Source organism: Peromyscus maniculatus, chromosome 15, assembly GCF_049852395.1.
Source record: "Peromyscus maniculatus bairdii isolate BWxNUB_F1_BW_parent chromosome 15, HU_Pman_BW_mat_3.1, whole genome shotgun sequence".
Lineage (NCBI taxonomy): Eukaryota > Metazoa > Chordata > Mammalia > Rodentia > Cricetidae > Peromyscus > Peromyscus maniculatus.
This window is the reverse complement of record NC_134866.1, coordinates 51,883-282,893: the sequence shown is the minus strand read 5'-3', so window position 1 is coordinate 282,893 and position 231,011 is coordinate 51,883. Positions and strand designations below refer to the sequence as shown.

At 41.3% G+C, this 231,011-nt stretch overlaps 6 protein-coding genes across 12 annotated transcripts; 1 reads left to right on the top strand and 5 right to left on the bottom strand.

The window, feature by feature from the left end:
- Positions 1-2,026: 2,026 nt before the first annotated feature.
- On the bottom strand, positions 2,027-102,351 carry Ahrr (aryl hydrocarbon receptor repressor). Of its 2 annotated transcripts, XM_076551654.1 has the most exons (12): positions 102,176-102,351; positions 100,176-100,362; positions 89,699-89,771; positions 81,532-81,713; positions 60,684-60,781; positions 25,519-25,608; positions 18,437-18,566; positions 17,410-17,543; positions 14,058-14,254; positions 6,709-6,770; positions 6,314-6,455; positions 2,027-5,609 (listed from the first exon to the last, which is right to left on the bottom strand). In XM_076551654.1, exons 3-12 carry the CDS (start codon positions 89,761-89,763, stop codon positions 4,601-4,603), a joined length of 2,109 nt encoding a protein of 702 aa, XP_076407769.1. In that variant the 5' UTR covers positions 89,764-89,771; positions 100,176-100,362; positions 102,176-102,351; the 3' UTR covers positions 2,027-4,600. The 2 variants fall into 2 exon arrangements, with proteins under 2 accessions (XP_076407769.1, XP_006990087.2); XM_006990025.4 differs by lacking the exons at positions 100,176-100,362; positions 102,176-102,351 and adding an exon at positions 98,273-98,379.
- A 6,423-nt stretch (positions 102,352-108,774) lies between these two features.
- Positions 108,775-128,750, bottom strand: Pdcd6 (programmed cell death 6). 2 transcript variants are annotated; one of them, XM_006990027.4, is made up of 6 exons: positions 125,352-128,750; positions 124,646-124,707; positions 120,097-120,141; positions 118,020-118,178; positions 113,326-113,435; positions 108,775-109,322 (listed from the first exon to the last, which is right to left on the bottom strand). In XM_006990027.4, exons 1-6 carry the CDS (start codon positions 125,450-125,452, stop codon positions 109,224-109,226), a joined length of 576 nt encoding a protein of 191 aa, XP_006990089.1. In that variant the 5' UTR covers positions 125,453-128,750; the 3' UTR covers positions 108,775-109,223. The 2 variants fall into 2 exon arrangements, with proteins under 2 accessions (XP_006990089.1, XP_006990090.1); XM_006990028.4 differs by having other exon boundaries at positions 118,026-118,178.
- A 7,094-nt stretch (positions 128,751-135,844) lies between these two features.
- On the bottom strand, positions 135,845-163,459 carry Sdha (succinate dehydrogenase complex flavoprotein subunit A). Its single transcript, XM_006990030.4, has 15 exons — positions 163,325-163,459; positions 156,594-156,680; positions 154,452-154,613; positions 151,593-151,736; positions 151,096-151,260; positions 149,216-149,364; positions 145,706-145,830; positions 144,270-144,438; positions 143,289-143,484; positions 142,454-142,625; positions 139,715-139,833; positions 138,667-138,778; positions 138,346-138,476; positions 136,842-136,955; positions 135,845-136,193 (listed from the first exon to the last, which is right to left on the bottom strand). The coding sequence occupies exons 1-15, from the start codon at positions 163,385-163,387 to the stop codon at positions 136,107-136,109; spliced, it is 1,995 nt and encodes a 664-aa protein (XP_006990092.1). The 5' UTR covers positions 163,388-163,459; the 3' UTR covers positions 135,845-136,106.
- Ccdc127 (coiled-coil domain containing 127) lies at positions 163,395-172,959 on the top strand. Of its 3 annotated transcripts, none has more exons than XM_042261325.2 (3): positions 163,395-163,521; positions 166,439-166,569; positions 169,653-172,959. In XM_042261325.2, the coding sequence occupies exons 2-3, from the start codon at positions 166,449-166,451 to the stop codon at positions 170,312-170,314; spliced, it is 783 nt and encodes a 260-aa protein (XP_042117259.1). In that variant the 5' UTR covers positions 163,395-163,521; positions 166,439-166,448; the 3' UTR covers positions 170,315-172,959. The 3 variants fall into 3 exon arrangements, with proteins under 3 accessions (XP_042117259.1, XP_006990093.1, XP_076407766.1); XM_006990031.4 differs by having other exon boundaries at positions 163,450-163,559; XM_076551651.1 differs by lacking the exon at positions 163,395-163,521 and adding an exon at positions 164,365-164,505.
- Positions 171,124-177,100, bottom strand: Lrrc14b (leucine rich repeat containing 14B). The gene is made up of 2 exons (XM_006990032.4): positions 176,132-177,100; positions 171,124-174,711 (listed from the first exon to the last, which is right to left on the bottom strand). The coding sequence occupies exons 1-2, from the start codon at positions 177,016-177,018 to the stop codon at positions 174,066-174,068; spliced, it is 1,533 nt and encodes a 510-aa protein (XP_006990094.1). The 5' UTR covers positions 177,019-177,100; the 3' UTR covers positions 171,124-174,065.
- Positions 177,101-192,465: 15,365 nt separating this feature from the next.
- LOC102909743 (uncharacterized) lies at positions 192,466-228,708 on the bottom strand. Of its 3 annotated transcripts, none has more exons than XM_042261324.2 (6): positions 228,558-228,708; positions 211,196-211,289; positions 207,243-207,514; positions 197,189-197,309; positions 196,591-196,686; positions 192,466-194,528 (listed from the first exon to the last, which is right to left on the bottom strand). In XM_042261324.2, exons 3-6 carry the CDS (start codon positions 207,255-207,257, stop codon positions 193,333-193,335), a joined length of 1,428 nt encoding a protein of 475 aa, XP_042117258.1. In that variant the 5' UTR covers positions 207,258-207,514; positions 211,196-211,289; positions 228,558-228,708; the 3' UTR covers positions 192,466-193,332. The 3 variants fall into 3 exon arrangements, with proteins under 3 accessions (XP_042117258.1, XP_076407763.1, XP_076407765.1); XM_076551648.1 differs by having other exon boundaries at positions 228,256-228,695; XM_076551650.1 differs by lacking the exon at positions 211,196-211,289 and adding an exon at positions 198,765-198,799 and having other exon boundaries at positions 228,558-228,693.
- Between the last annotated feature and the right edge of the window lie 2,303 nt (positions 228,709-231,011).

The window sequence follows — 231,011 nt, the reverse complement described above, 5'->3', positions numbered from 1 at the left end:
AGGTTTCTGACAGCTGGTAGATTTCAGGTGTTCAAGACGATGGAGGCACAGAGAGGAGAGTGCTGCGGATAGCTTATAGTTAACATAGCCATAGCAGCTACAAAGAAAACAAAAACAGCAAAAAACAGCTGGTGGAATTCCTCCAGCTGAAGGAAGCAAGGAAGCATCAGGTTGCTTTGGCAACTAGGAACAGCCAGAAACTTTTTACGAGTTTCCCTACCTCTGCAGCCACAGAGACTTTCATGGGAAAGCCTGAACTGGTATGAACTTTTAGTAAATTTTGACGGGTTTAAGTTCTCCCACTAACGCATCAGGTCTGACAACTATGCCCTGACAGGTCTTATTCTTTCACCTTTTCTGCATACACTCTTGTTGAGTAGCACACCTACCCATAACACCACTACAAAGTCTGGATCTCCCAAACCAGTGGATGTCAGGGCAGATATTCAGTAAAGGACCAATGTGGGTAACCTGTCATAACTACAATGCAAATGATATGATGAAGTCAGTCTTTTGAAGATGCAGACCCTCCTTTATTGCATAAGCTGCGATTGAGAAAGTGCTCTGGTCTTAGTTTATGATATATCAGGAAGAACTTCAGCTTCATGGGTGTTTAATGCAAAATCAGAAAGCACAGCTACCAAGACAAAGCTGTAGTTTTTCTTGGCTACCTTATATCTAACTCCTAATCCACTGCTGCCTACTATGTGGTAGAGAGTTTAGTCATGGTGCTCCCTAACAGATTCAGTTAACTAGCCTAATTAGAAGCGAACTGCTTCAGTAAAGGATTCAACTCCTGTTTCCTTACAACTCAAAAAAAAAAAAAATTAAGAATCTTTCTTGATTTCTGTTTTTGGCCAACCACACAGTGACAGAGCTCAGGAAACACTTGGAGTCACTGGATGAATATACTAAGCATACTTTCTAATGTAGAGGTGGATTCATAGGCAGGCATAGGAGTAACCAGGTCCAAGGTAGGGAAAGAAACAATGAAGTGGTGACTGAGGTCTGCTTCCCTGAAGCAGGAAGATGAATGCCGTAAACCCACTTTACACTCACCCAGAGCAAGGGAGGCAGAGATTCCAAGTAGGTGGAGAGCAGATGGAGATTCCTTCTGGAAACCCAGATAATCAGTTCAGAGCTTCCTTGGTGAAAGAGTGGGGGTGGCTAGAAGGCTGCATAGCTATGTAGGGCAGGCGGCTAAAGACACTTCACTTGGAACAAACTCCTCCTTCTCAGCCCGAAGAGTAGTACTGAGGCTCAGTCATTGGCAAAGAAAATCCAGCGGGGCTCTTTGGGCCCCATCAATCTCAACAGAAACAATTTCTGATATGGCCAAGATCTGTTCGTGTTCTCAGAGAACAGAGCTTTTGCTTAGTTGCAGATTAGGTGCTATCAAATATGCAACAAGGATATAGAATTATAACATCCAGACAAGTAAAAAGGAGAAAAGGAAGAGAGTACAGAGTATCCCAGCAAGCAGAGAAAGTGAGGAAAGGGAGACTTGATCATACATAATTGAAAACAGAATGGGAAGTAGAAATGTGCTCAAATGAGCACAAACAGATAAATTAAACATGGTGAAACTGTTATAAGAGAAAATTTAAAACATAAGAGGACAAAAGGGTTAGTAGTGGAGGAAGTTCCTCACCAGGGCCAGTTAAGCCTGAGAAAATGTGTGGGTGGTGACATCAGCATCAAATTGCCGAGGTTTTGTCAAAAGCCACAGACGGAGACTGTTGTGAACATACAAAATGCATAAGACGTAAAGAAAAAGGGTTAAAACTATTGTAGGATAAAAATATCTCTGGATGAAAAGATCCCTCTGCCATGCCTTCCTCACTCTTGACAGGCAGTGTGAGTGTGGAGTGTCCTGAGGGCACATGAGGGTCCCAGCCTTCAATGAGAGCAGAGGAGGGCCCAACTCCAGCGTTTCTACTTTCACATTTCCCTTCTGCTGTCCTAAAATGTAAATCCAAAACACTCTCTGAAGAAAAAGGCACACAATCTTACACTAAATACATGGAAACATAAGGTTTATTTTACACAAGTTTTGCAAATTTAGTACAAACCACAATATGAGAAATGCATTTGGATTCTCTGTTAAAACAGAGCACCGAGCAAACAGCACAGAAAGCTTCATTGTAGTATATCTGTTTAAAGCTCATTGGGCCAGTCTAGATCTTGAGGACTTTCTTCTAGTAGAAACTGCAAATATAAAGGACACTTTGTATTTATTCCTTCTTAGCCCATCTCTCATTATATTTGATTATGATTTTTTAGCCATATGGGCAAAAGCTAAATATCACCAGAAGTGTGAGCCTGTAGTTAGTGTAGATGGTGAAATCCTAAAGCAGGAATAACCTTTGTGCACCTCCCATGCAAGTTGACTGGGCATTTGTGATGAATGAGCAACAAAGGTGCAGTGTAGGAGATTTGAGCTTCCTTGGACAGTGTTGGCACCAGGTATCCAAGTTTGGGTACATTGTTTTATGGCATCCCTCCAACACACAAAATCTTCAGAACTGACATCCAAGTGCCTAACTCAGTGTCCACAAAGCCTGACCTGCACAGAAGCCCAGGTCCCAGTTGAGCTGACCACACTCCACATTTGGTAACTCATCCCAGCAGCAGTCCAGATGAGGTACATCTGGAAGTTCAGAGTACATGAGCAGAGACAACTGAGCTTCTCGGGGAGGGGGCACAGCTCTTCTTTGGTTATGTAGCAAGGGGATGGGGATCTAGCGAAAATTAGTAAATATGTAATAATGCATTTTATTTTATTTTATTGGAGAGGGATCTCGTGTAGGCTTGAACTGCTGATCTCTTGAGTGCTGGAATATACATCACCATGCCTAAATATGTCTCTGAATTCCCTCTTCTTGGCCTCTTTTCCCAGGTTTCTTCCACTGGCTCCAGGATGCTTGGGAAATGTTGTATACATTGGAGCATAAAAGTCTACTGTGTTCTCTGCTTCTTGTGTAAGAAGCATATTGGATCCTGAAGAAGCATATTGGATCCTGAGTCTGTGTGATAGGAACACAGCTAATCACATTCCGAGAGAAATACTAGAATTTCAGACACTTGAGTGGTTTGAGCATGTCCTGTCCTTGGGAGCTGGGCATTGGTTAAAACAGGAAATGATGAGGAAGACTCAAACTATACCTGTTGTTATTCATTAATAATTATAGGGTAAGCTATGCTTGGCAGAAGAGCATAAAGTGGGACTAAGACAGTTTAAGTAAAGGAGGGAGAGAGGTGGCTGGGCACAGGGTGCAGAGCTGGGACATTATCCTGAATTCATGCTTCAGGTAATGGAGAAGCAGGAGTGAAGGGATGAGCATGCCTCATATTTCCTGTCTTGCCCTTTGAAAAGCCTCTGTGGACTGAGGGACAGAGAGAACAAGAGTCCCTAGGCTCTCATAGTGGGTATTCTCAGTTCTAGATCTTCAGTCATATCCCTGTCCCACAGTGACTCCTCTTGAGAGCCAGACAGCTCAAAAGCTGGGCAGAGGACCTGGTCCTGCCCACCCAACCCGATTCTAACAAGGTGATAGGCATTTTCCAGACAGCTTCTTCACAAAGCCAATAGCTGAGCAATGGTATTCTGGAGCCAGAGGTAAAGGAGATAAAGTCTGTATTGAAGAGAATACCTAGTAGAATTAGCCATGAGCTCCAGCAACATTCTTAAGACCTCAGGGGAAGTAACGTCAGAGGTGGATGATCATCACCGAGGAAGACTATCTGTACCATACGGGCAAGCAGAGCACAACAGGTTTTTTTCCTGTTCAGTGGACCCTGTGCTAATAGAGCAGGATTTCTGGTCTGATGAGCCCTTCCCTGGAACACTCACCTGCACCATCAGCCATAAGTCATTTGCCAATGGTTTGTGGTAACCCATCCTTTCTGTTTTTTATTTGATATTCACATTTCCTACAATCAGAGTGCATTGCCTTTACAATTCAAAACAAATACTAGCTGCCTTCCTTTTCCCTAAGTCTCCCTGGGCTAGGAACTGTTGCCCTTACCTGAAAGCCCTATAGACAACAGCCAGGGACAATGCCTCCTCATCAGTGTGGCTCACCCTTTTCTGTATGTTGTGCTTCTCTGGTTCCTGGCCTGGACACTATAACCTCTACCATGTGATATGAGCAGGGACACAGGTACATAAACCATACTCAGAAATCCACAGAAAACACCAAATGGGATGGAATGTTTCCCCGACCACCACTATGCAAAGTGTGGCTTCAGATCTAACTCAGAGCCTCAGAACTTCTGCTGCATACAGGCAGGAGATGTAGCAAGACTGGGCACCAGGGGCACATCACTTTGACACATCAGTTGGGGGGTGCCCAGCATAGAATACTATTGGCTACTTTCTTAAACACTTTAATTTCTCAAAGAGAAATGCTTTCCACTTGAACAGACCTAGGTTTATGCATGAGAATCCTCTGATGCTCTATATGATTCAGGTGCTTTACTTCTCAACTACACATAGGGAATCAGCCTCACTCGTTGAGTTCTGTAAAGAACATCACTAGAAGAATCTCTGATCATATCGTATCATCCAATGATTGAGATTTCCACCAGAGCAGCAGCTCTAGGGTAGGAAAATTCCATCGGAGCATTTGGGTGGGATCACAGTTATAGAGGCACTCTTAGGAAATATTCTGGGCATAGCCACTTGGCCAGGAGCAGCCCATGATTGTGAGTCCAGGGGCTCACGCTTAACAATAGGAGCTCTGCAGTCTTGGCCCAAAGAGGGGTGCTGGCTTTCACTGTGGCCCCGCATGAAGAGGTGGTGAGGAGGCTCTGGATCCAGGCAGGTGCAATGTGCAGGAAGGAAAGGAGCCTGCTCCCTGCAGGATCCAACAGTATCTCTGCTGTGGGGATTAGTTTCCAGCATACTATGCCCAAGGTGTGGGGTACAGACCTGCTGCCTATAGTCGGGCTCTGTTTTTAGGTGCATCCTGGCAGGGAAACTGACCAGATGTCTCCTGGCCATGTCGCTGGCTCCCAGCCACACCCGGCTAGTTGTGTTGGCATCAACTATATCCTGGGACCCAGATTCATTTTCCATCTTGATCGGTACTTCCAGTGACAATACCGGATTACATGAAGTGTCTATGGTCACTGGCAGACTGGGCAATTTTGCATCCTCTGTAGAAAAGCCCCTGGCTGTGAAGCGCTGCATTCCAGGCAGAGGGATCCTGGATCCCAGGCTTCCCTGGGGGATATGACAGGTGGAAGGATGTACCTGGCCCTGGTGGATATCTTGCAAGGGTCTGTTCATTTGGCTGCAGTAGGCACCAGTGGGATGGTCTGGTGAATCTTTGAAAGAAGTCATATTGCTGGCACTGAACATGCCCTGACTTCCAGAGTAAGGCATACAGGAACCATGGGGCATTGGACATGTGGATGGCTCATTCTTACTAGGCTGCCGAGTCAGCTTGGTAGTGACCTCCTGACTTCTCTGTTCTGTGTTCCAGTTCAGGTGCCTCAAGTGTACTGGTGTTTCCAAGCCATAATTGTACTTGTGCATCTCCCTCTGCCCCCGGGCACCATTGGACCTCCTTGGTGCATGCTTCTGGTCCTCTTCTTCTCTGTCCCTTCAGAGAAAAGATAACCATTGAACATAACAACAGAAGTGATATTCTTACCTCCTTGGGGGCCTCGGCCTTTCTATGAGAAGGTAGCAACTTAGTATGTAACCAATTGAATCCCAAGGGCAGCTTCAAGTCTTCCCAGACCACATTGGCTTTTTCAACCACCTATTGTCAATCCAAGGGAACAGTGAAGAGCCTTCCTTGTTCCTCCTTGCCTGCCTTGGCCCCTAAGTTCCCAGGCAGCATGCTGCTTTCCTTGCTCCAGGGAAGCACTACGGGGCATGGGTGAGCATCCTCCATCAGCCATATGATCATGACTAATATAATACTGTAGGGACCATCAAATTAAAAGAACAGTCCTGAGGTTGACCCCAGGACACTTGTGGCTTCAGGACTAGCACCTGTGTGATGAGAGATAAGGAGGGTTCTACCTAGTAGCCAATTTGATAGAGACCCCTGGTTAGGGTCGGGTGAGAGGGTGGGCAGTGGCAGGTGGCAAGTGAGAGAAGGGCTGTGACCTGAAAGGATTTCTGAGCCAAACACGCTCCTCCCAGACTCCTTGCTGTGCAGGCTGAGAGGATGTATACAGGAATACAGGTGTCAGGGCTACAGCCACTATTTCTTACCCATGCCTATCCCATCCTTTCACTCTGATACCCACAGTGACTTAACCAGGGGCTGGGACTGTGCAGCCTGGTACCACTTACCCTGAAGCCCCCTTGGGGTCCGGGAGGAGATCAGGACCACCCCTGAGGCACAGACATGAAGGCCTGGCTAGGGCCCGGGCCCAGTGGCTCCTATCTGTTTGTCCCCTGAACAGTGAAATGCCATTTTCTCCATTACTTCTTCCTATTAGAATTTAGAGAGGAGAAAGATGTCAGAATGAGGGCTAATGGGAAGGTTTTTTGTTTGTTTGTTTTTGTTTTTTCTCAGCAGTGATCAGGACCAAAGTGACAGTAGCAGGCAATTATCTCAGTGGTACTCCCTGCTGGCCCTGGCATCTCCAGGGAACACACAGAGTTCTGCAGGCATGGGGAACTCTCTCAGGGACAAAAGCATCTTGCCATAGAGAAAAGATGAAAACATGAAGTTTTAGAAGTACCTGCTAAGTAATTGTGTTTGGGATGCAATTCTGATTCACACAGACTTGTAACAGCTTTTGCCCTGTGAAGACGAGATAACAGCATTAATGTATGTTAACAATATGACAATGAAAGGGATTAGCAACACAGATATTACTGCTTTCTCAAGAGAAGATAGAAATAACTTACACCTTTTAATCTTTATATTGCAGAGATTAATATAAATATAATATAATTAATTACTTTAGGAGGTAGATGGCACATAGGTGGCTTTAGAGATTGCACCTTCCTCCCCTCCAGAAGGCAAATACAATTGACTCCTATGATTCAAGGAAATTATGTTCTGTACCATTGTAGATGTAACCAACCATCTTATTAAATAAGAAACACAGAACCAATGTAAAGAAGAAAGCCAAGAGGTCAGAGGTCAGAGCTCAAAGCTAAAACCTTATCCTTCCTCCTGCGGTGGTCCTACCTCTCCGAAAGAGACCTACTTCCTGTGTGTTTGTCTTTACATAGTCTTTCTGTTCTGCCTTCTCATTGGTTGTAAACCCAAACACATGACTGCCTCGTCACTGCCTGTATGTACAGCCCTCCAGGTCTTAAAGGCGTGTGTCTCCAATGCTGGCTGTATCCCTGAACACACAGAGATCTACCTAGCTCTGTCTACCAAGTGCTGGGATTAAAGGCATGCGCCACCACCGCCATGCTCTTGCTATGACTCTAATAGCTCTGACCCCCAGGCAACTTTATTTATTAACATACAATTAAAATCACATTTCAGTACAAATAAAATACCACCATATACCATCATTTTAACAATGAACTAGTGATCACAAAGCCACTATCCCCAGGGTAAATATGGGGGTATAGGGTTGGGGTGAGAGTTATAACAGGCACTTGGAAGCTGTTTTTATTAAAAACAAAATTCCTCACTTGGGCTCAAAAATTATCTAAAAGCAGGATGAAAGTCTGGCATCTCTACCTTCACTTTTCATCTGTGTCCTTTACTTTAGGTCACCTGCTTACCTATGTATATAGGTACACTAATCATTCATGAAGCATCTAAGTTCAGGTTATTATTGCTGTGATGAAGTATCATGACCAAAAGCAACTTGGGGAGGAAAGGGTCTATTTCACTCAGAGTTCTATTTAATAGTTCATCATCAAAAGCAGTGAGGGCAGGAACTCAAGCAGGGCAGGAACTTCTAGGCAGGAGCTGATGCAGAGGCCATAAAGGAATTTTGTTTACTGGCTTGCTCATCCTATTTTCTTATAGAACCCAAGGATCGACCACCAGCCCAGGGATGGGGGAGGGCCCACAATAGGCTGGGCCCTCCCCCATCAATCACTAATTAAGAAAAGGCCCTACAGTTGGATCTTATGGAGGTATTTTCTCCATTGAGGTTCCCTTCTTTTCAGATAACTTTAGCTTGTGGTTGACATAAAATCATCCAACACACTATCTCATTCGTCTTCAAGGCTTAAGACACAAAGATAAAAATAATGGAGGCATCTTCTTGTCAGCTTTTTATTGCATCCTGTTTCATATTCTCGAAGGGTGACCAAAGGTCTTAGTCATTTCCCCAAACCTGAAGACACCTTATATTTCAGCAACAGGAGGGCCTCATAAGACAGACTGTCCATGATGGTAGGGCTGTAGCTTGAAGAAACACTAGCCATCTCCTGAGACCCAGTTTATCTCCTCAAGCAATAAAGACTTTTTCAGACCATTTTACAAAACCAGAACTGATACAATGGTTAACAAGATTACCATGCCTTGACTGGAACTGCTTAATTAAGCATACTTCTTACTCTTACCCCAATTCTGCCTCTATTCTAGCCAGACGCTCATGTAAATGCTCCAAAGATGGGGCCCTTTCATATGTTCCTGTCTCCAAAGTACTACCAATGGTGTCTCCCTTCTCCACTTTCATCACTACTGGTTTCTTTAGTGGACATATTTGGATGGGTGGCCAAGCTGGCCTGCTAGGGCTACTGGAGTCATGAATTTTTCCCTTAAATTCTATTTAAAATAATTTTGAGTCATCCTGATAGAGAGCCATTTTGCTTTTGAAAGGAGAAATTTAGGTGGTTTGCCTGATGATGCCTCTCTGCTAAGTGCCAGTGCTGGACTTCAAACTCTAACTACTGAACTCACCCCAGAGTGCTCTGTGCTCTTTGTGCCTGTGGTCTGTAAGGAGCTGAGACTGAGAGAGAAGGAAACCTGGCCTGCTGGGGCACTGCTGGGAATGTGTACTCTCTGAGAATCCTATTTTTCCCACTGTGTATCTATGGACAATGATAAAACTGTGGCAAGGGTTGATTTGGGGATTTGAAATAAATCTTAGCAGGTAGGTAAAAGAACATAGTAGGTTGAAGAAACAAAGACGAACAGCCAACACAACTCTTGTTGAGAAAGCTGTGAGGGACAGCAGCTGCTCCTGCAGTAACCATGCACTGCTCTCAGAGCAGCTCTCAGGGCCTGGTACCACCATCTCTGCCCCTGCGGAGAATGAATTGTGATGTGCTTGCTGAAAGCAGTTCTAAATTTAGGTCAAAGCAGAGGGGCAAGAGTCCTGAACACCAGGTTCTCCCTAAGAGTCTGAATAGTTTACACGGTATGGCACCTACTTAAAGGGCTACTGCCTTCAGAAATCCTACAAGTCCATCTAGGTGTCTCCTTGAAGGGGGGTGGCCTATGTACCCAATCTTGTGCCCACCATACCTAGAAAACAGAGTGAAATGGCACCAGAAATTGCATTTTCCTACTTGGGTTCCAGGGTGCACTAGAGGTCTCTCTCCAGGCCTAGCTTTGAGCACAGCATTAGTGTTCCCAGAGCTTTGTTTTGGGGCTAGAAAAGCATTCGGGGAAAAAGAAAGTTTGTGGGAATCTCTGATGGAAACAAGTCAAATTACCCTTTAAAAGCAGGAAACTCAAACAGTGAACAAAGGCAGAGTACTCCTTTAGATTGATATACACGGATCTTTCCACTGACCCTGCACAGGTAGGGCCTACCCCTGAAAACTACTGGGCTCTGCAGACCACTGGGCTCTGGCTGGCTAGGTCATGGCATTTAAGTATTTTCCCCACTGGCCTTGCTTTTCTTCCCTTATTTTATTTATTTATTTGTTTGTTTGTTTTTTTTTTTTTTTTCAAGACAGGGTTTCTCTGTATAGCTTTGCGCCTTTCCTGGGACTCACTTGGTAGCCCAGGCTGGCCTCAAACTCACAGAGATCCGCCTGCCTCTGCCTCCCGAGTACTGGGATTAAAGGCGCGCCACCACCGCCCAGCCCTTCCCTTATATTTTATATGCTATTTCTTTAATTTAATAAAATGAGGAAAGCTGGGCAGTGGTGGCACACGCCTTTAATCCCAGCACTCGGGAGGCAGAGGCAGCGTGAGTTCGAGGCCAGCCTGGTCTACAGAGTGAGTTCCAGGAAAGGCGCAAAGCTACACAGAGAAACCCTGTCTCAAAAAAAAAAAAAAAAAAATGAGGAAGTACACAAACTTATTTTTAGAATGTTCTAGAAGTCTGATGTTATTAGTTTGCCAGCTCAGGTTGGGAACCTCCTAGGCTATCTTCAGTCTCAGTTTCATCCCTGGAGGCTACTTCCATATGCCCTGCACTTAGGAGACAATGGGGGCGCAACTCTGGCTTCAGTGCTAGGTAGGCACTGGACAAAAGTAAGAATAACAAGTCTAGGAAATCAAAGCACAGAAAGGAAAACTTTATGTGACTGTTGTTGTGCACATATCATTTACAGAAGATGGAGATGAGTTACAGATGCGGTAGCAGGGTGAAGCCAAACCCAACAGGAGAGAGGCAGGCTTCAGGTGCTTGCCTTAAATGCAACCACTGGTGTTGTCTGGTAAACAAGCCACTATATAAGCAAGCAACAGAGACCACCACTGAAAATAGCAGGACAAGCTTGCCACTGGTGATAGATAGTATTCCTAAAGGTAGATGGCTCAGCTAAGGTATGTGACTACCTGCATTCAACCTGTATTCCTGAGTCTTTTGTGAATGTCCTTTGTCACTGTATACATCCATAGGAAAGTTGTCGTGGTTGGGAAATATACATAAAGTGTGATCCAGGAGTGTGGTGGTTTGAGTGTAATTGGCTCCCATAATCTTACCGGGCACTATTAGGAGGTGTGGCTTTGTTGAATGGGTATGGCCTTGTTGGATGAAGTGTGTTACTGTGGGGGTGGACTTTGAGGTTTCTTATGCTCAGGATACCACCCACTGAGTCAGTTGATTTCCTGTTGCCTGCAAGATGTAGGATTCTCAGCTCCAGCACCACATCTGCCTACACACAGTCAAGCTCCCCATCATGATGATAATGGACTGAACCTCTGAAACTGTAATGAGCCACCCCAATTAAATGTTTTCTTTATACGAGTTGTCGTGGTCATGGTGTCTCTTCACGGCAATAGAAACCTAACTAAGACAAGGAGCAAGATGAACAGACAAAGGCACGCAGCTAAGGAAGAAAGGCAGAAACAATGGGGGCCAGATTTCCACCATTGGCTGAAACATTTGCTAACTGCATCTTCTAAGTGTACATATTGTATGTGGTGGTGAGCTCTGTGTCTGTGGGTTTGTGCAGACTTGACAAATTACTCCTGAGGGTCAGTTAACAGACCTGTATTCATGTGCTGAATTGGTAACCTGCTGAGGTTTTCTTCCCACCTGGTGTTTATTGTTATTCCCTGCAAAATGGGAAGGCAACAGACACTTAGGTCAAACAAGGGGACTTCTCCAAGAGCAATTACAGGGGACCAAGGCCATGGGCTAAGACTAAGCCACAGAGTGGTCATTCAGCCTTGGCTGCAGCAGAGAGGCCACGAAGGGTGAGAAGGGATCTGGTGCAGCAGAGCAAACAGGATCCCTTCCTTTTCAGCCAATAAGCCAAGAGAGATCACAGAGTAAGTAGCTCATGGATGAGGAAGGGTTCATTAGTGGCACTGTCCCAGGATGCTTGCTTGGGGCATGACATCCTCAGGTCAGGATGGGGAGGCTAGTAGAATGGGAAGTGCCTCCTGAAATGGCCTGATAAGGCATTTAACTGCCCTCATGAGGCTGTACTGTGGAGGGAACAAGATTGATGAGGAAATGGTGGTCCCAGAGGCCCCCTCCCCAGCACTCTTCCAGCAACCAAGGCCATAGAAGAGCTCACAACTGCCTCTATGAGAAGAGCACCATAGCTCAGGTTACGGCCAGGGTCAGGGTTACAGCTGAAACTCCTGGTTCAATTTTAAATAAATGGAGAGTCCATCTCAGCTTTCACTATTTATTCCAAGCCTTGCTGTCTTGGCTAATGCAACCATAGCCTGAGACCTAACTATGCTCTGGAGGGGGTGATGGGCAGCTTGGTTCTGCTTTAGTCACCAAAGGACATACAAGTGTCTGGGAATTAGGGTTGTTTTGACTACTACTATTATAGAAGAACAGGAGAAAGTGTTGCCTACAATCTAGTGGAAAATTGTTGTGTAGCAGCTCCCTCCTAGATTAGAACTTTTCATCTCAGAGGGAAATGCCTTAAGGCATAGGATGTAAAAGAAATAGTTAATGTCAGGATGTTTACAGGGAAGTGAAACAAAACAACAGGATGTCCTAAGGAAGGCAAAGCATTCAATACTTCATGGAAGATCATTCATTAAGACAAGAAGTAAAGAACTCAAAATAGCTTCAGGAAGTTCCTGAAACTGAACAGATTCACTAGGCATCTACCAAGAGTATATAAGCAGCAAAAACTGCTGAGAATCTCACAAGTCAAACTTCCTAGAAGACCCTCAGAGGGCCTGAGGTGCCTAGAAAGGGCTCAGACCAACAGAGCCACAAGGAAAGGCCACTCTCCAACCTATTGAGCTGCCTAAAAGATAGGCAGTATGCCCCAAATTTCCAGCTTTTGTGATCTGTCACTTGTGCGGGAGTGGGCTTTAGTGATGTAGCTGTCTTTGAGTCATTTCTGTTCCTGTAAGTAACCCCTCATCCACATTCCTATAAGTAACCCTAATAAAAGTCATTAGTTTATCAAGTTGGACTTTATGATATCCATGCTTTGATCTGTCTTTGAAAGGACCAAGTAGATGCCATACAGGTTTCTCAGTCTTCTCTCAGAGATCAGGCCTCAATTTCAATTTCCTGAGACTTGAACAAGCAGTTTCTGGGAGGGCCATGAACAAAAGACAGTCCTTGCAGTAACTTCCTTTCTGCATGTGTTCTGACCAATTAAGGTTCAGCCAGTTGTTTACTGTCTGGGACCCCTCGCCAACTTAGAGCTACCGTGCATGGGTCAATGTGAGAGTCCGGGCCACTGAGCCAGCCCCCACAGTTAGTATGTGCTAGGCCAGCCAACCTTTATGGCAGCTCAAGGACAAAGCCTGGGACTTGTCCAGGCCTGCCCCAAAATGGATAACTGTAACCACCAACTAACCCTAGCCAATTAAAAATTACTAACATGATTACCACTCACATAAATGAATTCTGAGTCTGTTCCTATGTAGTCTGTAGACCCCAAGCCCCCTTTGCTTTAAAAACCCTGCCCCATTGCTACTTGGGGTTTCTTCTGCTCTGCTGCTGTGTCAGACCGACGGAGAGTCCCAAGTTAACTCGCAATACAAAAATTCTTTGCTTTTGCATCAGATTCAGTCTCTTGGTGGTCTCTGGGGGGGGTCTCTGGGCACAACATCTTCAGTTCAGTATCTGGGGTGAGTAGACATTTGTTCATGTCTCTCCAGGAATAGTGTCACACAACAGAAACCAAATTCAGAACTGAGGCATCCCTGTCTCCCAACTCTCTCTGATCTCGTACTCCCATGTCACTATACAAGGTAGAAAATAGCTTTATATGCATAGCATTTAAAATCACTCCTGGAAATGGATCCATGAATCAATCATAGACATGGCCCAGAAAACTAGGAGTGTTTTCTATTCTTGAAAGTTGAGAAAATGCCATGAGACTGGCCAGATGAGGGCCTAGAGAGCTGGCACAGTCCTGACACTAACCTTCGATATGCCTGTGCTTGCTAAATATCTGTGTTGTGCCCAACACCAACAAACCGAGGAGGAGGCAGGGCCCATAGAGTGACAGGCCCACTTTGGCCTCTCTCTGGGGGCTTGTTTACTCTGAGCCTAGAGGTTAAGGGCAGCTTTAGTGTAGCTGCAATGAAAGTGTGTGATGCCACATTTGCACCAATTTTGAAAAGATACTTTTCTCTAAGAATAGTCAGGTGCTTTGTATAAGGGTTTTAAAATGTCAGACTTCATGTTTCTTATTTGCTAGGAAAAATTAAATAGAAATTAGAACATGCAGGACATTTTGCTATCATAGTTTAATGTTGTAAAGTGATAATGCTCACCTTGAGTCCACTGTAACCACAAAGTCTGTCCTGTGCTTTGCCCTCAAGAATGCACTTTTCATTTTCATCTCAGCCACAGAAGGCAGGACTGGCACCACAATGCAAAACAATGAGAGTCGAGGGGGAAGGGCTGTTCCGGATGGTGCCTTCTTCTTCTGTCCAAACAGGAATTTTAATTTTCCTTGGAACTGCATAGTCTGGTGTTTTAAAGACAGAAGGACAGTTGTTCACAGAGTCGTGAAGGTAACTTTGTAGCAATACCATCATTCTCACCGTTTAGGAAACCCCTGCTTCCCCTACCTTAGTGACTCTCAGCCTCCTGGATACTAGCTCTGCCCTAGGGCTACAGTTCCTTCACTGGCAGTCTGGAGACCATTTATGGAGAGCATAACCTCACCCATGCACATGGTGACACCTCCCCTGCCCCCACGAGTGTATATAAAGATATAAGTCCACATCTGCCCGAGTTGTCACAGATTTATACCCAGCCAACAGCCGTCGTTTGCAGGAGTTCCCTGAGAGCTGATCTGGCTTTAACTTTCCATTTCCAAATTAGTATTTCTCACTTTTAATGATAAGATAAGGACAACTTAATTTTATTAATCTAGAATATACAGGGGCCAGGCAATGGTGGCGCATGCCTTTAATCCCAGCACTTGGGAGGCAGAGGCAGGCAGATTTCTGTGAGTTCAAGGCCAGCCTGGACTACAGAGTGAGTTCCAGGAAAGGTGCAAAGCTACACAGAGAAACCCTGTCTCAAAAAACCAATATATATATTCATATAGGGAAGGCTGCTATATCACTGAATTAGTTCCCAAGTTCCTTCAGGGTTCTCCTGCCTTCAGATGACCTAGCAGCATGGACCCATACCCTCTCTATCCCTTTATGCATCCATCTTCTCTTCTTCCATCACTCTTCCCTTCTTCCCAGCTCATCCATGCTTGAGTACATCCATGGGTTGTGGAATGAACAAATACTTGCAAGGATTCACTTAGTGTCAATCACATACATGGTGTGGGCAATTTTAGGCAGTGGTGTACTGGGAAACATTCAATGCCCAGCTCCAAGGAAAACAATTCTAGATTTTCAGTGTTTGTCAGTTTCTTTGATATAAATATTTCCACTATGGCTGATTGAGAATTATTGACACAAAGTCAATCAGATCTCAATGTTTTAACAATTGATCCTGGGCAGGCAGCACCCTCCCCACCCCTGCCTAGACTTTAGGATGAAGTGGAAAGGGCCTGTGAAGTGCCTATGGATTAACCCAGTGTCAGTGGTTCTTTGTGAATTGGTATGAGATAATAGATTTGAATGGAGGCATAAATCACACCTTTTTTCTTTTTTAGCTATATTTTTAACTTATTACTTGAAAATTTAATATATATATAAAACATATTTTGATGATATCTGCCCTGAATCTCCCTGTTAACTCCTATGGGCAGGCCCACATGCAGGGAGATTCAGGGTGGATATCATCAAAATATGTTTTATATATGTATTAAATTCTCAAACAATAAGTTAAAAATATAGCTAGAAAAAAGTACATGGTGGGTGGAGGGAGGGAAACTTCCTAAGTAACATAAGCTGTGATCTTTTATCCTGTGTCTTTTTCCAACTCACCACAGCTTGTGGGTAGCTCACAGAGCCATGGATACAGAGCTGGGTGAAGCTGGTGTGAATTGGAAAAATCTTCACAAATTATGATAGAACAAGAGAGTTTACTGAGGCTCTAGGCAGACCCCATACAGATTTCCTTAGGGCTCTTTCCCAGGTGTGCAGTAAGCCTGCTAAGAATTGTCAGCTCAGCCTTTGGTGGATGCTCTGTAAGGATCTGCAGCCCCCAGGGCTTGACTTCTGGGGCTCCATAGTCCAGGTGAGGGAGATAACCCCTTCTCCTGGAAACTCAGTCCAGTTGGAGGAGATGGGACCTTCCCATGATCCTTAGTCCAGGTTGTGGAGATGGGAATCCCTTGAGAACCTTTGTCCAGGTTAGATATATGGGGCATATATGCCAGGTTTGTTCTAGGTGGACCAGAAGGACAATATGCAGTGGTCACAGGATCTTATGGTCCTGGGTCCACAAATCAATCTAGGAAGCTGAGCTCATTGGAAGCTGACCAGTGGGAGCTGAGGTCAGTCAGAGGACTCAGAGATGAATACTTGCTAAGACAAGGTAGGGTGTCCAGGGACTCTCAGACAGCGGTGACTGACTGGAGAGGGAGGGTACATGGACCAGGGGCCAAGGTTCTAAAAGGGCAAATGCAGTGTGGCCTGGCAAGGTTGGCAGGTTCCAGAGTCCTTGCTCTGCTAAGTCCTGAGAGGATAACCTCTTCTTCTTTCCATATGGAGGTGGAAGATGAAATGGTCAAATGTAAAAAGTGTAAACCTAAAGCTGGAAAGATGGCTCAGCAGTAAGAGCACATACTACTCTTGCAGAGGACCTGGGTTCAATTCCTAGCACCCACATGGGTTCAAAACCATCTGTCACTCCAATTCCAGGGGATTCAATGTTCTCTTCTGATCTCCATGGGCATGAAGCATGCACAAGGTACATACATGTATGCAAGCAAAACACTCTCATGTAAAATATTAAAATATATAAATCTACTAATAAAAAAGTAAAGAAAAATATTACATTTTTAAAATGGTGGAGACCTAAGTATTGTTGGGGGAAGGGGCTGCAACCAAAACTGTGGACTCAGCTAGGCCATGGTGCACATGTGGAGATCAGAAGGCAACTTCCAGGAGTTGGCTCTCCCCTTCCACTATATGGGTCCTAGAGAGCAAACTCAGGTGATCAGGTTTGACATCAAGCACATTTACCCACTGAGCAATCTCATCAGCCCTACTTTTAATCTTTATTTATTTATTCAGAGACAGGTCTTATGCACCCCAGGCTGTCCTTGTACTTGCTATGTAGCTGGGGATAATTGAACTTCTGATCCCACTACTTCCACCTTCCAACTGCTGGAATTTTAAGTGTGAGCCACCATATACAGTTTATGTGGCACTGGGAATCAAATCCAGGACTTTGTGCATGCGAGGGAAGTACATAAGTACTTATTTACTACATCTCCAGCCCTAGAAAAGACTTTTAAACGAGTTTTAAATAAATTTACAACTAAACTTGAATTGAAAATTGTCAATTTTTAAATATTTCATCTGCTTTTCTTATAGTCCTCCAGGGCCTTATATCATTTCCTTCCCATCTACCTGTCAGTGAGTGCTGTCAAGGTCCAGTTCTGCCAGCTTACTTACTTAGAGCCTCCATACAGTGTCCACTCTGTCCCCACCTTTTCTTCAGCAGGGTAAAATGTATTCCACATGTGCCTGGCGTCCACCCACTCACCAGAAAGCCAGAGGTGCTGTCCAGCAAGCAGCGAACACGACAGATGAAGCAACGTGTCAAGAAGGCTGAGTACTCTGACGGCAAGCCTTTGCCCCGTTCCTGGGCCCTGAGCAACTTCCCCAGGATGGTACTGTCTGATAAGATAATTCAAATAATGCAAACTAAAATATGATGATTAGGCTGGGAAACAACAGACTAGAGCTATAAAGATAGTGGATAAGCACACAGGAGAACAGTAAGTAGCTGCCATGAAGCTTGTAACAAACATGCCACTCTGTTTAAAATGCACATCGCTACACGATTCCCCAAGCCTTTGTCACCCAGTGTCTCCAAGAGACAGTGCTTTGATGGATTTTGCTTTCATTGGCGCTACCCTTAATGACGTTGATTTTTAGCACTGATGCATGTGTGACCAAGGTCACTCGCTAAGTGTCATTGGAGCTGCATAAATGATATGACATGAAGGCACCTTAAGTCTAAGGTAAATTATTCTGTTGGATGTTAAGGTTCGGTGGAAATTTTTCTTTGAATTATTTAAAGTTTCTGTAGGAAGCCATCATCTGAATGAACTCCTGGATGAAGTCCAGGACCCGCATGCATCTGTCTCCTTCAACCCCATGGTTACCTACTACTTACGGAAATATTCTATGCACAGCTCATCTTTATCAATTGTGTACAATGAATTTGTTGGGGAATGATTTACAGGGTTCTAGTGCACAAAGTATAACTACTACTGTGGAAGGTTTTGTTTTTGTTTTTCAGTTAGATGTAAATAGGTCCAAAGAAGCTGCCTAGAAGGTAAGGGGCTTGAGAGAGTTTGTGAAACAAGTGACAAGTTCTTAGTGAAAAGCAGAAGAGACTGGAGCAAGCACCATGATGCGAAGGTCCCCAGTAGCCACACAGAGCCTAGGATGGACCAACTGCTGGCTGGAGGAGTATGGAGAGGAGGGCTCAAGAGAAAGTAGAACCTGAAGGAAATTCCATGTGGATATAGAGGAAAATGTGGACGTCATTGAAATTGGCCTACCTGTGTCGGCATGTGGGGACTGTCCAAACACCACCTGGGGAGGGTCCATGGCCCAGTGCAGCTGTCTGCAGAAGTCCTGCCGGTCATCCACATGGATGTAGTCATAAATGTTTTGGTGCATTACATCAGTCTGAAATACAGAAGCTGTTGCTTTAGCCTCATCCTGAATTAATGTGTTCTGGTGGTTAAGAATCACATGATCCCCATCAATCATTCAAAGGCAAGTCACATGTGAAAAAAAAACAAAAAAGCTTTGAGAAAAAGACAGACCTTTAATCTTGAGGCTCCAACAACACTTCCTGGAAGGATGTGCCTCCATGGTCATGTCACCCCAGGGCATCTTCACTCTGTGACCCCTAGGATCTGGCCTGCATGGTGGTATCATTATGCCCTCAAGCAATGGGCACTCAGCTATCCCCTTTCCTAATTCAACTCTGGTCCTTCAGGCCAATTGTGTCATTTACCTCCACCTACCCAGGTCCATGAAATGTCTAGGACCCACCAGATCATGACCCTCTCTCTGGTCCTCTTTCCTCTAACCTCCTTAAAGAAAATCAGACTTTAGAGGAAGCCAGTTTTTCAGTTACTGGAATTCTCTGGTATCTGCAGAAACTTTGACCTACAAAGCTGACATTAAGGTTTCGACTATGCCATGTACAGATAACCCATGAACTTGGAGAGGTCTTCTATGACCCTTACTACCCTCATAATGAAGAATTTGGCTTATTCTTTGCACTGGGAACCCAGCCTACTAATGCCATCAGGTCCTGCAGCATCTCTATAGGGCCTCTTGGGACACCCCTAAATTATGATTTATGTTACACACACAGGTTGAATCCCATACCAAAGGAACACTGGATTCTTTGGAATCTATCTTTCTGCCCAGTATCACAACTGTAAGACTGGTCTTTGTGTGACAGCATCATCCTCATATGGTGGCATTTTATAATGTACCCACTCTTTCTCCTATCTTTGCCTTGCTTTCTCTAAAAATGTCTATGATACAAAAAAGGAGATAAGAGTTTTCTCTGGTTTAGATGACTGCAGGAGTGGATGTTTTCATAGGTCCAGGCCACTTGTCTCTGAGCAGTGCTGTGGGATGGTCTTTCTGTATGCTGAGAATATGTGTTGCTCTCATTGGTCGATAGAAAAGGCTGTTTTGACCAATGGCCAGGAAGAATAAGGTTAGGTGGTACATTCAAACTAAAGACAGGGAGAAGAAGGGTGGACAGACACTGCAAGACACCCAAGAAGCAAGATGTGAAAGAACTGGTAAGCCACGGGCCACATAAGGATACATAGATTAATAGAAATGCGTTAATTTAAATGTAAGAGCTAGCTAGTAATAAGCCTGAGCCATTGGCCAAACATTTATAATTAATATAAGCCTCTGGGTGGTTATTTGGGAATTGGCGGGTAGGAGAGAACTGCCAGATTACAGAGCAGTGCTGTTTGTGGGCCTGCCTGACTTGCACTATCCCACTTAGCCTTCTATGCCTAGTCTCTGAGAAACCTATTCCTTGCCATCTGGTAATCCCCTCATCACCTAAGAATGTTATTATATTGACACATGCATGTCAATGAAGATTCTAAAATTCGAGTGCCAATGTTCACCCAAAGTGTCTCTGCTTCCACTGTAATCCCACAATTACATAGTTTGATGTGGAAAAGGCTGACATCTTCATGATGGAAATAAGTCTTCTGGGTATGGTGTATCTCACCATGAATTTAAACCAACCTTAGTTTAATTGAAAACACTGTTTTTTCATTTTCTGTGTGGGTGTTCTGTAAGTCATTGAGTGCATTCATCCTTAGTATTTGATGTTTTTGTTGTTGTTTTTACCATATTGCAGGCAGTGCTATTTCCTTATGTGGTTTTAACTAGAGAAACTTGTGGTGATACTGTGTCCCTCAATATATTGTGCACCCTAATAAACTTATCTGGGGTCAGAGAACAAAACAGCCACTAGATAGACAAAGAGACCAGAAAATGGTGGCATACATGCCTTTAATCCTATCACATCTGTGAGTTCAAGGCCACACTGGAAACAGCCAGGCATGGTGACACACACCTTTAATTCTAGGAAGTGATGGCAGGAAGCAGAAAGATATAAAACGCGTGAAAACCAGGAACTAGAGGCTTTTAAGCTTTTAGGCTTTTAGCAGCACAGTTCAGCTGAGATCCACTTGGATGAGGACTCAGAGGCTTCCAGTCTGAGGAAACAGGATTGGCTGAGAAGTTAGCAAGGTGAGGTTAGCTGTGGCTTGTTCTGCTTCTCTGATCTTTCAGAATTCACCCCAACATCTGGCTCCATGTTTTTTATTTAATAAGATCTTTTAAGATTTGTGTTACAGAAACTGCTGATGTGGGCACAATGGGCTCCCATGATTCTCAGAGTGAGAGTGCAAGTAGGTGCTGTAGGACACATTCTTTTTACCTGTTTTTGGGGTGACCCTGAGCTTTATAGATCCATCAGAGAGCATGGTTTCCAGCGTCCACTGGCCTCCCAAGACTCTCATCTATCATCTCTACATCCTTAGTTAGTGAAGGGGTATATCTAGGTTGATGTGAGCTGTGGGCCTGCAGGGAACCAGGACAAAGGGCAGACAAGACAGTGGAAGAGACAGCAAAGCCAGAATGGAGGACAAAACAAAGCCATATATTTCTATGACAAATTAGAAGAAAGCATGAAATAGTTTTAGATTTAAGAAACAAATTCCTGTTTTAATAACTAATGCCACAGGTGTGGTGGCCCCTTGTCCTTCAAGGTTTCCTAGAGCAGATGCCACAAAGGAAAACCAAGAGAAGTAATGGGAAAAAATGTGAGAAGGGGTGAAGAGGACACAAAAACCAGACACTGCTACCACCAGAGAAGTAGTCTTTACTTCAGCTCCAAGCCACTATCCATGCAATGGGATGCAAAGGCAAGCCTGTCTTTTACAAGCTACATGTCTGGCAAGTGTAATTTTTAATTCTTGGGCAAAGAATATATGCATCTACTAACTGGACATAGATAGGTGTCCTTGCTCAGACCAGAGAGCTGTGATGTTCTGGTTCACTTGGTAACAGCTGCCACAGGTCACTGTGAGGGAAGACACAGTTTCCTGAGTGAATAAGCTTCATAGGCCTAAATTTTACAGCTGTGCTGATCTGAAGAAGCTGAACGGTATACTCAGGCAGCCTCAGGAAGGAATTGGCTCTTGACCTTTGTGAAGCATTTGATATAAGATGTTAATGAGAGCACAAAGCTATTGTAATATTTTGTGAAATATTTTACATAAAGTAAAGACAATGGGAACATTTTCTATGATGAAGGAAAAACTGACTTAAACTCCTAACAGTTAAAGAGAAATAGCAGAGTTCTAATAAGTAAAATTCCAGCAAGGAAGTTCTACCTTGAATATAAGCCATTCTGTACTTCAGTGCCTCTGTCCTTAACACCCAGCTATATAGTGAGACCAACAGTTGTGGATAAAGGGAGAAGATCTAGGTGTAGCTACGGAGTTTATCACCTACTCACAGAAAAGGATTAAATTAAAGTAATTCTGAACATGTAGAAGGTGGCAGGTGTCTCTTTCTAGCTTTGAATCCTATATACACAAGCAAGAGAGACTACTGGGGACTATTTTAATATAAGAATCATACCATCATGTCATGTCCTTATCTGCCTCCATACCCAAATTCTGCACTATCAAGGGCACTGGGAACCTACACAGAGGATCATGAATTCTGACAAATGGACAGTATCTCCATGCTGCAAACAAAGTCAAAGTTGATAGAGTCTGCTTCAGGAAATGAAATAGCTCAAGCAGACTTCAGTCTTCCCTGGGGGCTGTTGTCATTTCAGAGAGGAGAGACTGACTCAGTGCTCTAATGTGAGGTCCCCTCAAGACCAGGCTGTCCTGAGCACTGAGATTTAAAACATGCACTGTTACACTTGGTCTCCTGCTATGTTAAATTTGTTTATTTCCTATCTTTTTTTCAGGTGGGATTGTTTTTCTTATGTTCTTCTGGTAAGGACTATATTCATTTATTGTCTACTGGCTCATGCTTGCCATCATGGCTTGGCTTCCTGTGTGCTTAGGACTTTGTTGTGAACTCATCTTCAGAGGTGTTGTATGGTATTTTGTTTGTGACTGACAAATAAAGCTTGCCTGGAGATCAGAGAACAGAACAAGCCACTAGTTAACCATAGGGGCCAGGCAGTGGTGGCACACACCTTTAATCCCAGCACTTGGGAAGAGGAAGTAAGAAGATCAAGAGTTCAAGGCCACCCTGGGCTACATGAGATTGAACCATTTTAAAAGAGAAACAGAGCCAGATGGTGGTAGTGCAGGCCTTTAATCCCAGGACTAGGGAGGTAGAGACAGAAATGTGGAGACAGGATCTTGGCCCCCCATTCGGTCTGAGGATTCATAGAGGTAAGAAGTAGCTGCTGCTCTGCTTCTCTGATCTTTCAGCTTTCACCCTTGATACCTGACTCTGGGTTTTTAATTGTTAAGACTAATTAGGTTCACACATAACAGAGGGGATGTTTTTGTGGCATGGCCTGTTGAATGAAGCTGAAGTATACCCCAACCACACACTGCCACTGCCAATTTTGATTCACTGGTGAGCCCATGTTAGTTTCCAGATTGGAAGCCCAACTGTGCAGTAGTTGATATGAATGTGCTATGCAGGAAACATAAACAAGCATGTTTGTGTCTTTTCACATGTCAGAATTGATTGAATAATAAATTTATGAACTGTATTGGCTTTGTTGGATGCTATTTTCCAAATTGTTCCAATTTCTCTTGAAAATTGGCAAATGGAAAACATAGGCTCTTGTATTTCTATCTTAATTACTAACACTAATTCTCAGGTCAAACATTATGCATTACTCAGTAAATGTTTCTATCATCTACCATCTGTCTGTTCAATTGTCTGTTACCTATTACTAATACTAACTCTTAAATCAACATTACACATCATACAGTAAATCTGTTTATCATCTATCTTTATGTATATCATCTACCTATATATCTATATATCTGTATGTATGTATGTAGGCTACAGAGTAGATACAAAAGTGTAAGAGAGGCCACAGAAAAATTCAAGGAGTTTAAAAAGGCCTTACTAGAGGCAGAGGCAAACAGATACAAATAGAAAGAAAATTTCTTCAGTGCATAGATAAAATATTAATAACCCAACTGGAGAGCTGTTGAAGGTGTGTAGAGACAGGCAGGGTGACAAGACTGAGCTGGACCTAAAAGTTGAATTGAACTGCATAGGCAAAGCAGAGGACCCTAGAGAACTTAGAGGTGAGATACAAGACCAGGTCCATGTGCACAGATGGATGGATGGATGGACAAAGGGAAAGGGATGGGAAGATAGCCAATTTGAGTCAGCAGTGAAGGCCAAGTTGAAATGAAGCTCTGAGGATAACTAGGAGTCTTTGTTAGTCCCTAGATGCACACACCAGGTAAATGAAGGGTTATCACCTTAATAACACTAGATGTCCTTTTTATGGAGACCAGGTGTATTATTTACTTTTCTATTGCCACGATAAAACACCATGACCAAAAGTGACTAACTTATGGAAGAAATAATTTATTTTGGCTTATACTTCAGAGGGATAAGAGTCCTTCATGGCAAGGAGGCATGGCAGCATGTAGTGGGCATAGCAGGAAGCTGATAGATCACATCCTCAACCAAAACTACAAGGCAGAGAGAATCAAACTAGAAGTGTGGTATGGTAGTTTGAGAGAAAATGGACCCCAAAGGGAGTGGCACTATTAGGAGGTGTGGCCTTATTGAAGTAGGTGTGGCCTTCTTAGAGGAAGTATGTCACTGTAGGGGCAGGTTTTGAGGTCTCTTTTGCTCAAGCTTCACTCATTGTGACACTCAGTCCACTTCCTGTTACCTTCTGATCAAGATGTAGCCAGCACTATGTCTGCTTGCATGCTGCCATGCTCCTCACAATGATGATAATGGACTGAGCCTCTAAACTGTAAGCTGCCACCACAGTTAAATGTTTTACTTTATAAAAGTTGCTGTGGTCATGGTGTCTCTTCACAGCAACAGAAACCCTAACTAAGACATGAGGTGAGGCTTATGAACTTTCAAAGCTGCCCCCAGTGACATACTTCCTCTAGCAAGGTTATGTCTCTCATAACCTTCTCTAACAGCACTGCCAAATAGGGACCAAATGTTCAAACATATGAGCCTATAGGTGATATTTCTCATTTAAACCACTACATCAGGTGAGGGTCTGATATGTTAAGTTCTTGCGCCTAGGTTTTCTGGTAATAGCTTTTATATACCCATATGTTCATATGCTCCTAGTATATTTTGATGTTTATAGACAGTACATTTTTACATTTAATATTAAGTTATTTACCAGTTCATGCCTTGTGGGTAGGGCTGGCTAAGTGGTGATGTCTACTTGCAGTGAGGAGCGCAGATATCCTGCCTTTGCACTTGCATCCAAAATGGAGCCAAACACTGCTTTTAAAATGGAGTCATCCAGGGAGAGGCACAGCCTGAAAGCTACTATTTTTACATAATATAAAGTAATTTAAAGCAGAACACAGCCTTATCTCCACAGTAATGCAGATCTAGATTCTCACTTGCCCTGGTTTCCCCCTGAGGCTTCTTTCTTCCTTATTCCTTTCTGTACCTTGATAAGTCAGTTTCCAGGGTCTGTTATTTGAGGCATCTGGGCCCCAGTCCTTTGCCCCATGGACTAGAATCACATAGCCTGGGGAGCTAAGTCATTGTTCCAATGAAGAATTTGCAAAATTGATAAGGGCATTTCTGGAAGAAATTATGTCTGGAACACACTAAATATCTTGAGTCTAAGATACAGAGTTATCACATGAGATGGTGCTCTGAATATGAGAAGCTGAAGAGTAGGGTCTCAGCCCTTCAGGGTCTCCAAGCATCACAATGCTCCACTGAAGCTGACATGTTGCCCTAGACAAAGCTGGGTCATGTGATATAAAGAGCTTGATCTTAGATAGTCTGAAGCTTTGAAAACAATTGACAAAGGTAATAGAACTCAACATTTAATATATCAAAAGGCTGTTTTCACTTCATTTACCTGATGGAAGCCCAGATAGTCCACAATTGTTGCCGATGCATAAAAGATCATTCCTTCTGCACTCACCACCAGAGCAAAGCCATTGAGAGACTAAGAAGGAAAAACAATGAAATCAAATCGAGTTGGCTCACCCAAAATGAAAAGAACAAGAGGTGGTTAGGTCTGCATAAATTTCTCAACATTTCTCCTGTTTTGTATAACCTCTAGAAATGTCCATATCAACTTTCTATCACCTTTTTGTAACAGCTCCCCGTTAACAGGAGACCGAGGAAGTTGGCCATGGTTTGTGAGTTTGAAGATTTGGATCTCTCTCTAGGAAATACAATATGCATGTTTAATGAAATAAAAGCAGCATCAGACTGACATAATGAGCCATCATCACAGGAAGAAGCAAAATGGGGACATTTCACTTTATTATTGAGCCTTCTGCATACTATTTGGGATTTTTTTTCAGCTTTTCTAAGAATTTGTGTACATATTCTCTCCTAATTTTGGTGGTCTATTAAAAAAAACAATCTGGAGCCGGGCAGTGGTGGCGCACGCCTTTAATCCCAGCACTCGGGAGGCAGAGCCAGGTGGATTTCTGTGAGTTCGAGGCCAGCCTGGGCTACAGAGTGAGTTCCAGGACAGGCACCAAAACTACACAGAGAAACCTTGTCTCGAAAAAAAACAAAAAAACAAAAACAAAAACAAAAAAACAACCAAAAAAACAATCTGGGCCCTTCCCCATCATCTTGACCTACTTATTTATGACAAGAGCAATATATTCCTTGAAAGTCTGGTTTACCTTAGAAATCATCCAACTTGGGCACATTTCAGGAGATGATAGGCACAAAGGGCTAGATTTTAATGTTTATCAATGCAACAGTTATTATTATAGTCAAGTTTTAAATACTTTCTTAAACATTCATGGATGCATAATTCTATCTTACCTTGTTTATAATCATGGAATTTCAATTATATCCACAATTGTAGGTTCTTCAAAGCATATGGCTTTGTGTTTGACTCAGTCTCCTTTTGTTTGAAAAGCAAATCTTCTATGTTCTGCCACAGTAGTTCTCAGAATTATCACCAACAAAGGTGTGCAGCATATCCAGTCACTTACTGTCACAATCAGTGAGTATTCTGTGTGTCTGCCATCTATCATCTATTTATCCACCCATCAATCATCTATCTACCCACCTATCATCTATTCAATACAACATCTTCCATCTGTTACCTCTCTGCCTATTATGTATCTAACAATTAGTATCTATCTACCTATCTACCTATTTACCTCTGTCATCATGAAAAAAGATAGCAGGGAAGAGGTTCTCATGAGCATCAAGCACACTAAGTAAAATATCGTATTCAATCTCACTGTACCCTGTGAAATCAAGAGTCTACTCCACCTGGGCGGTGCAGAATCTGGAGACTGGGATTCAGTCTCCTAGATGGTGTTATTCATAAATGTATCTTTGAAACATAGATACTTAAAGATCATCTCATTGTAACACTCATTTCCCTTAATTCTTAATATTATAGGTACTCCCCACTCTTTTCAAGTCATTGTCAATTTGTTAGGTGATAAATTATTTTGCCTTTGTAGTTTTCACTTATTTGATTACTAATAAAATTGAAAACATTTCATACATTCATTGACAACTTGTGTTTTCTCCTTGACAAATGGCTTTTGCATGTCATGTACCAATTTCTCTGTGAGTGTTTATACATGTTAATAGATGTGGTAAGTCTCACAACATGTAATTGAAGAAAGATCAGCAATGAATCCCTAAAATCTGAAATGGTTGTTACAAAAGAAAGAAGGATAATCACACTTCAGGAAACTGAAGAAAAGCCAGCTGTGTTTCATGGAAGCAGAAAGAGGAACAAATGAAAATGAGTGAAATCAGTGAAAGTGGCTTATGTCAAGTAACCAAGGCTACCCACAACATCAAAATTTCATTTTTTCACAGTTTTTATGTAGAGTGAAAAATCCCCAAAAAGAGTCTTCAAGTAAAATGCAAATTTCTTACATCTGGAATTTACAGACTTTACAACTTTTTTGTTGATATGTTTCATATTTCATTCATTTTTGCATATGAATTTCTTTTTTTTTATTTAAAAGTTTTTTTTTCATTTTCCATACCAACCACAGTTCTCCCTCTCTCTCCTCCTCCCACTCACCCCCACCTTCTCCCTCCTCCCCCTATCCACTCCTCAGAGAGAGTAAGGCCTCCCATGGGGAGTCAACACAGTCTGGCAGATCAAGTTGATGCAAGCCCTCACCCCTCACCCCTGTATCAATGCTGAGCAGGACATCTCTCCACAGGGAATGGGCTCCAAAAAGCCAGTTCATGCACTAGGGATAAATCCTGGTGCCACTGTCAGGGGCCCCACAAACTGCCCAAGCCACACAACTGTCACCCACATTCAGAGGACCCTACAATTTGTAAAAAGATTATATAGGGAGATATTAAGTGTGACATTTAGAAAATTAAAATTTTAAATAAAACAGGTGGGATTTTTTGAAACATATAACTTAACAAAAGAGATAAAAGAACTAAAAAAAATCTAACTACCACAGTATGTACTTTTTGTTTGATTTTGGGTGCTAGGGATGGAACATGGCTGGCAAGTATCAATACTGAATTTCATTTGCACTGATAAATATTGATTAAACAAATTAACTTTCTAATCAAAATTTTCTCACAAAAATATTCACAGCACACTGACAAAGAACTTTCCTGAATATATAAATAGCTTTTCCAAAGCAACAATAAAAGGATGAAAACTAAATTAAGACATATGAGCCCAGGGTTCCCTTGCCCAGCCTTAACACAAAGGGAGGAGCTTAGTCCTACCTCAATTTGTGCCATGCTTTGTTGTCACCCATGGGAGGCCTGCCCCTTTCTGAATAGAAACAGAGGAGGAGTAGATTGGGGGTGGGAAGGGAGGGAAAGGGAATGGAAGAAGAGGAGGGAGGGGAAACTGCAGTCAGGATGTAAAATAAATGAATAAATTTAATTAATAATAATAAAAAATAGGAGCCTGAACCCAATTGTTTTAAATGGGAATATTTAAGCTAATGCTTTACAGAAGAGAAAGAGTAAGGTCCACAATATGTAAAGGTAAAATATGTTCAGGATTACTAACCATCAGAGAAATACAAACCAGAATCACATGAAGATGCATTTCACACTGGGAGGATAGTTTCAAAGAGACTGAGCACAAAAACACAGGAACATGTAGGAGACAATTCGGTGAGAAGGGAGCCACACACACACTGCAGCAAACACTTTCAGTTCTATGAAGTCAAACACACATCCTCCCTAGGGCCCAGACATCCACTCTTGGTACTTTTTACACTTAATAATTTTCTGTTTTATTAAAATGAACATTTAAAATGGTGTTATTAGCTTACTACATGGAATATGCCTCAATCTTTTTGTTTTAAAATATCTGTTTACTTTCTTTAGGAAGGGGAAGTTTTCTTGTAATGGCAGAATGGTCCAGACATTATTGTAGACTTTTTGATCATACCCCAGAAGCACAGGCAAAAAGAAAAGTTTAAAAAAGGTGGAATTCTATCAAACCAAGAAGCTTCTGCTTAGCAAAAGAAATAATCAACAGAAGCAGAAGACACAATGGGAAAGTCTATGCAGACTACATTTGACAAAGGATTAGTATCTATAATATACAAATAACTCATACAACTCAATAATGGAAAGAAAAATAATCTGATTTAAACATGTGCAAAGGATCTAATAGACAAGAAGATATACAAATGGCCAACAGGTATACATAAAGTGTTTGGCATCACTGATCATTGGGGAAGACAAATCAAACCACAGTGTGGTTTCATTTCATCTTATCTAGAACAGCTATGATTAAAAAGATTAAATGTTCCAGGTATGGTAGCCCACACCTTGAATGCCATCGCTTGGGAGGGAGACAGAGACTGGTAAAGTTCAAGGTTAAATCTTGTCTGTATAGTGAGTTCCAGACCACATAGTGGGACCCTGTCTCAAAAAAGACTAAAGATAACAAGTACTGGCAAGATGCACTACAGCTGACGAACTTCCTCTGCCACCAAGCCTGATTAATCTAAATCCGACCCCTGAGACTCACATGGTGGAAGTATTTAGGGGTCTTAGGTGAGGGGTAATCATCTAAGAGTACAGTCAAGTACTGTCCATGGAATGGACAAAGAATTGTATGTCCTGGAAAGAAGATCCACTCAGACAGGAAAATGGAGTGAAGGGAGTGTGTTACTAGAGAGTTGAGCAGGAATGTGAAAGTGGAGATCCTGAGGGTGTGGACATAAAGTAATAGTTTCAGATGGGAAGGTAGCAGACAGGGCGTAAGCAACAGTTACAGATTAAGGTGGAACTGAGAAGTGCCAACTACAGAGAGCAAATAAAAGAACCCAAACAACAAAGTTTATTAGAACAGGCAGGAGTCTGCCTGGAGACTCTGGGTCCTATTTTTATAGACTCCAGTCCCAGACACCCACCTCCCTGATTTGTCCTGCCCAGGGTATCCTCTCTCTGATAGGCTCTTTCCTCACCGCTGCCATTAACAGTTTTTAATATCTCAAGAATGGGGGTGAGGGTGGAGGCCACAGTATAAAGAAGCAACTCTTCTTAAAGGGACCCATCCCTATTACTCAGGTCAGCCCAAGCTGCATTGAAACCACTTCAGGAGGAGAGAATTGACTCCTGAATGTTGTCTTCTGACCTCCATGTGTGCACTATGGGAACATAAATGCTCACATACATGCATGTATGCACACAAAATAAATGAAAAATGCATCTAAAGTAGAGTTTATTAAGAAAGACTGACAATAAGAGGTGCTGTCACTCTTGGTAGGAATGTAAATTAGTATAGTCATTATGGAAAGCATTATGGTGTTTCTTCAAAAAAATAGAATGATCAAATCTATAGCAACCACTCAATAATCTAAAAGAAACAAAATCAATGTGTCAAAAGATACCTGCATTCCTATGTTCATTGTAGCACTATTTACAGTAGCTTTAAGATGGAAACAGTGACCACCTGCAGACTAAATGGATGAATGAGACACACGGATATGGTGAAATACCACTTACTTATAAAAAACAATGAAATACTGTCCCTAATTGGGTATCAGCTTGACTAGATCTGGAATCAATTAAGACATAAGCCTCTGGAATACCCTGAGAGGGATTATCTAGATCAAAGTTAGTCTCTGAGAATGTCTGTGAGGGATTTGGTTGATTGCATTAATTAAAGTAGGAAGATATTTCCTAAACGTGAGTTGTACCTTCCAGCTGCAGCCCAGATATAAGGAGGGTGGAAAGAAAGGGGCTTTTACTTCTTGCCTGCCTGCTTTCATATCATACAATGACACTTGCAGCAACCCAGAAGAAACTAGAGAATGTTAAGTAAGCTGACTTTACTTGAACACTGTATATTTTTGCTAGTGTGGAAATTTTTAAAAGTTAACTTTATTCAAGTAGAGAGTGAAATAGAGGTCACTAGAAATCAGGAAGGAAAGGAGATAGAGTAAGGATGGATCTAATTAGATACAACTGTGTATTTTATAAGGAACTAGCAGAGAAGGCTTGGAAGATTCTCAACACAGAGAAATGATAAATATTTAAATAGTGAAAAGGGCGTTAATCCAGCTTCATCGTTACATACTGTTTACATGTATCAAATGATCACACTGTATCCCATAAATATGTGTGTAATTGTTATGTATCAACAAAAAACATGATTTTGTTTTTAGTATTTACTCAAGTGAAATGGGTATAGACATTCACAAACATATCTGAATAAGGATGTCAGCAGCCCTATTCATATTCAAAAGATGGAAACAACTCAGTGTCTATGAATTGGAGAATGGGAAACACATTTATGAATAAACATGGAATGGGATATTTTTACATATAAACAAACCAATAAAAAACCTTATTGATCACATGAAAACATGGTGAAACTTAAAAGCATTTCAAATAAAAGCAATCTAACTCAAAAGAATATGCACTTTATTCATGCAACATCTGTGAATAGACCAAACATCTACAGTGATAGATAGCAGAAAATAATTCCCTGGGGGCAGCAGAAAAGTAACTGAATTAAAGTGGGAGCAGACCTCTACATAAACAAATTTGATAGACTAATAATGTAAACACTTTTCTAGAGAAAGGTAACATAAAAACTGAACCCATTAGTAATAAGAAACTTAAAATAAGAACTTATGTAGAAAGAATACAGGAAATTATCAAGAACTACTTCCCTAGGTCTGGAGAGATGGCTCAGTGATTAAGAGCATTGGCTGATCTTTCAGAGGTCTTGACTTCAATTCTCAGCACCCACATGGCAGCTCACAACTATCTATAACTTTGTCCCATGTAATCTGATGCCCTCTTCTGGTGTGCAGACATACATGAAGACAAAACTAACTAAATAACTAAATAAATATTTAAAAAATAAAATAAAAAAGAAATACTCCCCCAAATGCACCAGAGTACAGTTTATTTTTTTTGGGGGGGGGTTTCGAACCAGACAGGAAATCCTGGCACACACCCAGGTTTACAATAGACAACAAATGCCTAAAGAAGATGCCATCCCAAGCCATAGGACAAAGCCAGGCTTAATAAACAGTGCTTTGAGAGGATTAAAATTATTTATTAAATAATTTAAAAGGACAAATGATCAGAGTTGGATAATTTCCCATTGTTTCCTCCTTATGTGTACTCACTAGCTGAGTTAAGGAGAGACAGCCTGTCATCTTCTCCTGAGACTGTACATTACTTGTTCACTGTATAGGTGGCTTGATTTATATTAGTTTATTTGGAATGTTTCGCTCTTTGTCACGAGGGAGGGTGAGTTAAATTTTTCCTTGAAGTTGTATATATCAGCTTTGGCTTTCAGGGCTCTCTATACCTTATGGAACTAGCTGGCTGGCTTCACATACTTTTCCCTGCTTGAGAGGGCTGAACTGTGTCTTAAAAGTTTCCCAAAATTTTCTAAAAAAAAAAAAAAGCAGGAGCTGGAGAGATGGCTCAGAGGTTAAGAACACTGGCTGTTCTTCCAGAGGTCCTGAGTTCAATTCCCAGCACCCACATGGTGGCTCGCAACCATCTGTAATGAGATCTGGCTCCCTCTTCTGGCCTGCAGGGACACATGCAAACAGAACACTGTATACATAATAAATAAATAAATCTTTTAAAAAAATAAAGCAGGCAAAGCCTGGTCTACAAAGCGAGATCCAGAACAGGCACCAAAACTACACGGAGAAATCCTATTTCAAAAAACAAACAAAAACAAAAACAAAAGAAGCAGGCAAGATACCTGCATTCCCCCAATTAGATACACTACTTCCTTACCAATGCCATGGTCGCTTTATTCAGACAATATCAAATGTCATAAGTCAAAAAATTTCACTTCTAGACTCCCACACAGAACTATTTGGCCACTCAGGTAGAGGTGGAGGCAGAGCATCCTGGGAAACCTTGCATCCTAGTACAGGAGCCAACCTGTGTTGCATCCTTCTGCCTTCATGCAAGAAATGCAGAAAGAGGATGCTCATGGAGAAACTGAGTCCAAGGATGAGCCATGGAACCAACAGGGGAAGGAGTCTGAGACCCTGACCCTAGCAAGTACCCCTGGTGTCTCCCTAAGCTACCATCCCTCCACTGTAGCCTGTTTCTGTCTCTAAGAGCCAGGAAGAGCTGGTCCACACTGCAGACATGGCTTTCTTCCATGCTGGCTTTATCTTTGTTGTTTTCTCTCTTTATTTTTCAGCTAACTTTGCAGTAGACTGTCTGTCTCCTTCAGTTGGATGGCAGAGGAAACACTCAGATCTGGGTTTCCATTGCAATCATAGTTGTGGGAGCTACAATACAACAGGGTCCAGTTCAACCCACAGTTTTTGTGTTCTACCTAGAGAGGGAATGACTTTGCATCAAAATCAGGAGAGAAAACCACACATGCTGCACAGACTTTGAGCTCGAATTTAAAGTCTTGTTCTCCTGCAAAGGTGTACTTTGAAAAGTTACAATTCAAGCTGGCAAGATGACTTAGCTGATAAAAGTGCTTGGCACACCTGACAACCCAAGTTCACTTCCTAAACTCATGTAAAGATGGAAATGGCAGCAGATTCCACAAAGTTGTCTTCTAACACACATCACAATGGCATGTGTATACCACACATCATATACACACAATAAATAAAACTTTTTGTTTTTTGTTTTTTTTTTTTGTTTTTCGAGACAGGGTTTCTCTGTGTAGCTTTGCGCCTTTTCCTGGAACTCACTTGGTAGTCCAGGCTGGCCTCGAACTCACAGAGATCCTCCTGGCTCTGCCTCCCGAGTGCTGGGATTAAAGGCATGCGCCACCACTGCCCGGCTCAATAAATAAAACTTTTAACATTAGAACTCTCATGGACATATAAACACTTGTCAATTATAAATAAATTTATTTTAAAACAATTATTTGGTATATATGTAATTTTACTATTTAACTAAGACTAAAGGGAATTTTCATACTAATGAGATGGATGTATTTATTTATTTTTATATAAAGAATTGACTTAGGTTGACATGTCATATTTTGTTGATATTCCTGGAAGACCTGCCCTTTTCTATACAGAAACAGAGGGGGAGTGGATTGGAAGGTGAAAATAGAGAGGTAGTGTTGGGGAGGGAGGGACTGGAAGGAGAGGAGAGAGGAAAAACAGCTGCCAGGATGTAAAATAATTAATAAAATAATTAATTAATAAAAATACATTAATTAAAAAAAGAATTGACTTGGGTGAAGATTTGAAACTGCAGAACATAAGAGTATCTTCAATGTTTTTCAGAGTTGATTAACATTGTGATGTTATAATTATAGATATTGAGAACACTGCTTCACATATACATGTTTTATAAAATGGCAAATTGTGTTTAGAGTCATTTTAGAAATTCTGTCCTCATCTGATCCCAAATCAAAATGCATCTAACATTAAACATTTTTCTTATTTTACACACACACACACAACACACACACACACACACACACACACACACACACACACACACACACACAGAGAGAGACAGAGAGACAGAGACAGAGAGAAAACGAACATGATGTGCAGAGGCCAGAGAAGAATGTTGGATGTCTTCTTGATAACTCTCAATTTTATTTTATTGTTTTTGAGGCAGGGTCTCTCGCTGAGATTTGCAGCTGAAGCTCACTTTACTGGCAGGTTTTGTGTAAACTCGACACAAAATCATCAGAGAGGAAGGAGCCTCAGTTGAGGAAATGCCACCATGATATCCAGCTATAAGGCATTTTCCTAATTAGTGGTCAATGGGAGAGAGCCCAGCCCATGTGGGTGGTGTCATCTCTGGGCTGTGGTCTTGGGTTCTATAAGAAAGCAGGTTGAGCAAGCCAGGGGAAGCAAGCCAATAAGCAGCACCCCTCCATGTCTTCTGCATCAGCTCCTGCCTCCAGGTTCCTGACCTGTTTGAGTTCCTTCCTGACTTCCTTCAAAGATGAAGAACAATATGGAAGTGTAAGCTAACTAAAACCCTTTCTCCCCAACTTGCTTTTTGGTCATGGTGTTTCATTGTAGCAATAGAAACCCTAACACTCACCATTTTGACTAGGCTACTTGGCCAGGAAGCTCCCAGGACCTATCTCCACATTCTCAATATTGGGGTTAGAGGCACACACATGATAATGCTTTTACATGGGTGGTAGAGATTTGAAGTCAGGCTCTCTTGCTTTCACAGCAAGCACTCTTACTCACTGAAGCATCTCTTAAAACTCTCATTTAATGACTTTTTGTGAAAGTTAAGTCAGCAACTAAACAGCAATTTTAAAAATCAAACATTATAACACAATACAATCCACAATACTAATTTTATACTTATATGCTGAGAAATGACATGGGAAAATACTTAAAGATTTTGTTTTCTGTAAATAAACATCACATTCTGTAGGAGCAGAAAACTCTATGTATAATAAAAACACCGCAATTCATAACATACAATAGTCTGAATAGGAGCCGAGGTGTTTGAGGCAGTTTGTTGGTGCCGTGCAGCATAACGGCATGTGAAATGAAAAGTGTAAATAGGTGTATTCAGAATCAAGGCTGCTGTGGAGTTGTGAGATTCAGAAGACAGTGCTACCAGAAATAGCTCAATTCATTACATGTCTGGTTTTGAATTAATTTTTGGTCACTGAGCAAACATTTTATTCAGAAACTTCTTACTGTAAAATTTTCAAGACTTCTACATCCAGTTACATGATTCCAATGTGGAGTTTCAACCCATAGTAAAATTCTGGCTATTTCCACTTGTATGTATTTATTTTCTATGTACACCATGGCACTTATGTGGAAGTCAGAGGACAAATTTCAAGAGTCAATTCTCTCCTTCTACCCTGTGGTCCTGGGTATTGAACTCAGGCCATTAGGCTTGGTGGCAAGTGTCTTTACCGACTGAGCTATTTCACTGGCCTCACAAACTAGATTTTTTAAGAGGACAGTTTATTGTTTTTAACTGTATCTGTGTGTTTGAATCTAGTAAATAACCCAGAGCCTCACATGAGCTAGATAAATTGTCCACTACTAAGCTCTATTGCTAGGCCTATATTTTTAAATTTCAAAAATGTCTCTTAATGCTATGACAAAATATACAAAACTCAACATTTTAACCATTTTTATTTTTTTTATCTGTTGTGTTTTGTTTTTTGAGACAGAGTTTTTCTGTGTAGCCTTGGCCATCCTGGAACTCACTCTGTAGACCAGGCTGGTCTCGAACTCAGAGATCCCCCTGCTTCTGCCTCCCGAGTGCTGGGATTAAAGTCATGCACCACCACCACCCACAGCCATTTTTAAGGACACAGCACAGTACATCACAATTCACAATGTTATGTGATCACCATCATTCATCTGAAGTACTTTCTGCCCCCAGCCTTAGTACTCCCATCTAATCTGCCTGTATTGATTTAATCCTTCTAGAGACACATAAGTGAACCCACACAGCATTTGCCTTTCTGTGACTGGGTTATTTCCCATGGCATAACAATCTCAACATTTATCTACCTTGCAGTATATGTCATACATTATTTTCTTGCTCCCTGGCATTCTACTCTCCCCTCCTATGGATTCTACTTTTTCAGATTCCACAGAAAAATGAGATCATGGAATGATTTCCTTTTTTTCTAAATGTGGATTATTTTACTCATGTTATTGCAAATGGCAAAAATACCTTCTTTTTTACAGCTGAATTAATATTCTATTGCATATATGCACACATTTTAGAGTCTGCTCATCGGTTGATGGAAATGTGGGTTGTTTCTATTACTTGGCTATTGTGAATAGTGCTGTAGCAAACACAGGAGTAGAGTATTTCCTCAACATAATGATTTCATTTCCTTTGGATACACAATCTTTAGGAGGATTGCTGGGTCATATGGTAGCTCCATTTTTAGTTTTTGGAGGAACATTCATACTTTTCTTCTGCAATGGCTGAACTCACATTTTCATCACTTGGATGAAGTAACATCTCAGAAGTGGGTTTGATCTGCACCTCCCTGGTGATTAGTGACTAAGCTCTCATGTCTATTAACTTTTGTATATCTTCTTCTGAGAAATGTCTATCTAGGTCATTTACATATTTTAATTTTTTATTTTTTGTTTTTTCAAGACAAGGTTTCTTTGTGTAGCCCTGGCTGTGTAGACCATGCTGGCCTTGAACTCAAAGATCTGCCTCCCTTTGCCTCCTGAGTGCTGCGATTAAAAGTGTGCCCCACGACTGCCCAGCTTCCTTTGCATATTTTAATCATTTTTTGGTAGTTGAATCTCATATATTTTAAACATTAACCCCTCACTGAATGTATGTTTTGCAGATGATTTCTTTCATTCTGTGATCTGTCTCTGATTTCTTCACTGTGCAGAGTATTTTACATTGATACAGTCCTGTTTCTCCATTTTTCCATTCATTTGTTGATAGACACTTGGTGGCTCCTCTTTCTGACTTGGTGAAGAGGGTGTCTGTGAATGTGGGTGTAAGTTGTGCAGGCCTGTTGGAGAAGGAAGGTATGGAGGGGTAAGTGAGGGTCCATTTGACATTTTGCTCTTCCTGCAACCCAGTGGGATAAAAGAAGGTTTAGAAACTTGCAGTAAGGCTTGAATGTCACTCTACTGTCTTCACAGCTGGCAGGCTTTTCACAAAGCGGCATCTAGTACTTTTGATCCACATCTCTTGTGTGCTGGCTTCAAGTTTTTTGCCTGGGAAATCCCAGAGTTTTTGCTCTTACATCTGATCTCGGTGGGGAATATGTCCAAGTTTGGAAGCCCCTATATCCCTCTGGCTACTGCCTCACAGGGTCTGGGCACAGCTTGGGTGGGTGAGACCAGAGCTGAGGCTGTGGAAGGGTAGAAAGCTGATGCCAGCATAGTTAGGGCTTGGTAACCTCAGCCTAGCCTAGTGCTCAGGCCCTAGAGCTATTATCTCCACCCAGCCCATGCCTTAGGAACAGTCAGTTCTGTCCAGAATGGAGAGACCCAAATCACTACAACTTTCACTGTTGGCTATTGTCCATCACCCAACTAACAGGCCACTGCAAGCCCCTATCCAAACAGAGATGATAGTAATACTGGGGTGTACTTAGGGGTGGTTAGTGAATAAGGTATCACCACTGCATGAGAACTTAGGATTTTATGTGAGAACAAAACCAATAGGCAGTTAAGTAGTTAAAATGTAGAAGGGAATGACCTCAACTCTGATTAATGGCCATTCCAGGCAGCAGTTGCAGTGTTCGGGGCATCTCTTCTCTCTCAGGTGAGTGGCAGATGTGCAGCAGGCTAAGCCAGAGCATATGTCCTTAGTATTGAGCTCACTGGGCAGACATAGCTCAGTTGTGCTTTCCAGATCCTGCAGCAGCTTTTCCCAGCTCAGTGCTTGCCACGTACTCATGATGTCCTACTAATAATAGTTCAAAGACCAAAGAAATTTTCAAGACTTGAGTATATAAAATGTCTTCTTAAAAAAGATTTTATGAGATTAGTCACAAGCAAAAACAATCTTAATTTTAACTCACAAGGCAGAATTTTTTTTAAAGACCATAAAATGCTTTTGTGGGATCATATGGATTCAATATCAGATTGACTTTCTAGTCCAGAATTGTCATGCCAAATTCTTTTACACATGTGGAACCATCTTTCAAATATGCATCATGAATTTTTTTCTTTTCTCTTTTTATTCCTACAAGTTTTTTTTCTTAAAAAAACAAAACAAAACAAAAACCCATGGTACATGGAAAATGAGATCACTTTTCCAAGTGGAAAAAGGATTTAGCCCTAAGGTTAAAGACTACATTTTTTAAGGAAAAAAACTACATCTATGTTTAATTAGTAAAAGTCACAGCATGAAACACCTGCCACTGAGGATGGTGATCAGTAGAGCAAGGGTCAGTGGCCTGATGGCCCCTCAGCTCTGCCCTGGCATTCCTCCCCACCCTCTGCACACAGGGAAGCCAGCACTTTGAGAAGTTGTACTTCCTTTGGCGAACCCTGACTATCTTGATTTCTTCCAGTCCCATAGCAGGAAAATAGCCAGCATGTACTTCAAAGATTATTTTTGTCAAGGTCACAGCAGAGGGAAAAAGAAAAAAAAAAAAGAGGGAAAAGGGAACAATTCTCAACAACTCCTCTCATCTCTCCCCCTTGGCATTAGGGGAAGTTGGAGCAAGTCGCTCCCCCTGGGAGTTGCTGCCATGGTTACTGCACAGCAACAGGCTCCTAGTCACGCGAGCAGCGCCGGGCAGGCATTGGGGCAGCTGGCTGGGCTTCCTGGAGCCAGATCACTCGCAGGGGCTGTGGCATGGAACTTGCGTGCGTGCAAGCACTGTTCTAGCCGGGGGAGTGGAATAAATGGCTGTTTATAGATGCCACAAATAGTAAACTCAGCCTTGAATTTCTTCCATGAAGCAGCTAGAGCACTCGAAGCAGTTCCTGAGAGACCATGCTAACCATGGCTGTAGAGACAGCAGGTGTGGACAGCCCTGGGAACATCACACCCACTCCACTAACTCTGTCAGAAATCCCTTGCTGTGTTCTGTCCTGCTGGTGAAAGAGTCTACAGCTAGCCCATAGAAAGTTAGAAACTGAGTGGGCAGTGTGCCCATCTCAGACTGTGCATGGTTAGAGGAGTGTGCTGGACAGTGCAGGTGAATGGTATAGAATCCTGAGCATCAGAAAAGCAATTGAAAAGAGGTGAAGCCTGGCCCTAGATATCTGAACCACCCTCTGGGTTAGGGACGAAAGCCACGTATCCCAATCAACAGGGATGCTGCTGGATGACAGAATATAATGCCTGACTGGCATGTGGAAGACATCCCAACTGCGAAGGTGAGTTTTTGAAGTCTTTCTTTGGAAGAACAACTCCCAAATATTTTGTCTCCAACTTACTGAAGCTGGAGTGCTGGAGGTACTTGAATTTTATGAACTTTCTTCCAGGACTCTGAGGGGTCTGTATAAGTTTTCCAAAAGTTACAAAACATAGTAAAAGACACGGCCCCAGCTGAAGGGAACTGCTCTGAAGTGGGCATCCCTGGGATCATCTGTTTCCGTGGTACAGCTTTCCCATCCATATCTATGCACAGGCCAGCCACAGGGGCAGGTTGCCCCTTCTTGGTGAAAACACTACCTTCACATTCATAATGCTATGTATATGTTGAATTCCTGAGAGAAAAAGTGCTTCAAAGGCATTGGGGACCAATAGACCCAACAGTTATAAATCTTGGTAATGAAATGTAGGCTTCTCTGTCAGAAAGGCCCAAAAGGAGGCAAGAAGCTCTGGATCATGAGATGAAGTTAGCACATTCTGTAATCTGTTTGTTGAGGGTCCCAAGAATCAAGGAGGGGCATCAGGGGAATGCAGAAACCCTCAAAATTCAGACCCCAGTCACATTCAGAGATCTGCTCTGGATTCCTGAACTGTGTACTTCATTGCCCACCATTTTAAAAGCCACGACAGAAAAGGATAGATCTTCTCTATCCAGTGGTTCCCAAAGATAGGTAACACAGACCATCACCTTCATCTACCAAGCCCTCACACTCAAGCCTGGCTCTTCCAGACCTGGCAGGTCTGCCCCGCTCTCCTGGTGCATTTCCCAGTGTGTTTCCTTTTTCTGTACTTTGGAGTTCCTGAGTGTTGGTTGTGAGTCTCTGGGATTTTTATACCTTTTCTTTCTAGCCATGGCCTCCTGAGTACAAAGAAGTGGGTAGGAGAAAGGGGGGTCTTAACCTTTCGGCTCCATCTCATATCCCTAACCCTCAGTCTTCTTCCCAGTGACCAGTACATGGTCACACACACAGAACACAAGTGAGTGTCAGTGCAGCACATGGGCCCCCAGGAAGATATCCCAGCCAGGAAGGTGAGTTTTTGAAGTCTTTGGAGGACAACTTGCAAGTATTTTGTCTCAAACTTACACTTGGAGTATTGGAGGAACCTGAATTCTATAAACCTCCTTCCAGGAGTCTGAAGGGTCTGTGGTAGCTTTTCCAAAATTTACAAAACATAGCAGTGAAGCTCAGAGAACTTCTGCCTGGCACATGGCTGTGGCTTCCTGACATATAAGGTTATCCCACAGCTGTTTCTGTAAAGCATTGCGAGGCAGACTGGACAGAGGGCAGCTAAAAACTGGCAGGCAGCCCTGTGTTCTGCAGGAGTTGCACTGTCCTCCAGAGCTGGGTGTGCTCCTTTCAGGAACTTATGAGATTCCCTTCATCTGAGCACATGATTCAGTGAATCTTTTGTTTGCAAGCCACTTATAACCGGAGGACTTTTGCTATCTCAGTTTGAGGACCCACAGCAGCCTTAGGCTCAACATACAAAATCATCTACCCAGAAAGTCTCCCAGACTGCTGTTTATTACCTTCATTCATGACAATCTCCTTTGTTCCATTAAACACAAAAATATAACACACACCTTCAGTTAAGTCACACCAGGGGAAGCTGGTTACCCATAAAGGCCAAGGGAGCCCAGGCACCTAAGGTTGTCTGGAGTTGAGGTGTGGAAGGCAATGGGGATTTGACAGTGAGCAGCCTGGGAATGGTTATGTTCCTGCTCCTTGCCAGGGTCTTTAGGACCATCCCTGACTGGCGGGGCCTGCCCACAGAGACAAAATTCAAAGATGGGAAAGTTCATACCACAGAGCTGCCGCCCAGGCACATACCATACAAATAGTTCACAGAGTGGACCCCTGTAGTGAAGGGCTCTCTTATAAGCCCCTTTCTACAGGTAATAACCTCACTCAGGAAGCTGGCTGCCCTGACCACACTTTCTTCTACCTCTCCAGTGGACCAGGGGTGGCCAGTGTCCCCAGGCCTAAATCCCTTGTCTGGTATTCCAGGAGCACAAGCGAAGAAGCCTATGAGACATCTATGGATCAAGCTAAGGAGCTGATGTAAGTGGGACTATCAGTAGCACCTAAAAAGACAAGGAAGATATTAGCAAAGTAAACAAATGATACAATTATTGAGAATGAAAATACTAGGTATGAAATGTGATAATGTACAGTGTGCATGAACATGGTGTGAAGATGAGCAGCAAGTTCTTGTGCCTGTGGGCACAGGGAAGGGCAGCTGTACAAAAAAATAGAAATGGTAGGTGACTAGCATAGGGACAGTCTTTGAGTAATGCCAACTCCTAAAAATAAAACAAGGAACAGGGAATGAAGGAATAAAACTTCCAGAACTGAAGATGATAGAGGGCACAGTCAGGGGAAGTAAGACAAAAGGTGCATCATAGTGAAATTTAAGGATGCCACAGGCAAAGGAAAATGTTAGAAAACTTTCAAAGAGCAAGTGCACCAGGGTGGAGCAATCAGGCCACCAGGCACTACATTCCTGGAAGATTTCGTATCAAGACTTACAGTAGCAACACCCTGAAGAAGCCCTCTGGAGAGAGGCAGATCTGGGCAAGAAGATGACCAAAGGCTCTGGTTGGTTTCACAGTGGTCCTGTCAACACAGAAAAAGAAGACCGCAACAAAGACAAGAACCTGTCGTCTACATGAAATCAACATGAGGCCTGGGACACAGTAAATCTGGGACCTCTCAAAGGGTACCTGAGAGGGCTCGTATAGCAGGCCTGATAGGAGAGTGGTAAGAACAATAGCACATGGAAGACATGTGAAGGCTTCGTAGTCAACTGGAGTGTTAGAGGAGACACCATAGAAAGTGTAGAGAGAAGCAAATACAAATATGACAGCAGAAACCAGCCCAAAAAGTAAGAACCAGCTAGAGCATAGTCACCCCTAAAAGTAAAGCTCACTTAGGGAAGAGAGTCCATTGGTATGCTGTCTGCAAGAAGCTAACATAGAAAATGATATACATGAGGGAGAGAAAGATACCCTGTGAAGTGAGGAGTCAAAATAAACCTGGAGCATAATTTTACCATCTGACAAACTGAACCAAATGTCAAATGTACAAGACCTTAAAAGATATGTGGACCTGGGTGGTGGTGGCTCACACCTTTAATCCCAGCACTCAGGAGGCAGAGGCAGGTGGATCTCTGAGTTCAAGGCCAGCCTAGTCTACAAAGCAAGTTCCAGGACAGCCAGGGCTATTGCACAGAGAAACCCTGTCTCAAAAAAAAAATATATGCAGAGCCCAAAGATTTCAACGAAGATGAGTAATCACCATGGAGATGGACCTCATAGTTTCCTGCCCTGCAGAGAATGGTTTTGCGCTCTTCTCATGTCCTTGTTCTCTCTAATTCATTATGTACTCACATAGCAGGCAGCTGCTGCTGACTCCTTCAGTTCAGTCAGTCACTGCATCACTGAGATCCCAGGCTTGCCTGCCACCTGCCACAACACGCTTCCTTCTGAGCCTCTCAATGTCCTCAGTATATGCTTGTAGAACAGCACAGACTTCTCAGAAGAGCCAGGCCCAGCAGACTCAGAACCCTTCAGTGCCCTGGGCAACCTCTCTGCATAGAGTTAACAAATGTCCCTGTCTACTTCATTTTCTTTTCACTTATCCTTTCACTAATTGTGTCAATTTTGGGTGTGCCCCCCATATCAAGTTAAACCTAATCCCACTTTGTGCTGTTGAAGTGGGACCAGGTGAGGCTAATAGGAGGTGATGATGGACCCCAAAGCCTGTTATCTCAGTGGTGGATCAATCTCCCACCACATAATAATACTTTGAACCTCCTCAAATATCTGCATGGTTCCCACTAGCAAGAAGACTCTTGCCAGATGTGATTTTTTGACTTACGACCCCCCAGCCTACAGAACCATGAGCTATATAAGTATCATTCATAAACCACTTGGTCTATGAGGTTTGGTTACAACAAGAGAGAACAGAAAGAGACCTCTCCTTACCTTTTGAGTTGAATCAACTTTGTGGTTGCATCCTTAGACAAGCATCCTGTCTATTCCAACCTTTCTTGGTGCCTCTATCTCCTGAGTCAGTTGCCTACTGGCAGCCCCAATGTCTCTGCCTCTGGTGAGACATTATGATATAGGTCCCATACCTGCCTCTTCTGTGTCCTGGATTTAGCATAGAAATCCTCTGGTGAATTTCTGAACAAAATCATAGAGAAAGTAACCTAGAACTCCAGAATGTCTGGAAATGCCTTTCTTCCCTGGGGAAGAGGGTAATATCATGGTTTTCCCCCATATTCCTTGGTACCTTGCCTAAATTGTAAGACCCTTGCACTAAACCATACGACAATGATGAAGGAAAAAAAGTCTAAAAGAAACATCATCTTTCTAGTCAGGACCAGGAAAACAAGAAGGCAGCAGGTAGAAGGATCTTGAAGAGGAGGCTGTAGGTGACGGCAACCTTCATCTTCTGTGTATGAACTGTACTAACTCAGGTCACTCCCAAGCTACGTGTGAGGCATATGGAAGAAGGAGAGGGATGACTGAGAGATGGATGTGGCAGGAACCATGTTAGGACCCATGTAGTACTGTGGGAGGTAGATCCATGTAACACAAATCCAAACAGCTGATCAAGGCTGGATCCGGTGCTCACAGAGGACCTGGATGTGCTGATTGTTGCTAATGCAAACTAAATAAAAAATACTCAGCATTCCCTTGAGGGTCTCATGGACCTAGAGTCTCATAGCACATACAAAACAAATCCAAGATATAGCCTGATTTGGTTGCATCAAAACACTTTCCGCCTACTCAGTATATTACTGAATATACTAAGAACTAGAATTTAGTATTTAAGGACAATAAAATAATAATTCTCTAATTATGCAAATGGTATGATTGTCAGATAAGATTCTGAAACAGAAACTATCACTATACTACACATGATAAAGATTAACACTGGGGAGAATTTTTTCCATTGTGCTAGGGCTTTATTATATAAAATATTTGTCTATTATTAATAGACTGTTTGCAAGTACAACATAGACTTCTCAAGAGTGTCTCAAATGGATAGCTTTTAGAACACTCTGTTAACATTGTTAGTACATATATTTAGATTTTAGGCTAAAAGAGAAATTGTCTTGGTTTACCATTTTCTTTTTTTTAATTAAGAAATTTTCTATTCACTTTACATACCAACCACAGATCCCCCTCCTCCCTCTTCCACCCCCCAGCCTTCCCCCCTCAACCCACCCCCATCCCACATTTTTCAATTCAAGGTCTCCCATGAGGAGTCAGCAGAGTCTGGCACACTCGGCTGAGGCAGGTCCAAGCCCCTCCTGGCAGCACCAAGGTGTCACACCCTAGGCACTGGGCTCCAAAAATCCCACCCGTGCACCAGGGATGGATCCTGGGGAGCGAAATTTAAAGTCAACAGAGAAATATATCTTATAAAATGGAACTTGAGATTTTGGAACTGAGAAATATAGAACATAAATATTTCACTGAATGAGCTTAACAGCATATGTAGGTGACAGAGAAAATGATTAATAAATTTAAAGACAATTCAACATAAATCATCTAATCTGAGAGAGAAAACATCAGGAAAAACAAATGTGCAGATCCTCAGGGACCCATGGGACAATATAAAAAAGGTTAGTTCCTATATAGCTGTTTCAACTGAATCTCAGAAATAGAAGTCATAGAAATAATCTCATACAATTTTTTTCAAGAAAAAGAATGGTTAAAAATACCCAAATTCAGTGAAACAAATAAATGTACTGGTTCAAGATCAATGAAATAAAAACAGACAATCTCTAGGATCTAAGCCCAGAAACATCATTACTAAGGATCAAAATGAAGAAATCTGTCCTAAATGTAAAGCATTCAGGAACTATTGGAAAGTAAAAAAAGATCAGGGAGAAGCATAATAGGGGTTGTCCAGGTTACTCAAAAGCAAATATGACAAGATTTTTGTTAAGCCAGAGGTATGTGCACATGGGGGTGGGGTGGGGAGATTAAAAGTCAATTGCTATGCTGTGAATCTCTGGAAAGCTTTAAAGTCCATCAAATGGGTGAAAAGAAGGAATGAAAGACAGGGTAGAACAGATTTAAAAAAAAATATTGAAATAGTCCTAGTAGTGAGAAGTTATCTTCCCAAAGTATGCTGTATAAATTTATTCCTTGCAAGATCTATGACTTCACCTAACCTAAGGTACTCCCATCAGCTTCTGGAGAGGCAGGTATGGCTAATGAGAAAGCAGTGGCTGCAGCACTGACCCAGAGCTTGTCTGACTTGAGAATCCTGATCCAACACAGCAGGCAAGAGTGGGTCCTGCTTCTGTTTGTTAGACTTAGCAGTCAGAACCAGCCCACATGAGTAAGTACATCAGGAGCAGGGCATTAGATATGTGTCTGTCCACAATAGTGCACCAAGATGAGGAAGTAGGGTGTTTCATAAAGAATGAATTATAGAGATATATAGTTATGAATTATAGAGAGCTAAATACAGTAGTGCCTCTTGTCCATGCTAGTGTACCCCACACTGCTCTGTTTTGTTGAGACAGGGTTTCATGTAACACAGCCTCAAACTCACAATGTAGCTGAGACTGAGCCTTGAACTCTGTGTTCTCCAGCCTCAGCCTCCTAAATGCTGAGATTAAAATCATGAATCACCATATCCAACTTGCATTGTTCTTTTTTAATAGAAGAGTTATGAACTTTATTATAAAGAGTGCAAATTTAAAAACACTGAAATTAACCCATCCAAAGTCTATACATCTCAATAAACTTCTATACAGTTAAAATAGCCACTTTATGGAACAATTAATGTTAAGTGATAAAATCTTTTTATGTTGTATTAAGACTTTCTATCCCCCTCTTTCTTCCTTTCTTTCTTTAGCTGTGGAATCCCAACATCACTTGGTACTTGATAGTAATGGATGACAGTGGACCCCCAAAGATCCTGTCCAACCTTGGTTCAATTAGTTCCCAATTCAAAATCTCCAGGCCCCTTGAACAAAATACTCTAATCTCTCCACCCAGCCAGATTCTGCACCTACTTCACCAGGGTGTACTGGAAGAGTCTGATCCTTCCCTTCATCAATTTTCATGAAACTCCCAGATCAGCTCAGGTTCCACATTCAGTGTCTCAACCTAGTCTAGCCACACCTGCTTGTGCAGTCCCTAACCTCCAGGCACTGGTCAGAACAAGCCTCACTTCTCTTCAACATCTAAGCCCGTCAAGTGCCATAGTCCAACATATTTTCCCAACTAGAGAGAATCCAACTGATCCTTCTCTCCATGAACCTTCCCCAACCCTGAATAAATCCCCAGACTCTAGGCTTAGACCAAGATGTACATCCTGCATGCTAGCCAAGTACCATGTGTTTACATGATTTTATTCCACCTAATCCATATCCAAACTCTAGGTCCAACATATCCCACAAATCCTGTGTTCTGCTACAACCTGCTCTGCCCATATCAGACTCAGAGCTAACAAAAGAAGTCCACATGCCCAGATCTCATCATAAAAATACAAACCATATGAAAGATCAAGCCAGTATCTTCACCCCTAAACCCAATGAGAATTACCTAGATAAACCCCAGAGCATAGTTTAAAAGGACAATAATAATCTTTAATAAAGAATTCAAGAAGTTTAAGGAAGACACAAAGAAATGGCTCAATGAACTGAAATGTAATAAATGGCTGATTGATGTTCTGGAAAACACAAACATAGGCTGATGATAACAACTAAAACAATCTAGGATTTGAAAATGGAATTCAACAAGGAGATAGAAACACTGGGTAGAACTCAAACTGGGATGAAAAAGGAATTGAAAAGCCAAAACCAAAAAGCATAAGTAGAAAACCTGAAGGAAAGCCTTACAATCAAGAAAAAGTTAGAAATCAGGACTTGATAAAATAGAGGATCTACACAAAATAATCAAAGAATATGAATATTTTTAAATACAGGAAATGAACATGCAGGAAATATGGGACAGCATGAAAAGATCAAGCCACTGAACTATAGAAATAGATGAGGCAGAACAGTCCTAGGTCCATAGCATAAAACTTCCACAAATTAAGACATACACATAGAGATTTAAAAAAAAGCACACAGAACACCAAATAGACAAGACCAGAAAAGAAGCTCCCCACTGCATATCATAGTTAAAACACAAAGCGTACAAAACACAGAAGAAGCACTGAAAGTTGCAATAAAAAAGACAAGTCACATATAAAAGGAAAACCCACCACTATAACAGCTTATTTCTCAAGGGAAATGTTGAAAGCCAGAAGGGTCTGTCTGAAGCAAGGCATTCCAAGGCCTAAAGTATTATGACTGCCAACCTACCCTAATGTACCTAGCAAAACTATCTGACATAAGTGAAGGAGAAAGAAAAACTTTTCATCATATAAAAAGACTTAAAACCAAAAATCAACACTATTACTGCAATTAGCACACCTTTCAATAATAAGTTTAAATATTAATGGCCTCAATTTTCCAATGAAAAGACACAGACTGGCTAAATCCATTTGTCTGTTGTTTGCAAGAAATACATCTTATCTTGAAAGACAGGCACTGGCCGGGCGGTGGTGGCGCACGCCTTTAATCCCAGCACTCGGGAGGCAGAGGCAGGTGGATCTCTGTGAGTTCGAGGCCAGCCTGGGCTACTAAGTGAGTTCCAGGAAAGGCGCAAAGCTACACAAAGAAACCCTGTCTCGAAAAAAAAAAAAAAAGAAAAAAAAAAAAAAAAAAAAAAAGACAGGCACTGTTTTAGAGTGAAATAGTGGACAAAAGTGTTCTAATTAAATGGAAACAGAAAGCCAGCAGCCACCACTATTCTAATATCTGACCAAATAGATTTCAAACTAAAATTGATCAGAAGAGATAAAGGACACTTTGTTCTAAACATGGGAACAATTAACCAAGGAAACATTACTATCCTAAACATATATGGACTAAACTCTGGTGCACCAAATTTCATAAAATTATCCTCTTGGATTATAGACAAAGATTAATATTGACCCAGTAATAATAATCCAGTAGGTTATTTCAATACCAGATTTTCTCCAATAGACAAAGTCATCTGGACAAAAAATAGGCAGAGAAAAATCAGAATTAAATTACATCATACATTAATTGGACTTAACAAGTATCTGCAGAATATTTCACCTAAACACCAAAGAATACACATTTCTTACTCAGCAGTATATGAAAACTTCCGTAAAATAGACCACATCCTGGGACACAAAACAAATCTTTACTAATTCAGAAAGACTGAAATAACTCCATGTATACTATCTGACCACAATGCAACAAAAACTTAAAATAGACACAAACAAATCTCCAGTAAATATACAAACTGTTGGAGATCAAACAACTCATTACTGAATGATAAATGGGTCAAAGAAAAAATAAAAAAATTTAAAATGTCCTGAAACTAAATGAAAATGAAACATAACAAAACCTTTGGGAAACACTGAAAGCAGTCCTTCATGGGAAATTCATAGCTCTAATGCCTACATTAAAGGTGATTAAAAATTAGAAAAGGCATAAATGATGTAATGATGCAACCAAAAATTTGTTAAAAAAAAAAAAAAGAGCAAACCAAATCCAAATTCACTAGATGGCAAGAAATAATAAATATCAGAGCTTAAATTAATTTAAAAAATTAAATTAAAAAATAAATTAAATTAAATTAAAACAGAAACAAAAAAAAATACAGAGAATCAACAAATCTAAGAGCTGAGTTTTTTGAGAAGATAAACGGGATTGATAGACCCTTGGACAAACTAACCAAAACAAAGAAAGAGCAGACCCAAATTAACAGGATCAGAAATGAATAGGGAAACATTATAAAGTACCCCAAAGAAATTTATAATACTATAAGGGAATACTTTAAAAACCTGTGCTCTACTAAGTTGGAAAATGTAAAAGAAATGGATGACCTTCTAGATTCAGCCAAACCTCCAAAATTAAACTGGGATCAGCATCTAAACAGACCCATAGTAAACAAGATAATTGAAATAGCAATAAAAAAAAAACCTTCCAACTAAAAGGAGTCCAGAGCCGAATGGATTCACAGAATTCTGCAAATTTTAAAGAAGACCTACAACCAACACTTCCTAAACTAGTCAAAAGACAGAAACAGAAGGAACACTCCCAAATTTCTAGGAAGCCAATATCACTGTAATATCAAAATCAGGTAAAGACACAACAAAAAAAGGGGGGGGGGAACTACGGACCAATATCCTTGATGAACACAGATTTAAAATTTTTCAATAAAATACTTACAAACTGAACACATCAAAAAGACTATCCACCATGACCAAGTTGGATTTATCTTGGACATGCAGAGATGGCCCAACATATGGAAGTCAATAAATACAATAAATCAGGTAAGTGTTCTTAAAGACAAAAATCACATGATCATCTCAATAGATGCAGAAAAGCCTTTGACAAAAGCCAATTTGCATTCATAATAAAAAATAAAAATAGACCCATCTATATCCTTTACCTTGTACAACTTCAAATGAATCGAATGCCTCAATGTGAAACCTGAAATCCCAAAACTGCTAGAAGAAAACATAGACAATACCCTACAGGATACTGGTATAAGAAAGAACTTTCCGAATTCAATTGAGTGAACAGGAAATTCACAGAATAAGAGAGAATATTTTCTAGCTATACAACTGATAAAGGATTAATATCTAGAATATATAAAGAACTAAAATAAAGCAAAAAGTAAAAATATATATATAACCCATTAAAATGAGCTGGAATATGAACAGGGAGTTCTCAAAAGAAAAAAACATGGCTAAGAAATGGCTAAAAAAAGGCACATTGTCCATAGAAATTAAGAAAATGCAAATCAAAACAAAATTTGATACTTCATCTTACTCCAGTCAGAATGGCAAACATCCACAAAAACAATGGGCAGTAAGTGCTGGAGAGGATGTAGGAAAAAGAAAGTCCCCATTCACTGTTAGGTGGGATTGCAATCTAGTACAACCACTTTGGAAATCAGTGTGGAGAACTCTTAAAAACCTAAAAATGTATCAGCCATTCGACCCAGATGTATCATTCTTTGACATATGCCCAAAGAACTAGACATCTTACTCCACAGATACTTGCTCAGCCATGTTCCTTGCTGTTCTATTCACAGTAACTAGGAAATAGAAACAACCTAAATGTCCTTCAACTGAAGAATGGATAATGAAAATGTGGCACATATACATTATATAATACTATTCAGCTTTAAAGAAAAGTGAGCTCATGAAATTTGCAGGTAAATGGATGTAACTAGAAAAGAACATAATGAGTAAGGTAATTAGTCCCTCTAGACTCAGAGGGACAAACGCTAAATGTTCTCTCTCATCTTTGGCTCCTAGCTCCAAATCTTCAGATATGAATACATAACCTTGAGTAACTTCAAAACCCATGAAATTAAAAAAGGACCATAGTGGTGTGGAGCAATAGAGAGGGGAATAGCAGGGTACAAGTGATTTGAAAGGGGAAATGAGAAAAACAGGGAGGGGACTTAAAAGTAGGGAAGCAAAAGGGAGGTAAATACAGAAGGATGAAGTAGCTAAAATAACAGTAAGAATGTCTGAAAAAGTAATAAGGAATCATATTATTATCTACCTAAAATTGTGTATTATATATAAGGCTGTGTATAAATATAAACATATTTTAAATGAAATTTTCCCATCTAGGCTGACAATGCTCCCCTAGGAGCCATAGACTAACAAAAACCCTAACACCAGGTCTCTTAGTTAGGGTATTATTATTGTGATGAAACACTATGACAAATGCAACTTGGGGCGGAAAGGATAATAGTTCCTTATCAAAAGGAGTGAAGGCAGGAACTCAAGCAGGTCAGGAACCTGCAGCCAAGAGCTGATGCAGATGCCATGGAGGAGTTCTTACTGGCTTATCATGGTTTGCTCAGCCTGCTTTCTTATAGAACCCAGGACCACCAACACAGGGGTGGCACCAGACATGAACTGGGCCCTTTCCCATCAGTCACTAATTAAGAAAATGCCTTACAAGCCTGCCTACAACCCGACCTTATGGAGGCATTTTCTTAATTAAGGTTCCCACCTCTCAGATGACTTTAGCTTGTGTCAGGTTGACATAAAACTATCCAGCACACCAGGCACGTGAAGTCCTCTTTTGAATTGTTTTTCAGGGTTGTTCAAGATACTCCCAAAACATTATACACTATTGGTATTATCCTTAGTCACTTCCCAGAGGTTAAAGTTAAGTCTCTATTCCTGAAAATACCGTGTACTTTGGACATAGGGCCTAGAGGCTCAGTCTGGTCCTGACCTGAAAACTTCCTCCATGCAGACTAGCATTCATGGTTCCAGAAGGTGCCATACAAGTTTCGAAGGAAAGAAACCAATCAATAGTCTTACCTAACGGTGTTGTCTATGAACTAAATCAATGACCAGCAAGGCACAATATCCCTCAAAGTGTACTAGTGGCATGGATACCCTAGTGGTAACCAACAGTTCCCTAATTGGATTTAAGATCTGTTCAACAAGAGGAAAATCTTGCCTGGTACTGGCAACTACCTGAAATTAGTGAAGTCCTGGGTCTTAGAGGAGAACATATGTAGCATGAATTGTTAGAAGGTCTTATCAATAAAAACAAACCCAGCGCCAGGTATTGGGTTGAATGCTGGAAGATCAGAGAAGCAGAACAAGCCACAGCCACCTCATCTCCCCAATTCCTCAGCTTATCCTTTTCCCTCAGATTGGATTCCTCTGTGTCCTCATCCAAATGGGTCTCAGCTAAACTGCTGCTCAAAAGCCTAAAAGCTTAACCAGGCTAGTTCCTGGTCCTCACGCTTTATATACCTTTCTGCTTGCTGCCATCACTTCCTGGGATTAAAGGCTCACTTCCTGGGATTAAAGACATGAGTCACTATGTCTAGCTATTTCCAGTGTGGCCTTGAACTCACAGAGATCCAGGCAGATCTCTGCCTCTGGAATGCTATGATTAAAGGTGTGTGTGCCACTATTTTCTGGCCTCTATATCTAGTGGCTGTTCTCTTCTCTGACCCCAGATAAATTTTTTAGGGTGCACAATATTTTGGGGAACACAATACCACCACAAACATACACCTGCCGCTTTACTAAACCAACATAATTCTTAACTACATTCTAAATATTTATCCTTACACCCAGAGATAAGTATAGCTCTTACCCCTCCCTCATCAAGAAACCTCTCCTTGCAGCCTAAACCAGCCATCTTCTGTAACCAGGCAAGGCTTTCCAGTGGAGGGACTGGGATACCAACTCAGCCACAAAATCTTCAACCTACAATTTATCCTGCCTGCAAGATGTGCTGGGGTAAAGGTGGTGCAGTACTTGTGGGAGTGGCCAACCAATGACTAGTCCAACTTGAGACCCATGCCACGAGAAGGAGCCCATGCCTGATGCTGTCTGGAGGGTCAGGAACCAGAGTATGGACAGCCCAGAGACCTAGGATAGAATCAAACACAACTGGCAAAAAAAAAAAGTCAATGAAATGATTCCTAATGCTACTCTGCTATACTCATAGACTGGAACCTGGTTCAGTTGTCATCAGAGAGGTTTCATCCAGCAACTGAAGGGGGTAGATGCAGAAATCCACAGCCAAACATTAGGAGGAGCTTGGGGAATCCTGCAGAAGAGGGCGAGGAAGGATTGTAGGAGCCAGAGGAGACAAGGACACAACAAGAAAACAGCCCACAGAATCAACTGACCAGGGCTCCTAGGGGTTCACAGAGACTGGAACAACAGTCAGAGAGGCTATAGGGTTCTGACCTAGGTCCTCTGCATATATGTTGTGGTTGTGTAGCTTGATGTTTTTGTGGGACTACTGGCAGTGGGAGTGGGGGGTGTCTCTGACTCTTTTGCCTGCTTTTGGATCTTTTCCTCCTGCTGTGTTACCTTGTCCAGCCTTAATATGAGGGTTTGTGCATAGTCTTATTACAACTTGATATGCCATGTTTGGTTCATATCCCTGGGAGTCCTGTTCTTTTCTGAAGGGAAAGGAGGAGGAGGGGAGCTGGGTGAGAGAGGAGGTAAGGGGGCATACTGGGAGGAGAGGATGGAGGAGAAACTGCAGTCAGTATGAATATATGAGGGAAGAATAAATAAAGAAGAAATGAAACAGATGGAGATGATTCCAGAAACCCACAACCAATCAAAATGCAGAGAAAAGTGATCACGTGCTGACTGGCTCCAAGTGATGCATCTGCAACACAACTCTTGCACCTAACATTCAGTGAATAGAAGAGGGGGCAGAAAGACTGTAAAAGCCAAGGAACAGGAAGTTTGCTGTGAGGTTGCATCATTTAGAATGTCACAGAAGCTGCACCCATGAAGTTTCATCAACATGGCTATCTAAACAAGACCTGAACAAGGACAACACCAACTGACATGCTAACATGGAAGGGGGCCTCAACCCTAGACAAAGAACTATAGGCAACTATAGTCTGAGAGTGGGAGAAATAGTCTTCCCTAAGCAAGATCCCTCAAATTGATATCATGTGGCCAGCCCTAAAATCATATTCATACAAGTAAAATATGTACTAGGCAGGTTGCATTTATCTATTTAGGAGTGTCTGTCTGTCTGTCTGTCTATCTATCTATCTATCTATCTATCTATCTATCTATCTATCTACAGAATAGCAAAGAAACAGAGGCCATAAATTTGAGAGAGAGTCAGGGGACAGATACATAGGAAAGATTGGAGAGGAAAAATATAATTTTTTAAAAGGTAAATGATATATTTTAATTTCAAAAATATTTGAAATATTTTAAAGGTTTAATGCTAACCCTTTGTAAACTGGACAGCAATATATAGGTGTGATTTATGCTGGTAATGCAAAGTTGTTTCAGCAGTTGAAAAACCAATATAATTCATAGTATCAACAGACTAAAGACAAGAAAAACATGATCAGCTTAATAGATACAGAAAAATCACTTTAATTTTAACATTTATTCATAAGAACTCACCAAAAAATGCATGGGAGAGAATTTCTTAATTTAATGTAAACCATATACAAAACTCAAAGTTTCAAAGAGAAAAACTAAGCTGGTCTCATGCTTGATTTGGGATGACTGAAGTTTCCCCTAATATAAGGAACAAGGCAAAGATGTCCCTTTTACCTGCTGTGGGATGCTCTGTATGCTGTGAATCTATGTTGCTCTGATTGGTTGATAAATAAAAAACTGATTGGCCAGTAGCCAGGCAGGAAGTATAGGCGGGATAAGCAGACAAGGAGAATTCTGGGAAGAGGAAGGCTGAGTCAGGAGATGCCAGCCTGCAGTCCAAGGAGCAGCATGTAATGACACAGAGGTAAAGCCATGGAACACGTGACAACATATAGATTAAGAGAAATGGGATGAGTTTAAATGTAAGAGATAGTCAGTAGTTAGCCTGAGCTAATGGCCAAGCAGTTTTAATTAATATAAGCCTCTGTGTGTTTTTTGGGTCTGAGTGGCTGAGGACTGGATGGGACACAGAAAACTTCAGTTACATTTTCCAGTCTCATTCCACACAGTGCTGGGAGCCTAAAAATGCACCATGGCAGAAAAAAAGTAGGTAGCTTGAAAAAGTAAATATAGATTTGGGGCTGGGGGAAATAAGAATGCTTATTGCTCTTGTGGAGGATGGGACTTCAGTTCCCAGCACCCATTCAGGACAGCTCACAATTGTCTATAATTCTAGCTCTAGGAGATCCAACACCCTTGTTGGCCCCCATGGGCACTTGTACTTATGTGCATATACCCTGCTCATACACATATGCATAATTAAAAATTAAAAATAAATCTGTGTAGTGTAGATTATCTCTGTCCTCATACAATACAATCAACATAAAACAGAATTCCACAAAATCTATGAAAAAGCTCCCAGAACTACTTAATTAATGTATTAGTCATACGACACAAAGTAAACCTAGAAACCAGACTGTATTTCTATTTTTTACCAACAAAAACAAAAAAGTATAGTTAAAAAAGGTCCATATACAGAAAAAAACAGAAAACAATGAATACCTAAATATGAATCTAACACAGACAGGATCTCTGAGATGAAAATGATAAAACTCTCTTGAAAGTGATTAAAGACCTAAATAAACAGACATACATCCTGCTCAGGGGCTCACTCAAATTGACTTCAGTTTTAAAAATTGCAATCACCATCCTAGCAGAAAATTTTTTTGAAGATTCATTTATATTTTATGTGTACAATGTTTGCCTGAATATGTGTGTATCGAGTGCAGGAAGTACCCACAGAGGCCCAGAACATGGCACTGACCCCCCTGGAACTTCAGCTACCAATGGTTTCAAGCTGCCATGTGGGTCCTGGGAACTGAAGCCACATCCTGTGCAATAGCAGCAAATGCTCTTAATCCCTGAGCCATCTTTCAAGCTCCCAGTTGGAATTTTTATAGATGTCAATATGATCATTCTAAAATGTATGTTAAAAGATAAAGAAAGCCGGGTGGTGGTGGTGCACGCCTTTAATCCCAACACTCAGGAGGCAGAGGCAGGCGAGTCTCTGTGAGTTCAAGGCCAGCCTGGTCTACAGACTGAGTTCCAGGACAGGCTCCAAAGCTACACAGAGAAACCCTGTCTCAAAAAAACAAAAAAACAAAACAAAAAAAAAAACACAAAAAAAAGATAAAGAAACTAAAATAGGCAAGACAATTTTCTAAAAGTTTTTATGCATTTTATGTATATGGGTGTTTTGTCTGGATGTACATCTGCACACCAGAAGAGGGCACTGGATCCCATAAGACTACAGACTATAGATGGTTATGAGCCACCATGTAGGTTAGGTGCTGGGAATTGAACTCTGGAAGAACAGTCAGTGCTCTTAACTGCTGAGTCATCTTTCCAGCCCTGGCAATACAAATTTGAAAGAAAACACAATTGGAAGATTCAGATCATCTGGTGTCCAGAACAATTTTACTTACTTCTGCTGGAGTTAGGAAGTGATAGTGTTGATATGCCAGACAAAATTTAGAGAATATAAAATGTGAAACTTATAAAACTTTGAAGAATGGAGAATGGATTGGTAAGGTGGCTTAGTAGGTATAGGCACTTGCCACCAAGCTTGGCAACATGAGTTTGACACCCAGGATTCACATGGTAGAAGAAGAGAATAGACTCCCTCTAGTTGTTCTCTCACCTCCCAAGCATACCCTAGCACATATGCACAGATACACACACACACACACACACACACACACACACACACACACACACACACACACCATAAATAAATAAATAAATGTAAATAATTTAAAACTTTGGAGAAAACATAAAAAAACCAAGTCCTTGTGACCTTGGGATAAAGAATTCCTACACAGGACACCAAAATCATGATCAACAAAAAGAAAAATTGATAAATGACTTCATAAAAATTAAACACTTCTACTCTGTACATCACCCCATCAAGAGAATGAAAAACAAGCCATAGATTAGGAGAGAACTTTCACAAATTTCACATGTGACAAATGACCGATGTTCAGAATGTACAATGAGCTCTATAGACTCAATAGTAAGAAGGCAAAAATTGTTTTTATATGTGCAAAGGATTCAAACAGTTTAGTAAATATGATACATGAGCACAGAGAAGAGATGCTTAACCTGCTTAGTCATGAGGAAATACTAGTTCAAATAAGATTCCAGCACTCACCCACCAAAATGACTTTGGGTGAGGGAGATAAAGCCAAAGCAACCCCAAGGACATGGAGCAGTGGGAACCTTCTGAAAGCATCTTTAGCCTTGTAGTTAACTCCCTGCCCTGGAAATGAAAGAAAGATCCCTAAACATAACCTACTTGGTTCCAGACAAGTAGGTTGGAAATGTGGATGTATGGAGGTGTGGGAGGAGGAGTAGAGGAAGGTGGTGAGGTGTCAGGGTATGCTGTAGGGAGTGGGTGGAGGTGTGGAACCTAAAAGAGGGGTATGAAGGGAAGTGAGGATATAAGGAGGGAGGTAGGACAGGAGGTGTAGAAGAACATGTACCTGGTTAGGACTTGGTTCAGACTACTCGAGTATCCTGGGTGCTGTGTGCATACTCTGTGTTTTATAATTTAGTACAAAAGTTTTAGGAGGATTTTTATGAGTCTTAAATTTTTTAATGAATATTAATTTTGAAAAGATTTAAGGGGAGATGCCAATTCAAACCAGGACACACTTTTAAAGCTCTGTTTTTACTAGCAGTGAGAGAAAGAGCAATACTAGAGAGAAAGTAATAGTATGTAAGAATGTGCTTTCTAGCACATAATGTGGTAAGTGATAAAGTTGCATGTATTTCTTCCACTAAAGGACAATGCTCCCCAAAGAGAGATGGCAGTGTCATTGGGGTTCATCCACACTGAGCCACAAAGAGCTGAAACCAGATCACAGCTATTCCGAGCAAGCGTAACTGCTTCTATGTGTGTGCTCCTTTGAGCATGCAACTCCTCTGTATTTTTAAAGGATGGGGTTTATAAATTAATCAAAACACAGACTTTTCATCAGAGGTAATAGAACTTAGAGATGTTTTCTCACCCTAACCCTGCTGTGGGATGTTCTGTATGTCCTGTGGGAGGCCGTTCTCAGGTTCCTCATGGCTTTACCCAGCAGGTCCACATAGAGGATGATTAGGACCATGGGCCTGAGTGCAGGTGTCTGAGATGGTCTGCACTTGGCTGTGCTGGGGGATGGTCTGTATGGCAACTGTGTTGCTCTGACTGGTCAATAAATAAAACCTGATTGGCCCATGGATAGGCAGGAAGTATAGGCGGAACTAACAGCGAGAAATAAAAGAACAGGAAGGCAGAAGGAGTCACTGCCAGCTGCCAGCCAGGACAAGCAGCATGTGCAAATGCTGGTAAGCCACAAGCTGTAGCTAGAGTTTTCCTGCCTTGCCCACAGTCAGGACAAATCTTTGTCACCCGCCAGTCCCACAGCCACTCAGACCCAACCAAGTAAACACAGAGACTTATATTGCTTACAAACTGTATGGCTGTGGCAGACTTCTTGCTAACTGTTCTTATAGCTTAAATTAATCCATTTCCACAAATCTATACCCTGCCATGAAGTTTGTGGCTTACCAGCATCTTTTCATGCTGCTTGTCAGGGTGGCAGCTGGCAGTGACTCTTTCTGCCTTCCTGTTCTTTCTTTTCTCCTCTCTGTTAGTCCCGCCTATACTTCCTGCCTAGCCACGGGCCAATCAGGTTTTATTTATTGACCAGTCAGAGCAACACAGTTGCCATACAGACCATCCCCCAGCACAGCCAAGTGCAGACCATCTCAGACACCTGCACTCAGGCCCATGGTCCTAATCATCCTCTATGCGGACCTGCTGGGTAAAGCCATGAGGAACCCAAGAACAAGCTCCCACAGGACATAAGAACATCCCACAGCAACGAGCCGCATGGCAGGGTATAGATTTGTGGAAATGGATTAATTTAAGCTATAAGAATTGTTAGCAAGAAGCCTGCCACGGCCATACAGTTTGTAAGCAATATAAGTCTCTGAGTTTACTTGGTTGGGTCTGAATAGCTGTGGGACTGGTGGGTGACAAAGATTTGTCCTGACTGTGGGCAAGACAGGAAAACTCTAGCTACACAAACCTCTCTCCCTTAGGCACTCCTGGTGTTCCCAGAACCTCCTGGATGCTGTGTGAAATGCAAAGCATGTAATGTCTCAAAGTTGCTCATGTCCAAGGGAGACCCAGAACACTGTTCTTCAACTATAGTTCACAAAGTTAGGAGAGCATAACAGGCAAGGAAACTCAATCAAGGAAATCTGAGCTATTAAGCAGGATGCAGAAACCTGTAGGGAAGGCAGGTAAGGCCAAGCCAGCTTTCTGGAATGGAGCCTGTATATGTGTATGAAATTTTCTAATGTAAAAAAAAAATAGTAAAAGTGAGAAGGTGTGGCTTCTCACTGAAAGGTGCTATCCCCTCTATGGGCTCTTAATATTTCCATTCCCCTTTTTAAAGCAGGCACAGACAGAGATGGTGCCTTAAATCTGAATGGTGATGAACAGAGAGCCAACCCTTTCCCACAGCGATTGAGAAGAGAAAATGGGGAACTACCAGCTCCTGCTATCTGTACTACCAACAGAGGCTCACCCAGGGCCTGGCCTAGTGAGGATGGGGGATAAAGGAACACAACTCTGCCCCACCTCATATTCCTACCAATTCCTGATCTTTTCATGCCAGGTCTCAACCCTCAGAGACTGTTCTGTAGTGATCATCTTCTGAGATATTAGAGACCAAGCTTGAACAGTTCAGAGGAATCCCAGCACCAAAGAATCTTGGGGTTCATCTCATATGGGAAAAGCTCCACCTAATGGAAGTTCCCATTATGCCTGAATGCTAGTGTGAAATGCAAGAATTGTCAGGCCCTATTTGTGTAGGGCTCTGGATGAACCACATAGAAACTCAACACTGACTATTTTTAGTCTATAATTTGGAAAATAAATGGCCTAATATTTAGGTTCTTTCATCAATGGGTAAAACCAGAGAATATGGGATGACAAATGTTTCTCAGATTTAGCATGAGGATGATGAAATCCTTAACTCCATCCTTGAAGTTGATCTCTGCCTACAGATCCTAGCTTAAGCAGTCTTGAACCAGTCTGGCAAACAGCTCATGAAGGCATTTCCATGAGCTTTCATGAAACCTTTTCAAGAACCTTTCAGCTTCAGGAAACACACACACACACACACACACACACACACACACACACACACACACACTCATCATGGCTGTGTGGGGTTGCAGTGAAATGTGCACTTACCTCCAGCAGTAGCTGTCCCTCCTGCACAGGGAACCCTCTGTGTGAGTGGTCTTCAGGTGGCAGGGCTGGAGCTGGCCATACATATGTCTCCTGCAAGGCTGTCAAGGAAGAATGAACAGATGAGTCCTCTGCAGAGCCCAGGTCTGCTAGTGGCTTTTAAGTCACATTTTTCTTGTGTTTCCCTGATTTTTACCCTATGGTTCCTGCTAGATATCCAACCTGGGCTGTGCTGTTGTCCTATTCAGGATCTCCATGGAGTCCTTAAAAGGACTTGGCAGGAGCAAGTTGAGGCCCCAGGCCAGCATGAAAGGGTGACCTAATGTAAAAGTGTGACCAAACTTATGTACCACCCACCCTCATCTTGGAAACTGCTCTTGATTCTCCCATCTATTCAGCCTTTAAACAAAGTATGGCTTTCTGCCAGGTCCCCTTCATAACCAAGGATCCTAGGGTCCCTACAGAAACCTCCTGAGACCCAAATACCAGTGGATCCCAACAGCACTGTTTGTTACCCTTTGACAGGGAGCCTGTCTGTCATCTGCTTCCAAGCTAGTCCAAGGCCCCCTGAGTTCACTCATATCCCTTAATCTTCATCTCTCCTGGAAGGGAGCAGGCCAAATGCCCTCACCTGGAGGTAAATGAAGTCTCCTGAGAATGCCCACCCTTCCCAAAAATGGTTCTGGGCCTATGAAGATGCCAACCTCCTTGATACCCCTATCCAAGTTTGGTCTGATGGGCTTTGGGGTAGAAAATTCATGATTCTCTTACTAAGTTGTATTCTAGTCTTCAGTGGGCTCACTCCATCCCCCACCATCCAGGAAACCTAAGTCCAGACAGAAAGTCCCATTGTTGAGAGCTACAGCATTCTTAAAAGTGCTTTCATTGCCTGTTAGCAGCCCACCTCATGTTTAACAGGATGGGTTTGATGGGCTGGGCATATTATTCAGAAATAAAAGTAATATTTAAATCAAAGTTCTATCATTCATGTGTTTCATGACTTGCTTGGCCTTAGCAATCCCTGATGCCCAGGAGTGGTGGTATTTAGCAATCCTTATCTAGAATTTGAGTCTCATTGTGACTTCATACCTCCCTTCCTGAGTGGTTCCCACCAGCCTACTGACAGCTGATCCCATGAAACTCAACTCCCCTTTTTCTGGAGCTCTCAGCATCTCCAGAGGTTTGCAGAATCTGGACTCCTAGGCAGCTCTACTACTCTGGAATCGAGATACTGTTTAACACCCTGCCTCATCCCCCAACAGACCTACATTTGGTCCTCAGAGTTAGCCTTTCTAGCTTCACCCAAAACTGCTGTTCTGGCTAGCAGCCTCCACTGTCCCAGAAGTCGATGGCATCCTCAGACAGTCCTGCCCACATGCAAGGGTTTTGGCAGGGATAAAGGACCCTGTGTAACAGGCCACCCTCCCCACGGGAGCCCAGGAGATGATGACCTTTGGGACCAGGTGTCTTTCTCTTCCTTTCTTTGAAGCTACATTTCTCACCCTTGTCTCCCCCAAGTACTGAGGCTGGGTTTTCTGTTCACTACGCTAAGTAAAGAATACCATTTTCTTTGTCAGAACTCAGATCCCTCCTGGGAGACTTCAGCCCCTGATGCCTCTAGGGCAGTGGTTCTTAACATTCCTAATGCTGCGACCCTTTAATACAGTTCCTCACGTTGTGGTGATCCCCAACCATAAAATTATTTTCATTGCTACTTCATAACTGTAATTTTGCTGTTATGGTCATAATGTAAATGTTTTTGGAGATAGAGGTTTGCCAAAAGAGTCAGAACCACAGGTTGAGAAACACTGCCCTAAGGGAAAGAAAGGGGTGGAGCCGGATTCCTTGAAGCCTACCCACCATCCTCCTTCATCACTAATCTTCCCAGTTTGGGCATCAGAAGGCACTGATACATTGAGTTTCAGGAGGCCTCGAAGGGGCCCACTTTAGTGATCTGCTCTGCTTCCCCTCTGGCGACAGGGAACTGAGAGACTAGCTTCCACGCGGAGGCGCTAAAGCCCTTGGAGGGCACCCCCATACCCCTGGACTATGTGTCATGGAAACGGCAAGACTGAAATGAGCTGCTGGTCCCTTGTGCTGGGGGATGAGGAGAACAGGACAGGAAATTTTGACCCATGTAGGTCCCATATAAACCAAGGCATCTGCCGGGAGGATACCCAGATGACAGCTTTCTAATGACCTCCCTGAATAGGAGCAACGTTCCCAGCACCGCTGAGATTGCACAAGGCTTCCAGAGAACTTAAGCCAGGGTGGCTGAGGGGCCAGTACGCTTGTTGTGCCGGGAAGAGGGTAGGGGTGGGGCTGCAGGACCACTTGAGAACAACCCAGAAATTGGCCAAATCTACAGGATCTCCCACCCGCAACCCCTGGAGCCAGTTCCGCCTCTAAGAGCGGCTAAGTCCAGCAAAGGCTGAGCTCCCGGGACTCCGCCACCCCCATCGCGTGCTTGGCGCCTCCGGCTTCCTCCTGCGGCCACAGGAGTCACGCGATGGCTGCGATCGCGTGCGAGTGAATGGGGCCCCGCCCGGCAGGCGTGGGGGAGATTGGTTGGGGGCCCAGACCCGAGGGAAAGGGATAGAGGTGTAGCCGGGACCTGGGGTGGGAGCGTGATGGGAGGGGTTTAGATTGTCGCACCACTGGGTCCAGTAACTCCCGCCTGCAGTTGCTGATCAGCCGGAGCAGTGTGTCTTTGCTATGAGTTAAGAGTAGTGGAGGTCACTGGGGCCTCCACAAAGCATAGCTATAGGGTAGGTGTCTAAGAACCAACAGAAGGTTATGGTGATCCACAGTCCTCTGAGAGTCTGCCCACTACTTCCCTCTGCGTTCTTCATGGCTTTCCACCCCCCCTAGCCCCCCACCCCGGGCCTATAGGCCTTCCCCTCCCCAGCAGGCTTCTAGGACAGTGAGCAGGAAACTCCAAGGCACCAACCACTACAAGTTTCGACCAGCTCTGCTGGAGCCACTGGCAAGAAGAGGGACCTACTGGGGCGGCTCGCTCAGAAATGAGCTGGATTCCTGTGCTCTGTGCCCAGCTCGACCTAAATCCCTGGTTCTTCCCCCACACCTGTTAAGTGCAGGCAGATCAATAGATCCCAACCCCAGGAAACACAGTCACTTTTGAGATTCCAGGAACACTTCAAGGAGTCCCCAATTGGTCACAATCAACTGGAACCAACGAATCTTTCACTTCTCTTATTTCCTGAAACGAAGTAGTTTGTTTTGAACAGCAAGAATTTGGAGAGTTACCATGGAGACAGTTGAAATTGCCACACACAGCAATGCAGGGAGTGCAGGCTATCCTAGACACCCAACTTCCTAGTAACATAACTCCCTTTCTCCACACTTAGCAGGCAAGCATCTGTGGGTGCTAGACACACACAAATCCAGTGACTGCTGGGAGTCGTGTGTGTCAGGTCAGCCAAGTGTTCTCTGTGGAGAAGCAGTACGACTGAACCATCGCTGTTCCTGGGTGGTGCTGTAATGCCTGAAAATGGCTCCCTCTTTTCTCTTAGCTCGGTGATGTCAGTTTCTACACCTGAGTGATGTGTCTGATCAATGGGTCAGGCATTCCTGTAATTACACGTTGGACTTGCTATGGTCCGAGACAAAGCTGATAGCCAGCTGGAGCAGAGATGTTCCAGAATTTTGGCTAAAGTTTCCTGAGTGTTTACAAGGCTGAGTAAAGTTTATTTTAGATTGTCAATAGATAGAAATGTGGGTCCCAGGCAGAGCAGGAAGGAAGGATAGGAAAGAGAAACAAAGGGGGAAAAGAAAGAAGAGGAGATGTAGTGGGTAGCCATTCCAGCTTTGATCTGGAAGTTCCAACCCCCACTGAGGCTTCGGTAACTGTCACACCTACACTCAGGACTCACCCAGAATCTCCTGGCAACAAACTGGACTGTCCTCTTGGATAGTTGAAATCTCTGATGCATCCCCTTGATAAAAAGGAGGCCTGGCTGGAATTTCAGTAAGCCAATCTACTTTATAGTCCCAGCACTACAGCTGGGAAGAACAGGCCTCCATCAAGATTCAGCCTACAGCACCACAGTCTATTGTGAACAGAAGGCCCAAGTGTGCATCAGGGCAGAAACAGTGTGGACAGACAGAATGACACATTGTCCAGACCTTGTATTAAGGTCATGCTACACTTCAAGGTTCTACCAGCCAAAACCTGTCCCACATACTACTTCCCATGAAGAAGGTGTAAGGACCAACAGACCTACAGGTACATCACAGCTGTCCCAAGGCACACAGCTGCCAGGCCTGCTAGCAGGACACTCAGCAGTTCCCAGAAGGCTAAGAGAGAAACTCCTGGATTCCTGGCTATCCTGTCTTGAGAAAGCTTTCTAAGTAAAGTTGCTTAGATGTGAACAGGTTCCCTGAGAGTGTCTTAGAACTGAAGGAGCTACCCCGGTGACAGCAGGAGCTGGTCCCACAGTCTTGTAATACTCACAGCTCTTTTTGTGCATCTGGGACATTCAGTCTTGCTAAATGCAAGGGCCCATCTATGCATTAGGCAGTCTGGTGATTCCCTGATGGTGATGCACCTGCCAGGGATCAGGACACAGGATTCCTATCACATGCATGGAATCTCATTAATTTGGAGAAAATCCAGGAGTGCTTGGAAAGGACAAGTCTGAACCTCCTTACTGACTGGCTTCAGATGTTGAAGCGAACAGATCCATAACCAAGGACTGGCCTCTACTTTAACAAGGACAGTGCCCGGGGCTATGACCAACATTGCTTTGGCTATGTGTGAGCTACCCAGTCACACAGTTTCTAACGTCTGAGGGTATTTCAGGTAGGGTAGTATCTGAATCAAGGTCTAGTGAGGCAAGTACAGCTTTCCAAGTGTGGATGGTGTCACCCAACTGCTGAGGCCTGAAGAGCACAGAAATTGATGAGGGAGAAATTTATCCTTTCCTTCTGCCTCTGGGTGAGCTGTAACATAGCCTCTTATTTACATCTGCTCCTGACTCTCAGTTTGGACTTGGGCTGGATCACAACATTCTTTCCCTGGGGTTCCCATGACTATATGAACCAATTCCTCACAATCCCTGCCCTTGTTGATCTGTTTCTCTAGTGAACCACGATAAATATACATCCAAGGCATGGCTAGGGGTAAATGCCAACATTTCAGCATCAGATAGGAGCCCAGGCTCTATACTGTGTCTGACCTCCAGTCTCCAAGCTGCACACTGGGCCAGTACCCTTTCTGTTGTTCCCTCCTCCAGCCATCTAAAGAGGTTAGACAAGAAGAATGGGAATATGCCCCTGTCACCCCAGCTGATGGCCATGTCTTACCTGACACTTTGCCAAATACTAGCCTTTGGGATCTCTGCAATGACCATTTATCATTCAAAAATATCCTTTCACTGCTCAGTCCTTCAGATAAGAAAAGACCTCAGAATATGAATAAAGACTCACCCAAATGTGATATTAAAAATTGGAGCATAGTTCAAGTAGTATATCACAGCAAGTTTCTGCCTTTCATATATAACTTCTAGATTTTTCAAAATACATTCATTATATATTTCACACTTCCAAACAGCTTACAAAGAAATGCACACACAGATACACACACACACACACACACACACACACACACACACACACACACATGCATTTCCTCAGTGCAAATCAAAATGACTCTGAGATTCCATCTTAAACCTGTCAGAATGGCTACAAAACACAAATGACAGCTTATGTTGGAGAGGATGTGGAGGGAGACACTCCTCCATTGCTGGTGGGAGTGCAATCTTGTACAGCCACTTTGGAAATTAATATGGAGTTTCTGAGAATATTGAGGCCATCATTGTAGACTCAAGGGAGTTTCCCTTGCATCAGGCTTCTACTTGGTTATCCATGAGTTCAATTCTCAGACACACACACACACACACACACACACACACACACACACACACACACCACAAACACTCATAATAAATCTATATGTTGTCAGAAAACTTGTAACTGACAACAGCATGGAGTTAGCCTGCTTGCCTGGCAATCATCTGAGTTCATAAATAAATTATACATCATTATATGTCACTAGCTTCTATCTACTGGACTCCATAAAGCCCACATTTCCAGCTAAGACTCCTGGCAGCAGTGGATGCATAGCCTGAACTGGCCATACCCTGTGATTGGATTGGTGACTACCTAGTTGTTAGTGGAGAGCCTTTCATCTAGTGACTGATGGAGGGAGATTCAGAGACCCACAGCCAAACACTGGGCAGAGCTCAGGTAGTCCTGCTGAGGAGAGGGAAGAGGGATCACAGGAGGACAGGGACATTGCAGGAAAACCCACAAAAAATGGCTAGCCTGGCTCATGGGAACTCAGTCTGAACTGACAACTAGGGAGCCTGCATGGGACCAACGTAGGCCCTCTGCATATATGAGACAATTGTGTAGCTTGGTCTATTTGTGGGACTTCTGGCAATCGGAGCAGGGGCTGTCCCTGGTGCTTTCACTGGCTCTTGGGAACCTATCCCTTATGGTGATATTTTATCTCTCTCTGTGTTCAAGGATACAGCCAGCATGGAGACACATGCCTTTAATCTCAATACCAACCATAGAAGACCTGGAGGTCTGTACAGATAGGCAGTGACAAGGCGGTCATGTGGTTGGGTTTACAACCAATGAGAAGGCAGAACAGAAACACTATAAAAAGACAGACACACAGGAAGTAGTTCTCTTTCGGAGAGGTAGGACCACAGCGACAGTGAAGGATAAGGTTTTTAGCTCTTAGCTATTGCTCTGACCTCTTGGCTTTCATCTCTGTATTGGCTCTGTGTTTCTTATTTAATAAGACGGTTATATCTACAATCCCTCATGCTCGATTGCCTTGTCCAGACTGAATTCAGGAAGAGGTGCTTGACCTTAAGGAAGCTTGATAAACCACACTTTGCTGATGCCCATGGGAGGCTGCCCCTTTCTGACTGAATATGGAGGAGGGGCGGATTGAGAAGGGGTGGGAGGAAGATGAGGAGAGTGAGTCGGGGGAGAGGAGGGAAGAGAGGCTGCCATTGGGATGTAAAATAAATAAATTAAATTTTAAAAATGCATTTCCTCTGAGCCATGAGGACTAGTGAAAAGGCAGCCATGTCTCCATCTCTTCTTAAGTCCTTGCTAAAGATATTTACTTCTTTCCACAGTCTCTGTGTAGCTCCGGTCACACATGTGTCCTTCAAATACCTGTCGTTGTGAAAGATGAAATCCAAACTAGCTCTTTGTGGGAGGGAAGAGCATGATTTGGGCACAATGCAGATCTATATTCTTTTCATGATATGAAGTATCTGGTTTAACAAAAACTGGGTGTTCTTACGGAGTTTTATCAAGAAATGTTTCAGCAAACAATAACAAGAGAAAGTTCTCCAGTATCAGTGAGGGCTCAAGAAGCGTTTTGTAAAACAAATTCAAAAGTGTGTTTTAAATTAAAATACTTTAAAGTCAATGATGTACTAAACTAATAATTTCATGATGCTCAGGTGTGAATATCAGCACGAATAGGGTGAATCTATAAGATTCATCAAACTCCCACAGCCCATAACCAGATACTGTCCTGACAGCTCAGACTGGGTGCCCTAGAGGTCAGGAAGAGTATATAATCTACTTGTAAACATGAGCTGGTAATGGAGGATGAAAGCTCAGTAGAGCACTTGGTTATCTACGAGTTCAATTCTCAGCAAAACACACACACACACACACACACACACACACACACACACACACACACACCACAAATACTCATAAATAAATAAATCTTTTCAGAAAACTCACATCTGAGTATTCAGCTCCTTTACACAAAGAAATTATACATCATCATAGGGGTTTTTATAATGAGTTTTTGCTGTAATTGTGATCAACATATACAGATTGAACTTAGTAAAACATCCTGGTAACTTAATGCCAGATACACATGTCCTTGTAAAGATATACCCACTTGTTCCCTGCAGTTGCTTCCCCTTCAAGATCTGTCATTACCTATCCCTGACTTTATACAGCAGAGAATGAGATACCACATGCAAGCCAAACATAAGAAGAAATGCTGAGGAGGGAGCCAGAGACATTCTACCTTGGCTTGGGGATGAGGAGTGATGTCAAAAGTGTGGTCAGACAAACCATCTGAGGGGATGACCTTTGAGAAAAGATCTGGATGAAGCAATCCCAAGAAAGAGGAGCTGAAGTATTCGCCTTAACCCTAAGAAAGAACCAGTACCCCAAATAGACATCCGCATTTCCAGGCTAGTGGCTGGAAGGTGTCAGCCTTTCAGAGACAGGAAACTGGTAGGTGGCAGTGAGAGTAGAATGAAACACATGGTCATGATCTCCTTTCCTGGGAAGGAGAGGGTGATCAGAGTCCCTGCTGACTGAAGCACCCTAGACACCAGCAGCCCTGGCTGCAGAAAGCTCACAATTGCTATAGATGACAGACCAGACATATGCTATAACCTGGCTTCATGAACTAGCCATGTCTTCACAGCCTTGGAACCTGGACTGCTTTAGTGACATAACATCTTGAGAACAGAGACTCTTTCAGAATCTCCCTGCTTCAGAGACAGAGCCCCTGCATATCACCATCTCAAGGGAACCACACTAGCACAGAAAGCTGCAGCTTCACCAGCCCAACCAGGTCAACTGTGCAATGCATTGTGGGGCAACAAGTATCCTGCATAAAGGACAGGTACTCAAGCACAGCCAGGGACTTCCCTCAAGATGGAGGAGTTATGGTACTTCCCTTAGGCTATGACACCTCCTCATTCCCCTTGAGAATGTCCCTTCTGTGGATTATAGGAATACAGCCTCCATAGTCTACATCCCTGAGCACCATCTCTTTCAGGAGCAAAAGCTGACATGATCAGAATTGGCACTTGCCTCTTGGGTCCTGAGTTTACATCCTTCATCATCTCTTGTGTACTGCCAAAGAAAACTCCTTCTATAATACCTGGGGTCTAATTCAGGAAAAACTTCTAGACACTGCTGACTAATATCACTGAAGGATTCACAGGGGTCATATCTGAGTTCATGAGGAATTACCCATATTCACAAGATCGAGACTTGATTCCTATCCTTCATCATTTGCAAATATCAACTCAGACCTGATCTAAAACCAGATGTTAAGTCCCCAAATTATGAAACTAGAAAAAGAAAACATAGGAGAAATACTTCAAGATTATCATAGGAAAAAAATGGCAAATGTCAAGATGGCTCAGTGGATAACAGTGAGTGCTACCAAACCTAACAACCTGAGTTGCTTCAGGGCCTACATGTGATACATGGTAGAAAAAATGCCTCCCACACACCACAAGGAAGGAGAATAAATAAATTTAAAATGTAATTTTAAAAACTAAAATAAGAAGTGTGATATAATCCTACAACTCGCTTCTGAGTAAACAGCCAAAGAAAATGAACTCATCAAAGAGACACCTGTATTAACTCTAGCACCATTCATAATAATCAAGATATGTAATCAGCCTAGATATTCACTGATGAATGAATGGATATGGAAAATGTGATGAATAGACATTACAAAGTACTATTTATCCATAAAAGGATGAAATGCTATTATTTACCAGACAAATGTTGGAACTGGGTGTCATTGTGCTAAATGAAAGAAGCCAAGCATTGAATCTACCACATGTTCTCATTTATTTGTGGAGGCTAAAAAAGTTGGTCACACAGAAGCAGAGAGAACAGAGGTCATTCATAGGATGGGAAGGATAGTGTGTAGAGAAACAGAGAGGGTGGGTAATGGCTACAAAAATAGAGCTGGAAGCAGGAAGTAGCTCTGAAGAACCAACTGTAACTCAAGTTCCAGAGGATCCAACAAACTCTTGTGACCTTTTCAGGCACCACATGCATGTAGTACACAGACAAAAACAGGCATGTATTCAGGCAAAAACACTCATATAAGTAAAATAAATCTCAAAAAGAAAGAAAATAACCAAATAGTTTTCACTTCAGAGATGTAATAATGGTTCAAAACTATTAGTATACATAATGTGTTAACTCTAATAAGAAAAAAGAGAAATGCTAATTATTCTGATGTAATCGTTATATATATATGTATATATATATGTATATGTATGTATGTATGTATAATACATATTTTGCTCCACTAATGAGTACAAATACTATATTCCAATTAAAAGTTCAAATTAAAAGTAAAAATAACTGAAGGAAATAAAGGTATGTAGGTAATAATTTCCAGGTATGCAAGCTGCAGAGGTAACATTTCCACAAGCCAGAAAATCTCTTCTTATGCCTGCTCCCTGCCCATATCATGTTCAAGCCCTGCTGAGAGATGTTTTATCCTTTTCACAGCCACTACTGTCCACTCCTCTGCTTTGAATTCCTGTAACTGTCTAGGCCTCTGCTAATCATGAGGACAGTCATGATAGTGGTGGTGAGGAAAATGCTCTTCGCAGATACATGTACATATCCACTGTGGGACACAGCCTCTTTATAGGCTCTACCATCCCATGCCCCTTTCCTTTCCTCCTGTTCCCTAGGACTTACAATTCTACAACCCAGGAGCACCCAGGACCTCACTGAATGCACACTGCAGACTCAGGCCTCACAGAACACTTCTCTGCAATTTTTAAGTGCTGTTTTCTTGATGCCTCCTGTTGACTTATTTTGAGATGTCAAACTTACACAAAACTTTTAAGAACAGCACAACACACCCAATTTTTGCCCATGGACTCCACTGAAGCTTACCAATGAGTGCAGTACGATCTCTGCCAAGTCACTGGCTGGAAAGCTGTGGTTCTCACCACAGTCCAGTTTCTTCTGTCAGACCTCTTTGAAGACCACAACCCAGCTAGTGGCAGACTGATGAGTGCTTGTGATCAGAGGAGAACACGCATCGTAATCAGGAAGACCATCAAGTTATGCTGGACTCAACCCAAGTTGCTTTTTGGTGTGATACACAGTGTTAACTTAGATATTCTCAGCAGATCAAATAGAACCACTGAGGACAATGAATACTGTTTCTCTCCTTTATGTTTTTCTGCCTTGACACAAAAAGATATTTTGTTTGAGACTATAAAAATCCCATTTCTCATCACACTTTCACTATTATTCTTTGCGTTTATTGGTATTATTTGTCTGAATTAATTATAGCTCAATGGCCACTGGATGATGACTTATAAGCTCACCTCTTTTATGTTTGTCTCAACTACCTTTATTATCTGGTAGTATATTAAAGAGAGATCTCACTGTTTATATCATTCATCCATCCATACTAGTGTACACTGATAGAACCCTGTTTTATTCATATAGCTATCAGTTATTACTACCATAAATCATTTTAATGCTGAAATCATTCCTGGCTTGGCCAGTAGAGCCTCCTTTCTGGCCATCCTATGTTGCATGATATTCCTCCATTGTTTATTTTCTGGCACAAACAGTTATAGCTTATCTTGTACCTCCCCTGTTCCCAAATCTCTGTCTCCTTCCAGTGGTGAATGGAGTTCAGAGCTGGGCTCTGAATGCAAAGTATGTGTGTTGTTACTGGGCAACGGGCCTTTCTGTGTGTGAATTGTGCCCACTTGGCATATATCATCATGCTTTGGCCTATCTGTATACATTGAAAGCCACCAGTTCACACTGACATCTCCATTTCCAATTCAACACCACAGATTTAGTACAGAATAGAATAAATTTTTCCATTTGCATTTTGCTTAAAAATTGTTTTTGAGCAACCTAGGCTTAGACTTCCTCTCTGGGGAGATTTTAAACTACTGATTTAATTTCTTTTTTAAAAAAAAGATTTATTTTTAATTGTGTGTGTGTGTGTGTGTGTGTGTGTGTGTGTGTGTGTGTGTGTGTGTGTACAAGTGCCCACAGATGTCAGAAGCCTTGGATCCCTTGGACCTGGAGTTATAGTTATATCTGATATGGGTGCTGAGAATCAAATTTGGGTCTTCTGAAAGAACAGCATGTTCTCTTAACCACTCAGCCATCTCTTTAGCCTCTGATTCAATTTCTTCACTAGTCATATGACTATGTGAGCTTTTCACTTCTTCTGGCTCAGTTTTAATAAGAATTTATTACTTTGCTTTCAAATCTCAAATGTATTAGCACTAATTTGTTCATAATATCCTCAAATTATCTTTTAAATCTCTACAGAATCTATAATTGTCTTCTTTTTGTATTACTAACATACCTTACACTTTTTTCTTCATCATTCACCAGAATTTGTAAAGTTGATTATTTAAAAGAACTCTACTAATGATTTTCTATTCCACCAATATCTTCTCTTTTGTCATTTCCCTAATTTGATTATTTGCTTTATTGTTCTTTATCAAAACAATTTAATTCACTGTTTAGCTCATTAATTTTCAGGCTTAATTTATATGTAAGCAAAACTACTTATTTCTGAATATTGATTTGGCTACATCTTACATATTCTTATTTGTAAATATTTCTAAATTCCGTCATATTTTCTTCATTGGTCTAAGAGTTATTCCAAATAAAGGGGTTTCAGGTTATCCTTTTTTTTTGAGACAGGGTTTCTCTGTGTAGCCATGGCTGTCCTGGGACTCACTCTGTAGATCATGCTGGCCTCAAACTCATAGAGATCCACCTGCCTCTACCTCCTAAGTACTGAAATTAAAAGAGTGCACCACTACCTCCCATCTAGGTTATCTTTTTATTAATGATTTTCAGCTCATTTTTACTGGGGTCTCATTATAAGTTTTTTATGATTTTGTCTTTTGACTTTTGTTAAGATTTGCTTTATTGATCATCTGACTTTAACATTTTACAATCTATATGCAGACTTGAGAAGACTGGGACTCTGTAGTTTGGGAGTCCAGTGCTTTATGTTTGTCCATTAGATTAACCTTATTTTTGTCTTGTTTAATCTTTTATAACTTTTGCTCTTCTACTTGTTTATTTCATAAATTATTTTAATATGTTTCTTATGATGAATTTGTGTATTTTTCTTATAATTCTGTTAATGTTTGTTTTATAGATTTTGAAGTTATTTTAGAAAAACACACATTTTAAATTATTTTATTCATTTGATGAAATGAATCATTAAATAAGTATGTAGTGACTCATCCTCTTCCTCTCACCAGTGCTTTTTAACTTCAAAGAAAATTTTGGACATTAATTCAAAGACATAAGTCTTCTCTCTATTAGAGTTTCCTCAGTGTGTCTCCATATTTTTGCTCTTTCTTTCTAAATCCTTAGACCTTAAATGTGCTCTTTGTAGATATCAAAATTCATGTATCTTTTATTTATTTGTATTTTATGTGTGTTGGTGTTTTGCCTGCATGTATGTCTGTGTGAGGGTGTCAGATTCCCTGAAATAGGAGTTACAGACAGCTGCGAGCTGCCATGTGGGTGCTGGGAGTTGAACCTGGGTCCTCTGAAAGAGCAACCAGTGCTCTTAACTGCTGAACCATCTCTCTAGCCCCTCATGAATCATTTAATTGACATGGTTATTCCATTCATATTTCTCACAATTAGTGATATATTTGACTTTATTTGCTTTCTACTTACTATACCCATTTGAGTTTTTACTTTCTTGTCTTTTCCTTTGATTATATTTTCTCATTCTGGTTTTTATTTTGAAAATTAAACCACATTTCTGTCTTAAAATAAGATAACCTCCAAAGATATACAAGATTCTTAGAACTAATCCAAATCATCCTTTTTAATTCTGTGCTGTATTATTTTATTCACTCATTTCTCCTTTTTGTTTTTACTGTATGTCATTGTTTCAGTCAATGATTGATTTACTTTATAGTCACCATTTTCTTGCTTCTTGTTCCTCTTATGTCTTAAAATACTCCATCTGAGCTGGGCTATGGTGGCGCACGCCTTTAATCCCAGCACTCGGGAGGCAGAGCCAGGCGGATCTCTGTGAGTTCGAGGCCAGCCTGGGCTACCAAGTGAGCTCCAGGAAAGGCGCAAAGCTACACAGAGAAACCCTGTCTCGAAAAAAAACCAAAAAAAAAAAAAATACTCCATCTGGAATTTCTTCTCTTATGTATGAAGTATAACTGTTCAGATTTTCATTTAATACTGTTATCTCTTGGTTCTTAATTTTTGGTTTGATTTCTTTAATTTTTGGTCTCTAGGTGTTACTTAATTTTCTGTTAGCTCATTGATTCATTTTTATAATTCTAAATCTTGCTGGGTGTGGTAGTGCATACCTTTAATGTGAGCACTTGGGAGACAGAAGCAGGTGGTACAAGGAAAGACATATGGTACCAGTTCTAGGGGAAAGGATCACCGTGCTCAGTTCCATAGTATGGTGATCTCTCTAGACACCCAGTGACATCCCAAGAGTCCCCTGGGATCTCATGCCTGCTCTGTGTGCCAGCTCATAGCCATGCCAAACACATGGGACAGTTCTTGATCTTCTTTCTTCTCCCCTTCTACTCCTACTATGGAGATCAGGAACCCCAGCATCATTGTAGAGGAGTGGAATTGGGGTTCAGCCTCCATCTGAGGCTTTTTCATTAGAGAGTTGTATTATGTTTTAACTGTGACACTAGACTTGTACAAATAGCTAGCCTGCTTCAATAACAGGATAGAAATATTAATATATCCTGCCTAGAAGTGACCAGCAAGGCCCTAGGATGTTCCAGATCCTCCCAGAAGCAGAAGGAGGACCATATACAGATGAGGTCTTCTAAGAAAGCAAGAAGGGAAACTAAACCTCAGTTCCTTATGTCCTGAGAAGGAATCCAGAGACAGGAAAGAGGGAAGAAGAGAGGAATTGATCAAGGCTGTCTCTAATTGGTCAGGTTGATCTTTTGAAATCAATAAAAAGAGGTAGGAGAATAGAATCAATCAGAGTGACCTTTTTATACACTAGCAACGTGATTGTGAAAGCTATTTGATCCCAAGTGTTAAGTCTTATCAACATGGGCTGGAGAGATGGCTCAGCTGTTAAAGGCGTGGCTCAAAACAAAAAATAGAAGTCCTATCAACACTTACTCTAACATCTAAAACTAAAGTCTCATCTCAGCATCATCTACTCACGTGAGGAGATACCTAGATATGACAGACCCTCTCAGCAGATTCCCCCAGCTATGAGTCTGTCACTCAAACAAGGTGTGTTCATCTGAGACACAGTGGCAGAGTGCCTAGAGGAGGAATCCCAGTTTCAGAATGGAGACATCAAGAAAAGAAAGAAAGGTGTTGATGCCATGAAAGGCTAAAACCCACTAAGGCAAATCCAATTAGATCTTGGAGTTGAGAAATACTTGAGTTCAAAACTCTAGGTGGGCATCCTCAGTCCACAGCAACTTTAGACTATCTCTTCAGGTCACACTCCCCTTTATTGATGATGAATGCATGTTGTTAGTAGAATAACAACATGTTGTACAGCCCTATCTCCTTTTGCTGAGATGGAAGTATCTGCTGGTATACCCCTTCTCTCTTCCTCCTTCTGTGGTGGCTGATTAAATTCATGGTTCATACCACACAGTTTCTTTAACAAGTGGTTGTTCAGCTGCATCCTCTCTCGTTCGTTACATGAGTAGGCTAAGGATTTTTCAACTTTTTTAGTTGGTTCCTTTTCTCTTAATTTCTTTAATTTATCTCTCCACAGATTTTATTATAAGCAGTAAAGGAAGGATCAAAGAGTACCTTCAGTGGTTTTCTGAGAAATCTCTTCCATTGAATGTCTGGCCTCATCTTTTTGCAGGCTCTATTCTAGACATAACACTAGGGCAAAGTCAGGCTGCATTTTTGCCAACTTACAAATAAGAATCCCATTTCCACTGGTTTCCAATATCAGCTCTTTGTTCCTGCTGAGTCCTTAACAGAATAACTCATTAATGCTCACATTTCTACTAAATTCTGTTCAATGTAACACATATTTTCTGAGATATCAAGAGCCTGATCTACACCACTCCTCTGTCCTTTCTTAACATTCTAGGATCACCATAAACAGCCATATTACAGCAAATAGATGCCCCAGACTGTTGGCTCTTCTCAGCACACATCTTAGAGATCCTGCATCCCCTATCATCCAATTCCAAAGCTTCTCTCACACATCTCGGTGTTTGTCTCCATGGCATCCCACTTCTCAGTATTTAGTCAGCTAAGGCTTTGTATAGCAAAATACTACTGGCTGGGCAGGTTGGACCACAGAGATTCATCTTCTCACAGTTCTAGAGGCTGGAAGTCATGGTCAAGATGATAGCAAATTTGGGTTTTTTGATTTTTTCGAGACAGGGTTTCTCTGTGTAGTTTTGGTGCCTGTCCTGGATCTCGCTCTATAGACCAGGCTGGCCTCGAACTCACAAAGATCCACCTGGCTCTGCCTCCCAAGTGCTGGGATTAAAGGCATACACCACCACCGCCTGGCTAAATTTGGGTTCTTTAAGGGACCTTTCTGGTTTATAAACACATACCTTGCTGTGTCCTCAAATGGGTGGCTATTCTGGGTATGTGTCCTGAGAAGGCTCTTGTGTTCCTCTCATAAAGGCAATAATCTTGAAAGATCACAGCCACACCTTGGGACCTTCTTTAACTTTGATTATATTACTTAGAGGCCATCTTCAAAAGCCATCACACAACAGATTTGGGCTTCAAGATATAAATTTTGGGAGTACACAAATATTTAACCCATAACAAAGACCAGGAAAAAGGTAATCTTTCAGTGAGAACAGAAAAAATAGTTTAATAATTGTACAAATCAGTCCTGGGTATCCAAAATCATTAACAGTATCAAGGTACATTAGATTTTTATATGCTAATGGATGTTTTATTCCTAAATTCTGGGTCCCAGGTTACATCTAGTGATGTCATAGTGTGTCTATATTTGTCCATCTGGGATTAACATGGAACAGAGGAACCTGTTCAGCTCAAGTGAGCATGGTGGCCAGGATTGACTTTGGGCAGGAACTCTAGGACAGCCAGAAGCATGTGGGGAGGTGTAGAAGGCTGAGAACAAAACAAATGAGCAAAAGGTTCCAGACACCATCCCAGGTGGGTATGGGCCATAGGGAGGAAGCAGCAGCAGCAGCAGCAGCAGCAGCAGCAGCAGCAGCACCATAACCGTGAACAATCTCTATGTTTTTATGAGAGATGAAACTAAGCCTCTCTGCCTCTTTTTCTTATTTGTTTTGGTTTTTAGGACCATCTCCTCTCCCTTGAGTGGCTCTCCACAACAACAACAACAAAAAAAAAAAAAAAAAAAAAAAAAAAAAAAACAACAACAAAAACACATTTGCTTGATGGATGTTGTCATCCTAATGACTCATTGGGTAAATGTTGTCCATGGGCCAGGCCTGGGCATGATCTTTAATATTAATACTGAGACTCTCTACTCCTGGTAGATCTTCTTGGGCCTTGTCCTGGTGACAACAAGGAATCCATGGAGAGGACTGGGACAAGTCAGCCTATGATGCTTCTAGGCTATAATAATGGGGCCAGGGTTTCTTGGATTTTCCTAGTTGATGCTCAGTGCTACATATCCAGGGATCCAGCCTAGTGTAAGCATGGGAGGATCCAACTCAGCTCCCTGCCCTGTAACAGGACATGACTATCTCTTCTAAACACTCCCCAACTTTTTTCTTCACCCAAATTTCCCCTTTTGTGGATAGCAAAATTTATAAAAGTGGAAAATCCCAGCCCTAACCATTACCCACAGAAGATGGTGGAAGTAAAGAGCTGTGAAAATGTGAGGTCTTGTTACACACAGAAACCAGATGAATAAAACTAAAATAGTCCACTGCCTTTTAACCACCCATTAAAGACAACCCTAAATGTTCCAAACAGATTCTCATGCCACTGTCACCCTCTGAGTTTGGAGTTTCCAGTTCATGTCCTTTTCAGGGGTGATGTTTTATGGCAATTTTAATGAAATTAGCTCATTCATTTGGTCAACAAGCATAAACTAGAATCCAATTTTTATAGCTTCACTTTTTTTTCTAATCACACAGTTGGAAGTGAGTTCAGGAAAATTTTTAGAATTTTTTCTCTATGTTCAGCTTAAAGGGGATCACAAAATTCAGAATCCTTGGCGAAAATTTAAAAGGTTGTTATCTTACCCCCAGAAGTCACAAAACTCTCAAGAAAACTGTGGACCCCAAGGATTCACTTCATTTCAGCACAGTGGGATCCTCACGCTGCAGTGATGTGGGCAGCCCAGTCACAAGTAGTGTGCATTCATGTCACAGAACTTTGAAAGGAATGGCAAGACGGCAAACCACTTCACTTGTAAGTTAACAACTGGGCATTTATACAGACTCTTGGACAGTTATTGGAATTGGCCAGAAACATCAGGAGCAGATCTCCTCTGTGGGTCAACAAGCCCTGGCCTGGCTGGGTACATGTAGGCCTGTGCAGGGAAGAAGTGAACTGGCCTTGTTCACTGATCTAGTTAGCTTTACCTGTCAATTTTACACAGCCTAGAATTATCTGAGAAGAAAGCTTCAATTGTCAGATTGACCAGTGGGCATATCTGTGAGGGGCTGTCATAATTGTTTACTATATGAAAAAGGTCAGCCCACTGTGGATGGTACCATGACCAACTGATGATCCTGAAGTGTATACTAGCTGAGTATAGGCCAGTCTTCAAGTAGCCATCGAGCAGCATCCTCCATGATTTCTAACATGCTTCTTTGGCTGTGAAATGAGTTCCTTGGTTGAAGGTAATGTTATGTGGAAGAGTGAGTGGGCCTGCCTTCAAATTCCTGCCTGGGCTTCCTCAATGATGGGCTGTGACCTGGAATTATTAGCAGAATACACCCTTTCCTGTCCTAAGTTACTTTTGTCAGCATATTAAAGTACACAACAGAGAAACTAGACCACTCCTCATCTCTGTCCCAAGGTCAAGTATGTGTATGTGTGACCATGTCAGTGCAAGGACAGAAAACAAAGTCCTTTTTAGTTCTGGACAGAGTCTCTCTACCCAGGGCAGCCCCAGTCTGACCTGAGTGACCTGGGGGCTGCCCTTGAGGCTTGCTAGCAATGCCCATGGGAGCTGGGAGTTGACTTAGTTACACTTCTCACTTTTAGGCACTTTGTAGAAAGCAAATTCAGAGGCTTTGATTCCCTCCTAGCTTCCCACACCCATACAAGATCAGGATGACACAGCATGTTTTGAAAGATTTTCTCAATTTCTTCCCACCCTAATGCCTGGAAAAGCACTCAGACCACAGAGGCAAACTGAATGCAGCAGCATTAGAACTAAGAGTTGCCCACCAGGCAGCTCTAGTCTGGAGCCCCAAAGTAGGTAGGGGTTCTATGGGAGGGGTTCCTAGGGAGAGGAAAATTCATAAAAGTGATATTTTTGTGTGTAAAATTAGAAACCATGGAGAGTGAAATGAAAATGTGTTGCCACAGTTCCACTGTGATATGGTATTCAAGGAGGCTGGGACTAGCCAGGACTTAGGCAAGAGTATCAAGATGGTCAGACATCAGGCACTATGTAAAATCTCCACTTGGCATCTTCTGATACTGGAATTCAAAACTTCACCAGGGCTCTGGGGATGTGCTGAGGCTAGCAGAGCCCTATGCTGACAACACCCCACATGCCAAGAAAGGCCCCTCTTGCTAACAGGACACTGAGGGGGACTATAATAGCAGTACTCCTACTCCATCAGAACATGTAACCATGCTGTACCCAGAAACTAACCTGAGAAGCCAGCAACTGGAAACCATACCATTCGGATTTCAACCCTCTTTAAGCCTATCACCTTCTGCTGCTACACAAAGCAGAAGCTGGGAGAGCATCACTACCACCTTCCAACAAAGGAAGCTGCCCAGTCCTATCTATGTCTTCAAGCCCTATGTGTTCTTCAGCCCTTCAGATACCCAAGATTCCAAGGAAACCAAAACCTGGACATCTAAGGAAACACGATGACATGGCAGAAGATGGGTACAATTCTCATACAGACCAATGGGAGAAGCCATGGTGAACACAAAGAAGGGCTCTGTCTCTGACCACACCCCCCAATCCTTCACAGGCACCTTTTCCAGTCCTTCTCCCACAGAACAAAGCCACAGTGTGCCAGGACAGCCAGAGCCCTGCTACCCTTGGGGGTTCAGTACAGCTAATAGAAAGATGCAAAATATCCCCAAACTGTGGTGGATTGGAGCTTCAGGATGCAGGGAACCTCTGAACTCCCAGAAGAGAGGGCTTCACAAGTTGTAGATGGCAGAAAGACTTTGCTAGAGCATGGTGGTGGGAGATCAGCCTGGTTGCCACAGCACACAAAGTTATTCCTCAGTCACCCTGTGGTACTCAAGGTAGCAATATACAGAAGACAAGGTTAACTGTGGACACTAGGCCTCCTGCCTATGGCAGTCCTTCTCTCTCTCTCTCTCTCTCTCTCTCTCTCTCTCTCTCTCTCTCTCTCTGAGTAGATCTCCTTATTCCCTGGATTTCCTCCCCAGAGCTGTCCTGTCTTATTCCCTGAAGCCCCCCATCCCCAGAGCTATCCTGGATCTGGGCACTTAGAGAACCCAGGACCATCCTAATAAAGTGAATAGAGCCCCTGAAGCAAGTGTGTTACTCTTGCCCTGGAGAGGAACCCCACAGATTGGTCAGCCCACAACCAAGGATCTTTCCATCTAGACGAGGTTAGCATGGACAGAGAGGGTTGCATGATGGTCTAACACACTATGCACATGTCTCATCACAGCTGGGTCCAAGTCAGACCTATTTGGATTCAGATGGACCCAGGTAAGACCCAACAGAGCACAGGGGAAACCTGGCTAGACCAGAAGGGCCCAGATCAGACCTAGCAATGCACAAATGAAACCTAACTGGACTCAAGTGGACCCAGATGGCACAAGTGAGATTTAGTCAAGCTTAGATGGATACAATGTCCACAAGTGAGAGTCCTACCTTGGAAGAAGCTCTTCACCCTGAGGTAACTAACACTGAGGCGCAGGACGGAAAGCTTGTCCAGCTTGGAGATGATATCAGGTGGAAATGGCAGCAGGCTGGCCAGGTGGTCCAGTTCTGTATTGAGGCGGTCCCGGTGCCGTTTGGAAGGGTTTGATTTCTCAGCCCCCATGGTAAGCCTCCTGTGGAAAGAAGGCCTTAGTCATATACATTCCCACCAGGAGCCACTGGCCCCACAGACAAGAAACCATTCTCTGTGGTGACCTTACTGAGAACATCAAAGTTGCTGCCCAGACAGACAAAAGATCACGCCTTTGTTGTGGAACAACCTTTTTGCACACTGTGAAGATGTTTTGTTCTCATTGGTTTAATAAAGAGCTAAATGGCCAACAGATAGGCAGGAAGAGGTTAGGTAGGACTTGTGGACAGGGAGAGAGCTTTCTGAGATGAAGAAGGGTAGAATTGACAGCCAGACACAGAGGAAGCAGGGCATGTACAAGATGTGGTAACAAGCTGTGAGCCATGTGGCAGCAAGTAAATTAATAGAAATGGGTTAATTTAAGTTATAAGAGTTAGTTAGAAACAAGCCTAAGCTACCAGCCAAGCATTTATAATTAATAATAAGTGGTTATTTGGGAGCTGGCTGGCAGGACAGAATATTCAGCCTACACTTCTTCTTGAAGATGCATATCAAGGAACTGAAAAGACACTAGTTAGCTACAACCTGATAGTTGGAGGAATATGTGAAAAGTCTCTGACAAGGATGAAAGGCATGGCCACTGGCTGTGTGATTCTGGTGCATTTCTCAACACTTCTGTGCCAGGTTTCCTAAGAAGGGAGGATACCTGGCTAGGGTTGTTTGGGCAAAAATGTGCATGGAAAAAATAAGAATTTTATTTAACTTCCTTCAAAGTCTCACAGCACCTTAGCACAAACCTAATATACAATAGGAAAAATACAAGTTCCCATGCTAGAATGGTGACAGCTTCCTGACCCTATTGGCACTCCAAACAATTCTTGGTCTTCTTGGTTCCCAGGACAATGAATTTCAGTTCAAATTCAGGCCCGAGAGTCCAAATACCTAGAAGAGGACTTCAGGACCTGCTAGACATCACAGACAAGTTCTCAAAGTCAAGGCCTCCAGAGCCCCAGCATCTGGAGGGTCAAGAGGTCCTTTACACCACTTCACATAGCTCAGGAAACCTGCTCACTCATAGATAGTTTCACCTGGCCTCAACTACCTGCCTGGAGAGGGGGCCTTCAACATCCCTTTGTCTAACTTCTTAGGTCTCCCTCTTCTGGCCCTCTTAATTGTGGCACAGAATAAACCTTCCTGATTCTTCATTATCAGTATCACCCACACTATGCCTCTAGAAGAGACAGCAGCAGCCAGAGCAGATCCAATGTTGGAAAGGACAAAAAGCAAAAAGGCTCATTATTGGTAGAACTGAGAAAAGCAGCCATCTGATTCAGTAGCCCAACACTTTCCAGAGTCTCAGGGAATCTCAGATTAGAGGCCCCTCTGGTTTTGAGGAGTTGTCCAATGGCCCAAATTTCCCAGTTTTCTAATAGTGTCTGGCAGCAACAAACCCAGGAGCTGTTGCTTTTTAAAAGTGAAATCTATCTAACACAACATAGTCAGTCATTTAAAAGTGAGCAGCCTCCTTCATTTGCCAGTCATAATGCTGCACATCTCTTCTTGGCCTAACAGTTTTTATTGTTCAAAGGGAAGTTCTTCCCTCATGTGCATTTTTCTCCTAAACTCCTTACTTTGGCATTGGAAACTGCTGGCCTGTTTTCTACCCATATGGAATTACCTGTTATGAGTATTTCATCTGAATGTACAGAAACATGAATAATGGTGCACCCAACTGCCTTCACAAAACAGGATGCTTCCACAATTCATTCATATTGTAATGTGTATATTTGCTTCTTCATTCTTTTTTATGGCTGAATAATATTCAAGCATATAAATGGACCACATTTTATTGATCTTTCACCAACTAACAAATCTGGTGGTTTTTCATTTATGGTCATTGTGAATATAGCTGCTCTGAGCATTCACTCAGAAGACTTTGTTTGAACACATGGGACCAGAATTGCTGGATCTGTGTAATTCTGTGCTTACTATTTTGAGGAACCACCAGGCTGCATTCTACACATCTGCACCATTTCACAGACTCACCAATTTCTCCACATGCTTATTTACACTTGTTCAGTTCCATTTTTATTATAGTTAGTGGATATGTAGTATTTCCTTGTGGCTCTGATTTGCACTTCCCTAGTGATTTATTACACTGTGAATCTTCTCCTGTGCTTGTTTACTTATATATCTTCTTTGAGAAATGGCTACCCAGTCCTTTGACATTTTTAATTAGGCTGCCTTTTGGTTTTGAGTTGTAAGAGTTCATTGTACATATATTAGGCCTTCATCTGATACATGATTTGTAAACATTTTTTCTTCCCTATGGTTGTCCTTAGTTATCTGCCTACCTCCAGTGTTATTTTAAATTGCCAGCCAAAACTGAACTAAACTGGCACAGAAGGCAAGGACTTCATGCTGTGAATGACAGATACCTGAGGACTCCCCACAAAATAAAGGGGCCATTTAATGAGCAGATGGGGTGGGGTTAGAGAGTGGAAGAGAACCATGGAGGTGCTGAGTAGTAATAGGGAGACAGAAAAATCAGGGTGGGCTGGTACATATATAGGTACTTGGAAGTGATATTTAAGGTCCAAAGCAGTATCTCTACCTGGGTGATGAGCACACACATGGGGTTGTGTGCTCAAAGATAAGATCTGTCATCTTTATCATAGCCCTGGGCCCACCCAAGGACCTACCCAGCCTCAGACATGTGTCTTCCTATTCATGCTCCCCAACTCCAGTTACTTCAGTGTCCTGGGAAGTCCTCAGCTGAGCAGGGGTTCCCTAAGTCATAAGCCCAGCTTACTTCTAACCTCTATCTAGATCTAAGGCAGAGGTGTCCTTGTCTCTTTATGCAGAGTGGTGCCTGCACTAGCTCCAGCCCTGACTATCGGGTCTTTCTATACAGAGCACGTGAAAGGTGCTGCCTGCAATAAGTTGGGTCCTTACACTCCAAGCCTCTCTATCAGGCTCAGGGTGGTGCACTGTCCAGCAAAGAGAAGTTGTGCCAAGATCACAGTACACTTTGCTTTCCTCCTCTGGCTCTCAGGACACCAAGACACCCTGCCTGCGATCTATACTCTGTACTCTATTTTTCAATATGAGCTCCATGAAGCAGGTGGCAACTCGAGAAAGGATAGATGATCAGGAGGGACAATCCATATAGAAAGCAAACAGTCCTCTGGGCTTATGGTGAGTTCAAATCCAGGGCAAATGCGGAGGCCAGGGTAGAATTCCCACTGACTCCAGGGAGAGAAACAGCAAGAAGTGAGGAGTATCGGCTCACCCAATATGACTAGCAACACAGAAGAAGCAGCAAGAGGCAAAAAGCAGTCAGTCAGCTCCACTGGACAAAGTCACAAAGGAGCCCTTAACACCAACAATACGGAGTACTTGTGGATTAACTTAACAAGAGATATCCAGAACACACAGACAAAACAATAAAGTATCACTGATAAAAATACAATGAACTTAAGTAAATGGAAAGGCATATCATGTTCATTGGTTGGAAAACAAAATATTGTTAAGATGTAACTCTTCCTCAAACTGATGGACAGTTTCAGTACCATTTCCACAAAAATTCTAACAGAGATCTTAATATGATTATAAGGTTAATTCTCATGTTTACATGGAAAGAAAAGGACCTAGAATAGTCAATTAAAAAGAACACACTAGAAGGACTTACCTCCTGATTTTAAGCCTTTCATAAAGCTCCAACGTTTAAGATGGATTAGTGTTAGGGAAATCAGAAATACAAATCAGTGGAAAAGAATAGAGAAGCTTTAAATAGACCCACATATTCTTCATCAAGTAATTAACTAGACCGAAATACTAAGGCAACTCAAGGGCTGCTGGGTCCACCGGGTATCCATAAAAACAGTAAATGCCAGCACTTACCTCACACAGTACCTCAAGATGAACTCTAAATGAATCATAAACCCAAATGTAAAATCGAATATAAAACTTTACAGGAAAATATGTACAAGAATCTTCCAGACTTTGGGGGTAGTCATAGGTCTCTTAGAACACATACACAATAAACTTGTCTTCATCAAAAGTTCTTTAGATTACTTTTCTTTGAGACAGAGTCTCATTATGTAACTAATCTAGGCTACTCTCATACTCATGACCCTGCTTCAGCCTCCTGAGTATAGGAATTATAGGTATACCACTATGAATACCTATACATAGTGAATGTATAGATGTGTGTATTTGTTCGCGTGTGTGCCTGTTTATAAGCTGGTATGCATGTAAGAGGAAGCTAGAGGTTAATATCAGACTTCTCCACCTTAATTTTTATGACACAACCTTTTGCTGAGCCTGAAGCTTGCTGTTTGGGCTAGACTGCCTGGCCAGAAAGCCTCTGGGATCTACCTGTTTCCCTGCCTTCAGCTCTGGGATTATAGATGAATATTGCCATGACCAGTTTTTATGTCGATGCTAGGGAGCTAGAGTCATGTCCTCATAGCTAGCAGAAAGCACTTCATCCAATAAGCCGTCTCTTCAGCCTCCAAAATATCCTTTGAAAACCAGTATTAACAAAATGAAAAAGTTATCAAAGATTGAAAGAAAATAATCACAGGCACTTGTATCTAGAGTATATAAAGAACTCTCATGACATAATGAGACAACCTAAAATGAAAATAGGAAAATTATCTGAATGCTTTACCACAGAAGCTGTATAGATGAAAAGCAAAAATACACCCAACATCATGAATTCTTAAGTCAATACAGATCAACCCTGAGATTCTACCAATGCATGAAAGTGGCTGGAACTAAAAATTGGCAATGTAAGCACTGGAGAGAATATGGAGGGGCCCATGCCCTGTTTCACTGTAGCTAGAACATAAGAGGATGCAAAGACTTTAGAGAATGGCCTGAAGGTTTCTGGGAAAGATAATCACATTGTTATGTAGCAACTCCCCCTCTAGGTGTTTACCCAAAAGAACAGAAGTACCTAACTCTCAAAGAATTGCTGTAGACTATCCACAGAATCTTCAACATCCCCCAAACAGGGAACAATCCAGGTATCCACCAAACTTGGAATATCTCCACAGCAGAGAATAGCTAAGCAATAGAGGAATAAGTTATTGAGTGCACAAACTCAGAGGAATCCCGGAGTCATTATGCAAGTCAAAAGCTCCAAAGACTGTAATTCCATTACACAAGACATAGGAAGCACAAACTCCACATCGACAGGCAGTAGAGCAGAGGCTGCCTGGGGACAGAGGTGGTGGGGACAACTGAAGTTCAAAAGGAGACTTTTGGAGTGGCAGAACGTTTGAAATCTTGACTTGCTGATGATTTCATGAGCAAAAGATGATCATCCTGTAAACGTTGTCAGTTCAATTGAAACACTTGTACTTCAAATACACTCCAGTAAAGAAAAAGCAGATGTGGGCCAGTGAGATAGCTCAGTTGGTTAAGATACTTGATGCCAAGCCCAAAGGCCTGAATTTGATCCCTGGGACCTATATAATGGAAGAACAGAACTGACTTCCATAAGTTGTCCTCTGACTTACACACACACACACACACACACACACACACACACACACACACACCCCTATTTTGGGGGGAAGAAAAAAACAGATAAAAAGAATCAGGGACTTGAGTATCACAACTTCCACATTGTCAGCCAGGCGGTGGTGATGCACGCCTTTAATCCCAGCACTCAGGAGGTAGAGCCAGGTGGATCTCTGTGAGTTTGAGGCCAGCCTGGTCTACAGAGTGAGATCCAGGACAGGCTCCAAGACTAAACAAAGAAACTCTGTCTCAAAAAAACAAAAAACAAACAAACAACAAAAAAACACAACAACTTCCACATCCTCATGTGATGAAGATACTGTCCCTGGTAAAGATTCAGGGGTCCTAGAGGATGAGATGTGGAACACCAAACATGCTGCTGGTGACACCAGGCATTCACTCCTGGGAGAAAGTTATGGACTTAGAAATACCCATAGCTACTAGGTAACACCTAGGGTTGTGAAGAAAAGCATTTTGATAGCTGAATGAACACTCTTACAAATTACTTGCCACTTATAGCATGGCAGGTGACATGTCATTTACCCACATCCCTAAAGCTCCCTGTATAAAGGTGGGTCTTGACTGATGACATGCATGCTGCATATCAGATCTATGTTGCAGCTGGAGAACACAGAGCTTAATGGACAGCAAAGGACCAAGATAATACCCTTGTATAGAACACACTTCATATGCTCAGACTATGAGGCAGGGAAGGTGCAGCCTATGCATTAGACTCTGAGGTGTGCAAGTATGTATACAACATGAGCACATATAGAAAGAGAAAAAATAGACACAGCAAGGACATCTCAGGATTCCCAGACAATGCTAAAATCAGATGCTTCATGAGAGAGGACAGGGTGTGGAGACAGTCCCTGAGTTGTGAGCCAAGTAAGCTTTCTATCTTTTCAAAGCATCTATAAACCAAAATGTTAGCTGGATACGATGTGTTTGCCTTTAATCTTAGCAATCAGGAGGTTGCTAAGGCAGATCTCTGTGAGTTCAAGGCCAGTCTGGTATATAGAGTGAATTCTGGGCCAGACATGGTGAGACTCTGTCTCAAAAACAAATGAAATAAAATAAAATGTAAGTATTTAATGCCTCAATATGGCCTCACTTTTGCATTGGAATAAAAATATTATGAAGACAAGGAAACTCAGCCCAACTTCCTCTTCTATACTACCCACCAGATACCACTGTTTCAGCTGAGTGACAAAGTTGTTTTCTTTTCCTATTTATATGATAAATGTTATATAAACCAATCTAAATCTCTGTCATAGAAGAGCACATTTCTACTCCTGCTCTCATGGGCTTTGTGTCTTCTCTTCAGTTCACTCAGCTCTTCCCCCTGCACTGCTCCTTTTACCAAACACCTATATCCAAGCCTACCTCAAGCCCTACTGTTTGGTGGCTCCAATCTCCAAACAACCACCTTCAAAGTCCAGCCTCACACTCAGGGTAACCTCAGCTTCTTGTCAGTTCTTGGGTCCACAGGATCTTAAATCTACACAGGATCTTGTAGCCCTGGAGGCCAGCAGGGGTAGCTCTGTCACATACAAAGAGAGCATACCTAGAAAAAAACTACTGATGGGTGCTCCATCCACATTCTTTCTCACATACAGCTGCATCATACACACAGCTATATCACATATCCAGAACACCTATCCCTTCTCTCTCTGTCTCTGTCTGTCTCTCTGTCTATCTCTCTGTCTCTGTCTCTGTCTCTGTCTCTGTCTCTCTCTCTCTCTCTCTGTCTCTCTCTCTCTCTCTCTCTCTCTCTCTCTCTCTCACACACACACACACACACACACACACACACACACACACACGCATGCACACACGAACAACCACAGTCCCAGCTGGTGATGCACACAGCAGATTCTTCTACACTAGGGGCCAGAGGCAGCCTGTGGGCCTTTTGTGGAAGCTGTTACTCAGCTGATTTCCTGGAAAATGTTCTAAACCCTGGTTTTGTTGGAACCACCACACACCTCTCACTTTGACCACTCTGAGGGCTGCATATTAAGCCCAGGACAGGCAGAAACACAACAGACAAGGATGTTTGTATCCCTAAGGGACATGGGTTTGAGCCCTGGGTCCCCTCATCTCTATATCTTCAGAGACCCTTAGTTGGAGAGAATGCACCCCGAAGAGCTTCTTCATTTGGAGTGTGAGGACCAAATCCTGGGACACTTTCCACAGACAGAATTGCTGAAGAGAACAAAGATTTCAAACATACTAGTGATATATCCCTCAACCAGATGAGACCTCCACCAATTCCAGCCAGTGCTTTGTGTCCAGGTCAGAAAAAAAAAAAAAAAAAGGCAGTGACAGGTCACACTTGCATGAGACCTAAAGGCCAGCATGACCATGCCTACCAGGAAAGTTCTCCAAAGTCTGCCTTATACTATGTTTGCCTATAAAATTCCCTCTCCTCAGGAAGGCACAGTATGTCCCTCATTCCCCAGGGATATCAGGAAGGAGGGCATGATACTCTACCGCTTCTGAATGGGTTTTCTTCTCTTCCTACCAGCATATGTGCACTCTCCTGATGGAATCATCATCTTTGGTCCTAAAAGAGAAAGGGAACATTGAGTCAATCACATGAAGAAACCCCACGTGACATCCCCACATGTGCCTACTATAGTGACCCCAGGAAGGTCAGTCAAGGCCCACTGGCCCTCATGCAGGTAAGCCCTGCAGGTTGGAGTGCATACTATTACAGCACTATGGAAAACCAGGTGGCAGTCTGTGAGATCCTCCCACAGTTTTACTCTGAGCAGAATTGTTACATAGGTAGTGGAGCAGGGTGCATGTTACTGAGCCTCAAGAAGGTGCTGCTTTCAAATCCACACCACCTTTTTATCTGAGTACTCACAGGCCCACAGGGTTAACAGCCCCCCAACTCTTGTGTATTATTTCTTCCTAATCCTATATGCTGGACTTCCACTATGGTCACTCATGCTCAGCCACCTCCAGCCCAGTGAACAGTGTCCTGTGATGCTAAACATATCCTTATGCCACCCACAGAAGTCACTGAAGCATCGCAGGACCTGCACTTCAAAGTTTGCAAATTCACATCCCCTCATCAAATATAAGTACCCTATTTCATGTCATATAATCTTGATATTTCTAGCAGTGAGGACATCTGAGCCTTCACAAATTCCCTTAGACCCCTGTTGTATCTCCCCTGCCCCAGTAGCCTGATGGGTAGCCCTGATTTGACCTCATGTGTGTATTATCTGGAAAAGGTATTATTTCTATGCCTGGAAGTGACAGTGAAAAACTATATGATTGATCTCCTTTGAGAATTAAGAGAGACAGACAGAGGAAAAAAATTTATAGAATGAATCTCCCATGCAAACACTAATCACACACCTGGAGTAGCATGCAAGGCATAAGACAAAAGAATGTCACTAGGGACAAAGAAAAACTAACAAAGTTGACAATCTTCTAAGAAAATGTGGTAATCCTAAATGTGTATGAACCCAACAACTAACACAATTAAGAAAATGGTTTATCACATGTACTAATTGCTTCTCTCAGTGATCAATAGAACAACTAAATAGGACATCAGTACAGACACAGAATTCACAAATGATAGCTGACTGTAACTCAGGGGAACTGAGCTACAAACACATCCTTCAGCACCACCAAAATACATGCTAGTCCTGTGCACATGGAACATATACCAAGACAGACTTTTCTTTAAGATTTATGTAATCCTTAATAAACCTAAAATGACAGGTATCATACAAAGTGTGTTTTCTGATATAGTGGAATTAAACTAGAAAAACACCTGGAAAACTCCCAAATATTTGGAAAGCAAGAAACTCATAATTTTAAAAAATATTTGGAAATGAATGAAAATGAAAATATAAATATATCAAACTTTGTGAGACAGAGCAGAAAGTGCTTGTTAGAAAAAAAAGTATCAAATAAATAATCTAAGCTTTTAACTGAAGTAACTAGAACAGAAAATAAACCTAAATCAAGCAGGATAAAAACAAGGCAGAGAAGGTATGAAAGTTAAAACATAAAAATGAAGAAAAATTAATGAAACTAACAGTTGGTTCTTAAAAGATCAACAAAATTGGCAAATCTTTATCCAGAATGATTAGAAATATAAAAGGCATAGACTATCATCAGAAGGAGAGAGGACATTACCATAGATCCCACAGACATTGGAAAGGCTATAAAAGAATACTGCTGTGAACTGAACTGTGTCCCCCCAAGATTCATCTGTTAAAGCTGCAACTCTCCACAGGGACATAGGGCATGAATGGAGGTGACTAAGGAAATGAGGTCATTGGATGTGTCCTGTAATTCCACAGAGTTGTGCTCTTCGGAAAGGGGCAAAAGGCACCCGGGCTCTTTCTCTCAGCACTTCGTGAAGACACAAGGAAAACAAGGCTATCCACCAGTCAGGAAGATACTCTCACCAGAATCTGAATTGAATAGCATCTTGTTTTTCAATGCCCATTTTCCGGAACTGTGAAGAGTGAAGGTCTGCTCTTTAATCTGCAGTCTGTGACATTTTGCCAAGTACATTAGGGTAAATAATTTCCCTCATAAATTCAACAATTTAAATGAAATGGAGCAATTCCTTCAAGGGCACAAACTATTAAAATTCACTCCAGAAAAATAAATAACTTAGATAATTCTATATCTCAATAAAGAAAACTCAAGCCCAAAAAGCTTCCCTGATATAGTCTGCTATTTTAAAATATAAGACCAACTCCATTGCTTTTGGTAGAAAAACTAAACAGTACTCATGTGTGAGTTCAGCCTTGCTCTAATATCAAAGGAAAGACATTACAAAATAAGAAAATTATAAATTAGTATCCTTTGTGAACATAGATACAGAAACCCTCAATTAAATATTAGCACACAATCTAGCAATACAAAATACACCAGGCCTCAATGGAATTTATCCAAAAGATTCAGTGGGTTTTTTATTCTTTTTTTTTTTTTTTTTTTTTTTTTTTTTTGGTTTTTCGAGACAGGGTTTCTCTGTGTAGCTTTGCGCCTTTCCTGGAGCTCACTTGGTAGCCCAGGCTGGCCTCGAACTCACAGAGATCCGCCTGGCTCTGCCTCCCGAGTGCTGGGATTAAAGGCGTGCGCCACCAACGCCCGGCTTGGGTTTTTTATTCTTAAGAATTAATCACTGCAATTCATTATATTAATATTAATAAACTAAAGAAAAATATGATCATCTTAATACCTATAAAACATCATCTGACAAATCCCAAATCCAATTATGATCACTAAAAAGCTCACCTAAAACTATGGGTAGAAGGGAATGAATGTAAGGAACTCTATGAAGAACATCTCCAAAAAGCCTACAGCTAACATCCAACCTAATGGTGAAAGACCCACTCTTGCCCCACAATCAGGAACAAGCATATACGTTGTGTTTCTCAACTCCTATCATGCATCACATTGTAGATTAGCCAGAGAAATAAGGTAATAAAAAATAAATAAAAGTCATAAAACTTGGAAAGGAAGAATTCAAACTTCATCTTGTCACAGGCAATGTGATGGTACATATAGAAAATCTCTCTAAAAAGAAAAAAATAACTTTTGAAAAACCTCCTACAATCTGGGTTTGGTGGCACATGCCTTTAACCCCAGCACCTGGGAAGCAGAGGCAGGCAGATCTCTATGAGTTCAAGGCCAACCTGGTCTGCATAGCAAGGTCTAGGCAAGCCAAAGTTATGTAGTGAGACTCTGTCTCAAAACAAACAAACAAAAACCTTCATACAATTAACTATTAAGTTGAGCAATGTCAAAGAGTAGAAGTACAATATACAAAAGTTAATCATACAACTATATCCTGGCAATAAACCAATGGAATTTAGGTTTTTTTAAAGCTATGACATTTAAATTAACACCTAAGTAAAAATTAAATAGATATTTCTAAGGTCCTGATATGTGTAAATGGACTTCTAAAGAACAGGAAAGGTTAAAGGGATACTAGAAAAGAAGTTAATATAACAAAAACTACAAACTACAGATCCAAGAGCCTCAGTGAATCCCAAGCACAAAAAATGTGAGGAAGAGTACACTGAAGTATCCAAATCGCTTCATTTCTAAATTGCTCACAATCAGTGACAAATAGAATAATTTTAAAATCCAAATACTATAGTATTTGACACAGCAAAATACAACAATAAAGGACAGCATCGGATTCCTCATTAGAGAACACAAGCAGAAAGATCCAGAAATAGCCAAGTTAAAGCATTTAAAGAAAAGATGCTAGAACTTAGAATTCTACATATGGTAAAAATGCCTTTCAAAATCTTTGTTTTAATTTTTGAAATGAGGTGCTAGAGAGGTGGATTAGTACTTAAGAAAGCTTGCTGATCTTTCAGAGGACCAGAGTTCAGTTCCCAGTACCCATGTCAGGAAGCTCATAACCACCTATAATCCCAGTTCCAAGGGATGCAATGTCTTCTTCTGGCCTCTGTTGGCTGGCGCACATGTGTGCATGTGCACACACACACACACACACACACACACACACACACACACACCTTTAAAACTAAATAAATATAACAATAGTTGATCATTTAAACAACAATAATGATAGTATATTGTAAGATTTATGAGATGTGTACACCAAAAGTAATCATGGAAGGAACTGTCCATGAAGTGGTATAGAAATACTGGGAACAGCCCTGGTTCTCCACCTGCTGTGTTTGGGCTCCAAGTCACCTTTGCCTGCTCTACATGAAGATATTGAGTCCTTGGAGTACTTCTTTTTTAGAGTGAACATGATTTTATACCTGCCAGGAGAGAGCACCAAAGGGACCTTGGAAGACAAGGGGTCATTTTTTGTTTCTGGAACTAATTTTTCTCTTAGCTGTTGCTTAGCGCTACAGAGGCTAGAAAACTCAGCAACTTCCTCTGCCACCTGGAGGGTTGAATCATTTCTCCCAAAAGGCTTGAATACCATCTCTGTGAAAGGAACCTCCTTAGGTATTATCCCGCTACACCAGGGTACTCTTCTGAGTACCCTTGTTACCTTTACAGTTGTTACCGTTACAGTTAATATTTAATATTAAAGTTAATCAAATTCAAGTTGAAAATTAAGTCAAAATAAGAAATGATCATACAAATACATGTTTTAGAAACACACACACACACACACACACACACACACACAGAGCGTGCAAAGGATTCACTTCTACATAACTGGGAGGAAAGTGGAGTCTAGATGGCTTGGTTGGCAGAATAAGGCTCAAATGAAGCCATGTCTGCCAATACTGATAATTAACCACCTGGTTCGTAAGCAAAGTGGGTTCACTGTACAGTTCTTCCCACCTTTGTAAAAGACTTAAACATTTCCTTAATAGGGTACAGAAGGAGCCACAACAACAGCACAGTGGTTAAGAGTGCTTACTGCTCTTGCAGAGGACCCGAGTTTGGTTCCCAGAAACCACATCAGGTAAGTTCCAACTCCAGGGAATCTGATTTTAGAAAGACAGAGAAGATAGCCTGGCCATGCACATCTGTAACCCCATCACTGGAGATGCTAAGGTAGAAGGATACTGACCAAGGTCAGCCTCAGCTATATACCAAGGCCCCATGTAGAGCATAAATACATTAATAAGTGGATTTTTATGTTTCAAGAAGAGAGAACATGTGGCACAAGAATGGTCATACTGTGGTCAGCTGACTTTCAGCTCTAGTTCCAAGCTTACCCAATGAGGAAGACACAGTCTCTTCAACAACTAGTGTTGTGACAAATGAATATCCACATCAAATGAATATCATGCTAAAGCATGAGACTGGGCCCCTGCCACATACTACTTGAAAAAAAATCACTCAATATTCATTAAAGACCTAAATGTAATAGCTAAAGCTTCAACACTCTCAGAAACATAAGGATTATAACAAACAAAAATAATATAAGCCTTCATGCCCTTAAATGTGACAATATTCTTAGTTTTGGCATTAAAAGCACAAGTAAAAAACAAAAAATAGAGGATAAATTGGATTTCACCAAAACAAAACTTTTGTCTCACAGTACACCAGCAAGAAAGTAAAAGGAGGTGCTAGAGGAATTATTCAGTGGTTAAGAGCATTTGTTGCTCTTGCAGAGGACCTGAGTTTGGTTTCCAATACCCACATGGTAGCTCACAACTATCAGTAGGCATGCATGTGGTGCTCATAAATAACTGTAGACAAAACACTTATCTACACAAAATACAAATAAAACATTTTTTAATTTAAAAAGAAAGTAAAAGGACAATGCACAGAATGGCAGAAAACACTGGCAAGTTGTATCACATATAGGCCTAGAAACTACTACAACTTAACAACAGTAGGATTAGGAAGCTGCAGGAGTGATGAGGTCAGAGGGAAATCTTCAGGCTGACTGGGAAGACACCTAAAGAAGTGGGGATGGGGGAGCAGGAGGGTTTGGATGGATAGGTAGATGGTGGTGAGCAGTGGCTATGAGCACAACAGATACCCCTGGGAAGGGATGAGGGTGTGAAAAGACATTCAGAAGGCCCACCTTCCCAGGAATGCCTGTGAGATGCTGGCCTCAGCCTATGTCCAGCCACATGCCTAGTCAGTTGAATTCTCTAAGAAACCAGGTTGGATAAGCAGTGGCTAGAGGCCAGCATGTAAAGCCATCTCACTGGGTCTGCAAAGGATTTTCAACTCAGACAGGAAACTTCCAAGCCACACCCAGGCCTGGCCCCAGAGAACAGGCCAGAGATGCTTCCTGACACCCTCAGAGGGCTACACACACACACACACTACTCACTGGACCACCCTCCAGGTCAAATCAAGCAAAGGAAGGGGATTACTCTTACATCCTAGAACAACTGAAGCCCCAGCACCACAAGCTTGACCAACCTCATGGCCAAATGAGTCTCAGGGCAGGAAGAGAACTAGAAAGTTTGGATAGGGGACAACCAATAACATGTAGGAGCCCAGAGGCCACAGCAGAAGGCCACTATGAACCATCTTTACTCTCCTACCTCATACAGCAGGAACTGCAACAAGGCCTACAATCTGTGAGTGTCATGAGCCTGTCTAGCCTCATAAACAGCCACTTGTTGGTGATCACTGTAGCCTAAGATACGTTCCTAGATGTCTCCACTGAAATGTGAGCAACAGTCCTAAAATGCAGGTTATTGCAAAAAGCATCAAGAGTTGATAAATCCTGCTCTATGCTCCTACAGCAAGAGGAGCAAGAAGCAACTTGTTGGCATCTGCAAGTCTTTCCAAACAACTGCTTTGAGTTTTGTCTTGTACCTTGGTCTCTGCCCATGTCCCCAGCACAGTGTTAGCTTCACTGCAGCTGACTCCTATATTGTGTACCCTTCTCTATAGGATCAGACCAACTTCACACAAATGTTCCTTGTGGCCAACTACATCTCCTCCCCATACTTTAGAAGCAGATAGGGGACATCTCTTCAATGAAGACTGGTTGGAGAGACCCTCCACAGTGGACTCTTGGTGGCCCAGAACAGGGTCTTTTTGATAGCCTGAGCTGAGCCATGGGGCCATGGGCAGCAAACATGTGAGTGCTCTTCATAGGAAAGCTCTATTCTGACAGCAGGGCCTGCCCTCTGTCAGGTCTGTGGACCTTCTACTCACTAAGACATGAGTTGACCAAATTTCTCAGGCAAAAGTAACAGCTGTTCATTTTATATAACAGATAAGTAGAAAGTAGAAATAAAAAAAAAAAAACAGTTCCCTGTGTTCACGGTAGCAACATTTCAGTCTTCTTTCTAGTCTTGTATTCATGATAACCTTGATAGCATGTTCAGTTACTGGGAAGGCAGGGTGGAAAGGACATACTTGTTTTGAACACAAATAGTGCCTATCCTGCTAAGGCACAAGCAAATTGTCTATTCCCATACCTTCTTCAATAAGATGGTTGGCAACAGACACTTCATGGGGCTACTTCATTAAGCTGAACACGGAGCCCAGTCTGGAATAATCAGCATCTGACCATAACAAAGACAGCCACTGCATACTGCAGCAGGGTCTCATAACCAAGGCAAGCCAGCTCCCATGATGGGCAAAAGCGAACCAGGCTCTGAGGCCTAGAGTATCTCTTACTATGGGTCTGACTAGACCAGAAAAAGTCCAGTTACACTGTCCAGTACCCTAAGTTCTGGGGTATAATCCCCAAGATGCACACTCGAGCTTCTCCTGGAGCAGAGCCTTTAAGCTTAGCTGGATATAGTCCTGAGAAACCAAACTACACCTCCCACGCCGAACAAGGGGTAGGCATAGCTAGAAAGATCCCATGAACCGAAACCCTGGAATCAGCCGCAAAATAGAGCTTTTGTAGAGGGACCCATGTGCCAGAACTGTGCAGAGCCTGGACCTCCTCCCAGACTCCCTGAAGCGGGGAGGGGTGGGGGGCAATAGTAATCTCCATTGGGATTATAGCACCAACACAGGGGCTGAGGACTTCGGGGTTTATGCCATGCAGATTCCCAACAACACCAAGGCTCCTGTCCCTTTCTTTAAAAAGTCACACTCTGGAATTTTCTGCCACTCAAGATTGGAGGGGACAAATATTTCTGGAGCCACTAACTGGTGAATTCCTGGAATGGTGGAATTCCCTCCAAAGTGTGAGTCCCAGGTTACTGCCCTCTGATCTCCATGAAGGGGCTGGCTGCGCCACTTCCTCTGCCTGTGCCTGTGGTGCCCCAGTCCTGGGGATGGATGAGGTGGACTGTGGGGCGCCCCTTGCCAGCATCTGCAAAAAACTTCTAAAAGATATTAGGTCCAGGGCAAAGAGCTCCCTAACTCAGGACAGGTATATGCTCATTTGCATTGCAAGAGTGAAGGGGGTTGGGGACAGGATACCCGAGTTGGAGAAATTGAGGTCCTCAAACTGTGGGACCTGACTGACTTCCCTCAAAGATTCGGGTATCAAACGAGACGCCCCTGGAGTGTCCACTACTTTCAGCATTTCTGGGCCCTCCCGACGCAAGAATGAGTGGGAGAAGGGGCCCCGGACCAAGGCAGGACAATCTCAGAGTGGGTACTGCAGAGGCAAAGACCAAAGATCCCTTGGAGCCCAGGAGCACTTACCCGGGACAGGCGGGGCGCGGAAGATCGGCGCGCCCGCTGAGGGAGCAGCAGAGGCCAGGAGCTGTCAGCTCTCTCATCTCGGGGACCTGGCCTCAGGACTAGAGAAGGAAAGCCCCACCCCGGCACGCGAGCCGCCTTGCCCCGCCCGGAGCGGCAGGAGCAAGGGAAAAGCGGCAGGGGGCGCACGCACATATTCATTCCTGCCTGCCCCGCGCCCTTGGAGTATCTAGAGTCTCCAGGTCTGAGTGCCTGGATAGGGTGGCACCGCGTGCCCTTCGAGTCCCCGCGATCCTCCGAAGTCTTCGTGCCCATATGTTGTCTTACTCTGGGCCTCTCGAATTCCCAGAGCAAGCCTCCAGTTTGTGCACCAAATCTCACCTGGGCCTGAGGCGGTCCAGGTGGTCTCCCCCCCCCCCCCCCCCGTTTTGCAGAGTTGTGGGTTGGGACTCCTTGGCCCCTAGGGCCAGAGGGTGAGATCAGAATAGGTAACCTGGATTTAGGGTGACCCTCCTCACCTGTTCTATGGAGTTGTTTGGAGAATCAAAAAGATTAAAGATACAGTATTTTTATACTTTGCAAAGAATAAAATATTAGTTTGTTACTTTCTGACACAGAATTTACCTAATGAGATAGGTTAGGCACTTCGTGGTCTTTTGGGTGACATTCTCATCTGAAGCTTTTCAGGACACCACATGATGGATAGGTTCATCCCTAAACCAACCTGTTCTACTGTCCCACCAGGCCTAGGTATCAGGACTCCTGCTAATAAGCACAAGATACCTTTCATGGAGTCCCTGGAGTTCTCCATGTGGGCAGTGTGCCCTTCATGTTCCAGTCCTCATCCCTGCCTTCCACCTAGGCAGCCAGTCCTGTTGACTCTGCCCATGTTTCCAGCTCCTGGGACACACCTTAATGTCACTGTCCATTGGCTAAGGTTCCCTGGTTACCCTTGCTTGCTCCCGACTCAGCACTGGCTGTTTGGACAGAAGGCATTCCCTTCCCTAGATAGAATCTTGTGAGACACAAGGGACTAGTCCTGGGATCTCAGAGGTGAAAAGTACCTTAACTTTTCCATGCACAGCTCTGAAACTGAACAGCTGACACGTTCTAGTTTGTTAGTTCCAAACTAACTGGGGACATTGGGGTAGGGTGTATTCTGTTCTTTATTCTGTAAACATCTCTGCCTGACAGACAAAATAGGCTCAGGAATAGTGACTGAGTAACTATTTATATTGAGTATATTTATTTAATATATTTATATTTATATTGAGGTATTTATATTGAGTTTGGGCATCAAATAATGTGCAGCTACACTACCATGTTTTTTAATCATTAATTATATCTTGATCTGTTTTTGTAATGTAAACTATGCATAGAAAAATTTGGTTTGCAGCTGGGCGGTGGTGGCGCACACCTTTAAACCCAGCACTCAGGAGGCAGAGCCAGGCAGATCTTTGTAAGTTCAAGGCCAGCCTGGTCTACAGAGCGAGGTCCAGGAAAGGTGCAAAGCTACACAGAAACACCCTGTCTCGAAAAATCAAAAAAAAATTTTTTTTGGTTTGCTAGAACTGAGGTTACTGTAAACTTGTTTTTCTTCTTTGAAATTTTCAAGATGTTTGTGATTCTTGTATAGCTTTGTTAACGGGCATGCAGTGTTTTTGGTAATCTGGAGAAAACAAAACTGAAGGTATAATGAAGTGGTGGTGGCATCTGAGAGGCAGAGGAGAGAGGTTCTGCTGTGCATAGCCTGGTGATGGGGGAACTGGCAACCGTAGGTACCCTAAGAATTTGGGCTTTGCTGTCCCTTTCAGGACCTTTAGAACTTTCTAGAAAGAGCTTCACTCCTGCTTAAGGGAAGGTAACCTCTACATTGCAAGACAAATACAAGTCCCACCACACTTACCTTGTCCCCTCAGAATCAACAGGAAGGAGACTCTTCACTATTGATTCCTGAACTGGCATGGTAGTTGAGAATTGCTCTACCCAGGTACAGCAGAACCCTTGGTCCTTGATACCTTCAGAGGTATAGGTCGTCAATCTCAGATGTTCCTCATATTGTTCTCACAGTCTCAAGTTCTGTAAAGATGACCCTTCAAAAGAAAGTACCACCTTTAAAGTTGAGGGCACAGAAGACAGAGTACCCCATATTAGGAGCCCCAACTATTAGGGTATTCCACATCAAGGTGACTCTGGTATCCTCAGCAGTGTTTCCTGGACATAGGGACTAGTCTACATTTGCAACTTCCATTCATATGGCTGTCCAGGGTCCCTGCATCCTGGAAGATATGACCACCCACCACTTACCACAATGGTCAAAATTCAAATGGACCACTCCCCAACCACAGCATCTTCTTTCTGCCTTGCAAAAAAGACACTATTGGGAGCCTTCTGCTCCAGAACTCTTCCCTGCCCTCCCCCCAGTCAGGACCCCTAGTTGGAATCAGAGATGCCAGGCACTGAGCTGCCCCCATTCAGATTTCTGCCTATTGGGTTCCAGTCCATTTTATCCAACCACTTCCTGTCCTCTGACTCTGTGTGTGGGGGTTTGAGTATGGCTGAGGGCTTAGGAATATAAAGAACCCCAGGTACCACAGCCAGCCCTAGAAACTCTGCTCTGGGTGTGGCAGTTCCAGCGAGTTGCTGCCACACCACCCAGAGGATGATGGCCACTGGAAGGTACCCAAGGCCAAATCTAGCTCTTAGACCTGACAGAGGCATTTGGAAGTGTAGAAGAGCAAAATCGTTTTTTCTATGTCTGAGCTTTGGTGGTAGTTGACTTCAACTGCCTCTGGCCTCTCCCATTCATACCCTTCTAAATTCTGCAGACAGGACTGTGCTTTACTCTCTGTGATGGTTTGAATGAAAATGGCCCCCATAGAGTGGCCAACCAATGACTGGTCCAGCCTGGGACCCATGTCACAAGAATGAGCCCACCCCTGACACTGCCCGGAGTGCCAGGACCCAGAGGCTGGATGGCCCAGAGAACTGGGATAGAATGAAACACAACTGGCCAAAAAAAGTCAACATAATGATGCCTAATGATATTCTGCTATACTCATAGATTGGTGACTATCCCCATTGTCATCAGAGAGCCTTCATCCAGTAACTGATGGAAACAGATGTAGAGAACCACAGTCAAACATTAGGCTGAGCTAGGAGAATCCTGCTGAAGAGAGGGAGGTAGGAGTGTAGGAAACAGAGGGGTCAAGGACATCACAAGAAAACCCACAGAAACAACTAACCTGGGCTCATAAAAGCTCAGAGTCTGAGCTGACAATCAGGGAGACTGCATGGGACTGACCTAGGCCCTCTACATATATGTGACAGTTGTGTAGCTTTGTCTACTTGTGGTACTCCTAACAGTGGGAGCAGGGCCTGTCCCTAATGCTTTGGCTGGCTTTTGGGAACCCTATACTGAGTCGCCTTGCCCTGCCTTAATACAAGGGGAGGTGCTTAGTCCTACCGCAACTTGGTATGCCATGCCTTGTTGATACCCATTGGAAGCCTGCCCCTTTCTGAACAGAAACAGAAGAGGAGTAGATGGAGGAAGAGGGATGGGAGGAGGAGAGGGAATGGGAGAAGAGGAAGGGGAGGGAACTCTGTGGTCAGGATGTAAAATAAATAAATTAATATATTTTAAAAAGAAAAGGAAATGGCCCCATAGACTCCTATATTTGAATGCTTAGTCCACAGTTGGCAGAGCTTTTTGGGAAGGATTAGGATGTGTGGCTTTGTCAGAGGTGTGTCACTTGGGGTGAGCATTGAGATTTCAAAAACCCATACCATTACCAATTCGCTTTCTCTCGCTGCCTACACCTTCTGCAAGATGTAAATTCTCTGCTTCTGTTCCAGTGCTATGCCTGCCTGCTGCCATGCTCTCTGCCATGATGATCATGGACTCACCTTCTGAAAACTGTAGGCAAGCCCCTAATTAAATGCTTTCATTTATAAGTCATCTTGGTCATGGTGTCTCTTCACAGCCATAGGTCAGGACCCTGCACAGTCATAGGCTGCTCTCTTCACAGCAGTCACTTAGTATCAAGCTTCTCTTTTATGACTGTCTTCTTCAACCTTTTTTCCTGAAAGACAGCAAAGGATCCAAGTATTGCATGGAAAGACTCTGGGAAGCTCCTACTACCCAGTGATTGTGAAGTCTGTCCCTCCCAACCAACCCACCTGCATCACAAACTGCCTTCAGCTAGATGTGCATTGTGGAGGGCTATGTGGTTTCCTACTCCCTGAACACACTTTCTGACCTTGCAGTTCTCTGGGACTCTGCAGCTGCAACCTGGGAGATATAGAGTAGAGGCTGCCCAGAGAAGGTTGCAGGAAGTATCTGAGAGATGAAGCAGTACAAGAGGCTCCACTAGCTAGGACACTGAGTAAGTAAAATGTAGCTAAAGTCTTAAGATCTTCAGCATGGCAGTGCATATAACCTAATATTAATGTACAAGTTCAGCTCTCCTAGTCCTTTTCATTCCTCTCTCACACACACATCAACATCTCGATGGGCATTATCTCCATGACAAAAACAGGGAACAGACTTTTTTCAATTTCCTATACCAGACTCCAACATGAACAGAAACTACTAGAAAGCTTGAGGTATGAGATGATCACAGGGAGTCAGAAGAGCCCCTCACTCCATCTTCTGAAAGGGGTCAGATGAGTCAGAAATACAGCCTGTCTCAACTCTGCCAAACTTTTGCAAACCTCAACTACATCTGGGAGACTCTAGCTATGAAGCTGATGCTGGCACCCCTACCCACAGTCTTGACATTGCCCTAATCTAAAGATCCATTCCTGTGAGCTGAAACTAAGCGGTGGGCTACAGCCCTGTCCCTATATACTAGTGTTATAACCTAGGTGAGGAAGGAGGACTCCACACCTGATAGACATCAAGTACCAGATGGTAGACAGACACTGTTCAGTAGTAGTTTTCTGGTATGGCAAAGATGTCAAACATCGGTCTACTCCAGCATGGCCTGACTCCATCATAACCTCTGATATCCTACTCCAGCATACTTTTGACATGGCTCCTACTCTGATCACGGGCATTGCCTGTCTCTTGGAGCCTCTACTTTCCTCTTGTTTTCTTAGGATCCTGTTTCCATGACTGAAAGTTTCGCCTTCACAAACCTTTTCTGTCTTTACTGATTTCAGTGAAAAGTTCGACTAGCAGAAGCCTTATTGGACTTATGCTTTGCCCCAGGGCAGAATCTTATGCACTTCAGCCCAAAGCTGAAGACAGATATTGTGGGCCTAGCACAAAGAAGGGAAAGCCAGTGGTTGAGGTTGGAAGTGGAGAGAGGAGTGCTGATATTTCTGTGATTTGTTTCTTTTCACAGACACTGCAGACTGAGCAGTGACTCATTTGCTTATTTTTCTGAGTCAGTCTTTGTCCTCCCACATCTCAGAGGTCTGCAAGTGCTTCTCAGTGAATCTCCACAGTCCAGTATCAGGTTCTGTCTTAGCCCCACCCAAGAACTTTTCCCTCTAAAGCTCACCCTGATTCCTGGCTATCTAACTGGTCCTCCTACTCTATTATCTGAATCATAGTTGGGTTTTTTTGTTTGTTTGGTTTGCTTGGTTTGGTTTAGTTTTCATTTTCTCACTGAATTTTTCCAGAGCATACCTTCCAGAAGTTACCTAGATAAAGAAGTAACAAAAAAAATTTCCAGGAAAGTCTATGGTTCATCTGACCACATGCCTGGAAAGGACAGGGCCCAGGTAGAAAGCAATTTCCTTGCATACACCTTATACTAGCTCTGGTGTCAATGCTGGGAAATATAGCTGTTCCAAGTCTTGGTCTCCCGTGACCTCTGCTGCTCTCAGAAGCCTTGGGAGTTCTTCTACCCCAGGGATCAAAGTGCCCTAGTGTGGCCATTATCTATTAACTGCACTTGGTGCTTTGTGGGCCCCTCTAAACCAGACTTTCACTGAGTTCTAAAAAAAATCCCCTGTTTCTCAACCCATTTCCCCCAAATATTGCTCTACATCTATAATTTCTGAGCTATTTCCTATTTTGTGATTCTAGAAGCTGACTCTGTTTCGTGGGTGACTGTCTTTTTCCACCTCTCTGAGATAACAATTATAGATTAAGCGGGCTCTACGGTGTCTTCTTGGTGGTGGTGTCAGTGAGGCTTGCACCATAGTTAGAGAAAAGTGTTGAGGCTAGGCTAATTCCCCACAAGGAGGTCCTAAGAATCCATCCTAGGGCGGGAAAGTCTAAACTGTAGTGGAGTAGCAGAATCCTGGAGATGTCAGAAATGTGGAACATTTCCTAAGGGAAGCTATAGGCGAGTGGGTCACATGTGCCACAGGCAAACAGACCTGGAAGTACAGGGCTATCCAAAGCTACCAGAGCACAAATAACGCCAAAAAGAGCTCAGGATGCTGGACATGGAGCTGCAGGACTCGGCATTTGCACTGCTGTATTTTAGTATGGATGTTCCAACTACTAGAGGCATAGTGTCAGCTTCCTGAAGCTTCTGGTGGAGAATCAGACATCCATCGAATTCTCTTGCAGTTTTCCCAGCACACTCATTAGCACAAGCTGTATTCAAATTGGAAAGAAGAAGCCAAGTAATTTGGCACTGGCCTTCAACTAGCACACCGTCAGGCTCTGAGAAGGTTGTAACAGGAAACCTCACTCCTAGCTCTTTCTAGGTTGGCAGGGAAGCCTAGGTTGTTTGGGTTGTCTGAGGATGTGGAGCCACAAAAGAGAACTAGGACAGAGGCATCCTGGGTACTGAGCCCACAACAGGTAGCTCAGATCCCACATTCATTACCCTGGAGGCCCCATCCTCCAGGATGTACCCCCACATTCCCTTATCCTGAAACTACCTGTTTCCCACTGTACCTACTCACATGTATAGGGGCAGGGAAGTCCTTACCTGGCTGAAAGACTATAGGGGTGCTTTTGTTTGTGTGGTGTGTATGTATGTGCACATAAGTGTGTGGGGATGCACACCTATGTGTGTGCATATGGAGGCCAGAAGTTGACATAAAGTTTCTTCCTCTTATTCTCCACCTCTTATTTTCTCTCAATGAACTTGAAGTTCACTGGTTGGTTTGACTGGATGGTCAGTGAGCCTTGGGGATCTTCCTATTTTTTCCTCTCAGCATTTGGAGTCCTGCACCACACATACAGCTTTTTATGTGAATGTTGGGAATCCAAATTCAAGTCTTCATCATGTATAGCAAGCACTTTATTCACTGAGCCATCTCCCCAACCTCAAGCAAAGTAAAGCTTCATCAGAATCCTCTCAAGAAAATGGGGGACAGCATTGATAGTGGGAGAACAGGCTGTCCCCGACAGAAGAAAGGGGAAATCTTTTAATAAGCTGCTGGGATGTGAAAGGGACAAGTAACTTTCCAAAGGTCATGGGTATGGTGTTTTAAAAGAAATTTCTTCTTGTAAGACATAGACTAGGGGGTAGTTTGTTCTTGGGGACCTGATGGTATTCCCAATCTTTACAATGAGTAGAGGGGAGGGAAAGATACATTCCCTACTATTAGTTAAAATGGTTATAGGTTAAGGCTCAAGATCTACTTCTTGTCACCAGAGTGGTCACTATCTCATCTGGAGGGTCAGAAAACCTTAACCATTCTTCATGTAGGATCCTCTGGTTTGAATTTGAGTGACAGCTCCAGGATCTCAAGAAATTTCTTACCATACAAAGTTATATAGTGTTTAATCATGTGTATACTGTTCATATGGATCAGCATGGGTGGAGGGTGGATATCCTCGTCTCTCCTTTCTAAGGCTGCCTCTTCCTTAGCAGGGCTTTGTCCACACCATGGCCAGCTCCTCACTCATACTTTCCTCATCAGCTATCCATTCACCACTTCCTAACAATCAGTTCTGAATGAACAAGAAGGAAGTAGCAAAGGACACAAACCCGCAGGAAACTCCCTCTAGACACCCACACTTTAGCCAGCCCTAGAGCTTCTTCTGTTGCTTCTGCAAATGTCCTGAATGGGCAGGGCCCGTCTGTGATGTGACTGCACTGCCCCCATGTGGCCAGGCTGAGCAAACCCATGGGGGCATAGAAGATAAACATTCTTCAGCTCAATGGTTTTCCTTCAGCAGGCGTCCTTGCTTTCTCTGCTAAGGGCTGGAGTCTGTGCTGGGCAGTTTGGTGTACTAGAGGCACAGAGCACTGATTCTTTTAAGGTAGGCACCTGCCTTGCTATTGGCCCTCCTACATACCATGAGCCACTTCCTTCCCTGGCCTTTGAAAGACCAGCAAAGTCCCCACTCCACAAACAGACTCCAGTTCACTTACCACTGTGCCTCCCTCAGGTGGGACCCTAACTACAGGCCATTTTGAATTTCTGGAAGCAACCCAGCCAAATCATACCCAGCTCAGGTCAAGAATCCAAGCCTAAGCCTTCCTAATGACAGCACTGGACCCTAGCAGGTACTCTACTCAGGATTATGGCACAGACACACCCAGATATGTGGCACAGGTACTTCATTCTTGGGTGTGGTGCACTCCCAGGTGTATGGTACAAGCTCACACAAGTGCAATCAAGGCACTCCATTCTCATGTGAAGGCATGTGGAACAGGTAGGTTTTCAGGCATGTAGTGAAGGTATTCAGATATGTGATACAGAAACTCAGGAGTGTAGTACAGGTTTTGGGTAGGCTTTCAGGTGTGCAGTACAAGTATTCAGGCATATGAAGCAGAGACTCAAGTATGGTGTGTGGATTCAAGTACTCAGATGTGTGCACCAGAGCCTCAGGTGTCCTTGGGTGGGTCCTCAGACATACAGTACAGGTGCTCAATTATAGGAATCAGATACTCACATGTGTAGAGCAGTTTCTCAGTTGTATGGTGTGGGGGTACTCAGGACTGTGGAGCAGGACCTAAGGTGTATTGTTGGTGCAGGTACTCAGAAGTGTGGTAGTGTCTTAGTTACAGTTTTTATTGCTGTGAAGAGACAACATAACCACGGCAACTCTTATAAAGAAAACATTTAATTAGGGTGGCTCACTTAGTTTCAGAGGTTCAGTCCATTACCATCATGACAGGGAGCATGGTGGTGTGCAGGCAGATTAGGTGCCGGAGCTGAGTGTTTTATCTTGAAGGCAACAGAAAATAAACTGAGACACTGGGTGGTATCCTGAGCATAGGAAACCTCAAAGCCTGTTCCCACAGTGACATACTTCCTTCAACAAGGCCATACCTACTCCAAAAAAAGAAAAAAAAAAAATCACATCTAGTAGTGCTACTCCCTTTGAGATTATGGGGGTCAATTACATTCAAACTACCCACATAAAGGAACTCAAGTATGCAGTGCAGGCACTAAGGTATGCCATGAAAATGCTCGTGTGCAATGCAGGTACTCAGATATGTGGTACTCATATTTGGTGTATGTATACATGAACAGGTGAGCACAGGGACAAGAAGCATTGGGGTCCTGCCACCTGAGACTGTAAGAGGATGGTTGCAGACAGGGCTGGGAGGGAGCAGAGATGACTGGTGGCTATAAATAGAAGATGAGTCCAAGTAGTAGCCTTCACACAGATGGTGGCATCATATACCACTGACTTCACTGTGTATTGGTTGACCTCACTGAATAGGGTCATTTGCTAGTGTGGGTCAATGTCTGGGAGATGACCAACATGGATGGATCCTTAGAGCACACCCAGAGACTCCCATAATGGGATCACAAGGTCAAAGCCCAAGAAGCAACACAACTTTGCCACCATAGAATATAGCCCCTTCAAACCCTCAGAGGCATCCTTGGCCAGGAGAGGACCTCAATGGATGTTTCTCATCCCTGACACCTATCCAATTGTCTTCATATCCCTACCTCTCCTAAAGCAAAATCTATTTCCTTTAAGCAGAGTTGACAAGCTGGAGACATGAAGGGGTTCCTAACCCCAGAGCTGGTGTAAGGTAATTTAACATGGTTCTTATCCCTGGTTAGTTAAACCTCATCTTCCTAGCCCATCTGTCCTGCTTGTCTGTTGAACATAATTTCATGTAGCAAAGTACATGTGAGACAGTGAATTTAGAGACATAGATGTTGGAACACAGTACAAGAATGGAGTCATGTGAGAATTCCGGGTGCTTGTGAGAAAATTCCAAGAAAACAAGTTTTGTGATCTGTTTCTTCAAAACAGAATCGTTCTTGGAGTGTGTGTTCATGCTCATCCCAGGTGTGGCAGATGGGAGTGAGTTTACTTCAGCTGCTGTTACTCATGTGCCTCTATGGAAAACATGTTTTTGCCACATGTGTCTTGTCCTTGTGATTGAACACCTTTCTCATGTGATTCTTCTTAACCCTCAGAGTGTAAATTGTCTTACGCTCTAAATAAAGTTGGCTACTGCATGAGACTTTAGTCTGCCTCAATTTAGACCCCACTCTCCCAGGTTCACACCACCAACTAGAGCAGCAACAATGGGTACATTTCTTCCACCTGTTTTATTAAAAAAAAAAAAAAAAAAAAAAAAAAAAAAAAAAAAAAAAAAAGACAAGAGTAGGCAACAGTCTGTATCATTACTTTATTATGTTACATATTCCAATGAATACATAAACTCTTTTTTAAAAAAGTAAGGCACATGAAAAGCCTTCTGTGCAAGTTCCATATTATTTTAAAATCCTATTGGCTAATAAAAGCATTTCAACTACAGAATTAGAGACATCTAGAAGAGAACATGATAGTTTGAGAGCAGAATCCCGAACCATTATTAGGTTTCACCTCATGGCACAATTAGTCAGCAAACCCAAGGTTTGTATTATAACAGTGTAGCTAGGGTGCCACTACAGAATCACTAACCAGCTTATTCACATATGTACAGCCAGGTCCCCAAGTAGTAATTATACAGCCTACAGGAAGAACAGCATCTAACTGCACTTGTGCCCTGTTTCATCACAGGTAAGGGATTTGGCATTTTCAGTCTTTTTGCACGCTGTGCTTGCTGTTCACAAGGCCCGGTTATACGATGCTGAAGACCATGGAGAGATATTGCTCATAAGACACCTGAATCCAGCCGTCCTGATCCGTGTCATAGCGCCTGAATATGTCTGTCAACCTCTGGGAGAAGCATAGACATTGAGAATTTACTGGACAGAACAGTATACTTAGATAGAAGACATTTTAAAAAGACATTTGGGGACCCAATCTCAGAAGCACATGCATTTCCCTCATCTCTTAGAAGGATACTGCAATGGCATTCACACAGGAAAGCACAGGGGTAGTTTTGAGCACCTCTAGTCAGTGCCTCTATGGACAACAAAGGGTATGGCAGGCCTAGCCAACTATATACCACATAGACCCTTCTTCACATTTCACAACCATCTCATGGACCTGGTCTGTGTAGCCTGAACAGAGACACTTTGAATCTTGACTATATGCCCAAAGGGCCCACGTGTTGAAGGGCCCAGTGGGGAAAGGGCCAACTACATGCAGTGGGTAAGCATTATGCAGGGCTCAGCCTCCTTAGCCCATCTCCCCTCCAGCAGACTTTGGACCCAGACAGGTAAGAAGTAGATGAGCAAGACCATTTTATTCCATTCATTTTGTTGTTATTTGTTTTATGTTTTTGAGACAGAGAACAACTATGTAACTCTGGCTGGCCTGGTCTGCCTTTGAACTCAGAAATCCATCTGTCTGCCTCTACCTCCAGAGCACCGGGTGCTGGGATTAAAGGCATGGTGCTATCATGCCCAGATTTCACTCACATTTTGTAAGACTAGGTTACATGCATGCCAATTTTGAATAGACTCATGAAGACCATAAGTATGTTCTCAGTATTTCTAATGAAAACAAAACAAAACAAAACCAAAGACACAAGGGAATATTATGTGTTAACAGAAAACAACAGCCCCAGCACATCAAGACTCAACAGTTCATGGTCTACTTCCTACTTTAGACATGAATGGTTTTTTTGTGAAAGAAAAAAAAAAAAAAGCAAGGAGGTATCACACACTTGAATCTCAGCACTGAGGCTGAGGGAAGACTGTTCAAGACCATCCTGGTCTACATAGCAAGAGTCTGTCTCAATGTTCCCTACTCTCCACAAAATACTATTATCACAAAACAAACTAGTCATGTGGCCACAAAACTATGTCTTGGTCAGTTCTGGACTATAAGACACTACAATCTGAATCTTAAATATCTGCTTAAAACAACAACAACAACAACAAAAAACACGTGTTAGGAACTCTGTCTAAACGGTATGTTAGGGAAGTGGTGCCTAGTGGGAAGAAATTAGGCCACTAGTGGTGTACCCATGAAAGGGTTATTGGGACTCCAATCACCTTCCTGTCTGCCTGTCACAAATCCCCAAAGCAACAAGCCAAATCTGGACTAAAGCTTCTAAAATTGTGAACCTAAATCTTATTTCTAATTGATTTATGTCATTTTTTTTAATGGTAAGATAAAGAAAGCTAACACAGTGGTTATGCCATACAATACAGTTCACATGTATAACAGGTTCTGCCATCCAGATTATGTGTAAGCACACTCATGTTTGCACAATAACCTCACCTAATAACACATCCTCCAGAACATGTCTCTGTCAGTAACAAATGACTGTAGCAAAGAGTAAGTTTGCCTAACCTGTGCAAGGCTCTAGTTTCAATCCCAGTACCATAAAACAAAACACAAAGAATAATGAATTACTGAGAGTGCTGATTCAAGTCTGTAATCTTAGAACTTGGGAAGTGGAGGTAGAAAGACCAGGAGTTCAAGGCCACCCTCAGCTACACAGGGAAAAATCAATGCCAGCCTGGGCTTTTTAGAAAAAAAAAGAAACACATTTCTGAGGAAACTTTTACCTATATCATACAATGTTCTCTTTCCTTTTAGATTCTCCACCTTTCTAGCATTTTCAGTCATTTTCCCAAAGGTAAAACTGATCCAAGAAACTGGCTGTCCACCCCACCCCACCCCTCAGGAAACAATACCAACAGAGTACAAGGTGTACAGAGTGGAGAGCTTCTTCTGGACTTGACTAGATTACCCAGGAGGCTGAAAAAATAAAAAACCCAAACCTTTGCATACCCAGAAATGTAAGGATCAGAACTTTACTTATAAATGTGAACTCTAACTTTATAATAATTCAGACACAGTCTATGAGATTTCACATAAAATCTCTTTTTAAAGTGCTCAGAGAACACTGGAAGCATCCCTAACCTCATGAGAGAGTAGTAGCAGAGGTAGTTTCTTTCAGAGACTTGAAGCTTGAATACTAATAGACCAGTTATCCAACAGGATGAAGAACAGGGGGTGACATGCCAAGATCTTTTTATTTGTTTGTTTAAGACAGGGTACTTACTGTTATGTAGCTAGGCTTTGCCTAGAACTCATGAATCTTGTAGCTCAGGCTCCTGGAAGCTAGGATTATAGGCTTACACCATACTAGACCCAGAATGACTTTTTTAAAGATTTATTTTTGTTTTATGTGTATGGGTGTTTTGCCAGATTGTATGTCTGTGCACCATGTGTACTCATTGCCCATGCAGGCCAGAAGAGAGTACTGGATCCTCTGGAACTGGAGTCATATATGGTTGTTAGCTACCATGTGGGTACTGGGAATCAAACCTGGATCACCTAGAAGAGCAGCCAGTGCTCTTTACTGCTAAGTCATCTCTCTAGGCCCTCAGATTCATTTTTTAAGAAATCAAGCAGCATTGTAATTAGCAATCCAATCAGAGGAGATACACTTTTATTGATTTTCTTTGAACTAGAACAACACTGAGAATATTTTCCAAAATTCTACATTGTATCTCAAGGCTTAATGCTGTCCACATCTCTCAGTGGTTCTGCAACCAATGTAAGTGACCTCAGCCTAGGTTCAATCTCTAAGGACTTACCTCTTAACAACAGGTTCCACTGAAGTATTAAAGGAGAAAACATTTGCTTTCTATGAACTGAATCTACTTTAGATAAAGGGGCCAGAGCATGGATGTGTCACATATAACCCACTTTGAGCTAACAGCTGTGAAGTATGATCATCATACTGTTACCTCTGTTGTTACTTTTTGTTTGAAAATTTCTATAGCAAAAATCTTAATATACATAAGGACTAATCAATGCACCATATTTCCAAAGCTTAAACCTAGAGAACCTAGACCTCTACCTAGAAGAAATAGCAGAGCCTGCTTCTTTGACAGGAACATGCACTAAGCAATGAATGGGTGTCTGCATACTCTAGAGTTTGCTTATCATGCCTAGATAGCATAGGTCATCAATGATTGGCTGCTTGGCACAATCAAGGGGTCACAGCAAGGATGGAATATAGGAGGCTAATGCTGGTATAACAATGAATGCTCTTTCCAGCACTTCTTTGTATTTTTTTAGTAAGTAGAAGGTACATATACTGTAGCGATAAAAAGTAAAGCATATGGTTCACAGCTATAATTTATTATTTTGAAAATAAGTTTAAAGCCAGCATAGGCTACATAGTGAATTTAAAGCCAGCCAGAGATATAGAGACCTTGTTCTAAAAAATAAATAGTATTACATAGTATTTCAATTATATAAGTCAATTATTATTGCCAAGGACTATGTACTATATATAAACATATTGCTAGACTTACATATGACTAGCATCAAGGTTCATTATACCAGCTTTACCATAAAAATATAATGTCTTATGCTATGATGTCATAACAGCTGTGACATTAATAGGAAACAGGCCAGGCGGTGGTGGTGCACACCTTTAATCCCAGCACTCGGGAGGCAGAGGCAGGTGGATCTCTGTGAGTTCAAGGCCAGCCTGGTCTACAGAGCGAGATCCAGGAAAGGCACAAAGCTACACAGAGAAACCCTGTCTCAAAAAACCAAAAAAAAAAAAAAAAAAAAAAAAAAATAGGAAATAGACATTTTCCAGGTCATTATAATCTTATGGTACAACTACTGAAACATCACTGTGAGGCAAATGATCCTAGTTCCAAGGGTTAAAAAAAAAAAAAGTATTCCTAGCTCCAAAATTTAAACAGAAGGAAGTACTCACTCTGGTGGCTCCTCCATTCCTGCCCCCTACTCCCACCTCTGCATGTCACAGCAAACCCATATGAAGCTGCTCGGTCACCTGCAAGACGATACAGCCCTGGATGAAGTCATCAAATGCGATCTGTCCTCGTCCTTGTCTGTCAAATTTTCGGATGAGGATGTCATGGAACTGATCAGAGAGCCGGTAGCCTTGGAGAGGGAAGATAAGAGTCAAGACAGGCTAGGAGAGGAATAAAGCATGAATTATACCTTATATTGGCTAAGCTTTCCTTCTTAAGACCCCAAGGCTTCAGATTAAACAGTGATTAGGTAGAAATTAGAGATTAAAAAAAAAGTACAAACTTACTGAAAGGCACTGTGGAAACTAAATAACTACTTAAATACAATATTCTGATATAAATATGTTGTCAGAACTGTGGAGTGGTCTTACATACCAATACCAACTTGCAAGTCTGAGTAGTAACAGAATGTGCTGCTTGCTGTCTTGCTTCCTATGAGCTCACTGGTTTATGTTAGCTAACTGTACTCACTCTGCCTGTGCCTAAGAAACATCCACAAGGCAGTTAGACTTGGTATTCCTGAACCCAGTAGACTCCTCACTATGTCAACTCATCTAGAAATGAATGTTTTCAGTGACTTGCTGTCCTAGGTCATTCATCATTAGAAGATGCTATGAAAACTAAAATATCCCTAACAGCTCTAGTTACATGTGTCTCAACATAAAGAAAGAAGGTAACTGATGGGGACCCTTACAAAAAATAGTTCATCTGGGATCAGGGTTCTGAAATACAGCTAATCAGTCTTATAAAGGTTAGAATCAATAATGTGTCACTATGCCTCGTGGAGTTTAGGATCAATAACAAATGACCTGGCATTATAATTCCATTTCCAAATTACTGAGTGTGTTTGAAAGGGTCTTTAGCAGGGGATGACAGCTGTGAAGATGTGTGGACACACCAGACATAACAGACATGACCAGAGGCCATGTTTAAGGAGGACACCCTTCATCTGTTTCCTTCCCTGTGTGACCATGGTGTCCTTTTTGAGGCAGGAGACAAAATCCAGGTGCTGAAATATTTTTACTGATTTTCAGTCTTGTTGGAAGCTTTGTAAGTATAAGTACACCTATTATCTGAATCTCACAGTTAATTACTGTATGAAACTTAATCATTATACTGATAAATGTTCAAACACAAAAACATGTTCAAAGCACCTTCCAGAGCAGTTGCGGGGAGTGGAGACAGGAACTTATATTCTAGAACCCTAAACAAATGTGTGACATTAAAACTGCTACAGGAGCCCCCTTTCTTACAGATCAAGCAGAAGATGGGACCTCCAATTTAAATCTGAAAGAGATAGCCCATAGGAAACAGCTGCCATGTCTCACTTCCTTACACCTAGCATGTGAGGTAATAATGGCTCTGGCTAAGCCCTGACCCTCTGAGAACAGAGCTTGGGCCCAGGTGTAGACAGAGCAAGACAGATACTGTTGTCCTCCTGCCAGGATAAGGAAAGGGCCAATGAAATGAGAACAAATATATAAGAGATCTATCTTGTCTGTGCATGGAAGCAACCCCATTTTTGCTATAATTAACTTGTAATTTCTCTGACAATTGGCATTCTTGTAGGGAAAGCAAAGACAAAAGACATACAAATAGCAAAGTAAACTACAAAGAAGTAAACCATAAAAGAATGCTCCCTAAAGGGCTAAAATTTGGCAGTAAACTGGTCTCAAAAGAGTTCCTTCAATACAAGGGCACACAAGAATAGCCCTGCCTTAAGCAGATGCAGAGATCCACAGTCAAGTACTAGGCTGAGCTCCAGGAGTCCAGCTGAAGAGAGAAAGGAGGGATTCTATGAGCAAGGGGCATCAAGATCATGATGGGGAGACCTACAGAGATAACCAAACCAAACTAGTGGGAACTCATCCCTGGTGCATGAGCTGGCTTTTTGGAGCCCACTAACTATGGTGGAACACCTTGCACAGCCTTGATGCAGGGGGAGGTACCTAGACCTGCCTCAACTAAATGTACCAGACTCTGCTGACTCACCATGGGAGGCCTTACCTTGTCAGAGGAGGGAATGGAAGGCGGTTGGGGGTGGGGGGAGGCTGGGGGGGAAGTGAAGGGAAGAAAGGGGGATCTGTGGTTGGTATGTAAAATGAATAAAAAAGTTAATAAAAAAGAAAAAAGAATAGCCCTGCCTTAGGACTGAAATGCTTTGTGCTCAGCCCTGAGGCCTGATTAGGACTGACCAGTGAGACACATATTAGACCAGCCTGCTGACTGCCAGGCTGCATACCAATTTGTTTCTATCTAATAGGATAAGGCCACCTAGAGGCCTGCACTCTTGCATAAGTAGCAAGATCAGATCATAATTCTCAACCAGGGACATGCCCTGGAGTCAGTCTTGACTATCTCAGGATAGACCAGGTGGAATGTCTTCACAAGAAGGCTGAAGGGTCTGAGTGAGGTAGTATGGAGACATATCTACTCTCTAAATCTGCCCCGTGTGTGAGAATCTCACTGAATGGAAATGGAAATATTCTGTGTCTACTTCCAATAGCCCACACCCTTGGTACTAGGCAAAGGTCCTTTTCTACCTAGAAACTAACAGAAGGTATGACGCCACCAGAAAAATAACTCCATTGACACCACTGTTCCAGGCCACTAATCTGTGGCCAGATTGGTCAGCACCAGGAAGTGAGCACCTGGACATGAAGTTCCATTACCAGAAGCAATACAACCCTGTGCTTCCTGAGGGTTGCAGTCACACACACACAGCCTGATTGAAATTAGTGATCTCTACTGATCTGCCTGGTACTAATCTGTGTTCCCCCAACCAGCAAATGGCATGAGAAGGGCTATATGTAGGTCTTGTCTAATCCTAACCTACACAGAGCATTTTTAAAACTCAGTAACCTTGTGAAATGAGTCAATGGTAAGCAACCATATTACCTGGCGGTCATGCCACAGGCTTCAGATTTGCCTAAGCCTCCACTATTAAAGGAATTAAGCAGATGCAACAAGATTGAACATGGCTGGAAATATAGGTAAGTGGAGATCCACTATACTTTCATAAGTTTTTATGATTAAAACAACAACAACAAAAACCAAACAAACAACAAATCCAAACTACACAAGCTGCCTGAAGCTACACAGAAAAGGGGATGCTCAAAGACGTGCAGGGTTTGGGGGTAAGGGGGATTATTCACTTCAACTGTGCTGCCCACCAGAACAGATGGCTTTACTGCAGGTAAAGTAACTAACAAGTAACCAAAGTCACACCTACAGGGCAGTGTACATGCCCATCCAGATCTCTGTACCTGGCCACAGAACTTAGTAGCAATGGTTTCAGTGAACAGAAGAATCATTAGCCTCACCAGGTGCCTCACTAGAACCACAGGTATCACTGGGCTAGCCTGAAACACCAGATTCTCTTATTCTCTACTAAGCTCCTGTTTACCCAGCAGCAACAACTATTTCAGGAGTTAGAACAGGAACTTTTGCTTCCAAAGCCAACTTCCTAACAGCTGCCACCAAAAATATTCCAAATTAGTATGCAAACAGAAAGACATTTCTTTTTCCTGAAGACTTAAGAGAAATATATCAGGACAAACAGGAAAAACCATGGCATGACTACCAGGAGAGTTCACAGGGGATTGCTGAGCTGAGAAATGTTTGGAAAAGTGAGAGATGCTGGCACTGCCCAAGATGGCCCACTGGGCCCTGACCAAACACCTTTCCTGTAGAAGATTCTGAAATGCCCTTGGTCTGATCAAGACACAGAGGGCACTTATGCTTCTAACTGGCCCCAGGACAAAATGAGAAGGGAGAGGATGAAAGAAAAGGGGTGGTCACTGTCATGCTGGAAGGAGAAATGGCAGAATTATAGAAGCTATATTAGTAGGAAATAATATACTTTAGGAAAGTAAAACTCAAGATAGTCACAATACACTAGATTATAGTTCATTTTTTAATAAAATTTTTCTAGAAGACATCTATTAACAATCTTTCAAAAGATAAAATACAGAAGAGTTTGGTAAGGGCAAAAGAACAGAAAGTACTATATGAAACTGTTCCAAATTTGAATCTTGATATAGTCATGACAAGTTATAGATGGGATGCAAACATTTCAGTGATTGTTTTGTAATTAAAAATTCCAGTTTTCTCTCAGACTCAAGGCTAGTTCTGGGAGCCTCTAATTACACTCTGGACAGGTACTATGAATATTTGTAAGAAACACAGCACACTTTGCATGCCTAAGCCCACACCAAGCACACACGTGCTAAATGCATTTGAGAATGGGCACACACACTTCATAATTTCCCACTGACGCAAAATTTGAATGGACTGATAAACTTTTATTATTTATAGAATTGTTTCTTAGTGTTATCACTGTGTCCATGTACTTCGACAAACCACTACGTATATGCTGCCAACTTCTCCACACCACTGTATTTCTGGTTTTCTACTTTAAATTGTTCCAAAAGCCACATTCTCAATTTTGCTCATATCATCTCATTTCACAAAAAGTACATGATTTGCATAGCCCTTATCTCATTTTGGATGAAACACTGTGTGAAAGACTCCATGTCACATATAAATCTTCATGACAAAAATAGAATCAAAATATGAACCTGTGCAATATAAACAGAAATTTCACATGGACTGGGTTAAAAAAAATCAATAAACTGAACAGAGTAAAACAAAGCTTGAGAGACTCCTATATTCCAAAATGAAATATGCTATACAATTAAGACAAGTGAATTACCAAAACCTGAGAGTGCTTGCTTGAGCTCGTTCTTGTCAATCATCCCAGAGTTGTCCCTGTCATAGGTGCGGAAGACATTCTGCCAGTCTGTGATGTATTTCCAAACACCTGTAAATTCACTGAAGTTCACACCAGCCTTGTTTTCTCGGTCAAACATAGCTGAGATGCAGAGGAATACCAGACAAGCATTAAGTTTGCATGTTCAACAGCAAAAGACCATCATAGTACAGAACTGACAGTTTCATATCACCTCTAAGGCCTTCAGGTGCTGGCACGGAGCTACCAGCTGGCTAAAGGTTAGTTTGTTGATTACAAGATTCCTAAAAGTCTAGTTATCCCTGCCTAGGGTGGAGGGAGTGTAGAAGACAGTAACCCAACACTAGCTCCTAAGTAATGGCAACCAGAACACACACTCACAGATGTATAAAAGGTAGACAATTAAAAAAACCACAATGTTAGCCAGGTGGTGGTGGCGCACACCTTTAATCCCAGCACTCGGGAGGCAGAGGCAGGCGAATCTCTGTGAGTTCGAGGTCAGCCTGGTCTCCAAAGTGAGTTCCAGGAAAGGCGCAAAGCTACACAGAGAAACCCTGTCTCGAAAAACCAAAAAAAAAAAAACAAAAAACAAAAAACAAACAAACAAACAAAAAAAAACAACCCACAATGTTTTATACTTCAGAAAGTTCTGAAAACAGAAACACTAAAAGTACTCTACTCCAGCCTGGTGGTGGTGGCGTACACCTTTAATCCTAGTACTCCGGAGGCAGAGGCAGGCGGATCTCCTGTATGTTCAAGGCCAGCCTGGTCTAGAGAGTGAGTTCCAGGACAGGCTCCAAAGCTACACAGAGAAACTCCGAAAGTGCCTCCTGCCCCCAAAAAGTACTCTCACTTTATAAGAAGGAAAATGGTATGCAAAGGTTAAGTCCCCGATTATTCTAGCTCCTGGGCTTGAGCCAGAGTTAACCCTTTTACTTACTGACCAGGTACACACCTCCAGAGGGAGGCTCAGAGGAGTTCTCCTAGGGCAAGAAATGCCTTGTTTTAATTAGAAGATGCCCTAATCTATTATCCTAGGAACTTTGAATTTTATTTTTTTAAAAAATCAGTTTAAGCCGGGCGGTGGTGGCGCACGCCTTTAATCCCAGCACTTGGGAGGCAGAGCCAGGCGGATCTCTGTGAGTTCGAGGCCAGCCTGGGCTACCAAGTGAGCTCCAGGAAAGGCGCAAAGCTACGCAGAGAAACCCTGTCTCGAAAAACCAAAAAAAAAAAAAAAAAAAAAAAAAAATCAGTTTAATTCTCAATGTGAGCTCTCAGTTTCCTGTTCACGCTGCCAAGCCTGCTGCCTGCTGCCTACTGCCAGGCTGTCCACTATTATGAACTTTAACCTCCTGAAACTGTAAGCCCAAATAAACTCTTTCTTCTATAAGTTGCCTTAGTCGTGGTGTTTTATCATAGCAATGGAAAAGTAACTAAGACACAGGAAGAACTCATAACTGATAATCCTGGTAAGAAAGAAATGATGAAAATCCTTGCAGGACCCAACTCCAGCTCAGGCCTTGGTACATGCATTTTAAATTCAACCAAACACTAGCTTGCAAAACAAAGAAAAGTAACTAAAACATGAAGGAAATCAGTTACATGTATGAAATTCAACAAGAAGAATTATTAGATGTAGACTACCTTCTTTCCTATAGACTTCAAAGTCATAAGTAACACAAGGTAAAGTAGATATAAGTTAATATATGTAATTCTTAAATAAATGCATTTCTTAAAGTTTAGAAGACAATTACTTAAAATACTTAAATAAAAGTCACAAAAATGAATTTTTTAAAAGATACTACCAAAATAACAAAATAAGGCTTAGAGAAAACTGTAATATGAAAATTTTATGCATCTATAACCTCTGAATTAGAAATGGAAAGGACAGACTAAGATGTAACTTTAAACTAACCAATAAGTGAAAGCATCTAGAAATACGGAAGCAGGGAGAATGAAACATAAGAGCCCACTCAATGTGACTGGGGTTATAGCAGCACCCACAGAAACAACCACCTAGCCTGTCTGCATAGATACTTACAAATGATTGACCTAACAGTCACTGGATTAAACGGAGTCCAAGTACCTGAAAACAAATGACATAATAGCAATTAGACAAAAGAAGATAAACTTATAAGATGCTCTAAGTGACTCGTCTATGACAGTCTATGAGTCAGTAGCCTGCTCTGGAACAGAGGTTGCAAGCAGGGACCTGCTCCCTGGGACACCAGAAGATCTGGTTACCAGAGGCTCGGTGCTGTTTCTCCACAGAACTTCAGTTGTGCAAATTTCTGGGGAGAGTAGATATGTCAGACTGTGCCTAGGGTCCCAAAGACCACATTCAGGCTTGACAACTCTCTAGTATAAGACTCACTATAACAGCTCCTTTTACAGAAGGGACAAAGAGTAAAGTAGCAAGGGATAATTGGGTGGAAAACCAGGAATGGGTTCCTAGAATCAGTGAGACATACTCTACTATAGCACAGGCTATCAGCAGGGCAACTGTCTTGAACCTGAGAGTCTATCATTTTTCAGTAGTCAGCCACTAAGCTCCAGTTGTCCAGAGGAAAATAATGCTCTCTGCCACAAATCACATCTTTGTCGTAAACTGCCTAGGCAAAGAAGTCAAGACATGATAGTGCAGGCCTGGGATGCCAGTACTTAGGAGGCAGAAGCAGGAGGATGGAGAGTTGAGACCAGCCTGGGCTACAGTGAGATCCTGTATCAAATAAACAAAACAAAAGAACTTTCAGTGCCCAGGGAAATCCAGCCAATTGAGTTATTCTCCCCACCCAACTGTCAAAGACATAAATAGATCTCAAACTCCCTCTGCACCAACACAGGGCAACAAAGACTGTTGCTGTGGATATTGCTCTGTATAAATAAAACACTGATTGGCCAGTAGCCAGACAGGAAGTATAAGCGGGACTAACAGAGAGGAGAATTGAGGGAACAGGAAGGCAGAGGAGGAGACTGCCTACAGCCACCGCCAGGACAAGGAAGATGTAAGGTACCAGTAAGCCACGAGCCATGTGGCAAAGTATAGATTAATAGAAATGGGTTAAATATAAAAGTAAGAGCTAGACAATGATAGGCCTGAGCTAGTGGCCAAGCAGTTTAAATAATATAAGAGTTGGTGTGTTTATTTTCTAAGTGGGCTCTGGGACTGGAGGGGCTTGGCAGGAGCTGGAAAGAAACTCTCCAGCTGCAGACTGTCACTCATGTAACAAGGCCAATGGTGAGGAAAAGGCATAAGTGACTGAATTTTACAGGGAATCATCTTGTTTATATGTGAGTGTGATTTGCCTCAGCTTTTTTTTTTTTTTATCCTAGAACTCTACTGATAAAAACGTCTCCAAAAGAAATTTAAAAAAAAGACTATTTTCAAAGTACAACTGAAAACATGCATCTCAAATCACTAATAATATGTTTGTTAAGTCAAATCTACTTCAAAAGCACTAAAAAGAGGTGAGTGTGGTGACAAGTGCCTATAACCCCAGCACTTGGGAGGTAGAGGCAGGAAAATTATGAGTTCAAAATCATCCTCAACTAAACAGTAAGTTTTAATTAAAGTCAGCCTGGGCTACACTTCACAAAAGACTAATCAACAAATACACGCCAAAAAGGAGCTTGAGAAAAATTAATTTTTAATATATAACCCAAGAAGTCCCAAAGAAGTTTGTGATACATTATTTCATAAAGGTAAGAGAAATCCTGTGATAGCTGATCTTCATTGTCCACTTGGATTTAAAAATCAATCACCTAGGAGATTAATAAGATATATTTCCATGTTTATCAGGGCATGTCCAGATGCAATTAACTTAAGGGAAAGACCTACCCTGAATGTAGGTGGCACTATTCCATGGGATGGGGTCCACACAGAATAAAAGGGAAAGAAGAGACAGCTGGAGGAACAGAGGAACACCAGTATTCCTCTTTTTAGGCTCCCTAGCTGCCATGAAGTAAATGGTTCTGTCCCACCAAACCCCCCCCTCCTTTCTGGATGGATTGAACCAAAACTGTGAACCAAAACAAATTTTTCTTTTCATGAGCTGCTTCTAGCAGGTACTGCAGTTGCAGGGATGAGAAAACAAATCCCATTCTATGTCTTTCTGTCCACTGACCATACTTCTATGTAAATAAATCTCACAGAAGCCCAGTGTACCCACAAACACTCCTAGCATGGTGTCAAGTACACAGCAACCAAGAGGTCTAAACTGAAGGGAGAAACCAAGCTATTTTTAACTTCATATTTCCTTCCACAACACAATAATTAAATTTCCTAAAAGAGAGAAAGAAGTTTAACAGTTGCCTGAAGGACACTAAGCCCTAATTCAAGTCAGAATCATTTTGAAATCAGTGCCCAAGCTAAACAGGGAAAATCCTTGGCTCATGCTGGGAGCATAAGAACTGGCCCCATGAGTGCACAGACCTTGTACAGACCTACAAGCTTAATAATCTGTGTGTCCCAAGAGGCTTCAGTGACTATTTGTTTTTGTTTGTACATTAACTGAATACATGTTCCTCTTCACATTAGCTACTAAAAATTTTGAAGCCAAATTTATGGCTTATTGTTAACCTTTCATCTTTACTGTCTATTTTCCACCTCTCAGCAATCATAATTAAATTTTACTTTATTTTCTGTATTCCGACTATTTGGAAAGAGAGCAGATTATCAATGAGCATAAACTCCAGTTCTTTCACAGCTTCACAGAGCAGGTGATACCGGTGTTTTTGAGGTGCTGTCACTTCCTTTTACTCTGAAGCCTTTGTGCTTTTCTACCTGGTTTGTACCAGACGTAGGTCACTAAACACATGCGCCAAACCACTAGGGACCTATTTTTCTGCCTATATCCTGCCATGGACTCTAGTTCCCTACTTCTCTTCACTGGAAGATATACTTCATACCACATGGGTGTGGCTGCTCCTGTAGACTTCGATTTTTCCCTGATAACTTGTCAAAGTCTACTTTCCCAATACGGTAATACAACACAGTGGTTAATTTATACAGCATCATTATACCATCAGGCAACAGAAAACCACCATGATTTAAAGTGGTCCCTCAACAACACATCCTGTGGTCCCCACAGGTTAAGTAATAAAAATTGTGTCAGTTTAAAGGTCACTCTGAAAATATAAGTGAAACAAGAATGCCTAGCATAAGTGGATGGCAGAGGGCTTTAATTTTGATGCCAAGGCTATGAGGCACTATCTAGCATCTCACTTGCCTTCTCCCTTTTATCCAACCAATTACAGAAAAATAATCCCCATTATAACAAAAATGAGCCTTTTAAAATTTTCATCACATCTTGAAACTAATACCTTCCTAAGCTTATACAGCTCACCTGGGGAGAAACAAGCTCTAAATATAATAATAAGAAAAGACAGCCACACCTTAAGAATTACAAATGATATTTAATAAGAAAAATGTCTCTAGGATCATGGATGTACTCTGTTGGTAGGGTATTTGCCCACTGTGCATATAGTTCTAGGTTCTATGCTCAGTACAGAATAAACCAGCACTCAGTATTTAGGAGTTAGATGCAGGAGGATTGGAAGTTCAAGGTCATCCTTGCCTACTTAGAAGTTCCAGGCCAGCCTAGAACATGAGACTGTCAAAAAAGAAAGAAAGAGAGAAAGGGAAGGAAGGAAGGAAGGAAGGAAGGAAGGAAGGAAGGAAGGAAGGAAGGAAGGAAGGAAGGAAGGAAGGAAGGAAGAAATGTTGGGGCTGGAGAGACAGTTCAGAGGTTTAGAACACTTGTTGCCAGCCATTGCAGAGGACCCACGTTTGGTTCCCAGCAACTACATGGTGGCTTACAACCATCTGCAACTCCAGTTCCAGAGGGTCAGGTGCCCTCTTCTAGCCTCCATGGGCAGCAGGCATACACCTGGTTCACATACATATAAGCAGGTAAAACATTCATACAAATAAATAAATCTTAAAATTAAATAATTATTTTAATTGTCTCTAATGGTACCACTAAAGATTAATAACACTGACACCAGAAAAAACATGACTCCATGGAGAGCTAGCTCCATACAAAGGCCACAATCCTCTCAATTCTGCTGGGATACAAAGTGTTCCTCACATTTACATAAATACCTCCCCATGATCCTGCTGACATCACTTGCCATATATCTATTTCCCAAACTGGCCCCAGAGTTTTAGCAGTTCTTACAGCAAACATATTTCCACAAAAATACTTAAGAACCATCTTGAAACTGTTCAACAACTAAAAAATTACATCTAAATGTCACCTGACAATTTTTCAGTGTCCCTGATGATCCTCTTCAGAGGAGTTGCTAAGATTGATTTACCCAAGTAGGTAAAAGGCCTTCTAGATAACTAAGGGACCTCTGACGCAGAGCTAGTCAAGGCCTACACTGTGGCTCCCGTTTCTCAGAAAGCATTTTCTGAGGCTCACATACATTTGGAGCTCAGTGAGGCAACAATAATGATAATCAAGAAAATATGGACACAGTAGCTTAGAAACACCTTTACCTTATACTGGTAACTGCAGGACCTCCTTATTTGGAAATAATTCCAAGAAAGAAACTGCTTATTGTGAATAGATCAGGCTTCAACTCACCATTGGATAATGCTTGCTGAAGCTCATTGTCTGAAATCACTCCACTCCTGTCTTTATCAACCCTACAAAATAAAAAAGACCGGGTAAGTTGGTGATGAAAAGTAAAGGAAAAATAAAACAAGGCTAAAACATCATTTCTATCAACCTACACTAGGTCTGGAATGTTACTCCGGCCAGACCTTTCTCTTAGCTCAGCTGGAATGTCACATGCCCCCAGGTGTGCCAGAGATTAAGGAACAATTTCTCTTAGTTCTTCAAGTCCGTCTAAATTTACACCTGCACCAGTTTATATTATTCGTACTAGATAAAGATTCTCTAGGGCAAATAAGTCATTCCTTGGCCACGAGTCAGTGGGGTGACAATCTGGCGATTCAGAAGGACGATCAGGGACAGAAAACACTGCAGTAGTAGCCGGCTCTTTTTACTGATGCTGTTTTCCTGACTCAAGATCTGTCCCGTTCCTAAAGCAAGCACCCCAGACCCTGTAGGGCAGCTGGTCCGCGCCCCTCAGCCCTGAGCAAAAGGAACTGCCAACATGACCCCAAGCCTTGTGCTACTGTAGACGACAGGAAGCCGGGGATGGAGCTGGGTAGGAACGACTGCAAGGGAGGTCCGAGAGAAAGAAGGCCAGAGAGAACCGGAGAGTAGGCCCTGGAAACCAAGGATCCTCCCAAGAGCCGGAGGAACGGGGCAGCGCCGGCCTCACCGCTGGAAGACGTTCCACAGGAAGCTCTGGTCTGGCAGCGCAGCTCCGGCAGCAGGGCCAGGGCCTGCGCTCGGGCCTGGGCGGTAGGAGTAGGCCGCCATGGGCTGATGCACAGCGGTAATGCGGCCCGCTCCAAACGCTGCGCTTCCGCCTCCGTCCCGGGCAAGACCAGGAGCCCACAACTTCCTGGGAACAACGGAAGCGCGTGTCTTTGAGTCACTTAGCAGGCGTGGTCAGTTGCCACGCAACGTCTGGAGGGCCGTGAGGCTAGTCTGGGCCCCGCCTCCTCTTGCTAGTAGCACCCGGTGCCTTTCATCCCGACCCTGCCCCGCCCTCCTGCCCAGCCCAGGTGCGTGTCTTGTCCTGGACCTGAGGTGGATAAGTTCAAAAGAGAACAGACCACTCCGGGCCAACCCAAGCTTACAAAACGCCTCGACCTGGGATGGGAAGTGGTGAAAGCTTCACTTGAGTTGATGACCTCCCGTTATGTCTGCATAGATAAGAATGGTGTAAAAGTGATGTGCACCAACCGCGGGAAATTCTCGTCGAAAACTCAAAGTGACATTTTATGGACCCTGGAGTTTGTCCATCAGTCCGTACTCCACCCTCCCGCCTTCCCACTTGCTTATATCGGCTGAACCTCAGCCTCCCTGGGATTGCACAAATAAGTTCGTTTGTGAATGGCCCCAGTAAGGTTTGGTCCTAAAGTGATAATGTCCTTGGTCTGTGACCTCTACTTGGACTCCTGTACTTAATTAACACTTTTGGTGCTTACTCCTATAATTATAAACTTGCCTTCCTTCATTCTGGATACTAATTCTATGATGCTTTTATAACTGGAATGCTCCTGAATTTGAGTAATGCACAGTGTTGGAGCAACTACCAACCTGTTGTGTTCACATTCACATGCATCAGGCCATCCTTCCACCAAGATCTGTGTGCTGTGTACAGTTTAAGATACTACAGTTATTCCAGTTCTGCCACAGGATTAGTCCAGCTTTCCTATTCCTCATTCAGTGAAGACCGATTTATCATCGTAACTGCTATGCTACCTTTGTGGGTTTTTAGTTTAATTGCTAAGGCTGAACAGTCCAAGGACCAAGAGAATGGCCTCGTACACCTGAAACTTTCTTCCATGTGGACAATCATCCATTATTTAGCATAGCTATAGATCTGATCAACTCCCAACTGTATCATTTTCTGTCCCATTTTTCTTGTTCTTGTCCATGAGATTTTTCAAATTATTCAAAGAAACTATCTCATAGCTTTGGCATTTACCTAGAAATCTACAAAGTTCTTTAAGGTGGATTTTCTCCCATGATTTAGTGAATTCATTTTTAAAATCTCTCATAAACTGTACATCTCACTTGTTGAATAATCTTTCAGACTTTTCCAGTTCTTTTATTTAGATTCTGAAATCCATTTTTTATCCTGTCCTATCTCTGGCTCCTTTTCTCTTTTTCAGAAATAATATTAACAACCATAATTTTGCTACCTGATCTGGAAATTTTCTAGTACAGACAAACTTCAGCTGGAAGCAGTTACTTCTGCAGACCTGAGGCCCATACCTACAGAACCTGGGACTCTACTACCTGTTTACTGACAAGTCTCCAGCTTTGAATCCTATAAAGGTTCAGTCCCAAGGAGACTACCTTCTCCAACAGCTTACAGACAGCTGTCTTCCAGGCACCATCATCTATCTCCTTACCCTATCTCAGGTTCAGTTTCCTCCTAACCAGGTCTGTTCTAAGCTTTCCAGGAGTTGAGAAATAAATGAGATAACATCGTCCTCCCTACTGTAATGTTAATCATATCATGTGTCTGCATATTGGGCCAGTCTTTCCTTTAGCCTAATTTCTCTGAGCTACTTTGAAAGTTCTTGTTTTTCTTTAGAACTTTTCTAAACATTGGCCTTTTCTGGGAGCTGGGGTGCTTGATGCATTCTACAATGTTCACTCTTGAAATGGGTGAGTCATTGTCCTATCCTTTGCATAAAGATATTTTTGGGTATGCACTGATGCATGCATGTTTTTATACATATCTAACTTAGCAGTTTACCTCTAAGCCACAATGGTTCCTGTGCTTACTTTCCCAGGTTGATTGCAGCACTGGGCATTTGCACAGGAAAGATAAGTCCTTTTACTGTAACTTTTCCTTAAATGGCCTTTGGGACAGAACCAAACGTGCTCAGCATACCCCTTTCTTTCTTGGATTAATGATGAAACATTGTCCCTTGGCTCCAACATTAGTCTTTGAATTTAGTTTGAAAAAGAACAACCTATCTTTTTTTATGTAACTCAGGCTTCTTAGTGAGTATTGTTGAGTCTATTAAATGTGTGCTAGTTGGTGTGAGGACAGGATGGACTTGTTCTGATATGCTTGCTCTGATGTGATAGCCACTTAACACATGAAGCTACAGAGCACTGAGATGGACCAGTGTAACTGAAGTAGTTTTAAATTTCAAGTTAATCAATTAAAATGTAGCCAGCTACATGTGGCTATGATGAAGCATTGATTCTTTTTGTTTCCTTCAAGGTGCCATCACATCTGGTACCCAACTTCCTTTACTTACATGGTTTGTTGCTTTCTACAAAATGTTTCATTTTGAAATTCTGAGACACGTATTTTGAAAGATTCTGGTTCATTGTTCATTAGTGAAGTATAGACATTTATATTTGTGACTATGAGAAAACATCACCCTATTATGCTGCAGGTGTCTCTTATGTTTTTAGTTCAAGTGCTAATCTTGAATTTCACTCTAGCACTCTCATAGAGCTTTGCATATTCATTAAACCTTCTGAATGGGGCCAAGTTACTCAGCAGTCACAACTTTCCACCTGCTATCCTGCCTTTTGGTTGGACCCTGTCATTCTAGTTTTCAAATTCCCTGGTCATTCTAGAAATGCAAATTCTTGGGTGCAACCAGAACCTTTGGAATTACAGGTCCTGGTTGGAATACTGCAGGCCAATCTTCCGTTTCTCATTTTCCTTTTTGTTTGTTTTTCAAAGCAACAAACAAGCATACATTCATATTGCATGAAATATAATGCTGTGCATTGAGAGCCGCTAGTAGCAAAAGTCCATGAGAGCATACAGCAGCGACTAGAGTTCAGAAGGTCAACCTATCAGAACTAAGGGTTCTGTTAGAGGAAACCATCACACAAGACGTTATGGAATTACTGCCTTTTGAATAAACTGTTTCTTGTTGTTGTAAACTTCTAGTGCAATAACAGCTATGATTCTCCCCATTTACCATGCATTTCCATGTTATGTGTACATGTAATCTCATGATTGCATCTCAGTCTTAGGGGCAAAACTCACCTTATACATTTAGGGTAATTGGATAACTGTCCCCAGCTGTGTTTATTTTTCATTAACACATATCTGGCCAGGGCCATTCTCCAGAAAAAAAAAAAAAAAAGGATTTCAGCGAAGATACCTTTTACCAAGCACAAAACTGCACATAAACATTAGCTCATCTCACCTACAGATAAGAGAAAATAACCACTAGCAATTAAATCCTCAACTCCTTACCTTTACCCCGGAATATTTATACAAGACCTAGCTTAAGAGATTTACTGCTCACATTCCTGGGATGATGTTTTAGCCACTTGCTAATTACTAAGTTAAGGTAGTTACTTCCCACTGACACAAGGAGATTGTCATCAAGGCCAGGAAGGCATAGGTGCCAAGCTTCTTTTTTGTTCAAATTAAGTTTTAATTCCTCCTCAACCAGGTGCTATTCCTAGATTCCCTAATTGATCTTAGCCTTTAATGACCCTACTAGAGAACTCCTCTTTAGTCACTCCCCTTTTGGGTTGTAATTGGAAGCTGACAATTATTGATTTATGTGTGGATCTTTATCACCTCCCTCGGCCACCCTGAAAACTTCAAGCCTTGCATTGCTTTGCCAAAGAATTACTTTTTGGTTATGTATACTGGCTCTCTGAGAGCCAGTGTATGTATGTATATACATATATATATATAGGCTCTCTGAGAGGACGTGTGTATATATACTGGTTCTCTGAGAGCACGTGTGTGTATATATACTGGCTCTCTGAGAGCACGTGTGTGTGTATATATACTGGCTCTCTGAGAGCACGTGTGTGTATATCTACTGGCTCTCTGAGAGCACATGTGTATATGATGGCTCTCTGAGAGCACGTGTGTGTATATACTGGCTCTATGAGAGCACGTGTGTATATATACTGGCTCTCTGAGAGCACATGTGTGTATATACTGGCTCTCTGAGAGCACGTGTATGTATATACTGGATATCTGAGAGCATGTGTGTGTATATATACTGGCTCTCTGAGAGCACATGTGTGTATATACTGGCTCTTTGAGAGCACGTGTGTGTATATATACTGGATATCTGAGAGCACGTGTGTGTGTTTATATACTGGCTCTCTGAGAGCACGTGTGTGTGTGTATATATATATACTGGCTCTCTGAGAGCATGTGTGTAGATGTAACCAACCATCTTATTAAATAAGAAACACAGAACCAATGTAAAAGAGAAAGCCAAGAGGTCAGAGCTCAGAGCTAAAACCTTACCCTTCCTCCTGTGGTGGTCCTGCCTCTCTGAAAGAGACCTACTTCCTGTGTGTTTGTCTTTAGATAGTCTTTCTGTTCTGCCTGCTCATTGGTTGTAAACCCAAACACGTGACTGCCTTATCACTGCCTGTAAGTACAGCCCTCCATGTCTTAAAGTTTGTATGTCTCCAATGCTGGCTGTATCCCTGAACACACAGAGACTTACCTAGCTCTGCCTATCAAGTGCTGGGATTAAAGGCGTGCACCACCACTGCCACGCTCTTGCTATGGCTCTAATAGCTCTGACCCCCAGGCAATTTTATTTATTAACATACAATTAAAATCACATTTCAGTACAAATAAAATACCACCATACACGTGTGTATATATATATATTGGCTCTCTGAGAGCACGTGTGTGTATATATACTGGATCTCTGAGAGCACATGTGTGTGTATATATATATATTGGCTCTCTGAGAGCACGTGTGTGTATATATACTGGATCTCTGAGAGCACATGTGTGTGTGTATATACTGGTTCTCTGAGAGCACGTGTGTGTATATACTGGATCTCTGAGAGCACGTGTGTATATATACTGACTCTCTGAGAGCACACGTGTGTGTGTATATACTGGTTCTCTGAGAGCACATGTGTGTGTGTATATACTGGTTCTCTGAGAGCATGTGTGTGCATATACTGGATCTCTGAGAGCACGTGTGTATATATACTGACTCTCTGAGAGCACGTGTGTGTGTATATACTGGCTCTCTGAGAGCACGTGTGTGTGTGTGTGTGTGTGTGTGTGTATACTGGCTCTCTGAGAGCACATATGTGTATATATACTGGATATCTGAGAGCATGTGTGTATATACTGGCTCTCTGAGAGCATGTGTGTGTGTATATACTGGATATCTGAGAGCACATGTGTGTGTATATACTGGCTGTCTGAGAGCACATGTGTATATACTGGATCTCTGAGAGCACATGTGTATATACTGGATCCCTGAGAGCACGTGTGTGTATATATACTGGATATCTGAGAGCACGTGTGTATATATACTGGCTCTCTGAGAGCACGTGTGTGTATATATACTGGATATCTGAGAGCACGTGTGTATATATACTGGTTCTCTGAGAGCACGTGTGTGTATATACTGGCTCTCTGAGAGCACGTATGTGTATATATACTGGCTCTCTGAGAGCACGTGTGTGTATATACTGGCTCTCTGAGAGCACGTGTGTGTATATACTGGCTCTCTGAGAGCACGTGTGTGTATATACTGGCTCTCTGAGAGCACGTGTGTGTATATACTGGCTCTCTGAGAGCACGTGTGTGTATATATACTGGCTCTCTGAGAGCACGTGTGTGTATATACTGGCTCTCTGAGAGCACGTGTGTGTATATACTGGCTCTCTGAGAGCACGTGTGTGTATATACTGGCTCTCTGAGAGCACGTGTGTGTATATATACTGGATCTCTGAGAGCACGTGTGTGTATATACTGGCTCTCTGAGAAGCACGTGTGTGTATATACTGGCTCTCTGAGAGCACGTGTGTGTATATATACTGGCTCTCTGAGAGCACGTGTGTGTATATACTGGCTCTATGAGAGCACGTGTGTGTATATACTGCTTCTCTGAGAGTACATGTGTGTGTATATACTGGCTCTCTGAGAGCACGTGTGTGTATATACTGGTACTCTGAGAGCACATGTGTATATACTGGCTCTCTGAGAGCACGTGTGTGTATATACTGGCTCTCTGAGAGCATGTGTATGTATATACTGGTTCTCTGAGAGCACGGGGATTGAGAACTAAAATGAGGACAGAGATGGAAAGAACTAGATAGAGATGAGAGAACAGCAGGGGGTACTGAGAGCAGGAGGGACTGAGAGGAGCCTAAGTATGAGAACAGAAAAGAAACTGTGTAGATAGGATTTACTTAGAAGAATAAAGTGAATGGACTAATGAATTCAGTGTGCTTAGATATTTGAATATCCTTCAGATTAGAATGCCCAGCTGGTTGTTAGACTCTTCCACAGACCCTGGCAGTAAACAATATTGGCTGGACCTATTATTGTTTACGTTAGTCATGTGCTCATGCGTGTGTGTGTGTGTGTGTGTGTGTGTGTGTGTGTGTATTTCTTCCTATATAGCACAGGCTGGGTTCAAACATTTTTTGCATATTCATTATTTTTAATTATGTGTGTGTGTCTGTGTAAGTGTGCACCTGAGAGCAGGTGCCCAAGGAAAACAGAGAATCAGACACCCCTGGTAAAGGTAGTTAGGAGCTACCCAATGTGGGTGTTGGAGACTGAACTCAGGGTCTTTGTAAGAACAGTATGAGCTCTTAACCTCTGAGCCATCTCTCCAGTCCCCATGTCTCAAACATGACGCTCATACATCAACCTCCAGTGTACTAGGAAGACAGGCACACACCACACCTGTGATCAAGATCCTCTTCATTCCTTCTCAGCTATACAGTACTTCCACCTTAGATGAAAGCACCTATGCCCCGGCAATGAACTATTGGGTTTTTTTTTTTTTAATTTTATTTATTTTATTTTACAATACCATTCAGTTCTACATATCAGCCACGGGTTCCCCTATTGTCCCCCTCCCACCCCCTATTCCCACCTCCTCCAGGGCAAATCCTCCCCCAAGGACTGCAATCAATCTGGTAGACTCAGTCCAGGCAGGTCCAGTCCCTTCCTCCCAGCCTGAGCCAAGTGTCCCTGCATAAGCTCCAGGTTTCAAACAGCCAACTCATGCAATGAGCCCAGGGCTTGGTCACACTGCCTAGTTGCCTCCCAAACAGATCAAGCCAATCAACTGTCACACCTATTCAGAGGGCCTGATCCAGCTGGGGGCCCCTCAGCCTTTGGTTCATAGTTTATGTTTCCATTCATTTGGCTATTTTTTTTTTTCAATAATTGAGTAAAACTGAAATTTATTATAAGCCACAGTCGTCCTAGGGACCTCCATGCTATATATATAGCCTCCATGGTTCTATGGGTTGTGGTCTGATTTGTTCTTTATTTTATATCTAGAATCCACTTATGAGTGAATACATACCATGAATGTCTTTCTGGGTTTGGGTTACCTCACTCAGGATGATTTTTTCTAGTTCCATCCATTTGTGTGGTGGTAATCTAATTGTATTGAAATATTATTTTGATTTGTACTGAAATATTAATTTGATTGTATGTTAATAAATAAAGTTGTCTGGGGGTCAGAGCTATTAGAGCCATAGCAAGAGTGTGGCGGTGGTGGCACACGCCTTTAATCCCATAGATATCTGTGTGTTCAGGGTCAGAGCTATTAGAGCCATAGCAAGAGTGTGGCGGTGGTGGCACACGCCTTTAATCCCATAAGATCTCTGTGTGTTCAGGGATACAGCCAGCATTGGAGACATATGCCTTTAAGACCTAGGGGGCTGTACATTCAGACAGTGACGAGGCAGTCATGTGTTTGGGTTTACAACCAATGAGAAGGCAGAACAACATACTTTAAAAATACGAACCGACAGGAAGTAGGTCTCTTTTCGCGAAGCTGGGACAGCAGGAGGAAGGGTGAGATTTTAGCTCTGAGCTCTGACTTCTCGGCTTTCTCTTTTACATTGTTTCTGTGTTTCTTATTTAATAAGACGGTTGGTTACATCAACACATTTGCCTGCAAATTTCATGCTTTCATTGTTTTTCTCTGCTGAGTAGTACTCCATTGTGTATATGTACCACATTTTTTTCATCCATTCTTCTGTTGACAGGCATCTAGGTTGTTTCCAGGTTCTGGCTAATACAAATAGTGCTGCTATGAACATAGCTGAGCATGTATCTTTATGGTATGAATCAGCATTCCGAACTATTGTTTTTAATATTAAAAAGACAATAAAGTTTTCAACTTTGTAGTCATTTAAGACAGGGCCTCAAACTAAGATTCTCCTGCCTCAGTTTGAGTTCTAAGATTATAGGCATTCCCCACTATGCCCTGCTTATCCTATCTGAAGTTTCATTCTGCCCTCTAATTGGATTATGACAAATATGAGCTCTACTTCCATTATTCTGAAGACTCGATTTTAAAGCTCATTTCATTTCTTTAGAGTCCTAGAGCTGTTGGGTCAAAGAGCAAATGCCTAAGTAGTTTTGTTGGATATTGCCAAATTCTCTTCTACCATGGATGTAATGCTCGGCATTCCCATCAGTCATTAATAGGAGTTCTTGTATAACTACTGTGGGATAATGCTTCTGTACACTGGTTTAATAAAATGCTAATTGGCCAGTAGCCAGGCAGGAAGCATAGGCGGGATAAGCAGACAATGAGAATTCTGGGAAGAGGAAGGATGAGTCAGGAGATGCCAGCCCATCGTCCAGGGAGCAGCATGTAATGGCACACAGGTAAAGCCATGGAAAATGTGGCGACATAACAGATTAACAGAATGGGCTGAGTTGAAGTGTAAGAGCTAGTCAATAGTTAAGTCTGAGCTAATGGCTGAGCAGTTTTAATTAATATAAGCCTCTGTGTGTTTACTTGGGTCCAAGTGGCTGCAGGACTGGTAGGTGAGAGATTTGTTCTGACCTTGGGCCAGGTGGGACACAGGAAAACTTCAGCTACATATAACATTACTTTGCATGGTATGTAGGACAACAAACTTCAGGGTGTGTACCAATTTTATAGGTGAGGAATTTTCTTCTCATTGTTTTCTAGAAACAGGGTCTTGTTATATAGACCTGGCTGGCCTCCAACATGTGGCAATCAATCCTTCTGCCTCAGTTTCTCAAGTGCTGGGATAATAGGCAAGCAGCACCATGTCCAGCTTTGAGAAATTCTTAGGGTAGCTTTTCTATATTTTTGGCTATTTTCTTTTTTAAGTTTTGAGGTATAATTAGAAGAATATAAATATAATCAACACACAAAACTTTCCTCCTCTTCTCTAAGTCTACACAGAATTACTGATCTGCTGTTGCTACATGTTAGTTTGCAGTTTCTAGACTTCAAGTGGAATCAGTGCACCTTCTTGACTTACCATTGTCAGTAACACTGGGATTCATCCTTGCTGCTATGTACACCAACAGCCCATCCCTTTCTAATAGTGATAAGCACTGTGTGGACACAATACAATCATCCTTTTCCTGCAAGTCAAAGCAAATTTTCTGTGGCTACTTTCTGTAACAGATACAAAACTTCTAGGTCATTTTCAGTGGCTAGAATTCTATCACCTTTCCTTTATTTCTGGTCTGACAACCCTGACATCAAGCTCTAGTCTCTACATAAGAATGCACTATGCTAGTTTCATTTCTTTTGCTGTGATAAAACACCCTGACCAAAAGCATCTTTGAGAAAGGATTTATTTGGCTTACAATTTCTGGTTAAAGTCCTTCATTTTGAGGAAGTCAGGGCAGGAACTTGAAGCAACTAGCTACATACACAGTGAAAAGTAGAGCAATGAATGAATGCATGCATGGTGAGTGCTCAGCTTGCGCTTATACAATCCAGGATCCATTGGACCCTGGGAATGGTGGTGCCCATAGTGGGCTATCTTCCCCTATCAATTAGCATAATCAAGATAATCCCTCAAAGACATGCCCACGGGCCAATTAAATTGAAACAGTCCTTCATTGAGACTCTCTTCCCAGGTGATGCTAGATTGTGTCAAGTTGACAAAGCTACCTGCACATATCCCCCCCCTTTACATATACATGAATGTATACATATACCTCTCCCCACCAGGAACCTAAACAAGGCACTGGCTCTATACTTATCACATTCAAAACTTTCTTTTTAATTATTAAGGGCCCATCCTACTTCTCAATTTTATTTACCAGTACATCTTAACATTCTACAAAGTCTAGTTTAGTATATAGCACAAGAAACTTTATAGTTGAAAAAACACAACTGCTGGGGCTAGACAGGGAAGACAATTACATTTGCTATTTTAGACAAATAGATAGGCCTAAAATCAAATACATGACTTTATTTGGAAATAAGAGACATTTGTATTTTATTTAAGCATTATACCAGTTTTATTACTGCACAAAAATAAAGGAACAAAGTCTAGTGCAGTTGTCCCTCACATCAAGTACTAGCAATCTGTTGGCTACTAATCTATGAAGTGACTTCTTGTTCATGAGTAGAATTTTAACAAGACAAGTATGACAGGAAAACCTATGTAAGCTATTATATATAATCACACAAGGTGGTCTTGTAGCTGCCAGGTTTTATCAGTAGGAACGGATAGCAGGGGGTACGGTGGCACAGTCAGCTTCATTCAAGGTCTTGTCAATGACAGGTCTATATTCCAAAGTAACCTTGGAGAAAAGGGTCACAGTGAATCAAAGCATAAATATTTTAGTCACTTCTTCTGTAAAATTAAGCCATCAAAGCAGATTTACAGGCATGAGAACTTTAAGACAAAGGAGTCACAAGTTGGTAAATTTTGGTAACTCTTCCTTCCCCATTTCTTCTACAGCCTATGCTGACCTACAACTCAAGCTCCTCCTGCCTTAGCCTCCTGCTACTAGGTGAACAGTTGCCTCTGTCATAACATTCTGCTTAAGTGAATGAGTCTAAGCAACTATGAACTTTCTGAAACTGGGAGAAAAAAAATAAATCTTTAATCCTTTGTTATTGATATCAGCTATTTCATCACAGTGATATAAACGTATTAATAATCAGTCACCACTTCTTCCCTACCATAAGCCTCAGACATCTAGTCATTGTTCGGTACTCTTTATCTGGTACAGAAGATGAGAGCTGACCCTATACTAAGGTCCTCCTGAACCACCTAGGCACTGGATTCTGTTTCTAGCAAGAAGCATGACTCACATTATTCTATTGGTGATAACTCAGATCTGTTAAAAGCTGGTTTAAAACTAGGTTGCTTCCCAAACTGGCCAACCATCAAAGACCACATAGAGTGGCTCAGTGCATCCCTGGGCTGAAACATGCCCACATACCTTCCCAGTCTCGATGTCCACATACGAAAGGGTGTGCTTCCTCCAGTGTTCCTCAAATGGCTTCTTCTGCTGTCCCTGGATGGGCTTGGAGTAATCATACTCATCAACCCGAACCTGAGGTAAAACACAAACCTCTCTCACCATAGAGCAATATCAAAAAACACAGAAAATATTAACAGATGCACAGGGACCAGCCCAGGAGGTGGGCGCCTATGGCAAAGAAAGGGCTTTTGGAGGCAGGCGTACAAGTATAGAACATCTATTTCTGCATTTTTCTCTTACAACTTTATAAATAACTATCATTTATGTAGTTTTTCTTTTGGTTCCATGCACTGAGATTTCTTCAACTTTTTGCTTTAGCATTTTTAATTTAAGTGGGTTTTTGTTTTGTTTTGAGACAAGGTCTCTCTACATAGCCCTGGCTATCTTGAAACTTACTATGTAGACCAGGCTGGCCTCAAACTCACAGAGATCTGCCTGCCTAAGCTTCCCAAGTGCTAGGATTAAATATGCACTACCATACCTGGCTTAATTTAGCTGTTTTCTAAGTTTAGCATTTATACTGATGAAAGTTTGTCAGTATACTGACTGTTAACAAAGAAAACTTTGCATGTGGGAATAGGTTAGATGAGCAAGAGGCTCTTAAAAAAAAAAACAAACTAAGATCAGATACCTTGCTGTTTCTACTAAAACTAAGTACTGGAAAAGTGGCAGATAGGATGTTCCTTACCTGAGCCAATGGGTTAGAGCAGAGCCCTAGCTATACATTTCTAACTATAACATAAGCCTGCTGAGAATAAGCAGAATCTGCTTCACATCTTCAAAGCTTTATTTATCTCAGCTCCTAACAGTTAACTCTGAAGAAGCTTCCAGCCTTTGGTACATACTGCGGATATGCTCGCTCATGTTTCTTTTCATCTACTTGATTTCTGCAGGTTAAATTGATACAGGCTCAAAGCAAATGAAAACTTCTGCTTAGCTCACTTTCCTGTTTACTCACAACCTTATACTGTCCAGAACCTGTGTACCCATCATGGGAAGTCTTTGGTTGATACATTCATACTGAACTTGGAGCTACACCCAAGCTTCTCCTTGTGTTTTCTACCATTACATGTAGAATCCAACATGTGTGCTCTGTATAGACAATAGTCTGCATAAAAACCATGGTCAGGGCAGATCTCTAATTTTTTTTTGCAAGCCTCAGGATGTGTCTGAGCTAACGACTCATGAATAGTTTAATTGGTTATGGTCACTGGATGCATTTTACCCTTAGCCCTGCTAAGAACTAGGCCTATTCTGCTTACAGATGCTGCATGGGCTGACTCAAAGCAAGAAAAAGGTACAAGATTCTGAGAATGAGAATAAGAATAGAAAATATTGGAGGTAAAGGTGTTTTCCTTGATTTACTTTTAGAAAAAATAAAATGAAACAGAGAAAGTGAATAGGGATGAGTAGAACCAGATGGGAAAATTCCAGGTCAATGTGATATATCTTGAAGTCATACTTTATAATCTTCTCTGGCATGAGCTCCCCGTGACTCCTTCCGTGCCTCTGCACTATATATGGTCTGAAGTGCGCATAGCATCAGGTTCTGCAGCTCCAGGGTCTCCACCAGGTCTGTGTTCCAGACCATTCCTGGGGATACACAAAAACCCATGAGAGACAGATGGCATCCAGTCATGTAGATACTCTGGACTTACTAGCAACAGAGAGCTGTGGGGAAGAGACAGCTGGACAGCAGGCATGGAATAAGGTAATGGTAAATGGGACAGATACCAGCCTACCCCAAAGAAAGCAGTGTCCCCTCAGAATACTGCTGACTCACCTCTGTCAAACGTCTTTAGATGCTTCAAGTCTCCATATAATTTGCTGATTTTTTCACAGCCTTCTTGCAATACACTTCCCTCACGGAACACTGCAGCATGACTCTGCATCGACTATCATAAGATACCATTATAAATTTTTAACGCACAGAAGAAGACATGCAAAAACTCTGATCTTTAGTTTTTCGGAATTTTATATATTTACACAATTTAAATAAACTAGATTCAGATTATGAATTAAATTAAACTTAAGGTAATTTTTTCCTGGAGAAAGGGTCTTAGATGCATATGATCCTCCTACCATAGTCTCCCAAGTATGCCACTTTACCTTGGAAAAAATAAAATTTTGATTAAACTTTAAAAAATGTTTCTATGTGCTCCATTATGTATGTATCTCACAACAAATCTGTACATATCACTTATGATTTATTTTACTTGTCTGGTAGCATTTCTGGAACACGACTATCCCCGAGTCCAAGTGGGCTAATAGTGGTGGGTGCAGTGGGAGATCATGCAGTTAAAAGGAGACCAGGGCCTGAGAACCCTGGTGGCCAGGCACTGCTCCACTGTCTAAGGGACTAGAGGTTAGCTCCTGCCTACTTCACTCTCCCTACTTTCTGATTTTGTTACAGTACAATAAGAATCAGTCTAAGGACGTTCTCTCTCTCAAAGCTGAGAGAAGCTACATAACATGACACAACTAGTTCTGGGCAATGAAAGGTGAGCAGGGGTGCCATGCTGGCTTCCCAGTGACCTGGGACTCAAGTTTCTGATGTTCTTCCTATTGGCTGCAAGGCACATGACAGGTAGTACTGGTCTGAGGATGAATGACAAACTCAAATATAGGAGTGCCAGAGAAAGCCAAGTCCCTGGTGCTAAAGCTGTTGCTTATTTCTGCCATGAACTAAGAACTCCAATGTTCTATGTGGAAAGAAACACATTTAAGGCTCCTGATCACTCTTGTACTGACTTGGAAAATGAGGAACAGGTCCTCCTGCTGTCAACCCCCAAGCACCCACACAGGATGGCTGTGGCTGTGTCTACTCCTACCTTCTGCATGCTGAGGCGTAGTTCTGATGTTCTTATGCTTCCATCAGCAAATCTTAACTTGTCAAGATTCATAACCGACTCTTCTCCAGCATTTGCTTTAATTGGAGGAACTTTATCTCCTTAAAAGAAAGCCAGAATTTAACTTTCAAAATCACTTAGGGAAAAAGGAGAGATTAAAATACCACTCAAATTACACCATAGCCATTCCAGGAGTCTGGAAAGCATAGAAGTAATCTGAGTCAACATTGTCTTGGCACCAAGCTAAGGTATGATACTGACCCAGAGCCAATTTTGTTGTCTTTGTTGTTTTTCAGACAGGGAGTCTCTGTATAATAACCCTGGCTGTCCTAGAACTCACCTGTAGGCCAGGCTAGCCTCAAAATTACAGAGCTGTGCCTACCCCTGCCTCCCACATGCTGGGATTAAAGGCGTGGGTCATTCCCAGTCAATTTTTAAGAACATATAAACAAAAATATTCCAACATAGTAGGTAACCATTTTTGAAACTAAGAGACTTCTATGTAATCAAAATTGTTGTTACTCTAGTAAGTAAACTGGATACCCTTGAGATAGTGAGGGGTTAGCTTCCCACTTTTTCCCATGAAAGGATAAACAGGTGGCTATCCTGTGTGACTCAAAAAGCTGTCTGCTGGTCTTGACTCTTGTGCCCTTTTAACTAGATCTAAAGATCATGACTTTTAGGCAGGGGGTACAACTTAGAAGTAGAGTACTGGCTAGCATTGGTAAGGCCCCAGGTTTGATGCCCTGTACTACACTGGCCCCTGCAAAAATCAAACAGTTCTCCGCCCCACACACACAAAAAAAGTTCTGAGGTATTTAAAAAGTTGTTTTAGGTGGCATAGGCATTTTCTATTCAAGAAAAGTAGGCAACAGCTGCTTTCAGCCACCTCTTCTCCAAGGAAACTAGGGAACTGGTTCTTATGTGTCCTCCCAGGCATGTAGCTAGCTCACTTCCCTTTGTCTTGAGATAATCAGGAACTCACTATACAGTCCAGATCAGCCTTGAACTAACAATCTTCTTACCTCAGCCTTCTGAGTATTCAAATTACAGGTGTGTATGTGCCTGGCTCCTTTTTAGTGTTTAAAAAAACAATCACTCAGTAAACTGACTTTTCTTGTGGTGTACATTTTTATAACTTTCAACACTACTATAAACAGGATACCCCAGACTTATACTTTAAAAATATTAGGCTGTTACCCTCTGGGGTAAAATATTACAAACGTTTTCATTTTTAAAATTAAAGAATTAAAGACATAGTGAATTTGCTGCCTTTTGTTGTTCTTGTTTTTTCAGTAGAGTTTTTCAGGTTTGGGCAAACAGAATTATATTTAAGTACAACCAGCACTAGGACAGCCTAGCAGCCAAAGTCTGTTCCTTTCTTACACTTTGCTATTTCCAGAATTAAAATCATATGTGCAGCCTTTTGAGTCTTACTCTAAGTGCCCTGTCTGAGATGTTGTTGAGCATTGACATTTGTTCTTTTCATCACTGAGTTGAAAACAAATCTTAACACGTATTTGTAGAACCTCTGCATGTAAATACATAAGGTATTCTTATAAAACTTTCTTTTTCTCATTCTCAAAGCAGGGCACCTGAATCTTTACATTGCTCTAGGAGAAGTGATTTTGATCCTCAATGCTAAGTACAAGGCTAACAAAAACCTACTTTTGGTGTCAGAGAAGATACTCTGAACCTTGTCTGTGCAGCTGGCCAGCACTAAGGACCAGAAATTATCTTTACATTATAGCTTGTACTGTGGCATGACTAGAAGTGTGAAGATGCAAGACATAAAACTGATGACCTGCATCTTTCTATTTACCAGTGAGGCAAGAAAGTGCTAGTTTCTATGTTATCACTACTGTTCATTATAAAACATCCACTATATAAACTGTACAATTTATACCTACAATTAACAAGAGGAAAGAGTAATGGATGTGTCAGGGAGAGTCTCTATCCTCCTCCTCATGAGATGTCTTCTCACACCGCTCTTCTGAGCAAATAGACAAAACAGCTACAGTGGAGGCTTCTTGGAGGTTGGAGCTCTAGTAAATTCGTGGTTCTGGTCTCTACAAGCAGAACTACACTCCAACACAAGGCACACTTTCCTTTTACACATTGTTTTAAGCTACCATAAGAAGACATCAACTGAAATTCATTCTATCCCTGAGGGGCAGAGGCTTATGTCATCCCTTTATTAATGAAATTCCATTATATCTTGTTTTTAAAACAGACAAACATTTTTCTATAATTACCAAGAAGTCACAGATTTATTTTTACTATTAAAAATATTTCAATGCAAAAGAAATTTATAACAGGTAAATAATACGTAATCAACTTCCCCTCAAAATACCAATTTCTTAATAGTGTCTTTTAAGGATACAATGACTATTTTTAAAAAAAACAAGCCATACATGAGGGTGTACACAGCACTCAGGAAGCAGAGGCAGCTGGATATGAGTTCAAGGCCAGCTTGGCTGATAAGTTGAGTTCTGGACCAACCAGAGCTACATAGTGAAACCATGTCTTTAAAAAAAAAAAAAAAAAAAAAGTGACCCAAATCCTTTACCTTCTTGACTATTAAGATTCCTGAGAGTCTAGTCTCAACATAATCTGTTTCTATGAGAAAAAATAGAGTTCCTCTTTGATCACTAAGCAAATTTCTAGCAACAAAACTATGGAATCTTCTAAAATAGCTTGAAGGCTTAAGAGAACACATACCAGGTCTGCAAGATTCTTCAATGCTCAGGGCACAGGCTCGGCCAAAGACTACGAGGTCCAATAGGGAATTTGCTCCAAGTCGGTTGGCACCATGCACCGAAGCGCAGGCAGCCTCCCCACAGGCATACAGGCCAGGCACAATCTGATCCTGTCCATTCACATGCTTCAGCACCTGCAGGAATATTTCAGATGAGGCTTCAAAAATGCCTATGTTTCCCTAGCATACTTCCCACACCTGACATAGAAAAAGTAAAGACTGCATCTTCTCTATTTCACTCTTTTTAGTATATCCCCAGTTCTCCTTTTGCTCCTGAACACTTGGTGTTTGTTACAAGCAGGTCAAAGATTGTTGGGGTTCCTCAGAGTCTCAGTCACCACCTGATCTAAGGAATGTGGCAGGTGATGGAACATTAAAGGGAAGAGAAAAAACTGAGGATCATCTATGAACTGGGGTAGTAATTCCTACCCTTTGTCCTGACAGGAGTTCAAAGCAGGACCAGCTGATAAGCATTTGTGAACTGCTCATAACCCAAGTGTCAATTGTATATATAGATCACCTATTTATAAGGTCACCAATATCAGATTATTTAGAAAAGCAACTGTAAAATGCAAAAGTGTATAGTATTATAGCTACAGGGTAGTTAACATGCTATTGGTTGTTACCAAGTAGAAGTAAACCCAGGAACATCACCTAGCCTCTCACTGCCTAGCAGAAATGGCATTTTATAATTTAAACTACTAAACACACTGCACTTTGGAGGGAAAAATGCCTGTATTTGCTTCTATGCCTTTAAGCCCTGAAAGGATTTCTGTGAGGTGGGCTTGTCACCATCACCTGCCCCTTGTAGTTAGTGGGAATCCCACCCATGTTGTAATGCACAGTGGGGAGGACAGGGATAGGCTCCTTGGTGACATCCACACCAGCGAAGATCATAGCCGTCTCTGAAATTCCAGGCAGACGTGTAGCCAGCTGCTCAGGGGGCAGATGGTGCAACTGCAGGTAGACATGATCTTTCTCCGGGCCACAGCCTCTGCAAATACAACACTGTACCATGAGGCAAAGACCAGTAAGAGCCAACTAAAATCACTGAAGTATGTGAGCTTCAACAATCCTTGATCTTGAAGAAAATTTCACCTTCATCTATGGTCAGCATCTCATTTTTTTTTCCCCTTCAAGTATTTTTTTTAATCATCTACAGTGTGTCAGGAACAATTCTGTACAGGGACACAAGCAAGAATAGAAACCTGTACTCACCAAAGTCACATTCTCATCTTGGGTATCATGATTTCCTATGTTTTCCTTGGTAAATGTGTTACAAAGTCTCCCATAACCCATCAGATTCCTCTATTTTAAAGTGTCAAACCCACATAAGTACCTGCATTAAGTAACAGGGTTGGGGCCTGAGAGCCTAAAGCAATTTCACCAAAGGACAAGCAACACGCAAGCCCTGAAGGTTACCTACCAAGACACCTGGAGATAGTGACCGACAACCTAACTCTGAGGCTTATGAGTATTAGCTGGGTGTGTGAGTCTCACTCTCAGACCGTGAGCACATGATATGCTTACTTTTACACGTACTGATGTGAAGAAGATTCTCAAAACGTAGGTCTTTAGGGAAATATCACAAACTAACAGATGTTAGCCAGAAAATAATGGGGTAGCTTTATCCTTGTAGGTAGGTGCAGGGGTGCCTGTCTGCAAAGGTAAAGTGCTAAAATACATAGATGTTACCTAACGGCTACCAAAGAGAAAAGAAGAGGACACATATTTGTCTGCCTGCCTACACTCAATGATCCCTGGAGGGGAATCACAAACCTTCCTTCACGGATCTCCATGGTCATGGATCGAGATACAACATCTCTAGAAGCCAGGTCCTTGGCAACAGGGGCATATCTCTCCATGAACCTTTCACCTTGACTGTTGATGAGAATACCTCCCTCTCCACGGCATCCTTCTGTGATGAGACAGCCAGCACCATATATACCTGTCAAAATCCAGGTGATTAAATGCGTATAAATGAATGATGACTAGGTAGCTATTTCAAATGGCTAAATCCTTTTTTAGAAACCATTTTTTGGGGAAAAGAGACACAAAGAGCATTAAACTCAGGAAGAAAAGTCAAGTAGGAGGTATGTGTGACAGGAGCAGTGACGAATCAGGAAGCACAACAGACCCAGGAAGGGTAGCTTACCCATAAGGCTCTAACCCATATCTTAATACACATCATGTGTGTTTAGTAGACTTGATTTTTTTTTTTTTTCTCGAGACAGAGTTTCTCTGTGTAGCTTTGGAGCCTGTCCTGGAACTCGCTCTGTAGACCAGGCTAGCCTTGAACTCAGAGATCCACCTGCCTCTGCCTCCAGAGTGCTGGGATTAAAGGCGTGCATCACTACCACTGGGCTAGTAGACTTTTAAAATATACCTTTATACCAAGAAATGTGGTAAAAAGTTTAGGCAGGAATAAATATGCTTGGAAAATTTCTGAAGTACACAAACAGCAAAACTGACAAATTATTTTAATGGTTAATATTTATATTTGTATCAATCCTAAACATTCACTCATTTAAGTTCTATGATGGCCCTGGGTAATAAGAAGCTATCCTCAGAGACAAGAAAGTTGAAGTAATATATGGGTTCTTAATATAAATCTGTGTCCCTCAATGTAAGGAAAAACAAGGAATGTCAAGTACTGAATTTTAACAGGAGAGGCTAAAATAAGTGTTATTTTTAAAGCAATTTTTTTTTCATATGCCAAAAGGGCTCAGGCTCTAAAAGTAAAAACAGAAGTTCTTACATTTCACCTGCTTTTTACTTTTTATAGCTTCAGTAACATCCTTTGGGTAGTTTATTTCTTATATATTGTGAAGGAAGCATAAAAAAAAAATGGGAGTACTAAACATAGTATATGACAGGAAATCCAGAGGACCAGTGACACTGGACAAAAATTGCAGTAAGAAAACAAACAGTTATTTTTCATTCTCTATCTCCGTCCATCTCTCTCCTCTGACAGGCAGCAAGAGCTAATTTCTCCCACAACGAGCTCTTTCCCTCTTCCAAATCCAAACCTAAACTCTGGCATCAGATGGAGTCTGTCTGGTCTGTTCTAACTTCATATCCCTCTAACTATGGGTGCTTAAAACTAAATATGAACTGCCTTTATGGAACCAGGATTCAAGACAGAAGAAGTGCATACGCATTGCATGTTTATAAGACACAGAAGAACCCAGAGCCAGACAGGTACCCCATCCTACCTGTGGGGTGGAACTGAACAAACTCTAAGTCCTGGCAAGGCAAGCCAGCCCTGGTGACCATGGCTGTGCCATCCCCTGTGCTGGTATGGGCAGATGTGCAACTGAAGTAGGTTCGCCCATAACCCCTGAAAACAGAAAACAGTGACTATGAGAATCAGTTGACACCAAACCTTTTCTTCTGAAATCGAAGAATATATAGTGTGGCCTCTAGGGCACGAACTTCTAAGAACTCCTTGCTTGTACTCTGACCTATGCATGTATGTACATGGCACACAATACTGGGAGGCCACATTTGTGATGCTGCTACCATGGAATGGATGGAAGTCGAAAGATAGAGAAGGGGAATTTTGTATTTTTTTTTTAAATTTGGTACTCTGTGCTTTATCTCCAAAGAATTTTCCTGATAAGGATATATTACTTCTATAATGAAAAAAATTAAATATTTATTGATTTGTTTTTTTCTTTTATTATTTCTTCCCCAGCCTTATTGTACATTTATAAGACGTCCACATGATCTGATAAATGTATACTAGGAACTGATTTCCACAATCAATTTCATTAACACATCCATAACCTTACATAATTATCCTTTCTTTGTGGTGTTGACATTTAAGACTCTTAGCAACCGAATCATTAATTATTGTAGCCAACATGCTACCAATCAGGTTTCAGAAATTGCTCATCTCATGACTCAGACTATTCTTGTTTAAATACAGATGTCCCTCATAGGCTTATATATTGAAAAGGCTTGGTCCATAGCTAGTAGCATTATTTGGAAGACTGTGAAAACTTTAGGACATGGAACCTTACTAGAGAAAGTAGATCTCTGGGGGGTATGTCTTATTCTATATACAATCCTGGATTAATGTCTTTCATTCTTTGCCAAATCACATACTTGTCACTAAAATATCCTGCTTAAACGCATGAATCCATGTCACCATGCACTGAGCCTGCTGAAACCGTAAGTCAAAATAAACCCTTTCTTGCATAAACTGATAACAGTCACAGTCTGGCTAATTCAATCCTGTATCTTGGCCACTGTGAATAATACTGCAGCAAACATTTGCATTGATGATATATTCATAATGTTGTTATGCTGACTTTATTCCCTTAATATATGTGGCCATGGTGGGACTGATGCATCACGTTAGTTTTACTCTTCGGTATTTTTATTTTTAATGGTATGAGTGTGATGTGCTTGCATGTCTACGAGTGTTTGTGTGTATGTACGCCTGATGTTAAGACTGGGTATCTTTGTGGTGATACATTGTGTATCAAATAAAGCTTGCCTGAGGATCAGAGGACAGAGCCAGCCACTGGATTAAACAGAGGCCAGGCAGTGGTGGCACACACCTTTAATCCCAGTACTTGAGATCTCATGCCTTTGCTACCAGTATTTGGGAAGCACACATGCCATTAATCCCAGCACTAAGAAGCAAGTGCTATGGCTGGGAGGAGAAAGGCATATAAGGTGTGAGGAGACAGGAACTAGAGGTTTTTTCAGCTGAGGACTCAGAGACTTTCAGTTAGAGGATTCGTGGAGACAGGATCTTGCCTTCCATTTGGCCTGAGGATTCCGTAGTGGTGAGAAGTTTCTCTAGTGGCTTGCTTGTTCCTTTGTCTCTCTGATCTTTCAGCATTTAACCCAATATCTGGCTCTGGGTTTTTTATTATAAGACAATTTAGAATTTGAGCAACATTTCTTTCTTAATTGCTCTCTAATTTATTGAAGCAAGGTCTCTTAACTAAGCCAAGAGCTCATCAACTAGCTAGTCTAGCTAGCCAGTCCGTGCTTGGAAATCTCAACTCTGCCTCTTAAATCATGGGATTACAGACAGGGCAACACTTGCTCAGCTTTATGTGGGTTCTGGCTATCTAAGGTCTGATTCTCATGTGAGTGGCAAGTACCTTGTCTACTAAGCCATCTCCTTAGTCTTCTTTAGTTTTCTGAGGAACCTTCACAATGTCTACCAATTTATACTCCTAATAGTCTTTAGGGCCACTTTTCTCTATATCTTTTTTTTTTTTTTAAGATTTATGTATATGTGTCTGTGTGAGTTATACAACATTTGTGCCAATGCCCAAAGAAGCTACCTCAGAGCTGGAGTTACAGGTAGTTATGAGCCTTCTAAAGTAAGTGCTGGGACCAGAACTCAGGTCCTCTGCAAGAGTAGCAGCTCTTAATTGTGATCCATCTCTCCAGCCCATTGTTTTGGTTAAAAAAAGGAAAAAATATATATTATTATTGAGTGTATAGGGTAAGTGTGGGCACAGGCACTGCGATGGCACATGTGTGGAGAGTCAGATGAAAACTTTAAGAAGTCTGTTCTGTTCTTCTATTATAAGTTCTAGAGCTCGAACTCAGGTAGATTGTTACATTTCTGTGGTAACTGCTTTTACCTAGTATGATGGTTTAAATAAAAATGGCCTCTATAGGCTCATATATTTGAATTCTTGTCCCCAGTTGGTGGAACTGTTTGAGAAGGATTGGAAGGTGTATCACTGGGGGTGGGCTTTGATGTTACAAAAAACTCTGGACTTTCTGCTTCATGGTAGTGGATCAAGATTGAACATCCAGCTACTCCTTTATTCAACCATCATGGACTCTAGCCCTCTGAAACTGGCGGCCAGATTTAACACCTTCTTTTATAAGTTGCCTTGGTCATAGTGTTTTACCAAACAATAGAAAACTACAACAGTTGGCCCCGTTTTCACTACATCTTCATCTACACTTACTATTATTTGTATCTTTACATTAACCATCCTCACAAATGTGGCTGTTACTTGAACTCCCCAGATGTTTAATGGTGCTGAGCACCTTTTATAAACCTGCTGACCATGTGCATTTCCTATGCCCTGGGAAAAACATCTATTCAGATTCTATATCCATTTAAAAACATTTATTTAAACTTTCTTTTCTTTTTTTTTGGAGGATGGTGGTGGTAATAGAGACTGAATCCAGGACAACATGTATTCTAGAGAAGCAAATACTCCACAACTGAGATATACCCTCAGCTCTTAATTTTTAAAATGGTAAAAATAAAGTCATATCAAGTGAAACTTACTTATTTTTATCATGCAAGCAGATAGTATATTCTTGATTCTAAGAATCATTATACACAGTAAACAAGAAGCAGGAAAGTTTATCTGAAAAGGCCATGTGATTCTCCCGGCTTATTCTTTACGTAAGAACAGGCAGGGTATGCTTTATAACCCCCAATTTTGTCCTACAATGCTCAAAGAACATCTATATTGTGATGAAGGTACCAAGGCTGGAAAAGGTTACCTTCCACATGAAGTGACATAAAGGCCTATGTCTGACCCTTTATTCTGAACCAGTTTTATTTAAGAAAAAAGCAAATAAACCCTCCTCCTAAATGTTGAATCTCAATTTTTCTGTAAGAAATTAAATACAGTTAAAAAAAAAAGAAAGAAAGAAAGAAAGAAAGAAAGAAAGAAAGAAAGAAAGAAAGAAAGAAAGAAAGAAAGAAAGAAAAAATCAGATCCTACCCAGTAGCAATAACAGTGTTCTTTGCTCTTATTCGGTGTATGGACCCATCCTCTATGCACAGTGCAATGACACCACGGCATTCCCCACTTTCCATCAAAAGATCCAAAGCAAAATACTCCACAAAATAGCTGGTGTCATATCGCAGAGACTGTAAGAAAAAGAGCCCATATTTCAAACTGTGTAAGATTAAGATTGAACCAACAATACTCAAAATGTGAATAGTTAAACCATGAAAACAGTTTGAAGGACTTGATCCAGTCCTGTTAACAAATGGAAGGAAGTTTAAAGAATACTAGGGTTTGTAATGAAGTTACACAAGCTTATATTAGCACCAATACTGATAGCAATACAAGCACAAAAAAATCACCCTATGTTTTATCAGTACATTCACAACAAAAAATGCAGAGAATAGAATGTAACAGGCTCATATTTTAGTAACACCACTCTTATTTCTACAAAATCTTAGGTGGCACTCTAGGCTCTCTGGTGGCTCCATTTAATACTGAACACTCTCAAGAATTTGGTACCCTCAATGAGGCCCAAGGATCACAGAGTTATGACCCAGAAAAGCTGCTAGCTACATGTGGCTATTTGATTAATAAAATATAAACATCCAGCTCCTCCACATCTGTACCTGCAGTGGCCACATGGGGCTGGTAGTAAGCAGTGCAGGTAAGCCCATTTCCATGTACATTGGGGAGTCAGCCCTGGACAATGCTACCAAGGGTGGATTTGAGCTTAGGCAAACGGTCAAAACCACCACAAAACCACCATATACTGTTACATTTTTTTTTTTCAGTGTACTCAGCCTAAAGGCAGCTACTAGTTCTAATATTCTCATGTTAACCACTTGTCACTACTTTCTGTTGATTTTCTGGATATGCCAAAGTAGGCACACTATCTAGTATACTGGTTCTCAATCTTCCTTATGCTGCAACCCTTTAATACAGTTCCTCATGTTATGGTGACCCCAAACATAAGAGTTATTTTTGTTGCTACTTCATAACTATAATTTTGTTACTGTTATGAATCATAATGTAAATATGTGTTTTCCAATGGTCTTTTGTGGGTCATGACCCACAGGTTGAGAACCACTGATCTAGTGACTCCTGTCCCTCAAGACTTCATCCAGTTTAACAGTGAAGTATTAAAACATACCAGTTAGTTCAGGAACTGAGAAATGATAAAAGCACATTAAAATACTTCCTCTCTTCTTGACATGTGATGGTTCACAAATGCAAGATGGTTAGCAATGACTACCAATTCAAGTTTCCAAAACAGACACAAGGAATAACATACTGTTTTAAAAACAGCTTTTCATAATACCTATTCAATACTTCAGATTAATATTTACTTAGGACACCTTACTATTTGTGTTAGCTTTTTGTCAATTTGGCACAGGCTAGAATCATTAGAGAGGGAACCTCAACTGAGAAAATGTTCCCATCAGACTGGGCTAGAGGCAAGCCTGTGGGTTTTTTTTCTTTACTAATATAAAGGAGCCCAGCCCATTGTGTGTGGTGCCATGCCTGTGTAAGTGGTCCAGGAGTGGATAAAAAAGTAGGCTGGGCAAACCATAGGGAAAAAGCCATTAATTAGGCAGTGTTCCTCCAAGGGTTCCCCAGAAGCCCCTGTCTCAAGTTCTTGCCCTGACATCCCTTCCTAATGGACTAAAACTATAAAGTGAAATAAACCCTTTCCTCCCGTAAGTTGCTTTTGGTTATGCTCTTTGTCACAGCAATCAAAGCAGAACCTTGTTTATTGTCTTGGTTTTTGTTTTTGTTTTAAGTGATTGCCTCCTGTCCTATAAAATTCTCACTGTCAATCCTAACCCTAACTACCTATGTGTTCCATTCCTTTACCCCCAAGTCAGCCTCACCCTTCCATACAAGGTGTGCAAGAGTGAGTGGCCTGTTCGATCAGCCACACAGCAGCACCGATGAGCCTGCCCGCCTTTCCCAAACTTGAGGCTCTGTCCACCAAATGCACGCTGATAAATCTTTCCATCTTCAGTTCTGCTAAATGGCATGCCATAATTCTCTAGCTGTGAAACACAAAACAAGCAAAGATATGTTACCTTAAACAGGTCAAAATATTCATGATTAATTTGCACCAAACCAGAAATCTAAAACTTCCATACTAGCATATTCTATGAAAACACTAACCAATCAGGGGAAAAAAAAATCTTGTTAAATGAACTGAATAGTTACAGGAAAAACTTCCTTATTACCAGTGATGGGACCCTAGAGCTCAATTGTGCTAAGCATGAACTCTCCAACAGCCATATTCCCAGGCCCTTCTTTTATTTTTACATTGGTTCTTTTTTACTACAAGCAGAATACACGCACAATGACCCAAGAGTTTCCGTTCAGTTACCTCGACCACAGAGGCAGGGGCTTGCTCTGTCATGTAATGGATGGCATCCTGATCCCCCAGCCAGTCAGATCCTTTCACGGTGTCATAGAAATGCCACCTCCAGTTGTCCTCTTCCATGTTCCCCAGAGCAGCATTGATGCCTCCCTGGAAATACCATGCGAATTGTTTACATGCTTTAACTGTGAGCCTGCAACTGCCTCTGCAGCTCATCTCCTCACTGAGATCTGATTCAGAGAAAGTCAACTTCTTATGTGGTGACTCTTCATGAGGTTTAAGGAATAATAAGACAGGCCCCAAGTCATGAAACTTCTTTTGACTACATGGACTAGACAGGTGGCTTAATTTGTATCTGTGATGAGGATGTTGCTTGATCTCAATGCCTGTAAAGACTGGAAAAGGTCCTTATACCTTATCTATTGCTTATCTAACTGACAGATACAGGTACTCAACAAGTCTGTCTAGAAATTTTATGATAAAATGCTCTCAATGGCACTTGTATGTGAATTAAAATACTCCCTATCAAGTAATGTGCTTCTCGATCAGTTAAGATAATCCAGAACTCTAATTTCTTTAGCTGTTATGTGAGTATCACTCTATCTTACCCCTTAGAATCACAAAATATGGTAGCACTGGGACAAATCTCTTTCCTTCTTCTTTCACCTTATATTTCTTTTTTTGGAAACAGAGTTTCACTGTGTAACCCTTACTAGCTTGGAATTTTCTTTGTAGACCAGGCTGGCCTTGAACTCAGAGCTCTGCCTGCCTGTTTCTGCCTCCTTTGGTGCTGAGATTAAAGGCATGTGCCACTACACCCAGCTTCCAATTTATATTTCAATTCATCCTTTTTAGATAATCTTCTTTTTACAAGGGAAGGCACCCTAGTAATGACTTGATGGTTTCTCAATGGTTTATGTATTGGAGGGGCACACAATCTACAGTGTAATGGTATTAAAAGATGATGGAACCTTTGAGTATATGTTAGGCTTTGGGAAATTTGTACCCTTGAGAGGAATTAAAGTAGTTTTTACTGAACTTTAGATAGTTCCTATACGTGTTCCTGCAAAAAAAAAAAAAGGTAAGACTAACCCCTCCCATTTTTTGGTTTCTTGTCTGGTCACATGACTTCTTCCTCTCGTAAGAACTCATCATAATGCAATCTACCATGTTATGTTGTAGGCAAGGAGGCCCTCACTAAAGACCAAATGCATAGGGCTACCCAATTTTTGGACTTAAAAAATTCTTTTTTTTGTTTAATATGGTACCAAATATTGGACACTGTTTTATAGGAAGGGGAAATAAATACACATATCTTACTTCCTTCTCTTCTTCCCAATTGTTGTTCATTAAGTTTTGAGCCAGCTGACTTAAGCTGAATTCCTTCCCTTCTCACTACTGCTGTGCCTTGGTATTCCCAGTTATGGTATTTTTCAGTTTGGAGGAGTCACAGGAAGAACTAAAAACTTTGTGGTAACTGAATAAAGGTTACAGTTACATTCTTTTCTTTTTTATCCAACACCTCCAGTTGTAAAGCCAAGATGATCCTGATAACAAACTTTAAGTTACATATTTGTAGCAATATATAACAACTACTTTGAAAAACAAAGTATAACCAATAGTAGTCATCACTTTACTGATACCTGAAAACCAAGGCCATGATACTCACATAACAGCTAAACAAATGCTGGTCCTCTGAGAACTCTCAAATCTTTTGAAATCTCCAGAACTCTACCCCTAGCTAATTCTCCTTAATAACCAGTAGCCAAACTTCTCCTTTCTCCTATTCTGTTACTACTACACTACCTTAACACGACACTACAACTTCTGTTCAGGTCTCCTGTTCCTTCTGGATCATGATTTCTCTCAATGTGTTTTAATTCTTGAGCTTACAAACCACCTATCAACTCAGTGCACAGAACATGCACTAGAGGCTGTGTTAGCAACAACAGAGATGAAGGTGGCTTTGTCTGTAAGCCATCTAACTTAGCTGTTGGCTTAGAAAAAAACCACTCCAGATACTAGGAAAGACAGTCAAACATGAATTTGCTAACCATATAAAGATTAGTGTTACTTAGTGATCCTAGAATAAAAATTACTGTAATTTTTCTCAACTTGAAAGTATCAAAGGCCAATATTTTTCTATTCCTCATATCCATACCATCAAAGCTCAATGTAATACACATTTAGCAAGGTACTATAGTGTGGATTCTGAAGGTCCCCCAAAAGGCTCATGTGGTAAAGGAGTGATGGTGCTTGGCAGATGGGAGAACTTTTAGGAGGCAGGGCCTAATGAAAAGAATTTAAGCCACTGGGCATGCCCATGAAGGGGATATAGCACCCTGCCTTCTCCTCACTTCTTACTTCCTGGCTGCCTTGAGATGAGGCAAGCAGCATCTTCTGCCACATGCCCCTTCAGTGATATAATGTGCTGCCACAGACCCAAACAGCACAGCCAAATGATCATGGCTGAAATCTCTGAAACTATAAATCAAAATAAGTCTCTCTTCCTTTTAAGCTTATATCTCAGGTATTTGTCTCAGTAATAAAAAAAAAAAAAAAAAAAAAAAAAAAAAAGCTGACTAAGCTTAAGATCTGGCCTGTGCAAACATATTTGATACCAGGAAGAACTGTGGAGCAAACAGAAGTCAGGAGAGCTAGAAAAGACCCACATGTGAGAATAACAATGAGGTGCCAACCTAGAATGGTCCCGAGGAAGAGATTACAAGCAGTAAAGTGAGAATGAATGATAGATTAGATGACAACAACTGTGGCTGGAGCTTGATGAGAAGGCAAGAATTCACCTTATAGGAGGAGTGGTGCTGTGCAAGATCTGTAGGCATTGAAAGAGGGCTTTTTTCTTACCTGTGCTGCAACAGTATGTGATCGGGTAGGAAAGAGCTTTGTAAGGCAGGCAGTATTAAACCCCGCCTCAGAAAGGCCAAATGCAGCTCGCAAGCCTGCCCCTCCAGCGCCTACCACCACAGCATCAAATTCATGATCCACAACTGGGTATTGAGTAGAAATCTGAAAAGGAAATTCAGCTATTCATTACATATTCAACTTCATAAAATATTAAGACTATAATTACAAAATAATCAAAGGAAAAAACAGCTGCTATACACAGAGAGCCTCAATCCTGTTCTGGGATGAGTATGTATTCTTGGTGTTGAAGTGTGTTAGGAACAATGGACCAAGGCCTGTTCCCACCACCCTAACAAAATTATTATTATTATTTTTTTTTTTGAGACATTGTACTGGGTGGTTTTGTCTGTCAACCTGACACAAGCTAGAGTGATCAGAAGAAAGAGCCTCAGCTGAGGAAATGCCTTGAGATCCAGCTGTAAGTAAGGCATTTTCTCAATTAGTGATTAATGGGGGAGGGTAAGTGGTGCCATCTCTGGGCTGGTGATCCTGGGTTCTATAAAAAGGTGGCCAGAGCAAGCCAGGGGAAGCAAGTCAGTAAGCAGCTCCCTTCCATAGCCTCTACATCAGCTCCTGCTTCCAGGATCCTGTTCTGTTTTTTTGTTTGTTTTGTTTTTCGAGACAGGGTTTCTCCGTGTAGCTTTGGAACCTGTCCTGGAACTTACTCTGTAACCCAGGCTGGCCTCGAACTCACAGAGATCCACCTGCCTCTGCCTCCCAAGTGCTGGGATTAAAGACGTGCACCACCACCGCCTGGCAAAAGTGACAAAGGAGCTACCACAATCTTTTTTTTTTTTTTTTTTTTGAGGGGGGGAGGTTTCGAGACAGGGTTTCTCTGTGTGGCTTTGCGCCTTTCCTGGAACTCGCTTTGTAGACCAGGCTGGCCTCAAACTCACAGCCTGTCCTGTTTTGAGTTCCTGTCCTGACTTCCTTCAGTGATGAACAGCAATCCTGAGTGTAAGCCTAATAAACCCTTTCCTCCCCAACTTGCTCTTTGATCATGATGTTTCGTCGCAGCAAAGAAACCCTAACTAAGACAGACATCTTGCTCAGGCTGGCTCAAAATTCACCATCTTCCTGCCTCTGCTCCCCAACGCCTAGCTTTAAAAACAAAACAAACAAACAAACAAACAAACAAACAAACAAACCCAGAGAGATTTTGAGAGCACTTAAATTATTAAGATTCCCATCTTTCTATTCTGCTACCAAAGCAAGGAAGTATAAAAGCAGAAGAAAACATCAATACAATGAGCTCTAATTATACCTTTTTCCTCAATGTTTTTACTCCTGTTCACAACCATATCCATTTATCTATAGGAAACTAACCATGCACAGATAATGTTTCTCCACCTGTGATGTACAAGTCTTTTTCGAAAACAATGTTGTTTCTGTTTAAATCAACACATTTCAGTTTTCCTGGGGGCAGACCACAACTATATTTCAGGCCTATATTTAGGGGCAGGTTCTGTGTGGGTAGATTTATCACTGAAAAATTGTCAAGAACATTCTGTAACTCCTGCTAGCTCATATGATAAGAACTTGTAAACAATGTTCAGGTTTTTTAAGACAGAAAGCAGAACAGGCTAAATACAAATGAACTTCAACTCCAGTTAGCTATACAGTCTTATTTTGTGCAGGCATTCCACTGTCCATCACAGCATATACAGTTTGTTTGTATTTTCTTATATTGTTACTTTACCTGCATTTAGAGTTTAGTTTAGATAAAGATTTGCCAGCAAAAATGTCAGTATCTATCTATGTAAGTATTTTTGCAAGTATTGCACTACACACATTTGCTCATGCAATCAATACCCAAGAAAACCTTTTTTAAAATATGTGCAATATTCAAATATATTTAAATGATTATAGATTATTATCATTCAAAGCAAAGAAAAGTTGTTTACAACCTGGACATAATGGCACATCTTTAATCCTAACAGAGTCAGGTAGATCTCTGTGAATTCAAGGCCAGCTTGCTCTACATAGTGAGTTCCAGGACAGCCAGAGCTACATAGTAAGACCCTGTCTTGAAAAAACAAAAACGAAAGAGAAAAGTTGTTTACAATTGAGCAATGAACTTACCGCATCTGAAACTTTGGCAGATGCCTTCTTACTCTCACCAACAGTGAAGTGAAAGCTACAGGTCTGTGTTTGGAATGTTGCTGGCCGCTGCAGAGATATAAATGGTGTTAGGGTCTTGAAGGAATACAAACAGAGGGGAATGAATTAAAATTTTCTATCTAAATTGCTAAACTTCCTATGTACCCAGTTGCTCTCATTCTTCTAAAAGTTTACCTGGAATCCTGAAAGACAGACCTAGGGGGCAAGGACTTGGGTCTCGTCCCCTCTACTCTGACTTGGCATTCTAGGAAAAGCCTTTTCCAAAATAGCCTGTTTTTTAACAGATGCTACTACTGACACTTGCTTTGCACCATATTAATCTATGTAATTCAACGAAGAATGGCAAAGAAACCTGTGTTGCTATATTTTGCAAATAGTGAAGTATTTTTACTGGTTCCATCTTAACCCTTTACATACTGACTCTCTGAATGTCCTTCAAGAATTTTGGCTCTAAACAAATGAACTAGATGGTGTACTGGGAGACTTATACTCTAGAACAGACTACTGCTTATTGAAACAAGGTAAGTTTTAAGCTTAAGAATGAATCAATTATTTCTTTACCCTATATACCAAGACTTTAGCCACACCCCCTCTCATGGGTCAGGCCTGTTCTCCCTGACTGGCTGTCCCTGGCCTTCTCTGAAAACCTCTATTAACTCCCCAATATTAAGATATACATATACTCAGAAAACATAGAGACTTGGACATATCCTAAGGAACAGTTCTAGGTGGTTACGTACACTTAGCAATTAAAAAGGGGAGCTCACAAATGATCTTAAGAATTCCATGTTTTTGAAGAGACATTATTATGTGATATGAAAAAAATCTGTAAGACAAGTAAGGGTGGAGCAGAAAAAAATCTGGCAACATAAAATGAGTAACTTCTTTGTAAGTTGGAGGGCCTCAAGTCATAGTAGGTCCTAACATTTACACTTATTTACTTAGTTTTTGATACAAGGTCTTACTGTGTAGCCTGGCTGGCCTTGAACTCAGAGATCCACCTGCTTCTGTCTCAAGAGTGCTGATATTAAAGGAATGCACTACTAGGGAAGACACATTTTTTTTAACCTTTTTTTTAAAAAATTATTTCATAGTTGGTTAAGAGGTGGGGTGTGTGTGTGTGTGTGTGTGTGTATACACAAAAACCAGAGGAAGATGCTGTGCCTTTCTTGATCACTCTCTACTTTCTGTCTACCATGGGTTCTAGGGATCAAACTTTAGGTCATCAGACTTGTGCAGCAAGCACCTTTATCCAAAGAACCATCTTGCTGGGTTTCCACCTTATTTTTTGAGACAGTCTCAATTAACTTGAAGCTCACAAATTTCAGCTAGGCTGGCCAGCCAGTGAACTCCCAAGATACACTTGTCTCCATGTCCCAGAACGGGAGTTACAAACACAACTGGCTATGTCTGGTTTTTATGTGGATAATGAAGATTAGAACTCAGGTCCTCTTGCTTTCACAGCAAGTGTTCTTATTCACTGAGACGTTTTCTAATTTGGAAACATGAACATGAATGAGGAAATTTACCTACACTGTAACAAAAAGTCCACTTATACCTTGTCCAGTAGGACAGATGTTCTCATGAAGGAAGTTGGGGAAGCAATTATCCCCAAGAAGCAAAGTACCTCAATAAGCTAAGTGCCTAATCAGTTGAAGATTACATATCATCTTCTGAACAACCCTTGCAATTATAAAATCACCCAATGAAGACCTAGCAATGGCTGGTACTAGGAGGGGACGTAAAAAGTGAATTGAAGTCTCTCTTATCATTCAGAAAACCTAGAAATGGAGGTAAATACCAGTGCAAAATGACACAATTTAGAAATTGTTTCCATTACTAAACAGAAGTTTATTCCTTTTTATTTATAAACCTTCCCCCCCCCCCCCAAGCAGGGTTTCTCTGTGTAGTTCTGATGCCTGTCCTAGATCTCACCCTATAGACCAGGCTGGCTTTGAACTCACAGAGATCTGCGTGGATCTGCCTCCTGAGTGCTGGGATTAAAGGTGTGTGCTACCAGCTTAAGTCTTTTTAAATCTCAATGATTAAAAAAATAATAATAATAACCATGTGAGATTATTTTCATTAAGAATTTTAGCTTTTAAGGTCAGTCAGATGACTCAGTGGGGCAAAGATGCTTCTTGTTGAGTCTGAGGACCTAAGCTTGATTCCCCAGGATCCACACTGTAGGAGAGAAGCCATACCTCCAAGTTGTCTGCTGACTTCTATACACTGTGTGTGAACGCACACAAATAAATGTAGTAAGATTTTAAACTTTAATTATTTTTTAAGTAGAGATGCTTAAAATACAGTTCGTAGGGATAGGTATCCCTGACTTAGATGATTACAGTTCAAACTTTCAGAGGTTGTCCCACAAAATTTGCTGTGGGCTGCAGGAATATCATAAGAACTCAGCTGGTTATGGCAAAGTCACTACCTGGAGGAATCAGGGAATTCCTCCAGAGGAAGCCAAATCCCAAGGAGTTTTTGGTGTTACTTGGCTTGTTATATATCAGCTGTATTCTGTTATGAAAATCATGTGTGCCTTCATAGATTTCCCAATTGACTTTTCCCTAAGAAAGGCTAACAGTGTGGACTGATCACTCTCTGGACATACACATTCCAGGTATTTGGAGAACAGCCTCAGGAAAGGCTTTCTCTGGAATCAGATATCTCCCTTGGCTACTTTCAAGGACTAGCAGTAGTAACAGTCCACATGCAAGTCTCCTGATTTAAGATAAATTCCACAAGGAGACACCACCTAGGTCAGGTGGACATTAAGTAATAGCTTTACACAATTCAGCTCGGACCCTCCTTTCTTACAGCCTTACCAACTTTATAGACCTCTAACTCCTTACCTAACCACTTCTAGGAATATTTAGATAACCTTCTTCACTGACAGCTATGCTCAGCCAGAACTCCCAGTTCAAGACTCCCTGTAACTATCATTATTGGTAGCATCCGGCCAGGTCCATCACCGGATGGAGGAAAGTACCTTATCAGAGATACCTCTGTACTCTCTAAGAACAGACTTAAGCATCCAGGCTACCTGTTTGAGAAGGCCTGGTGGATGTGCCAATTCAGCCTTACTTCCTCCTTTCCCAAACCTTACCTCCAGATCTCCCTTTAACTATCACCAGAGGCATCTAGCTGTACACAGGTTGCCTAGCGACTAAGCACACTTTCCCCCACCCTGCAGAAAAATGGCAGATAGCTTGGACAGATAGGAGCTACAGGAAAAAAGAAGACAGTTTTATTTTCTCCCATTGACCTAGCAACTTATAGATTCTTAACACTTTCTACCAACCACGTTTAAGATTATAGTTGAGCACATAAGAGCCCTCTTCTTAGATATTACCTGAATTTAGCCTTTAGTTAATTCATTTCCCCATTGGTCACTTCCCTTTGGGGTTGCAAGTGATAATTAATGGTTATTGCCTCCCTGTGTGATTATTATCACCCCTCCATTTGACCCTGGAAGCCTGGCTTTGCACTGCTAAGGGAATACTGCTTGTAAGTGTATATATACCAGGACTTCCAGGGCACGAGGGCAGAGAAGAGAGAAGAGAATGGAAGAACTAGATGGGTAAGAACTTGAGAGGAACAAACTGAGATGGGGAAGAAGTAGATTGAAGGGCTACAGGAGAGTACTAGAGGAACGAGATGGAAGATGAGGAAGAGCCAGATGAGAGAGAAGGAGATAGGAGAGGAAATGATATGGGAAGGAACAAGATGGATGAGAACCTAGAAGGGGCAGAACTAGATGAAGGAATTAAGATAGAACTTAGAGGGGATTGCAGACAAGTGTAGAGAGAAATCAGGCTAAAGATGACCTAAATATGAGAGCAGAATATAAGCTTATAACTGTCACAGAATAATAAAGTATATGGACTAAGGAGTTTTGTGTACATAGATTCATTTCTTTTCATCAAAGATTAATTATCAGCTGGTTGTAGATTCTTCCCGGACCCTGGGAGGGGACTATCGAGGGGCTGGACCCCCATAGTCCCCGATAAAAATTCTCACAAACAACACAGAAAAACTGAAGGCCAGTGGGAACTATGAACCTATATTGTGCACTTACTCTACTACCTAAAGATCTTTGAGGAAAATTCCTGAGAAACTCCAAATTGAGATTAAAATTCTGGTCATGAATAAATACTAAGTCACAAGTCTACTAATGAGCCAGGAATAACAAACAAAATACAGAACTGAATGTCACTGGTTTTATGATGATCCTGAGAAGCCAAACAAAATGGTGTGATTATAGAGGCCTAACTAACTCATGTAATTCTACATATATCATTAAAACATTTAAAACAATTCATTTAAAGAAAAGATTTATTCTACCATAATGTTTCATATATTTTTCCTAAGAATTTAAAAAACTTTACAGAAGGGAGCTGTTCTTGTTTTTACTTTGCCTATGAGATGAACAATTTCAAATGTTTGTGAGTCATATTAGCCAACCAAAGGCAAAACAAATTTGATGAGCTGACAACTTGAAAGCATTTGTCAATACAGAATAGCTAATAGCTATTATCATTAATAGACAGAACAAAACAATTCTTTCTTCAGCATTTCTCAGTTGGTGGTCACAAATTTCTTTTTCTGCTAACCTGATTCTGTTCTTTTGAAAACTCAAATTCTTCATGAAAAAAAAAAAAAAAACTTTAAATGCCAACAAATATTCAGTTTGAGGGCAGAATTTCTATAGGAACAGCCATCCTCATGAAGACTCTTTTAAAACCATATTCTGAGAGGCCTCACTTGCGGGTCAATTCTGTTTTTTCTATCTTATTATCCTGTTTCCTAGTACTTAACCACAGAACAGTTAGGGAGAGCTATGGCAAAGAAGGTAAAATGCTCGCAGCTAACATGATTCAATTAGAGTTTGGGGGACAAAAAAAAAGGCTTCCAATCAAGCCCCTATGAAAGGAAAGAGTTATGCAGCTTGATCTCACATGCTTAGTTTTATTCTCATTTTCAACTATAATTCTACTCTAGTCTGAATAAAAGTCATAGCCTAGGGTGAGGACATACTGATGTAGGAGAAACTTGTAGTGGTAGAATTGATGTTATAAAGGATTTATTAATAGACTATTAATAGACTTGCTTAAGAGACATTAAGACACAAAACAGTATTTAGCTAAGGAAGTACTGCCTTCAAAATACCCCAAAGATATGAGTATACTAGCCAGTCCTGTTACAGATAAGTAAAATTAAGGATTCTAGAATATATTTCTTCACCAGGATTGACCAACCACTAGGCTCCATTCCCATAACAAAGTAGACAACCCAACTTACAACCATTAGGCCCATTTCTCTATCAGAGAACATTCCTCTAATAGGCAATTCTAGGAGGCAGTCGAGGGTGACAACCATCTTTAAGTAAGAAAAGCCTAAATCTACTGGCTAGACAAGATGGCAATAGGCAACAACTATTTGGAAAAGAACAATACAGTGTACTTAAAAATAATTCAGGCAATGTGGGTTATCTTTGCTGTGTAAATCTCCCACCTGCATAAGTGGCCAGACTTACTAAGTCTCCTGTCTCTGTCTAAATTGGTCAAAGTGGAAACTGGATCTGGGACCTGAAAGGGATTTAAGGATGTCAACATAGGTGGAATGCATAAACCTAAGGTGTATACAAGTTAGTAAAATCTTCTGTTCTTGACTGGCTCCTTTTTGGGCATTAGCCAGAGCTAGACTCAGACTATCATTAAAAAGCTTTCTCCATATTTTTTTTCCTGAGTGTGTGGACTGAATCCTGGGGGTGGAGTGTATTCACATATTTCTGCTACAATTCTGTTATAATTACAGGTTATTAATCTGCTATTTCCTGTAAAAGGCTTCAGTGATCAGTACTTAAAACCCTCCTTGTAGTGTTTTAAGAACCCAAAGGATAAAGGTGGAGGTGGGAGTCTATGGCAGTAAATACAAATCACAGATATTATCAATATTTGAAAATGCCTTCTGGTCTTGCAAGGATAACTGCCAACTAACCCTTAAACATTTAAATGAACCTAATGTTTAATATCTATTTCAGAAAGGAGACAATTGCAGCCATAATTATAGGCATAATGCAAGTCGATACTGTTCAATGTCTTGAGGCTTTTATTTCGTAATTAAACTATTAAGTAGGTAGGTGGGCCGGTTCATTTAGTTTGCTTTAATAAAACCCTAGAAATCTGACACATACTATGTCATCGTTAAAGAGTACACTGAGACACAATCTGACGATCTGGGGAACCCAACTCCGTCCTTTGCAACTCAGGAGCACTCTGTGTCCCTATTCCACTCCAATGCAAAACAGTAGTCGCAAGACCGGATATACACAGTGCAGAAGTGTCACCCGATATTTAAAAACAGTGGCTAAGGCCACTACACAAAACATAAAAGCTCATCACTTTCAACGTCTTAGTGTCAACATCCAGGCTACCAACTGCTAATGGCAGACCTGAGGGACACAGGCCGTTCCCGCCCGTTGACCTTGGAGAACTCGGCTGGGCCAAGACAGGGAAGGCCGTACTCCACTCCCGCGACCGTGGGGTCGTGACCTTCGCCGGAAAGCTGTCGCTCTGGCCCACTGCACCTTCCCAGTCCCAGCCCAGCTGGGGTGGGATGGCGGGATTAGGAGCACGCTCGGCTCTGCGCACCCTGGTGCCCGCCATCCCGTGGCACTGACTCACCGCCCCAGCTAGCGCCAAGCGCCGCCCGCGAAGAAGCCGCGAAACTGCTCCAACGCCGGCCATGTCTCCGCAGTCCTGCACGCCTCGGCGACAGACTGCGCTTGCGCACCACGCCACGCCGGCGTCGGGCTTGGAAAATTCTGCGCCTGCGCACCACGCCTGCGCTCTGCAAACGCGGTGGTGGCTGTACCTCTGAGGTAAGGTGTCCTCTTCGCTGATGGGCTCTGCTCCAGCGGTAAGTGGGTACTAATGTCTTTAAAGTGCTTCTCGGGTGGTTCTTTGAGTTTGCCAAAACAGAGAGAGTCGGAGGATGCGGACAGTTTGAAGTGGGATCCTAGGGGCAGCGACCTCAGCCCGGTAAGAGCCCATTTTGTTGGGCTCTGGGTCTCCTGGACTGGGCCGGAGCTACCGCCCTGGACTTTTGGAGTGGGTAGAGATGATCCCTTGGTGACTGGACCAGGGGCAGCGGCAGTAGGCAGCGCAGAAGACAGGATACTGGACCAGTAACAATATCCAAAGCTTTCTTCTTCGTTTCAGCTGCTGGGAAGTTCAGGTCCCGGCCTGTTGTCATCCTGATAGCTGCTTAGATCAAGATACATTTTAAATCCCTGGTTGCTGGGTTCCTTTGCCCCGATGCAATAAGCCAAATCAAACCGAATTAATAAATCCAGATTTAATAAACAGGGCAATGCAAAGCAGAGCACTCCCGGGTGCCTCTCGGGGAGGCGGGAGACAGAACACGGGGGCACACTCCTGGCTCTATGGGCCAGGTCTTAAATAGCCTGTAGGCGTGGTCCAGGGCATCTCTGGGAAAGGAGCCGCCTATGGCCGGCTTTCTGAGGGGAGGGCTTTGAAATGGGAGAAGTGAGACCAGAACGTGGAATGGGGGTGCCTAGCTGGAAATCCCCAACATCTCAGCCTTTTAGGGTGTATATAGACGGCAGTAGGGCTTCCACCTAAACTGCCAGGACTAGCATCCCTTCATGTAAACTTGCTCTGATTTGTCAGATTCAGACAGTATTTCTATTTTTCTAGTGAAATAGCTGAAGTTTTTGGTGGAATTAAATGGCATAAAAAGTAAACCAATAGCCGGGCGGTGGTGGCGCACGCCTTTAATCCCAGCACTTGGGAGGCAGAGCCAGGCGGATCTCTGTGAGTTCGAGACCAGCCTGGACTACCAAGTGAGTTCCAAGAAAGGCGTAAAGCTACACAGAGAAACCCTGTCTCGAAAAACCAAAAAAAAAAAAAAAAAAAAAAAGTAAACCAATAATTTACAGTAAATCGCAATTGTTTCTTGAATTTTCACTTAATATTAGATTAAGTTCTTCCTCTTGGTGCACAATCTTTGTTAACATAATTTTGAATTATTTCATTAAGTTTACAATGAGTTGTTCCCATTTTATTTCTCCTTGTTTTTTTAACTAATAAATAAGGAAATAGGGAATATATTTGTGCACAACACTTTATATTTTGAATTATTTCCTTGAGCCTTGTAACCCGGATATGGCTGTTATTGGTGTAGAGGGAATAAATAAGACAGCTGACCTTTCAGGAGTTCTGCACTGGTAGGTTCAACCAATAACCAAACACATTTGGGAAAAATTGTGTCTGTTCTGAGTATGTACAGACATTTTTTTTAACAAGGGGGGAAATAAAGCATATCAACTGCTTAAGTGCCGTAATACCTTATTAAGTATTGATGATTTAGAGATAGTCCGAAGTATTGAGCAGATTATATTCAAATACACCATTTTATATGGGAGTCTTGGCTGTCTTCAAGTCTTGATGTCTGGTGGGGCTATGGCTATACTTACTAGGAAGTTTTTGAAATTTATGTGCTTTAAGTTAGTATATATCTTTCTAAATTAGGCATCTACCAAGCTTTTTAATTTTATGGTTTCTGTAAACCATTAAGTTCTGGGCCATATTTTATGGTCATATTTATTGCTCATCATACTTCATATCTTTACATGTTAAACAAGGTTTGTTAAAACATTAAATTTTTTTATTTTATCGTATTGAATTCCTTATTTCTTACATGCATCCTTGTTAACAATTTTGTGATTATTACATTTGTGAGGGTACATATAAGCAAGCTGAATGTTCTTATGACTTTACATTATGAAAACACCCATCTAGTATGGGTACTTTGTGATTTTATTCTTATTTATTTGAGACAGGGTCTCTTTGCTTCTTGAATGCTGGGGTTAAAGGCATGCATTACCATGCCTGGCTAGTATAGGCATTTTGTAAACTAGTAGAGTCATATTAATCTTGGTCTCCCACATAGCTTGGGAGTTATACCCTGAAGTGAAGTAAGGGATTTCTATAACCCTGATCATGACAAGCATGTAAGTAACTTTCCTTTGATTTTTGTCTGTAGAAAGCTGCTCATTCTTCAAAACTCAGCTCATATGAAGCAAATGTCTATTGTAGATTCACTTTTATTGAGTTGTCTATGTACAGCTGTGTTAGAGTTTTACAGAGACAATCAATAAGAGACATATACAGTAATGCTTTACTTAACAATGGAGACAGATTGAGAAATGTGTTGATAGGGGATTCCAACTATGTAAATGCCAGAGTGTACTTACCCAAGCTGAGCCTGCTATGATGACATTACTAGGCAATATAACATGGAACTACTATCATATGTGTGGTTCATGGTCAACCATAATTTTTTAGGGCTTATGATAGTATGTATAGAGTAAGTGAACATTTGATTTATTATAAGTAATCAGTACAAGCACTCAGATGCTTACCAGTCATACAGAAACACTTTTCAAGCACATCTAGAATTATGTTTAGCCAGTTAGCTAGGCATGCTGAGGTGCCTTCTCTCAGTCATATTGACATATAAGATTAATCATTACAACAACCATACATCTAAAAATGAAGGGAGAACTCATCACATTTTCCTTGTACTTTACTTGAGACATATCTCTCACACTACAGTGTGACTTCTTAAAATCACATAGAATGCAGAATTGTGTAGCACCTACAGCTGAAAAAAAATATTTTCTTGACTAAAAAGTTTATATAGATGATATAATCATAACAGCTGTACTCTGTTCCTTTTATATAATTAATATCTTTTTTTTTATTTTCTTCAAGGTATAGCTCCATGAATAACTTAAACGACCCCCCAAATTGGAACATCCGGCCCAATTCTAGGGCTGATGGGGGTGATGGAAGCAAGTGGAATTATGCCCTGTTGGTACCAATGCTGGGATTGGCAGCATTTCGTAAGTTACGATTTTTTTGACATCTCTGTTTCCTGATCCAAAATTATGCCAGGGGTAGGTTGCTGTAGGGGCTGGACACTCTAAAGATTGGCTTTAGGACTTGACCAATACAGTGTGCAGTTTTACCCTGTACAGCAACTCTGTGACAGTGTTAGTGTAGTTAGACTTTCTTGTCAGACTTTCTTTGGACTGCCAGCCCCCAAATAATGACAGAGACTTATTATTAATTATGAAAGCTTGGCCCTAGCTTAGGCTTGTTTCCAAATATCTCTTATAACTTAAATGGACCTGTTTCTGTTAATCTGTGTTTTGCCTTGTGGCTCTTTACTTCTCCTCCATTCTGTAGATCCAATGTGCTCCACATCTCACTGGTGAAATCCTTGCACCTAGATTTATACCTAGAGTTCTCTCTGCCTAGAATTCCTGTCTAACCTCTCCTTCCTAGCTATTGGCCATTCAGCTTTTTATTAAACCAATCACAATGACACATCTTCACACAGTGTGAACAAATATCCCGAAACAGGTTAGCTTTTCTGATCCTCACTTTACCTATTCCTAGAAGATAGCTTATCATGCCTCAGTACAAAAAGCATTTGGTGTGGGTTAAGTTTTAATAAACTAGCTTTCTGTCATTGCTTCACGGTTCTAAGGGGACTTCTTTGCCTTAGTTGCTCTCCTTGGGATGGACAGAAAAACTGACCTGAGAGAAAACCAGCTAGGATGTGTTTAGTATTTTAAAAGTCAGCTATTTGAATGAGTTTGCCCATGAAAACTACTTTGCAGGCTAGAAATCCTCATGTTTAAATTGACTGAACACCATTGAGACTCTTACCAGTCATAGACTACAGTATGTATGGGCATATGTGTTTGTGGAGGTAGTGAAAGAAAATTTGAGAAAACCCTGGCTCTTAACTATGTCCCCACCTAAGATCCCTGGTGTAGAAGAACTGGTTTACATTTCTTCATGTTTTGTGGTTCTGGTTGTCATCTAAGAATCTGAGAAACTGATGATTCAATAAATATAAAGCAAATACAGTGCCCTATGTATAGTGATCATTTTTATACAGTAGCTTCTTATGTGCCTGAATTTCTCAGTTCAGAAGTTTGGCATGGAGGAAGAGGAGGGATTTGGCTGGTGCCAGTCCAGATCCATTCCAGAGGGTGCTGTTTAAAGGCTTCTGCCTTTCATCCTCGTTCACTTAACTGTTCAACATAGAAGGCATCTATCACTGTGGTTCTGTGAGTGACTTGAAAGCCTTTAAATCACACTTATTATAAGTAGATTCTCATCCATTAATGGCATTAGTCACTTTGAGTGAGTGAGTTAGCTTTGAGAATGAGAGAGGCCCTTTCATTTTCCTTGTATTTTTCAGAATTGTTTGTAGCTTTAATACCAACTCATAACTCCCAAATTCTTGCTTTTCCTTTTTGGATGTTCAAGTTGATACTTTTTGTCCTGAGAAGGATTGAAGAATGTTTTTTTATGTTTCTGTATTAATTATCCTGGTTAAATAATGTATTCAGGGATAACTGGTTTTTTTTTGTTGTTGTTACTTTAAATCGGAGTCTCACTATGCTGGCCTTAAATTCACAATCCTCATGCCTCAGCTTAGGTGTGCGCCAGGACAGCCTAGACTAGAGGTAATTTTTAACTTTGTATTCTTATAAGGATTCTCTATGCTTGAGAAGATGTATTGCAACTTGCAGATGTTAACTAGCCTTCATCATGATCTGGAAGTAACAGCAGATGAATGAATGCTTTACTTGACTAACAACCACTGATGGATGAGAATCTACTTTTATTCTGATGATTTAAATTTCATGGCCAACCCTCCCTTCTTCTTTCTTCTTCCTTTCTTTTGTGGTTCTGATGATCAAACCCCAGGCTTTGTGTATGCTAGGCAAGAACACTACCATTGAATTTCATCCATAGCCTCAAATTTCATAATTTTTAATACAGTTCTTACCTTGAAGAGTACCTGTCACTCTTTGCCAGGCTTAGATCTCCTCATCTCTGTTTTGCCTTCTTAGTCCCTATTTCTCTGTTCATTCTCCCCTTCTTCCTTTGCCTCCTCCCTCCCCCACCTTCTCTTGAGTAGAAAAGAAACTGTCTTAGATCTAAAAAGTGAAGTGTCTGGTATACTGAACTTAATCACTTAGTACAACTCAGTTTAGTCAAAAGAGACAGTTTTGAGACCATTGTAGACCACATACAGTTGTAAAAAGTAACACAAAGAGATCAGCCTTTAATCATTTTCCCCTAGTGGTTACCTCATGCAGACTCATGTGGAACTCAGGATCTTATGGTTGGCACAGTCAAGATAACATCACATTATGAAGGAACACGTGTCGTTTCATAGCCACAGTTTTCTGTGAAACCTAGTAGCCACTTATCTAGGAACCAATTGATTTATAATATTATATAACTAGAAGTATGAAGTTATGTGACTGTCTTAAAGTCTTTGTCAGACAACACTAAAATATCTGATCTTCCTGGGCTTTGGTATGACTATTTTGCTTTGAAACCTGCACATTTTGGCAGGATGGCCTTGAGCCTGGAATCTTCCTCTCTCTCAGCCTCCCAAGTACCAGGATTACAAGTTCTTGCTACCAAGTCCAACCTAAGTTGAACTTTTCCACTTTATTTTTGTAAAGCATTATAGCAAACCCATCAGACTTAAACAGATGATAACTAGGTAAACACAAGTGTGACTTCCAAAAATATTTGAAGCCTACCAATATTTATTTTTTGAACATTGGCAATAAGTCATGAAGCACTGAGGCAGAGCACATAAATGATAGATTCAAAAACATACAAAACAGTGACAAATTTTTCCAACCATGGAAGTTAGACACCAGAACACAGACATTGAATGTGCTGCTTTATGTACCTAGCACTGGTCTGACTTTAGGATAAGAACTTTGCCTATTTTGTTATCTGCAAAATTTCAATGGCTTGGTACTTTTGAATTCTTAATCTCTTATTGAAATGCTATCATTACTGTTTATATATTTTCCCTAAGTAGTTATAGGATTTTAGTTATGTCTTTTCATGTGTCTTCCTCATCTCTTCCTTATGTCAGGTTGGATTTGGTCTAGGGAATCCCAAAAAGAAATAGAAAAAGCAAGAGAAGCATATCATCAGAGAACAACTGCTTTCCAACAGGATCTTGAAGCTAAATACCATGCTGTGATATCAGAACATCGGCGAGCTGTTGCTCAGCTGTCTTTGGAGCTGGAAAAGGAGCAAAATAGAACAACTAGTTTTCGAGAAGCCCTTATCTCTCAGGGGCGTAAGTTGGCAGAAGAAAGGAAGCTTCTTGAACAGGAACGAGCTCAGATAATGCAAGAAAAAAGCCAGCTGCAGCCTCTGAGAAGTGTGTATCTGAGGTGCCTGGAAGAAGAGGACAACTGGCAGAGGAGAGCCCAGCTTGTGCTGAAGGAGGTGGGAGAAGCTCTCGTGGAACGCCAAAATATCTACTGCAGCCTGATCCTTCCCCGTAGTACAAGGCTAGACCTGGAGAAGAACTTACTGGTGCGCTCGTCTGTTGATCCAGTGGCTGCTGACCTAGACATGGCAGCCGGCTTATCTGACATATTTAAGCATGATAAGCATTGTGGAGATGTCTGGAACACCAACAAGCGCCAAAATGGGAGACTCATGTGGGTGTATCTCAAATATTGGGAGCTACTTGTTGAACTTAAAAAGTTTAAGAAAGTAGAGAAAGTCATACTAGAAAAATAAGAGGGACTGGAGAAATGGCTCAGTGGATAAGAGCACTTACTGCTCTTCCAGGAGACCTGGGTTAATTCCAAGCACCCACATGGCAGCTCACAACTGTCTGTAACTCCAAGATCTGACACCCTCACACAGACATACATGCAGGTAAAACACCAATGCACATAAAATAAAAATAAATAAATGAAATGAAATAATAAGAACAAAATGAAATGTAAGGCCAGATGGGGTCATTCACCATAGCAGTTTGAATTCTGGGCTCTCTGATACGTAATTTTCCTTTGCCACCACATGTGACCCAGTGGAGCTACCTTTGTGAGAACTTGTCTTTCCACCCTTTGAGCAGTGCAGTAGGATCTTAGCAGACAAGTTTTTTCTCTAATGCTCTGCAGTTATTAGAGATTCAGTGTTTCTGAAGCATTTTTGAGCTGCTAATATTTAGCAGAACAAGTGCAACCTTTTATTTTAGTTCTAGGATAAAGAAAAAAATTTAAAACTCAAATATACTATTTTTACTCTAAGAAATGTTCCGTCAATTTTTTACCTCTCCTCCAATTACTGTTCTCCCTTCCCTGATTCCATCTTATTGGGTAATGATTCCATCCAGGTTATTGGGTAATGTAGTTATATTACCAAGATTTATCTTGTTTGGAACATTTTTTCACTCACAAAGGAAAAAAACACCAAATGTTACTTATGCCCAGTTGGTGCCACAGTGCATACTTAGAATTGAGCTGTTCTTATATTCAATAAGCATGTTTGTTAGCAATGATATGCAGTCAATAATATTTGTCATTTAAAAATAATAGTATCACTTTTTATTTGTGTGACTCTTTACTGTTCTTTTGAGACAGTGTTGCTGCATAGTCCAGGTAAGCCTCATATATGCAATCCTCCTGCCTCAGGTCCCCAAGTGCTGGGATTACAAATGTGTATCACTATTCTTGGATTGATAATTTCACATGTATTGTCTCAGTTTTTAACGTAATTTTAAAAGTATTTATAACTTACATACATCTTATATGAATTGATCCTTTGTACATAACTCATGTAATCCTTACTCTGGTTTTATGAGCTAAGTACTATTATTTATCTTGTAAATGGTAATTTCCCAAGATACCCAGGTTTTATGACTTGCCATGGTTTTCTAAACGTATACCTGTGGTTGCCCTCAGGGCTTGGATTTGTTACAGTAAGAAAGATAAAATCAGCAGAGAAAAGGCATATAGATGAAGTGTAGAGGGAACCAGGTGGAGCCCCCAAGGGTCACACTGTGGAATCACAGGGAACATTTTTTTAGTTTGGGGCAGCTGTGATATATGACAGGTTCCCAGGAAAGATCACTGGTGACTATCAAGATTTGATGGGGTGAGGACTATTCATGTAACCTTTCTATCTTATATATATCAGTTCCATTCCCACAGGACGGAAAAAGGGTAGATATCACTCATGCTCTACAAGCAGTTTAGGTGTGGTGAGCTACTCACTAGTTACCAGTGCTGGGAACTCCCAGCATCCAGGTTCCCAGACACAAGGCTGTTGTGTCTTGTGAGAGGATGCCTTACTTTCTGGAGGACAGGATCTGGAGCCATGATAGAGGGACAGTAATCTGCCTAGGTCATGGGTAGTATTTTGTGGAGTGGGTCTGAGCTGGGTGTTTGATTTCCAGAACTGGGAACCTATATGTGGTTATTTGTCAGTGGCCATGCAGGAAGTGAATAAAGTGGGTAGTTTGTGTTCAGATCCTATAGTCTACCCTGTGCATATCTTTCTGAATAGAAATATGACAAACATGCCAGGTGGTGGTGGCGGCGGCGGCGTACGCCTTTAATCCCAGCACCCGGGAGGCAGAGGCAGGTCAACGTCTGTGAGTTCAAAGCCAGCCTGGTCTACAGAGTGAGTTCTAGTATAGGCTCTAAAGCTACGCAGAGAAACCCTATTTCCAAAAACAACAGAAATATGACAGACTTGAAAGTACTTATACAGAAAATGTTTCAGTTATGGAATGATTGAGGAGCACTGGTGCTCATGTTTTATTCCACATTAAGTTCTCAAAATCATCTTGGCAGAATTGGCAGCAGGCTCCCTCAGCTAAAGCCAGATGATTGCAGCTTCAGTTAAAGCTCTTCTCAATGGATACTTACCATGCCTTTCTTCTGTATTACCAGCACTATCTCTGAGAAATTATTAGTTGTAGTACATCTAAAACAGTTTTCTCAGATTGTTTCCTAATGCATTAGATCCTTGAAGGAAGCCACATAGGATCTAGTATCTGTTACCACTGATCAGTCTTGTGATCTTGGACAGACCACTTCATGGCTTTCTCTAAGGTTTATCTTTTAAAATGAGGACACATTTTTCCATGAGAATCACATCAACTGTTTGTGACATGGCCACTTTCCTAAGTCTGCTTTCTGTTTTTTAAAACTGATATTGTTAGTGGCATATTTTTATTGCTGTTCAGGGGTCAAATGGACGTACCCAGGTATGGGAACTTACTTGGGGGAGGAGATAGCATGGCAGACCCTTTGCTGGCACATGGGTGGTTATGAAGCTAAGCTTTTACTTCTGTCACAAGAAAATAATTGTCATATTCTAAATTTTAAAATTCAGAATATTAATGAAATAAACTGTACATAAGTTAAGCCACACTACTATTTTATTAGCATTTAATTACACTAATACTTTTGCAAAGCAGATACTGGAAATGAAGTCCAAACAGGTCTTCCTCATGTGGTGATTTGTTCCTTAAAGGAGTTGCAAAGTGCCTCCGCCATTCTGAGGAGCAGTGATTTGAGGGCATTATAGGCATGTTGTCATCTATAAAGTTCGCGCTTGAAAACTGTATAATTGAGTCACAACAAATTTCATAAAAATAAGCCGGGCGGTGGTGGCACATGCCTTTAATCCCAGCACTTGGGAGGCAGAGGCAGGTAGATCTCTGAGTTTGAGGCCCGCCTGGGCTACAGAGTGAGTTCTAGGAAAGGTGCAAAGCTACACGGAGAAACCCTGTCTCGAAAAACCAAAAAAAAAAAAAAATTTCATAAAAATAATCCGTGTCTTAAGTAAGTTTATAATTTTGTTCATAGTTATCCTCTGACACTTGTGGCTGCATATACTGTTCAGGTTGGACACAGAGCAGAAAACAGGGTCAGAATATTCCAAGAAATACTGGGCATATTTCAGCAGCTAAATGTTCTCATTCACCAAAAGATGGTGCAACCCTGCCAAGATTGGAAACAAAGATAGCTACGGACAGAAAATTGATCTCCATCCCCATCCCCCACCTTTCTGTGTAGGCAGATGTCATATGGTAAACAGTACAGCAGATAGAACATAGCTAAGTTTCTGCTAGACTCAGAGGTTAGGTTCATTTATTTTCAGTGTCTTTCTCTGGTTATTTTTTATGGGCTGCTGCTTCTATACATTTTCTGTCATGAGTTTTCTCATTTCCACCCCCTCACTGCATCAGAGCCAAGTTGACCCTACTTCCACTACATCCTTCCCTGGTGTCCACATTCTCCTCCACCTTCTACCTTGGTGGTAGGTCCTTCACTCTAGGCGGTTTGGATCCTGCCATGCTGACACACACCCATTTATATATCTGGGCTCCTCTTAGAGCCTGTAGTTTTCACTAAGGAATTCTGTGGCAGTGATGTTGCTGGTGACAAATGGCGGAACCTGATCTGATCCAGGACTGACCTCAGGGTACCATGCTACTTGAAATGCACAGCCTCTTATACCATGGTTCTAGCACCTACTCCATTTGTTCTAGTGCTCTGGAAAAGTTTTCCAAAGCAGTTTTGAAAGCTTGCAGCAAAAAAGTACCAAGTTCATTGCTGGTTTCATGAATGTCTGGGTCAAAACTTCCAAAAAGAGGGGTGGAGGCCTGGATGTCCTCCCGGTTAGCTCGAAGCAGTACTGCTCGCAGGTCCTCTGCAATCATGTCATATTTCTGTTGGTCAAATTTGGACACTGACAGCTCATCCTGGGGGTAGGTAGCACCCTCAGGGTAGCAGTCCTTTGGCACTGGGAACTCAATGTGACGCAGCCTAGGGAGTTCACAGAGTGCAGCAAAAAGGCGCTGGAGAGCACTGGCTGACAGTGGGTTTCCAAGGAACTTGAACTCCTGGAGCTGGTTGCAAGGGCTGAGGCCCAGAATCATCATGCCAACGTGGTTGTCTGTGATGTTGCACTCCTCTAGGGTGAGTACTCTCAGTGTTTGGGCAGCCTGGCTCAGCAGCCTGAAGAAGGTAGAAGGGTACAGATGTACCAGGTTGTGTCCACTAAGGTCCAGCACCTCCAAGTGGGCAGTGTGCTTACAATCTGCTAAGAAGGATATGTCTTCATGATTAAGGGCACAGTTGGCTAGGTCCAGCACTCTTAGTGGGGTCTTCAAGGGACTGTGAGGTAGGCAAAAATATCACAAATGTTATGAGGGTCCCAGGTGAGCTGGAGTTTTAGTGGAGGTAGACAATCCATCCACTTTTCTATCTTATGGACCACAGACTGCAGCCTGCTAGGAACTCCAGCTGACACTTCATTTTACATGGCTTCTGAGTTAAGAATGACTGATATTGTTAAGCAATTGAAAAAAATCAAAATAATTTGTGACATGTGAAAGTCACATGTTTCTTCTGACAGTCTATGGCTGCTGGTCCTGCTGAACAGTCAATAATTGAACCTAAAATCGACAAACACCATCTTCCAAGTTGGGTAAGGAAGTTAGGCACATGATCTCAGAATAATCAGAATGTTGACTGGGGACAGCAAAAGACAGAATTAGCTTGAAAGATGGTACTGTCACTCTGATAATAGAACCAATACAATTTCAGGGCTGGGAAGGGAAGTCCAGCACCCTGAATTTGGGCTCCATATCCTGAATTCACTAGGCATCCTATATCAGCTGGGGGAGGTGTGTCTCTGGAACAACATCCCCACCCAGGATTCATGAGAATATGCATTTTCAGGCTATCTCATATATATTTTCTGGGACCCTGGACCTTTCTGGGAATATCCCCATCACTGCTCTTGTTAAGCAAGGCAGTATGTATTGGGGTCTTGTTCTCTGTCCCTACTACCCTGTTCTTGCTGCCTCCCCATGGCCTGCCCACACATGGTCCCACATGACAACCTACTACTAGGACAGTACTCTCCACATGAAGCCACCTTGACTTTATTACTACCTGGCAGCTGCCTTCCTGCCCTTCTTCATAGCAGTTGCTGAGGAGGAGATAGCCAGGATTTCAGATGAGACAACAGTTCACCTGATAACTCACACAACATTCTCACTATGCTGAGCTACAATTCCCATTTCTGACCTGGGAAAATGTTTTAAGGCACTAAATATTGGGTAATTTGTTATACAACAATAGTCAGTAGAAGATCTAGTTGTGCCTTCTGCATTGTTTACTTTCTAATTAATACCTTCCTTCCTCTTCTTCCCTCTTCCTCTGATGCTGGGAATTAAAAGTAGGATCCTGCTACTGCTTTATTACTAAACTACCCTATACGCTCAGCCCTTGTTTTTGTTTTTGTTTGTTGAGATAAGACCTCTCTTTGTAGTTGGCTTCAAACTTACAATGCTACTACTGCCTATGCCTCCTGAGTGGGATAACGGGCAAGCCCCCCATGCCTAGCTTTTGTTAATTGAAAGGAGTCTTCCAAGTTGGCTCAGTGCTCAGGTTCTTTCATCTTAACTCCTGAGGCTCTGGCCAACACATCCCCAGAGAACACTGTGTAAGCAGGTCCCATCTCTATCCTTATACCTCACTGACTCCAGCTCTACTCCACCCATCTTGTACCCAGTTATCTGAAACTTACCTAAGCAATGTTTGGATCTTCCCAGTCAGTGTAGAGAAAGCTACACTCAGCTCAGTGAGCTGGTTCATCCGGCTGAGCTCCCAGGCAATAGAGGTGAGGAGGGGATCCTCACCCTCTGGAGTTAGGGCATAGGTGGGGGGTGCATCGAAGGCCTTGGTGGGTAAGGTGAGTGAGGTCAGTTGAGGGAAGCCCACCTGGGCCAGTAGCTGCTGCACATGGCCAGCATGCAACCGTACATTGTGTACTACCTCCAACTTTCTTAGCTTGCTTGGCCCAGCTAGGCCAAGCACTTGTAGGAGCTGCCCAGGGCTCAGGCTATCTGCCCGGAGTGAAAGGCAGCAGACCCGCAGAGGGGCTGGGCCTGCTGGCTTCAGGGCCTGCACCACCATGTCAAAGTTACCTTCTGTGACAAAGAGGTCAGCAAAGACTTCAATGGGGTGCCTCGCTGTACAGGACTGTCCTTGGAGCTGGCAGCAGGTCCTGGCCAGCACCTTAGTACGGCCCCACCTTCCTAGTGCCCTCCCACAAGGACATTGCTGCACCTGTATATCCTGAATGCCTGTGAAATCAGCTACCCGAAGTCGGTCGCTCCCACTTTGCAGCACATGGTCAGCGAGGCCCTGCATACAGGCCTCCAGGCAGGCCTTGCAGGCACGATCACGCAGGTCTTCAGGGTGGTCAGTGTTTGGCCCCAGCAGCACAGCCAGCCGGAACTCCTCTAGGGGCCAGTGACTCAGCACAGCACGGGTTACTTCTGCCTGCTCTAGCAGGTAACTGGCCTTGAATAGGAGTGGGTAGAGGTTGTAGGCTATATGGTCCAGGCTCTCCTCAGTCAGCTTGGGGTGGGATACCAAGGCTTCAGCAGAAATAAAACGGAGCGACCTCATTGTGTCCCTGGTCAGGATGGTGCTGTCCCTGCTGTTCCTCCCAAAGCGTGTGGGTTTTGTGCCTATTTTTAGCTGCTGCTGCTTCTGGGCTTTGGACAGAAAGTGGTAAACTGGCCCTTGTGGTCATCTGACTGCTATTTTGGTCCTTGGATACTAGTTTGGCCATGATTGTGGAGGTAGCTGTCTGTTTCTTGGCATGCTGCTGGTGAAATGAGAGCTGCTTGGCTTTGTTGCCCAATGTGGGGCCAATAAGAGGCTGAGCTCAAGGTACTTGTGCAAATAGCCTAAGGCTTACAATACAGATGGATACTCTGCCCATCCCAGTCAAAAGATCTGAGTGAAGCTAGATCCTGAGCTGCATTTGGATGGTTGAGACAGTGGTCTTTGGGTAAAGTCCTTCTTTTCCTTATACCTAGGAGTCAGAGGTGCAAGGGCTAGGGTTGTGGGGTGGGTATCTCAGACAACTGTTCAAATTTTAAGAATACTGGCCCATGAAGCTTCACCATCTCTTATCCCCAAAGTCCTTCTTTGCACAAGAGGGAGAAATAGTTTCCCTGCAGAACAGATACAGACTAGTGAAGCAGGTGATGCAGAAAATAAATGCAGGTACCTATAGGCTGTGGGTTTTCAACCCTAGCATAGGTATGTGTTGAATAACTGTTAAATGATTAGATCTGCTTGCTCATCATCTGCAGTTGGGCAGCACATCCTGGCTCATAGGTTCCCATGGTGCCCGCCGTGGCAGGAGGGTCATAGTAGAGAAGGAGAGTGAGAGTGAGAACAGGAGGCAGACAGGGACCAATCCAGGTGAGAGTGCTGCCCTCAGGTGCACCCCAGTTTCCCTGTGTTATCTTTGATTTCCTCCTCCTGATCTAGAGCTTTATCTCTCCCAAAGACTTTGCCATGGATAGAGATAGGAATATGATATCATAGTGGAGCGCCAGCCACTGCCAGGTGGACAGGATTTCTATGGAAGGTAATCCTTGACACGACTTTGCCCTAATTTAATCACTTGCCCCTGTCTCCAGTCTTGGCTGTTGTTGGTTCTTTTTTGCTCTTTATGCTTTGCTCTTTGGAGGTCCTGCCACACAGCTCCCAAATAAATCACATAAGGCTTATTCATTCTTATGAATGCCCAGCCTTAGCTTGGCTTGTTTCTAGCCAGCCCTTTTCAACTTAAAGTATCACATCTACCTTTTGCCTCTGGGATTTTACCTTTCTCTATTTCTGTATATCTTTTCTTTACTTCTTATTCCATGTCTGGCTGTGTGGCTGGGTGTCTGGCCCCTTTGTTTTTGCTCCTTGATCTCTTCTCCCCAGATTTCTCTTCCTGTTTATTCTCTCTGCCAGCCAGACCAGCCTATCCTTTCTCCTGCCTTGCTATTGGCTGTTCAGTTCTTTATTAAACCAATCAAGTGTTTTTGACAGGCAAAATAACACAGCTTCATAGAGTCAAAGAAATGCAACATAAAAGAATGCAACACATCTTTGCACCATTAGATAAATGTTCCACAATATAAACAAATGTAACACATCTTAAACTAATATTCTACAACACTTGGCCTCTGAACTGTTACCATGTTTGTTAAATAAGAACCTAAAATTAGGGATGCTCACATCTATCCTTTAAGGTATAAAATAAACATGTGACTAGGTTATTACTGGTCTAGATCTACATTCACTGCTGTATGAATCACTTTGAAATATGTTTGAAAATAATAGTATACATAGTGAATTATATAATTTTTTAAATTTTTTAGATAGGGTTTCTCTGTGTAACAGTCCTAGCTGTCCTGGAACTCACTTTGTAGACTGGGCTGGCCTTGAACTCACAAAGATCTGCCTGCCTATGCCTCCCAGGGGCTGGGATTAAAGGCATGTGCCACCACTGCTCAGCCAAATTATATCATTTTTAAATGCTCCATTATTACCTTGAACGTCCTGACATGCTTATAGAATTTCACAGGTAAAATGGATACTTAAAAATTACATTTATTTATTTGTGTGTATACATGTGTATGTGTGTGTACACAAGCACAGGCATGTGTATGCCACAGTATGCATGTGGATGTCAGAGGACAACTTGTATGAGTTAAATTTTCCTTTTATAAATGTGAGTTCTGGGGCTCTAACTCTGGTTGTCAGGTAGCAAGTGCATGCCTGAAATGGATAACTTGACATACTATTTCTGCTTATGTAATAAAGCTTACTTGTTTTTTATATTGATCCTTATGATTACTTTTCAATGATATCTCAGTGTTCATATCTACCCTATTTCATAAGTTATATTCCAAAACTCATGACTTTTCTTGTCTGTAATGTCTCATAACTTCATTTCTGATTTCAATTGAAATCTTCAAGTCTCCAGCATTATATAAGATTTCAACTTGAAGAGAAATATCACTCCTTTCTCTCTTTGTTTTGGTACAGAATTTCATTTAGCTCAGGATAATCTAGAACTTGCCATGTAACTAAAGATAAATTTGAACCCTTGATCTTCCTATTCTACCTACCAAGTGCAGGTATTATAGGAATGTACCACCATACCCAATCTAAGAACCCTCTTTTGAGTTTAATTTCAAAGCTCCAGCATCACATCACTTTTTCTGTTTATAATAACATTTAAAGAATAGTTACCACTTCTTCCAAATCCAAGTAAGTTTCGACTTGCAAAAAGATCCTTCTCTCTGGTTGTTGCTTCATTAATATAAGTAATGTTTCCCATTAAAATATGAATACAATCATCTATCTGCCTTCCCATACATAAAACCACTGAATGTTTCTATTTTTATCTTACTTGGCATGAAAGAAAGTTGAGCCATGAGAATTATTTGTGATAATTTTGTGATTATTTCTTTCTTGAACCTTTAAAAAATTATATGAAAATCTTATATCCATACAATGTGTTTTGATCCAGTTCATACCCCCAATCCAGTCCCTCTGCACCAATTCTTCTAACTCCAACTTACCCTCACTATTCCCTCCCAATTTAATGTGTTCTTCCAACCTCTATCATGTGTGTATAGATGTAAGACCATCTACTGGAGGATGGGTAGCCTCTCAGGGGCCACATCTTTGAAAAAGACTGCCTCTTCTTCTGCAGAAGCCATTGCTGTGGGATGTTCTGTATGTCCTGTGGGAGCCCGTTCTCGGGTTCCTCATGGCTTTACCCAGCAGGTCCACATAGAGGATGATTAGGACCAGGGGCCTGAGTGCAGATGTCTGAGATGGTCTGTACTTGGCTGTGCTGTGGGATGGTGTGTATGTCAAGTTGCTCTGATTGGTCAATAAATAAAACACTAATTGGCCCATGGCTAGGCAGGAAGTATAGGCGGGACTAATAGAGAGGAGAAAAAAAAGAACAGGAAGGCAGAAGGAGTCACTGCCAGCCGCCACCCTGACAAGTAGCATGAAAAGATGCCAGTAAGCCATGAGCCACATGGCAGAGTATAGATTTGTGGGAATGGATTAATTTAAGCTATAAGAACAGTTAGCAAGATGCGGCGAGCTCCTCGACCAGTGAGGAAGAACGACCACCACGCGAGGATTCTTCTCAGATCACACTTTATTGGAGCGCCTCTTGATTAAGGGAGAGTGGGAGGTGAGGGGCCCCGAAGACTAAACTGCCGCTGCTTATATAGGGAATCAGGCAAACGTGCCGTACTGTGATTGGGTCCCGCCAGAATGCAAACACGGGGAGCCACGGGATAGGCTGAGGACATAAGGCCAATTACCATACTCGTGCATCATAGCCAAATATGGAGTTGTTTACAGCTAGGCTACCAGGAAGCCAGCGCCATCTTTGAATAGCGGCTCCCTACAGCAAGAAGCCTGCCACAGCCATACAGTTTGAAGCAATATAAGTCTCTGTGTTTACTTGGTTGGGTCTGAGAAGCTATGGGACTGGCGGGTGACAAAGATTTGTCCTGACTGTGGGCAAGGCAGGAAAACTCTAGCTACAAGCCATCAATTGTTTCTCCTCAGCTAGGGGTGGGATTTCATAACTACATACTATCCATGATGGTACTTTGAATTAAATTTGTACTGGTTTTATACATACTGTCACAACCCATGTGAGTCCATGTGTCCAACTTCCTTGTGTCTTGAAAATACTGTTTTGTTGCAGTTATCTGCCTGTAGCTAGAGTTTTCCTGTTCCCTTAATTCTCCTCTCCGTTAGTCCTTCCTATACTTCCTGCCTGGCCACTGGCCAATCAGTGTTTTATTTATTGACCAGTCAGAACAACAGATTTGACATACAGACCATCCCACAGCATCTGCCATCTCTGGCACTTATAATCTTTCCATCCCATCTTCTCTGATAATCCCTGAGCCCAAGTGGGAAGGAGATGTAATATAGATGTCCCAATTAATACTGAACATTCCACAGTGACTTATTCTCTGCACTCTGACCAGTTGTGTGTCTCTGTGCTAATTGACATTTTCTGCTAAAAGAAGCTTCTTTGATGAAGGTTGAGAGATACAGTAATCTAGGGTTATATGTAGTTTTCTCAGGTCCCACCTGGCTTCAGGGTCCCACATTCCTCTGGTCCCACCTGGCCCTGTGTTCCCTCAGTCGCTTATAAAATAATCATTCAGAGACTTAATATTAATTATCAACTGTATGGCCTATGGCAGGCTTCTAACTAACTAGTTCTTATAGTTTAACTCAACCCATACCTAGTAATCTATGTATTACCATGTGTTCTGTGGCTTTAATGGTCTGCTGGCATGTTGCTCCTTGGGCAGCAGGCTAGTCGTTGTCTGCCTTTGTCTTTCCTGTCTCTCTCATTAGATCTCCTGCCTGCCTCTAAGCTGCATTGCTGTAGGCCAAAGCAGCTTATTTGTTAACCAATGGGAACAGCATATATCCACAGCATACAGAAAGACATCCCCCCAGCATTTCCCCTTTTTTATCTAATCAAAAAGGAATGTTTTAGCTTTAATATAGTAAAATTATATATAACAAATAGTTATCAAGCAAGAATTACAGTTGCAATATCTAGTCTATGTGTATTTGGCAAAATTAAAGAAAATATTTTATCATCTATCCTATATTTGTGAGTCTAAAGTTTCATATCTAATTTATCTTTTATCATAACCAAGGAAAGATATAACTATCTAGTCTTCAACTACACCAAAGACCCCAGAAGTATATAATATTGCCTAAGTAAACAGGAAGAGCATTGTAAGCAACTTCCAAAAATATAGAATCACAGAGGCAGCTGGCTGCCTGGATAGTCACCCAAAGTTCCTCTGCAATATTGGGGCATTCATCTTCATCCTATAGGCCTAGAGTTTTTTAGTCACTTCTCCTCTATGTCCTGTAGAATGTCTGGCAGTCTCCTCTGCAAAGCAGGGACCTGAAGAACGATCTCACTTTGTTTTGGCATAATTTAGTGGTCATTTTTCCTATGGGTCCTGTATGTCCAGTTTATACAACATATTATCAAGCAGCCCAGGCATGAGCAGTTTCTTGCCCAAATGGCTATTTTTGCCATAAAGAAAACAAACTCCATATGGAGTTTCTTTGATGCCCATCATCCTCTTTGATGTAAATGGTGCTGCCAGGGGCAGATGTGTCTCACTGTCCAGAAAGTCTAAGTTTTTAAAACATTTTAAATGCCATATTCTGTAGGTCTTTGAAGTGTTTGAAGATTACCTACCCCTGCTGGGCGGTGGTGGTGCACGCCTTTAATCCCAGCACTCGGGAGGCAGAGCAGGTGAATCTTTGTGAGTTCGAGGCCAGCCTGGTCTACAGAGGAGATCCAGGAAAGGCACAAAACTACATAAAGAAACTCTGTCTCGAGAAGAAGAAGGAGGAGGAGGAGGAGGAGGAGGAGGAGGAGGAGGAGGAGGAGGAGAAGAAGAAGAAGAAGAAGAAGAAGAAGAAGAAGAAGAAGAAGAAGAAGAAGATTACCTACGTAATTGAAGCTGTCCTGGATGTTGGATTATCTGGAGACTTCTCAGGGGGTCTTCCTTGATGGAACCATATTAATCTGGAAGCAGCCCATAGGTTCTCATCTTCTGTGGAAACAAAAGCAGAACCTCTTTTCCAAAGCAACATATCCTTAGACACAAATTTTGAAGTCAAGATACCTTTAAAATATACATATTGGTTTAACTGAGTATCCTTTACAATCAAATGTCTTCCTGCAATTAAAAATCCCAAAGACAATATAAATATAAAATCTGTGTGATTTTCATCATTATGTGGCTTATTTTTTATATTACTTTTATTGTCTCTTTATAGACTTTATTTTTTAAAATTATCTATTTCTTTATATAATTATTTACCCCTCTTTTCCTCTCTCTTTCAAGCCTATGTACATTTTTACACTAAACATAAACCATTTAGAGGTTTATTCCACCTGAATCTGTCTTTTGTGTATCTATAATCCTTTTCTGATCATTGAAAACTGCAGCATGGCTAAGATTGAAGCAGCAGTCCTGGCTGCTGACTCCACCCACTTCAGCTTTCCAATATGGTGGAGGTACCCAGGAGAGTCATGTCTGCCATCAGATAGCATACATCTGGCCCATGAACCCTTTTTGTCTATATTAGTAAAGGCTAAATCCATTATGCAGTGTGCTGTGCAGCTTGGAGACACCTCTGTGTACCGAAGTGGGAATGTACCATGCTGTGTTCAAGCCTAAATGCTGCAGCATCTTGTAGCCTACATGAGACATGAAGTAGGAAGCTGTTTTTGGCTCCATTTTAGAATCTCTTATTAGGTTCTCTCAGGTTTTAGGTGGAAACTCAAGCCCCACATTGAGCACCAAATGTAGCCATAAGCTTTCTCAGGTCCTGCCCGGCACCAGGGTCCTGTGTTCCTCTGGTCCTGCCAGGGCCCATGGTCCCTCAGCTGCTTATACAATAATCATTCAGAGGCTTAATATTAATTATCAACTGTACAGCTTATTGCAGGCTTTTTACTAGCTAGCTCTTATAGGTTAACTCAACCTATAACTATTAATCTATATATCGCCATGTGTTCTGTAGCTTTACAGGTCTGTTGACATGTTGCTCCTTGGGCAGCAGGCTGGTGTCTTCCCAGACTCTGCCTTTATATTTCCTATCTCTCTCCTTGGATTTACCACCTGCCTCTAAGCTGCCTTGCCATAAACAAAAGCAGCTTATTTACTAACCAATGGGAGCAATATATATTCACAGCATACAGAAAGACATATCCTAGCAGTTATAACAATAGATAAGACATGAGGAGTCAATTTAATACTATATCCATATAGCAGAATAATAGCTGTAATTCTCCCCTAGGGCCTATGACCTATTTAGCCATGAGTTATTGGCCTCTATAATAGTACGAAGCATGCACTCCCTCTTGTGCAGTGGGCCCTAAATCCAATCAGAAAGAGATTGACTGCTCCTATAAGATTCATGCCATTTTTGCACCACTGGGTCTATTCTGTTAGGTTGGTCAATGTTGTAACTTTTAGAGTTTTCTGATTACTTTTCTTCTCCATTAGCATGTAGAGCACCTTCCAGTGTACAGGAATTTCTAAAGTCTTAACAAATAAAAAACAAGGAGCCAGAAATTTGGGTTAAAGCCTGAGAGAAAGATCAGAGGAATAGGACAAACCACAAGCTAACCTCACCTCATCAACTCCACAGCTTCCAAAGAGGGCTTCTTCCTGTATACTCACATTTATATGTCTTTTCTGTTCTGTTCTCTCATTGGCTCTCTTAGCCCAGCTACATCACTTCCTCTTCCTAAACAGCTCTGTCACTTTCTGTCTATCTGTCCAGACCTCCAGACCTCTATGGTTGGTATTGGGATTAAAGGCATGTGTCACCATGCTTGGCTCTGTTCCCTAGTGTGGCCTTGAACACACAGAGATTCTACCTGCTAAGTGGTAGGATTAAGGTCAGGTGCTACTGCTGCCTGACTTCTTTGTTTACATATAATGGCTGGCCTTTTTCTTCTGATCTCCAGGCAAGCTTTAATTATTAAAGCACAAATAAAATATTACCACATTTCAACACAAATAAAATATCACCACATTCCAGCACTATGAAAAATAGCTAATAGTGACAGCTTGATTTTTCCGTGTTCTATGACTCAAGTATATGGTATTTTCAGCAGTAGGGTCTTACTATGAAGTTCTGGAGGATAACCAAAACAATGGCAATAGCTTGTAATGTTTGTGGGTCTATGGAACCCCACTGACCAAAAACTTCAAAAAAGATAACCCATTCCTGGCAGTTTTTTTAAATTTGATAGCAAATAGTGTTTAGGAGGGGACATTTTGCCCCATTAAAGGGTAACTTGAGCCCCAGCATCTGGCCAGCAGGTAAGAATCCTGTGGGGAGGCCGATCTACCACTGCCACCACCCATTAGACTCTGTAACCTACAAGACCCACCTGCCACTCATACCCACTGAACTCATCATCCTCCCCCTGGCCAACCAATTCCCCACAACATCGGCAGCCCCTAGAGGCACAAGCACCACCTGTACCAATTGAAAGAAGAGGTAAGTGACTAGTCTTTCAGCTAAACTGCCCCAATCTCTAGGCCCTAAACTCAAGGGCACATCCTGTGCCCCTCTCCTCTTAACTCAGCCCCAGCAGCTGGCCAGAAGGTAAGAGTCCTGTAGGCAGGCCACTCCATCACTGCTTCTACCCATTGGACTCTGTAACCTACCATGGGAGGCCAGCTGGAAGACCAGCTCTCACATTTTACCGCAGGGTACTCTTGAGGAGTGAGGGATAAGAAATTTAGATAGCAGGCTAGAGGGGAGAGAAACAGATAGAAACACAGGATAGCCTCAGGAGGGCCTGGATTCTTATCCACTCACCCCTCCTGTCTCTTCTAAAGAGCTATTTATAGGAAGGCCAAGGGGTGGAGCAAAAGACCTCCCTCTACCTCAGCTAAGTATAGACCCTTCCAATCACCTTGTAACCATGCATGTGGTCAGGCAATCCTCTAATGTAGCCCTTCTGGGTGAAGCAAGCTCAGATCTCACTAGAAAACTTTTATGGGCCTCCACAACCTGCAAGACCTACTCCACTGCTCAACCCTACCTACCCCAGCATCCTCCCCATGGCCAGCCCTCCCCTGCAACATCAACAGACCCTATAGGCACAAGCACCACCAATACCAGTCAGAAGAACAATAGCCCATATAGGCACAAACACATCAGCAACAGTTGGAAGAACAGGCACAGGCACAACCCACACCAGTAGGAAGAACAGATTTCAAAGGCACAAGTAAAGCCTACACCAGCCAGAAGAACTGGAGGATGTGCTGGATTTAGGCACCCAAACCCCCACAAACCTCAGCTGAGACAACCCTACTGGACCCAATGACCAGCCAAACACCAGAACTCTTGACCATTCAGGGGAGATCAATGGGATACAAATTGGAAAGGAAGGAGTCAAACTTTCACTATTTGCATATGATATGATAATATAGATAAGTGATCCCAAAAATTCTACCAGGGAACTCCTACAGCTGATAAACACCTTCAGTAATGTGGCAGGATACAAGATTAACTAAAAATATCAGTAGCCCTCCTATATACAAATGATAAGTGGGCCAAGAAAGAAATCAGAGAAACAACACACTTTACAATAGCCATGAATAATATAAAATATTGTGGGGGTAATTCAAACCAAACAAGTGAAAGATCTGTATGACAAGAACTTTAAGTATTTGAAGAAAGAAATTGAAGAAGATATCAGAAAATGGAAAGATCTCCCATGTTCTGGGACAGGTAGGAGTAACAGTAAAAATGGCAACCTTACCAAAAGCAATCTACAGATTCAATGCAATCCTCATCAAAATCCCAATGCAGTGCTTCACAGATTTTGAAAGAACAGTACTTAACTTCATATAGAAAAACAAAAAACCCAGAATAGCCAAAACAATCCTGTACAATAAAGGAACTTCCAGAGGTATCACCATCTCTGACTTCAAGTTCTACTATAGAGCTAGAGTAATAAAAGCATTTTGGTATTGGCATAAAAACAGACACATGGATCAATGAAATCAAATAGAAGACCTTGACATAAATCCACAAACCTATGAAATCCTGATTTTTTACAAAGAAGCCTAAATTGTACAATGGAAAAAAAGAAAGCATCTTCGACAAATGGTGCTGGCATAACTGGATGACAACATATAGAAGAATGCAAATAGATCCCTATCTATCACCATTCACACAACTCAAATCAAAGTGGATCAAAAACCAACATAAATTAAGTTACACTGAAACTGATAGAAGAGAAAGCGGGAAGTAGCCTTGAACACATTGGCATAGTAGACTATGCTGCAAGCTGCAGGAAAATGTAATGGAATTCAGCTACTATCACAAAAGCTACTACTTGGAATAGTCAAGGACTTTTCTGAAGGTCAAGCCATGGCTTAAGAAGTCTTGGTGATATTTTAGCTTTTGTATATATATTAGCCAATTCCTGCAATGATTTCCTTGTATGCTATATATGCTTCCAAGAACTCATAACAGTGTATTTTATCTGAAATACCTTTCAAGCATCCAAGGCCAAGCAATCTCCTGAATTAAGGTAAATTAAGCTCAGACCCTCCCTTCTTATACAGCCTTAGTGGTATTTATACTAACATTATAGACTCCTAACACTTACCTAACCACCTCTAGAAATGTAGATTGAGCACATAAATTCCCTTTTTGATATGTTAACCAATCTTAGCTCTCAGTCGACCTCCTCCTTTAACTACTCCCCTTTTGAGTTGTAAAAAAAAGCCTGACAGTCACTGCCTAAGGAAAACTCTTGTCTGCCTTTATGACCCTGTAAGAATTCAAGCCTGGTGACCTTGCTTTAGTTAGAGCATGGCTATTGCATGGGTATATACCTGTAAATCTCAGAGACATAGAGGGGATTTTGAGGACTTTGAGTGGAGAGGATTTTTACTGGAGAACTAGATGGAGAACTAGAAGAATGAGATGGAAGATGAGGAACAGCCAGATGGGGAAGAATGAGATGGGGTAAGGATGAGATGAGGAAGACCAAGATGGGACAGAACTATGATGAGAGAATTAAGATAGAACTTAGAGGGGACAGCAGATAATGTAGAGAGAGATATGTAGATAGAATTTTATCCCAGAGAAATAAAATAGATGGACAAAAGAGCTTGGTGTACTTAGATTCTTTTCCCAAAAAATAATTCTCACCATTTGTAGCTTCTCTTCTGGGCCCCTGGGAAGAAGATTAATAAGACTGGTCCTTAATAATATCTGAGAAGACCACTTCCTGAATATAATACTAGTAGCACAGACACTGAAATTGACAATTAATAAATGGGACCTCCTGACACTGAGAAACTTCTGTAGGGTAAAGTGTCAATAAGACAAAATAGCAGCCTACAGAATGGGAAAAGATATTCCCCAACCCCACATCTGACAGAGGGCTGATCTCCAAAATATATAAAGAACTTAAGAATATAAACATCAAAATACCAAATAATCCAATTAAAAATAGGGTACAGATTTAAACAGAATTCTCAACAGAATTTTAAATGACTGAGATACACTTAAAGAATTGTTCAACAATCTTAGCTATCAGGGAAATGCTAATCAGAATGACTCTGAGATACCATCTTACACCTGTCAGAATGGCTAAGATAAAAACCGCAAATGACAGCCTATGTTGAAGAGGATGTGGAGTAAGGGAAACACTCCTCCACTGCTGGTGAGAGTGCAAATTTGTACATCCACTTTGGAAATCAGTATGGTGATTTCTCAGAAAATTGGGAATCATTCTTCTGACCCAGCAATACCACCCTTGGGCATATACCCAAAGGATGCTCAATCATACCACAAGGAAACTTGCTCAACTATGTTCATAGCAGCATTACATATACTAGATAGAATGTAGAAACAATCTAGATGTCCCTCAACTGAAGAATGGATAAAGAAAATATGGTATATTTATACAATAGGGTATCACTCAGCTGTTAAAAAAAAAGACATCATGAAATTTGCAGGCAAATGGATGGAACTAGAAAAACCTTCCTGAGTGAGGCAATCCAGATGCAGAAAGACAAACACAATGTGTACTCACTCATAATGGATATTAGATGTAAAGCAAAGGATAATCAGGCTACAATCCACAACCCCAGAGAAACTAGGTAACAAGGAGGATCCTAAGAGGGACGAATGGCTCACTTTGGGAAGGGGAAATAGATGAGATCTCCTGGGTAAACTGGGGATGGGAAGAGAAGGGAGGGGATGGGGGATGGAAATGTGAGGGATCCAGATGGTTGATTTGAGGGAGGGATGGAGAGGGAGAGCAATGAAAGATATATCTTGATAGAGGTGGCCATTATAGGGTTAGGGAGAAACCTGGTGCCAGGGAAACTCCCAGTAATCTACAAGGATGACCCCAGTTAAGACTCCTAGAAATAGTGGAGAGGGTGCCTGAACTGGCCTTCTATAATCAGATTGGTGACTACCCTAATTGTCATCAAAGAGCCTTTTATCCAGTAATTGATGAAAGCAGATGCAGAGATCCACAGCCACACACTGGGCTGAGCTCCAGGAGTCCAGTTGAAGAGAGGGAGGAGGGATTATATGAGCAAGGGGGGTCAAGATCATGATGGAGAAACCCCTAGAGACAGCTGACCTGAGCTTGTGGGAGCTCGCATACTCTAGACCAACATCTAGGGAGCCTAATGGGTCCTATCTAGACCCTCTGCATGTGGATAACAGTTGTGTAGCTTGGCCTGTTTGTGGTGCCCCTAGCAGTGGGACCAGGACCTGTCCCTAGCACATGAGCTGGCTTTTTGGAACCTATTCCCCATAGTGGGATACTTTGGTCAGCCTTGGGCTGCAGTAGCCCCACATTCAGCCTGTGCCCAAATGCCCACTCATTACAAGGTGGGGTGGCCAAGACCTGCATGCTCTCTTTTGCTACGCACTCTCAGGCTATGGCAGCAATCAGGAGTGGAGGTGCTTGGATCCCCAGCTACTGCAGCTTTCCACTCTCACTGTCAGCCGCACAAGCGCTGGACCCCAAATGCACCTGACCACTCCCAGGAGAGTGCACTTTTTACCCTTGCCTCTTTCACAGGTAATGAGTAACTTCCCTTCTTCTGCAAAGGAGCCTCAGATTTTGGCACTTAAAGCTCTTGTACAGACCAGAGATATTTGCATCCACCACTCTCACCCAGTCAGTTTTTGTGACAATATCTCTGCTCTAGCACCCTTGATCTCTCCTGAGAACATCTGGGATCCCTCATTATGGATGAGAGGTTTTTTTTTTTTTTTTTTTTACCATGAAAAAGAAGGTTCAAGAAGTGAAGTCCCCTCGTTCAGCGTTTGTACCCATACTACTAGGCATTATAGCCTGTATAAAATCAGGTACCACGGACAATGTTCTTAGAGCTTTTAATGACTACTGTAAGACACAAAAAATGAATTCCCTCTCGCTTGATTTCCCACCTCCATATGTAGAGCCAGATTTGGAGGACGAGGACAGCCTGCCAAAGAAACCTCCTGTCTCACCTCCTACAGAGGGAACTCTCTATCCTTGGGCAGAACTCCCCTCATCCTCATGCCCTGAAGAGCCTCACTGTGATTCCCTTAAGGCAAAAACCCCTCAGTAAGTAAAGCTTGTCATTCAATCTCTCATATTTTTTTATTATTATATATTATTATATATATTATTATGACTAATCCTGCCCCAGTACCTGAGCCCCTTATGCAAGCCCCAACAATTAAATATCACTCTTCTAACCCTTTTGCCTTTCCAGTCAGTGTGGGACCTGATGCGGCCAACCAGCCCTGGGTGCCCACTCTTCTTACGGATCTGTCCTTGATTCATAAAGCCACTAATGAATCAGTCCTGACTCCCTGTATTTTGAGCAAGTCTTAGGACAATGGGCAATACATTTACAGACTTGTATAATTTGATGAAAGCTGTGCTTGAGCCCCCAGTTTTTCTTAAGTAGTGAGTGGCATATGATGATGAGGCAGAGACACAGGCATGCCTCAATATACAATATAATATTGCTATATCCCTAGAAGTGCTGACCAGCTGGGGCCAATATGTTAATTCCATGACTCAAGCTCGAATTAGCCTGCATGCCCATTTTCAGCAGGTCTCTGAACTTGCATTTAAAGCCTTGAAATCCTGCACTCCTTGGGATCCAACTGCCTAATTTTGTAATCTGATACAGCCGCTCCCCTGCACCCTGCCCAGGGAGGGGAGGATTGTTTACTGACTTCTTAGCTCTAGCCATTGAGGCAGTAGAGAAAGAGGTGGATCCTGGCCGGACCAGGGAGATTCTCATTAAGCAATTAACATTGGAGGTGCTTAATACTCCTGCTTGAAATGCAGTTGCAGCAGTGCATAATGAGGACATCCATAAATGGGTGATCACTACTTGTGATCTTGACCCTCAGGCAGGGCCCATAGCAGCCCTTACTGCCTCTCTCAATGCACTATTAGCTTCCAAAGATAATGTCATGGATAGTCCTCTCCCAACTGACCTGACCATTCTTGCTGGGTCTGTGGTCAGTCATGCCACCTTTATTGAGACTTCCCTAAGGCTCAACCCAAGACCAAATGCCCCAAAAGCCAAACACAGTTTCATTGGGCACATGACTGCAAGAGCTCTCTCCAGGTTCCTTTCAACTTGAGGAGGGGCACCCCTCAGTCCAGCATGTAAGAGGGGGTCCCTCCAAACCCAGAGTATTTTGGACCCTTCCCATAGTCCCCCATTCTCCCAATGATGACCCTCTGCCTGGATGGCAGACCCACCAAGGGTCTAGTAGACACTGATGCAGACCCAACTGTAATATCTACTAATGATGTCCAGGCATTTCCTCATTGGAAGCTTAAGGATGGCCTTACCATCACTGGAGTAGGTGGTGTTAAGCCCTCTAAAACCAACGACCACCCAGATCATTGATCTCTTTCAGGCTTTAACCCCAATTTCTGACTCCGTGTTGTTTTTTTTTTCAGGGCTGAGGACTGAACCCAGGGCCTTGCACTTGCTAGGCAAGTGCTCTACCACTGAGCTAAATCCCCAAAACCGTGTTTTTTATTTAATGAGACTGTTTAGAAATTCATCTACAAAAGTCCTTTAGGAAAAGTGATTTTTATTTTATTTTAACAATTTCTTGTTTTTTGTTTTTTTTTAAGAACATGAAGTTGGGTAGGTAGAGAGGGTATTATCTCAGAGGAATGGATGGAGGAGCAAGAATAGGAAAGAGAAGTACAAAAATTTCCAAGTAATTAAAAAAAGAAAAAAAAGAAAAAATATGTCATATAGAACAATAACTTCCCAATTACTTGAAGCATATTTTTAACACTGGTCAAAGAATGATATGTCATTCTACTAATTGCTAGCAATACAGAATTAAAATCTGCTAACTGTATCCCTGAATAAAGTGGAATATTCTAATTTAAGATAGAATAATATGTCATTCAATATACAACAGTGACAATACATCAAGAAACACCTTTATTAAGACAATTAAACTTCACAATCTATGTTTCCAAATCTAACACATAGTTTCTGGAAAAAAGTAACTCTCAAGAACCAGTTTTGTTCTTTTGATACAATCATTTGAGAGCTATGCTTCATTCAGTTTTAAAAAGTGAGGCTACATAGTAAATTTGTTTTTTATAATAAATTGATATCCTTACAGAGGTAAGTTATTTGAAGATTCTGACGTCTGTTATATTTCTTTCATTATATCAAATAATGAAGCCCTATAAATTAAATTATAAGCACTCCAAGTTTTTTCTTTTTCTTTTCCGGACAGGGTTTCTCTGTGTAACAGCCCTTGCTTTGCAAACCAGGCTGGCCTAAACCTCACAGAGATCTAGCTGCCTCTGTCTTCTGAGTGCTGGGATTAAAGGTGTGTGCCACTATGCCTGGCTTCCTTCAAGTTTTTGTGACATTCCATATATTCATTGGATTTATGTTATAATAATATCCTTATATTCGTAAGATTTGAGGTGTCAGCAAAGGCTTGGCTATATTGTTATTAGTTACATGTTTTGTAGAATACTTTGCTTTTCTGAGCTGTAAATATTAGACTAAATTCCTTCCAGTCATTACATGTATAAAGTTTCTACCTAATATGAATTCATTGATGGTTAATGAAGATCAAGCTTCAGCTAAAGGCTGTGTAACATTACTTATATGTGCAAGGTTTCTCACCAATACAAAAATCTCTGATGTTGATTATGGCATGAAGAATAAAGGATTTTCCACTTGATTTTAACTTGCTGTGTTTCTATTATGTAAATTTTGATATTACATAAGTGTAAAACAATTGTTAAATACTTTGCCACCCTGTTTGCATTTACAGGGTTTCTCTCCAGTATGTATGGATTCTTTGGTATTGAGTAAGGGCTTTGCAATTATTAAAAGCTTTGCCATAATCTTCATATTTGTAGAGTTTTTCTCTAGTATGAATTCTTTGGTGTTGTTTAAGATTTGAAGAACAGTTAAAGCCCTGGCCACATTCTTTGCATTTGTAGGGTTTCTCTCCAGTATGAATTCTTTGGTGTTGACTAAGAGCTGAACAATTATTAAAGGCTTTGCCACATTTTTCACACTTGTAGGGTTTCTCTCCAGTATGGATTCTTTGGTGTTGAATAAGGGCTGAAAAATTATTAAAGGCTTTGCTACATTCTTCACACCTATAGGGTTTCTCTCCAGTATGAATTCTTTGATGATAATTTAGGTGTGAAGATGAGTTAAAGGCCTTGCCACATTCTTTACATTTGTAGGGTTTCTCTCCAGTGTGAATTCTTTGGTGATGAGTAAGGCTTGAACTATTATTAAAAGCTTTGCCACATTCTTCACATTTGTAGGGTTTCTCTCCAGTATGAATTCTTTGGTGTTGAATTAGGGCTGAACAATTATTAAATGCTTTGTCACATTCTTTACATTTATAGGGTTTTTCTCCAGTATGAATTCTCTGATGTCGAGTGAGATAAGAGACCATGGTAAAGGCTTTGCCACATTCTTTACATTTGTAGGGTTTATCTCCAGTATGAAGTATCTGATGATAATTAAGGTATGAAGAACAGTTAAAGGCCTTGCCACATTCCTTGCATTTGTAAAGTTTTTCACCTGTATGAATTCTCTGATGCCTGTACAGGTGTGAAGAACAATTAAAGGCCAAGTCACATTCTTTACATTTGTAGGGTTTCTCTCCAGTATGAATTCTTTGATGTTGGGTAAGGCTTGAAGACCAGTTAAAAGCTTTACCACATTCTGTGCATTTATAGGGTTTCTCACCAGTATGAATTCTTTGATGCTTATACAGGTGTGAAGAACAGTTAAATGCTTGACCACATTGTTCACATTTGTAGGGTTTCTCTCCAGTATGAATTCTTTGATGTGGGGTGAGGCTTGAAGAACAGCTAAAAGCTTTGCCACACTGTTCACATTTGTAGGGTTTCTCTCCAGTATGAATTCTCTGGTGTTGAATAAGGAGTGAATTCCGAACAAAGGCCTTGCCACATTCTTTACATTTATAAGGTTTTATTCCTATTGAATAAATAATAAGGTATCAATAACAACAATAATCTTTATATTTATAATGCTTATTGTTAACATTGGATATTTTTATTCAGTTACATATTTACATGAAATTTACCCTCCCATGACCCATAAAATATAGAATGTAAAATATATTTCTATACCCCAAATCATTGCAGCATTACTCAGAAAATACCACAGGTGGAAACAACCTAATTTCCATTGTACCAAAAAGATGAAGACAATATGGAATATACAAACAATGAAATACTATTCCACCTTTAAAAGGTAATCATGTGCTATCTACCATAAGGATGAATCTTAAAGGTGCTATGAAAAATGAAATAAAACCTATTACACAAAGACATATGACCTGAATTACTTGAAGATTCTATAGTAATAAAACTTGTAAAACTGAAAGTAGAATGCTGAATGTAATAAATTGTATGGAGACAAAAATATACAGTTTCTTTCATAAGTATAGAGTTATTTTCAAAAGCAAAAACATTTTCTAAAAATATACTACAAGCCGGGTGATGGTGGCGCACGCCTTTAATCCCAGCACTCGGGAGGCAGAGGCAGGCGGATCTCTGTGAGTTCGAGGCCAGCCTGGTCTCCAAAGCGAGTTCCAGGAAAGGTGCAAAGCTGCACAGAGAAACCCTGTCTCGGAAAAAAAAGGAAAAAAAAAAATATATATATACTACAAAACAATTTGAATAAACAATGCTATTGAATAGCATACTCAAAATATTCAAGATACTTTTATGCAATTGAAATAAATTTAAATGTATTAATTTATAATTATATAATTTATCTGTAAATCACAGAAATTTTAGTAAGGTCAACATGTCTATTCATAAACAGATAATAACTATAGCATAATTTCTACAAATATGGCAGAGGTAACTATTGTGTATAGTATGAAAACATGGGAACAGGTAAATAAAAATTAAATTCTATTGGAAATATAGATACAGTTAACAGATTTTTTCATTGTCTTACATTTTCTTAACTTCAATCCAATTAGAATATGCCTAAACATATTATCAACTTATTTGTGAAAAACTAGACCAAAAAAAAAAAAAAACCCACAGAAAATGGATTTCCAAATAAGACAAGGAGAATCTTGAACCCATAAAATCCTGAAAGAATACAAAAAAAATTATTTAAAAAATTCATCCAATTATGTATCCTTTTTGGCTGGGACTATAAAAACACATGCATTTTAAATCATTGGTGTAGAGAGATTGAAAAAAATTGTACATTCACAGAGAGCTTGGAGGAGACAATTTTGATCAATGAGCATATAGATAAAATTAGAGAAACTCTGTAAGTGGAAGATTTTCTGTCCCACCCACTCTCACAGCCACTTTTAAAATAATCACCCAGAGGCTTAATATTACTTGGAAATGCTTGGTTGATAGCTCAAGCTTATAACTAGTTACCTCTTACATTTAAATTAACCCATTTCTATTCATCTATGTATTGCTATGGGGCTGTGGCATTACTTATCTAATGGCATCTGGCTTCTTTGGTGGCTGGCTGGCATTTCCCTTGACTCTGCCCTTCTTCTCCTGTATCTCTGCTTGGATTTCCCACCTGGCTCTATCCTGCCTTGCCATAGGCCAAAGCAGCTTTATTTATCAACCAATGAGAGCAACACGTATTCACAGCATACAGAAAGACATCCCATAGCAAAACCCAGTTGTGGCTACTGTATTATAAAGATTTGACTCAGGGGTTTTTAGAAGTATCTGTGAACTGTCTGAACCCTACACAGCAATGAAACATTTATCAGGATGTAGCTCTTCATAGGCAAAAGTAATTACTTTGTTAGTCACTATGAATGTGGGTAGAGATCACTGGAGGGGAAGAACATGACTCAGAGGACTTATGATGTATGATAGAGATCCACATGAAATGTCCTTGTTTGATAGTTAAGAGAAATCAATGGAGACTCCTAAAATTATTTCCATGAAACAGCTTCTCAATCCACATTTTAAAAGCCTGGCATTCTGTTGGATTTTTGAACATCTCATCTGCATCCTCTCACTCATACATTCCTACATACCTGGGTACACGGCTACTGTTGCTTGTTGTTTCACATTCCAAGGCTGTTTTCTTTGTTCCAGAAATGTGATCAGATATGGCTTAGAGAAAGCAAGACCTGTTTGTAGAAAAATGATGCTTTGTGTTGGTCTCTGGAAAATCAGCATTTCTATCCTAGTATTTGCTTATAAGGAAAGATGACATAAATGAAAGCTTGTAGGAAAAAAAAAAACCCATTTCTCTAAATCTTTCCTGATAAGTATATTAGAATACAAAGGAAGATTTTACAGTTTGAAGATCTTGAGCTTTATTTACAAATACAGAAAATTTAACATTAAAGGGTATATTGTTTTAAGATTGTGTGGTATGTCTCATGCAACTTAATTTCTAAAATTACCACTAGAGTGAAGGGTTCATAATTTAAAAACAAAAAAGGTTAAAAATAGAAGGAATATAATAAACTTAACTAATTTATTCTTAGCCACCCTTCTATTTTTTCCTTAAAAGCAGAAATATGAAATTCATTGATATAAAGCATGAGCTCCCATGAGATATTCTACAAAGAAAGACACTGAAATATTGACAATGAATTAAGAATTCAGTAGGGGAGTGATACTCACCCAGAGAGACAAGGTTGCTGTAATTCTCTAACATCACATCACTATACAAATCCCACTGTGCAGGGCCCAGGCATTCATATTCCTCTGGGGAGAAATCAATGGCTACATCTCTGAATGACAACTGCCCCAATACAGAAATAAATTAATTGCATAAGGTAAGTAATTATCAATCAATAAAGTTATATATTTGCTGAGTTCCTAATTTTACCAAAGATGAAAGGAGAGCTAAAAGTGGTTTGGATCTAAGTAATATGAATCAATAAAATTCTTTGATATGTAGGAATGTTGTCTTGTGTATTTAATGAAAAATGATATAAGATCCACCAAAACTCACATTTTTAGTGAAATATAATGTAAACTGAAAGAATCAACACTATTTATAGTGTGTGCTAAATTTGTATCATACTATATAAATTGTATATCTTTCACATGGAAAAACATTAATGATAAGTTAGAACACTATAAATTTTTAAAATATATATGCAATTATGAATAGGAAATGTAATTAAAATGCATATTCAGATGCAACAACTCTGGACTAAGTTCTGAGTTTCTGAATATGTACAGATCTCAGTATTGATATCAGTGACTAATCTGAATAGTTATGGATAAAATTGAATTTCAAGAATTTAAATAAGTTAGATATTAAAAACATAGAAAGTACAGCAATACTTTTAGAATATTAAAATACACTACATGTCATTTATCTCCTGAAACATTTATCTTTTTTATGATCAAAAGTCTAAAACCATATCTTCTATCTTTTTGAAAGGTATGGTATATAACTGATACCTGTGGTCACCATTCTGTGTGATAGTACTCTTGTCTTGCTTCCTCCTAAAAGTATAATAGCACCAGTTCTCATTCCCTGATGTCACTGGCCTCTGGGAAACATCATTAACCTTCAATTTCTGAGATCAAATTTTGATTGAGATCAAGTGGCATTTATCTTTCTCTGCCTGAATTATTTCCAGATTTACCCAGTTTGTTACAAATGATAGGATTTCATTCTGCTTCATATGTGAATAGTATTCCATTATACATATATACCACAACTTCTTGGTTATTTTTTTCTTTTCTGACATCATTTTGCTAAAAATTTAGACAATTATAAAAATAACATTTCAACTAAGTTTATATGACCTCAAAAGTATAGAAAAAGGAATATTTTAAAAAGAGCCAAAAATCAAGTGTTTGTGCCAAAATAATGTTTAAAATAATTTCATAGCAAAAAAAGATTAAAGAAAACCTATTACAAAGTCAGCCAAAGAAAACTGCTCAAATAAATTTATATCTGATACAGCATGTATAAAAATAGAGCTAGGGCTGGGTGGTCGTGGCACACGCCTTTAATCCCAGCACTCGGGAGGCAGAGCCAGGCGGATCTCTGTGAGTTTGAGGCCAGCCTGGGCTACCAAATGAGTTCCAGGAAAGGCGCAAAGCTACGCAGAGAAACCCTGTCTCGAAAAACAAACAAACAAACAAACAAAAAACAATAGAGCTAAATATTAGGAAAAAATTTTTAATGTCTTTGAAAACAAGAAATATGATAATAAGGGCTAGAGAGATTACTCACTAGGTGAAGAACGGCTTGAGTTCTGTCCCTGATACCTGCATGATGGAAGGAGAAAAGACTCCTGCAAGTTGCCCTTAGACCTCTACATGTACTATATTATTTTTCTTTACTCTCTCTCATACACACACACACACAATAAATAAATAAATAAATAAATAAATAAATAAATAATAATAATAAATGTTAATAAAAAGAAATGTCATAAAAGGAGATAGGATGATATGAGGTGGGTGCGTGTAAGGGCAAAGGAAGAGAAGAAGAAAGGGGAATCAACAAACCAATAATCCAATTAAAAATGGAGTACAGATCTAAACAGAATTCTCAACAGAAGAATTTCAAATGGCTGAGAAACACTTAAGGTGTTCAATATCCTTATTCATCAGGGAACTACAAATCAAAATGACTCTGTGATCTTACTCTCCGTCTTACACCTGTCAAAATGGCTAAGATAAACAGCTCATGCTGGAAAAGATGTGGAACAAGGGGAACTCTCCTCCGTTGTTGGTGGGAGTGCAAACTTGTACCACCAGCCACTTTGGAAATCAGTGTGGTGGTTTCTTAGAAAACTGGGAATCAACTTACCACAAGACCCAGTGTAGCTGAAAGTTTTCCTGTGTCCCACCTGGTCCAAAGCTGCTCAGACCCAAGTAAACACACAGAGGCTTATATTAATTAAAACTGCTCAGCCATTAGCTCAGGCCTACCACTGACTAGCTCTTACATTTAAACTCAGCCCATTTCTGTTAATCTGTATGTCACCACATGCTCCATGGCTTTATCTGTGTGCCATTACATGCTGCTCCCTGGAGGGCAGGCTGGTGTCTCCTCACTCAGCCTTTCTCTTCCCAGAATTCTCCTTGTCTGCTTATCCTGCCTATAATTCCTGCCTGGCTACTGCCCAATCAGCATTTTATTTGTCAACCAATCAGAGCAACACATATTCACAGCATACAGAACATCCCACAGCACCTCTCCTTTTCTGTCTGGGTGGGACACAGAAAAACTTCAGCTACAACCCAGCTATACCACTCTTGGGCATATACCCAAAGGATGCTCAATCATACCATAAGGACACTTGCTCAGCTACATTCATAGCAAGTTTATTTGTAATAGTCAGAACCTGGAAACAACCTAGATGTCCCTCAACCAAGAAATGGATAAAGAAAATGTAGTACATCTACACAGTGGAGTATTACTCAGCTGTTAAAACAATTACATCAGGAAATTTGAAGGCAAATGGATGGAACTAGAAAAAAATCATCCTGAGTGAGGTAACCCAGACAAAGACAAACATGGTATGTACTCACTCATAAGTAGATATTAGCTGTAAGATAAAGGATAACATGCTACAATCCACAGGGAGATTAGGTAACAAGGAGGGTTCATTGGGGGGGAATGTCTGGATCTCCTTGGGAAGAGAAAATAGAGTTTTGTGAGTGGACTGAAGGTAGGTGGGAATGGGAACATGAGTGATCAAGTTAGGGAGAGGAATGGAGGAGGAGACTTACTTAAAGAGACTACTGGAAAGGGGGGCACATTTTAGGGTCAGGTAAAAACCTGGTTCAAGAGAATCTCCCAAGAATCTATAAGGATGACCCCAGCTAAGACTCTTAGCAATAGTGGATATATAGCCTGAACTGACCATCTCCTGTGACCATATTGGTGTCTAACCCAACTGTCATCAGAGAGGCTTCATCTAGCAATTGATGGAAACAAGAAACAAGAAACAAGAAAACTCACAGAATCAACTAACCTGGGCTCATAGGAGCTCACAGAGACCAAATCAACAACCAAGGAGCCTGCATGGGACTGAACTAGGCACTCTGCATATATGTTACAATTGTGTAACTTGGTCCTCTTGTGGGAGTCCTAACAGTAGAACAGTGGCTATCTCCAACTCTTTTACTTGCTTTTAGGCCCCTACTCCTCATATTGGGTCACCTTGACTAACCTTAATACATAGGGAAGTGCTTAGTCTTACTGCAACTTGATGTGCCATGTTGTGTTGATATTCATGGGACACCTGCCCTTTCCTGAACAGGAATGGAGGGGGAGTGAATTAGGGAGATGGAAGATGGGGGTGGGGGGACTGGGAGGAGAGGAAGGAGGGGAAGCTATGGCCAAAATGTGAAATAAATTAATTTATCAAAAAAAGAAAATGCCATAATGACACCTAATACTGTGTATGCTAATTTTAAAAATTTACAAATATGAAAACATAAATGACACTAGACATATTTAAGAAAAGCAACTATAAATATGCTATAGTTTCTGAGTCATAGATTATTGATTTAATTTCATTTATTATTTATTTTGAGTTACATCTTACAATTTTTTCTATTGTCACCTTGCTGATAACTATTTTTGCTTTAATATTATGAATCACATTACTACTTCACAGTACATTTATGAAGCCAAATATCACTGTTGTTTATAAAACTCAAAGTTGACACCCATCACATATTCTAATAAACTCATTTTGTAAAGCAACACACTTTTGGTTTTGATATTTTTTTATAGTAAACTTTTCAATTACAAACCTAAAGTATTTGAAAGATGTTCCAAGGATAAATATAGCAGAACTGATAAAATCTAAACTAACTGTGAGGCTTAATGAGAGAATAAAACCACCAGAGCTATGCTAAGGCCAAAGCTTTTTGTTTTGTTTTGTTTTTTTGTTTTTCGAGACAGGGTTTCTCTGTGTAGCTCTGTGCCTTTCCTGGAACTCGCTTTGTAGACCAGGCTGCCTCAACCAGAGATCCACCTGTAAAGGCGGATGAACTGCCAGGCTGTCTCCAAGAAGAGGGAGAGCTTCCTTGCAAAAAGGGGAGTTTTATAGGGTGGTTTAAGTTGGGTGAGAGAGTGGCAGGAGAACACTAAGGGAAAAGAAACTGTTGCAGGTAAAAGGGGCTGCTATAAGCAAAATTTTATATGTGTGGGGGCTCTGGCCATTAGGATAGGAAGGAGGCTGTGGTCACACTCTTCTGCTGAGATAAGGCATCAAGAAGACTTCTGAGAACTGCAGAATGTTCAGTCTCCATTTCCCCAAAGGGGCTAGGTCCCATATGGGTCATCCATCTTGGTGTCTTAGGTGACTCTATCTTGGCTAAAGATCTGGGCCAGCTCAACACTAACTACAGGTATTAGTATAATACAAGCTAGCATATAATAAGAACAATAATGCACATAATAATGGTTTGTGGACAAATATGACCTATTTTACTTTTTAAAAATTATTTTTATTGCTTGATAATTTCATACATGCACATGACATTTTGATTAAAATTCCCCCCATTGGCACCCAACGTGTTGGCAAGAGTTTCCACCTAAAACCTGAGTAAAAAACGGAGCTAAAAACAGTTCCTAGTTGTTTCTTTCAAGCTAGCAGCAGCCTGTGTGTTTTGAGCTACTCTGGCGGGTTCCTGGCTGTGCGCTCGACTTGCAGTATGGCAGGAATGAGGCCTCTGCAAGTGGCACATTAAGCTGCGTGGTGGATTTAGCCTTTGCTAGTATAAAATAAAAAAGGTTTCTGGGCTACACGCTGCTTTGATAAAAGCATAGACCCACTCTTTCTGAGAGTTGATGGCTCCCAGAGCTGTTGGAAAAAGTACCACTGCCATGTTGGGAAGCTGAAGTGGGTGGAGCCAGCAACCACAGCACCGTTTCAGTCTTAGAATGGTGCAGTTTAAAGCAATAGGCTCAAGGTAATATAAAAAAATAAACCACGTAAAGATGGCTACTACAAAGAGAATCTGGATTATGTTCTCTTTGATATTTGTAACTAAAGAAAAACATTTGATTACAAAAGCTATTGAGTTATGCCAAAACATATATTTTAAATGTACCTTGACTTCAAAATTTGGATGTAAGGATATGTTGCTTTGGAAAGGAGGCTTTGCTTTTGTTTCCACAGAAAGCCAGAGGCTATGTATTTGTTCCAGATTAAGATACATCAGGTTTGACCAGCCAAGACCCCCTGAAAGGTCTCTGATGACACCATGGTCCAGATGATCCAACATCCAGAATGGTTTGAAGGCAACTGGCTCAGACAATACAGCCTCATGGACTACTCCATAATCCTAAAATTTTCTTTCTGTCCCCATAAGATACAGCGCCCTCCTCCAGCAGGAAGTAGTAAGAGGAGCTATTCCCAAATCCTCAAATTATATGTAATTTTACTATGTTAAGGTTAAAACCTTCCTTTAAAAAGGGGGGGGGGAGTGCTGTGGGATGGTCCACAGTAGGGATGGTCTGTATGTTAAATTACTCTGATTGGTCAATAAATAAAACACTGATTGGCCAGTGGCTAGGCAGGAAGTATAGGCGGGACTAACAGAGAGGAGAAATAAAAGAACAGGAAGGCAGACAAAATCACTTCCAGCTGCAGCCAGGACAAGCAGCATGTGAAGAAGCTGCCGGTAAGCAACGAGCCATGTGGCAAGGTATAGATTTATGGAAATTGATTAATTTAAGCTATAAGAACAGTTAGCAAGAAGCCTGCCATGGCCATACAGTTTGTAAGCAATATAAGTCTCTGTGTTTACTTGGTCGGGTCTGAGCTGTTGTGGGACTGGCGGGTGATAGAGGTTTGTCCTAACTGTGGGCAAGGTAGGAAAACTCTAGCTGCACCCCATTCCCCTCCTGACACTTTCCCCTCCCTTCTTCCTGTGCTTTGTTTCAAACCCACTGAGCTCACTTTGTGCTAACTTATAGACATGGGCATACAACATTTCCTAAAGTATATGTAGCTTCTCTGTGAACATATCCCTAAAGAAAACTATTACTCCACTAGCAGACATCAGTTGACAATAGCTTCTTAGCTAGGAAGTGTGGATTAATTTACCCTTTCCCCTTCCCTGCTGGAATTTTGGCTGATTTGATCTTGTATAGAACTTAAACATGCAGTGATAGCCACTGTGAGTTCATGTGTTTAGTAACCCTGTCATGCACAGCAAAAATTTTTCTTTAGGTGTCTACTACCCCTGGCTCTTAAAAATCTTTCCCCTCTTCTGTAATGATTCTTGAGCTTTGGAATAAGGGAGTGTGACATAGAAGTCACATTTAGAGCTAAGCATATCACAGAATCTTATTATCTGCACACTGACCAGTTGTGAATCTCCATATTAATTGTCATCTACTATAAAAGAAACTTCTCAGATGACGGTTGATGATCCCCTATCTATACTCTTGGTCTAGGGATAAGAACTTAAGGGGAAATTTTATATCCATTTAAGAGAATAACAGTAGTATGTTCTCCCCTATGACTTAGGCAGCCATGGATTTTTTTTTTTTTTTTTTTTTTTTTTTTTTTTTTTTTTGCACAGTTATAGTACCAGGCTTGAGTTCCATCTTGTGTCCCATATCTTAAATCCAAGCAGAAAGTGGTTGGTTATTCCCCTAACACTCACACATGTAAGGCATATCTTTACAGGCAAGTAGTTATTGTAGCTCACAGAGTTCACAGCTGGGTAAAACTTGCTGTGGAATAATCCTGTACACTGTGAATATGTATTACTCTCATTGGTTAATAAAAAAGCTGATTGGCCAATAGCTGGGCAGGAAGAGATTGGGTGGGATAGCCTGACACAGAGAGAATTCTGGAAAGAAGAAAGGTGGATGGAATCTGGAGTTGCCAGCCAGATGAAGAACAAGGCAGACACACAAAATGGGACAGAGGTAAAAGTCATGAGCCTTGTGGCAACATATAGATTAATAGGAATGGGTTAATTTAAGTTGTAAGACTAGTTAAAATAAGCCAGAGCTATTGGCTGAACATTTATAATTCATATTCAGTCTCTGAGTTAGTTATTTGGGACTGGGCAGTTGGGACAGGAAATGTCCATTTACAAAGACTGTTGATTATTTTTTCTCTCTCAATAGCATACCTAATCACTTCTAGAACTATGAAAGCTAAACAGTAAGGATGAAGCTTCCTGCTTGGTACCAGCTACATTTCTCCAAGTCCTATGACTTAAGTATGTGGTGTTTTTAGCATTCTTACCATCATGTTCTGGAGGATAACCAAGAAGCTATTCTAATTCTGGTTCCCAAAGAAACAGTTTATAATAAAAATTTATATTTAGAACTCAATATTTGTCTCATTTTCCATGGGGCTGCTGCTGATTTTATCTCTAAAGTGTAAAGTGTCCTTCATAAGTAGTTAGCACAAGTTAACACAAAAAGATTCACTAAATTTATATTAAAAATATACATGGAAACTCAGTTTGAATGCATAACACAACATGAACTTTGAGAAATATAAACTGACAACTATCTATTGCTAATATAGACTAAATGTTGAACTATGGTTAAAGTTTACATAGAACCTCAAAGCGGAAAAGCGATTTTTTTTTCTGAGACAGGGTTTCTCTGTGTAGTTTTGGTTCCTATCCTGGATCTTGCTCTGTAGACAAGGCTGGCCTTGAACTCATAGATATCTGCCTGGCTCTGCCTCCTGAGTGCTGGGATTAAAGGCGTGTGCCACCACTACCTGGCCTGAAAGGCAATTTCAATTTCACCTTCAATATACTACTATTATGTATCTAGGAATTAGTTTCTAGGTTCTGCCCCAGAAGAAATTCCATCCTTAAACATTATTCTGAGGAATCATTTAAAACACTGATAAGAGTGACAAGAGGCTTTGTCAAGTCCAGTAGCTTTTGCATTTAGGTATTCTGATATGGGAGGAGGTTTGTAGTTTCATCACACACCTAATGTGTCAAAATGCAAATCTTTTTGAAGACCCTAAGCAATAAGACTTAGAGATGGATCACAGTATGTGAAAGCACACTTTTACCTGAATAATGTGAAATCCAAGATCCAGAATAATGAGGGCATCCCTCCATGACCAGCAGAGGCTCATTTTAGCAGGCAAGCAGTAGGAAGATTGCCATGCTCTTTTTGATTACAACATACAGAAAGATTCAAACCTGTATCTAGATCTCTGGCTGATGGGTGACTAATAATTCTTCAGTCTGCATTCCAGGTGGGCAATGATGGTATTACACTACACCATAGCCATTTGCTATGATTGAAGTTTAGAAATTATAAGTTTCAGTAATAGCTAAAGAACCTCAGTTAAAAATATTAATAAAGGCTTTATTGTATGATTAAAATGATAATTAATATTTAACAATGTCTGGTGATGGTAGGTTAAGGTCAGGAAACTGATGAACATAATTGCCTTGACAGAAGGCTCCTAGGCATGTAGACTTCTAGGCAAAAATATTAGTAATTTTTAGTGGCTAAGAATGAAAACAAATGCTGGTATAATGGCATATACTTTTAACCCAGCACTTGGGAGGTAGAGACAGTCAGATCTCTATGAGTTTGAAGCTGGCCTGGTCTATGTTGAAAAACAGTGTTATAGGCCATCCAGAGCTACATAGTGAAACCCCTTTAAAAAATGTAAACAAATATCATGAATTTAATCACGGTTAGAAAAGAGTAAAATTTCATTTTTCAACCTAACAGAGAAGAATGTGAATAAAGTACACATAAACTGAGGTTCTATCAATGACAAGAACTATGTTGGTTCATATCAAATCCAATAGTAGACAAAAAATGTTTAATATTTTGTTATTTATCTTGACATAGAGAACTCATTTCAGTGGCTAAGTCCCTTTATTGGTTTACTGCAGGTCTGAAGTTGTATGCCTATGTCACTGCCATCATCTCGACCTTAGAGCTGCTTTGTTTTCTTCTTTGCAATCTTTATCATCACTCATTATTATAGTTAGGTTCTTTCATGGGTCTTCTGTAAACCTGAAGCTGTGTTTCTGAAATTTTTAATAGCGCAATTTATTTTTCCTTGGTACTGTAAGGGAAGAGACTCTATTCCAAACCTTTCTAAGTTAGTTTGGGAAATGAGTAGCTTTCTCTTCAATGTGCTTTTATTGTCTCATGTGCATCAAGCTGATGGAGCAACAATGGATCATAAAAATAACATTGACACTTCCTCAGGAGTACATAAAGGCCTATATATCCTCAATGGGAATGTAGTATATCAATGCTTTCCCATATACAGTTGTCTCAATGAAAATACTATCAATACAATAGTTCAAGGTAACTGAAGGTAAGAATTATTCATGGCTTGGGGGACAAGGGTGAAAGAATGGGAGAAGATTCTAAATACAAGAAAGATATATTTTACAGAGATAACTTTGGCTGTCATAGGAAGGGGAAAATAAGCATTTGAAATGATTACAAGGTGTATAAATGTAAAGATTTACATATTTTATTTATTTACTTGTTTGTTTGTTTTCAAGACAGGGTTTCTCTGTGTAGCTTTGGAACCTTCCTGGAACTCATTCTGTAGATAAGGCTGGCCTTGAACTCACAGAGATCTGCCTGCCTCTGCCTCCTGAGTGCTGGGATTAAAGGCGTGTGCCACCACCACTCGGTCAAGATTTGCATGTTTTAAATACAATGTACTTTTGGGGGGAAATTAAGACAGCCCTTGTCTTGGGTCACATTTACCTTAGAACCAGCCATTTCTTCTTCTTCCTTCCCTGTGTTTCTTCTTGTATTTGACTCAAAAGACGGCAGATCATTTAGACTTTCACAGTCCTCTTTTTGTAGGTTCAAGATCGATGTTAGCTTTCACTCAGGTATTGAGGTATTTCTGCATCTCATTTTTAATAATAGTTTTAAATAAGACAGTATTCAGCTTAAATCCAGAAAAACAGTCAAGATCAGTGTTTCTATCTACATAAGGAGGGGAAAAATTATGAGGCATTGATATTTCATACCTAAAAAGGAAAAGAAAGAAAGTTATCTATAACTGTCAGAAAATAAATGAATTTACTTGTTTTTCAATGACAACAAACTATGAAGTGACCAATAAATCATATATGAACACTCTAGAATTGCCAATTCCCTCCCATATGACTTACTATTAAATTTCAATATCCAGGTAACAAGATAGAGGATCACCCATCAGAAGCCTTCAAAAGAGGATTTATTGTATTTTTGAATCATTGTAATAGAGTTCAATTATAAGTTATCTTCTCTATTTTCTTAACCCCCCCCCCCCACACACACACATATTTTGCAGTCATAATGGAATCGAGATTTTTCCTATTTATTTTCTCTGGTGGCATTACCAGTAAAACATTGAAATTCCATTCAAAGTCACCTGCCAAGAATGATAATCTGAGAAAGTCATTTACTAATTACTAATGGAATATAAAGTCAATGTCCTAATTTGCTTTCTGCTGTTGTGATAAATATCATGACTAATACCAACTTTGGGGGGCAAAGGCTTTATTTGGCTTATAGTTTACATTCCATCACTGAGGGAAGTCAAAGCAGGAACCTGGGGCAACAACTGAAGCAGAGATCATGAGGAATGCTGCTTACTATCTATGACTTCTTCACCTTGGTTGATTATATAACCCAGGACCACTTGACCAGGGATGGCACTGGACACAATGGGTTATACCATTCCATATCAATCATTAATCAAGGAAATGCCCCACAGATGTGTCCATAGGGCAGTCAGATGGAGGGTATTCCTTAATTGAGGTTCCCTCTTTCCAGGTGACTTTAGTTTTGTTGAGTTGACATAAACCAGTACAATCCCTAAAGAAGGATCTTGTTAAAGTACCCAAGAGTTTTACTGTTAGCCTTCCTCCCATCCTGCCCACCAGAAGGACCTAAAGTATTTTACCAGGATAACTGTACAATAGGAAAGGGAAACAGATTTTCAGGGGTCTACTTCTGAACTCACTCTAATTTCAGGAGATGAATGCCATTAAGGAGAAGCCTGCTTTACACTGGAACAAAAGGAAGACTGTTCTTAAGGGCAAGACCCTATGCAGCTAAGCTTCCAACATGTGAAAGCGAAAGTTTTTAGCTCCTAGAAAACAACTGAAAACAAAAGCTGCTTATATGGTTCAATGTGAGGGTCTATCTAAAGCTGGCAGCAGAATTTGGCAGTATTGCCCACATGGTGTTAGCTTTAAGAGGCCTGAAGTGAAGGGGTCATGGATTCTTTGTCAATGGTCTCAGAGTGCAAAGGCCATGCCATGTGTTGCAAGGGAGTCCCCTGTGTGAAGGCCCTGAGAGAGCAAGAGGCTGTAAGAGGTCGTTGTGTGAAGCTATGAAAGTGAAGCCTGGGTTTCACTGGAGATTGAAACTGAATCTGCTAAGGAGAGTTGCATACAAGAAGTACAACTAGCCCAAGAGAGAGATGCATGTTGCAGGCAGCAAATCTGGTGCAGAGTCATCTAAGCCCTCTTACACCTGGAATGGAGCTACATGATTTGGAGTTTGCCTTGTTGGGTTCCAGTCTTGCTTTAGTCTATTATTTTCTCCTTATGTCTCCATCCTCCCCTTTGGAATAGTAATATATATTCTGCACTATTAAATGTTGGGAGTAGGGGGCTGGAGAGATGGCTTAGTGGTTAAGAGCACTGACTGCTCTTCCAGAGGACCGGGGTTCAATCCCCAGCACTCACATGGCAGTTCACAACTGTCTGTAACTGCAGTTCCATGGGACCCTCACACAGACATCCGCACAGGCAAAACACCAATGCACATAAAATGAATATAAAATGAAATAAAATGTTGGGAGTATGTAATTTGCCTTTTGATTTTACAGAAGGTTACAATTAAGAAGTTACCTTGAGTCTCAAAAGAAACTTTTGACTTTTAAACATTGTTGAAACTGTAAGAGACTATGGGGAATAAATGCCAGGAAATTGAATGTGGTGGTGTCAATGAGAAATATCCCCCACAGATCTGGGTATCTGAACACTTGGTTCCCATTTGGTGATGCTGTTTGGGGAGGTGGTGCAACCTCAGATTATATAGCCTTGCCCTACATCAACTCACTCTGCTTTATGCTAGTGGTAAAAGATGTGCCCTCTCAGCTTTGGATTCCTTCTGCCGTGCTTCCCTCCATAACAGACTTTTATCTCTCTTGCACTCTAATTTAAAATATATTTCTTCTGTAGGTCATAATGTTTTATCACAGCAACAGAAAAATAACTAATACAATTTCTTTTTTTTTTTTTTTGAAGAACACCTTAACTTTGGAAGTGTTTGCTCACCTTTCACTGTCTAATTGATAAAACACTTATTTACAGGTAGTGAAAAATAGAAGCAGAAGTTAGTAAAAATGTATTTTCAAGATGATAAGCACCCCGGTAACTTATGGTAATTCTCAGCTTTCCAAGTTCTTAAATTACAGGTATGAAGATGTAGAGACTTAAGAAAGTGTAGGTTTGTGTCAGTTTTTTAAAAAAGAATAAGAAAAAATGAAGGTAAGACATGAAATATTTTATATAGCTATACAACATTTGTGTTTTAAGTATATTTACAAAGTGCCAGGAAGTTAAAAATTAAATTATCTTGGTGTGATGGTGCATGCCTTTAAATCTCAGCACTTGGGAGGTAGAGGCGGGTGGATCTCTGAGTTCTAGGCCAGCCAGAGCTACATGGTAAGTCCCTGCCTTAAAACAAACAAAATAAGACAAAATTAGAAGTTTTATGAAGAGAAAAGGTGGGCCAGCAAGATGGCTCAGTGGGTGCAGGCACTGCAGAAGACTGGCAACCTGACTCTACCTCCAGAGCATATGCAGACCAGAGAAATAACTGCAGAAAGTTCCCTCTGACCTTTATGAGTACTCTGGCACATGTACACATGCCCCAACACAAATAATAAGTAATAAAGTTAAAAAAATGTAATGGTTAATATTGTCACTTTGACAGGATTTAGACTCACCTAGGAGATGAACCTCTGGAAATATCTATGAATCTAGATTGCATTAATTAAGGCTAGAATACCAAACCTGAATATAGGTGGCACCATTTACTAGGCTGAGGTTTCAGACCAAATGAAAAGGAGAAAGTGCCGGGCAGTGGTGGCGCATGCCTTTAATTCCAGCACTGGGGAGGCAGAGGCAGGTGAATCTCTATGAGTTTGAGGCCAACCTGGTCTCCAAAGCGAGTTCTAGGAAAGGCACAAAGCTACACAGAGAAACCCTGTCTTGAAAAACCAATTTAAAAAAAAAAAAAAAAAAAAAAAAAAAAAAGAAAGAAAAAAGAAAAGGAGAAAGTGAGCTGAGTATCAACATTCAGTTCTCTCTGCTTCCTGACCGAGGATATAGTGTGGCCAGATTCCTGATACTATGAGTCTCCTGTCAGGATGGTCTGTATCTCAGACCTATGAGTCAAAATAAATTTTTCCTTCTTTAAATTGTTTTTGTCTTATATTTTATCAAAGCAACAAGAGAAGTAATGAAAACAAAAGAAAATAGTACTCATAGTACTTATTGTAGCCTTTAATAAATTTATTCTAGTACAGTACCTCAAAAGTCTATAATTACATACACATTCATTCACCAATCCTTCACTATTTCACAGAGCAACTACTAGTACATGCAATGTTCACAGCAAGTGCCCCAGAAGAACCATTTTTACTGTACCTTTTCTATATTTGGATATGTTCACATATATTTGGAAAAAATCTTCACCAATTACACATCCAATAGAGGATTAGTATCTAGAATATATAAAGACCTAAAGAAATTGAAAATAAAAAAAACAACCTAATTAAAAATGGGTATAAAATTAAGCAGAGAGTTTTCAAAAATGTTCAACATCCTTAGATATCAGAGAAATGCAAATTAAAAGTACTTTTCAATTTTATTTTATACTAGTTAGAATGGCTAAGATCAATAAAACAAATGTCAGCTCATGCTGGTGAGGATGTGAGAAAAGGGGGAAACTTATCATTGCTGGCGGGAGTGCAAACTTTTACAGCCATTATGGGAATCAGTGTTGCAGTGGTTCATCAGGAAGCTGGGAATAGATCTACTTCAAGATCCAGCTATACCATTCTTGCACATAAACTTTAGGATTCCAGAGATACTTGCTCATCCATGTTCACTGCTGCTATATTCATAACAAGCAGAAACTGGAAACATCCCAAATGCCTATCAACTGATGAACAGATAATGAAAATGTGGATTACACAATATTATATTATTCAGTTGTTTATAATTATATATTATGTATTATATAATATATATTTATTATATTATTATTCAGCAATATTATTCAGCTGTTCAAAAATGAAATTATACAATTTGCAGGTGTGATGGCTATTCTTGGTTGTCAACTTTACTACATCTATAATTATTTAAAACCCAAAAATAGAGGGCATACCTGTAAGGGATTTCTGATTAATTTTAAATAGAAAGATCTTCTAATCTGGACCTTTGAGGAAGGAAGACACACCTTTAATCCAGATCTAGTCTTGGTCATGGCTTCTGCTGGAAGCCTATATAAGGACATGGAAGAAGGAAAAATTTGCTCTTTGCCTACTTGCTCTCACCTTGCTAGCCAAGTCCATTCCTTCACTGGCATTAAAGCCTACATCTTTGGAATTCCAGCATATACTGAAGACCAGCTGAGACATCCAGCCTTGTGGCCTGAGCAACTACTGGATTCTTGGACTTTCCCTTACAGGCAGCCATTGTTGGATTAGTTGGACTACAGTTTGTAAGTAATTCTAATAAATCCTTTCATTTTTATTTTAAAGATTTATTATTTTTATTAAATCTATACAGTGTTCTGCCTGCATGTATACCTGCAGGCCAGAAGAAGGCATCAGATATCATTTTGGATGGTTGTGATCCACCATGTGGTTGCTGGGAATTGAACTCAGGACCTCTGGAAGAGCAGCCAGTGCTCTTAACTGCTGAGCCACCTCTACACTCCCTAATAAATCTCCCATATATATAAGTTCTGTTACTGTATAGAACCCTGACTAATACAGATTTTGGTGCCAGAAGTAGTTCTGGAACAACAGAAGTATAAGGATGCATCTTTTAAGTATAATGTAAAACTGCATCAGGCTGAGTTTATTGGGCCCTCTGAGGGGAGATTCTAGTTTTAATATGGAAGCTTGAACAGTTTAAAAAGGTGTCAAAAGTTTGTTTCAATGGTTGGCTGAAGCATATAAGATGCAAAAAGTTGAGAGAGGCACCAGCACATTTGAAGAGCTTTGCTGTTGCCCTTTTTCTTGTGCCAGATCTTAGGGTTGAAGATGCTGCTGCTCAGTTGGATGAATTAAATACAATGGGTTTAATTTGGCCCGGAGGTAGCAGGGGCCAGGTGTCAGCACTGAACCACCAAAGACAAGGTGATTGTAGGAATCATAATGGACAGCACAGACAAAGTGAATTTTTGGTAGCATTACTCATGTGGGCCTTAGGTACAGGCTAATCAATCATGGTGTTTCCAGGCACGAAATAGAGAAGTCTACAGAATTTTTGTTTGATCTGTACAAGCAGAAAAATTCTCCAACAAATGAAAGGCTACATTGGATAATGGCAAAAGGCCTATGAATAAATTTCCAGATGAGACAGTTTGCTGATCCAGAACTCCTTGAATGAAGGGACAGCCAGGTTCCCCCAAGGAAGGACCTTTATAAAATATCTAAAAGTTTTACTGTTAGCTTTTCTCCAGTCCTTCTCCAGAGGGACCTATGGCCTAGGAAATAGTCAGACTTTCTGAGTTTATTGGATACTGGTTCTGAATTAACAATGATTCCAGGAAATCCCAAGAAACATTGTGGCACTCCAATTAAAGTAAGTGCTTATGGAGGTCAGGTGATTAATGGAGTTTTGGCTGAAATCTGACTCACAGTAGGTGCAGTGGGTCCCCAAACTCATACTATGGTTATTTTCCCAGTCCCAAAATGTATAATTGGGATAGATATATTTGAAGTTAACAGAATTCTCATATTGGTTCCCTGACCTGTGGAGTGTGGGACTATTATAATGGGAACTCTGGGGACTGTTTTACCTTTTATTAAATCAAATCCAAGCACAATGATTACAAGACAGAAGGAGAAATCTGGGTCACATCTCCCGCTCTCTGCGGCAGCACTGTAACCTCTTCCCAAAGGGCCAAAGGGAAACTCCAAGCCAAGCCAAACTTCCCAGAGAGTACCCCTCATCCTCAGTTCTTATCCAGTCACATACCCAGAGAGGACCAGGCCCATAGGGCTTAGTCATCCCAATACCATTGGCTTATCAGACCAAATTCCCACTACAGACTATTATAGTTGGAAAGGCTAAATGGAAGCCTTTAGAGTCGCCTCTGCCAAGCAAAAATAGTATCACATCCCTGGAGGAACTGCAGAAATCAGTGTCACCATGAAGGACTTAAAAGATGCAGGGGTGGTGGTTGTTCAGCTAGAACCTACAGCTCATTTTGTTCGATCCAGAAAGCCCCATCTCTCACTCTCCAAACCCCACACTCTCAGAGAATCTCCAACAAAGAAAAGGTGCCAAAAATCCCAGATCTGCATTCTTTGCAGCTATGGCAGCTCCTCCCCTGAAGTTGCCAGCAGCCCAAGTCCCTGCCTAAAGTGCTTAGCTTTTGATCATACTTGGGCACAAACCTATCTTGTGGAGGACAAGTTATCACCTCTCATCTACAGGGTATAAGTTCCCTGCTTTAATTTGGCTGTGTGACTTCTCTGGCTCTGATATCTGTGGCTGGAAGACTCACCCGGTGTAGTAGGACAGGTCCATAGAGTCAAGAAAATTGGCTCAGACCAGTTACCAGGGCATGCACATAATGTACTTCCTTATGAGCCAACCTGGAATCTGCCTGAGGGCCTAGCAACAGGCACTGTCCAGAGTTCCTGGTCATTTTCAAGAGTTCCTGATCCTGCAGAGTCTACCTGAGGGCTTAGGAACAAGCAATGAGTTCCTGGTTGTGCTCAGCCAATGAAGGATGACCACACAATGCCACCAGATTGCAACACAGACTGGGTGCTGGGAGGAGGGTATATAAGGCCCCCCTGCTGCTGCCCCCCATTATTAAATAAACCAGTTTGTTTTTTGCCTTCAACTGACTTCCAGTATCTGTGCTGCTGATGCCTTGCCTTCTCTGCCTTCTCACCTCCTCCCCTGAGGGAGCTGTTAGAATCAAGCAACAACCTGGGTGGTGTTTTGCTCAAATAAACCTGTTATTTTACTTTTTTAATTTGGCATGGTCTGGCTTACTTTGTCAGCAGAGGAACCTATTATCATGATACAGAAAACCTATCAGTGGTTTCCACCACATCTCCTTTTAACTCTCTTATCTGGTCAGTGCAGAAGACATGGATTGTAGAGAATAACAATTGTCTACTGAACACTCAATCAAATAGTGACTCCAATTGTAGCTGTTATACCAGATGTGGTGTCCTTACCTGAGCAAATTAACATATCTCCAGGTACACAGCATGCAGTTATTGATTATTATTTGTCCATAAGGACCACCAGAAGCAATTTTCTTTCAGTTGGCAAGGCTAGCAGTATACCTTTATAGTTTTATCTCAAGGATATATTAATTCTCCCATAGAAGTAACCATCTTATTCAATAAGAAACACAGAGCCAATACAGAGATGAAAGCCAAGAGGTCAGAGCAATAGCTAAGAGCTAAAAATCTTACCCTTCACTGTCACTGTACCTCTCCGAAAGAGACCTACTTCCTGTGTCTGTTTTTTTTTTTTCAGAGTTTCTGTTCTGCCTCCTCATTGGTTGTAAACCCAACCACATGACCTCCTAGTCACTGCCTGCCTGTACAGACCTCCAGGTCTTCTATGGTTGGTATTGAGATTAAAGGCATGTGTCTCCAATGCTGGCTGTATCCTTGAACACACAGATATCTACCTAGCTCTGCCTACCAAGTGCTGGGATTAAAGGCATGCACTACCACCGGCCAGCTTTTGCTATGGCTTGCTAATAGCTCTGACCCCCGGGCAAGTTTATTTATTAACATACAAATCACATTTCAGTACAAATAAAATATCACTATATTCTCCTGCCCTGTGTCATACAAGGGATATTGATCATCTGTCTCTTTCACAAAATATCACATTGGTGCACAATACTGATGACATTATACTTACTGGACCAAATGAGCAGGAGGTAGCAATCACTTTGGGCTCATTAGTAATGCATATGCACATCAGAGGATGAGAAATAAATCCAACCAAAATTCAAGGGCTTTCTACCTCAATAAAATTCTTAGGAGTCCAGAGTTATGGACCATGCAGAGATATTCCTTCCAAGCTGAAGAATAAGTTATTGTACCTGGCCTTTCCCACCACCAAGAAAGAAGCACAACATATAGTGGGCCTATTTGGATTCTGGAGACAGCATATTGCTCAGTTGGTGTGTTATTCTGACTCAAATACCAAGTGACTCAGAAAGCTGCTAGCTTTGTGTGGGGCCTGGAACAAAAACTCTTCAATAGGTATGGGCTGCTGTGCAGGCTGTTCTACCACTTGGATCACATTATCCATAAGACCTGATGATATTTCAGGTGTCAGTGGCAGATAGAGATGCTGTTTGGAGCCTTTGGCAGGCCCCTATAGGTGAATCACAGAAGAGACCTTTGGGATTTTTGGAGCAATGTTGTGGAATATTTGATTACAATGTGTAAAAATGTGTTGCTGTTTTATCTTGCCTGCCTAGGCACCTTCTGATTGGTTTAATAAATAAATGAATGGCCAATAGCTAGGCAGGAGAGGACAGACAGGACTTTTGGGCAGAAACAGGAACTCTGGGAAGAATCTGAGAGGTGGGGATTTTGCCAGTGAGACACAGAGCAAGTTGAATGTACAGTATAGAGGAGAGGTAATGAGAAATGCGGCAGAACGTAGATTAATATAAATGGGCTAATTTAAGTTATAAAAGCTAGTTGGGAACAAGTCTAAGCTAAGGCCAAGCTTTCATAATAAGATGTCTCTGTATCATTATTTGGGAGCTGGTGGTCCAAAGAAAGTTCAACTACAGAGCAAGGCTCTATCATTATTTGCAGACAACTATTTTTCTTTTGAAAGACAGCTCTTAGCCTCCTATTGGGCCTTAGTGGAAACTGTATGTTTGACAATGAGCCACCCAGTTACCATGTGATCTGAGTTGCCCATCATGAATTGAGTGTTATCTGACCCACCAAGTCATAAAGTAGGATGTGCAAAGCAGCAATCTATTATCAAATGTTAGTGGTATATTGTAGATGTAACCAACTGTCTTGGACACAGAGGAGGAAGGGTGAGATTTTAGCTCTGAGCTCTGACCTCTTGGCTTTCTCTTTTACATTGTTTCTGTGTTTCTTATTTAATAAGATGGTTGGATACATCTACAGCATATACATGATTGGGCCTGAGCATGTCCTAAAGACACAAATAAGTTACAGGAAGAAGTTTTCCAAATGCCTATTGTTTCTTCTCCCATTACAATTCCATCTGTTGTCAAGCATGTACTTATAACCTCATTAAATGCCCCATGATCATTTGACTGAGTAAGAAAAGACTAAGGCCTGGTTTACTGATAGTCCTGCACATTATGCAGCCACCACCCAGGAGTGGACAGCTGAAGCATTAAAACCCCTTCCTGAGACAACCCTGAAAGACACTAGCAAAGGGAAATCTTCACAGTGGAAAGAACTTTGGGCAGTATTTTTTGTCACACATTTTGTCTGGAAGGAGAAATGGCCAAATGTGTGATTGTTCACTGATCATAGGATCTAGTCAATGAATGGCTGGATGGTCAGGGACTTTTAAAGAGCATGACTAGAAAATCAGTGAGAAAGGTATTTGGGGAAGATGTAGATAGATCTCTCCAAATGACAAAGGATGTGAAGATATTTGTGTCCCATGTAAATGCTCATGAAAAGGCAATTTCAGCTGAGGAGGAGGTCAATAATCAAGTAGACAAGAATACCCATTCTGTAGCTGAAATCTTTTTTGTGTCCTTCATGGCCATGCAATCAGCTGCTTATAAAATAATCACACAGAGACTTATTATTTATAACTGCTTGGACATTTTTTTTTATCATAATTGCTTGGCTATTAGCTCAGGCTTATTACTGACTAGCTCTTACACTTAATTTAACCCATAATTCTTATTTATGTTTAGCCATGTGGCTTGGTACCTTTTCTCAGTTCTGCCTTGTCATCTTGCTTCCTTTGTGTCTGGCTGGCGTCTCTCTTCCTCTTCCCAGAATTTTCCTTGTCTGGTTACTGGCCAATCAGCATTTTACTAAACCAGTGTACAAGGGCATTATCCCACAGCATTTCCCCTTTTCTGTCTAATCAAAAAGGAAGGTTTTAACTTTAACACAGTAAGATTACATGTAACAAAACAGCTATCAAGCAAGAATTATAGTTATAATCTATCTATAGTTATATCTAGTCTATTTGTACTTAGCAAATTTAAAGAAAATATCTTATCTACCATATATTTGTGAATTGAACTCAGAACCTCTGGAAGAACAGTCGGTGCTCTTAACCTCTGAGCCATCTCTCCAGGCCCCGAGTCTAAAGTTTTATATTTATCTTTTATTATAACCAAGGAATATTATACTCATAACTATTTAGTCCTCAACTACATCAAAGACCTCAGAAAAATATAATATTATCTAAGTAAACAAGAAGAACATTGTTAATCTATATGTTGCCATGTGTTCTGTGGTTTTACCTGTGTGTTATTACATGTTGCTCCTTGGACAGTAGGCTGGCGTCTCCTGACTCAGCCTTTCTCTTCCTAGAATCTCCTTGTCTGCTTATTCCGTCCATACTTCCTGCCTGGCTACTGACCAATCAGTGTTTTATTAAACCAGTGTACAAGGGCATTATCCCACAGCACCATTCTCTGGACAGTCAGCCTCTTTCCCCAGCCATTCCTGTCATTGTCCAGTGGGTACAAGAACAAAGTGGCTATGGTAGCAGAGATGGGGGTTATGCATAGGCTCAACAAGGACTTCAACTCACCAAGGCTGACCTGGGTACATCTGCTGTGGAGTGCCAGATCTTACAAACAGTCCAACATTGAGCCTCAGATATGCACCATTCCTAAGGGTTACCAAACAGTGACCTGGTGGTAAGTTGACTATATTGGATCAATTTTTCCATGGAAAGGACAGCACTTTGTCCTTACTGGAATAGATAAACTGGTTATGGATTTGCCTTTCCTGCATGTAATGCTTCTGCCCAAACCACCATGTGTGCACTTATAGAATGCCTTATCCACTGTCATGGTGCAACAGTGAACCTAAGAGCATTTAATACACTGCTCTTACCATGTTCCCTACCATCCTGAAGCAGATGGCCTGACAGAAAGATGTAATGGCCTTTTAAAGACACAGTCCCAGGGCCAATTAGGTGGCAGCAGCCTGTATGGCTGGGGTGGGGTTTTCCATGAGACGGTATATACTCTGAATCAGTGTCCAATATATGAGCAGAATCAAGGGATGGAAACAGGATGGTTTCATTCACTGTCTCCCCTCATGACCCACTAGGAAAATTTTTTCTTCCTGTTCCTTCAATCTTAAGTTTTGCTGGCCTAGAAGTTTTGGTTCCAGAAGGAGGAGCACTCCTGCCAGGAGCCATAACAAACTTTCCATTGTACTGGAAACTCAGATGTCCCTCTGGCCACTTTGGGCTTCTGATGCCCTTAAACTAGCAGGCTAAGAAAGGAACAATAGTGTTAGGAGGGGTGATTGATCTGAATTACCACGGGGAAATTCTCCATAATGGAGATAAAAAAATTTATGTTTGGAGTGCAGGAGATTGTTTAAGGGAACCTCTTGATACTACCATGTCCTGTGATTAAAGTCAATGTAAAATTAGAACATCCTAATCCAGGCAAGATAACAAAGGGCACATAACTTCATCAGAAATGAAGTTATGGGTATCCCCTCCAGGAAAAGAGGCAAGACTTGATGAGGTGGAAGAAATACAGAATGGGCATAGAGAAAGGTAGTTATAAATACCAACTGAGGCCATGTGACCAGTTGCAGAAAAGAGGATTATAATTGACATGAGTGTTTCTGTCATATTTTGTTAAGAATGTGTTTGCACAGATATTTTGTGTTTTCTTTTCCTCTATTTTGTTATCATATGATGTAACATCAATTAAGAGACTATTACTGGTTATCATCTTTAAGTTTGAGATACTAAAAGAATGTCCCTGAAGGGATATTGCCATCTATTCTAAATTTATAATGTGTCTATGGTTGTATGAGGGATGGTTATATCATGCTACATGTAATTATGACCTGGTTAAATATATAATGTGTTTTGATTATATGTAGGATACAGTATGTTTAGGTGTTATTATGTCCTGGTTATTGGAAATTAATCACAACATAAGGAGATATGATTGATATGATTGTGTGTCAAGTTGACAAGGGGTGAACTTGTGATGGCTATTCTTAGTTGTCAACTTGATTATAACTGGAATTAATTAAAAACGCAAAAATATAGGCATACCTGTGAGGTGTGTGTGTATATATATATAAAGAGAGAGACTCATTCTAGAAGTTCTGTTACTCTAGAGAACCTTCACTAATATAGGTAAATGGATGGAACTAGAAAAAAAAATCATCCTGAGTGAGGTAACCCAGACCCCAAAAGACAAATATTGTAGCTTTTCTCTTGTATATGGATGTTATCTTTTAAGCCCTTGATATGCATGCTTCAATACATATAACAGAGATTAGCTATTGAGACAGGTACGGGGGAGAGGACAGGATCTCCCAAAGAAGAAGAAATTGAATAAATAGTTATGGAAGGATGAGGAAAGAGGAGTGTGGGGCTTAAATGGGGAGAGGGATAGAAGAAAGGAGTAAGGGAGGACATATGGGGAGGAACAACTAACACTAAGGCCACTCAAGGGGCTATTTGGAAATCTAACAATGTAGAAGCTTTCATATATATATATGAAAGAAATCTAAATGGAGTCTAAATCTAAATAATGTGGGAGATTATACCCTAATTAGACATCTTTTGCCAGTAAGTGAGACATCCATTGCCAGGAATGGGTATATCCTTTTTTTTTTTTTTTTTTTTTTTTTTTTTGCTGGACAAAGGGGCCCCATGGAAACTTCCAAACATCTCAGGATATTGCCTGGACTATTGGTTGCTCTCCATAAGCTGAAAGTAAGGCCCTACTGCTGAAGACAACACTTACATATCTCACTGAACACAGAGAAGTCAAGCCAGTACCTAACTAGAGGTTTTACCACTATTGACTAGTATTCATAGTACTGGAAGGTACTCTGCACACAACCAGAGGAGAAAGGTAACTACCAACCCAGCTACAAATCCTGTGATCTACAAAACTGACCTGCCTGTAAGATATGTTGGTACAATAGGCAGCACAAATGTTGTGGGAGCAACAAACTACTCTCTGATTGGATTTAAGGCCTACTCCATGAGATGGAACCTATACCTGATTCAGCTCTGGAGAAGAATCCAAGATGGGTTAGGCCATGAACCTGGGAGAAACCAAATATTGTTCTGCTAAACATAACAATAAAATGACTCCTAATGACATTGTCTGATTCAACCATCATCAGAGAAGCTTCCTCTTCCAGTAGACAGGAACTAACACAAAGGCCCACAACTGGACAATGTGTAGAGTATGAGAGACTTTGGAACACTCAGTCATAAATGGGATGTCTTCATCAAATCCCCCCACTCAGGGCTCAAGCTATACATAAGAGGAGGCTGAAAGACTGTGAGAGCTAAAGGGAATGAATGATTCAAAGAAACAGTGTCTTCCAGACATAACAATATAAACTCAAAGGGACTGTGGCAGCATCCTCAGGCCCTGCACAAATTCAAGCCCGATGGTGTTCCAATGTGGAGAAGGGGTAGTGGACATGGGTTCCCACGGCAACAAGGAGATATCTCCAAATGGCATTTGCTTACAAAGGAAAAATGAGTTTTCTCCCATGGAGTCTCACTGGGTATATTAAACATACTTGAGGGTAGGTTTCATGACCACAAATAGATGGCCAACACAAAACAAACTCAATGGTATTTTTGTAGACTTTTTTCTCATATTGTTTTATTTGGGCATTATTTTGTGTTATTGGTTTTTTGCCTACATATTATGGCTTCTGATTTTGTGTCTTTGTGGGTTGTGTGTGTGTGTGTGTGTGTGTTTCATTGTTCTTTTATTTTTTATTTCTCTTTTTTTCTTAAGTAGAGAGAAAAATGGTATGGAGTTGGATGGGTGGGGAGAATCTGGAATTAGTTGGGGGAGGGGAAATCATGATCAAAATATATGAAAAATATTTTCCAATAAAAATAAACTAATTAAACATAAATTAAAAAGTATAACATACAAAAAAAAGTGTTTGTTGTATAAACTGGACAATCTGAGTTCTAACCCCAGAAACCACAGTGGAACCAACTTCCAAAAATTGTCCTCTGACTTCCAACATGCATGCCACGGCAAATGTATGGCTGCACTCACACACAGACATCTTACATGCACATGCATGCTCACAAAACGCTAATGATAAATAATATATGTTTTAATTTATAGCAGTCAAGCTATAAAGAAAGGGATAGGGATGCAAAATTAGAGGGCTGTTTCAGTCAGGAAGAACTGCAGAATAGAAAAATGATAGAAATCTTAGATTCAATATGTAAGGAATACAATCCTGTGAAATTCAGTTAAAAACATTAGAAAAGTGGTGGGATTACACATATTTGCAACGGGGGAAGGATCAGAAATTCAAGGTTATCATCAACTGCCTACAGACCCTGTGTCAACAAACAACTAAGTGAGGTGGTGCACACCTTCATTCCAGCACTCAGGGAGACAGAGTTAGGAAGTAAGCTGTGAAGTTAATACCGGCCTGGTTTACATAGAGAGTTCAAGATCAGCCAGGGCTACATAATAAGACCCTATCTCAAAAACAAAAAGAAACCCAAGAACATTATAATAGAATGGCCTAGCCTTGTATGGTGGCTGTCTTAGGGTTTCTATTGTGATGAAATGCCATGACCAAAAGCAAATTAGGAGGAAAGGATTTATTTGGCTTACACATACACATCATAGTCCATCACTGAAGGAAGTCAGGATAGGAACTCAAACAGGGCAGGAACATGGAGGCAGGAGCTGATACAGAGGCCATGGAGGGGTGCTGCTTACCAACTTGCTCATCTTGGCTTAATCAGTCTGCTTTATTCAGCCTGTACATAGAACCCAGGATAACCAGCCCAGGGACGGCATCATCCACAATGTGCTAGGCCTTCCCTCATCAATCACTAGTTAAGAAAATGCCCTACAGCCAGATCTTATGGAGGCATTTTCTCAATCCAGGTTTCCTCCTTTCAGATAACTCTAGCTTCTGTCAAGTTGACATAAAACACAGTGTCTCATGGCAAAAACTAATTAAGATGAGTATCTAGAAGAAAATGATAAATATATCATTAAATATGGTAGAAAATCCAGGCAAAGACTATAAAGTAATCATTGGGTTTGAATATATTTTAGGCTACTGATAAGTCTTTAAAGAATGAACTGAATTAAAGTGCAAAGGAGTGAGGAGAATATATGTTATATATATCCTAGTACTGTGCTGTATGTTCTGCATGGAGAAATGAATTTAGAAAAAATGTGTGGAGCCAGCCAGTGGTGGTACACGCCTTTAATCCTAGCACTTGGGAAGCAGAGGCAGGCAGATCTCTGTGAGATTGAGGCCAGCCTGGTCTACAAAGTGAGTTCTAGGGCAGCTAGGACTGTTACACAGAGAAACCCTGTCTGAAAAATTCAATCAATCAATAAATCGATCCTGTTTTGTTCTGCATGCTGTGCACATTTTGCAGTGCATTCATTTGACAGTTCCTGTGCTAGTGCTGGTTGGATCACAACTAATGCTTTAGTCGTCTGCTGCTTGACTGAGACAGGTTGGTTTAAGATGGCTTTCCTAATGTGTATAGTGGCTTCTGTGTACTCTTGCCTAGGGCATGTGTCCAGGCCATAGGTTTCTACACACTCTATCTATGCTCAAGGGTATAACCAACAATGGAAGAATATATTTAAATCATATATACTAATGTATGTTTGACCAAACCTAGTCAAAAAACAAAGTATAGTTCATTGTTGAAACATGTTGTACAAGCATTCAGACACAGGTGAAACAGTCTACCCTGCAGGGAAGCTCCTTAAGTTAAGTAAGTAAACAGAAGCTTTAGGACAATGGTTCTCAACATGAGGGTCACAATCCTTTTTTTTTTTTTTTATTTTTGGTTTTTTGAGACAGGGTTTCTCTGTGTAGCTTTGTGCCTTTCCTGGGACTCACTTGGTAGCCCAGGCTGGCCTCGAACTCACAGAGATCCACCTGGCTCTGCCTCCCGAGTGCTGGGATTAAAGGCATGTGCCACCACCGCCCGGTGGGTCACAAATCCTTTTGGGAGGTCAAACGATCTTTTCATATGGATTGCCTAAAATAATTGGGAAACAGAGATATTTACGATTCGTATCAGTAGCAAACTTACAGTTATGAAGTAGCAACAAAAATAATTTTATGATTGAGGTCACCACAACATGAGGAATTATATTAAAGGCTTGCAGCATTGGGAAGTTTGAGAACCACTGCTTTAGGAATTCCCTCAGAGTCATCAGATACACTAGGCCCCTCTGTCCCAAGCGTGTATATATAAGCAGTAAGGGCTGCTGAGAGACACTCTCAGACAAACTAACCTGCTTAGAAGAGGCAACTGAGCCACTTAGCCAGGAAGAAGCAGAGACCATCCCAGTCACCTAAAATTGGCTCAGACCACCTGAGCTATCTGAAAGAAACACCATGTTGAGCTGCCTACAAGGTGTGCAGTGGGCTCAAGTTTTCCAGCTTTTGTGAGGCATTACCCATGCTAGGATAGGTTTTTGGTGATGCAGCTGTCTTTGAGTTATTTCTGCTCCTGTAAGTAACCTTTAATCTACACTTCAGTAACTCAGGGGAAACTCATTGGTTCACCAAGTTGGGTTTTGGTGTTATTCTTACTTTGATCTCTCATTAGTTCACTATCTGGGGTGCATAAGCATTTAGTCTCCCCAGGAATAGTGTGGCACAACACCTGCTTATGATTACATGTCAGTGGTGAGTCCCTTATAGACATGAACTTTAAGTATTTCACAATTTCTTTCTTTTCTTTTCTTTAGATAGGGTTGGTCTCATATAGGCCAAGCTGGCTGCAAACTCACTCTGTAGCTGAGGATAAACTTTTTTTATTGAGACAGGGCCTCATTATGCATGCTTGGCAGCTCTAGAACTTACTATGTAGATCATGTTGGCTATAAAGTCACCTGCTTCTGTCTTTAGAATCCTAGGATTAAAGGCATGCATCACCACAGCCATCTTGTCCTTGTACTATTGGCCAAGCTCTGTTTTACTATTTCTTAGGTTTAATTTTTTTTAAAGATTTATTTATTTATTATGTATACAGAAGAGGGTGTCAGATTGCATTGCAGATGTGGTTGTTGGGAATTGAACTCAGGACCTCTGGAAGAACAATCGGTGCTCTTAACCTCTGAGCCATCTCTCCAGCCCTCTTAGGTTTAATTTTAAATCATAGATCCAATTTAAAGCACATAAATGTAGAAATAAGATGAAAAATAACAATTCCTCAGAGGTTTGTGTGGTGGTATTCTAATTGTACTGAAATGTGATTTTGATTGTATGTTAATAAATAAAGTTGCCCGGGGGTCAGAGCTATTAGAGCCATAGACAGAGTGTGGCGGTGGTGGCACACGCCTTTAATCCCATAGATCTCTGTGTGTTCAGGGATACAGCCAGCATTGGAGACATATGCCTTTAAGACCTAGGGGGCTGTACATTCAGACAGTGATGAGGCAGTCACGTGTTTGGGTTTACAACCAATGAGAAGGCAGAATGACTATGGAACCGACTGACACACAAGGAAATAGCTCTCTTTCGAGAAGCTGGGACAGCAGGAGGAAGGGTGAGATTTTAGCTCTGAGCTCTGACCTCTTGGCTTTCTCTTTCACATTGTTTCTGTGTTTCTTATTTAATAAGACGGTTGGTTACATCTACAGGTTTGTTCAACTTTTGTTACTCTTGGAGATTCCAAAAGCCATCTGGAAATATAACTAAGAGAAAAGGTAGATGGAGTGAATAAGAACTTGTTGGTCCTAATCCCCTGCTTCTCCCCATACATTAACTGGAAAGCACCAAAATGCCCTTGTGTGGGAAAATATAGCTGAAGGAGGTACAAAAAGGACTCACTAAAGATGCATCTATGAGTATAATAATGGAGAATAGTATGTCATGCTATTTAAGGATATTGTTGTGTAATATTAGTTTAAGACTGTTATATTCGCTTATGATGTAGAATATTTGTTTAATGATATAAACATGTGTTGCATCTGTTTAACTCTGTGAAGCTGTGTTACTTTGCCTAAAACACTTGATTGGTCTAATATAGAGTTGAATGGCCAATAGCTAGGCAGGAGAGGGATAGGCAGGGCTGCCAGGTAGAGAGAATAAATAGGAGAAGAAATCTAGGCTGGAGAGAAAGAAAAGCTAGGAGAGAAAAAAGGAGAAGATGAGGACACCAGGGGCCATCCACCCAGTCACACAATCAGTCACAGAGTAAGAAGGGAAGAAAGACATGTAGAATAAAAAAAGGTTTTTAGAATAAAGAAAAGTCCAGAGGCAAAACATTAACGAAGAGAGACTGGTTAATTTAAGTTAGAAAATCTAGCTAGAAGCAAGATAAGACAAGCTAAGGCTGGGCAAGAATAAGTCTCTGTGTATTTATTTGGGAGCTGTGTGGTGGACACCCAAAAGAGGGGAAAAGAAGATACTGTTTAATAATTTAAACAAAATATTGTCTTTACTAAACTTAATGTTATAAAAAATACATTGTACTTTTGTTCTATTAGTGCAGGGATTCTACATAGGACTCCACACCTCACTGCAACACATTTACCCAAGCATCATGGAAAGTATGTATCTTGTAACACATGATTATATAGATTTTTTACAGAATAGTCTTTCAGTAATGTTACCCAATGTCAGTTTCTCCTGTGTCTGAATGCTTGTACAATTTGTTTCAACAATGAACTATACTTTGTCTTTTGACTAGGTTTGGTCAAACAAACATTAGAATCTATGATTTAAATACATTCTTCCATTGCAAGGCATGTACATCATGGATGTGGCTATTTCTCCGCTTTTGGGCTAGAGTCTCTTGTAGTCCAAAATGTCCTTGAACCTACTACATAGCCAAAGACAGTTTTTAATTAAGAGCCTTCCATAGCTGTTTTTCTGTTTGCTTTTGTTTTTGCAGTGCTAGGATTGACCCAGGGACTTGCACATGCTAGAGCTATGGTCTAGGCAAGGACTCCACTAGTGAGCTACAACTCAGACCTGCCAAGGATAATCTTGAAGTCCTGATTATCCTGGCTCTACCTCCCAAATGCCTTGCTGTCAGGCATGTACCACAAATTTTACATATGCAGAAAACAAAAACATAAAACGGGTTTGTAACTGGAGAGAATGTTACTGTAATAGATTTTAAGAAACCTGTTTTCTTCATATGCATCAGGCAATATACTTTTCCTATTTTAAATAATGTATAATAGAATACTATTATTTTCCTGCATATCAGAGATATATAGTAAATGATAGGTGTCAGGGTAATTTTCCTTATAAAATTATATAACCCATAGAAAATATTAGTATTAAATATAAGGTGGTTATAAGTACTTTAATGCTACAAAACAGACTCATGACAGATGAACACTTGGCATAACTTAATTAAATGTGGCAAAATATGTAAAACCAGAACAAGACATTAGGAATCTAGTATGTACAAATCTTGGGACTCTGAGCAAGTCAGATCTCTTTCAATTGATTTTTCACCTTTCAGATAAAGTATAAAAATATCGGCACACCTTTCCAGGAAGAACTGTCATGTACATGGAACATCAGTGTACTTAGATGCCACATTAGGTGATGAGTCATTTTAGAGTGTATACTCTATAGATAATGGGGATAGATAGATGTAAAGAAGTGTGAGTAGAGACTGTAGACAGAGACTTATCAGGTACACCAACAGGTCATGACCCTCACCCCCCACACACACCTTAAATCTCCTCAAACATTACTTAAAATTCCTAAGACTATGACTGTCTTTCTCAGCCCAACTCATCTCTCCTGAAAATTAGTCCAAAGCTTCCAACATCACACAGTCCCTGATAAGTATTGAATTTTTTTTCACTCTAGAGTGTAGGATCAGTAATTGCTTGGACTAAGCAAATCTAAGGTGGTCCTCTTTCTGGAACTTTTATCTCTATATGGAAGGGTTGCTAGGAGAGTTCAGGTCAGAGGGTAGTGTACCTGGAGGATTTGTCTTCAAAAGGGGGGGGGGACCTTTAAAATCTGTAATGATTTATTCCAAAGAAAATGGAACGACATTCCAATACATCAACTTCTCTCACAGAACTCTACCCCCAGAAATTGTTTTTATAAACTGTGAAACAACTAGGCAGGCTGGAGACTCCATTTGGTTAAATACGACAAGAATCTCATAAGTACAATAGTCATGTAAGTCTCATTAAGCTGGTAACATGACCTCTCCACAGCGAAGCTGGAAAATGAACTCACATTTTACACCTCCCAAGATCAGGTAGTCAGCTGAAACAGCCCTACCTGGAGGGAGCGAGGAGAGCAGCGTCGGATTCGGCTATGGGAGCCATCCGTCCAATTCTTAGAAGCACACTACATTCTAACAGAGCGATTACTGAAAGATAGCACTGTTCCAATCATCCTCTCCCCAGTCATGAGCTGCGGATCCTGACTGGGTAACTCAGCCTAGATCACCGCAAAAACCTCCCAAACAGGTTCTATCTGCCTTACATCCACCCACATTTCCGCTCTCTGTAAGCATCGGAACCTCCTCCGACCTGCAGAGTGCCTCCGGCTTGTAGAGCTGCTCTCCCCCCGGCATGTACCTTCAAGTCAAATAATCAAACCCAAGCTTGTAGGACAGCGAACAGTACATCCAGAGGCCGGAACTCGAGGAAAGACCCTTGGGGCATATGCGCACAGAAGGAATACAAAGCAAGATTTCCACGGCCCTTGCTTGTGACGTCACACCAGGCAAGACTACATTTCCCACAAATCTGTGAGAGCGAATTTCAGGAACCCTTGAAAAGATTTGAGTATTTCCTGGGTTTTTAGCTCTGCTTCCTGAGATTGAGGGTGTCATACAAGCAACCAGTCTCCATACACTGAATAACTACAGGTAAATATCATGTTTCTTTTTAATTCCCCGAATGACAAAATGAATTGATTGAAATATTTGAATGTGATTAAAACCTTTGACAATAATTGTTTTATTCGTTTTACTTCTTATTTCTGGTTATGGTAGTTTAAAACCACATGCCTACTTACAGATGATTATTATAGCATGGAAAATTGACATCAACTCAATCTTTCTTGAAAGTAAACAATAAAAAATATGGGAACTCACTCCTAACCCTTTAAAAATGATTTTTGAAGCCAGCCCTGGTGGTGAAGGCCTGTACACTCAAACTACCCAGGAGTCTGCAGCAAGATTGCAGGGCCAGAAGCATGCCTTCAGGTCCTAGCTGGACAATTTAGTAAGACTTTTCCCTCAGTGAAAAATGCAAAGTGGTGGGGAGATAGTTTAGTGATAGGACACTTGCCTACAATGCAGGAGGTCTTAATTTTAACACCCAGTATATGTATACACACACACACACACACACACACACACACACACACACACACACACACACATCTAAAGAGATGACTCAGCCCTTTAGAGTATTTGTTGCTCTTGCATAGGACCAGGGTTTGATTCCCAGCACCCACATTGTGGCTTACAATATTCTTGACTCCAGTTCCAAGGTATCCAATGTCCTCTTCTGACCACTGCAAGCACTAGGCACACACATGGTACACATATGTACATGCAGGCAAAACATTTGTATGCATAAAATAAATAATTTTAAAAAGGTTAAGATAAATAAAATTGAATGAAATAATAAAAAATCTTGATCTTATCTAGTAAAATGTGTGGCTCATAAATTGGTCAGATTTTATAGTTAGGAAAGTTTTAAGACTGGAAAATGGTTCAGTGATTAAGAGTACTGGCTTGTCTTTCAAAGGACCTGTATTTCAGTCACAGTACCTTTATGCCAGCTCATTCCAATTTCAGGGTATCTGTCACCCACTTGCTTCCTCAGACATTTTATGAAAGTTTAGCACAGACATGCATTCAAATAAAACATACACACACACACACACACACACACACACACACACACACACACATGCGCGAAGAGAAACAGTTTTAGTATGTACATTGAAATACAATAGGTAGGAGATGGGTTTGGGTTAAGGTTAGGGTAGCAAGTGTTCTTAACCTCTGAGCTATCTCTGCAGCCTTAAAGTAGAGTCATTTTTGAGGTTCCAGAGTCCAGGCCCAAAGTGAAAGGTATGACATCTTGGGATTTAAAGTTTTGACATCTCCAGAGGAATTATTAGCCCTTTGTAATCTCAATTTCCCTCAAGATAGAAGGGACTTGAGTAAAAATTGCTTCTAACTCCTGTCCTGGTGCTGACATTCTGAAATATAAGATTTGAAACTGGGATACTTAGGTTGGAGCCTGAAGTCCCATGTTTGGGAGACTGAGTGGGGCAGAAGGATTCTTTGAGTCCAGAAATTTAGGGTCAACTTTGGCAATATGGTAAGACCCGGTGTAGCTGAAAGTTTTCCTATGCTTTGTTCAGGAAAAGCATTGTTTTGGAAATAACTCCCATACTTTCCTTGCCTCCTGCAGGTAAGAAATCTTTTTGATTTCTTCTGTCTTAGCTGTTTGATGACTATTCTTGGTAGTCAAACTGACTGTAATTAATTAAAACCCAAAGAGTTGGGTACACCTGTGAAGGATCTTTCTTAAAGGTTTTGATGTTAAAGACCCATCTTTAATCTGGATCATTTGAGGTGATCAGATCCATCTTTAGCTGTTTGGTGCACACCTTTAATCACAGCACTCAGGAAGCAGAGGCAGTCATATTTTCTGAGTTTGAGGCCAGTATGGTCTGGAAAAAACCAACCAACCAACCAATCAACCAACCAACTAACCAACCAACCAAACAAACAAACAATCAAACAAAGAATAAGATCCACCTTTAATCTGGATTGCACCTTCTGGTAGCAGCTGGCATATATAAAGAATATTGAAGAAGGATGGTCTCTCTTTTTGCCTGCTTGCCCTAGCTCTGATTATCAAGTTCATTCCTTTACTAGCATTAGAGCCTACTTCTTTGGAATTCTGGTGTATACTGAAGATTAGCTGAGACATCCAGCCTCATAGACTTAACAACTACTAGATTCTTCACATTTCCATTGGTAGGCAGCCATTGTTGGACTACCT

What these genes read in the sequence shown, in the direction of transcription:
- Ahrr (XM_076551654.1), bottom strand. Translation starts at nt 89,763, where the DNA reads ATGATGATTCCATCAGGAGAGTGCACATATGCTGGTAGGAAGAGAAGA. An exon ending in AGAAAACCCATTCAGAAGCG is followed by an intron (nt 81,714 to 89,698) that starts GTAGAGTATCAT and finishes TTCTTTCCACAG; the next exon opens with GAGGCTTACCATGGGGGCTG. An exon ending in GTCCCCACATGCCGACACAG is followed by an intron (nt 17,544 to 18,436) that starts GTAGGCCAATTT and finishes TTATCTTATCAG; the next exon opens with ACAGTACCATCCTGGGGAAG.
- Pdcd6 (XM_006990027.4), bottom strand. Translation starts at nt 125,452, where the DNA reads ATGGCGGCCTACTCCTACCGCCCAGGCCCGAGCGCAGGCCCTGGCCCT. An exon ending in TCAGCAAGCATTATCCAATG is followed by an intron (nt 120,142 to 124,645) that starts GTGAGTTGAAGC and finishes ATTTGTTTTCAG; the next exon opens with GTACTTGGACTCCGTTTAAT. An exon ending in GACTGTTAGGTCAATCATTT is followed by an intron (nt 118,179 to 120,096) that starts GTAAGTATCTAT and finishes TCTGCATCTCAG; the next exon opens with CTATGTTTGACCGAGAAAAC.
- Sdha (XM_006990030.4), bottom strand. Translation starts at nt 163,387, where the DNA reads ATGGCCGGCGTTGGAGCAGTTTCGCGGCTTCTTCGCGGGCGGCGCTTG. An exon ending in GCTTGGCGCTAGCTGGGGCG is followed by an intron (nt 156,681 to 163,324) that starts GTGAGTCAGTGC and finishes ATATCTCTGCAG; the next exon opens with CGGCCAGCAACATTCCAAAC. An exon ending in TGCACACCTTGTATGGAAGG is followed by an intron (nt 149,365 to 151,095) that starts GTGAGGCTGACT and finishes TTTTTCTTACAG; the next exon opens with TCTCTGCGATATGACACCAG.
- Ccdc127 (XM_042261325.2), top strand. Translation starts at nt 166,449, where the DNA reads ATGAATAACTTAAACGACCCCCCAAATTGGAACATCCGGCCCAATTCT. An exon ending in GCTGGGATTGGCAGCATTTC is followed by an intron (nt 166,570 to 169,652) that starts GTAAGTTACGAT and finishes TCCTTATGTCAG; the next exon opens with GTTGGATTTGGTCTAGGGAA.
- Lrrc14b (XM_006990032.4), bottom strand. Translation starts at nt 177,018, where the DNA reads ATGAGGTCGCTCCGTTTTATTTCTGCTGAAGCCTTGGTATCCCACCCC. An exon ending in AAGATCCAAACATTGCTTAG is followed by an intron (nt 174,712 to 176,131) that starts GTAAGTTTCAGA and finishes CCTACCTCACAG; the next exon opens with TCCCTTGAAGACCCCACTAA.
- LOC102909743 (XM_042261324.2), bottom strand. An exon ending in CAGCAACCTTGTCTCTCTGG is followed by an intron (nt 196,687 to 197,188) that starts GTGAGTATCACT and finishes TTCTACAAACAG; the next exon opens with GTCTTGCTTTCTCTAAGCCA. An exon ending in AACAGTAGCCGTGTACCCAG is followed by an intron (nt 194,529 to 196,590) that starts GTATGTAGGAAT and finishes TTTATTCAATAG; the next exon opens with GAATAAAACCTTATAAATGT.